Source organism: Zonotrichia leucophrys, chromosome 1A, assembly GCF_028769735.1.
Source record: "Zonotrichia leucophrys gambelii isolate GWCS_2022_RI chromosome 1A, RI_Zleu_2.0, whole genome shotgun sequence".
Classification (NCBI taxonomy): domain Eukaryota; kingdom Metazoa; phylum Chordata; class Aves; order Passeriformes; family Passerellidae; genus Zonotrichia; species Zonotrichia leucophrys.
The window spans coordinates 58,511,361-58,770,950 of record NC_088170.1 but is presented as its reverse complement, the minus strand read 5'-3'; the positions used below and the strand labels follow the sequence as shown (position 1 = coordinate 58,770,950).

Sequence of the window (259,590 nt, the reverse complement as noted above, 5' to 3'; positions counted from 1 at the left end):
AAATACCACAGCCATAGTCAATGGCCAAATGACAGCAATGTTCAAATGACACATAGTTGATGTCCTAGCACTGCCTTCCTCCTTGGCACTACAGCTGTCAGAAGAGCCATTATCTGCCCTGTCAATCACTAACCTCCATTGCTGCTTCCAGTCCACTGTTCACCTCTCCTCAGAAGTGCACTGAAGCCATTCCTGATATCCCTACTGGTATCTGGTAGGTTAATTAAGTTCAAAGTGTGAAGGCTGGACAGGGAGGGGGTAAACTAAAGCTCTGTAGAAAAGACAAAGATTTGATCCCCTAGGGTTTTATAAAATAAATAAATCTCCATAGATCCATCTCTGCTCAGACCTAAGGAGAGCTGCATCTTTGCTCCTTTCTTTTTTCCAATATGAGGTCTTTTATAAGCTAGTCATTGAGGAATTCATGCATACCTGGGATTTTTTAAATTCCGAGCAAAGTACTTCATTGTGTTACTTATTCTACTCCATGAGAGAAGGTAAGTACAAGAGATGAGAAAATAAGTTACCCATATACATATACCAGTTGTAAGTCTCATCACTAAGACTGTGAATACAACTAGAGAATAAGAAGTATGAGACGCTAAATTATTAATAGCCTGGCTCAGAGGAAGTCTGAGACAGGCTGGGATTGGGACATGACACACAGGGTCTTAAAAATAAGGACAAATCTACGTGTTGAAGTTAATGAAAATACTTTCCTTGCACCAGTGCTTAAAATAGAAAAGAGGGTAGAAGATGACATTCTGACTGCATCAGAAAAGACTGATAGCACAGATCTGGCCTGGTTTTCAAAGTGATTTGCATAGTTACAGTGTAGGTTTTCAATGGTACATTCCCCTGTCCTGGGACTAATGTTCAATTAGCGCCACGTGTTTCAGATACCAGGAGGCTCAGGAAGGCCTCATCTCGTGTTCACGATTCCCTGCTTTGGCTATAGCCGCCTTTCAGAAATTAAACTTTTGTTCTGCACAGTTGCAGTTTTTCCGCCTGCCTACCCCAGCCTCTTCCCAGGCATCCCGAGCGGGCGGGCGGTGTCGGAAGCGCGGGAAGCAGGAGCAGCCCCTGGCCCGGTCCCACCTCCCGGCCCGGCTCCGCTCCCCGCCCGGCGTCAGCGCGCCGGGGCCGGCCGGGGGCGGGCGCAGCCTGGGGCCGCCTCCGCCCGCGCGGGGCTGGGCCGGGCCCGTTCCGCGCCGCCTCCGCCGCCCGCCCCGCCGCGCTGACGCCCGGGCCGTCCTCCCGTGCCGCCGTGCGGGTAAGTGGCTCCCCCTCGGCGGCTCCTGCCCAGCGGCGGGCGGAGCTGCGCCCTCCCTGCCCCGGCAGCCGCGCGGAGCTCCGCGGTGGAGCCAGGGGGGCTCTGCCTCGGGGATCTTCGCCCCCGCCGGCGCCGGGCTATCCCTGCCGCTCCCGTGTTGCGCCGCGTGTTGCCGGGACCCCGCGGCAGAGCCCTTCCTGCTGCCGCCCCGCCTGCCCCAGCCCCAGCGCGTCCTCCCGCCCTGCCCCGGCAGCCTCGGCGCTCGCAGCGGCTCTTCCGGCGCTGTGGCGGCGGCTCGGCCCGGCCCGGCCCGGCCCGCGGGCTCCGAGCGCCGCTGCCCTCCCCGCTAGGCTTGGCCTTGGGGCGCTGCTGCGGCACCATCGCGCTCCTCTCGGTCGCCTTTTAATCGCACGTGCCTCGTCTCATGAGGAAGCGGCTTCGCACCTCGGCTCCTCAGCGCCCTGCAGCCCCCGCCGTGCCGCGCCAGCAGTAATCGCTCGGCGGTTCTTGTTGCGGAGAGTCAAGTGTTTTATTTGTAGTAGTACACTCAGTCTCTGTTTGAACATCGAAATTGCTGCGGAGTTGATGTTTATGCAGATTCTGGCTTTTATGGAAACACCTGTTAGGAAAAGGGCCGAGACAATTGAGCAGCTGTCAGAAAATAATAGGAGCCTCTCGCTGGCAGCCTGCGCAAGTGAGGCAGTGCGTGCCCGCTCGCTTCAGCGTGCTCCTTCAGGCAATTACCCTGCAGAATTTATCCCGGCGATGGCTGCCGTGGGGCACAGCATAGCACTCTGTAGTATGTGAGTCACTGTTCTGCTGTGAGAACAGTCTGTGTGTGACAGCTCCGGAGTGTTTGTGCCCAACATCAAATTCTCCTAACAGTCTGTATAAATCAATAACTAGGTATTACAGTTTTGTTTAAGAAGCACGAAATTTCTTTTCTTACTACCTTTGGCAGGTGTCTCAGAGGATTTCACTGTGCTGAATGCTGTTTTGTTCGCTGTGTGAAGATACAAGTCATCTAAAAGCCTTTTCCACTTCAGTGCTTTATAACCCAGCCTCTGTAAATTTTGGTACATGGCAAGAGAGTCTGGAAACAGTGGTGAATTGCTTCACTTGGCTATGGCTTTTATGTGTTGTTCCTCTTGAAAGAAGGATTTTATGAACTTTTATTTGAAGACAGACAAAATTGGTGCTTTCAGCTTGAAGGTACATTGTTTTGCTAATTGTTCTGCTTTCCTGCGTGTTTGTTTTACCACTCTTCATGCCATACATACACTTAATTTTCTAACTCTCTCCTTATTTCCCTTTTGTTCATTTATTTTTGTAGCACTCATTTTCAGTTCTTCACTTGAGCAAAACATTTCAGGCGTTTCTAAAACAGTTGTTCCTGCCTTTTTAGCCTAAGCTGGTGATCTCTTCGCTTAGGTGTCCAGGCCATGAAGTCAGCCCTGGCTAACAGCTAACTGGTAACAATTACTTACCAACCCAGCAAATGCTGATTGTCAAGTTAGTTGTGGGACTTCCTTTAACATGCCCTTTAAAATTGGATAGATTATGCTATTTAGTGGCTGGAGAAATAATACAAGATGATGTATGTAGTTCTAAAATACTGCTCCCTGCCTAGATTCATTTCTCAGTAACAGCTAAATCCTATTAATTTAGAAACTTGGTTGTTGTGGACAAAATTGACTTGACATGGGGAATTTAATATATTACTAGTTAACTTTTAATTACCAGTTGGCTGGTGATATATTATGAAGACCACTACCTAAACACAGACTTGGAGAAAACTCCTTTCTTCCCCTTTCCTCCATGGCCCTCAGGTCGTGCTCTGGCCCTTGGGGAAGGCAGTGGTAGTGCAGGAGGTTGGAGTTGGTATATGGAGATTTGTTTCTGCTGCTTGGTTCTTCTGCTCCCATGTGAGTGTTCTCCTTGGGCCCCTCTAGGGTGTCCCTGTCCCAGCGTGGGCACCTCCACAGGTCAGTCCCATCAGGAGTGTCCCTGCTCCAGTGAGGAGAGTTTCCTTCCAAGAGTGCATCTCCAGCTGTGTCCTCAGCAGTTGTCCCCTTCTCCATGCTTCCCTGTGCCTTTTTGAGCACTCTGTCACGTGTCCCCTCCTGTGCTTTCTTTTGCCTTTGCTGCCACTGGCAGCTTCTCCCTTTCTCAGATGAACTGGAGCAGGGGAGCCATGTGCTTGTTGCATGACTTGGAGGGTGGCAGGCAGTGGGTTTATGGAGCCAGCTGAACTGGCCATGGCCCACACAGGGCAGTTTATGGCCTCCTCTGCTACCAAAACCTGCACTTCATCCACAGTACACTCCTGTGCCAGTTGGGTGATGCTGGAAGAAAGGTCCTGTCCATGCCTAATTCTAGGAACCCTGGTTTGCTTTTATACACTTAGAAATAAAACCGAAGTTCTTCCCTGTAGCTTGCTAAATAGTAATAATATGTTGTGTCACTAGGATGGTTATACTTTGGCAGTTGTATTTATTAACATGTCTGTCTGAGTCCATATGTGATTGCATTCATATATGTTCCATAATATTTTTTCCATAAAACCTTCTCAAAAAGTTATTTTCCTCTTTTTTTCAGATCTGAAGGCAGTGGTTCTGCTGACACAAAGGCTGCAACTCTGAGCCCTATTCCACCAGCGTGAGTAGTCATGTTCTTCTCAGAGATTGTTTAATTTCCTTGTTGTTTTGTTTGTCTCACTGATTCAATGATTTTGGTATCTCATCCCTCTTATCTTTTGGGCTGAATTGATGCCACCTTGAATTCTGTGTAGCATTGTGTGTGTTGGAAGCACATAGAAAACAAAGACATGAGATTTCAGGTTTGTGGGATCTCAGCCGTTCTCTCTCAGTCTTTGCAAGATGGAATCTTGATAGAGAAGGGAATAATTGAGAGTAGTCATGTTAAAGAGAAGGCTTGGGAGCAAACAGTTTCTTAGGCACTAAACTGCTGCTGACAGCAGAGCCTGTGTGTGCACAGGCCTGCAGGCAGCCACGGTAAGGGTGTGCAAGAGTGGTCAGTGTGGTACTGAGTCCTGCTCTGCTGTAGTCCAGCATGCATGCTGCCCTCAATGACTTCCTTCTTCCTCCCCAAGTACGTATTGTTTCTAAGTGTTCAAAATGTTTACTTGATGTTTAACTTAAATGCAGAAAGTTTATGGTTTTCCTGAGAAGTTGAACAGGGCAGAGTCCTTGGAGTGAAGTGCCTATGTATTGATATTGCTCTTAGACAGAAAATAAACCTTTCTTCTTCTTTTCCAGGGCTTCCTATCCTACCCTGTGCCTTAAACATGGAAACTGTAGAAGTGAATAGTGTATCCTTGAAACGTCCTCGCTCTGAGGATGATGTGGCCAATGCAGATGAAATTAAAAGACAGAAGATCTTGGAGAAGTCCAAGGCAGAGAACGACTCTGGGCAGAGCATTGAGAATGTAACAGAACAACCCGAGGACACAAAAAGTGAAATAATCCCCACTGAGGAAAGTGAGGAGCAGGAAGAGGAGGAACTAGAGGATAGTGATGAAGATGGAGATCCAGAGAGCTTTGCAGAGATGATGAAGCATGGACTGACAGAAAGTGATGTTGGCATAACTAAATTTGTTAGCTCTCACAAAGGGTTTTCTGGAATCTTAAAAGAGAGGTAACTCTTTGTCCTCTTTCATATGTTAATTCCTTGTGTAGCACAGCTGTAGTTCTCCATTTTCCTTTTTGGACTCGCAGATTGCAGCTGGATTAAGTGGATTTCATTACTTTTTTATTGCTAAAGAATGGTTTCATTTAGGACTTTTCTAGATTGTGGGTTGGTGGGGTTTTTTTGTTTTGTTTGTTTGTTTAGGGTTTTAATTTATTTTCCTGTCAAATGGAGCTCTGAAGAAGGAAGCTCTATATGAGTAGAGATATATGATTACACTGACCTTTGCTGTTTCCTTTGCTCTCTGGCAGTAGCAGAAACATAAACCCTTATGCAGTACACCCACCTTTTGTACCTCTGCTCAGTGCTCATATGAGATGCACTGAAAAATGGCATCAAAGCCATCTTTCCTTGGTTCTTTGCATCTCTGACTCTTTTGTCCTAATGTCTGTAAACAAGGATAGTTAGGCTTTAAATTATTGTCTGCTCACTAATGTCATTTACATAGAAGGGAGTTTCAAAATTCAGGATGTGGAATTTATTATACATATACATTATATATTTATTAAGATGTTTGGTGCTTAGTAGCTTTTTAAAATGAAACTTCTAGATTTTTAAAATTAAAGAATAGCTTTGAATAAAACAGAATGCAAATACAAAAGGTCACTGAAATGAGAATCACTGTTTCTCTGACTTAGCAAAGCAGTTCAGGTTGTTTTGTTTACACACTGAAAAGTTCCTGTGTTTAAATACTGGCTTCATACATAGATAATTTTAAATAAAATGATATATACATATGGATGGATTTAATCTTTATGTGCAGCATTAAGCAGCTAGTGTAATCCTTCTCTGGAAAACATAGTCTGTGCTGAACCTTCTTCTGGGAAATCTGCCAATTTGGGTTGGCCAAAGGTAGCCATGTGGTAGAAAACGCGTGGGTTTGTGGGGTTTTTTTTGGGTTCTAGTTTTTAACACCTATTATTAATTCACTCTTGGCACTTTTATGGAGCCATCACTAGCATGTCTAGACAGCTGCAGATAATACAGGAGAGGACACTCCTCAGGAAAGAATTCTACCAGTATATTGTGTATCTGCACAGAGGGGCAAAAGATTTTTGCCTTTTTGCCATACCTTGGGTGAGGTACAGTAGAAAGCTTCCCATGGTGAAGTTTTATTAATCTTTCAACATTGATAGAATAAGAATTATTCTCTTTTTTTTTTCCCACTTTGCTAGCAAATGCTGCTTAAAATCATTTAGCAGTTGCAACACAAACCAACTGTGCTCTGTTATAGTTGGGCTGTTTTTATCATTAGACATGAGTGACTGAATCGAAAATGTCAAAGTAAAATTCTTTTTTACTGTCATAAAGTATGCAGAGTAACTTTATTTGAATGTTCTGTACAACTGAATATATAAGCAAGGCTGAATTTGTCCTGCCTTCTGTAGAGTGCCTAAAATGCACTTTATTTTGCAGGTGATTTCCAGTGTCAGAGATAATGCAGTAGTTAATGCATTGCACATTGTGGCAATGCAGTAGAGTCTTAATTGCCAGTAATGACTGGGATTGAGGATAAGCATTACTGATTTATTAAAACTGGTGAGAGAATGACTCAGGCTAACTATAGCAGGGTTTGGTGATCTGCTAAGAAGTCTGCTGCATCTGCCTGTGTGTTCCTGTGGTATCCTTCTGGGGGGTGGGAATAGGTACAGCCTTCTCATGGTTGTTAAGTTTGTTTTACATTAATTGATTTACACAGATTCAGAATTTTTCAGTGAATTCTGCAAACAGCTTTTTAGGAAAGGACTTTATGTGATGTGGGATTTTTATTACAAATGTAATGCATGTTTCTTTCTATCAGATACTCAGACTTTGTTGTCCATGAAATAGGCAAAGATGGACGTGTGAGCCATTTAGATGACTTTTCTGTTCCAGTGGATGATGAGGTAAATTCTGAGATAGATTTGGTAATAGCTATGCTTCCTAATGTTCCTTAAGCAAGAACATTGAAAAACTGGAAGTTACTCCATGAGGGTTATTGGATGTTTGTTTTTTCTTCCCAAATATGTATTAGGACCCATCAGAAGAAACATTTACAGTTTTGTCAGACGAAGACAAGCAGCGTTTAGAGGAGCTCCAGCTTTTTAAGAATAAGGAAACTAGTGTTGCCATAGAGGTAAAATTAATAAATGATATCAAGTTTGGGATGGGGCAGAGAGAGGCTGAGGGAGGGAGTAGAAGGTACATCCTTTCTAATGTGTGTAAGGTATAAGAGCAGTTTGAACATGATGTGACAGATAACCCTAAACTGGACACAGTTTGGTGTTTAATTATTTGAAGTCTTACAGATGTACTCAAATTCATGCATGTGTGAGTTGTTACTTTGATTTTGGTGAGACTGTACACAGGAACTTCAATATAGGTTTTAATTCCTGTGGTGTTAAGATTACCTTGCAGTATTTTGTTTTTCTTCTAGTATATTGTTTTTTGATATTTTTAAACATTCAAATATTCCATATATTGAAAGAATAACTATTGAGCTAAATTTGGGACATGGAGATGAGTAGGATTATACCTGGTAGTTTCAAAGAAGCATTCACACACTGAATAATCTTATCTAGCTATTTTTTTTTTCCTTTAAGGTATCCTCCCCTTTTGTATTAATTTATTTGGTTTCTGCATGTATGTGCATTAACACAGGTAATTGAGGACACCAAAGAAAAAAGAACCATCATCCATCAGGCTGTGAAGTCCTTGTTTCCAGGACTAGAGACTAAAACAGAAGATAGAGATGGAAAGAAATACATTATTGCTTATCATGCTGCTGGGAAAAAAGCATTGGCAAGTGAGTTTCAGTATCACAGCAGATGGGTAAAGTAAATGCTAAAATTATCCTCAAAGTAAGAATTGTTAGCAAGTACTTCAAGTGAGTGTGCTTCCTAATGTAGTCTTACTTCATTTTTCCTTCGTTTCAGCTGATGCTGTGTATCTAAAATGATTAGGACCACAAGAAATGCTTTAAATTTAAATTTCTACTTGTTTTTCTTTCCAAATAATTCATCCAATACGGCCATATTAGAAGACAGAATATTATCTTCTACTTCAGTGGGAATAGGCCAAACAGTGACTTTATTTTCAGTATTTTTTGAATTTAACTTTCATGATCTTAGCTGTGTGTGTAAGTGTGTGTTGTGGATGTAAGAGGTTGTAGTTGGAAAATGTGCATTAGATTGATAAATGGTGTAATCTTCACTGTCCTGAATACCAATGACAAAATTCTCAATGACTCGAATAGAGACAAGCATCTTTTTGTTTTCTCAGAGTTATAGTTTCATATAAACATAGCTTTCCATGATCATTACTTCTGCTTCCAAGGCTAATGATATTTGCGGAAAATGATCTTTATTCATTATAGATCACAGTTAATCTTTCGAAATAGTCAAAGTCATGAAGGATTTTCAAAATGAAATGTTATCCACTTTAATCTAGCAAAATAGTGTTTTGGATACTAGGAATAAATTAACATGTTTTACATCTTTTAATGTTATTAAAAATTTGTTGCTACTGTAAGTTTAGAGGATTATCTACCTGCAGAATGGTGCACATTTAACTAAAGATACTAAGGTTTGGTTTAAATTGGTTGTATTCCTCTGTCATTTCAACTTACTACAAATGATGGTATGCAAACCTAACCCTTTAATTTTAAAGACAAAGAAGATGGAAGAACAATAAAGAAATAGAGTAATTTAAAATGGGGAATAAAGTAATTTCCCCTATAATTTAGTTGTTTAAGGCTTGTTATAAGCAAATATGGGAACGTTGTATTTTTATTGGTCCAATTATAATGTGTTTATGTGTCTTATTTAGTCATGTTTAGAAAATGTGTATGTTTGCATGCTTTATGCATGGAGTATGTATACTTACCAGCACAGAATTCTCCTCAGCCAGTTTTGTTCTGCTCGTTTGTAATGGTTTTTCCTCCACCTTTTCCTTCTGCTGCTTCTATTCTTTAACCACTGTTACAGTCAAGTGGATGTTGTTGAGCTGATTTAAGGGATAATATATAAAAGAATTTAAGTATTTGAAACATGCTGAAAAGAATTTAGTGGTGTGTCTCTAGGATTAAAACATAATGTGGAGCACCATCTTGTGATGCAGAGGAGCATCATCTATTTAAATTTGGATTCCCAGCTGTGATGCTGCAGGCACCTGTGCATTTGTTGGTGGAGGTGTCAGTTTCTGTGAGTGTGTGCAAATGCTTATGGATGTAAGATTGAAGTTCTTTTTAGTCAGGATTATATATATCTTTCTTGTTTGTATAGGCACAGACATGTCTTAGTCATGAATGGACTCCCCAGGCAAGAAACATTTCAGAAGTGTAGAATATTGGATTATTAGCTGAGATGCCTGATTACGTTGTTGATAACATAAAACATTACCAAATGTGCTTCCTAAAATTTAAAATCAGATGCTGCTTTGTTTCTATAGTCAGTTTATCCTCCAAATACTTAAAATTACTAAATTGTCAGTAAACTGTTGTTCCATCATTGTCCACAAATTAAGTTTGTTGCATCTCCAATTGAAGCTTTCCATATGTTCACTGTTTGCCTCTGCACGATTCCATTCCATAATTGTCTAAATTGTCATCCACCGCCTAGCTGTTGGATGCTCCCTGAAGCATAAACAATCCCATAACCATAAACCTGCATGTTCACCTCTAAAAACCCTTTGACAGTCTAAAAATTAAATGCTACTCTTTTGTACTCTTTATGCTCTGCATTGGGACAGAGGTCAGAACTGCAACAGGTAAGAGACGTTGACATTTCATACTAACAAAAATGAAATGCCAACCATTGTGACCTCCTAAATAGCAACAGGACTGGCCAAACTTGTAACAATTTCTTAAAAATCCCTACACATAAGTATTACTTAAAATGCCCTGAAACAGCCAAGAATTATGCTTATTCTGCCTCTTTTTTGTAGTGCAGTATAGGCAGTATTCATTTGGTGCAGAGAAAGTCGGCTAGTAATAAGTGATATGAATTATCAATTTTTTCAGTGCATGTTGACAACTATAGTAAATTTCCCCATGGATTTCAGTTAGCCAAGCCTTTCCCCTTCAGCCCCTACTTCAGACACTACTATCTGTCTTTATACAACTTTAAAAACATTTATCACACACCCTGCTACTAAAAAAGAGCTTCCAAGCTTCGAGTTTCAGCAGAAAGTTTGGAAATACAATTTTATTGTCAGAAATGTAGCATGACTCTGAAACACAGCAATGAGGAGTGCAAACTGTCCCACTGCTCCACCTACCCAGTTGAATGCTTTGCAGTATTGGATGAGGAATGTTCGAGTATCAGGACTGTGGCTGCAGCTTCCTTTGGATAGGATCATGGCTGCGATGCCCAAAGCATGAGGAGCCCATTGGTCTGTGTGGTACCTACAGAATCCTTTTAGTGTAGAGCACATTAGGGCTCACTTCTTGACATGTGTTGAAATGACCATGTGCAAGATGTAATAGTTAAATATAAAGAATGGTTCCAGCTGGAGGGGGCTCTCCTTTGTGAATTGAGCTGTGCCTTACTCTCTTCTAATTGCTGAGATCTTAGTGGAGAACTTGGCTCTTCCAGCTGAGTGCACTGTTGCATTGACTGAGTTTGAGTAGTGCTGCCTCAGAAGGGGAGACCAGCAGGAGTATGAGGTCTCCAGTTCAGGTCCAATGAAACTCTGTGGGAGGGGGGCTGTCCTTAGAAACTGATGGTGCAAGGCAGGTGATGCAATAATTCTAGGTGACTAAAACCTGTGCATATGTATTTTTATACTGTAGCATCCAAAATTTTCTTTGCAGAAGTGTGTGCGTGAATGGCAGCTTCTCAAAAACAAGCAAGAATTAAACATACTTACTATCTGTGTGGGATATCTGGACTTTGTAAAACCAGTGTGAAAAAAAGAGCAGTATTTCCCAAGAACTTCCTTCCTGCATTGGTATTTGTATATTGAAATAAGGCTGGCTTTTTCAGTTAGCTTTTCCTGTTATGAAAGATGCTTAGGCCTTTTTTTTTACAAAACCAGGTATGTCTGCTTAGTGGCCAGCAAGAGATAAGGGACTTCTGTTTAAAACAAAACAAATTCTTAGTTTTGTTCTTAAATAACAAGGAATTGATAAACCTCAGAATTGAAGGAACCTCACAGTTGGTTGCTAAACCTCTGTAGAATCAGTCTCCCTTCCCATTAATGCCATTGACAGTGGATTATTGGAAACTGAAAGTTTTGTCTCTGGTGGTTTTTAATGTGCAAAAAAGAGCTTAACAAATCCTTGACAGTTTCCTTCCTTCTACAGAAAATGTCACATAGTAGCACAGAATTGTAAATCAGTTGTTAATCTGTGGGATCTGAAGTTATTTCAGCCTCTGGCCTTTTCTAAGCATGGCACCATACCTGCCATGGATTGTATGTTCATGTCTCTTTTGTACCAGATTTCTTGCTCCCATTGGATTTTAAAAAAGAACCATCTTAAAACAATTTTTTGAGCATGATTTCTTAGGGTTTTGTAGTGATATGATTCATTCTTTTGTATGACACACAGAAAAAATACTACAGAAATAAAGAATATGTCTGTACTATAAATAATAATGGTAGTCTTCCCACAAACAGGGATCCAGTGGTTCTCAACTATTAATTATAGAAGGAGCTAGAAGAAACGTGGTGTAGCTTCTATTGCTGAAAGTCAGTATAATGAGAATGTTTTTGAGACATTTAATCAGGTGATACAGCAATTAAATGACTAGGCTATATTTTCAGATAATTTCATGATAAAGGAACTGTCACTATTTCATTCAGGATTTTCTAGGTGACAGAACTGATTAAAGAGAAGTTTACAGTCCAGTGAAAGGGGAGGTCTTTTCAATGTGCTTTACAGCTTTTGCTGTCAGTAATTAACTCTTTCCTTTTTGTTTTTTTTAAAGCAGATGGAAATTAGCAGAAGTTGTATCTTGCATATTTAAAGTAAATGTGGTTGCAATTGCAAATATATTAATTTTTTTTAAAAGTGACACTTTAACCTTTTTGCTTTTAAAGATCCAAGAAAGCACTCTTGGCCAAAATCTAGGGGAAGCTACTGCCATTTTGTACTGTACAAGGAGAACAAGGACACTATGGATGCCATCAATGTCCTATCCAAATTTTTAAGGTAAGGCTGTTGTTTCTGCCATCCTGGCTGGCATGCAGCCCTCTCCCTCCATGTTTCTTGTTGCTGTAAACATTATGTTTCATAATTATGTAAGAGCAACACAAGTGATTGCTGTTCTCTAATTTGTAGACAGCTTAAAATGAAAAGTTACTTTAAAATATCAAATGTTAAATATCGAAGTTTTGTGAGGAGGTGAGAATGGAACAAAATGAGCCTAAGAAATTTTAAAGACTACTCTACTGCTTCAATGGAAAAAGTCCTCAATTTACATTGGCTGATCTGAGAAAGGCTTGGCAGCTGAAAGCCTCAATGTACGTAACGTGAATTAAAAGCCATTTTTTCCCCAGTGTGTGAATATATGCAAGTATGTTATGAACCTGTCAGATATTGTTGTGATAATATGCTGATCAGTTCCTAAGCAGTTACAGTTGATAAACTGTTGTTCCATGTATTAATTTCTCCATGGCAACACAGGCTTAGTTCCTTTCACCCCATCAAGTGCAGAAACAAAAAGATTTGCCAAAGCATGACATGAGCACAGTGAATTGCAGAGGAAGAACAGTTTTAAAACTGGGTCAGTTCAGTGATCTACTCATAAGGAAACTTCCCCACTTTTCCCTTTGCCCTTCTTGTCCAAAAAACAAATTTGTAATCTAGACCTTAACCAGTGAGCTACTTCATGTTGGTATTGAGAACAAAATGGCAAGGGCATAGTTGGGTGTAAGACTGCATGTAATGGCAATCCTGCTACCCCCTGGAGCCCTTAACTGGCATAACTGGAAATACTCCATCTAACACAGGCTGTAAAGTACAAAGTGAAAAGGAAAGGAAATTTTCCTCTCAGGGACAGGAGTGGGTCAAATTTTAAATTAACTTCTCATAGTCTCTCATACTGTGCAGGCATGGTATTCAAACAAACATGTTTGAAGTTAAGGAAGAAGTGGACACGATTTTTTTTTTTTTGAGTGAAGTTGGTGGTGACTGTTCATTTCTTTATCCAGTTAATGCATATAAGGAAGTACTTCAAAGTTCATGTTTTGCAACCACTGTTGTGTTAAACAGAAGTTTTCTTGTGTTTTATGTACTCATGGGTGAGATTAGAAAATGTCACACACATGTCAAATTGTAACCCAGTTCTGAGGAATGTAGGTATATTTTTCTCTTTTTAACTTATAAGATCAACAATTCTAGGCAATTATGCTTAAAATTATGTTTGATCTCTTGCTATTTTAATATACATAATATCTTTTACTGTTGCTTTTAAGAGTGAAGCCAAACATATTTTCCTACATGGGAACTAAAGATAAAAGGGCTATAACAGTTCAAGAGATCGCTGTTCTCAGGTGAGTAAAAGTACAGTCTGGAGGATTTGCACTTCTGCTGTGGTAGCGTGGATAAATACCTAAAAGACTCAGTGACACAAATGGCAGGTACAGGTCCTGACCTTGTAAAGCACAGGTGGAAGATGCCACAATCCTTTTGTATTCTGTGATTACTGGTGATATTTTCAGTCAGTGGTGCTCTGAGTCACGGGCTGGTTGCGTGTACTTGGCCGAGGCAGGGGGACAGATTGCCTGCCTGCTCTTAGGCTGCTTGGATCTCATGCAACAGCAGAAAAACAGAATGACATGGTGAAAATTATGTCCCACTTTCTTCCTGGCTTTTGTTTCCCCCTCTCTACAGCTAGAATCCTATTTTCTTTCCCACTGTACACTCTGAACAGTGCCAGAGAAGGCTGACACTGCCCTTGCTCATCTGTGAATAGCCAGAAGGGGCAAAAAAATGATGAGGAGTTTTTCCTGCCTTCACCTACTCCTTTAAGTCACCTTCTAAGAGAAAATAAAATTTACTTTGTCATATTCTAAGATAATTATATGGTTTCTGGGCACTTTAGGTTATTATAGATCCATAACTGGGAATGGCAGATGTCTCCCAGTCATGTATTGTAATATCATTTTAGCTGGCTGGAATATCCCACCTGCACTACTTTTTACAACTTTCTGAAAACCACATTCCTTGAGTGAGGAATTCACAGCTTGAAAGCCAGAGGTTTGATCAAATCCTTGTTAAAAGGAGAACTACTACTGAACTGCTCATATATTTTCTCCCAATGTTCTGTATGTGTGTGCATTAACATATATAAAAAGAAATTCTGATTTATCAATTGTGAGAAGCCCCAGATTCACGTTGATGCAAGGTAGCTTTGCAAATTGGTAACAGTTAACCAGATGTGTGGTGTAGCCATCTCAGGTGCTGTTCCATTTACTTTTTAACATTATCAGATTGTGTTGTGTCCAAGATCTCCAGAGTGCTGTAGGTGTTGTGTGGTGCCACAGCCCCTGGTTCTCCTGCACAGGGGAGAGGACACTGCCAGTTGCCAGCCTGCTCTAAGCTGAGTATGCTGGCCATGCTGCTTCATCAACTCCACTGTCCTGGTAAAAAATTAGCAGAAATGTCCAAGAGCAGCTTGGTGATGCAAAGAACAGGATATGCTTCCAAAAATAGCAGCAACAAAAATGGCAGATCAGTGACACGTTGGATTCCATGTTCCTTCATCTGCGCTAGGCATACACAGTAGCTAATTTTACTTAACTCTGTATTTATAGCTGTGCTGACTGGGGTGGAAGTATTCATGAAATAGTTACTCAAATTATGCAGAGTTCAGCTTGTGGGGTCCAGTATACATCAATACTGCAATATAGATGTGAAAAGACAGTGCTAACAGTCTGTCACAGTATACATTTTCTTTTGTATAAGTACCCTTAAGAATTATGTATTATCTTCCTTTAGCTCTTTCATTAAAGTATTTTGAAAAGGCAACAGTAGAAAATTGGGGAAACTGGACTCACTGTTTTTCATTTTGTAATGGCAGCTTTTCTGTATTTATCTGCTTTTCTAAGCATAGGTTGGTCACTGATGTCTGTTTCTTTTTAGAATCACTGCACAAAGACTTGCTCATTTGAATAAATGCTTGATGAACTTCAAATTAGGAAATTTCAGTTACAAGAACCATCCACTGAAACTGGGAGAATTGCAAGGAAACCATTTCACTGTTGTTCTCAGGTAGTGTGTTAGTGGGTATTTAGATGGTTCTGTTAAAAGGTTTTTTTTTCCTTTAAATAGATAAAGAAGTTTTTTTTAATTTAAATTAATGTTGAGCTTTAATATAATGGGCATCTCAAAATAGCATAAACCCTTAATCTGTCTATAACTTTTTTTTTTTTTTAATGCTAGAAACATAACAGGAACTGATGAGCAGATAGAGCAAGCAATGCATTCACTCAGGGAAATTGGATTTATTAATTACTATGGAATGCAAAGATTTGGAACCACAGCTGTTCCTACTTATCAAATTGGCAGGTATGTGTTGCTTTCATCCTCCTCCCCTTCGTTTTTTTTAAAATTTTACTCTTATCACCATGTAACTTAATGTATTTTTGGGAACATTTTTCTAACATATTGCCTGTACCAGTTTTAAATTTAGATTCAAGAAAGATCTTGTTTCTGAACTTGCTTCAGCAGTTATCTTGCATAATAGCACTACTTTTAATATTGCATAAGTCTAAACACTAATACATATTTTTTGGATCCATTGGCTAAATCCTTTTAAAATAGTTCTAGTCAATTCTTAATACACTTTCCTGTTTGAATCCTAGAGCTATTCTACAGAACAACTGGAATGAAGTAATGGATTTGATATTAAAGCCACGACCAGGAGGTGAGAACTGAAAAATGATACATGCTGTGTTTCTGCCTCTTCTCCAGTAAGCATATGTTTAGGAAAAGCTTGAGCCAGTTTAGCAATTGGAGAAGCAATCTTTAGACTCTCCCTTTTCTGCCTCACTTTCCTTGCTGTGCAGTTTCTTGCAGTAGGGCTAGAAAGGGACCTGAATACTCAGTGTTTGCTCTGTGTGACCTCAAGTCTTCTATGATTCTGTTCATCTCTAATTACCATGACTGAAACTTTATATTTTCAACTGTTTTAACAAAAGGTGAGATAGATGCTTTTTTTGGTGTATAGTTAAAATGTTTCTATTTTACATCCTTGTTCTAGCTGAAAAGGGATATTTAGTCAAATGCAGAGAAGAATGGGCAAAGACTAAAGATCCAGCAGCTGCCCTCAAGAAACTGCCTGTAAAAAGGTGCGTGGAAGGACAGCTTCTACGTGGACTCTTAAAGTATGGAATGAAGAACATAATCTCTGCATTTGGCATAGTGAGTGTAAAAGTTGGGTGGTATTTACTTGAATAAGCATTCTTTTGATGATATCAGGATGAATTTAAAATAGACTCATTGATGCTTGATGAGTTGAAAGTTAAGTTTAAAAATCTTTACATTTATCCTGCCTTTCTGCTGGAAGTACTGGTGTGTAGTAACTGATGACATCTCTAATTAATGTATGCATAATGAACTTTCCAATTTATACAACAGTTTCTCTGGTATGTGGGCAGCAATGCAGTTAAATTTAGTAGCTATGTATAATACAGATCTGAGAATTGTGCAAATGTTCAGTTTCAGTGTTTTCCTGTTGCTTTAAAAGTATAAATCAAACTGATGGTGGGTTAATGAATCAGTCTGATATGGAGGTGATGGATCCACTTGTCATTTTCAAGTGCTGTAATCAAGATCAAGTCTTTGGAGAAAATACCTCATCACTAGCAAACTGCTGGGCCCATTGTAAGATCTGGGGGATAATTTCTTGTTTATGAAGAAGATAATTAGAATAACACAGTGCTTTCACAGCTGCAGAATTTACTTAAGATTTCAGGAGCTTGAATATGAATTCAGTGTTTTATAATAGACCTGTATGTTTGACCTGTAGAGTTAAAAGTGTTGGGGTTTTTTTGTAAATTTAAGCACAATTCTTTTTTGTGCAGATTTCAAATGTGTAAAAGCACTATTTCTTCACATATCCTTTTCTCAAAAATATTAAAAAAAAAGAAATGTATATCAAGAAATTGTGCATGTCTTTTTGCTGGATAAGGCAACATTTCAAATATGCACCTTTTTGGTTATGATTGTCAGAAAAACAAAAAAATACCTCTGTCTAGTGTTTAATATATCTATCTAGTGTTTAATTTTTTTTCTTTACCTCTAGATACCAAGAAATAATCGTTTAATGTACATTCATAGCTACCAGAGTTATGTGTGGAATAATATGGTGAGCAAGAGAATAGAAGAATATGGGCTTAAAGCTGTACCAGGAGATCTCATACTTAAAGGAGGTAAAATCAGCCAAAGCCAGTGATGCTGTATAGTTCAGATTCCTAGGCAAACAAGGCACGTAGTTTGTGTTGTGTCAGTGTTTGTCTGATACTGCTTACATAGCTTCTTTTCTCTCACCAGTTTTGGCCCAGTGATAGCTGAATCCCTAGGCCTGTTTTAGACAAATTGTGCAAGGGATTGGAAGTTAGGTATTAGACTTCCATGAGCTTTTTGTTAGCTTGTTTTTTCTAATAACTGGATAGGGAAGAGAGACTATGGAGGACTGATTATTCTCAAAAATGACCTCAAACCTAGTTGAGCTGTGAAGGACTGTGGAAGGACATGATGAAATTTTTACTTCAAAAGTTTTTGATTGCTCCACTCATTTAAAACTTTCTTTGCTTGTATTTGCTCTGGCATTTCCTACATTCTCCTTTTTGTATGCCTGGTGCATGGAAGGGGCTGTTCCTTTAGCAGTCCTTCCTTCATGTAGCTTTAAGTCACTGGAAGCCAGGCTGTGATTCTGTCAGTAACTGTGACAGCCTTGGAGGCTGTTACTTCTTTTCTTAGAAATGTCTGTTAAGTGGAGATAAAACATGGTAGTTATCTTTCTCAGAGTAAGCTTATTTCAATCAAAGGCTTTATTTTAAATTTAACTGAAGTTCACTGTCACAGACATCCTCTATACTGGTAACTTCATTTTTCTGTCCTGACTTTAGCCACAGCTGTTCACATTGAAGAAGGAGATGTTGATAACTACACTATCCATGATGTAGTGATGCCATTGCCTGGATTTGATGTTATTTATCCAAAGCATAAAAGTAAGTCTTACTGTTAACTGAAGTACTTACTCTGAAAACATAAGTCTTCTTTGAGATTGTTCTTAAAAGGAAGATTGGATCTACTCAACCTTGGTGACTTTTAAAGCAATACTTCACTTCAGATCTCTAAAACATTAATGTCAGCCTTTTGTTGCTGCCAGGGTGCTCTGCTCAGTCTCCTTCCCACTGGGAATCCCAGATGACTGCAGAGCAGAGTTTCTCACTAACCTGTACCACTGCAAGGATTTAATCAGGTACAGGATTTTGTCCTTGATGAATTCCATGAGGTTCCTCTTGGCCCATTCCTGTTGTGCCTCAGTCCCTCTGAATGGCAGTCCTCTCCTTGCATGTACTGAATGCCACCCCAGCTTGGTTTAGCCTACAGATTGGTTGGGGTGAATCCCAGCTCTCCTCCACTATTTCACAGGACACACCTCAGATCCTTGAGGAGCTCTGCTTCTAGGTAGAGCTGCAGTAAGTAGTGACTGTGCTGTGAGATGCTGAGGCAGACAGCTGTTACCCACTTAGCAATGCACCCACTGTAATGCTCTAACCTGGGACACAGAGGTGCTGTGGGAATGCATTGACAGCCTTGCTGAAGGCAGGCAGCAGTCCCTGCTCTCCCCTCATCCACAGGTGTTATAATTTCATCATAGAAGACAGTAGTCTTGGTGGGTTTCTCCCCCTTTCTCCCTTTCTTTCTCCCTTCTTTCTCCCTTCTTTTCCCCCTTCTTTTTCCCCCTTTCTTTTCTCCCTTCTTTTCTCCCTTTCTTTTCTCCCCCTTTCTTTTCCCTTCTTTTCCCCCTTTCTTTTCTCCCCTTTTTTCTCCCCTTTTTTCTCCCTTTTTTCTCCCTTCTTTCTCCCCTTTCTTTTTCTCCCCCTTTCTTTTTCTCCCCCTTTCTTTTTCTCCCCCTTTCTTTTTCTTTCTTTTTCTCCCTTTTTCTTTTTCTCCCCCTTTTTTTTTCTCCACCCATTGTAGTGTTCTAACATGGTGCTGTGGGAATGCATTGGGAATGCATTGACATTCCCACAGCACCTCCCCTCATCCATAGGTGTTGTAATTTCATCATAGAAGACAGTAGTCTTGGTGGGTTTTTTACTTTTTCTTTTTCTCCCCCTTATTAAAACCACAGTCATTGTATTCCCAAAGAGTATTAATTCCCATTATTTTTCCCGGGGACCAGAGTGAGCCTGACTGGTCTGTAATTCTCTAATTATCATTCCTGCTCTTTCTGATGTTGGGTGCAAGCACTTGTTTTTCCACAGTTGTCTGGGACATCCCTAGATCTGCACAATCTCTGAGATGATAGAGAAAAACTTCACCATGACATGAGGCAGCTCTCTCAGCCACTCTAACCCTTCTCCCACTGCTGGTAGTCCCTCTTTCTTAACCTTGCCTCTAAGAAGAGAGGCCTGGGGCACTTTGCTGGTCAAGGCAGAGGCAAAAAGGCACTGAGACCATCAGCCTGATGTCTGTCACTAGACCAGCTGCCCTGTTTAGCACCAGGCCATTGCTTTCCCTGCAGTCTTTCAGTCCTTATGTTGCAGCTGAACTCCTCCTGGTCTTGATGTCATTTGCTGCTTTCAACTGTAGCTGAGCTCTGGCTTTCCTAACACCATTTCTGTGTGCCTGCACAATGCTGCTATAGTCCCTGTTTGTAGCTGGCCCCAGGTTTCACCTGTTCTGTGTTATAGATGAGGTCAGTCATGAATTCCCTGCACGTTTTCCTCAATATTGGATTGAACTGTTCTTGTACTGTCAATTTGTCAACTGATTTCTCTCTGCTGCTTTTTAATGAGAGAGTAATGGGTAGTCTGGCCCTTTTTTTCCCCATGTACCTGAGATTAGTCCTGTGAAGTCTAGAAAATTGGAAAGCATATATGAGTTAGCATTTAAATGTCAATAAAGTATTTTGTAAATTTTGTTTTCAGCTGAAATTTGATTTGATGCGTTGTTACTGCCTATACTAACCAGGGTGTAGAAGTAAACAGGTAATAAGATCTGCAGTAATTTTAAACTTCTGTGTAGCATTTATCCCATCTGTGCTGAAAACTCCTAGATGTAAGGGAAAGGAACAATCCATGAAAACAGTTTAAATTTGCCACACTACATTCTCTCCTATTAAATATTTTCCTCTCTTGCAGTTGGTGAGGCCTACAAGGAGATGCTGGTAGCTGACAACCTTGATATCAACAACATGAGGCATAAAATCAGAGATTACTCACTTTCTGGAGCATACAGAAAAATTATCATTCGGCCTCAGAATGTCAATTGGTGAGTGGGAGCATAAGGGAAATTACACTTGAGTTGACAGCACAGAGTTTATTTAAGTACAAAACAACATGAGACTGATCCATGGGACAAGCACAGAGGCTGAAACATAGCTAGAAAGGAATCTCTCTGCCCTTCTCTCATGTTTTTAATGCAGCTGAAGTGGAACTATACCCTTATTTCTTCCTTGGTTCTCTCATTCTGTGGTGGAGGAGTATCAAGACATCTTATCTAGTTGTTCACTCCTTCCAAGGGCTTGCCTGAACACTTCATAGGTAATTACTTATGTTGAGAAAATGGTAGAAAATACTCAAAACAGGATTTTTTTTGTAGTCTTGCTATGAGAAAGTTGGTCTCCAATTACCTGTCAGTCAGAAAAATTTGTATCCCTTAACCCTACTAAATCACTATTGTTGGAGATACAACCTAGTTTTCATATGGCAACCTTTTAAACAGGGAACTGTACAAATGTGCAGAAAGACATGATCACTGATGCACAGAATTAAATACAGAGGCTTTAGGAGAGAGCACAAAAATAGAAATACTTATATACTTGAAACATCAGCACTAATTAATATTAAGCTTGTCTACTTCCCAGTTAGTTTTTCAGCCTCATGGTTACATACAGGATTTCTGTTAAATGAATGGCAGAAACCATGGAATGTGTCCCTTTCAAAGTTTGGATGACTATTGAAAGGCTTCAGTCCTGCTAGGTACTCTTAGAGTTGACACCATTGTTCCCTTAATTTAATGAGCTATACTTCTTGTATAGCTGGAAATTCTGTCAGCACACAAGGGCAAACAGATGAGTTATGCAAAGAAACTTCTCACTAACTTAAAATGTTTTTTTAATCTTCATAAAGCCAGGGCAAGTCTTCTACATAAAGCTCTACCCATTATTTTGCCTAATTCAATTTCAGTTGTAAATGCCAAATTGCAATAATAATAACAACAACAAAATAGTGTTATAATAATACATATTTATATAAAATGTGTTAACCTAAATGGTTTAAAGTAATGATAAATTTTATGTATATTATAAAGGGAAGTTGTTGCATATGATGATCCTAAAATCCCATTATTTACTACGGATCTGGATAAACTGGAAGGAAAACCATTACCAGTTCTCCCTACAGGTAAGTTGACTTTTTGCTGGTTTGCAAATTGGAAGTTAGATCTGGCTGTTGCTTTCAACTGCTACATATTCAAAGCTCCTTTAAGGAAGAGCTTTCATTTAACTGTTGCTTGTTAAGCAGTGGTAACAATGACATCTAAGGCCAGGCATCTAAATAAGGACCCTGATTTCTCAAGGGTGCAAACCAGCTCTCCAGCATCTGTATTGACTGTTACATTTTCTTACAGGCATCTGTAAAATCAAGTAGATGCTTAACAGTAAGTGTCTGCTATTAACAAAGGTGGAATTAAGTCACAAATTGTCTGTATACTGAACTTGTATTATTGGTGCTGAGCACAGATGACTGAAATACTTAACTCTGGTCACAAGGTGTTTTAACACTGCTTTCCAGGCTAGGGATTAAGTCTGAAAGAATGAATGTGTGCTTTTAGAAGAAGAAAACTCTGAAACCACAACTTTGTCCTGAGAGAAAATGTTAAAAAATGGTTTCACGGAATTTTTCACTGTGGAGTATAAACAGGAGTGTGATGATGGTGGTTGTTTTGCTTTATGGGCAGGGGAAGTTGGTTGTGGAAGCTGTTAGTTCAGTTTAGATGGCATCTGGAATAAGCATTATATATGACCTTAACCACTTATTCTTGCTTTTTGTCTCTTGTACCTGCTAATAGATGGCAAATTCAGGGCACTAAAGATGGAGTTCTCCCTTCCCCCCTCCACTTATGCTACCATGGCGATTCGAGAAGTTTTGAAAATGGACACAAGCATAAAAAACCAGACACAACTGAATACTACCTGGCTGCGCTGAATGAACTGCAGGATGACTTAATTTTAACAAAGTGTTTTCTTATTTACACGTTCTGTACAAATCTTTAAAGAGTCACAGTAAGAGATTTGTATTTTTTTAAGTTTTTTAGTGCTAGCATTTAACTTCAGTAGTCCTTTGCAAGATGGTGACTGTAATATAATACAGATTTTAGTGACTGGTGCTTTTTACTGAATGAGTAAGTTACCTGAGCTGTAACATGGGCGCATCTTTAGAATTGTGCTTATAATGGCATTAGACTTGGAAGAATGTTTAGCTTGCTTTCTTTGGGCAAGCACTGAATGTTTTCATGAGGAAGACTTCAGCCACTCTTGAAGTCTTTTCAAATATAATGCATTACATGGGGAAAGAAGGATTACAACAAAATTAAGATACTGATGAACATATGTATTGCTGGAGTTTTGCTGGTAGCATTTGCACTGATGCGGTAGCAGATTCTGTTAGCAAGGCTTTTGTGTGCTGTAAAGCTGTACAGCTCTTTTAAATAGTTCCACTTTTCATTGAGAAAATACTTGTATTTTCCAGCTAATACCTGTACCAAAGAACAGGTACTAAAAATAAACTAACCTGAAACTCTGAGCAGTAAGTGCTTCCTTTGCGCCTGTCCCTTGCCCCTTGCTGGCGAGGAACGAGCCGGCCTTCGTCTTGGGGGGAAAAAAAACATTGTGCAGCTGTTCTAAAGAGCCCTGGCCTTTTCAGCCTAGTGCAAACCTGTGCTGCAGTCCCGTCGCCCGCCACAGCGGCTGCGTGCGGAGGGGTGGGGAGGCCGTGAGGTGCAAGACCGCGTCCCTGGGGCCGGGACAGCCCCCGAGCGGGCCGCGGCTCTGGCCGGGCCGTGTCCCTGTGAGCACGGGGAGGGGACAGTCCTGGAACCGGCTGGCCGCGGCTCTGGCCGGGCTGTGTCCCTGTGAGCACGGGGAGGGGACAGCCTGGAACCGGCTGGCCGCGGCTCTGGCCGGGCTGTGTCCCTTTCAGCACGAGCCGGGCCAGCCCCAGAGCCGGCGGACTGCAGCTCTCGCCGGGCCGTGTCCCTGTGAGCCCGGGCAGAGCCAGTCCCCGAGCCGTGGGCCGCGGCTCTGGCCAGGCCGTGTCCCTGTGAGCGCGGGCCGGGGCAGCCCCGAGCCGGCGGGCAGTGGCTCCGCCGGGCCGTGTCCCTGTGAGCGCGGGCCGGGGCAGCCCCGAGCCGGCGGGTGGGGAGCTGGGCCCCGGGAGCGGCGCCGCGCCTGCGCCCCGCGCTCCGTCACCCGCGGCGCTGCTGACGCGGCGGGGGCGGTGCCGCGGCCGCCGGGACCCGCGGGGAGCGCGCTGAGGGCTCCGGGCGGCGGCTCCCGCGCCCTCCCGTCCCCGCGGCGCCGTCCTGCGAGGGGAAGCGGCGGCTCGTCGGCCGTGGTGGGGAAGGAAGGGCTCGCCGAGCCGCCGCCCGGCTGAGGGGCTGCCCGGCCGCCCAGCCCGGGCCGCGGTCGGTGGCGCTCCGCTCGCAGCCTCCCGGAGCCCGCAGAGCCTCCAGCCGGCCCTCGGAAGGGCCCGGCCCTCTGGCCCAGGTGGGTGCTGAGCAGGCAGCTGGCGGGAGATTTGCGCCCACACACCTGTTCCTTTATCGTGTAACCCGGTCCTTTCCACTAAATATGCAAAGAGCACCGTTTGGTTAGTTTTTTTCCTGCTGCATGATGTTTACATTGCTGCAAACAGGAATTTTACTGCTCTGCTTTCTTTATTCGATTATTCCTCTGCAGCACCCTTGGTCACCCAGTTTGTTCTGCCTGGTTCTCTCTATTGCGTCTGCAACTCCGGCTCATTAGCGGCGCCACTTTCTCACTGCTGCTGTCAGTTTGATAGGGATTTAAACTTAATTAAAGGTAGTAGCAGGCAGAGTGCAAGCGTATCGGACTTTTTTTTTAAATACTGTTTTGAAAGTGACACGAAGAAGTTGAGGATTGAACTGCCAACTAGCCAAACAGTTGTCATTGTTGCCTTTTTTGTTTCACTGTGAACATCCTGTCAATGTCAGGTTTCTCTGGATGCTGCCAAATGTGTGGATCAGCAAGTGTCTTTTATGTTATACTGTGTGGAGTTTTTTTTTGGTCAATATTTGATTTAAATGTATTTGCTTTCCAAATTATTGTAAGGCCCACATGGATGCTTTGCTAGTAACACAATTGTTATGAGTTGGTAACTCTGAAATTTCCTAAACTTATGAAGAGGGAAAGTGGAGCATAATCTTCTTTTGCATTTTACAATTTTTTGTAGTTTTCATTACGTTTTCTATATTATTTATGTAGGAACTACGTATTTCTTGAACTATTTTTAATAAAATTCATGCTTTTGGGGAAGGAAGAAAGTAACAGGTGTGTTTCTCTTTGGTAGTTAATATCTATTAAATTACCAATTGGATATGTCAGCAAGGTTTTATCAGACCTGAATTAAGCCAGCAAATTGTCTTACTTAAGGCAGTATAATTCATGAATATGGTATTTCAGTCTCAGTTTAAATATAACTGCACAGCTTTTCATGGAGTTTTGTTCCTCAATAGATAATATTTGTGCTTAGTGTTGGCTAATTAGAAATTGTATACTCTGTATTGCAGAAAAAGAAACCATGGCAAGCATTGCTGTTGGAAAGAAAGAAGTCACTAGAGATCTAGACCACTGTGATATCCCATTCTATGTTTCTGAATTTGTGGAAAGAGAACTTGGAAATGACTATGATTCCCTGGGGAAGCTAGACAGCCTGATTGAAAAGCTATCTGAAAACAAAAAGCACTTAGAAGAACAGGTAAGCATCTTTCTGCTTCATTTTGTTTCTTCTGAACACGCTGTAGGACTGATTGAGACTCTGAAACGAAGTGAAATGTATCAGTGGGCCTGATACACAGTGGCACTGCTCTGCACAGTGCAGTGGTTTTGTGTCTGCCTTAACGCATCTCCGTCAATGCAGGTACTTACAGTTTCATCAGAAGTCCCTAAAAGAATTCAGAATGCCTTAAAGAATGCAGAAGATTCCAAAAAGTCTCTGAGTCAGCTTCTGGAGGAGGAGACTGCTCTGTCAGAGTCCATCAACAGGCACTTGCTGGAAGCTGAGCCATGGATGGAGGACCTGGATGTGCTGATAGGTCAGGTGGAGGAGATCGAGCGACACCTGGCCTACCTCCAGTGGATTTCTCGCATAGAAGAGCTCAGGTACTTCTGAGTGCTGTGTGTGTGTTCTGAGACTGGTGACCTGCTTTATCCCCTTATTAAAATATTTCAAATTCAAGAAGGTTTTGTCTTTACTTTTCAATATCCGAATGATTCTTTTCTGTTGTTGTTAATGAATATTTGGCCTTGTCTTTTTTGTGTTTTGTAGTGATAGCATTCAGCAATATCTGATGACCAACAATGTTCCAGAGGCAGCCAGTACTCTAGCATTCATGGCAGAGCTGGATATTAAACTTCAGGACTCATCTTGTTCTCATCTTCTTGCTTTTGTGAGATCCACTGTTAAATTCTGGCATAAAATCCTTAAGGACAAATTGACAAGGTAACAGAGATACTGTGACCCCCTCATCTTTACATTGTATTGTCAGTTGGTGTCCGAGTGTGTTTATATTTTGTGTTGCAGTGACTTTGAGGAGGTGCTGACCCAGCTCCGCTGGCCCTTTGTGGGGCCACCTCAGTCCCAGGCATTTGGCCTTGCTGCACCAGCCAACGCTCCTGAGGTGTACAGCAACCTGGAGATGCTGTTCTGTCAGCTTCTGAAACTGCAAACCTCGTATCCTTTTCAATTCTTGCAGTGTATTTTAGCAAGAATAAAAACTGTTAGAGATGCACATCCTCAAGTAGAATTATTTAAAATTTTATTCTCCCTAAAGACAGAAGATAATTTATGTTACTTTGTATTAACATTAGAATGTTGTGGGGATTTGGTTTTGTTTTGTTTTATTTGGGGTTTTTTTGGCATTTAGAAAATGTCAAGTGCCAAAGTTGTCCTTTTTGTCAGTAGAAACATTTTAACTCCAAGTCATCAGATCCAGTGCTCTCATGGTAGCTGACAGTGTAGGTTGCATGAGCATTTGGCCTGACACTGTTTGGAACCATTACCCATGCATGTTAATGAAAAAAAGGTGATGTGTGTTTTATTAGACACAGTTAATACTTTTCTTTTTATAGCCCTATGTGAAATAACCTTTAATCAATTTAATATGCCCTGCCCCAGAAGGAAAAAAAAGAGAAAACATACATGTCTTGGAAGAAGACTTTACGAAAAGGGGAGACTGCAGGAGGATTTCTGTTGTGCAGCAATCATAGTCTGCCTTTGAGGTTGCTCAGAGGGCACTGCTGCTCATTCTGTCCCTGATCTTTATGAATTAAATAATTCACAAAAGATCAGTTAAAACTAAAGCTCAACTAAGCCTTTGTGTGTATGTGTGACTGTGACTTGTGGCTGCTTTTTTTTTTTCTTTTTAATTGTGTAGTGGAAAGATGCAAGGCCATTGTGCACAATCCTGAGTTGGTAACAATTTTGGTTTGGCAGAGTGGCTCACTTAAATCCATTAGATGAAAATGGGAATTCATATGTTGCATTTATTAATCCCAGGAGTCTTTGTCCTCCTTTAACAAATATGAATAAGTGTGTCTCTTGGACAGCCACTGTGTTTGTTTCTGACAATGGTGGTTTGCTGGGTACTTACAAGTTTCCTAAATCAGACTTAAGGGACATGTATTGTCATTGAATAAATAAACCCTAAAGGCCTGAGTTATATTTAATACTACATAAAGTAGAATATTTTGAGTATCTTTTATAAGGAATTGTATTGTTTTCATAGTACTGCCTTCAGTCAATAGTGTAGAACTAAGCAGTGTTCATTTTTATAAACCTATCCTACTGAAATGATGATGCTGGGGTAACTCAACACTTACATCCATCCTTGACTGTCAATCTTAGAGATGAGCTGTTAACCAAACCCAAACAACTGCCAGAAAAGTACCCTTTACCCCCTTCACCACCAGTCATCCTTCCAATGCAGATCATGCTGAATCCTCTTCAGAAAAGATTCAAGTATCATTTCACTGGAAATAAACAAACCAATGTTCTTAACAAGGTATGGGAGAAAGTGGTTTGACATTTCGAAACTGCTTGGTAAGCAACCTCTAGATTGCTGTGTTTAAATTGTATAGATTTCACATTTTCCAAAATCAGGATTCTTCAAATCTGTGCAGCTCTTGTGCCTACCTAAGTGTGGACAGACATCAAGATAGCACTTGGAGACCTTTCAGAGACACAGGCATTTTCTCTGGGTGAGGCAGTATTTTTCCCTTGCCCAGACCCTTCATAAACCATCGTTACAATCTTAGACTGACTCCCATCTGTTCACAGGTTTTGATTAATTTCCTCTGTCTTGTTGCAAGTGGTTTTGCACTGTTCTGTATTTCTTGAGCTCAAAGGCTGTGACTTTGATTTTTGGCACTATGTTTTGCTCCCTTCATGTAACTGAAAATGTTGGATATGAAATGTGATTAGTCTAAAGGTATTGTTAAATAATTATTTTTTTATTGGGTTGAATTATTAAGTTGACATAAAAGAAGAGATGCTGAGTTTATCAGTTGGAAACTGACTCATTTTTTGTGTGAATTGCCTTCAAAGACTGAGGATTTTTATCTGAGAATTACCATTGGAATAGCTTTCATTGCATTTATGCCAGTGGAGCAGAGTTTAAGAGCTGTTTTGTAACAGTCCTGTTGCCCAGGTCTGCTTATGATCACCATCTTGTGTAAATGTAAATGCATTTGCAATCTTGACAGATGCTACTAAAATACTGTTGTCTATGTTAGTGGGAAAGAGGTGTTTTAGATATGAACAAAATTATTTTAAAGGCAAATGGAAAATCCATGTTCAAGACATTGAATTTGCAAACAATAGGTGAACAATTATTTTAAAAATAAGAACTTACTAAGAAAATGTTACAGGGAATCTATTGTCAGGTCAGAAAGATATTTCAACAGGGCATTGCTGAAATTTGGTTTAGGTTTTTTGTTTAGCAATTACTTGGATAATGCAATAAAGAAAATATCAATGTGAAATATTTAAAAGACAGCAACCTGGACAAGATTAACAGTATTTCAGAGGAGAGGCTCAGAGTTCACAGTGACCTTGCCCAGCTGGGGAAGGACTGTCAAAAAAACTCAACAATCCAAGCATGATAAAATTAATGAGACAAGTGAAAATGAATACAGAGGTGAGAAACAGACACACAGAATGTGAGTGCACCTCAGCAGAATGTTCTTTAGCTGTTGGGAGTGAGGAAACAGGAACTGCTTCCAGTTGCACTAACACTGAAAGAAGTGTTCATCAAAACCTGCAGCCCATACTTTAAAGTGTTGAAACTTGAAAAAACTTAAAGGCATTAAAATGTGAAATGGGAGGGTGATAGATTCCCTACTTCTAGGGAAAGGTGGGGCTGAGGTTAGGTACAATAACAATGAAAGCAGAGCTTTTCTCAGGAGCACATCCTTTTTGTTGTACCAAGAAATAAGGGCCACACAGGAGAACAGGAAGGAGTATATGAAGCAGAAACAAGGCTCTCATGAGTGAGAAAGCAGTAGAGAAAGGGGAAATAAAAATGCAACTTTTGCTTGAGAAACACAATATTTGGTACATTTAAGACAATGAAAATCCAGAAATATTTTTCTGATAATGCTTTTATATAAATGAAAGTTAAGTAAAACAGAGTAAAAAACTTGTGTGACCTGAGATCACGAGAAGGCAAGGAAAGAGAGTTGTATTTTTTAGAAATTTGTCCTAAAATACTAGTAGCACTTGAATAAATGTTTGGATGCATTTAATAATTTCTTTTCTTTTTTTAAATAAGCCTGAGTGGTATTTAACACAAGTACTTATGTGGATTGGAAATCATTCAAAGTTCCTTGATGACAAAATCCAGCCAATACTGGACAAGGCAGGATCTTCAGTGAATGCTGGGGTAAGTAATGAAATGGTTTGTAAATGTGAATATAAATATCTAAGTCAGCTTCTGATAGGTATTTGGCCCATTTCCACTGAAATGGGTACATGGTGAGACTTAGTCTAGTAGCAGTTTCTTGTGTACATGTTTGCACATGTCAGTACTTCCTGCCTCTGACATTCACTTCTTTCCTCCCAAAGCTTGAATTCTCTCGTGCTCTAGTGATGCTGATTTTGGAGAAGTTGGCTGCTGATATTCCCTGCCTGCTGTATGATGATACACTCTTCTGTCACCTCGTGGATGAGGTCCTTCTGTTTGAGAGAGAGTTATACAGCGTCCATGGTTATCTCAGCAGCCTTCCCAGCTGCATGCACATTCTGTCAGAAGAATCCTGCTTCCAGAGGTGGCTGACAGTGGAAAAAAAATGTAAGACTTCCAGTGCATTTTGTTGGCCTTTATATTGTACAGTCACAAAGTATCTGTCTACTTACACAGCTACTCTTCTTAAATAGGATAAGTCACTTGGGCAGGGCTACTGCCAAAAACATATGAATTTCTATGCTCTGTAATTATTCTGAATAAAAATTGATTAGGTTTCAACAGTGCCTCTGTATTTTGTGGGACTCTTGCCCCTAAGCTGTATGCAATCAAGTAGGCTTATTTTTGGACAAATGTTATGTGTGTGCAGACAGAGAGGGACTTTAAATTGAAATTAGGGCGAGGTATTAGTTTTTGAGAAATGAAGAAGAAATATATTGGAAAACAGTAAGCCAACTATTAAAAAACAAAACCAACCCCCCAATCAATTCTGGTATTTAACTGTTAACTATGTTGCAAATAGATACATTGAAGCTGGTTTTGTATGAAACGAGTTGTCAGGAATTTTTTATAACCTGAAAATGCAAAATTTAACTTACTAGAGATAAGGCTTTTATGTTAGTATACTTTAGAGGGGATTTGTTACATTTTTTTTTAATTAAAAACTTAACTTGCAAGTTTTTTGCATTTCAGTTGCTCTTCAGAAAATGGACTCTATGCTTTCATCAGAGGCTGCATGGGTGTCACAGTACAAAGATATCACTGATGTAGATGAAATGAAAGTTCCAGACTGTGCTGAAACTTTTATGACTCTCTTGTTAGTTATAACAGGTAATTATATCTATGGGCTTTGCTCTTGTTTGTAATGAACAGTAAAAAACCTTCAGCTAACAGAGAGTTTACTAAATATTCATTGTCAGCAGTAGTCACCAAATAAACTAGCAAAGCTGTGATATTTGCAGTTTAATAAAAACTTCCTCTTCGTTTTGTATTTTGGACTAACTCATGCATGAGTAATCTTGACCTAGTGACATGTTTGCAAAATAATAATTATAAATATATGTTTGATATTAACCATATTCTCTCATAGTTGGCAGAATAAAATTTGTTGCAATTCAGTAATAAATTCTAATAGTCCTTTTGAATCTGTATCAATTCAGAAGCTATTAAGTAACTTCTCTTTTTTTTGCAACAGTACATAAGAGCGAGTTTGTTTTCAGGAGACCATTGCATCTTCAATTTGTCTTTCTCTGTGTGAGGATGCTTTAGGGGCCACACTGGAGGTGTGGTATTATCACACATTGCCTCAAGTGTTAGAGTACAAACTGCTCCTGGAATCAGGAGGGGGAAGAAAGTCTGCATGTTTAGCTTTTGCATGGGCAGTTTCCCTGAAAACATTGAAATATTGGCTGGTTTAAATACTGACAGCTAAATACTGACTCTATGATGCTCTCATAGCCGTGAGGTGGTGCATGTATGTACCTGATGCCTGTAATGTTTCTTTTTGAAAACTTTTATTTAGTGTTGGAAAGCCTAAAACCATTTTATTCATGTCTTTCCAGACAGATATAAGAATCTTCCAACAGCTTCCAGAAAACTGCAGTTCCTGGGCCTACAGAAGGAGTTGGTTGATGATTTCAGGATACGATTAACTCAAGTGATGAAGGAAGAGACAAGAGCTTCCTTAGGATTCCGATACTGTGCAATCCTTAATGCTGTTAACTACATAGCAACAGTGCTGGCAGACTGGGCTGACAATGTAGTAAGTAAATACTCTTCTTTAGGAAAAAAATACTCTAAAATGGACTTGGGATGTTTGTTTTGTAACAAACATTTTATTTTCAGCACTTTTTAGGTGCATTCAGGAGAATTAATTACTGAAAAAGTAGAATGAGATATAAATTTGGATTTAGTAAAAGATGTATAAATAAGGACAGGTTACTGTTTGAAGCCTAAGCTGCCAATTATAAACTTTCTAGGGAAATGCAGAGAGAGTTTGAGAAATGGAATAATCTGAAGAGACCAAAAAACCTAGTCTTTTTAACATGCTTTTTATTGTAAAAAAAAAAGAATTGATTTTGAAGATCTCAGCACCAGAGCAGCAGCCTTTGCCTGGTGCTTGAACTCCTCCCATGGCAGGAGAGCTTAGACAGATCCGTGTGTGTGTCTGTGTTGCAGCACAGTTCAGGTGTGGCCCAGAAAGGCCATTCACTGATCACTGGGAATTAGTGACTGCTGTACAACAGCCTGGTGGCAGCACAGCCTGGTGAGGAATTGCAGCTTTGCTGCAGCTGTTGCTGAAGGTCAAAAATCCTTTTACACATGGAGTGTGCAGAATAAGGCATTGTGTGGGCTGTGGGCTGCCTCCAAACCCTTCCTGTCTTCACAGGAACCTGTGGCTCTAGCAGGGGATAATCTTGACTGGACAGGACAGCAGCCTTCATGCAGTTGTTTAACTGCATCTACTAGTGTCTTGATCTGCTAAAAAGCAAAACCAACAAGCTGTTGCCACAATGAACTCAATAAACTAAATTTGTTTTCTTGCTGTTGTCAGCACAGTAGATTTATGATTCAATGAATAATCACTGCTAAAAAAATTACAATTAAAGTTTACTTTGGCAAATCTTAAAGAGGCCAAGGTAGGGTATTTTAAAAGCATGCTGCTGTCAGTCTTAAAATATCTTTTCAATGTTTCTTTACATCTCTTCCCTTTACCTATCTGCTGTTGTATCTGAAACCAGTATCAGTTCCCATCACTAGGATTAAACCACCATGTTTTGTTTTTCACTAAATCAGGACCACAGGGAAAGATAAGAAAGTGTTTTTAAAATCTTAAATTTTTATCTTTTTATAAATGTGCCAGAGGAAAGTGCTTTCTACAACTGTCTAACAAAGTACCAATGAAAAGTTCAAGGAGTAAGATTACTTTCTGTGCTGTTCCTCTCTGGTTTTGTTTGCCTAGTTCTTCTTGCAGCTGCAGCAGGCCGAGCTAGAGGTCCGTGCAGAAAGTGACACCATGAGCCAGCTGCAGCTGGGCCAGCTGGCGTCCATGGAGAGCTCTGTCTTTGATGACATGATCAACCTCCTGGAGCGCCTCAAGCACGACATGCTGACACGACAAGTAGATCATGTCTTCAGAGAGGTCAAAGATGCTGCAAAGCTCTACAAAAAAGAGAGGTGATTCTGTTTATTTCATCTCTTTGCATATTACAGGATTATTTCTTGTTAAAAATATTGAGGTAAGTAAAGGCAAGAATAGATAATAGGCGGTATTTTTTTTTTCTGGAGTAGGAAAGCTGCAGGGTAATAAGTGTGTAAAATTCTCTTTATTCTTACCTGGGGACAATTGTCATGCTATGTTTTCTAAAGTAGTTCCACAATTACTGGATGTATTAGTTTAAATTCCTAGGAAAGATTCTAGATAGTTCTAGTTTACTATTTTGAGCAGGAATTATTTTCTTCATAGTAGTATTGTGGATTTTATGCAAAATGGCCTGTCATGACTGTTCTGTCTTCACAGACTCCTAGGGCTTCTTGAATATTTTCTTCTGAGTAGAATTTCTGAAGTATTTCATAAAAGGAATAGAACTCAAATGATTTTCAGATTAGATGGGGTTCCCTAGAATGACATGTTCAGAGATTTATAACTAAAGCATGAGTTTAATACTAAATGAAATTCAAACACAGCATTAGACTGATAACTTTTAGATTAGAAATGGGAAAGGATTGTCTCTGAAACATTGTAAATGGGTAAGATTTTTCTTTAAAGGGTAATTTGAACTTCAGTTGTTGTAACATGAATAATTTCACTCTAATGACTGCAGTGCAATGGTTTCTTTAGGTGGTTGTCCTTGCCCTCTCAAGCAGAGCAAGCAGTGATGTCCCTGTCGAGCACGGCGTGCCCGATGCTGCAGACGCTGCGAGACCGTTTGCTGCAGCTGGAGCAGCAGCTCTGCCACTCTCTGTTCAAAATCTTCTGGCAAATGCTTGCAGAGAAAGTGGATCTGCACATCTACCAGGAGGTGGGTATCAGAGTGACCTGTGCAGTGCCAGGCAGGTGTCAGTGCCTGGCTCAAACAGCAGATGCTCCTCTTTGTGTTTGCAGATCATTATGGCAAATCATTTCAATGAAGGAGGAGCAGCACAACTCCACTTCGACATGAGTCGGAATTTGTTCCCCCTGTTTTCACATTACTGCAAGAGGCCAGAAAACTACTTCAAGCAGTAAGTAGGCAAACTTCTGATCTACTGGTATTTCAGAAGTTGAGTGTCCAGAGAAATGAAAGTGTTCTACTTAAAACCAAGATTTTTTTCAGTGAGTTTTGATCCACACTTTAAAAGTGTGGATCATTTATGTGTGTGATGTTTTCAACTAGGAAAGTTGATTCTGCAGCATGTCCTCACACAGCAGCAGACTGTGGCATGTGTCTTGAAGTATTCTGTACAGTCAGGATGTCTAGATAAAATTATGGAAGGAATATTAAGTAGCACAAACCTCTGGTTCTGGGCCCAAAGAAACTAGTGAAAGATACAGTTACAACACAACAAACTTTATTGTTAGAAGGATCACTTTAAACTGTTTTCCTCAGGATTGCCTTGTGAGGCAGTCTAGTTGCTGTCAGGGATGAGAAGCTGCTACTTTATTTCTGGCTAGCCTATTTCACTAGCCCAGAGTGTCCTCAATAGACCAGCATCAAAATCCTCAGCTGACTGAGACTGAAATCTGAATATTTTTAAACCAACATGGAGCATGGAAGGGTTTTTTGTTACACTTAAATTTGTGCTGCTTACATTAATCCATGTAACTTTTCCTCTAGCATAAAAGAAGCCTGCATTATCCTGAACCTGAATATTGGCTCTGCCTTGCTTCTGAAGGATGTCCTGCAGTCAGCTTCAGAAAATGAACCATTAAAGCCCAGCCAGCCATCTGCAACAGCAGCACTAAATGAACTTGGAGTTTATAAACTGGCTCAAAGGGATGTTGAGATTCTTCTCAGTTTGAGAGCTAACTGGCCAAATACAGGAAAATAAAGACTTCAAAAATGGTTAATAACGTGGTCTAGATTACATATTCCAAGCAAAAATCTTGTAATATACTTATTTCTTTCATTTCTTATGCTGATTGTTTTAATTAAATCTTATGCCTTATTCTACGCAGTTCAAAGAAAAAATTCAAGATGCTACTGACTTGGTGTTGAATTGTGCAGATCTTATTTTCCACGGCCACCTTGCCATTGGAAGCTAAAACTGTTCATCTCTAATGAATAATCTGCCTTGTCTGCATCATTCTAAGGAACAGAGTATTTACAGTGTAAATGCAGTTTTGTACACGTGGGCTAATGTCCTCTGTGAACTGGTCAGTCTTGAGTTAAAGACAGATGTTTTAGATCTCCAAATTCCAGATAATGGATGTTCTGTATTAAAATGTAGATAATCAATGCAGAAGGAAGGAATATGTCACTGCTTTCTTCATAGAAATTAAGATAGTCTTTTACTGAAAAAACAATAGCCTAATTTCTTTTAAAAAGTTTCTTCTTATAAATTGAACATTGTGTGCTAAGTTTGAAAATACCACTTGGAAGTGCCACCTGCATTTACGTGTGGACATTTGTCATAACTTGTTGAAGTTGTTTTTTCCTTAAAAACACCCAAAAACCAAAATGTAGCACAAGCCCAAAAACCAACTTTTATTTTATTGAGTGCTAATGAGCCAACAGGTAACAATCCTTTACTGTAAACTATGACCTGAAGGAGGAAACTCCAAAATACTATTTCAGTTGCAAAAGAGATCTCTACTTTTTTTTTTTTTTAAACTATTTAATTATATTAAGAACAGCAATTCTTAACTATACTCCCTCCAGTGCCTGCTGGACATGCACATGTTCTTGTCACTTGTCCTCTTCAGCTGATTGCTCCACTGAAGGGCAGGGAAGATGAGAAAAAGAGAAAAGAGAATATTGCTTAAAATCAACTCTTCACAGCTGACAAACCAGAAGAAAAACTGGGGAAGATGCCTGTTTTTAATATATATAGCAGACCACTGCTGAAACTAATACACAGACCAGCTCTCCAGCATCTTTTTCTTCCTAAGACAGAAAAAGAAAATCTCTAGTTAGATAATGAGGATAATTAGTTCCTTACCTTTCAGCAATTGCAACAGTTACTAAGAAATTGCTCCTAGAACCATACCTTGACTGTGAGGAATTATTTGAACTCTGAACTTATTTCATCTCCAGCTATGCTACCACCCCTGACAAAAATGACAACAGGGTCTCACTGTTCCACATTTCTAGATCAATATTTTAACCCCTGGGCTGCCTGATGACTTCACTCTGACCTGAGAGGTGGGTACCGTGAGAGGATCCTGAAACTGAGGATGGAGGGCATGGAGTTTGGTTCACCTTACAGCAAGGCAAGAAGGTCAGGCACTAACTGACCTCTTTTTTAACCTTGCAATACAAAGTGACACAGTCGAGCTTGCTTAAACTAGCAATTTAACTATCTGTTAATTATGTAAGCTTTGTATATCAAAAATAAATCTCAGTAAAATATCTCCTATGCATATGTCCCCCCCCCAAAAAAAAACCCAAAAACCAACACCACTATTTCAATTAAGCTTACATTCCTTCCTTGAATTCATCCAGTGTGATCTCCACATCGTCTTCTAGCTCCAAATCCTCAGTGCTCAGTCCCAAAGTTTTAAGGGCTAAAGTTAACAAAAGAGAATTTCTTGTGCAAGTTTTTGGAAAGACAAATTTAAATTTAAAGGTGCCTAGATCTAACAGAAGGTAAATGTGTGTAACATAACAACATGTAACTTGAACGCAGGAAACTTAACCACATGTAACTTTTTTCAACCTTCCAAGTTCCAGATCGTGTGGGCAGCTGTGTGGATAATTTTGAAGTATACAGATGGGTAATTTTGTGGCTATTTTAACAGTTCTGCGCAAGGGAGCAGTTTGGTGAGGCCGGGAGCAGGCGGACGCACCTTCCCTGTACTGCGCGGGCCGGATGGAGCCCTGGCCCAGGACATCCAGCAGGCCGAACATGGCCTCCACGTTGGCCTCGTCCATGAGGAACGGGTACTCGCCCTCGGCTCGCCTGCCAGCCTTCACCCGCTCCAGCACCTGGATCAGGAACTCTCGTGGCCGCTCTGCAAGGAGGTCAGAGTGCCCGCGGGCACCGGGCCTCAGCCGGGGCGCGGAGGCCGCGCAGCCCCGCCGCCCCCGCTGCCCCCGCTGCCGGGCCTGCGCGCACCGGGCCGGTGGAAGAGCAGCAGCGCTCCGAGGCGGTGCAGCAGCTCGGGCAGCCGGTGCCGCCGCAGGTACTCGCGGCTCTCCTCCTCGCCCGCCGCCATCCCGCGCTGCCGGGGCGGCCTGAGGGGAGCAGCGGCGGGAGCCGGGCGGGCACGGGCAGGAGCAGGGCGAGCAGAGGAGCCCGAGGCGGCGGCTCCGACCGCGGGACGCTCCGCGGGGGCAGCGGGAAGGGAAGGGAAGGAAGAACTGACTGACTTTCCTGGAAGTCGTCACGGTAGCACCGGAACAGCCACGCCTCGCTCCCCGCTGGGTCCCGGCTCTGCCTTGGCTCGTGGGGAAAGCGAATCACCCGCGGTCGGTCCTTGGTAACGCCTGTGCGGGTGCTGAGGGCCTGTTAGTCCGGAGGAGACTCATGGTATCCCCCTCAATGCATGTAAATGTCTCAAAGGGCCGTGCCAAGAAGATGTGTCAGACTCTTTTCAGTGGTGCCAGCGAAAGGACGGGTAGCATTGGCCATAAATGAAACACAAGAAGTTCCACCTCGGCAGAGCACTGGAACAGGCTGCCCAGGGCGGTGGCGGAGTCTCCCTCTCCGGAGACATTCCGGACCCGCCGGGATGTGCTCCGGTGTCACCGGCGCAGTGACCGTGCCCTGGCAGCGGGGCTGGCCGGGTGACCTCCAGGGCTCCCTCCCAAGGGTTCTGTGATTCTGTGTTCTCACCTCCAGCCACGTCTCCTTCCACCCACCGGCGGTACCACCTTCCTCACCTCCCGCCGTTCCCAGGCACAGCCCCGGTTCATCCCGCCCTGGGAGGGGCTGCCAGGATGTTCCCGGAGTTCTACGAGGGGCAAAACCAGTGGCCAGCAACTGAGAGTAAGAGAGCTTACATTTTAAAACCATTATTAAGTCTTGCAACATAACCTGTGCAAAACTGAAGAGACATCAAAGAAGCTTTTGACTGTACTACCCACTGCTAATAGGACAACCATAATCAAGTAAACCATTCCACTAAAACAAACAAACAAACAAACAAAACTAAGGAAATCTACAACGATATAGCTATCGGCCATCAAATAAAATCAGACAATGATAAATGAGCATGTAGTAAAGCAGAGTAGTATTCCTGTGAAAAATCTAGTGCTAAATATAATTGACTATTTGCCAAAACTAAAATATCACAAGACATTAATAGAATTCACTTAATTTTTTCTTAGATAAAGTAGGAGAAAGGCAGCATCCAAAGCTGCAGAGATTGTACAGCCATGTGCTGTCTCTATTCTCTGTTATTTTAAACTGACTATGCTACCTGCTTTTAGTCTCAATTAGGGCTAGAGGAACTGTAGGTTTGTAGCAGTTGCCTCTTATGACAGTTGCCAGGCAGTGATGGAAACCTCCTTCTCCTGAGTAAAACATTACTCTGTCCATTCCTGCATTTGTCTTTCTATGCCTTTCTGCAGAGTTTGCAAAGCATTAGCAAAAATTTTTCCAAAAAAAGAGCCATAGGAGAAAGTGTAGATTGAAATGTGGAGAAGTACAAACAGGAGAAGAGCTGGAGCAGAGGAGAAATAAAGATGTGGAAAATACATTCTTGAAGATGAGAACCTAAGGATAGGAAGACTGACAGGAAAAGAAGGAGCAAGTGAAATACTGGTAGGTAGGTCAGTCAGTGTTTGGGTGAAGGAAACCCAGCATCTGGCAAAGGATGTTTCTCCTTTAGTAGTCAACAAAGATAAACAGTAGAAATACATGTTAAGGCTAAAATTTTAAGAATAAGCACAAGAATTATGGATTTAAGTTTGTATCCCTGAGGAATGGTTAAAAAAAATCTCTAAACAGAGCAATCACAGTTTGATTTACAACTAGAAATGTATTTTTAAAAATTCTATTTCACTATTAGGGAATTATAATTTATTTACTCAAAAATATTCTGATGAAGAATCATGTATTTATTATTTACATAAGAAATTATTATCCTCAGTTCATATAATGATAGTACCTGCTATATATATGGATCCTAAAGTATGATATTTCAGGATAATTTGCAAGGAGCTCCCATGGGCTATTGTAAGGTAAACTGAACTTCTGGTGGCTGAGAAAAACAGGATTTGACACACACCTGAAAGTATTCTGGGTCCATTATAGAGGTGCTGCTAAATAAGTTTTAATAAAGAACTAAAGGACCAAATTATTTTCATCTGTTTAAAGCACCCTGGTTATATAAATTAGATTTCTTTAAAAGGCTTAATACCTGTTGTGATAGAAGCTGAGCCTTCTACAGAATATCACTAGTAATTTAAGCCTTTTATCTAATTTAATAGGGCTAAATAGACTACAATGAGCCTTTAAGAGTTGTAATGAAGAGAAACAGGGCTGCAGGTCAGATATGCAGCTGGTTCCAGAACAACCATTTGTCTTGCAGGGTAAAACAGGCAGATGGATGTGTTCTTTCAAATGGGAGTGCCAGAAGATTGAAATCTTGGTCAGACAGGAAAAGACAGGAGCGACACAGGCTGGGAAGGATCCCTCGATGTGCCACAGGCTTCCTGTGCACAGCTGCTGAGAGCAGCTCCTTGAGGGCTTTGCTTCCCTCTGCTGCCCTGGCATTGGGAAGCACTCAGGGCTGGAGGGATTGGTGCTGCCATTGCTGAGGCTGCTCTGGCAGAGCCCCACTGCAGCTTCCCTCTGGGTGCCCCCAAGCACTTCCAAAATACAGGTGAGCTCCTCATCAGGGGAGTTTATATTGTACATTTACAGAGGAAAGTGCTCAGCTACAGAAATATTGAGCTTCTGAGTACTGATTATCCCAACAGCCAGAACTGCTTTTTTTTGTTGTTGTTTTTACTGTACAGAACAGCAGAATAATTAAGTTGAAATTTTCCTCTGGAGATCATGTGGTCAACTCCCTTTCCTCTTCAAACTGGGCTAATTTCAAAGACCAGCTCAGGTTGTTCACAGCCTTGTCAAGTTTTTACTGTCTCCAGAATGGAGACTCCCCAGCATCATTTGCTCTGTGTTCCAGTGCTCAGCTGCACAGGAATGGTACCAGCCTGTATCCTTGGCCCAAGCCCAGCTTTTCCCACAGAGAAGCAGGATAAGCAGTCCTTCACTCAGACATCCTGGGGATAGCACCTCACTGCCCAAACTGTGCCCAAAGCTCTGAGCACAGACCTGTCCAGTTAAAAACTGAAGCCAAGGTAGCAATGAGTGCACCTCTGTCACCTCCCTGTCCTCACATGTACTGGGGCCCACATTTTACTTACTTTTCCTTCCATGTTAATGTACTGGAAGTGTTCTTCACATCCCTCCCTAATTCCAACTCCAGTTGAGCTTTGGGTTTTCCTGTTTCTGTTTCAGCATGCCCGGGCAGTGTTTATTCCTCTAGGGTGCTTCCACAGTCTGTGTCCTTGCCTTTTGCCTCTGGCTTTGTCAGGAGCTCTCCATTCAGCCGTGCTGTCCTTCTCCTGTGTCTGCTCAGCTCCCTGCAGGTCAGGCTGGACTGTTCCTGTGCTGCAGCTAGCTCTCCTGGGCCCTTTAGGTCAGTCTCCTGCAGGATTCTGCCAACAGAATGTCTGCAGGAGACAAAGTCTGCTCTCCTGAATTCCAGGACTGCAGTTCAACTATTTATCTTCCTCACTTCCCTCAGAACTGTAAGCTTTGCTACACTGCAGTCGCTGCTGCCAAGGCTGCCAGCAGTGTCAGTGCTCCCAGCAGCCCTTCCCTATGTGTGAGCAGCATGTCTAGCAAAGCCCCACCCGCCTTGTTGAGCCCTTCTGTCAAAAAACTGTCCTTGATGTACTGCAGGAGTAGCTGGATCACCACTTGTGCCATCCCAGTCCTCTCCACAAGAACAAGAGCCCACAGTCATCAGTCTAAGCTGTGAATGTTGGCTTTTCTTTTCCTTTCTCCCAGTCAGCTGCAAAATAAAGGTGAAACCTGCCATCAGAAATGATGTACTGGGAAAAATAAATCAGAATTACAGAAATACTTCTTGTTTCTGAGTCAAGGAGAAGAATGTCACAACATGCCTAGATTGAGATCAGAAGACTTTACTGTAACAGAACTGTCCACTTCTCAGTGGGCTGAAAAGCCACAAAACTGATTTCCTGGAACTATGGTTGGATTCCTGCTGAAGGCAAAGGGGAAAAAAGAAGTTACTTGAGCAGGAGCCTGCTTTCTTTGAGATACACAGTGTATTTCCTGTGTAAGCATGGCTCTGAGCCCATGGCTCTTCAAAGCACAAAAACTTTTATTCCAGCAGTATCTGTAGAATGAGCTCACACTCCACAGGGTGGGAGAGATCAGAGGTCCATCTCCATTGCCTCAGTGTCTCTGACACCCCATAGTTCAAATAGAACCAAAAGGTGGGCATGCAGTTAGGAAGCAGAAGTATGGATTGTGCATCTCCAAAGGTTTGTGTTTCTGAAGAGTAACCCCTGACTTTTCCTGTACTTGATTGCAAATCCACACATCTGCTCTAACTGTAGTCACATCAGTCAGTACTTTGTAAAAGCAGAGTTACCAGGAAGAGCACTTGGTGTTACAAACACAAATCCTAAAGAAAAGTAATGTGGAAGGAGTAGCTCAAGGCAAGATTATAAAAACAACAAAAACCCCAAATGCCCAAGAAATCGCACCACAAAACTCCCCAACTGATTATGGATCAAAATAAGAGAAAACTAAAGAAAAAGGAAGGCAAATAATTGCAATTTAAGACTGGAGCTGACCAGAGGGGAAGGTTTCTTGTGTAGGCTGTTGAGAACACCTTAGAACTGAGGCAAGATATATATATATATATATATATATATATATTCTGCAGCTGTGGTGGAAAAGGCAAAGAGGTTGAGCCTGTGTAGTCATTTCCCAGTAGTGAGCTATCTCACTAACCTGTGCCATGGTGCTCCAAATCAGCACTGAGGTAATTTCCCACTGGGAAGGGATGATGGTTTCTGTTCTGCAGTGATGTCTCCTCCATCAGTTTCATCTGCTGCCTCAGTGGGGCCAGGCTGGAAACGAGCAGACACAGACAGGGGACTCCCAGGGCTGCACTCGTGTTCATCAGGCCATTCTTTGTACTTACACCAAAAGCCTTCACACCTGTGGGTTCTGTAAATGCACTTTGTCCACAATAAACAGCTTTTCTGAAAAACTACCCTGGTGATGTCACATCAACCAACTGCTCCAAGTTAGTCAAACCCAGACTGAATTTCAAAGTTCAATATGGCACATTTGGGAAATGGGCAGAGGACACAGCTGAAGGTACTGCCCCATCTCAAATCCCTACTGGTGTCCCTACCCTCAAATCTAATTCTCCTGGAACCTGATTATTATTGCTGGCAAACTTCTCCTAAAGCTTCTCTTCTCCTTTCTGTAGGGACAACAGATCACAGAGTAGACCTAAATATCTTTGGGTCAGCCATAAACAACAATACCCACACAGAAAAGAATCCAGTTTGTGTCATTTGTGGTGCCTTACAAAATGAGAACAAGAGCTCAGCACCGCCTGCCATGGATCCCTCAGGCAAGGGGCAGACTGGCACCTGCTGCTCAATGATCAGCTTTAGATTTCTTCTACTTAGAAAAGTGTCTTTTAAAAGAGATCTGCATTTGCTTTGAATAGTTGCTTTCAGGAAGTATTCAAGGAGCAAAACAGCATAGAAAGATTTGCATGAAATAAACATTCTTGTGTTCTGAAGTCTGAATGTGTTGTATGACTCTCCTCCAAATATTTCTGGAATCAGTATTTGGCATTTTTTCCAATTGTGAATCCTGACAGATTTGGAAGAATAAAACAGATCCTGGTTGCACACAGCAATGACTTCCTTCTAAAATAAATAGCTCCATGGTAAAAACAGAAGCATAAAAATGAGAGTGCAATGAATAAAGAAGTTACAGTGTGGTTTGCTTCTCTCTAAAATGGGTGATATTTAGAGCATGTTAGAGAATACAAGCAGGAGAGGAATGCTACAAGCAGAACACTTGTGCATAACCAGAAAAAGGAGGGGAAACCCAGCTCCAAATATGAGAACAGCTTACAGATAATTCCAACATACCAAAAAGAGCTAAAAAACTACTGATTCAGTTTTGGGAAGTCAGTGGTCTTCAACCTTTGCTGGCCATAGGCAGCGATGGCAAGCAGTTAAAATATCAGCCATATTCTGTTTTCTTGGCCGTAGTTTTAATTTCTAATGGCTGCTAGAAATAGCAAAGCATCTTATAAACACAGAGTTATCTTTAGCCATACATGGAGACCACTTTTATCAGATGAAACATCAGCATCTACTACTATTTAATGATATTATTTTTTTCTGTACTGAAAAAGATAAACTAAAGTTAAAAAAAAAAAAGCTTTCAAAATACAAGTATCTCAGTATCTCAGATCAAGGCATTAACTGGACACTAAAGAGGAAATTCAGGATTAGCTTTTGGGACAGGAATCAGAAAGTGCAAGACATTACACATAAAGCTGTTTACCTAGAAGGTAAAATTTCCCTCTTTCAATTCCCTTTTCCTGCAAGGCAGCCCAGCTTCCTATCTCCTCTGCCAGTTCCGAATGTGTGCACACAAAATGCAGTTTGCAATCCAAATTGCTTGCTTTTAAAAAAGGTACTGTAATTGTGAGCTTCTTCCCTACAGTATCTCCAAGACAGTTTCCAGCTGCTTCATAAAAGGAGCATGAAATGTCCATATTCCCCAGATTGCAGAAGAGGGTGGCTGCAAGAGAAAAAACTGCAATCCTCTCTGCAGAGCTGTCGAGCCAATGAACAATTTAAGTCTCATTTGATCTGTAATTGGAACAGGCTTTGCACAGAACAAGAATCTTAACGCCTAGATAAGAGCTGCGGGTTTAGTATTAATGATGATAAAAAGAGTGGTTATAAATTTGTCCTGCCCATTGAAGTGAGAATTCCTAAATCTAGCAGCTGTAACAAAGTTAATTCTTACACTGATAAGGAATGAGAAAATGCATTCAGCTAAGCAAAGGAATTTAAAAATGGTTTATCAGTGCAAAAAACCTCAGTAGCTGATCGCTGCACGCGTCTTGACATGTAAATACAGAAACATTTTAGACATGAATGCCAAAAATAATCCCAGGGCAATTCAGCCCTGTACAGAAAGCTGGGCAGATCTTTTGAACTACCGTGGAATTCTCAGTGCAGGGCATCTGCAAAGTGTATTTCAGCCTCTGGGAAAAGAAAGCGATGCACACCATTTTTGCTTTGCAAAAAGAAATAATGACAAACCCCATCTGTTTCTTACAAACATATAAATTATTTTATTTACAAAGCCATGTTACAAAAAAAAATAATAATAAAGCAAAAAACAAAAAATACAATCGCTCACTAGAGAATATCTCCAGGCCCGGTGTTGAACCATGGCAGTATCAATCAGATACATGTTTGTTCTGGTTTTCCTTTTTTAAACTGTAAGCCATAGAATTTACTATTTACACCTACTTTAGACATTTATTCTGCTTACAATTATCACAAGCATGGAATGAATTCTATTTGATACTGCTAATACATAAAGGTGCAGGACAAAGAATGAAAATACTTAGTGTTACAAAATATGGATTGTAGAAAAGAAATTGGCTGTACAAGTATGGCATTTTTTTTCTTAGAATGATTGGACATGCTTTCTTCAAAAGTCTTCTGGAAAAGGTTCTAAAATCTGTAGTAGGAAAGCACAATATAGCAGGTGCAAATTCATTTCTGTGCAACAACAGTTATTTAATATATCCCATGACTGACCAGCTATGCAAAACCCACAGAGTTTTGTTAAAGTGCCATGGGTCAACAGCATAACAAAATATAAGGTGTAAATAGAAAAATTTCTTTTTTTCTTCTTTTTTTTTAAAACAATAGTTCACTGAGAATCAGCAATAATAGAATATGCTGTATAAACTATTCTCTACAAAGGTCGATCAGCACTATTTACAATTGTTACATCGATACAAAAGAAGGCATACAAGTTATCCAAGTCGCTTTTTATGGCTGACGGGCCTATGCATTGCGTATGTGGAACAACCAAAGCTTCTGAGCCTCTATTGCTGGAAACAAATCACAAGGTTTTCAGGCAAATGGGGAAGAAAAAGAACTACAAGTGAATGCTACACTAAGAATGCATTATAGGCTGGTCCAGTTTGTATCCACTTTTTTCCCAAAGGTTTACTTCCATTTCATTTTGCAGGCTAAAATTTCCGATACATTTCATTAAATAATGATTCTTTGATGATGAAAGAACACCACGGGATTTTACTTCGTGCTTAACTTTCCTGAAATGCTGTCAGGTGTAAGCCAGTTGAAAATAAAATTTAAGCAGCATTCAAAGGACAGGCTCCATAATTCAGCTTTCCAATTAAAAGATGCATGGAAACAGCTAAAGCTTCCTAAAACTACAAAATTGCTCCTTCAGTCACTGATTAGCATTATTTCTCAGAAGCAACCACTGAATCTCACAACCACTGTTTTCCCTCAACAACTAGAAATAGCAGTTCATTGATTACAGAGGATGACTTTGTTACTGAGATTTTTAAAATCCTGCAGTTTTATAACTCAAAATAAATTAAAAAAAAATCAACATAGTACTGCTCCTAAAACTGAACAAGACAAAAATTGTGCAAAAATAACAAAGATATGTACACATTTTTCAGTCTGAAGAAATGTACAATAAAAACATAATTCAAAGAACATTTTAAAAATATAAACATTGCTTAAACTTTCCTAAGTTTCATACTGTTTCTGAAACTATACCGGTCAGTTAGCTCTGAAGTATAGCAAAACATAAATTATTACAAAATTAACACTATAAAAATTTATTTTAAGAATATTTCTAAACTTTTTTTCAAAGGGTCTAGCCTTGTTTATAATTGCTTAAACATTTTTAGTCTTAAAATTTGCCTTAACCCTTCTTTTTTTAAAAAAGAAAGTAGTAATAATCTCCCTATTTGCAGTCTCTCGCCTTTCCCCAAGATGTAAATAAACCAGCATATAAGTGCACTTTTAACACTGTAGAAATAAAAATTAACTCCTCTGTACTATTGTTCCAGTACCTAGTATTGGCTTCCTGATTATAAAATCTATATTTTATTAAAAAATTATTCAGTAATCCTATAAGAAACACTGTCAGTGCAATTCTATTAATGCAAGCCAATCTGCTCAACTCCTGTCCTCGCAAACCCAAACTGCTCACTGAAGTTATCAAGTGCTGTGTTCTTAAGGGTCTGGAAATCCCCCAAGATATGGGGATTTTGCACATTGGGCCCTGATAACAGTAATTACAGTTTGGTGCAAAATTCTGCTATGCATTGATTGAAGTATAGATTCCTTAAGAGCCTGATTCTGGAAGAGGCTGAACACTCAGAGTTCCCACTGAAATTATTAAATGCTGTAGGTACAGAGCACCAATCAGGATTAGTCCCTAAAGTTGCAGTGCCCCAGCTGTTTGCAAATTACTAAGAAATGCACTCAATTTTTATCCATAGGACAAGCTTAAATACAGAATTACTGTAATTTTTATTTAATGAAAAAATTTGGAGATCCTTTAAATAAATTCAAATCATGGTCTGGATTTTTGTTTTGTTTTGGAATGTCCATTGTGTTCTGGTTAGGAAACAAAGGGAGCATTGCAACGCTAACAGCTTTAAAAGGCATGAAACATAACCAAGCAGAACGCACAGATCAGTGGCAAATACAAGTGGAAAAACTAAACAAATCACTATTACAGTTTTCTGTAAATTTAATTCTCATTAAAACCACAAATTCATAAAAGATTAAATCCATCTGCAGGACATAGAAAAGAAAAACCCTGTGGAGTAGGGCTGCTGAGAGCTAGAGATTATAGGCTGGTTCCTTTTCCTTGTTATGGAAGAGTCCTTATTCTACCAGTCCGGTTTGATGTCTTCTAAAAGAGAAACCAGAGCCAGGTTCAAAATCACACAATGTCTTTTGGTATAAAACACTTCAATAATGTCTGTGGCTGACAGTACTCAAAGCAGGAATTTATTTCAAGTCCCTGAACTAAATTTCCTCCCTGTTTACTGATTACATTAGACCTTTAAGGAAAGGAACTGCTTTGAATAAATGGCATATTTCCTTTTGGGACGGTCTGATCTTAGTAAGCTTTGGTGAATTTCATGTTCATTAACTTGGTTATCATTACAAATAAAGAGCAGCAATTAGACGACAACTCTGAAGAATCTTTTCCTCTACACAGCATGTTTTCATGCACAAGGAATCCTCACACAGCACACACGTTGTCACCTTCCCTTAATAAACTGATCTAGTTATTCAGTATTTAAAAACCACCGCATACTGAGGTCTTGAAGTGTTAACACTTTCAGGCACCTAAAAGCACTATGAAGACAAAAAGACTTGATTAGTTAAAAACCTAGAACAAGAATAAAATCTGGAGAAAACAAACTTTTAATACATACAGGCACAAATAATTTGACTGTAAAACTATCATTCCATTAATTATTTTTAAAGATCAAGTAGTTTTTGTAGGGAAAAGTAGAATTTCTTTTACTAAAGCAACAATAATAGTTGGAAAAACAGGCATGCTTTTATGTATACAATCCCTAATTCAGGTCTCAAAGAGGGGCAGGAATATTCATATTAAACATTAATTGAGAAGAATCTGTTTGAGTTCAGCCTGATGGAGTTTAACACAATGGGATGGAACTGACAGGCCCACAACAATTCTCATCATCCACCAGTCCCACGGGAGAACCCGAGTGAACTTCAACACACGGAGCAAATGACCAAAAGCAGCTGCTCCTGTGACATCAGAACAAGTACAGGCCACCTTCAGCTCACAGCTCAGTAAGGAGAAACACTCAGCTATGGGGGGCAGGTGACTTTCACAGCACTGCCATGTGTCTCTCACTGTCACTGGCTGCTTTGGGAAGCCACAGGAAGCTCTCCCAGCCGGACTGTGCCCGGGCAGTCCCAGGCACAAATGAGACTGGGGTGTGGGCTGGGGTTACAGCCCAACACAATTTTCCAAAAGCCACATTCTCACCCAGCCACTCAGCCCTGTGGTGAGTTATGGACCCTCTCCCTTCTCCTGAGAACACCACTCCTGTCCCTTTGGCTCCCCCTCTGAGCCAGCAGACAGCTCCGCCAGGCTGCCTGGCCAGGGAACACAGCGGAGGCAGCCCAGAGGAACTGCTCCATATGCACACTGAGCTCAGCAGCTGCAACTCTGCCTCCAACTGCATTGTTATGAGTCTGATGTTGTGATGTATTCATGAAAACTTGCCAGATTTTTCCAACTATAAACCCTGGTGTATAGCAGAGATTGTCTCTGCCTACAGACCTTGCTTCACTTGGACTCCCTGATTCTCATGGTTATAGTTACACTAACATTCAAAACAGGAGAGCTCAGCTCGCACAGTAATACCTCTACCGACACAGCACATACTTGTAAGATCCACTTATTGTTACCTAACTATTAACACCTTTATAATGAAATATTACAGCATAGTTTAAGGCAGAAATTTTATGTAGGGACTATTCAATTGCTAGATTGGAGATAAGACCTGCCAACAAAGCAGCTCAGATTTGACAGTGACAAGCATTTATTAAATAGGGAATCATTATTCATGGTTCCAAATACTAAACACCTGTGTAAGTTTAAAAAAAAAAATAGAATCTAGTATCAACTTGATTTTTTTTTTGTATTTATACTTTGAGCCCCAAATTCAACTACCAAACTGACAAGCATTTTTAATAAGCAAGAATTTGTGGGGCTTAAAACAAGCAAACACTTCTATTTTTGATAAAGTTATGAAAACAGACAGCTGAAAAGCTCTGCAATAATCTCAGTTTACATAGAGCTGACACAAAATTAATGTTTTGTACTCTGAGGTTTTCCCCATGGGATCTAGGCAACAGATCCCAACAAGTTCTGCTCCTCGGGTAGCGTCTATGTTATACTAACACAGGAGCAAGATGTTAAAACAAAAACAGTTTTGCACTTCAGAACAGTTTGTCACTGGCAGTTGGATGACAGTGTCAGACAGGAAAATGCCACTCCTTAGAAGTATGAAGAAACTTTCCACTTTTTCCCTTCAGAGTAGCTCTTCCATATTTATTTGCATTCAGCAGTGAGAGAAAAAAAAAATACTGTTTGGCAGTTCATCTAAAGATATGAGAGATTCAAAGTATTTTGAATGGGCATAAAGTGTGAGTGTGGGTTATCATTATTATTCTTTTCCTGCGTCTACACAGCAGAAACTAACAGCACAGCCATTTGGAATAACTATTCATGCATAATTTAGCCAGAATACATAACAGAATTCTAAGACACTGGCTGTACAGAAAAACCCTCTGGATTACATGTGACTACACCTTGCTGAGGTGGGAAACCTTTTCACACTAAAGAACTTGATATTATATTCTTCATAAAGTACTCAGCTTGGGAGAGTCAAATAGTGGGGGCCATATCAAAATAAACCAGGGTATCAGTCCTCCAGACAGATGAGGGCCAGATCAAAAAAGCTGAGTTACAACATTTATTATCATTATCTAGCTCAGAGCCTGTTTAAGAAGAACTCACATTACACATGAGTTAGTTATGCTTTCACATTAGTTTCTCTGAATAGTCAATTGCCTCATCTTCTCTGTCCTGTTTCTGCTCTCCCTTTGCTGCTTCACTTCTGGCCTATTTTTAAATGCTGTCCCTCCTGTGCCAGTCTGGGGACTCTGCTGTGCCATCTTGCTCAGCAGGAGAAGTGGCACAGAAAAAACAACAGAGATCTGCTGCTGCTGCTGCTGAGCCTCTATCACCAAAGCAACAGCCAGTGAGCAGCACATGAGCCAACCTAAGCTATAATACAGGTGGTGAAAAACAACCAAAAATGTGTAATTCATAATTCTGGGAGGGGAAAATAGCTGGAAAAATTATATGAGAGGAGAAATCTATTATTAGCTCACCAAAAGGCAGCTTCTATAAATAACTGGATTCATAAAGGAATTTTGAAGGTTTTATAGCATAAAATGTTTCAAAACTGCTTACAGACTACTTAAGTACACTTTTTTAAAAGCAACTTACTTGTCTGTTGTGTACTGGGTTTGATGTACTCGAAGGACTGGATTGTGACAAAGCTACACTGCTATTTTTTCCAATCTGAAAAACATTAATTGAGCAGTATTGAGAGGCATATTTGTCAGTTGAATTCAGATGCTGGTGATGGCCTTCCCTTCCCTGTGTAACGTGGTACTAATCATGTTGCATTTGGAACACAGGTATTTTGCTATTGCAAAAGATACACTTCAGATAGAATCACCTTTATCTCTCAGAGCCTGTATAATTTAATAGTCTTAAAAGGCACATAAATACTGTTACAGGTCAGAAAATAACATACAAAACAGTAGCTGAAGGAATATAAAGTGTAACCCCCCACCTCTCTAGACTGAAATACTGGTTTCTCTAGTTACTGGAGTCACTTAGGGCAGCTGCTCCAAGTCATGGGATCCTCCCCAGGAGACCTTCCCCACTCCTGGGGAGCTCAAACCAAGTGGCCAAGCACCACAGCATGCCCTAAATTATTCCATTTTCCCCCCATATATCATTACTCAATAAGTAAATATTAATCAAAAGAATGAAACTCCAAAGGTTCAAATTTGCATTTGTATCCATTTACTGCATCAGAGAATTTCTTTGGGAATGAGTGTAAACTGCAGTACACATACATACATTTTAAAATGTATATTTTATAATACTTTGTTATAATGCTACAAATATTCCAACAGCTTGTTTCAATGTTTGTGAGTTCACAGCACTCTGCAAGAGCAGCCTGTCATAGGCTTTTCTACAATGGCCTGTAAACATGGTGTAGGTATTTCTGTTGTGATACAAGAAGGGCCACAGCTGCTGAGTCACAGCAGTAGTTCCTCAGAGGTTACAAGACTGATAAAACTGAACCATGGACACCTGTCTGTAAATGGCAGATGACTGCAGTGTGAATAGTTGTTTACAAAGTCACTGACTTCAAGTAACATCATTTTAATCCTTTGATGGAGAGGTAGCAAGGACCTGTCTCCTAAGCAGTGAGAAATGCAGCAGCCAGTTCTTACAGACTTGGGGCTGAGGCGTGGGCTGGCAGGGCCTGCACAAGAGCAGCTTTCTCCTTCCCTTCTGCAGCACTGTTGGTTATTCTGCCATTTCAGGTACAGACTGAAAGGTAGCTTCTCGCCTCCTCTCCAGACCTGCCCTTTCTCACAGAGAGACTGAAACAGTGTTCTCTGCTCACACTCTGTCTAGAATAAATGTTTGAAGTTTTTATTTACAGCTAGTTTTGAAGGTGCTCCCGTGGTGCACAAAGATTGAAAGGATGAGTCTTTGCCTGTCCTGCTCCCTTCAGCTTGTTTTGCCTGTTCTCTAGAGGATAACATTCCTCAGCTACAAATCTTCACTAAAGATAGACAACCTTTTATCTCTCCTGGTCATTCAGAACACTGGGACACATCTGCAAATCTTTCTTCTCTGCATGAGCCATTACAGCATTCATAAACCCCTTCATAATAAATACATGTCCTCCTTTTAAATGGAGAAATGGCCACACAGGCTGGACAGGTACAGCACTCTGAAAGGAAAGTTTCCCAGATGTCTTGGGTCTTTAATGATGGGAAACACCATTTCAAAAGGATAAGTGGGAGGCCAAAACTAATTTTTTTTTTTTTTTGCCAGTGTCCTTTAAAAATAAAGTGTACTTCAAAACCCAATGATTAACATTTCCAGTTACTATCTATCCAGTCTAGAGTTGAATTAAATAAGAAAACTCTACCTGAGCATATCACCTGTTGCTGTGTTCTTAATCTCTTCAATTTCCCCTATTACATCAAGGAACAGGAGTAAGATTTTAAGATTTTTTTGGGTGGGATTTTTAATGTAATTGTATTTCTAGAACACATCAAGTCAAACAGCACAGCTTAAAAGGGAATTCAGTGTATTGTATTCTCCAGAGCTTCAATATACACATGTAGAGTATGTAATATTTGACCCATATGCTTAAATGGGTTCAAATTCAATTTATTTTGTATTGCATAGAGTATCCTTGTCACAAAGACAATTAGCTGCAAGCTAGATTTCTGAAATACAATTAACTCCATTTTACCTCCTATTTTTGAGGAGGTAACATATTTTAATAGCTGTATCATATTTAATATAATGTTTTAACATGGTTAAATATCTGTATGTTCTAACACTCAGTACAAATATTTAACCTCTTACTTAAGAAAAAAATACTAGCCAGAATTACATTTTTACAAATATTCAGCAAAGACCTCTGATTGATTTCTTGTGGTTTATTTACTTCTATTGCTGTGCAACATGATGAAATACATCACAAACTGAAACAGGGATGACACACAGGAACAGATTTGACCCCAAGGGAGCTCAGGATTTGAACTCAGAATCTCTGTAAGATTTCCTCACACTGTGCTAGCTACAGACACGGTCTGTGTCCTGGGAAAAGATGATATAATTCATTTCCTATTACCCAAGTTTGCACCAAAGCACCAATTTGTACTTACTTTTTCTTTCCATTTGACACCTTAAACCTCAGGGCAATTTAATCTTTTTTGGGGACATGTGTTTCAAAATTCAGACTGAGTGACAGAAGGAAGAATTTACAGCAACCTCTGCTGACTTCAGTTACTTGAAGATCAGTTCAGATTGCAGGACACATTTAAGAGGCTTACAATAGAAAGACAATGCCACTTCCCATTTTAAAAAGCCAAACAAGTAATCTCTGTTGCACCTCTGCTGGGAGTAGGAAAGAGAAAATATACTTGCTAGGCCATTCTTTGAAACATTCATTCTGTCTCCTACAGCAGTTTTAGGATTCTTTTATTCCCTTTTTCCTCTCCCATTTCTGCCACATTACTTATGGATTGCTTTGCCCTTACTATCTTCTTTTCAAAATTCCACTTTTTTTTTAATGTGCAATATCCTAAGGAAATGAGAGTTTCAGAAACAAAAAAAAATCCAAACCAAACAAAGCCAAACTTTCCTAAGCTACCTTCTCTGGATTCTCTGAGGTATCCTATTTTCTATGGCTTTGTCTTCCAGATGCCAGGGCCAAGTGTTGTTTTGTGTGCACAGCACAGCACTGGACACAGTCGCAGAATGAAAGAGTAGATCATTATAAAGATCATATTTAGATAATTATAGAGATCATATTGGCAGCTTTCCCACCAGATCTTACTCCACATATACTTTTGTTCTTGTGTAGCACCACTGAAAGAGGAGCCAAAGCTCTTAATGAAGGAAGCGTGTGCAACCTTATCTGCAGCACTGACTTCAGTATTCTGTGAACACAGGAACACTGAAAAAGCAACCAAATATCCCCTGAAGGTCATCCAGTTAAGAACTTAATTTCTTGATTTTTCCACTTTCAAACAGGGAACACCTCAGAATCTCTCCAGGAGAAAGGTAGATGTGTTTTACATCTTTACATCAGAAGAGATATGAAGAGACTAGCATAGCATTAGGAAATTACCAGCAACAAGTTTGGGAAAAGAAATAAACAAAAATTCTGACTCTCATCTTCCTGTTTTCAATAACACAATTTATTTCAGAGAGATGAGAATTAAGAAAAATTTTTTTTTCTAAAAATTATTTATCCATTCTGGACATTCAATTTTACTTTCAGAGATACAAATAGGTACTTTAATAATTGAATAAAAAAATCTCATAAAAATATTTTGAGAAAGTATTTATATATATACATATATATGTATATATATACATACACATAGGTATGTATGTATATATAAAATTTTTTTAACTCTCAAAACATCTTTCTATGACTGGTACAAAGCAAATACAAATATGTCTCTGCATTTAACCTAGAAAGTAAGTTGTGTGATGAAAACCCATCTGAAGCAAATGTGGTATTTTCTTTTCAGAATGGATGAAATATTTCAAGGAAGTCAGACATGATCTGCAAAGAAATAACTGGAAGAGTCCCTTACCTGCCGAGAGATGGAGCTGCTTGTAGGATCTGGCACCGCAGAAATAAGGTTGGCAGTGCTCTTTCTATGAACACTATTCATACCAGGCATTTTAGTGATTTTACAGGCTTTGCTACTAGAACTAGAGTTTTTACGTTTTTTTCCTTCTGATTTGTCAAAAGAAAGGGGTAGAGAAGACACTGCATTGTGTGCTCCCAGGGAGTGGTCCCCTGAGTGGTGCACGAGAGAAGATACAGACAGATTAGAAGTGTCAATACTGCTCACTACCATGCTCATGTGTTTCACTGAGTCTGCTGAACTACTTGACAGTGAAGTCCGTCCTGAGGGCTCCGATTTGGCACTGAGTGGGCTTGTTCCATTATTGGTATTGTGCACAGACACACTGTTATAGGAGGATGCCGCCTGATAGGAGTTCAACGTTGAACTGGGGTTCAGGACACAGTTCTTTTTGTGGGACCCTGAAAATGAAGATGAGGAAGATGTCTGCAAAGATAATGAGGATGAGGACGAAGACGAAGACTGCGGCTTTTTCTTCTTGTTACTTGAAGACTCATCACTCCGAGATGACAGGTCTTTGACTTTTGAGGATTTGCTGGTTTTTGTTTTGGATGGCTTGTGGGATGGGGAAGGGATGACTGCTGGCACTGGTGACACAGCTGATGGCGCCTTAAAAGTTGAGTCCATGATACTTAGGCTTGCAGCCACGTGAGGGAAAGCTGTGGTGTGTGACATTATGGAATTCGTCTCTGCCGTTGTCACAAAGGCTGCATTTGATAACATGGCTGATGTCATTATGTAAGAAGAAGTGATCCTTGAACTGATAGGTGTTGAAGGAATATACACTGCACTGGGGTTGCTGAAGGGCTGTAAGACAGATGCTGGAAAAGGAGTGGAGACATGTGCTGCTGGAGAAGGCATGGGACTGTCTGCCGCAGGAGGGATTTTCCTAAACAGAAAAGAAAAAGAAAGGAAAAAAAAATGAGATACATAAAAAATTCCATGCAAAAAATGCAGACAAGAAATAATTTCCATTAACTTATTCAAAAAGGAAAACCTAGTTCATTGTAATTTTGATTCCTATTCTATTCTATAAATCACATACAGCAATTAAGTGCACAGTATTACAATTTAAACACAGTATTACAAATTTCATTTCCTTTTTCCTTCTCTTATTTTACCAAACAGTTAAAAAAAGCAAATAAAATCCCTGACAGTGGCACCTATACATATCCTAGTCACTATGTTTCATTAATTACATATATTTTGCTTCAAAGTTCAGATTGTGGAACAGTTTCAATATCAACCTAAACTCATAGGTTAGATTTCATTAAGGCAGTAAATGAGCCAGTCGGGGGGGTTGTGAAGCACTTAATCATTGAGCACAAAGAGGAAAGATCACCTCTTTCCAAATGCAGTGCTATTCCCAACAGCTCATTTGAGAGCTGGTTAGGTGGGATTAAACGGGCAAATTATTGATTAATTTTCACTAATAGTGAAACATTGACAAGATATTAAACAGAGCTTAATAATAAGCTTTATAAACAGCTGAATACTCTTTTGAGAAGAAAGTATAATAATATTACCTGTGAAATCAGTAGGATATATTCAAATTCCTTTCCATTCAGCCATCACCTATTATTTCATCTAATGTGGTGTTATTGAAGAACCAGACCTTCATAATGTCTCTTGGAAAACTATTATGTGATCTTTTCCCATTATTTAGCCTTATATTTAATTCACATTTTAATCCTATTTCTCTTTTCTAAGAAGCTGTACAGCCCCATAACTCTGCCCTTGTTATCCTCACTACTGACCCCTTTCCCATTTTTAAAGGCTTACTCTTGCCCTCACAGAAGTACGACAAAAGAGCAGCCCTGGGTGTGCTGTTTTATCATAAATCAAATCCTAATTACAAGTGTTCTCCCCAGGTATTCCTCCTATGGAGACTGTTGGACAGAACACAGTTTATGGCACAGTTACACAAGGGATTCCACACAGTCCAAGCTGTCAGAAGTGAGGAAGTCCTACTGCCTGCCACTTGCAATGCAAACACAGCTGCTTATCAGAGCTGTCCTTCAGGTTCCTTTTAAAGAATGGCCAACAATTCCTACCCACCTTTGCAAAGTACTTTGAGAGCTAGAGATAAAAGTACTTTGTTAATGTTAGTTCTGAGAACATGGCCCTGCATCCCTGCACCTCTGGCCACAGCTGCAGAGCTACAGAACAGCAGCCTCACACCCAGCTCTGCCTGGGGAGCACAGGGAAAGGTCAGCCCAGAGGAGGGCAGAGGAATAAAACAGGGGTTAGGCACTGTCAGCTTCCTGTGCTACACAGACAAGTGAGTATGGCTGGGGCTCATTAAAGTATTAGGGATTACATAAACAGCTAACATTTGGGAAAACTTTTAAAATCAGATTTAGTGGGAGCAGGATAAGGCTTGTTTAATTCTGGTTTCGAAGAACTACTACAGAGGTTTGGTTTTCTGTACTAGTTTGTACTAGTGGTGGTATATGTTTTTTCAGATGCCCAAGCATCTTTTCTCCTGACAAACAAAGCCAATAAGTAACAAATTTTAATATTCCTATATAAGGAAACTAAAATATTTTTATTTGTGGAAGGTGACAGACGCTAGTTTATGAATTTACAAAGCAGATTGAGCATGATCAAGTCTCTGAACAGACATGAAACTGACCCTTTTATGGCAGAACCAACCATTTCCAAACTCCTAGCACAATGGCACCGTTATCATTAAGTTACTAGGATAGTCAGACAAGCCAAGCTTTAGTGCTTAAAAATATATATTTAAATAAAAATCAAACCTTGTTTATCTAATGGCTGGCATCCAAAGAATATAACACAGTCCTGATAATAAACAGTGACATGAAACACTGCACTTTAGCATCATTACATTGAAGAAGAATGCATATTCTGTAGCAGAATACCCCCAAAAAATCAATCCTATCTGTCGATTCCATGAACTTTAAATTAATTTTTTTTTTTAAAGAACTAACATTTATTTTAGAAGTGCAGTCTATTTCAATGGCTCTGTGTAGTAAAAGCCTATAGTGCTTGGAACCTGCATATGTGATAGAGAGGTGCTTCAACAATGAGTAATAATCAGAATTTTAAGATCCCAAAGGCAGTAAGGGCACTATGGATTAAAAACCTATCATATTCCATCTTGCACACAGATGTGCACCAAGTTCCTTATCTTACAACTCCTGAGCCTTGCACAGCAAAGCCTGAATGGGTGATACAGGGGCATGATAAAGGCATGAAATTCTAAGCAAAAATCTTCATCCTTAGGGACTAAAAAGAGTCCTAAATCTGGTAGGAACTTACACTGGACTAGGAGATTATTCTGTTGGGCTATATATTCCTTAACAGAGAAGACAAGATTTGTACACAGGTTACTGCTATACCTTAATAGAGGTAATTAAGAGGTAATTAATTAAGAGGCAATTTTACAAATGCTGGCCATGGAGTGCTTAATTTAGAAGTTTTACAGAATGAAAAATGTAAATTACCCACCAAGCATAAAAATCCCACTTACTTCCACATCTGTGAGTTCAAGTGTTTTTCTACCATGGAGTTCAATGCGAATCGAAAGTGGTCCCATCTTCTGTCAAAGACATAGTACCCTCTGCCCATTAAGCGACTGCCATATGAACAGAACTGAAAGAAAAGGTTTCAATGTTGCTTATAAAAATGTATTTCTATATATTTATTGACTGATCAATAAATCAAATAAATAAAACGCTTTAATATGTATCATTCGTATAAAACTTCTTTTAAAACGTGGCTTTCATGATCTACAGCAGAGTTTTTTTAAGAATGATGAAATATGGGCATAGTATTTCAGCTTAGTGTACAGTATATTTTATAGTTCATTAATGAATGAGTGCCAGAAAAAGAATGTAACTGCTCAGGTACTTTTAGAGAAAAAATTCTTACTGCCTCAGAACGACAAGTTACACTGTTCTGGGTGTCTTAAATCTCATAATTGAAGCACAGCAATAAAAATATAACTGAAGAGGAAAATAAGTGCAATGGGAACATCTTTAGTATCTACTTAATAAACAAACCCCTGACATTTCAGTAAAAAAGTGAATTATCATCCATGGCATCTGTGATACAACAGAACATGGGATACACTGTTCACAGTGCATGAAAATCAACTGGAGGAGTAGTATTTTGAGAATTCTGAAGAGCTCAGGAGTACTTGCACCCCTTCCTCTGGAGAGCTTCCTGAAAAGTCCTACTACACTCAGATGTTACAATCAGGAATCTGCTCTTGTTTCAGCTCAGTCTTACTGATCTAAATGATGCAATGCCTGTTTGTAGGAGAGAAACCTGTTACAAACCATCCTCAAGAAACAAGACAGCTCTGCATCGTACAAGGGACCAGTCACAGCAATTCTGGCTGACAGCAGAAGCACTGATGTGGTAGAAGAGCATCAATTCAAAACACTTGTCAGCTAAATGGACAGCAAGTGGAGACTGCAACTGTTCATTTTAAGTCTGTTTCATGACAAGGCTAAACAGGTTAATTAAAACCATCTCCTAAGTTGACAAACTAGCCTCAGCTCCCAGTGAGCTACCACTAACATCAAGTACCACCAAGAGGCAATTTAAGTAGCTACTGACTTTCCCCCTGTTTAATTGTTACCACCTGGCCAGGAGAGGAACTTAGTGAGGAAAACAGTATTTTTTAATACAAAATTCAGCAATTTAGCATGATCTGGAGGTGATTTACATGATCTTTTCTGTCTTCACACTGACACAGACCAAGAACAGGTTTCACTACCAGTAACTGCTTCAGTTGAGAGATGCTAAGATCTCAGAGAACAGATGAGTCAGTGGGCTTGCCTAGAACTGGGATCCTAAACCAAAATGGCTATTGACAGCCACGCCTCACTGCTGAGGCATGCACAAGAACTGGCTGCACTTAGATTATTTTTTGAATTGTGTGGGCACCCATGCAGTGAAGCTTTAGTTTTTAATTCATAGAGAAGCAGCCAGGAATACCTAAGTAGCATACAATAGTAGCAAGGAAACAGGAGGTTTCTGCATATCACAGTATTATGTGGACTACAGTAATTCACATTTTCTCTGTAAGAACCAAATGCAGGATTTTGTCTGACAGTCATTTAATGTTTGGGTCATGGTGTCTGACAGTAACAAGGTCTCCTTTGCTCTAAGGAATACAAACAATGCTACCAGTTATCACAATGTTTGTTTTATTCTGCATATCATATGGAAAACACATAAATGTATTCCTTGGCTCAATTTTTATGAGAAACAGCTTCTAAGAATTTCAAGAGTTCTCCCACTGCTTCTTGGTTTGAACAGTATAAACAAATTCACACTGCAGAGATAATACCGCAAAGCAGCTTTTACTACTTACAATGAAATTTCTCACTAACACAGGAGAAAGACAAAACCAGCTGCTCAAACTCATACTTGAGCCACCACCAGAGCCTTTCCATTTTGAGATAAATGAAGCAATAGTTTCTAAATCCACATACACTCACATAAATGACATTTAATTACTGCTTTAAACCAGACTACAGAAATCAATGGAGCACTGTACTAGCCTTCTGTCACCAACTGCAAGGTACAGATTTGTAGGAGCTGCAACCAAGAGAATATCTGCTTACATCACATTTAAAGCAATGCAACTTTCCTCAGTTTAGCAGAACTACACCCAATTTGAGGTCTACCGAGAGGAAAATCTAAAAAGAGAGCTTCTGATTTTCTGCTGTCCATCCTGTGTATCATGTGTACTGACCAGTGGTCTCCTCCTACCTTATTCCATCCTTACCCTTTTCTGTTAAATGTATTTTTTCTCTTTAGAACAGTTTTCAGAATGTAAGGTTTTCATTCCTTACCTTCTTATTAAATTTCTTATTTGTTCTGCTCTCCCTAATTATGCAAGAACAATGGCAAGGCATGCCAGAGACTGACACATACCCCAAGAGGTCTGGGATGGTGTCCAGAAAAGTGACAGTCTAATTTCTCAGATTCTTCAGCTCCATCCGCTTCTCCTTCATCACTGGACAATCTGCTTGTGACGTCTCCTCCCATGGAAGGCAGTGGCAGCTCTGGTACGTACCCACTGTGGTTTGAAGAACTGGTGCTGTTTATGCTATTTGCAGATGAAGGTCTAGAAGGAGAATATATACATTTAAATCATCAGTGTTCAAAGGCTCTATAAACCTACCTGCTGGCATCAAGCATCAAAGTAAATGATGCCAGAAATGATCAATGTAAACAAGGGCAGTAAAAGACACTGAAGAGCTGGCATTTTATCTTGTCAGAAATGTACTGTGGGGTTGTGTCCTGGTTTGAGAAGGAAGTGAGGTTTTTGGGATGCGGTGGTCACACCAATAGGTGCTCAGATTTGAATATTGGCACCTGGTGTGGCCACTGAGGACATGGATACGCCTCTGAGAACACAGGGGGTTGAAAGCAGGGAACTCCCAGGGGGAAACACAGGAGATCTCAACTGTGTTTTCAGGGAAAGCCTATTGTACAAGAGGGACTCCTCTCCTCTTGATGAACTGGGAATTGATTATCTAGAGGGTGGGGATGGACTGAGAGTTGGTGATCTGAGGGGTGGTAAGTGAATTGAGAATCCAAGGTTTTGTACTACTGTGATGTACTGGAAATTTGGTGAGGGGGGGAGGAATGTTTTTGGAATGTTTTCATTCTGAGTTCTGTGTGTGTTTCTTTTTATATATAGTTGTAGGTTAATAAAGTTTTTCTTCTTTATTCCTAAGTTGGAGCATGCTTTGCTCTATTCCTGGTCACATCTCACAGCAGACACCAGAGAGAATACATTTTCCTGGGGGCACTGGCATTGTGCCAGCGTCAAACCGTGGCAGGTTGTCACCAAGTTCATATAAACAGAAGCATGCTTCTATTGCTTGAAATTTTAAATTTGTCATGAAGTTGGATTTCAGATCATGAGAGACAAAGTGTATTTAAAACACAAATAAAAATCAGGTATAAAAAATCTTGTTACACTGAACCATTACTCTGCTACTTGATTAATCCCAAGGGTCCAATTACAAAAATTCTACTAAAATCAATGTACTAAATATAAGAATGTTTAGCTGACCATCCTCTACAGGTAGATTACTGAGAGCAGTAACTGGGAGAGCTCCTCACAGCATGTAGGTTTTCTTTACCTTTGTCTAAAATGCAATGAAACAAAGAAGGAATATCTTTGCACCACAGGGTATGATGGTGCCTTGCCTTCAAAAGCGGTTTGAAAACAGATTAGATTAGAAGTGGGGGTGGAAAAGCTTCTCAATTACAGTCTGTACAACCACGTATGTATTGAGAGCTCTGAGGCTGAGAAGATGTCCACACTGGGCAAAATCTGTAGATGATCTTCTTCAGCCTCATGAGTTCCTGCTCTCAGGACAGAGCAGCCCCCAAGCAGCAGCAGCAGCAGCAGAGCCCCAGGCTCGCTGGCCAACACAGAGAGGCCACAAGGCTTCCGTGGCTGCTCTGAAACGGGCAGGACAGCCCAACACAGGCAGAAACAGAAATGCAGACTACACACACAGTGTCTGACTGCTAAAATCCTCCTCCTCCTCGAGTACTGCTACCTCTGCAGTTTCTGCAGCTGACTCTCATGGAATTGCACTACAGTTTTGCTACTTTGACTGTTACACCTACTGAACCCCATTTCTACCTGTCTGTCTGTGCTGCTCTCTGTGTAAGGTCGCTGCTTTTACAAGAATTAGGCAGAGAAGCACCAATTCATCTGTGGGTATTCTTTCACTGTCTTTTCACTCAAACCCTGCAAGGCCCATCTCTGCCACCGCAGGAATGAAACTGCATTCAGACTTGGTGGCCACAGAGAAAGCATTGGAAACATCTGTCTGACACAGCAAATATAAGAAGTATCTCTTTCATACTTCATAAGGACTATCATAGTAGGAAATAGGGACTATCGTAGTAGGACGGTCCCAAAATGAGCACCCAGTCTTCACCAAGGTTTTTGCAAAGAAATGAATGATAAAAAAATATGAAGATCAAAAAAGTCAACTAATTTAGCCCTATGCACTCCAGCCAAAATTAGTACCAAAAAAATCCCACAAATAAACAAAACATATGGGAAGTTTTCAGAGGATAATTAGAATTCAATAGATCAAATACCTCACACTGTTTTTTGCAAAAGGATGCCTTCAGAAGTTTTCATTGTCCTTCTGAAGAATGTTTTTGTCCTTTCTAAGAAAAATCTTCAAAACAAGGGAAGACATACTATGGATAGTTTCATATCAATAGCTTTAAATCAACACTAAATTACAGCATAATGGGAAAAGTATTTCTGGAGAAAAATTCTATATAAATGTACAGAATTTTACCACTAATACTTACACTGATTCATGTAAACAGATTTTTCTTCTCAGTTGTGACCAAATGACTTGAATATAATATTTCCTAATTATAACTACCATTGTAGTGAAAAAATGCAGCTAGTCTGAGATTCTGAGCCAAGGGTAGACACTATTCCTTTCCCCATTCCCAATTAGATCACAGGCTACCATGGACAGAGTTCAGCTAACATAAGCTAGCAGAAATTCTTATATTAGTATGTTTTATTGTGTAATAGCCTAAAGAAGTATTAAATACTTATAAAATGAGCTGTATGAATGTCTAAGAAATTTCTTACAGCACTTTCAGAATGCAACATTGCACACTGGAGAACTGCTTACCTTGGAAGTACAGAATTTGGTGGTCTAGATTTTGCAGGAGATGTTACTTTAGATTCTTGCCCAGAGTTCACTGAGGATCCTGACAGAGAGTCTTGTGCTGGTGTGGGCTGGCTCTGATAGCTTTCCCTTGCAGATGGTGGATGCTCTTTGTCTTTTGCAACTTCTTTTTCCCTGGATCGAGCTTTGTGTTCAGCTAGAAGGATGTCAAACTGTTTTTTACGGCCTGGAACTGCTCGTCGATGATTAAGTGAATGAGTCTAAAAATAGGGTGGTTAAAAAGCATTTGTGTGTGCATGACATTGTTTATGAGTCCTCTACACTTCTGATACAGCACTACTCTAAAAGATAAAATCTACTTCAAACAACTTTAGCCACAGTTATGGAAATAAAGCTGCTATTCCACATTATCTTTGATAACTTATAAAGTCATTCTTAAGAAATGCCAACATCAAGGCTAAAATTACTTTTTGCAACAATTTTTATATAATAGAGACTATTGACTTACCTTTTTCAAGATGGAAAATAGAATTGCAGTAATTTAAAGATATTAAGAAAATCATTGTAGCTTTTAACTTACAATGAAAAACTGATTTCATTGGATTGAAAAACATGAATAGATTTTAAAGCAAATTTAGCTGATGATCTCTACTGACAGGCAGCACATACACATACAAATGTTCATTAGAAATGTCTCACATTGCAGCTACTTTTTGATGCAGGAGTTATTACTATCACAAGGGCAGCCTCCAAGTAATTTATTATACAAAAATATGGTAATTTTTTTACTAAAAAGTGACTATACTTTAACATTGTTGCACACATGAACCAAAAAAGAAGCATTTAAAATAACACTTGGGCTTCTACATGAAACGTTAATGCTTTTTGCATAATAAAATGACATGAAAAAAATCTTTTTAGAAATATCAGTGGAATAATGCAGATGCTCTGATTCAAAGAAACAGAATTACACAAAAGAATTACCTGAAGACAGCGCCTGAATACCATACCCATTGTCTGTAAGACAGGAGCAGGTATGACCTCTCAAACTACTGTGGTAGGATTTAAACTATAACAAAGCATCTGATATTTTATCTTCTAAGAAAAATACCTTGCAGGTGAGTGATCTTGTGCAAGGTTTCTTTGTTTCAGGATCCAGTACTCCACAGTGCTTATTTGGGTCAAATTCTCTTTCTGTTTAGTGGGAGAATGGGAAATGAGAAAAAAAATAGATTATTATAGAAGTTTTAACCAGAGTAGCTTATAATTTTTGCCTGTTAGAATTTGGTTTAATCAGGCTCAACCTGAACCACTGATCCCAACCCCAGCATCCCATAACAGTGCTATGTGCATCACTCATAGAGTTGTGTATTTTTTTGCCCTTGCATGTTTAAAACCATTTAGAGCAGGATTTCAGCCAAAGACTTCATGGAAATTAGTCTGCTTACAGTGGAGTGGCCCAAACAAAGGACCAATCCAATTCCCTGTGACTTCAGTTCCCTCTCTGACTCTGCCTGCCTCTGAGGCTATAAAATACAGCATTTGCAGCTCTGGCTCCAGAGCTGGGCTAAGACACAAATGGCATCACAAGTGCTTTAAACAACATTTCTCTGACATACTTAGAAACTCTAGAAAACAACCCATAGTTGATTACTGGTGGCATTTTAAAAATAAAATTTATCTAAATCTGTCCCCTAAATCTTTATAAAAATCACATGTATGTTAGTTTTTACTTCCCCATGTGAAGGGAGAAATGGAATTTAAAGTTTGCAGAGATTATGAGAAAAGGCATTTACATGAGTTCTACTCATGATTAACATTAAAAGGGCATTAATATTTAATATGCCGTATCTGTAGATTTAATTTCATTAATAATTTACTATTTCTATACCACAGATAGCATCATTTCCCTTAGGTTATGTGAATATAATTTTAGGGTTTGCATTAAAAATTGTAACAAAACTATGGACACACACTTTTTAGTTTATGCCATCAAAATCCTTTACCATTACCTTCACAGACCTTGACAAATTACGGTGTAATTGGCAGATAGGTTTGCTTTTGTTTGGTAGGGGAATACAAACTATTTGCCAAATGCTGTTTTAATATACAGTGGTGTTACATTCAGATACAATAAACATCCTGTACTCAAATACAACATTTAATCAGAGGATTTAAAAATTCTTTTAAACAAACAAATGGGAGCCAAGAGGAAAACAGTGATTCACAGCTATGTTACAATGCTATGACAGCACTACAGCAAGGAGAACAGCTAGAATAAGAAAAGTAAGGAGAAGTAGCTTATGTTGGACACCAACTAGCTTCCAGATACCACAATTTCTAGCAGTTTTATGTATTCTGCTATCTAGACTTAAAAATGCTTATGCAAACATTCAATGGTTATATTATTAACCTATTAGCAGAACCATACAAAAAAGGGAGCTGGGAAAAGACAGCTGGCATAGTTTTTTATTTGTGAAATCTAGAAAGGAACTGAAATATGTTATAGGCAGTTGTAGTTCCTTTGGCATTTACAACACAACAGAAACACAAAAATAGCAGTGTGTGACTCAATATAATAACTAATTTTTTTTACTTAATAGAAGAAAACACATGTTCATGAACTAAAGGAGCTAGTTGCTCCTGGGGTTTGAGTGTAAGATGTTCCTATTACAGTTTCCTGAATGACCCACCTAAAACCTTCAATGCAAATTGAAAAACACAAACTAAGGAGACAAAAAGGACTAATAAATATGCCTTCAAATGAAAAGTCCTGAAGACAATTATAAGGCTATGGAATGTGTTCTGAAAGTTACCAAGCAAGGACTGTTTTGGACCAAGAGGGAAACACTTAAAAAATTAAAAGTGGTCCAGATTGGTACTTGTCAGTAAGTGGCCCAACTGACTAAGACTTGTAGGACTGATTACAGCAAAGTCAGTTATTAGGAAAACATATCCAGATAAAAATCAACATAAGGAGTTGTAAGAGGAAAGAGTGGAAGTCTCTGCCATTGACTGAACAACAAAATAATATTGTTTCCCTGAGAAACAGAAAATACTGAACAAACAGGAAACCACTTCTCCTGGCTGAAGCATTTATGGCTGCTCTGGAGAATCCATGAGCATCTAATTGCGAGCTACAGCCATGCCTGGTTTGGTCAGCACACTACATGAAACTTACCACCTTATCAGTAACAAAATGCAGCTTCTGCCCACTGTTAGGAAATGTGGAGTGTGGCAAGGCCCAGAGCCCTGTGCACAGGCACAGCTTGAGAAAGCTGCTTTTCTGGAATGGATTCCACTTCTTCACGTTCAGTGGACAAAGTGAAGAACATTTGTTATAACCTCACCAAGAGAAGAACGAGGGGCAAGACTGAACTGTCAGAAACTTCTGTTTGCAACAGAACAGTTTTTCTTGGCGTACACTGGGCATTTGCATTCTTTAACATCACCCCAAAGAGAACAAGAACTAAGGAAAATTTAGAAAAAAAAATTTTTTTTTTGCAGTTGCTACTAGGAAACACTGATCCACTTATGCTGGGCAGCTACAGACTGTCTTTTGTGGTTCCACAAGCCGTTTCCTCTCTCTCAACAAGGACAGTGCTCCTGAAAAGAGGGCAGGTTCATTCATCACACAAACAACCACCAGCTCTCAGCAAAGAAAAAAAAACAACTTCTATCACAGTCAGGGAAATGGTGTGAGAGACAGTAGAGGTTGCTAAAAAGGGAAGGAAACAGATGCAAACTGCCCAAACTTATTAAGGAGCTTCAAAAATTAACGTCTGTACAGCTCAAGGGTAGCAGATTGAGGGAAACCTAAATCCCTTGGCTGCAGTTTCATCCTTTTCATGTGAAATGAATGAAATTATGGGATAACTCAAATAATCATCTCATTGACCTTCCAAGATCTTTTTATCAGCCTTTGCACAGTCCTGTATAATAATGGAGAGAAATACATCATAGTGACACACAATCTACAGGCAATTCATCTCCAGGGCTCTCAGGACTTCTACGATTTGAATAATCCCTAAATTATTGCATTGCTGCATCAATACTCAAGGCAGTAGGAGTAAGACTGAACAGATCACAAATCTGATCATGACAGAGATGCTGTAAAAAAAAGTCTCAGTTCTGTGTATTTGTTAACCATACAGAAGTAAACACATGCCTATCCAGGTGCTCAATCAGTCCTGTGCAGAAATTTCCACCATGTTCCCTAGCCTAGAAGACACTGCAAGTCAGAGCTTAGAGAAAGAACAGTGCCAGAGCCACCTACACAGTAAAGCCAGCAAGCTGTAGGAAGGCCCTACAGAACTGATTCTTCTTTATGAACACATTTCTGCAAGCACTTGCACAAAAATGTACAAATATCACCCGCAGCCCTGCAGTGGTAAGTGGCGACATGAGGAAAACCACTAACAGTTTAAATTGCTCAAGAAGGAATTTTGAATTGATTAACTTAATTAGTTAAATTTAGCATCTAACCCATTATGAGAAATAATAGGTTAAAATGAATCAATATTCTAAATTAACTGTAAAATATATACAGTTTTTATTAGAATAATATATTGGATCTTAAAATGTGAAATGTAAGGGTTAGAGCCTAATCTTAAGCTACCCTCTTGTAACATTTTTTCATGTTGTGAAAAGCTATAAATGAACAATGATTGTGTTTTCTTATATGCCACCTTCAACTAGTTAAGAAAGCAATCAGTGTACTGCATCCTTTCAGGCAATGGCATTGTTCCATGCCCCACACAGCCCTAGCTAACACCTCACACTGGTCTGAAATCCAGCCAAGGTAGCAGCACCATAGGCTAACTGCCAAATCTGAGAAAATGAACAAAATAAACCTGATATTCAGGCAAAAAATAGGACACACTCATTAACTGGAAATGAAAGCATTTATCTTGTACAACTTATATGGGTTCATAACTAGAGCACATTTAGAAATCACGTGAACTAACTTGGTGCCAAAGTGACGATCTAATGCGGATCATGCTGCCATTAGCAGAATTAGCCTTTCAGTACACACAAGAAGTTCCTGCCCGAGTCACAAAGTACTGCCAGCTGATGAATAGACCCTGCACAGCTTCTTCAGCTGTAAATTTGAGTCAGTTACTTTTGCTTTAAAAAAACATTAAAATAAGAACCCTCAAAACACTTTGTTTCCCTTCATTCAGAGCAAAAATCTGTTTTCTGCATTCAGAGCAAAAATCTGTTTTCTGCTTTTCTCCTTGCTGCCCAGCAGCTGACATGGGTCACCTCTAGGGAACTCCACCGAAAATAATTCTTCCTCCCAGTGGACAACAACCTTTCTAACAGCCTCTGCCCTCCCACAGTGTGGTGTTCTGTGCTTTGGTGGCAGGTCTGAGCAGGGACCCACATCCTCAAAACTACCCTGCCTAAGGCCATCCAGGGCATTTCCCATTTAATGTCATTTTCTCAACTCCACTGTCCTGTCTTCCTGGGTAAGATAAAGATCCTCATGCTAGAAACATTGCCACTCATATGGGAATTGCAGAGGGAGGGGGCTGAAAGGAAATGATGGCTTTTAAAACTTCCCCAGCATTTCCCATATCTCCTTAAGAATTTCCTCATATCTAAAACTAAAAAAAAGAGTTTTTAAAAAAATAATGACTTGGAGGATAAACCAATGTCTTAAACCTGTTCAACTTGATCATGACTAAACTAAAGTCACCCAACCAAGGCACATTTCCCTTTGTTGTAAACAGACTCAAATCCCATAATGGCTTAAAGAAGTTTTCTGCCTTTCTGTTTTAATGAATTTACTTCCTTAAAAATTTATTTGGCCTGTTGACCAGTAATTTCAAGCTAAACAGAATGTGTACTTTAAAAATACTTTACACATGCTAAGAGTGTGAAAGCCTTCATTTTCATACATGCAACCCAGCATCTTAGAGCAAAAAAATCAAACCAAACCCTGCATTTTATTAGCTGCATTATGAGCTATAGAAGCATGAACAAAGAAAAACAGACTGCCACAAAAGGTGAATGACAACATCACGTACCTGAAAGTCTTTTGTAAGGCTTGTTACTGCTTTTAGTGCCATTTTGGTGTTTCTTGTCTATTGATGGAGCTACAATTCCTTTGCCGTTCAGAATCTTTTCTGGTGATGGTGGCACTGACTTGGATGTCAAACCAGATTTAACCAAAGTTGGAGCAGGTATGGTGGATGAAGAAGTTGAGGAGGAAGTGATGGTGGTAGTGGTTGCAGAATTCATTTTAACATTGGCACCATCTGCCTTCACTAGGTTAGGAATTTTCTCTAGACTGACTACTGGAACAGGAACACTGCAAGATCAAAGGAAAACATTCATGTGGTATTTTCTGCACCAAAGATTTACAGTTACTTAATCCCTTTCCACAGATACAAAAATTTCAATGCAAGTGACACAGCATCTTAAGACCAGACTAAAATGAAATACTTGGTACCAGTATTGACTATTTTTGTTCAATCAAGCATTTACAAAGCCAGGCATCTGTAAATCCCAGCAATGAAGAGAATTATGAAAATGAACCTCTGTATTTTTTTTAAGATCCAATCCTCTACTATTCACAAGCAAAATCAGTATTTGGTACCAAGCAAAACATACTCCTTACAAATACAATCTCATGCCTTTAACACAAGCACATACCAGATATGTGTATGCTGTACTAAACTCACCATGATAACGAAGCAGTTTGCTAATAATATTAATATTTTTAAACAAATACAAAAATAATTCATTTGCTCAGATGTGTCTAAATGACATACAAGTTCTGGAAACAAGGAGAAAAGAGATTTTAAGCATAGAAATATTAATAGCTGTCCCTTTAAAAGTATTAAAATCCTTGATGACTTGAGCAATACTACAATGTATTTTAATAAAATCTTAAGGACTTAAAAAATCTCAATATAGTTATTAACTTATTTGGCCCTCTTCAGAGTAAAGTTTGCAGTAACTAACTTACTCTAACTTAACTACCACCATTTCAGATTTGTGACACTAATAAATGCTACCTTCTCAATTTGGCAGCAAAACAGATTGAGACAAATTATTTTCAGCTGCAACAGTATTTTAACATTTCTATCTCCACGAGGAAATATCCAGTGATATTATCTACTCAACAACTTCAAAACTGGATATCTTGTGACCACGAGTTAATATATAAGTTATATACCCCTCCCTACTGAAACAAACCCAAATAAAAAATATAACATAACGCATATGTTATATTAGGAAATATAATATGTTATAACAATATAATAATATGCATATGTTATATTAGGGAAATCTCCCCATTCACAGCTCACACAATTTCAGTCTTTTGTGTCTGAAAAATGGCTGCACCTTTGCTGCACCTTTCTACAGAAGGAATGTTTACAGCTGTGCAGTTTTCACAATCAGAAAAAGATGACTTTGAGATGGCATTCTCCATGGGACACACTTTGGAAACACCAATGCAGGGTTGAAGATTACTAAACTCTTGACTTTCCTGGGCTCCTACAAACCTCTGTTTCTCGGTAGCTGCTGAAGACGATAAACCTTATTCTAAGAGTATTTTAACATAGGAAAATGTACCAGCATTGATATAAACAATAAGTACACACAACTGTGAGGAAGATTTAGACACCAAGACATCTTCTGGAGCTGAAATTAAATTATATAAAACTCTTGTGTCCTGTGGCATTATAAACATAGCAGTTAGTCAGAATACAGATGCAACTGCAGTAATGTGTAGAGCACTGGCCAGTAATTAAGCAAAAAATGTACTTTATTCACAAAATCAGAAATGAATGCAAACATGTAGCTATTGAAAGGGAGGGTTTGATTCTCTCCTTTTTTAAACTGCTCTGAATTTATTAAATGGCAGGCAAAAATTTTAACACCTCAGCAAAGGAATGATTTTGTTTTTGTCTTTAAACAGATGGCAATTACATTATCTGAAAATAGGAGAATTTTATATTAAGTAGTTTTACTATACATAAACTATATAAAAACACATGAGCAAATCTTCATGCCCAGTTTCTAAGAACTATCTTAATTCAAAATACTGATATTCAGGGGAAAAAAATCAAGTGTATGATGTGGTTTAGTGGTGAAATATTGTTAATAAAAATGGACAGAGTTTCTTTGTTTTGCAGTGTTCAGAATCTCAGATCCTAAGGCACATATGGCTGGATCACTGTGATAATGAAAAATGCCCAGGGGAGGGAATATTTTTGCTTCATTTTGTTACAGATCAACAAGTCAGCCTTCATTATGCATTTCATTGTAGTGTAGAAGAAAAAATAAAAATACTCCTGATGCCTTAGCTTTAGCTTTCATATTTTTTAGATTCTGTACTGCCTTAGTGTGTGACTCTGAACTTCATAATAAGCAATAGCAAGTTCTCTTCACAGTTCAATTAGACAAAACAATCCTTTTCTAGCCTGAGAACCAAGGACACCATTGCAGCTTCAGGCCCAAAAAGCACAAAAATCAGCAAATTGGGGAGAGAAATCTGGGAGGATGGGAGTGCATAACCTGAACCTGTAATTGGACAATTGAGCTCAATATGTAAATGGACCAAAACTTCTAGAAGTGTGAAAACTCATGACTGTTGCCCATTTTGGGTGTAGCCTTGGCTGGGCTTTTGTGCTGCCCAGGGTGTATCCTCTGAAGGCCTTTCAATAAATACCGACTTTATTCCTTTAACTCTGCCTAGCCTCTTTAGGCATCACTCCACTACCTGTGGGTACACACATTCTATAGGATTTCTGGCACTCTATAGTAAATTATTTATGATTTCAGAAGCTACAGATTATAATTTCTCTCTCTTTTACTGCATTGAACGGTGAGGACCTCTAGTTTAGACTTAGCATAACATACAAAGAGTAATTTATTACCAAATGGGAAAATGGAAGGTCCACAGGACCAGTGACTGGAGTAAACTATCATGGTCTCAAAAAGTAAATAAATCACAAATGTTCATATTTATATTTGGTAGTTAGAAATAATTATTTTCCCAAACAGAGTTTTTTGAGTAAAAAATTGAGGGTTTATTTCAAAGTTTTTTAGAAAAAGAAAAAACCCCAGGTTTTTAGTTTTATTTACTGTATTTTAAAAGCAGTTTTCTAACAATAAGATTGTTTCGATTTTTTAAAAGACAGCTGTTGAAGGGGACAATTAGAAAAGCAACATGCAACAAACATAAAAAATGAGGAAAAAAATTAATTCAGTAAAGACTTTTTTTGACAAAAGAAACTCTAATAAGAATAGCAGTATCTACCTATCTACCTAATAGGCAATAAAAGCTACTACCAAAGCAAACACATCAGAAACATTCATTATTTCTTCTGCACTAAGAAGGAAATAGGATAACTCTCTCCAGTCAGATAAAAATGCTTTTTGATTCCTTCAGTAAGTGCAAAGTGCCAGGTGAAAAATAATGATTGATTTTTTTCTTTTTACATAAGGGAATCTGCATAATGCGACAATGGGTTCCAAAAGAGTTTGAGCAATATTGGGTCTCAGCATATTAATTTTTAATTGAATCTTGGAATCTTAGAGAAGCTAGCTGAGTGCTGCTCTTTCATCCATGCTGAAAACTCAAACCAAAGTGTCTTGGAAGAAATATTAGAAAAGCTAATAAACTGATAAACAATAAGCTGACATGATTTTGCTGAGGATCAGATTCTGGCAAACAAATATGGTTTCAGTTTTTGATGAAGTTACCAGTTAAGCTGACAAAGATAACTATGAAAATGTTCCAGTTTTTGAAAGGCATTATAAAACACAAATAAGAATGACTTAAAAGCAAACGTTAAACAATATGAAATTCAAATCTAGTTTTTACAAGATTTATGATTCATTAGGGGTGTTTTGCTAGGGGCGTTTTTAGCCATCATTACCAAGTCTGACATGACCAAAAACTTCAATGGACTTGAGAAATAAAGATAAGATTGCTGGTGATAACATGTGCTGATGGAATCAGGATTGACAGGACCTGAATAATGAAGAGACAAATTTATAAAAAGTAGTATGGAGTGTCTGGTAAAGTTCATTAACTCAAAGACACATTTTAATACCAATGAATGTAAAGTTACATATGAAATAACAAGCTGCTCAGTCTGCAGTGAAATACAGGGAAATAACACAATGGAAAACAGTGACACAAATATTTAGTGGTCCCAATGAATAAGCGATATGAGGTTTAATTTTACTGTTGTGCTTATATCAACAATGGGATATGGCAAGTAAGAAATAGTTTTCACATGTCCCTGGTTATACTGATATTGGATTATGGCTTCCAGTGTTGCTGACCAGTGGGACAATACCAGACTTGATGAATTGGAAAGCAACAAGTAAAAGCTCAAAAATGAGGACTACAAAAATGCATGGTCATGACTGGCTTTAGAAGCTCATTCACTCTTCAAATAAGGTAACATTTCCTTCTGTTTTCTTGTGCTTTGTCGGGCAGTTGGACTAGATGAGCATTGTAGGTCCCTTCCAGCATGCAAGAAAAATAACTGTAGTATTTCACAATACTTTTCATACCTGTAGCTCCTCTTACTTCTGTTTTCCTTTCTCTTGGCTTTTAAAAATTATTTCTCCTTCCCATTATGTAATTTTGCTGGGTTTATGTTTTGGCCATTTGTAATTATATTAATTCTAAAAGCTCAGCCACTCATCAAACTCTTCAAATTAGTGAGAAAAGAAATTCACAAACGTTTAAAAACACAAAACATAGCTCTATTCTACATTACTGGAATTGCCTCTAAAATGTACAAGATGTTTGTGATTTAATGTTAGATTATATGGTCCAAGTTTAACCCTGCTGAGTTTTGCTTCCATGCTGCAATAGGAATACCCTTAAATCACAACTATCTTCACTTTCTCAGCCTCAGTATGAAAAATGATATCTCCTTATAGAACTAAAGGCCAAGAGATTAAAAAATACTTTGAAAAGTGACATTATAAATTTTAAAGGATTGCCCAGAGGTATACCTTTGAGATCCTTTTTCTGTTTACAGAAGGAGTCGGTTTTCTCTGTGTTGATGAAAATCACATCATTGCCATCTCATTTTTTTCATTCTCAGAACTTCTGGCAGGCTAAACTTTGTGGAGGGAGGTCAAGGAGATCTGCTTCAGCTGGTTTCTCAGCACTAGCTTACTTCAACAGTTTACCCCTATTTTATACTGCCTTGGGATCATGGATAGGTGGAAATGAACACCCTGTAGTATCACAACACCTAAATTCACCATGGCAGCACCCAGAAGCTGTGCTGGGGCACAGCAAGTGAAGGTCAGCAATGAGGAAGAGAGCTCCCCTCCTTTGGGCAGGTCAGCAATGAGGAAAAGAGCTCCCGACTGCAGGAATTCCTTTTATAACGGGTAAGCATCTGAGCTATGCTTACTAATTATGACCACTTGTTCATTACTATTGTTATTTCTACCAATTCTTTGCCCTTTTCTCCCCAATTTCTACCCTTCTGCTATACCTCTTACCACCTTGACTGCAAGCTGCAGAAAATGATGGCTTGCATTTATCTTGTGCACAGTGCAGTGGTGCTCCAGCTCTGCTCCATCTCTAAGCACTGCTGTATTAATAGCAACCATACAGAGAGATACAGGGGGAAAAAATCAGAACTGACAGATATTTCTGGATGATGTATTCACAATAATACTTTATATTCCAACTACAAGAAGGGAGGTAATAAAACAGCAGCTAAAAAATTAAACAGTTCCAGATCTCTTTTATCTGATCATTCCAATCATGATTTTTAAAGCGTTAGCCATGGAGCAATCAGAACCTCTGGAGCACATCTTAGAACAACACAGGACATGAACAAGAGAAAGAGCTACTTGGTCAATGGCTAAGATGATGCCTCAACCAAAACTACTACAAATATAACAACATTAGTTGGATCTACATGAAGGCAGGCACAGCAACAGATCTACTGGGCTATGCTGTTTCAGAGGTAAAACTCTAGCTGTAACAACTAAAATTTAAAGGAGATGCTGTACAAAACAATCTGGCACGCCCAACAAAGGTTGTTACAGGTCTGAAAAGCAATCACTAAAGTGACATAATTCCTGAAATAAGCTGATTTGACAACTGTCTGGAAGAACTTGGGTCAAATAAATGCTTGGTATGAGATTACAATGTAACAGGCAAAAGCATCGAAGACCTGGAAGCTTCTGAGGATGACAAACCACAACACACTTGGATGCACCATGAATCCTATTTGCATTTTTGAGACAAATGTTTCTGTGTCAATTGAGTATTTCTTTCTAAAAGCTAAGACAAGAAATTCTATGGCTTGTGCAGCAGCTGAATGGAAAACAGAATCTTAAAAAAGAATAAATTTTATTAATAATTTCACCTTAAATCAGATCTGCTGAATATTTTCTAGTATTCTAAATAAATATTATAATCCTCTAATGGAATAGGAACAAACACTTGTCAGCTCTCAGCTGTCAGCTCTCTATAACCTGTGATGATTAGCAGACAGATTTTATTCTTTAACAAGTCATGTAATCTAAGGCACTTAACACTATATTTTGCTAGAGAATTTTATTGATCTTCACTTCAGACTGTTTGTGATTTGCTATGTGGTAATTACAGTATCTTTAACTACTGTATGCTTCATTTTTCCCCAAAACAAAACAAAACTGCAGTATGATCTCCCAGCACGGCTGCAAGAATGATGTAATTCTTGGTACAACTACTGTCATATTCATTGCCAAACAATCAACAGAGCAGTACAACACTTCTGAATGGTTAAATCTACCTTGTCAATAATCATCAGTAAATATTTAGGAGGTTACCAAAAAAGGGAAAAGGGATTGGTGGAAATGCTCAGTTATTTTGCTCCCTTCCAGCTTTTACTGACTGCCAGAACGACATCTGTTGCCAGAACGGAAGATATTGTTTATAGATTCAGTGAGTCTGCTGAAATGTGAACATGTAAGTTGCTGTCTGTAACATGATGAAAAATAGGTTTACAGTCAATAGTGTCAATACTCTGAAATCCTTTCTGAATTTCCTTTATTTAGACTTATAAAAGAATCCCCCTCTTGTATAAAATTCCCCTCCAACATTCAGAAGAAAAAGTCACCATTCAGTCAATAATATTTGCTTTCAAGTAGTTAATGAGGTACTTACACACAACTGAGACAGGCTATTCTGCTAGTCTAGTTAATGTGTGAGTGTAAAGTCTAACAATCAGATTTCCTATTTTCAGAATTTCATACCATAATTTTTCACAATACTCATTATGCTTGAAAAGATAGTAGGTCCAGATATATAGAAAGAATAAATTTTTTCCAGGGCAAGGTAAATTCTACAGCTAGGCTGTCTTTGAAATCATGCCAGCTTGTGCATGTTTCAGGCAGAAACATGAGCTATGCCTTTAACATAATCTGAGCTTATTCTTTGTCTCATGAGTGAATGGCTTGCATTACATGATTTACTGTTTTAAGGAAGTTGTGTCCAGAAACCCTACCTAAAATCATGACCTTCTTATGCTAGGTAATACATATAAAAGGGAAGGATCTCTAAAGTAAGTAGATAAATCTTAAGAAAAAGGAAGTCTCACTATCTCAAATTTACAGACAGAGAACTGAAGCTGAAGAGACCAAGGCATAACAGAACCAGGAACTCAACCCAGATCTCAAGTCACCAACCTAATGGCCTAATCACAAAGCATCTTTCCAGCAGATAATGAAGACAAAACAGTTTCCTAAGGGATAAAATAGTGACCCAGTTCTGCTGTCATTTATATTTTTGCAACTCTGCTGCTATCGTCACAGTCACAGGAGGGTGGGCACAGCAGTCTCAAAGCCTGTATGTGTACATATATCACAGTACATGATGTAAGACACCCCCAAAATAGTGATTTTTGCAGCCAGAATCTTCTTGTCATCTTATAAGGCATCAAACATTATCAAAACACAGAATGAACTCCAAAAGCAGCTGCTATTGAAGATAATTGACTATAACCAGTAAGTTTTCATGAACATCAGTTAAGCCAATATTAAGAACTCTGCAAAAATTATCCTGTTCAACTGTTTAAAAGCATCAGTTCTAAGGGCTGATAGTGTAATGGAAGATGAACCTTATAGATAGCAAACTGGGTCAAAACCTCACTTGCTATATGCATCTTAGAAAAACACATCTGATGGAACAATGAAAAAGTAATTCAGGCCTTCTTGCACTTCCTATATTTTTTGAAAAAATAATTCAGTCCTTCCTGCACTTCCTATATATAATTTCTTTTTCTTCATTAAAAAATATCCCAGTTTCCTCCCTTAGAAATATAGAGGCTTAAACTGTAAACTTAGGTAAAATGAGAATTCGGATTTTTTTGTTTTTGATTGTGATACATATATAGAGAGAGATATTCTGAACACCAACATCCTTGGTAACTATTATTTTGGTACTTACCATGGTTTATCCCGTGACACTTTTGAAGGAAAGACTGTGTGCTGTTTGCTACTGGAGGTAAGTAGATTGTCTTTGGGCGTTTTGAATGGCTTTGAGTTGCTGCTGACAGGGTTATGGCCGCTGATACAGGATTTCGGTTTCATCTGTACTAGGGATGTCCTGGAATTACAGGCTGGAGAAGCTGGAGAAGGGGAAGGTTTACACATTGAACTGTGTCTTCGTTCTGTAACAGAAAAGGAATGAATTTTACAATATGTCATAGGCTAAAATTAAAAATACAAGTTGGGAAAGAGGAAATTGTTCTTTTCTATGCCAGGTACAATGATTTTCATCACTCCAAAGAACACCAGTTCATTACTGTCGTGAATGTAATCAAATCAAATGATAATTAGACAAAAGTCAGCTTCATAAAATGCTCTGAAAAAAAAAGTAAAAAATAGTAAAATAAATGGCAATAATCGATCAGAAAATTTGTATTTGGTGTCCCAAGTCTTTCATGCCAAGAAGAAAGGAGAGTATGTAACAGCTAACACAACTCAGGCTCTGTGACAGATATGTGATTGCTCCTAAAATGGTTTATGATGAATTCATCTGACCTGGTTATTGGGCAGTTTACTTTATGACTATCTTGTTTCAATTTTAATGAGAAATTGTAGGAAAACAACAGGAAGACTGGAACGTAGCTCCCAGCCCTATCAGAGAGGCAGGCTCTGCCTGGTTCACTTGGTTATCTCCAAGCACCATTCAGGGTAAAAGTTTGGGGCTTTTTCCCCATAGAGAAAATGGCATGTGCAAAAAACCCAGGAAATTTATGTCTCAGTAACAAATGTGGCATCTGGAGGTCAGCAATGCTCACGCTTACACCAGAGGCCTCTCAAGCACTGCATAAAAGCAAGGCCTGACTGATCCCACACAAGACAAACAGGCTCAGTGAAATTGTTTTGGTTGGGTCATTATTAGTATTTTTTAAAATATATATGTCCTATCCCTCCTATTGTTAAGTAAAAAGACTGTTTTGGCCATTCTTTACTAATTATATCTGTCTCCAGGGTAGAAGTGCCAGTGCTTTGCCAGCCGGCTGCACCAGTGTGCAGCAAACAACAGGCGTGTGCTGTGAACTCCAGCACAGCTACAAAATCCTACAAGAAACAGGAGCTGCAAGATTTTTGAGGGGTGCTGTAAACCTTGAACAGTGCTGTTGGCCCCATTTGTGAAGCACCCCTTCCCCAGCCCCAGTGCTCCCTAGCCAAAGGCAGCAGCAGGTGGCACCGAGGGGCTCGGGAAAGAGGAATTTTCCGGTCAGCAGGGCCTGGCTCCTTGGCACTGACTGTGGTGTGCTGGTCCCAAACACCAAGGGCCTGATCACAGCAGGGATCAGAAATCAGAAAGGCACCCCCAGAACCAACACAGTAAACAAATACAGCAAGCAGAATGGAAGCATAGGCTGAGTACTTCAGACAAGCTGGAGTTTCTCATTCAACATGTAGCAATTTTTCGTTATCTAAAGCCATCAGCACTTAACTTGAAGAATCCAAGTGGGTGCTGCTCTTTGAGTTGACCACCATCACACAGTCAACCAAGAGCAGGGTAAGCAAGCACCAGTGACCTGTACTACATGGGAAGGTTTTGTATTTACGTCATTAACCTTGCACTCGCTAGTTTGATATTTCAAGGACACCTAAGAAAAATTTTCCCACAGAGAATCAAAATATGACAATTTGTCTGGCATCCTCACAAGTAAAAACTTGCCAGTAGCAGAAGGATTCATCCATGATTAACTTGCAATACGCAAATACCTCAAGAACAAAGAGAAATGCTTAAAAAAATTCCAAAATGTTTCTATTAGATCTCAAATGACTGAATAAAGTAATTTTTTTATTTAAGATCAAGCATTTCCATATCTTCACATTCACAGCTTTAATTACCAATGCTGGAATTTCCTCCAGATTCTCCGGCAACTGAAGAGCAAAACAGTCTTACATTTTTTTCAAATACAAAAGAATCTATCCTTACTCCCAAAATGTCTCCTATCATTTGCCATTTCTCACCCTATCACACACTTCAGTGTGCAGCCTCTGCCTTTAAAACTCCTTTGCAGGATGCAGTGGATTTACATTCATTTCACCTCATATTTGTGGTAACACCTGTGTAAGCTACACATCTCATTCTGAAATGCATAGTTCCATTCACAAGCTATTTATTTTATTAAATAATAGTTATTGTTTCAAGATTTACCAATCTTCTCAGCACCTATTTAACCAATTTTAAGTAGGCTAATCAAAATTTGCAACTTTCCCATTAATTAAGGAGGACTGATGAAAAGGAAATGCTATGCTACCAACAAAATCAAGCTGTATATAAAGTAAAACATGAGACAAAACATGTTTTCCACACACATGCTATATAAACTTAGGATTAATTACTCCAATTTTCAACACAGCTACTGGTTTTCTTAAACCTGACTGCTTTCTAGTAAACTGTGTCTTCAATATGAGACCTATGGATATGTTTAGAAATTAAACATATGACTCTTATTAAAATTAATCTTCTGGAAAGATGAATGTTCAAGACACTGATTGGTGGTCATTCTTGTGATCAGAACTGACTGCTATAATTAGCATTTCCTTTTAATTTCTGAAACTCCTCTTTTCCCCCAAAACATGGTTACAGGAAGTCTTCTACCTTTTAGACAGACTCCAATACACATTTGAGACAGATTTTCTTCAAATTTCTTAGAATGGCAATGGAAACTGTGACCTCTGCAAAGTCCTACAGGAGAAAGAATGTAAACAGCCAGTGCCACACAACCAGAGGTGTTCTGAGACACTGCCTGGATGGGTAAAATCTGTGCATTTCCTCACAAAAGTTAATATCACTTCAATGTCAGCAGAAGAAGATGGCAGCAACACCATGCAAGTATGGCAGAGTGGAGAGCTGGAAGAGTAATTCCCTCCAAAGGGGCACAAACTCCTGAGCTGGGCAAGCATGCTTGCAAGAGGCTGTATTTGACAAAGGTGTGAATTCTCAGACAAATCTCAATGGTGAGCGCATAAATTGTAACTAAATATTGGTGTATATTCCTTCTCAAGAACTATCAAGTTGCCTCTTAATTCTTCATTCCTTACAATGTATATGGTAGTCAATCACCCTTAGATACTGGTAATATGTTTCAGAGAAATAATGGGAATATATGGCAAAAAAAGGGCTGTCAGCTGTCAAAATCAACTGCTTAAACCAGGGTGGTGGTGGCCTCCTCTGTCAAATTGACTTTTGCGGTCAATTCTGTTTTAAACATTTTTTACTAATTTGTCTGCTCCTATTTTACATATGTTAAAGGGATGACACACAATATCCAAATCTGTTATTATACTGCCTATGCAATAAATTAATGTGTGAATAAAAGACATTTGCACATCAAATAGTTGTGATAAAATTAAATATTCACATACTACCATATTCAGGAGACAATCAGCTATCTGTGTAACACTTTCTACGCTCATTTGCAGTTCATATGTAGACAGATTAGATCTAGTAAAGCAGGTGAACTTGTATTCACACAGCTGTGGACATGGCTGTCCCTATTCACATACACCAGTGATACAGCCAGTGGACATTGATAAAACTAAAGAAGAATGAAAGTTTGTGCCCCTAGAAATGATTAAATTCAGCAAGGCAACTAGAAAACCAGTTATCATCACTGGTAAGATACTAACCTAAATTCTGTACACATTTCAGCAATGCTATGAATACATGCTCCAGTTTAAAAGATAATTTTTCTGATTCATTTAAATACTTCCAAATGAATGCTTACGTTCCCCATAAATAACAACACATATTCTGTTTTGTTTCTAAATACCAGGTGCTGTCAAATCCAAGAGCACAGGAGCACAATCAAAGTTACAATCCTCTTTACCACATTAATCTTTCTGCAACCTCTCAGTTGTCTCAGCGCGGCCACTGCAAGCAAGTGACAAGCAACATGTGACTTCTGCTGTCAAACAGTTAAGGTATTAATGGCATTAATCTCAGAGGAAAGTTTAACACTCTCACTGAATTACCTCACTTTCTATAGAATCAATTTCAGATCAATATCTTTTTCTATTCAGTGGCAGGTATCCGAAAGCCTGGTGCTCCATATAGTTCTAAGGTGCATTGCAAACTCTGCATCAGTAGCATTGCAAATGATCTTAAACTATTCCAGGAGATTCTCCATGTCCTATGGAAACATGGATATAGTCCAACTTTCTCAGCCAAATCTGAATTGTTTGTAGATGTGAAGTCCTTATGTTGTTGGAGACCTAACAGTCCAGTCCCTGAATCTCCAGAGCTTCTCTCCTATGCCCTTATACTCCATTTTTAATCCTCCTTCCTGCCTCCAGCACAATGCAACGCCCTGCCTTTCCCCAGATCTCTGCTGCAGCTGCCAAAGTCCTCTAGGTCTGCCTTTAAATCTGTAATTCCACTGGATCCTCTCTGATGGGTCACCAGGGAATACTAGCAGCTGTTTTGCAGGAAACGCCACATCTTCTAATCATAAGCAAAAAAAGCAAAGCAATAGAGGGGCAACAAGCTCCAGAGCCACAAGCACAGCGTGTGGGAAAATGAGGCAAAACCACATTCTGAGTAGAAAGTCTCTTTTCCAATTTTTGCCTTGACTCTTATACACAACATCAAGCACTCAGCTCGCAGCAAACCTAACAATGACACTACAGCAAATATGACGCCCATAAAACATGCCAAACATTGCAGTTTCCTACCAAAAAAGATCTTTATGTGATCCTGAAACTGCAGATTATCTCTTATCTGGACTAGAAACAAAAACCCATTTCTTAGTATATCCCACCTGCATCCACATTCTCATCCAACATATGCTACTCAAAATTGACCAAATCAAGTGAAAAGTTTTTGCCCCAGTTAGTGCCTTCTCCATCAACATGACAGACAATCATGGAGGAAAAATGTAAGGATATAATTTGTGCATAGAGAAAGATATGTCTTTCATCTTTCAGTGCTTTTTTTTTCTTTTCAGATACTTTAAACAAAAAAGGAAAAAAAAGCCCTTCATGTTGTCAGAAGACAGACACTAAAACTTTGTCAGCACGAGTCATTTTGAAACACTACTCTTGTACAGCATGATTTGACTTCCTGTGTACAAGAGGCCCAAAGTAAAAATCAATTTTAGGTTGACCCATGAAAAACTCAAGAGACCCAGTGTTATAGATTATAGCTTGATATTACGATGGTAAAAACAAACAAAATTCACTTGCTAAAACTCTGATAGGTAAGAAAGTTATTTACTGCTAGTAAACATTTATGGAATAATAAAACTGCTTTTTAAGCTTGTATTCATCACAACACTTGAGTTCATGGTCCTTTTACTTGAAATGGCATAAAGTAACCGATCCAACTGCCCTTAAAACAATATGAATACTGTTACTCCCCATTTACAATATTTAAGCAGATGGTAATGAAATTTAGTATCTCATAGTCTTGTTGATGAAGATGTTACTCATGGTAACTCACACTGCCTTAGCACAAATTACAGTTTTTCTATTTACATTATATCCTGAGGTGCTTTGTTGCACAGCTTTTCACTGTGCAAAGTTGAGCAATGTATACTTACAATTTCAGTAAACGGTAAATGAAACCTACCACCTTGTACTGATCCCAGTTCAAAGTTTGCAAAAGTACTTGGCATTAATCCTAATAAAACCAAAACAGAAAAAAACCCACACATGCCCGAAAAGCAACAACCAGCAACCAGAAAATGAACAACCTAGACTCTTGCAGAAATGTGTCATCTTGCAGGAACTGGCAGCTGGTTCATAACAAGAATTCATAAACACCTTGTAAGCACTTTCATTTTGCAGCCACACTCTGAAAAAACACTAGCAAAACCCGGTACATGAGGTTAAACAAAACTAAAATTGTATTTGATGTTAGCAAACTACAGCATAATGTTGCAAGATTGAAGGATAACTTTACCAGCTTTTTTGACAAAACACTATTCCAAGTCCAGCTGAAAAAGTTTGGAAATAATATCCGCAAACCGTTCCACCCTTCTTGCACTGCGCACTGGAAAGGAAACAGCACAGTCGGTTTCATTTTGATACTTCTTGTAAACTGACAAAGGAAATAAACTGCCAGCTCCAACCCCCGGACTGATCTGCTGCACAAAACACTGCTCAACAATCACAAGCTTCATTCCAGGTCAAATGACATAATTGGGAAATTATCAAGTGCTAAAATAACCACCGTTCCGCTGGTGTTTATTTACAATAAACACAAGCTTCGCTTTCTGACAGAAACCCACTAAAACCATTCTCCATTTCACAAAGTCTACAAGTGAGTAGGATCAGCAAAATTATGCAAAACATCCTGCTAGAAGAAGAAATGTAAACTGAGCCACTTACAGAGAGGAGCAGGCTGCCAACTTAATCTGATTCTACGACGACTGTAAACATGTACTTTTGGAACGTGAAGCGATTCACATTGCCACAGATGCCGTCAGAGGAGCACGGCAGCGTGATTAGGTATTCTGCACACGGGGGGAACTCCGGCAGATGACCTGCCGCAGCAAGCACACATCTCTGCTCCCTCACACCAACTGTTTTGACTACAGGCACTTGTTAAGCACCAAGTTTCGGTCCTACCAGTTGGACACCAGAACTGAACCTGTGCCAAGAACAACACGAGCTGAAAACGGCTGCAGGGCTTTTTTTTTTTTTTTCTTTTTTTCTTTTTTTTTCTTTTTTTAATAATTGTTGATACAACTCAAGTAACTGCAGAAAGGAACCAAAGTGCAAAATTGAAAGCAGCAAAACCCACAAGTGTATATTTAGAAGAGGACACTGAATTTTTACTTCCTTGAGCCAGGAAAGAAAGAGAGTGTTTGTGTACAACACAGTAGGATGAACTTGATGTTTTCCTGAAAATTCTTTTATTTATGAAGTAACCTGGCATTTCTCAGGATAATTATAAAACACATGAGAAATAATCTCTAGACTATCACTACTTTACATTTATGTGGCCAAATATCTAAAAAATGGCAATATTTCCATAAAGAGCCATACACAGCACTTCCCAGAACACTATTATTCCTCATAAGTAAAAAGCATGAAAAGAAAGAAGGGTGAAATGGAACTCCAAAAAATGCTTCAAAGAGTGCAATTAATTATCCTAAACATAAACTGAAGCTTCTGGGTACTTGCCTACTTCTTTCATAAGGATTCTGAGGTAGAAATATGAAGCTCCAAGGTATCACTGAAGTATCAGACAGACAGGAAAACATCAGAAGTGTGAATACCCCTGCCCTGGTGACAATGTCAGTCTTCACATCATTGAGCAGAAGACCTAGATTTAACTGTAGTGCCAAGGTCTGTTTCTACAGCTATAAAAGGGGATATTAATGATTTAGAGTATTAACTTGATTAAAAAGGAATTGAAGACTTAAGTAGGAATTCATCATTCCTGTAATGACACAATTCTACACGTGTAACCAGCATTTGCCACCTGACACATTGCTACTGCAGAAAAAATGACAATTTTTATCTCTATATTTCTCAGCTCAGCAAGGCCAAAAATCCCCAGGCAAAAAAGAAGTATCAGAGCAAGTGAATCTTGGGTACACACTTTTGTGAGTGACAGCCTACCAAAGAAAAGCAAGGAAAGCTTATGCACAGAAATTTCACATTCTGCTGGCGGAGATGCACAGTTAAGTCCAACATGAAATGAGAGTTTGAGCTAAATACCACCTCAAACCTTGTGTCCAGCACCACAAGGACAGCCCTCACCAGCCTTTTGCACTGGTATCTTACTACCTGCTGACCCACATTCCCACTATTTTTGTACTCGGAGGATGGAAATGCATTGTCAGCCCTAAACTTAGAAGAGACGTATCAGGTGAAATGCTGAAATATTTCTAGCAATCAAGCCACAGTACTGTCAAAGGTAAATAGTGCCAACAAATCAGAATTTTGTGGGTGATTTTGTATGTGAAGAGAAATATTTTATTTGGCTAAATGTACAAATTTATAAACAAATCATCTATTCATTTATTCAAACACCCGGCTTAAATAATGAAACTCCAAATTGTTGCAAAATAGAGGAAAATTTAGTATTGTCATTTTCTCATTCTTTGTACCATGTAATAGACCTGTTCCCTCAGGCAGATCTTTCACATTCAAGGTCATCTAATGACACATATTTTTATTCATTTATACTTATGAGGTAAAATATTTCACTGTATCTCTATTCCCCTCTTTACTTATTTCCTTAACTATATTTACATAACAATAACAAAATAAAGTAATTTATGTACATAGTTGCTTTAAGAACCAATTAAATGTTTCCCCTCATCTATCATAAACCAGAAATGTTTAATGTTTCTTTAATGTTTTACTTAATCCAAAAATAAATAATGTCATTCCTTTTTACTGTTAAGAAAAGACAAGCCATCGCAGAGTGAGATGGGACTACTGAGGTGGCTTGGAAAAAAAACAATGCTCTATTATGATTCTGAGAAAAGAAGAGTATCATTTTTAGGTGACATACTCTTCACCTGGCTCTGTGAAAAACATGGTACCGGATTTTATTCAATATCAAGATCTCCTACTATTATCTCATTTTATCACTCCATACAAATAACTTCTAGAGAAATAGTAACTTCACTGAAATGTGCCCAAAATAACATCTTTGCAGGACTTGCATATAAGCTGCTGTTTAAACCTTCTGGCTTTTTCTGTTACTTGGGATCCAAACCCAGCACCTGGTGAATCAATGTGTTCCTTAACAAGTTGTTTTTTAAGCACAGAAAAAATGGAATTTTTATTTTCTATAAATTCACAGTAAATTTTTTCTATAAATTCATGGTAAATTGCTCCATCTCTGTTACCCTGAGCTTCTCTATCCCCCGGCAGCCTCATCATTTCATCCTGTACCCACAGCCTTTGTCCCTCTCCCCAAGGGATGAGCTCTGTTTGGTCTGCAGGTAGACATGTGCCAGCTGTCAGTACAAGCTGCAAATGTGCTGCTGCCACATGGAATATTGTTCTCCGGGCCACATTATTTAAGCTGTCTCCTTACACTTGCTGATTTTCAAAAGACTGATGAAACTTTGGATTTTTGAACCAAACCAGCAAAGAACTAAAAATTCTCGGACAAAACAGAAAATAGATACAATCACATAAGTCTTATTGCTATTATTTTTTTTACTAGTAGCATTATTGCAATAATTATAATATTATAGGAAATACAAGCTAAAATCTACATATGATTTGTTTTTACTTGGTTCTCCGTGGTTGCCACTCCTCATGGGTATTCCAAGGCATCAAATGAATTCCCTTGGAATATTCTGACATAATTTCAAAATCCAGGTAACCACACAGAGCTAGGGACACTTGTTTTGTTTTTAAAAATTGAATGAGCCTACATTTAAGTTTCAATTGGTTTTATCAAAACCTGCTACAAAAGCAGCACAACTGTCAGTTCAGAGTATTTCCTCATTCCAGACATTTTAGATAAATCAGTTCACTCATCTTTCAAGCACGTTATTTGCCAGAGGTAAGAAAATCTATTATTTAGAATGCTGCATGAATAACCACAAGTGATTACCCCTTAATACACAGCCTCCAAAATGAATGTGGAAAAACAATTCCTGAAGAGGTCACTTGTTCACGTTTCCCTCATTACATACAATGGCTTTTACAAACAAGAAACCAAACTCTTAACCTTCTACTGAAAAAAACTCAAGAGACAACATACCCAAATAAAAAAGTGGGTTTATAGGGCATTTTTATTCTGTTCCTCTCCCTTTAAAAAATTCTTTAGTTCTGTATTTACATACAGCTTCTTAATTCTGAAGTTGGTTTTCACTTTAACTTGCATCATTTATGACTTCTAACTGTGCAAACTAAAGAAACTCAGACTAACTGCACATGAATGAAATAAATGCAAATTAACCTCTGAGAGTCCAAGTGACAACTACTTCATGTTCTGTCTCTTCATGCACCCCTTGACCATTCATCACTGCAATGAACTTTTCATACTACAAATTACTTATTTTAGATAAACTATTTCTCCATTCATAATTTAATAAATTTCCCTTCATTGCTTATGATGAGAGTCTTTCATGTCTACAATATTAAATGTCTGCTATATCTATATATACATATAAATAAGATTTTTTTTCTCAGATAGGTATTTGCTCAGTTTTTTTCAAGTTAAGTTTTCCAAAGTTTGTTGAAGCATGGTCAGTGTTTCAGGTGCTGTGTGAAGAAAGGCATTTTCCAAGGCCAAACAGCTATTAGAGTGCAGATCTCAATTTAAAGCATTCCAAGTTTATTCACCCCCTGATGTTGCCTCTATTTTAGAACAATGTGGCAGGAATGACACAGGGAGAAGAGACAGGTGATTTCCAGTGCAACTATTTACCAAGGTGCATGAACTGCTGTGACAGCACAGTTGTGCAATTCTGTTTTCCCTTCTCCCACTTCCAATGCTCTGAATAAACTGTCACCCAGTGTGGATGGCTCTAACTTTCCATGGACCTGCTCAGAAGCACATATGTACCATATTTTAGAAAAACTTTTGGAAAAAAAATTGTAGGTGCTCACCAGCTGAAGACACAGGATATTTTTCCTATGATGCATTCTAATTACTTTCTATGAGCTAATAGAAAAACAATCTTATTAAAGCAAGGCATAACTCAGAAAATTCTTGTGAATTTTAACATGGACAGGAAGCAAACAAACAAAGATGATTTGAAGCAAGTCCATACAAATGAACCAGTTTTACCTGAAGACATTTAACTATTATATATGTAAAAGGATATCTCTGAGAAGAAGCATGCAATAAGTATCTTTCCAAGGTATCAAATGTTTCATGTGTGTCAGTCATTTTTGGTTTAAACCCCAAGAGTCAATTGGAGCATATGTAAAACATTAGGATGATTACTTCCTACTAGGACTTAGCTGGTTTTTTATAGTGTTAGAACCTGGTTTCACCATGCTTGGTGTAACATTTCACTTCAGGTGGGAAGATATGAATAGGACACGTTTGCCAAGACATGAGAGTAACCCTTGGTCAGCCAAGAAATGACTACAGAGAGTAAGCCTGGAAGCTAACAGGAAGAAGAGAAAACAATTTTAAGACAAGGATTTCAAAGTGGGTTATTTATAGAGTCAACACTCAATTATCCATGGTCAGATTATCTGTACCAGAGATGCAGAAACAAATCAGCTCCAGCTGGGCTCATTAGCAGAGGTGCAGCTCTGTGCAAATGTCCCTACACTTCTAGGGACACTGCGGGTTTAAAAATTACACAGCATCTTTTTTTCAGCATAACAGTGAAGTCCTTTTTTCAATCTAAAGTGAGTCACTTGGGTTGCTTCTGTCTAGCATTCCAAAGGCAAGAGCACTGGGGAAAATGGCAAAGACTTCAGACAAAGGCACTGCCTGGCAGTGTTACCCCCATGCTCTGGGTCCCAAGAAGCTTTGTGAACTCAGGCCCAGCGTCAGGCCCGAGCTGGCTGTGTGCATTCCTGCACTCTGTGTCAGGGCTGCGGCCTCCGGCAGGAGCTGGGTGCAGACAAGCACCAGAGACTGGCGACAAAGCAGGAGCCAGGCACCAGCCAGCATGGCAAACAGCAGGCACCTCAAACACAGCTGGGGTGGCCTCTGTGCAGAGGGACTGAGCTGTGACATCCCTTGAGATTACCATTTAAACTTAAGTAACTTAAACCAGATATTCTAAATGAGGGGAAAATTAAAACAAGTACTTTTCTAACTTCAAGAAAAACACAGCCATAGCAATATCAATCCAGCTTGAAGCTGTTTTCCTGGCCACAATGCCAAAAATGTAATTGACAGTGAAATACAAAGGTAGATTTAAAAAAGGGAAGGAAATGGAAAAAATCCAACATGACATTTCTTACCTACCAATTGCTTCCTCTGAATCAGACTATCTGTGTTCTTGCTCAAGGACTGAAACCTTTCTCCATCTGTCAGGAGACAGCAAACTCCAGAAGAGACTATGATCTTCTGGAAGTTGTCCCTTCTCATCAAATTCATGTTCTATAGTTGAAAGAAATCCTACTGTTTAGAGATAATAAAAGATACTTCTAAGTTGGAAGAATTTGAGATTCAATTTGTTTTTTTCCAGCCATGGGAGTCACTTCACCAAAGAGACAGGGAAAGGACAACAAGCAGGATACTGGCATGATAAATCTCAGCTATAATCAACTGACTCCAGCTTGATTACAGAGGAGGAACTAAACTCTGTATTTGGCAAATGGATCACAGAGCAAGTCTTTTCTAAAGCTTTTTGCTGAGTCTGACAATTGTTAGCTAGACAGTACAGCAGATTTAACCAGCAATGGCTAACAAGTGAAAAAACTAAAACTAACCATGCCTGAGCTATCATCCCTGGGATTTGCCTACTGTATCTAAGTACTGAGAGAAAAAGCTTTATTTACACTGAACTGCTCTCAAGTAGTTTCAAATAGCAAGAAACAGAGGTTCACTGAGTGCAGGATGAGATAGAAGAAGAGGGTTATCTATCCCATCAGAAGATCATTGTAACACTTGAGGAAATCTGCAGGTCCTAAATCTCCAATTTTATTATCCCCCTTCCTTTCCTCCTCCCTAGTCCCAATTCCTTGACTTTCTAAGTTGCTTAAGTTCTGAAAAAAAGTAATTCAAGAAAAAAAACAGTTCAAAAGCACATTCACTATGATAGATATTACTTATGAGAGAACTCTGGCAGTTTTATTTGTTCTTATTTCTCCTTACATTTCAGATCCCTAAATGCCTACTGCATAAAAAGTGATAGCAGTGGCAGTTACCAAAGGTCTGCTGTCTGTCTTTGCTGTTTTGCCTAAGGACATGAGGTCTATTCTCAGTATTAGGGACTAAAATATTTTGGAAGGTGTAACATTCAGCAAACAAAACCAGAGAACAGATCTGCAGCGCAGTATTTGCAAGTCTCGTGTATGGTATTTATCTTGGAATACACACTAATGAGGACAGCAGCACAAGCACTACAAGGGAAAAGACTCAATTACTGTAAACAACTGGGAACAAAAGACTGTTAAACATTCAACAATCACATCAAGAGAAAGTTTAGAAGTCTATACCTCTTGTTTAGGTACTGTAACAAGATTAGGTCAACACTTCCCTCTGCCTCTTAGCCTCATCAAACTAGGGAAGACCATAAAAACAAAACCACTGCACTAATTCACTCATTCACTGAAAAACCTCACTGCCCTGCTCAAAGTATGGAAAGATACCAAAGTATCTGGGGCCGCTGCCACAGTAAAAGTCAGCTTGTAACCTCCAGCTAATAGGCTGCATATCTGTCAAGCACATACATGTGAACCACACTTACATAAACTTTCTGCTCCCCTACTGCTCCTCCCACTCCAAGATATCAATTCTAGCCAAGAATTTGATTAGCAACAGACTATGAAACACTTTCAGAAAGAGAACATCAGAGGTGACACTTACAAAAGGACAGTGAACTTTTATGGCCAGAAGGCCCCAGAGCAAAGTGTGGCAGCTGTATCAGGCATTGTATGTTACAGCTGTGGTCGTACCATGCATCAAAAAGAGATGCAATTTCTTTTTCTGCTCCTCTTCCCTTTCAAAACATTCCTGGCACACCTCTGGCTTCAATCTGGTATTAATCCATGGTTGAATTACAGTGTATGGATGGATACCAGGCACATTGTATAACACAACCTTGAGTCTTTTAGCATTTGCTTCCTAGAATAGAGTGCTCTTGCCCTGCAAGTACAGTGTGTATTGTTGTCTCCAGATGTAGCCTCATAGAGTCAATATACTTGAAAAGGCCTGCTGAGCCCTCTTTCACAAGCAGTCTTGATTCATCCTTTGTCAGGGACCTCTCTCTTTATAGTAATTTCATGCCACTTTAGGAGTTGCAATTATTACTTACTCTCCCACCCCTTTCTGGCTAACTGTAAAATTATTCAACATCAGAGTTACATGGACTACTTTTGAAGGACTTCTGTCTTCCTCTTTAAAATCATCTGTCAAAATCTGGTACATAGTGAGTTTTAAACAAATCATTCTATGCTGGTTTTGTATTTTAATTAAATATAAAGCAACATTGGTTAGATACCTCGGGACATTTCTCACGTTACAGAAATCAGAGCTCATTTAACAGCCATAGTATTTTACAGACTTAGACAGACACCTCTATCAGGTAACACTGGTTTCAAGTAAACAAGTAGGTTTTGTTTTTTCCCTGAAAAGTCTAATGAAGTTTTCTAGTGTCACTTAGATTCATAACCATTTAGAAAAATGTAACAGAGATATAGAACTTTCTGTTTTTCTCCCTTTTCTCCTTTTAAGTTCATTAGAACAAATAGAGGGAGAAGGTAATCCATGCACACAGCAAGTAATCCAGCTGTAATTCATACCACAGCATAGCAGAGGTAAAGCGGTAACGCCAACATTAAACCTGATACTATTTAGCCCTTAAAGCTTGCAGATAATCCCTCTTTTTCCAAGAACTGCACACTGAGAGAAATCATATATATTTAAAGAAAATTTCAGTATCATGAAAGTTTTAAATAAAATTTAATTTAAATTGAGCTTAGACATCTAGAGCCATATTGAGGCTTCCAAAAGCAAACACTCAGCAACTGCCTTGTTCTTCATTTAAAAAGCTCTATAGAATACATATAAAGCATAGCATAAAAAAGTTGACAGCTGTCAATTCAAGAGTCAGCAGTTCCCCACTGGCATATTTTGTTTAAGCTACTTTGGTACCACTGTCATGTTATTAACCAAATTTAAAAAAACTTCTCCATATATTTATAATATACTACCATTACCACTGTAATCACACTTTGAATTATTTTTTAACCACATTGCCATATATAACCAAAAATGGCACAACAAAACACAGAACATACAAACACATATTTTAAGGGAAAAATCAAGGTGACTTCTTGAAAATATAGGTCTTGCTGAGTTTCTAGTTGCCTGCATTCATTTCTCTTTAATCTTTCTGAGGCTGCAGCAAAAAGAGCTTAGTGTCTGCTCTCAAGCTAAAAATCTTTGCAATAATTTGTGTAGATTTGTGCAGATAAAAATAAAAATCACAGACTGTATTAGATTCCAAGACTGTAAGCAACACGAGCTATCATATCTGCACAACAGCATGCTGATATAGTTGGGAAAAAAAGTAAAAATAATCACAGCACAGATAACCAAGGGTCAAAGTTCTGGTTATGCATGAAGTTTCAGTATTGGCACTTCCTGTTCTGAGTCTAAAATACTCATAATTAAATATATTTTATCCTTCTTTTGCTAAAGCAATGAATTGCTATTCTCTCCTCTCTTTCACATATATATATATATATATATATATATACTTGTTTTGCTCACTTACATTACTGTGAGCCATGAGGCCAGGTTTAGGAGCCCTGCGGTGCACCAGAAGCATTGGCAGCCTCAGTCCCGCAGGCCAGGGCTGCGCTCGGGCGGCTGCACCGGGCTCAGCGCGGAGCCGCTCCCGGCGCGGGGCGGGGGCTCGATGCCATCCCCGCACCCTGCACCGCCTCGGCTGCTCCGGACAGCGCAGGTGCTGAGGCAGCCCCGCCACACGGGTCACCTCCCTCCGCACCGCGCAGGGATGTAACGCCGTGCGTGTTTTTCTCCAGCAACAGCTGCGTCCTACAACCTCGTGCGGCTCCTGCACCGGCTTTCTCACGCCGCTCGAGCACAGCAGCGACAAAGCAAGGCAGCATCTGTAGCGACCCTCACTCACATTCAGCCCGCCGCTGCAAAACCCACCAGCGGCGCCTTCCCCTGGCGCGCTGACAGCTTCGCCTGCAGGGCTCCGGGCCGTCCTTCGGCGGGGCCGCCGGGCCGCAGGCGCCGTCAGCGGCCGGGAGGCTGCCGGGAGCGGAGGGCCGGGAGGAGGCGAGCAGCGAGCCGGGAGGGGGAGAGCGGCGGGCCCGGAGCTCCCCCTCCCGGAGCCGCCGCCGCTGCCGCCATCCGTCCTGCTCCGTACGGCCCTACTCACGCGACCAGCAGGGAAAGCCCCAACAGCGAAAGGTCAGGAGCAGCAGAGTTAAACGCAAAACTCGTTTCACACGATTTTGCTCCTGCAAACTCGTCAAACTTTTAATTTAGTTTTGGAAGGCTTAGGGAAAGGCAGTCCTTCGATCGACGGTGCCACAGCTTCAGTCATTGCTGGCAAGGATACACATACTGTCCACATTAACTCGAAATTCTGGTTCTGAACTCCACACAATAATGTATGGTAACTGGTAATAAAAAATTAAGCTTCTGAGGATCTGATTATCTTTGATTTTTACACATTGGAGTACAAGCGGACCAAGCAGATTAAGATCCTGTTATAGTCAGCTGCTGGATAAACACAAAGGTCTTTATCACCTATTTTTCTTCTTACAAGTACTCCATACTCGTAAGTATGCAGATATCAGAGCTATGGTGTCACCACCCAAAATAAAAAGTTCAGTCAACAAGCTGAGCTTTGCTGTGGCACAGCTCTGAGTGTTAAAGCATCCCTGTGCCAAACCCTCAGCCAGCTGACTGCTGCTAGAAATGGTGGGTTCCCCATTAACCAGAAATACTTCCTTCGGCATAACTCTCAAGATTTGGAATGGCAGTATGTTTAATGTTTAATGATACCATTACAAGTAATTTGTTTCAACTATATTTAAATGGGCAGCCATTCAGCTCTTCTCACATACATGCAACTTCTCTTGCAGCCAAGGAGCTGCTGGCTTGTCCACTAAACCCAGCCAAACCCACCAATTTGCAGCAGACCAGCATGAGACCGCAGTTTAAATGCAAATTTATTCTCACAGCTGTGTTCAACATGAAACATACCAACAAATGTTAGCTCACACTGCAAGGTATCTTACAATGTTTTAGGATTAAATTCCATATATTTGAGCACACACACTAAGTGGTGTTCCCCAGGAAGCTGAGCTAGAATTTGTTCTCTGGAGTGCTGCGTTCCCTGGCTGTGCACCCTCCTGACTATGCAGGGATCCCAGCAGAGCAGGAGCAGGAATGGCCCCAATTTATTCAGGTTTCTATCTTAATCACAGAATCTTCTGCCTGAGGCCTTGGAAAAAGATGGGGAGTGTGAAAACAGAACCAGAACTCTCAAAGATTATTTACAGTAAGTAAGCTCTTCAGAGGGCTGTGTGGGTCCTCCTGGCAGTGACTTCTACTGGACAGAAGAGAGAACTGGATTCAAAATATCCTGATCCACTGGACCCAAAGATGGAGCCCAGAAATTTAGTCAACAGATCTTTGAAAGTGCATAACCAGTTGTTTTGTGGCTTTGGTTGCTTTGTTTTATTTAATTTGAACATGAGACTTGTAGTAAAAATTAGGCCACTATATTTTTGAAGCATAAGCCTAGCTAAACAAAATAGCCCTGAATGCTTCTGGGATTCCTGTTTAGGAAATCATTCACTGCAGGTGTACATGCTTCACAGAAGAGGCAATCACTGAAGCCAAGGAATAATGAGACACAACAAAATATGGAAGTATAAATAAGCAGAAGAAACAATAACAGGTATAGAAATAATAGGCAAGTAATATCAACAGGCAAATAAATAAGACAAATAGGTACAATGCTTAAAACTGACTGGGAAAAAATGCCAGCAAAAATGTATGCTAGTAAAAAGTTCCAGCTAAGCTGAGAAATACAAGGTTGAAAGGAACTAGTGGTTGTGTGGTATACCTCCATCACTTTATGGTGAGGACATTACCCACTGTTAATACCTATTTGTATATCTCAGATTGATGCCTGTGGAGCAGCTGTCGAAGCATGTTGTAACACATAATCCTGGGGATCCACAGGGCTGCAAGGCTGCTATAAAGTGAATGGTGATTGCTGCCCCATGTCAGCTTGAGATAAAGGTCATATCAGAGGTCTTGAACAGCCAGTAAGGCTGATTGAGTGATCATGAAGATTTAGAATATAACACAGGATAGTGTTAAGGGAGAGCTAACTTCTATAAAGAAACTAAACAACACATCAGAATTTGGAGGCGGTGGATGGGGAATATGCATAGTAACCATGCAAACAATCAAGCAGAAGTAAATTTAAAGTAATGCTTTCACTATCTGAAAATAAAAATACATCTTCTGAAAACCAAGGCTGATGTTACCTTTTGTTTAAAATAAAATTAGGATCTTGACAGTTTTCTGTACCTTAATATTGGGCATCTCAAGTGATCCAGCAATAAATCACCTAAAGCAAATGTTTCAGGAAGTGATAATCAATGCTTTAGTTTTCAATCTAAAATAGGAAATCTTTAATGCTTAAATAGGAAAGGACTTCTAGAGTTGAGCTGAAGACCACTGGCATTCACCTAACAGATTAACTTCTGTAAATAATTATCTTTATACAATGTGATACTAACAGAGACAGTTTGTGCTAATTGTCAGACAAGTTCTACATTTAATCATATTGAGAAAATAGTGCACAGGAAATAATTATTTCCTAACTCTAGGATCTTAATACAGAAATTTCTGCACAGAACCCACGATCTGCAGAAAGGCTAAGAACAAACCTAATCAATAGTTAAAAGAACTATTCATTGTAGGTAATATGGGGAAAGGAATTTTTTTGGTGAGGGATCACTTTCTTTGCTCATCTTGCAAGCTTTAATTAAGTGGCAATGAAATAAGGAGTAGCTAAGAATGATTCTTTTGTAACTTGTTTTCAGGCTATAAATGTGTTTCTGGTTATAGTAATACTACATATAAAACCATTAATAAAACTGCCTACTTACCAAAGCCTAGATAGAGACATTAATTTGCCTGATGTGAACATGAAGTTAGGATATCAGAGTGCATTTACGCTTATCTTGAAAAGAAAACATCTGATCTTTGTAGTTAGATTTGTACTGATGAAATTGGGTTTGTGTCTGTTGAAGAAAAAAAGTGATATGCCAGTAGCACTTTATGGTGACTCTTTTATGCTGTGCATCAGAATACTCCCACAGAATTTTCAACATGAGGCCCAAAATTTAAATATTAAGTGCTTTCCTGATGGACACTGGCATTATCAGACAGCTTGCACATTTAAGCTACTTGAACCCAGGAATACTTCTTAGTACCCAGCACACAGAGACTGCCTAGTCTGGAATGTGTATTGGAACTAAAACTTTAAAATCCAGAAACTAGAGTCCAATCTGTTGGGAGTGCACGTTTCTTGCTAAAGCTGAGAGGGCCTAAAACAGTGCTAAAATTAATTTTGTTTCCTTGTACTGCTAGGTAGGTCATCATGCAGGATTTTTTCCCACCTAGAAACAAGGCTACATCTTTGGCAATTCAGCACCAGCAAAACCAGAAGAGACTTCAGGCAAAAAACTTTAACCCAGTAAAAGACCAGCATGTATATGTGAATAACAGCTGTAATAAGGGTTTTGGGTTTTTTCTGTATCTGTATGTTAATCTCACTCTGAACTCCAAATCAGTTTTCTTATGTTTCAGTACCATGGATATTTCGGCACCAAAGGACAGAAGAGGGGTGTTAGAGAAATGCAAGTGAGAGTGCTTGAGAAAGCCAAAATTGTACTGATTTTGCATGTGGAGATTATTTCAGATGAATCTCTGAACCTCTAGCTGATAATTTCTGCAGACATCTTATCTTAACCACATTTAGCAGAAAAGAAGGCAGAGGACCCAGATCTCTATGAATTCCAATTATCCTGACTCAACTCCTCCAACAAATCAAGCACCTGATCCATTTTCAGAACCATACTCTACAGAGCTGTGTTTGTGGCCTGTAAGACAATCCTTTGACTCTTAAAGCATTGCAGACCTTCATAAACAAATCAAACTGTTGTACTGAGGAAGAGTACAAAGCTCTGACTAACAAGAGGCACTTGACAGACATTCAGTTATGCTTACATTACCTTACAGATGAGACTATTGCCTCAGCAATCCCAACTTCTCACAGCAGCTCCTCCAGAAACCCCATAGGATTCTGGAGTCTTGTTTAATCTCTTGTTAAAATGAGGTACACTGGTTTACTTGAAGAGCACCTTAGTCCTGCACAATCCACTCCTAAATCTATAAATTAGACTGTTATTTTTGGGAAATCTTAGAAGGACTGACATATATCCATACTCTGAGATAGTGCCTTATTTTTTCTGCTTATCATCTCCCTGTATCAGAATTTGTCCATATTTGAGGCAGGGAACTCCATTCCCTTTCACTTTGATTTCAGTCAGACATGCATGAAATTTGCTCCATCCTACTCATACAAGAGATTAATGACAAACAGGGTTCTCTCCTTTTTCATGACCTATCCAGTCAAGAAGGTGTTGTCCATACAGGTGTCAAAGTCTACGCAAATCACATTTTAAAATCAGCTTCTAACAGTGTAATAAAGGACAACCTACCCTCTCCTTAGGAAAACACCATCTTTTCAGAAAGTGTTTATTTAATGTCTAGCCCAGGATTTCTTGTTTCTTGGTCAGAACCCCTAGGGGCTCCTAAAGACCAGTCTGTCTTATTAAAGATGAACTATCATAACAACAAAATTAAGAATAAGTTCTGTTTCCATTTTGAGCTGGACACAGCTTTCTTGCTGTAAACCTTCAAACCTAATCTAGACAAATTGAAGTACCAAGAAGCGATCCCACTGTCTTTCCAAAATAGCTAGAGTTAATATTGTGCAATCATGTTGTCATGGTTTGAGCCTGGCACAGAGCCAGTGCCCCCCATGAAAATGCCCTCACACCAGGTGTCTGCTGTGAGATGTGACCAGGAATAAGCAAAACAGGCTTTAGCTTAAACATAAAGAACACTTTATTACCTAAACTACAGGAAAATAGGGAAAAACTATAAGGAAAAAAAAAAAATTGAAGACCTTACAAAAAAAACCACTTTCCTCCTCCCCACTACCTGACTTTCTCAGTCCGATACATTCTCCCAAATCACCAACTGCCCAGCCTTGGCACCACACTTTAGTATACTCAAACTACAGTTCATGAAGAGGAAAGGAGTCCTTCTTGTTCCATAGGCTTCCCCTGGAAACACACTGAAACCTCGTGTGCTTCCCTGTCACTTCGGCACCGCCCGGAAAAAAAAGTCCTTTTGCCGCTTGTGACATCTTCCTTCCATGCCCAGTGCTCTCACCACCGCGCATGGATCAGAGCTGCTTTTAGGGTTGTCTTTCAAGGATGCCTTGTCTCACTCCAAAAAGGCACAGTCTCTGGTTTGGGACATCTGTCCCCCCCATATTTTTCCAACCCCCTGGGGCCGGGGGGTCCTCACGATGAACCCTCCTGGTTCTGAGCCACTGCTTCCCCCCTAAGTGCAGTCTCTGTGTCACAGGAACAACTGAGTCCATGGCCACAAGAAAAGTCCAGCCAAAAGGCCACTCCAAATCATCTCTCCCCATTCAATCATCTCCACGTTCTTCGGGCCAGGTCCTTGTCTCATCTCATCTCTTATCTCCCTTCTTATCCAGCTTCGAGGAGGATTAGCATTTTTGCAAGGCCCCAATCATGAAAGAAAGGGGTTAAAACTTTCAGTCTCTGTCCCGGAGCTGCGGCACTCCCACACACGCTGCCGCTCCAGCCGGGCACTCTTCCCCTCCCCTTCTCCTCCTGGGCCGGCTGCTATCACAGTCGGTGTCGCCGGCTCTCTCTCTCTCCCTCCGGGGGGGGGGGAATGGCTGCCCGAGGGCTGACTCCCTGGGGTCTTCCACCCTTCCATCCTCGAAGGCCTCCTCACCTCCCATCTCTGTCCAGGCCCAGGGCCTACCACGTGGCTGCCCCTCCCCCGCCCAGCAGCAGCGGCTGGACGGGGGGGGGAGATCTGACCTCTTCGCCGCGACGTCCCAAGAGAGACCTCCCAGGGCCAGAGCCCTGCTTTTAACCCCTGGTATTCTCGGGGGTGTGGTCCAAACCCCACTGGCTACACCAGGTGTCAGTATCAAACTCCAAACACCATTGGTTTGACCACAGCATCCCAGAATTCCCACTCCTTCCTGTCAAACCACACACATGTAAAGCCCAGTCTTTGTTCTCAGTTGCTTATAAATGACTTCAAAGCCTTGGGCACCTCAGCAGTGCCACTGCAGGTGGCTCAGGTACTTCACTTAGGTACACACCATGCTTAGGCATTTCTAGGGTAACCAGTGAAACTAACCAAGGGAACTTACATCCCTCCTCCTACACCTAAACCTGAATTCAGCAAGTGAGCTCATGGACACAACACATCTTCAGTACTTCTGTCATACAACTTTTGCCACTGCTCTATCTCTCTAAAAGTTTTTGAGTACTTAAAAATAATATTTACTAATTTAATAATGCTAAATAATACAGAAAGAATTAATGAATACACAAGTAAAATACACAAAAATAGTATATCTTAAAGGAGCAATGCTGCTGTACCTTGAAGTGGTTTCTGAAGTTTATTACTTTTGTCCTCATATACACACACTGCTTCCTTAAGGGGTTACAGGGTCTCAAATGTATCCTTTAACTTCCTATAGCAAACAAGAACACATCTGTCGCTTGATGTGTGCAATGCTGCTCAGGCCTTCATAACTACCTTAGCATTACATCTCTTAGCTGTGAAATTTCACAATCACAGGTACTAGCTGGTAGCTCTTACTGACTTAATTCAACTGATAATAAAGGGTTTATTTCAATTAGTCTCACATTAGAATCAGTGATTTAGATTTAAATTAAATTCACATAATTTTCACGTCCTGTGGGTATGCATGTTTTGACAGTACTGCAAAAACGTGCTGCAAGTTGCACAGAAGTTGATTGAAACCGTCAAACCAGTATTTAATTGCTTGCTGACATGTACCTCAAAAATAGTCCAGAGTGGATTTATCTGAACATACAAAAGCACATGCACAAAACACATTTTCATGACATCTCCATGCATCGAAGAAATACAGGTTTTACTGCTACATTTTTAACTCCTGAATCAAACACTAAAGCTTTTGCCTGTCATTTGCTGTATTACTACATGCATCACCTCAGCCTTCAAGAACTCTTTTTCCCATATAACGCATATTATAAAATAATACTTCCAAAATTAAACAAATATTAAAAAGAAGTTTTAAATATAAAAAATTCCTTGCTTTTGTTCTGATCCCCAGCCTCTGGAAATCTGTAACATCTGTGCAGTCTCATTAAATACATTTGCTCAGATCATGTACAAGGAAAGCACTTCATAAGCATTGTGTAAAGTTCACTAAGTTTTTGCAGAAACTTTATGCAATCTGTCATTTCTTCTCTCCTGAATTTGCTGCTGCAGAAAGCAATATTCTGGACATGTAGTCCAGCAGTCCTCACCACTTTTTCCCCACTTAAATCTCATTTTCTCTAATTTTACTTTAATCCTAATCAGTCAGTAAAGTTTTAGAGTTGTCTTCTAGACTTTCTATGTCTTTTAGTAATTTTAACAGGCTTACTTCACACATTAAAACCTACTCTTCACCACATCCCTCTTTAGGGCTGTGAATTCCTGCTAGAGAAGAAAAACAAAGGCATGTTGCCACCAATTCTTAGATCACAGAATCAGAGAATGATTTGGGTTGGAAGGACCTTAAAAGTCATCCAGTTCCAACTCACTTGCCATTGGCAGTGACACCTTCCACTAGACCGGATTGCTAAAAGCCCCACCCAACCTGACCTTCAGCGCCTCCAGGGATGGGGCAGCCACAGCTTCTCTGGACAACCTGTGCCAGTGTCTCACTGTATAGAATTTCTTCTAAAAGCTAATCTTAACCAGCCATCTTTCAATTTGAAGCCATTCTCCCCTGTTCTGTCACTACATGATCCTGTAAAAAGTCTCTCCAGTTTTCCTGTAGCCCCTCTTTGTACTAGAAGGTGCTCCAAGGTGTTGCCAGAATCTTCTATTCTCCAGGCTGAACAAGCCCAGCTTTCTCAGTCTGTCTACACAGCAGAGCTGCCTCAGCCTTCTGATCATTCTTTGTGGCCCTCCTCTGGATTTGTCCCAACAGGTCCATGTCTTTATGATATTGAGGGCCTCAGATCTGGATGCAGTACTCCAGGGGAGTCTCCTGAGAGCGGAGTAAAGGGGGAGAAGCACCTTCCTTAACCTGCTGCCCATGCTGCTTTGGATGCAGCCAAGGATATGGCTGGCAATATACCAATCTATCTTATGTCAACAGCCTGTAGGTACCAACTTAAAAAAAAACCAAAAAAACAAACCTCAGATCTGAACAGCCCAGAAAAAGACCACTTTAGGATAAATTCAAATGGTAAATCTTTCATCTTCAAGGTCAGGTGTCATTTTCAAAATATATGCTTTTAAGATAGTACTTTAAAGAAGACAGGCAGAGTTGAATGAATAATTAATTGTGGCTGCTGTTCCCTGTGCAAGTGCCACTCTGAATCATGCATTCTGAACCATGCTTTTGCCTTGCACCATCTCTGGCATTCACCGGCTGCCCTGATGGGTGAGCTTAGCTTGCTAAGCAGAAAACTAACCAAAGAAAGGGGGAAAAGTTGCTAAACCACAAATAACTGAATAGCTTCCTCCTATTATTCGATAATAAGTTGAACAGTGTCACTACAGGGTGAGAGGAGCAGCAGGGAAGGAAGAGGATCCCTGGGCTGGGTAGGAAGGGTGAGGTGTGAAGAACACACACTGCCCTCTGCAGCAGGGTGCCTTCAGATCCATTTGGGACACCCTGCCACAGTGACAGTTAACAGAGCTGCAGAAAGGGCACTGATGTCACCAACAGAGACAACATCCCAGAGAGATGATCATGTTTTAAAGCTACTAGAGGTTTTGCTGCTGTTGAAACAAGCTCTTGCTTATTTTAAAAAGACCATGGCTGCCACTTGTTTATCGTTCCTTGCTGGAAAAGAGCACTTGCTGCACCTTGTGACTTGTGGCTGCTCTCACAGCTGAGTTTCCAACCCATCTTCTCTTCCTCCAGTCTTTACCAATCGAGCCTTAAGAGCTTATTCTCACAAAACATCACTGACCACTGTCCTATTTCAAACAGTGTTATTCTGGGAAATAATAGCAAGTGTGGTAGTCTGGAATCAACCATGTGATACTTGTACCACACTGACTGGTCTTAGTGAACCTATCTGCGTTCAGTTATGGCAGCAGAGAGGACATGACAAATAAGTAAGAACAAGTAACTAATAATTTGAGAAATGTGATGAGGGTTCTGTAAAGAAATGGATAAAAAAATGAAACTTCACTCACTATCATTGTGTATTGTAAAGAAAAAACAAACCTTATTTTAAAGAACAAAATACTAGAAAAATTTACACCTGCTGAGCCTACTGGACACTGCAGACCTACTTCATTAGTGACTTCTGCAAATCTCAGAAACAATTATTAGAAAATTAATACAGAATATGATTAATTTGTCATAACAGTCCTTCATGACTTGAGACTCAACACTATTATAATATTAGTACCTTCCTTGAGAGACTAATACAGCTCATTAAAAAAACAATCGAATCCTGACAATGAAAATTCTCTATATTCTAAACTTTAAAATAAAAGCATTTTGCATATTTCATTTGCCCCAAAGTTTTCAAATAAAATATGAACTAGAAATACGACAGTTGTACTATTTATTTTCTCTCTTAGTTACTCAAACTACGTTTTTTAGTTAAAATAATTCTTAAAATAAAAGATTTAAGAAGAATAATCTCGCTACATTGAAATTAAGTTCTACATTTAAAAGAAGTTTCACTATACCAAAATTGACAACATGGAATAAATAAAACATAGGTTTCCCATCAAAAGAAAAAACAGTGTGCAAGATGGTGTAAAACTGTTAGTAATCTTCATATGCAGCACATTCAAAGTGATTATTGCATTTCTTACAACACTACATGAATATTTCACACATCAGGAAAAGAAAAACTACGAAAGCAAGAGACACAAGGAAGCCAATCGATGTAAGAACAAATGGATTACAATGTTAAAAAAACAAACTGCTACAAGATGAGACCTTTTCTGTAAGTGGCTAATCCACATTAATAAAACTACTACCAAACATCACTGCAGGTAACAATTCACTTTAGATTAATATCACAAAAGCCAAAACATATTTTAATGTAACAGCATGGGTTACATTTTAAAACAGTTTAGTCATTTTAGTCATCAGCACAATCCAATGCTTCTAGGAATGCAAGTAATTTTTATTAGGCAGCCAGCTGCAGACATTGCTGGAACTAAAGTTCCAGAAAAACTGGGAAAATTACCATTCATATGCTTTCAAAAGCTTCCCAAACACATGAATGGAAACTGTGTTTGAAAGGCAGAAGTCAAACAATTTGGAAACCAGATTAAAGGAAATAAGTAGTGATTTATTTGCAGTGTATCTTTCCATTCCACATAAAACCGCTTGTGCTTAGTGACCAAGATTTGCTCCATACTTACAAGAAGATACTACTGCAATGATGTATTATGAAATAATCTTTGAAAAAAAATGAACCAGGAGCAAGTGCTTTAAAGAATTACTTTCCTGCACACAGCATCAGGCAGTGATGACTAATGGGGAGAGGCGCTGCTGGGCCAGCTCAGTGTGGGGGAGGCACTGCATACCAGGGAACGCTTGCAGGGAATGTGAAGCAGAGACTCTTGCATTGCACGGAGATAAACGGGGCAGTAAGGCAAATAAGGCTGCTCAGCCTTTCCTCCTGTAGTATTTAAAAAATATAATTAAAATAAACTGCTAAATTTTAGTGTAATCTTAAGAAAATTCCTTTTATTTCCATATGTAAAGCTAATACTGAATGGGTTTCTTACACATAGATCTCTACACTGTATTCACCTGAAGAAAATTAAGTCCAGGTCTCCATGTCCATTACACATGATATAATGTGCAAAGCCCACATGATAAAATCTTGAATTTTGTAATAATATTGATTCTAAAACTTTAATCATTCTTTCTTTTTACATGAAAATCAAACATTTTAGGCCAAAGTACAGCTTCCTATACAATAGTTATCATAGCTGTCACTCTTCAATTCAAACAAGTTATTAATTATTAGAGCTCTACCCAGCAACACTTCTCAATAATATTTCTAGATGATGTAAAGAAACTTCTTGTTCTTAGTAAAAAAACCCCAGAATTTAAGTTCTTTTAAATAGGTATACTTTTTAAAAAATAACAGTAAATTAGACAATGTTTCAAAACTTCCAAAAATATCTTCAGGTGATCGGAATGAGACACTTAATACATCCCAGTGCTGTTTCTAATTGCATAAGAAGGAGAATTAGCTAATGTTATGTTGACCACACTTTATCCTCTCAAATATTAGAGAAGTTACATAGAGGTTCTTGGCAGAAACTTTGCAGACTTAGAATCCCCAAGTCATTTCTCCCATATAAGATCAGTACACATCCTGCTAAGCAAGGGGATCTTGAAGAACTCAGCTACACCTGCACATAACCTGTGCTATGACCATGGTTCTGCTTCCACTTGGATGGTTCAATTATTTAGGAATAAACTGACATTCTTAAAACTAACCATTAAATGGAATATTTTAAAACCCAAGTGGGACTATCTGTGTGGTTCAGCTGAAGCTGAGCTTTAAAACGAAACATATCAGAAAAATGGGAAAAGCAAAGCCTAACAAGTAAAACCAGCTTAGGTCAACAAGGATGCTGTTTCATCCAGTGTAAATGTCTTATGTGAATTGCACTAAAAAAAGAATCCTACTTGAAAGGGAAAGAAAGAAGAAAAAAAAAAAAAAAGAAGGGGCAGACAGGGTGAAATAGAACCTTTAAAAGCCTGGAACAATTTGCAACACAAATACTGAGAAGCAAGCAGCTTCCTCTTTGAATGAAGCAAGGGTTTGACCCCTTCCTGTGTCACAAGTCCCCACACTTATTATGCTTTCTACTGGCAGTAAAATAAACATCAATTCTATCAGCTTTACAGACATGTGTGCACCAAAAAAGACACCATATTGTATTCCATCCAGTTTTAGAAGAGATAGAGGATATATTTGAATGAGCATCTTCAGATCTTTGTTGCCTGAACTGCTCCATAACATTACTTGTGATGAAACAGCTCATAACTTAGACCTCATACATAAATATTAACTTCACTTTTTAAAGCAGATTTTGTAATAACCTAAGAACACAAAATGACTGCTACAAAATTTACAAGAAAAACACATGAAGATAATGGAGAAAATGGTATCTTGGCAACTCGTGCAACTCCATAGTGCACCTTATAATGCTGAGTTAAGCTACACTTTATGTATTAATTTCCTTCATAGACATAAAATGCCCAGGTTAGATCTGCAGCTAGCTGACTCTTACATAGAGACCCCCAAGTTTCAGGTAATTATGTTAATTGAAGCTGTGAAGTTTTTAATACTTTTTCAAAAAATGAAAGTAGCAGTGGACCCCTCAAAATCCTGTCTGGACAGATCTGAGTGAAGCAAAGTTTGCAATCTGCCACAGCTAAAGAAAAAAGGCTGCAAAGTGAAGGTATGATGTGCTGCTGCAGCAGAGGAGACAGGTGTGTTAGATCATACACACGTAAAAACACCACCTGTTTTACCTGTTCAACAGTTGATATTATGCAACTCTGACTGCAGAGAGTCAGCTGGCATTTGTATATTCTCTGCCCATTAGTCAGAGTTTTCCAACAGATAATTCTAAGTGTTAAAAAAAAATACACTGTATTTTCTTTTTTGTGTTATATGTATGTTTTAGGGAAGAATAAAAAGGTCAGTCTAACTCTAAATTAAACATTTAAGTCTAAAACAACAAAATCAAGACATTAGGCAATTCTAAAATGGCATTAAACTAAGTTTAAAAAATATTTCTGTTTTATAAAATGCAACTATGGAGCATTTATCAATGAAATGTAAATAGTTAAAACAGAATCTTGCATTAAATTGGCTGAATTTCAGTGTTCAGTGGAATGAATTTGTTTCTATGGCTTTCCTTTTTAAAGTGTGGTACTTGAAGCTCTATGTATCATTCATTTGAACTTTGTTTCACCTCAGCAATACCATCTTGCTGGAATTGTCACTTTCAAACCTAAGTTAAAATACAAAATTAAACACGAGTTATTTTCTTACTGAGTGCTTCTGGTACAAATGCTTGCAACAACTTTGTAATTCCTTCACATAACTGCATCACATGAGAAGCAACTGGAAATAAAACTGTCCTAAGGATACTGAGTACCTTGGATCCCTCTGTAGATGAAAGCAAAGCAGAGGCTGAAGTCAGCTTTGCCACATTTCAACTGACACAGATACGACCATGCAAAGAAGACAGACAATTTACTCCTTCCTGCCTGCATTTCCAAAATTTACCTTTGTACTTTGACTTTTCACCACACAGAGAACCAACAGGCCACACAAGTTCAAGATGACTGGACATGCTCAAATTAGGGCAGAAGCAAAAATTCAGCTTTGTTCCCTTATACCTCCCTCCAGCTATTCACTCTGAGTGCTAAGAGAATCACCATGAGAAGGCAGGAAAGCACATGGATAAACACTGGCATGAAGTGTTGAAGGAGAACAACCTCAGAGCATGCATAGGCAGGTATTTTCATTTGACCCATGCTAACCATAAGATAAAATCTTTTCAATTGTCTGTTTCTAAGAACTCCTGAATTGGAGGATGGCTGAATAAGTATCACAGTGATCTCAAAACTACTAATGTCCTGTGAGACATGGTCGTTCAGTCTATGTGGTTTTGTTTCTCTATTTTATGAAAATAAACTGGAGTGAAAGCAGTGAAGGTAACATGGACTGCATATGCAAATATTCTGACATGTCCCTCTTCCTAGTTACAACAAAACACCCCCAAAGGCTGCTAAGTGTGTTCCTTGCTGCAGGATTGCCATTGACCTTTCATTCTTGTCCCTTCTCAAATGCAGCCAGGCTAATTTTGAGTTACTTTATTTCCAGTCTGCCAGATAATGTTTATGGAGCAGTAGGGATCTGGGACATGGAAGAGAAGAATGGCCAAAATACTCCAGTTCTTCCCATGGCTGTCTAACAAACATTGGTTGAAGTTTTCATGACTCCCAGGATTCCAAGCTAGAACATGTGAACTCTGATACTGGGATTGTGTGTAACAACCTCAGGCACCTCATCCTTCTGCTTTTGGGAGACAATATAAAGAGGTTTTAGTTTTTTGTTGTGGTTTGTTTTTTACCCACCTCCCTGCCCCTTCCACCTCTGCAAGAAAAAGACTCTGACCTCAACATGGCAAGAGTTAAAGGGCACCTGTAGTATTATCAAGCCATATGTTAGGGAATACTGAACTCAGTGTTTGTATAGCCCATAGCTCTCTACTGGACCAACTGGACATGAATGATGCCATGGAACTGTAAGGGAACCCTCAGGTTTTGTCAACCAACTCACTGCTGGTAACTGCTGCCTGAGCCTTCAGCCTGTCCCCAAAATTATTTTATAGTCACAACTCATCAGTAGTTATCACTAGACGAGTAAACACAGCAGCTGATATAATATGGCTTTTCCCCCTCAAATATCAATATACAATCCTCTGACTATTTTGTAACTGCCTTTGTTTTTACTTTACAGTCAGCTACTTTGGCTTGGTTCAGAGAGTGGATTAATATCTAAAATTCTGACAGAATAATAAGTATTTCTAAATATATTTTCTTATTAGAAAGCCATTTAGTGCTAGGTCTTTAAACAAGACAAAGTTGGTGAAAGGGAGATGACTACTTCCCTGATTAAAGCACTCACCTTCTTGTCATCTGTCTGAACTTGAACCCAAATCTTCCCCTCTTCATAAAAGATCTCTGACAAGGATAAAGCCTTGTGAAGGGTGTTAAGGAGTTGTTCTCTCTCCATGCTGCTGAAATTATTTCAGCCTTTCATAAACACATTTCCTGAACCACAGACTGGATGCCAAGTATCTTACTTGTCAAAGTTAGGGATGAATTCCCCCTCTTACTCTGTTCAACTGCTGTTATCTTACGCAAAATAAAAACACCAAGAGGAAAGAAGAAATCAGTGTGGACTGGAGCTTGTGTTTTCCAATAGCAGAAGTCCCCAGTCTGCAGGTAATTCTGTTCCTCTCAATCATTTGCATTCCTTTTCCATACAAAACATGCAACAGGAGAAGCAGGCAAAGCCTCACAGGCAGAATTGTTCCACCACACCCTGGCAGATGAGATACCCCAATTGTCATTACCATTTCCTTATGGAAAGGAGAAAAAACACCTATCAACACCAGGCAGCCTGCTTAAGGCTTGATTCAACTCCCCTCAGATTTGGGAAGAAAAGTGTAAAGAGAGCATCCCACATTGCACATTAACTGTTCTAGTCACCACACTAGTGGCTAAAGGAACAGAAATAATTTTGCAGACTTAGAATTTAATTTCCTCTGGACTTTTTTTTCCACAGTGTCTTAAAAGAGATTTTACCTCAGGCCAAATGCAACACTTCACCTCATAGCCATGGAAATTATTTTGGTAAGAAATTGAGAGAAAGATTTGTTACACTCAAGCCATTTTTTAATGTGAAAAATGGCCTCTGTGTTTTATTCTTCAGCATGCTATAGGAAAAATATCCTATTCTTTTACCAATTGTATCTACTCAGGAAGTGGCAATAAGCCACTCCCTAGCAGGTATTACAGAATTAAGGCTACAACTGCATTTGGGGTGCAATGGACAGGTCAGGCAATGTATGTGAATACATAGAGCAATGCATACACATAGACACTTATGCACAAATAAAACTTTGCTTTGCTTATAGTCATGACAGAAATTATCTTCATGGTCCAGATGCCCCAAAGGATTTAGAAAACCCATCTTCAACTGAACTAGTGACTTGACACAAGAGAAACTCAACTGACAGTCTACTCAAACATGTAAGTGAAACGAGACCATTTCTTAAAGTAAAGATACACATTTCTTAAAGTAAAGATACACATTTCTTAAAGTAAAGATACCAGCTGTTGAGGCAGAATGTTGCTGCAACCCTCACCCAAAGGCTACAGAACTACTGACAGGGCAAGGAAAAGAAGGTAAAAACAATCCTCAAAGAAAGCATTTAGCAATGGCATGCAGTAAGAGCCTGTATTAGTGCTTGAACTACTCAGCATATCCAGAAATGACTGAAAAAATGTGGTGGTTAGTGAGAGAACAAGATCTCTGGTATATAATTATTTAGAGTACTAAAGATGCAAATCAACAGATTGCAGAAAGACTTAATACTGACCAGTGTAATAAAATAGGAAATGAAATTCAATGTAGAGAAATGTAAAGTGACAGACATGGAAGAAGAAAAATATGTTCACTTTATATATGAAATGATGGTCTTTCAATTATAATTACACAATAATGAAACACTGGTCTTGTAACAGTTCTATGAAATTATCATCTCAATGATTTGTAGTGGTCACAAAAGCAAAACAAATGTTAGGCAAGGAATACAGCACATCACACCACTGCTTCCATCCCTTCAAAATTGTCTAGAAGAGTTAGGCAAGATACAAAAACACATAGGAAAGAGACAGGGAGTTTCCACAAGTGACAATTAGACCAATTTGGACTTGTCAAACTGGATGAGTGATGACAGAGGAGGGTTATGGTGTACATTTATTATGGACAGGAAATGATAATTTGTTGCTGGTACAAAAGCAAACCAAAAAGTGAGGTATTTCTCCACACAGCGTACAGCTAAGTTTTAAGAATCCTTTCCAAGGGACCACATAGCTCTTAAGTTTCTATTAACTTCAAAAAACCCACTGTGTCAACAGAGTTGTTTAGCAGCACAGTGACAAATACCAGATTTTTCTTTTCAAGGTTTCCTTTTTTGCTGCACCATTTCTATACTCATTTAACTAAACATGCAGTTCTGCACTGCGCCCTTCCTCACAGACTTATCTGTCTGGTCTTGACTATGCCCTTCCTGCCCATGCAAAAATGCTGAAACTTTTACTGCCCGTTTCAGCATTCCTGCTACATACATCTGGTATTAGACAGTGATATAAAGATTTATTTAAACTGCAAACAAATCCTTTGTTGTCCCAGTCAGATTCAAAAGCATTACTTGCACTCACATTTTACACTCTTCATCTATCTAGAATCACAGAATGAGAAACACTTGTTTTCAGACTCGTTAGGACAAGCACAGTACTTCCACAAGACACTTCCACAGAGAAAGCCTAAAGAACACACAAGGATGCACTGGTCTCCCCAGTTCCTGCAGTCCTGTCTCCATCACATACAATCTATCTGAAATATCTATAATCAATGTAGACTTTTACAGTCTTGTTGGCCAATTACTGGACCAAGTGTCAGCTTGTACAGATGTATTCCTGCTTCAGTATTTTTGGGTAGAAGTGGCTCTGAAAACAGTCTCCTCCCTGTCAATCCTAACCAACTGAATTAAAAAGTGAAATTACCAATCTCAAATCCAAAACACGAAACTACACTTAATTTAAAAAAAAATATAAAAAGTCAAACTTATCTCGTTACCTAATTAGTAAAGCACAACATTGATGACATACTCATGAAAAGAATACCTTATAAAACAGAGGGAACAAACTGAAAGGATGTGTATCAAGTAATGACACATTAATGCTTGCCTTAAATACATTTCTCACATGCAATGCTTGCTATTTTATATAAATATGCTATTAGTTATACTTCACTAGTTGTAGAGCAGATGCTAGGCACGATTTCACAGAAACAAGAAGTCTGCCCAAAAAAGCGACTGGAAAAAGATGTTATTTCCCAGAGCACTAGTCAAAGAAAATGTTCCTAGTTAACAGCATCACTAATCTCACAAACATAAATAGTTAATGAGGCAAGTTTTCTAAATTTTATTTAGGCATCTTAACAATAGGTAGGTTTCAGTGCAGAAAGCTAAATCAAGTATTTGAAAATTGATCATAATGAAAATATGCACACATTAAAGTGAACCAATAGTCCATCATCATTTGTGTAACATTTTAAACATTTCTTTCTTACTGCATCATGAGTAATATAGTTTTTTAATCTTGCTAAATGACTACAAAAAATGTATTATGAAAACAGAAGCCTACAGCGTGTCTAACCTACCTGCAGTAATAGAGCAAGGTCTAATTCAATATTTTACATTTTAATGTGACAATTATTACATTAATATCACCAGTTAAAGATAATAGTAACAAGCCATTAAGATAATTATATGAATCACTAAAGGGGTATGAAATGGGAAACACAAGGAGCTTCAGATATATTTGAAATTATGAGAACTTTAACTACAGTATTGTATGCCCACAAATAAAATGTTTTGAATAGATTTGACACTAGTCAGGTACCAAGAGGTTGTGTACTATTATTACAATGAAATAAACAGAACTCAATAGTTTCAAACATGGGGATGTGACAAACATGTCTGCATACTAGATGAAAAAATAATATTAAAATAAGAAGAAATATTTTTAAAAAATAACAGGTATACAAAACCTAGGATAAATGTTACTACTGAAAACTGTGGGAAAAGTAATTTGCAAGCCTTGTACTAGTGAGTTTATTACAGCTGAGATCTCTCTCTAACAAAAATAGAAGTTTTTTTAAAACACTGAATAAAAAAATATTTCTTCATGAAAAGGCATTTAATGTAACTACTTCCAGCTTGACAAAAAAATCAAGCTCTTGAAATACAGCCCAATATTTAATTTAATTGCTCTCCATTGCACACCTATGAACAAGACATAAGACAACCCTGTCATCTGCCTGCATGCCAATGGGATTTTTGTATTCCTCACTACACCCCAAATGGCCTGTAGATGTTAGAAAGGCAACACAAACATTGATGGAAAGAAGCACTTCAGTCTCTTAGGAGCAGCACTTCCAAACCCTAATAAAGTGCCATTCCAGTTTTCTGTCCACTCACCAGTGTCCATAAGAAGGCAGCTGTGGGGGCACAGCTGTATTTTGTATTCTGGGGCCATCCAGCTCCTCCCAGGCCTCCCCAGCTCTGAAGGAAACCCTTGAACACCCAAGCCAAGCTGCAACTCCAGCCCCACCTGCCACCTCACTTGCAGGCTCAGCAACCACAACTCATGGCACAGGAGATGTTCAGCTGCCAGAGAAGACACTACCCCAAAAAAGTGCTACTGCTTATGCAAGGAAAAGCCCAATGATTAATAGACATAAATCAAATTTATGAGCCAGCTTACAGAAAAAGTTAATACCAAGACAGTAAGAAATTAATAGACTTTTCTTTTTTTGCAAGAAAATGCTAAATGATAACACAGTAGAAATTACTACACTCAGAAAATTAAGTAAACCCAAAATATTCAGAAAACTATTAAAAGTCATGGTCCATGGGGAGGGCTATATGCAGACATGACTTCTACAGACTTGAAATGGAACTTACAATATTTACTAGTAGCTAATTAAAATGTTAATTATCCTCTGTAAAGTAAACACTATTGTGTACGTAAAGTGAAACACTATTACCAAAAAATCCTACACCCCACATTAAAAAAATCCACCATATAGACTTCTTTGTCTAATCACAAGCAGGAAATACAAAGAGATAACAGAGAGACAAGACTTGCTCTTAACACTTCTATACTTTTGAATGCAGTGAAGAAGCAATGACTTCTTATTTGGGTATTTGGCAAATTCATGTTCCACTTCAAATATTCTCTTTTTAGACTACCACAATTTGATATAAGAATGAATGTGATCTTGCTTATCTTCTACTCACCAAAACAGTGACTTAAAAAAACTCTTAATTCTATTCTGGGCTTTGTCTAGGAATAGGACCATAAATTCTTTATAAAATTATTTTTAAAAAGCATTCCTTCTCTAAGATGGAAAGCATCCACCTTACTCAGTAAGACATGCTATGGAAGACTTCAAGCCAAATACTCCAAATTTTAATTTTGTCAGGTTTTTACAGATTATGACAGAAAATTTTCACTAATTTCTCTCCTCTCTCCCACTATCACAACCCCCATTCCTCCACCAATGAGGCAGCCAAAAGACTGATGCACTAAACACAGCTCTGTAAATAATAGTATGTAGGAGATTAAACTTAAGCCTAATGCTACAGTCAACCTTCAACAGCTGAGTTCTATTAATGGACACTCCTTAAATGAAATCCTTATTGGTTACTATTTAAAGCTACAACTCTATTAAAATCTTGACTGAAAGAAATTACATGTGATACATATTGCCCATCACTGCCATGACAACACCACCCAGTTCAACTATGCATGCATCATTTACCACAATTTATCCAAAGCAAAAAACACAAAAGGGTTCACTAATCAAATACTATCAATGACTACACAATGTGGAAGAGATGAGTTAATATATAATGGTAGGGATTATGTGTAAACTAGGCTAGTAAGACTTCCAGTGCACTGAAAAGCCCAGTGCCATTATTATTCTTTCCATCTCCTTCCTATGTGGATTTAAGATCAGCATTGTAAAATTACAGCACAGTCAAGGCACTGTAAAGAATTTAATAGAAAACATCAAGGGAAAAGACAATTAACTGCTGTTTCACTTCAAGGCTTCAATTTCATGCACAGAAATATGGGGAGGGTGTGTAGGTTAGTATGCTGAATAGCAACTGCATACATGTGTGGCATTCTGTTCACTGCTGAATGTTTTCTCCTGTTGAATACTACTGCTCTCTAATGCACAGTCCTTTGAGATTCAACACTCCAAAGTGTTTCTGCTTTCTCATTCAAAGAATCTTTTGAATGAAGAAATTTTTAATTATTGACACATCCACCTAAGGCCAAATTATCTGTGGGAAGTTGTCAGCTTCCTACTTAAACTACTCATTGACCTTCTAACTCTTCATGTATCATATCTATTGCTATACCTGAACTTCCCTGTTTTAGGCTCCGTCACTGATGATGAATTAGTAACAAGAAAGAAAACAATTTGAGCAAAAGATGATAGCAGAAAATACAAAAAAAGCCAACCCTATCCAATATTATGCTACTTGCTTCTAAGGAAACAGGTTGGCAGGTCTGAACACAGCTCCACTTTTAATCCACATGCTAGACTAAGCAAGGAAAGCACAACAAACTCCTCCAAGCCTTGAGCAGGTCTCAGCACCCCGCCAGGTGAAGACACATTATGTTGCTGTTGTTCTGAACATCAGATGCACATTTTTCAGTCCCATCACAGTCCTTCCCTTTGATCTGGGTGTTACTTTCTACATTCAGGTTCACTTTGTATGATACATCTCTGCAGCAAAAAGCATGTGTTGTCTTGCTTTAGCCTGGGTTATCCTGGGTGTGTTTTCCTCTCTCAGGAGGTGGAAGGTGAGAGAATAGCTCCCAGGTGGTAAGGTTACTAAAGCCAAATCTCTTGCTTCCTGGACAAGTAAATACAGGGTAGAAAGGATTTTGTTGTCATTTTTCTCGAATGACATGGTCTTGTCAATATATCTTTCAGTGAAATGATAAAAAAAGCCCAGGACTGTTTGGCAATCTTAAATGAGCACACTAGCCAATATAGAAGTGACCAACACTCTCACACATGCCAGCAGCTGTGAGGGATTTTTCTTCATTTTATCATTTAAACCAAGTATTGATTGCCTTTTATGCAGCTAAGTGCTTTTCTGGCCAGACTCTTATCAGCAGTTAGAATATAAACAAAGTAAGATTTGGTAACAGAATAAACAAAGCCAGAAATTTGCATTTTTGTACCTGTTCAGAGCCTCAAGAACTGCTGACAGTCTAGAATATGTCACTCTAAGAATATATACAGAAAAAATGGATTCAAAGAAGTGCTGTCTTAGTTTTGTCTCTTCAAGGGTAATACATGCTTGACCTGGATATGTGTGTATTTAACTACTCCAGGAATGGTGCAGAAAATGGCTGGTGACCCCAGTTTCAGTGTCTGCTATTATGCTGGGCTTGGAAATCTTACAAGGACACGGACATGACAGACCCACACGTATCATAGCAGAAACTACAGCAGAGATTTTCATCACTGACAGAAGAGAGAAGTTTATGCTACTGGCTGTACTTTTGTCTTGAGAACAAGATTTCTGATAGAAGGACTGTAAAGCTACCAAAACTTTTTTTGGAAACAAGGGGTTTCCAATTTAGAGCAATGGAAATTAGAGTGTCAGACAAAATCAGTGTATCCTAGGCAGCCACATAAATAAAAATATACATACAAGGTACATAAAACATTCAAGTCCATATTCCTTCTGTTCCGACCCCTACCAAAGGAAAAAATTGAATCCTGTCACTCTAGCTGCTACTGTTTCCAGTTTTAAAAAGAAGCCATAGGGATGAGACCAATTTTTATTATTTTAATTCTTTTATGTAGTGAAACCTAAACATGTGACAAGTAGAAAGTTATTTAATCAATAATAATATCATAGAACAAGTTTTGACAAGGCTATGAATAAAGAAAAATCACAGTAACAGGAAAATAACTCAAAATGTCATTGCCCTTTAAGGGCACAAAAGTGTCTCTGATAAAAGGCCAAATGCAGGGGATAAAGTATTAACAATTACAAATCTCCAAACAGTTGTATTTAATAAAAAACAATGTACTGAATAATTGAAAATATACAAACAGAATAATCTGTCAAATGTGACACTCACACCTGGATCAAAATCCCTATGCAAGAAAGGTGCCAACTAGTAATGCTCAAGCTAGTGTTAAAAAAGCCAATCATTCTTATTAATACTTCAAGTTCAGCCTTCTAGTCTTTAATCACAGTTTGTTAAATTGTAGTGCACTACAGGCACAATGTAAAATAGCTACTCTGAGTAATTCAAAATACATAACCTCTCTCGGGAAAATAATTATGATATGGAAGGCAAAATAATTTATTTATATTCTTCAGTGCTCCATTACTTTTTAGTTTGCTTTTCTTTTAAATGGCACTTACACAGCCAAATAGAAGGATAAGAAGGAAATATCCCTTTGCAAGTTTCATGAGGACATGAAGATACCAACCCAAGGATGAAGCAAAATTGGTTTTCTCTGTATGCTACAACTTCATCAAATGGGGATCTTAACTATTCAATTCATTAAGAGACCATCCACAGCTTTGGAAACTGTTCCAGAGCACGTGTGGAAGTTCTCTTTGATGGTTATACTGCTGCTGTAGTTTAACCAAACTGCATTTTTAGCTTGGCTAATTCACCTCCTCCCCCATCTCATCCCCCCAACTTTTTATTCTTTTTTTAACAATTTCCCATCATTAATTAGTTTCCTCACAGTAAAAGTCAAGATGTCTTGACAAGCTCTCTCAAAGTACACTGCTTGATCCTCACTGTGCCAGAGCTACATTTTATGAGAGGTTTTCCTTTTAACTGGGAAAGACCAAAGTTAACGAGACTACTAATGTACAAAACATAAAAATAACAACCAGAACTGTATCTGATGCTCTTAAGTCTAGCAACGGACAATGCAATATAAGAACATGAAGTTTTAATCTTTCTGTTGCCAAAGAAAAATGGAAATGTCTCCTGGGAAATGCTACAGGGTGCCATCTTCACCAGCATTTAACAATGACACAGAACTGGAGTTAACAGAAGTCAAAGGGACAGAGTTAAGCATACATTGCCAGCTTAAAAGTCTCCTAGAAAACAGATGGACAAAAAACCCTAAACAAACAGCAAGAACATTATCATACTTCAGGATTGTACTATGGCACAATATTTTGATATACCAAGAAGTGATCTTCATTGAAGCTGGCATTTGAGAACAAATTAAAATTTTCTGAAAATCAAAATTACAATTCCTTACATGCCAAGTACACTTAGGAATGCTACAAGCTGCATATCCATACTGACTTTTTATTTCAAACTACTTTGTGGAAGAGTAAATACATGTTCATACATTAAAAATAAAAGTAAATCCAAGATACTGTAAATCCAAATACTGTGCCACTACAAGAAGTTACTTAAAAGAAATAGCTTCCGAAGCAAACACCCCAATTTCTACTCTGTTGTTGATGACATTATGATATACTATTTTATAAGTGCACAGTAACACCAAACAACCTCAAGAACTTATTTGACTTACATGGTTTATCCAGCAGCCTATAACAGCAAGTCTCTTCCAGGTAGGCTTACATCATAGATAAATGAACGGTTTAATACTTACAAATGGAAATGGTTATCCTGCAGATGCAAGGATGTGAAACTACTCTTATAAACAGCTCAGTATTTCTCTGACTTATGGGCTGGAACAGATCTGTTACTTTGCAACACCAAGCTCTATGTTGTGTTCACTACATACACTCTCAAGCCCAGCAAGTCAGTCCTCTCATTAGCCAGATCTCTTCTCTTACCTTCCTGATTTCTACTGCCTAAGGTTCTATGATGCACTGCCTGCCATTAAAGTAGCTTGAACCACAACCAGATTTTTCTTTTTCTCTGCTTGATATTCCAGGAATCAAGCCCTTAAAACAACATCTGCCTCTATAATATTCACAACCTCACAAAGCCATCGACAAGGATGGCTGCCACATGTCTGGAATCAGAAGCAAATGAAACAGTGGGTCCTCTTACACTCTGGAGAAAGGCAGATGCCAGCAAGGGCTCAAGAGAAGTGTTACAAAAACCTCTGCTAAACTAAAGCATTCCAGTGCTGCTCTGAAGCCAAGACCTTCAAGTTACAATGCAGGGAACCTGGAAACATAAAGCATGTGCCTGGCATGGACCTCGTTTCTTACTGAGAGGATATGGATTGGATCTTACCAGGGATATTAGCAACAAACCACACTTTGTGGGAGATTCTGGGATAGATCTCTACAAGCCCTTGTCAACAGCAATAAAGACTCCCCATGACACAACCTCCAAGAGCCAAAAAACCAGTAGTGGCTTTTAATGCTTTCTCCTTCCATTGTCTGTATTACAGCTTTGAAGCAGCAATTCAATACCTGTGGAATAATGCATTTTGTGGTAAATATGATAGTCTAAAACACCTCAAAATCTACTGACAGACATGCCTGGCATCACTGAATTTAAAAGCATTCTGCTGCATCTTCTAATTAAAGAAATTCTGATCCACAAAAATGAATGTGTCTGAAGGTGATAAAACTTGAAATAGAACAGAAAATTAAATATTCCTGCTTCACAGAAGAGCTCTGTGCAGCCAGAATCAATGTCTCAAATGAGACCTTGTCCAGGCCTTTCTCAATGGACTACTGGAACCATAACACATCCACCAAAAAATTATCCAGCCACAAGCAGTTAATGGTTAATGTGTTTTCTATCAGGAGCTTTCTATAATTTCCTGACCAGACAATGCAACTACAGATCAATTAATAATATCTCTGTGTAGGCCTTCTTTAAATCTTACTCATTTCTAATGAAAATGATAAATTAGTAGATGCATTTCACATATATAATATGGAGTATTTTTAACAGAATAATTTTTTAAAAATAAATTATTAGGTATTTTACAAAAATTCACGAGACTTTGAAGAGACCTATCTTCTAAAACTTCTTTTATATTTTAGTACATTGCCTTTACTGTTTCTTCTTTAAAAAAAAAAAAAATTATCTATTTAAAGCCTTTTCACAGGCCTTAAAGTAATATTCCAGTATACCTTTCCTGAAACAAGTCTGACTAGATTAAATACAATCTTCCAGACCTGTGGTCAATTATTTTCAGTATTCTCCGGGGGTTTGTTAACAGTTTTTTTTCCAAGTCTTTATTGACCTTAGGCTCTTAAATCAAGCAATTCATAACTTAACATTCAATCACCCAGTGTAAAAGAATTGCTAGAATGAAGATGAAGGGAATAGTAAACAAATTGGAATAATGGAGAAAAGCAGACAGTAACTCATGGGATCTTTGTAGTTTACATTACTCTAACACTGATGGCAATCCATTACTTACAAAGAGCTCAAAAATCCCTTCTAACACAGAGGAGTTTACTCCCATCGAGCAGGAACATTATTCTATGTGCCTACTGCTTGAACACAGGACCAGCTCCCGCACTGCTCACCAAACCAGGTTAACGCCCAGGAAAGAGCTCAGCTCTGGAAGGACACAGCAAGGCCTCCCACAGCTCCTTCAGTCCTGAAGCACATTCTATCCATGCACAAGTTCCATGTTTATGTGCCCACTGTACCTACAGCCACATGCAGAGAAGCTTTTCTGTTACTGAAACAATCACAAGAAACCTGAAGCTGGGCAGAAAGGAACAATACAAGACTGAGGGCAAGAAACACATTGTGAAAAAAAATAGAATGACGGCTTGTTAATACACTAAAATCAACATCTGCCCCCACCACTAAATTAATAAGCTTTTTTCACCCTAGAAAATACTTCTAGCCCTTTTCTCATTCACTGGATAGAAAGCTGTATTTCACTATAACCATTTTTTCACTGTTATTTCAATCTAGGTCAAAGCTGGTGCCAAGTCTTAGAACTGCCTCCCAAGGTGAAAGCAGTTACTCCTGCCTTGTTGTTAGCAGTCTATCTATACAAACACAACCCAGTATTTAGGTAATAGTCTTTAAAAGTAAATAAACTGTTTTCTGTCCATCCCACTTACTTTTTTCCATTACTGAGTTGCTTTGTTGACAAAAAGACTAAAAGAGGTACAGGATTTGTGAAGCTTACTTGTATTTAGACAAGTAAAATCCAGCTGGGCTATTCTTTTCCTTAATGTATTAAATTGATTCCATCCTCAGTAGTAGCTGCCTTTCATTATTATGCAACCACCTTCAAATTATTTTGATTAAACTAAATTTTATTAAACCTTATACAAAGCTAGTCCAGTCACCCTTTGCACACCTTAAAAAAATAAAACAACAAAAAAATCACCACAGAAAGAAATTACTGGACAAATAACAAATAAACCACTAGATAAGTAATAAATAAACCAGACCATGGGATCAAGTTTTTCAGAAATAATTGAAAGTAGTTTGTTAATCAATACCAAAATATTCTAACTGAAGTAATTCTGCTTTCAAATAGTCAACATAAAAATCATCACCTTGTTGTCATACTAACTGAGAAATTAATATATGCATGTGCTTCTCAAGACTCTAGAAAAATGTTTATTTAAGAAATGTGCTTCAAAATGCAAATTCTGTACAAAATTTAAACTTTAGGATAAATATAAAAATATACCCTATATATAGATGCACATTAATCCCATCAGAAAACAATCCATAACATCCAACTTCTAATTGATGTAGATCAGTATCATAGATCTCAATCTGCAGCTTTGATAAAAGACAATCCAATGTTAGGTCATAATAGTTTTGGCCTAGCTAGTCTCTAGCTAACAGGATTTATTTGTTGTAACACATTAATTTAGTGTAACAAGTTCAATGTGAAAAGCTCAGCTTCCAGAACAACTAATTCAACTTCCTCTACAGGAAATATGCTTATTTGAAGGCATTGCTGGTATTTTCTGTGGAAAGAACACAAGATAACCACAAAAGTCCATCTGCAATGCCTCTGTTATGATTGTTGCAATGATTCTTACGAGAGCCATACGCCAGTTTGGCACTGTAATTCAGGAAAGAAAACATTCACTTACCGCAGTGTGACTGGAAAACCTGTGGCTTGACTACCTGATTGCAGATATTGCACACTACAAGATAGAAATCATCATGAGCTGGATAATGGCCAAATAAGTGCATATCTGTGGGAAAGTTAAAAATATATACAAGAATTAGAAGTTATGCTTTAAATATCTATTAAGAAAAAAAAAGTTGAAAATACTGTAGGGCCATTATTGTTATATTAATTTACACAAAGCAAATGTATACATTGCTCCATAAGAGCTTCTTACTATGTTAAAGAGATTTTTTCCCTCTTTTGGGTTTCAAGGTCCTGTACTAATGCTGCAGTCTCATCCCTCAGTCTGAGTCAAAACACAGACTGCAACACCTTTTCTTAAAACTTACTGCCAAGAAGTGGAATAAGCATTTCTGAACTGGTCAAATGTTAAAACAATAAAGGAATAAATTTTTAAAAATCTCTGCCTAAAGATCCTTACAGAAAACATGTTTCATAGGTTACATTCTATGTTACAATATTCTAAGCTTGACTATAACTTGCTTGAGAAAAGCTCCTGCTTAAAAGCTAGTTATAGTAACCAAGGTCAAGGATCCTACAGCTTCAAATACAGTCAGGAATGCCATGCCATATGAAATTTCTGGTTCTGTGCAAATCCCCTTCCCTAGTTCTGAGACCCTGCTGTTTGCCCCCAACAAATACTGTGGGAAGAGACAAAGTTGGTTAATAAGGTATTTCTTGGTGATGGTATGAGGAATTTAATGAAATCCAGACAGGTACAGTCAGATGATGTCAGGCACTTGTCCCTCTCAGATGAAACACATAATGCAATACATGCATTCTTAAGCCATTACAAACAGAGTAAAATGGGCTTAAATTACTAACTGAAGTCCTCAGAACTCTAACATTACAAGTGAGGTAACCTGTTCTACTCTTCATTGGTATACCTTAAGAACAAGCACACACACTCATCCACCACAGCTTGGAGGACAGAAACTCCAGGCACTTTTATGCATTTCAGTGGGATCATGTCACCATACCCAGTGTTGCTAATGAATGTGCTGCTGCACTGGTAACCCCATGCCAAGCAGTTGCCCCACAGATCACACTACCTCTCACATTATAAAAATAAAAATGCTGTAAATTTCAGTGTTACTCAGAAGCATCTGAAATCTGTTACAGAACTTACAAATGTAGACTGAAATATTCATCTGGTGGTTTTTAAACAGGAGGAAAATCAAGAGAACAAACATGTAAAACAGCAGCTGTGATTGATAAACATCAACAACTAAATTCTACTTCTCCAATAAGTCACGTACTTCTAAAAAATAGTGATTTATTTCAAAAACTGACTCAAGCAAGTACCTTAGTTCACTAGTTCTTTACTAAAGCAATTATTTTGGCCCTAGAACTACTTTCATAAATAATTTTGCCCTGGCCTCTGGCATTGTAAGTAACATCACTGTTTATGATAGCAGTGCTTGGCATGATGAAGTGCAAAATGTCTTCAGCTCCCAAAAAGCCCAGAGGAAGGGGGCATAACTCTCATGGTAATACAGGCAGTACCACAGGCAGATCCAAAGAAGCTCATTCAAGAATTCTTGGGCACAAACCAGCCCCAACCTACAGGTATTTCATAGGATGGTATGATGTGCATTGCTCCTTTATCCACTGAAAACCAAAACCCTTTCTTTCTCTGCTTGTGCCAGGCTATGAAATCCAGTTGAAAGGTTAACCAGACATGACACCTTTTCAGCCTAAATTTAAAAGAATGCTGGTGGTGAGGTATTGTGGTGCTTCTGGTGAAGCCAAAGTTAGGTTCAATCAAATCTTCCTTACTGGTAAAACAGATAAAGAAACCCCTAAGCAGGCACTAAAACAGGCCTATTAATTCTATTTATTGTTTTAATATGATAATTCAGTGACCATAAAAATTATTTCAAAATGGCAGTCCTTAGCTGGATAGTTTTGACCACAACTTACAGATTTCCAATAACAGCACTGTGAATTCCACAGAAAGGAGTATTTCTTCTGGATATGATTTGACACAAAGTCTCAGCTCAAAAACATATATTAATTACAGTTATGAACTATTTTTAAAATTGTTAAAACATTTCAAAATTATTTTTCTGTTGTTTGAAAGGTACAGTGACAATCTTCTAACAAAAACATAGAGACTTTGCCCTCCACAAACAGAAAAGTTACAACTGTTTTCCAGTTTAAATTCTTTAAGTTCATTTAACCTTCACATGTGTGTATCCTAGCCTTTAAAACATGTCCAGCTTAGAGGTGCCTAAAGCTTGGCTGGATCTGAGTCTGAGTTTTTATGATTTCTGGCTGCAGGGAGTAACTTATAAAAACCATAAGTTATTAATACTGGCAAAAACCATTCAAGGACATAGGTGGGAAAAGGAAGCAGGTTAGTTCACAGGATCACAAAACCATCTATCTTTTCATCAGGCACTGCCAAGGAGCCAGAGCAATGAAGGAAAGAAAAGGCCTGTGAGCCTGCTCCACTACCCTGGCAAACACCACTGCACCTAACAGGTGAATTGCACCATTCCAGGTTTTGGATTTTTTCATACTCCATATGGGTTGATATACCAAGAAACTGCACAGACATGTAGGAAAACAAACCAAAATGCTGCTGTGAGATACATAGCATCAAAAGGATGCACAGAAGCAGAGTAAGTCACATCCTGAAGCAGCATTTTGGAAGTTTTTTCATTTTGCAGGTGCCTAGAAGTAGTCCATTGCAAATTTGAGTCTTTTGTACGAAGTTATCAGCTCCCTCTCAAAAGTCCACTTAAAATAATTCAAGAATCTTGAGGACACAAGACTGCAGGTTGAAAATAAGAATCACAGCATACAAATATACTGTTATTATTGAATCACAATAGATAAAGAAACTTAAATTAAACACCTTCCTTCAGGCTTTTAAGATTCCTTAAAACTCTTACTATGCAGGAGTTTTTAAGAAAAGAAAATTCTTTAAGTTAAAGCACTACCTCTCTTAGTTTATTCATGTTACCAGATTGGCACAAATCTGTTTTCATGATTAAATTCATGATTTGTAATGATATAAATTACTTTCCAATTGAAATTGCACAACATATTAATATTGTCTCACTACAAAGTCCAACTGGGGATACACTTTATTAGATGCAATAATACTACAAATACAATTCAGGTCAGAGAATAAAGCAAGAAACATTTGAAATTTAAAATAAAGCAGAAAAGATTAACAGCTACATATCTTTTCATACAAGTTTTTCTATTTTTAATAAGAACAGTTCAATGCTACCATGTCCTACTCAAAATAACCAAGACTGAAAGATTATTTTAGACACTAGTATCTTTCTTAGATCAGACTGCAGTCATTTGACAATTTAGACCTTCTGTGTGCAACAAAAAAAGACAATGGCCTCTCCAAACAAAAAACTGCCATCTAAAGGCAATAATCACATCTCCCTGCCTGCTTAGTCAGAAAAAAATCGTGATAAGCTTTTCAGAAAAGATTACTTTTGGGGAAGAAAACATGTCTCTAAAGTCAGCTCAGGAAAGACTTTTTCATGGGAAGAGGCAAGACCACTAAAAAGATAATTATTGAATAAGGTGAGAGACTATCAAATGCTACTGAAATAATTATCAGGGTACAAAAAGAATAAGGAAGGACAGAAAAGCAAATATGAACAGTATTTATTTTCTACCAAAAACTGCCTTCCCTCTAAAAGTGAAAAAAGTGACCGCAGCGTGCATGACCCACCACACACTGGCCCAGCCCTCCCACAAGGCAAAAGCACTCCCTAGCCCCCATCACAGTCACCTCATTTTACTGGAAGACACTTCCAGCAGGTTCAAAGTAGACTCTTGATGGCAAAAAGAAGTGATAGCTTATTTTTCAGTAAGGGCCATCCACACATACCTCACTCCTTGCAGTGCTGAATTGTCATCCCCTCAAAATGAACCACAACTGTCACAGCCGTGCCCCTTGATACTACAGTGACAAAAGCCTGCTTGAAAATGAGCTACTGAGCTAACAGCATGCAAAAAGGCCCATATCATGGGAAAGATATTCTACATAGGTGGAAATCTGAGACAGTGAATGCTGCCTGTTCAAAATTACTTTCATAGATTAAAATGTTAAATTATTACTTTGTGTATACTTTGCTATAGCACTTGAAAAATGAATACAACTATTGCCTGTAGGTGTTATATTACTAACATTTGCAAATAAAAAAGAGAGCTGTAGCCATATGACATAGTTTTGTAAGACATCAATTTGGTGAAATGTGCATTAAGAACACAAATATCATAGAAAAACCAGAAAATGTTGCTTCTGCAAATTGTGGCACAAACACAAAAATGCAGGTGTCAGATACGACTTTTTATCTTCTCCAATAACACACAGAAAGGAATTATTTTTAGTAACAATCCAAGGCAGATGACTTACATGAAGTTCCTTCTCTATTATTATATAATTCATAATCATTTACATCCCACTGTATAATAAAACACAAGCTAGAAATAATCTAAAACATTCTTCCACTGCAGAATTAAGGTTGTCAAACAGTAAGACCTCACAGTATTGCGTGGGAAATCAAATTTTAATGATGATCTTTTGCTATAAATTATACACACTTTAAACGTTCACTTATATATCTGTTGCTCCACTAAATATACCCACAAAGCCTGCTTTGAAAAATATTAGTGATGTTTATGTGCCAAGAGAGAAAAGGGGAGTGAGGAGGGGAAGAGAAAGATTATTCACTGCACACTGGCTTAAAATTAAAGAGAACAGCTAAAAAAAATAGCAATGGCAAAAATGGCAATGGACAAAACCAAATATATGTGATTCTTCCAGCTCCTGGAGCTACACATTTTTAAACTCTATGTTTAGAATTGTGCCCAGTATTTCCGTCTTGTTCACAGAGGCAACAAATCTGTACATCATTCAAGAACTGGAGTAAAGTACAAAATCTTTCAGTGCAGTAGATTACTTCTACATTTGAGATTACTTAAAAAACTAAGTAATTTGAATGGTGAATTGAAACTTGAAACTGCAACAATAAAAAGACAATCTTCAGGGCATTATTCAGACAGCAGTTAAACACACTTGCATAGACAGGTTGGTCTTATCATAGAAATAAATGTCACACTCTTTCCATTTAACATGAGCTTATTCTCCCCCGAGTGCAGTTTTCCTTTCTTACACGAAAACCAGTAAGTCACTTCAGTAATTAGTTCGCCAGAATAAATTGCATTTTACCCCTGAAAATGTCAGTCACAGTTGCAAATTAATCACAGAATGATTTAAACTGAAAGAGATCGCTGGATGTCATTTACTCCAAAATCCTGCTGAAATTGTGGCTAACTTCAGGGTCAGAACCACAAAGTAATGCTCAAGATCATTTTCTAATGGAAAAATGCAGGTCATGCAAGTAATCATGAAGCTGAGGACAAAATAAAATTAAAATATACATAACAGAATTAACACAGGACCAAACACAACTGTCAGAAGTCCTGACTGATGCCCTTCAGGTGCTAATACAAGGACCTTAAGTTTCTGCATGCTAAAAAGTCAAGTGAGAAAGAAAATCAATGACAAAGAAAACAGAAATACTGGCCTTCTCAAGAGCAGCAATAATAAATGAAACATGATCATCATAAAGGAAAAAAAAAGTAGGTAAAAAGCAGCAAATAGACTTAGGTGTCAGTGTGGTGTAGAGTCAAGGTCATGACACCTTTAAAGCAGCCCAGTATGGCTGAATGGCATGCTGCCTCCCAGCTTAGAGCAATCATGAGGACAGTGGCAGTCCTAAAGAATGCTGGGAATAGTTCATTAATTATAGGGTAAACAACAAATACCAGCCCCAGTGATGCAGAAAGACTTTGTACTCCATGGCCTTATCGAGGCGTTATGAAATGGCACCCAAGATGGAAATGTGCCTTCTATTCCCAAAGAGCCGTAATAAAAGAAAAAAACAAAAGTTCATAATTGGGAACCAGTGATCTAAACAAATACTGTGGATTAACCATATCTGCATATCTTTTGTAACAATCTTGTTTGGAAGGGATTATAAAGTACACTATGCAACACTGACATTACTGTTTTGCATAAGACACTACATACCAATAAAGAGAAGAATGAAATAAGCACGGGAAAATGTGACAATTTTGTTCTTCCATAATTCTGAAGGCTTTTTTGTCATTTATGTAGGTTATTTGCCATCCCAGTCTATGGTAATTTAGCAATAGAGGACCAGAATTGCCTGGGCTACCAGATTAACATTTCACAAGAATACTGGAAAACACAAAACACACACATCCAAAAGTATGCTGCATACCTGTGACACCAAAAAATCTCAGTTTTTCATGTCAGTTTAGCAGAGTGAGGACAATAAAACCTATGTTTGTAATTGAAATGGACATCACTCAATTACAAAGTATCTAGTTTTCAGTAAGGTAAATGTAATTGCATAAGAACACGAGGCAACTGTAACAACTCCAGTAACAGCTACAAAATCATTAATTGTTCTTACATTTTTCCTTAATTATTAGATTGTACTTAAGGGAAATTATCTAAAGGAGTTTCTTCCTCAGGAACCTGAATTTTGAACTGGCTTCTATTTTACATATAACATATTTCAGAAATTATAGCAACTACTTATGTAGTTTGTATTATAAAACTGTACAGTCAATACCCAGAAAAAAATCCTGCTACATTGTAAAACAGGATACCAGTTAAACACCTTAACATCCAAAGACATAAACAAATGAAAAAAAAAAAACCAAAGAAAAATCCAAAAACAAAATCAAATTTTCCACAAATCAGTTACCAAATATCCCTCAAAAATCTAGGTGAGCAAAACACAAGGAAGAAAAGGCTTTTAATGTGTTCAAAAGCAAGCTAGAAGAGTAATGTAAATGTAAACAGTATTTTCAAACAACAGGTTTACATTTAGGTCTGGCTTTTGGGATTTAAGGAGATGTGTGCCACCAAGTATCTCTATTTTCCCAACCAGATACATTTAGTCTAATTAAAGATATCACCTCCAGCTACAAATATCATCTTGCTTATGTCTGGAAATCTTCAGGACAGCAATAGTATTATCAAATGACAGCAAAAATTAAATTACTGGCAGCAAGGAAAAAAAGACACATTATTTATAAGGATCCAGACCACGCACTCCATATCCAGAAGAAGAAGTGACATTCCATCTATGTAACATACAGCATAACTGTCCCCAGACTCCTGAGTATGGAAAGCAGGGCGAAGAACTGATTAGAGATTTGTAACCCTGCAGGTTTCTCTTAGATCTCACATATATCACTATCAAAAACCTCTGAGTGAGCATGGCTGCACACAGGTGTGCATACAAGGGATAGGGAATGTGCAGGAAAAGCATCAATCTCTACTTTAGAATTCTGATTTCTTAACATCCCACGGGCAGACATAAGGGAGGAAAGGCTGGAAATAATCTTCATTTCTCTCATAATTCAAAATGAACCTCATGCACCCTGACTAGGCAGTCTCCACAAACCACCACAGAGCAACAGAACAATTCTTTCCTTCTCAAATATGTATCAAGAGAAGTCTCACTGCAAATGAGACTTGTCATCACAAGCAGTACCCTTCATGGATGATGGCACTAAATTTTAGCTCAGATTGATGGATAACTCTCTGGAATCAGACATTTGACCTTCAGCAACAGTTAGAGGGTTGCACCACATCCATACTTTCTGCAGCAGGTGGACTCTGACAACTTCTATGCTGGGAAAACACACCTTGACACAGGAAGAGATGTCATCTGCAAATTAACTACAATAACTCACAGAAATACACAGTGTTTCAGCTTCTGATTTTTCTGCATGAAGATGATTAAGCTTTCTGATACATAGCCAAAGAAACTAAACAGGTTTGGAAACACCATGAACATACTGGTCCTGCAGAAGCAGTAAGATGAAGCTCTGGAGATACCAAATGCTGCTTGACAAAGAATCAAAGTAATTTAACAACCCATCTGTAAACTTCACAACAGTACCTTTGTTCTTTAGAGTGAGTCAGAGTGAAAAAAAAAAAGTGGTTTTTCCTTATTTTCCCGCATTTTTCTCATACTGTTAATGATCTTATGTTAAGTGAACAAATATTAGTGAACTAAAAATATATTTGAAAGAAAAATAACTTCTTTGACATTTACTGACATTTTCTTTTTTTTTTTTTTTAAGGAAATATTTAATATATCATATTAGGGACTTCTAATAGTCATATTAGGGATTACTGAATTTGGAGCAAAAAGAAATGCTTTAAATCCAATTAGTTTGCAATACTTTTACTAATTCCAACATTTGGAGTGCTAGTAATGAAATACTACAAGGACAGCAGGTTTTATTCTTTCATTTTCTTCAACACAAACTAAGAAAAAGTTATCTTTGCAGTAAAACAGTCCTAAGAAGAAAAATCCCATGGCCACAAAAACCTTCATTCCTATTTCTTCTGTGCAGACTTTAATCCTCCAACTGGTGTTTCCTTCATAAACACTCAGCAAGACACAACTGGCACTCACACCCTCGCCTGCAAAGCTGTATTATCTTCTGCACAAGAGTGACTCTGGTTTAAGGCAGTATAACTGGACTGAAGGAGAGAGCTGGCTTAATTCCTGGCTCCCAAACAACATTCTTGCATGACCCTGATTAGATTTTTCTGTGCCTCAGTATCCCATCTCTAAAATCAGGATAATATGCTCTTTGTCTGCCCTGCCTGTTTAGATTGCAGCCTTTCAGTATTCTCTTACTATTTGTCCATACACTGGGACCACAATGGGGCCCTTCATTTTGGCAGGGACCTCACTATGACAATAGAACAAGCAACTAATAAGATAACTTGCAGTGTGTGTTACAAGCACTGTGTGACAATCTTGACAGAAATTCTGGTTTTTTTTGATTAAGGATATAAGTTACTAAAGATTAAAGAAAGCCTTATAAAAATGAATTTTTCACACCCTTCTAGGCCAGCTCTTTAGTAACATTATTATTATTCTTGAAAATAAAATAGCATTTTCAGAAAAATATCTGTCAGAAAATGACCAATTTTTATAGTAGGGAAGACAATGAGTAAATTAGCAAATAAATATTGAGAAAAATGGAATATTTAATTGCACCTATGTAATTTTACAAAATGTCAAGTATTTAATTGATCTTCACTTCTCCCTCCACAAGAGCTGAGGACAAGAACATCTTTTAATTTAACTCTCTTCTCACCCAAGATAGAATGTGTCTGCTCATTCTTAATCAACAGTTGGATTTTAAATGGAAATTTATTGTCTAAACATACTGTCTAAAAGGACACAAATAATTCTTATGCCAACTCTCTGAGCTTTTTCTGTATTGCCTTGCACAACTGCTACAGCACCTCTTTTCAGGAATATTGCCTTTCATGTAACTCAACTCTCTGAAGAAATTTACTTTCAGATAGACTTTCAATAACATCATCTTTTGCCTTCACACAGATTCCAATGAAACAGATCTAGTTCTCTTCCTTGCGGGCATACAGATCAAGCTACTGCTTAAAGTGTTCAGCTGTGGGGTTTTCTCAGTTAGAGGACTTTATGCCAAGGAAAGATACATGAGAAAAAATATTAATGAATAACAGGAGGTGGAAAGATGAATGAGAAACTTCCTAACCAAAATTTAAACATACAAAATATCTACCCCAAGGCCACTTAGATAAAACTGCAAAAAAATTCCTACAAATTGAAGAGCAGCCTATAGTTCCACTATCACACAACTCCAGACAACAGCTCTCATTCTAAGAATTCTGGTCTCAAGGGAATAATTATCTCTGCAAGTGCAATCACTCAAATCAGACTTGCACTCTCTGAAAAAGCATATACACATCAGCTCTTACACTGAGATTTATACAGTACACTTTCATGCACACCACAAACATCTTCCAGGATAGGAATATGCTCCTGCTGGTTCCACATGTTGCCTACAGACAAACAAGGCAGGCAGTGCAGCACTCTGTGCTGGCACAGCAGTCCCATCCTTACTGCAGGAGGTAAAAGCTTTGCTGGACTAACAGAGTCCACAACGAGAGCCTGCTGGACACCTCAGGGAGTGTTCTTACCTCTGAACATGGTCATGAAGGGCTCAGGTCAACACAAGTCTGTATGCCACTAAAGTGTCCATCAAATCTTCAGTATGAACATATTAAAGTATATATATATATATACACACACTGTATTCAGAGGTATTCTGTTTCCTCCGCCTCCTTCCTTCCTCCAGGAGGGCTACACCTTCTCAAAGGTACAGGATCAACCACAATTTAAAGCCACAAAAAATAAAGCTTTGCCGTTAAAGTGACTACTCTATAAAGGAGCAAACTCTACTAGCAAGACAAGCTCATGAAATTTGCTGCCATTAAATGAGAGTAAAAACAAGTTTTTTGTTCTTACATCAAGCAAAAAAAAAGGCCTTAACAAACTTGTATCAACTAAAGAATGAGCAGAAGAAACTCCACGTGTTTTCCTCTGAAATATCAAGATATTTCAGTTCTGAAGACCTTAGAAAAGTTTACAGGGCAAGTCTAAAATAACCTGCCCATCTAGTAGTACTGAAGAAGCAAAAGAAAGAAATGAAAAGCAATGGAAGACACACTTACTACTTGTATCTGTCATCAACTTGTTATGTTGCACAGTACCTACTCCTGAGACAAATCATTGGTTTAATATTGTCACTCAAAGGCATACATGCTAATATAATAGAAGCTATTAGTGGGGGCTCTTTCCTTTTAATGAAAGAAAGAAGCAGTTTATTAGCTCAATCACATTACTGTTGTGTTTCAATTTCTGCTACAATGAATACTGCACAAGTCATATTCTCATCTGCACATATGTAATACCCACTATCTAACAAAAAAAAAAAACAAAACAGAATTTTGTTTTTGTGCTCTCAAAAGCTTCTCAAAAGTTTTGGGAAAGCTTCAGATGTCTCTGGAGCCGTTTTGTTTGTTTCCTGGACAGGAGAAAATGGGTGGCTTTTGTGAAATAAACTACTCAAAATACGGAAAGATAACAGATTTCCCTAATTTTAATCTTAAACACACGACTATTACAAGGATCTTTCCAGCTCACTGCTCTTCACAACAGTAGATCACCTTCCACTATATGGCAGCATCAATGACTTACTAGTCTGTACTTGATTGATACTTCAAGGGGAAAAGTACCACTAAGTAGCATTTCTTCTTCAAATACCACAAAGTAGCATTTCTAAGACTCCAGAAGCCTTTCTCTTTAAAGGAAGATCACTGATGATCAAGGATCAGCAGGCTGAGTTGAGATGTGCTACACTGAGGTACAAATAAAAACATTTCAGATCCATTTGACCAGGAAGGCAGCGAGACTCCTTCTCAGAGCAGTCCCCAGGCTGCCACTCCTTGCAGCAGGTACACTGCAGCTTCACTGCTGTTGACACCTGACTGAAATTAGGATATGAAAGGCATTTTTACTGGGCTGCTAAGAACATCCTAAAACACACACAAAGAAAACCTGACCAAGATTCAAGCAAGCTGCTGAAAATGACTCTGGCTCAGCGACTGTCTCAGGTTCGTGGCACAAACGTGTGAGAGGTCGGCAACAACCTCTGCTGACAGGGCCTGGTCCCAGAGCGATGCTTTCACCTCCACCCAGCTTCGGCATCAATCTCACCCACCTAACAGCTCACTGACATCAGCAGACCACTTAACACTTCTTATGCTGCAGTCTGATGCCTGTCAACTTTGCTTAGGAGCAATCTCCCTTCCAGCATTATCCTTTTCTGAGGATTTGGGTGTAGAAAAGCAATTGTTCATTTATTTTTGAGGACTGGGGTGCATGGAAGCAGTTGCTAATTTATTTCATCCAGTATTAAGAGTGTTGTACTAGCTCTTCAACAACTAAAAAAATATCAACCAATCACTTCTGTTTAAAGACTGATTCTTCATGTGTTTAGAATTCACGTTTTCTCCTCAAGTCTGCTGTGCCCCCTAGCACTCCATGATTTATCTAATTGTAGGGTCACTGGAACAAGAGGTTTCCCAGATAAACTTCAAGACACAGCTTTTCAGAGACACTCCGTTCTCTGGCACATATCTGGCTTCAAGAGTGCCTTGAACTGACAGAAAAAAAGGAGACAGAGGAGCAAAAATACACTGCCTTGTCTCATGGAATTCAAGTACACTCCAGCATCATAAAGCAATAAAAATTCATCAAGATGTATGGACAGAGAACACTTCTGACACCTTTTCACCAATCCCATTTAACAAAAATATCTTCCACATTATCACAAGGAACAAGCCTAACCCCCATTTACTTTAACAGTAAAGGTCCTTGGCGGGCTGTTACTAATTACTGCATAATCCAACAGACAGGACAGTGGACAAAGAAGGAGTCAAACCCTGCACTCCTCCATCCTCTATGGGGAAAGTTTTTAGAAAAATTCTTCAATTCTTAATGTCTTTCCCTTTAGATCAAGAGGAATTATGTACATTTGTAACTTATAATTAAGCACTTCCAAATTTACGAACGAAAAGCATCACACAAGAAAAGAAGTATATCCATTATTATGCACATTTGAATAAATGCTAACAACTCATCTGCAACTTCATGTGATAATTACAATGGCACAAGTGACAGCTAATTCCTATCACAGCATTTCATCTGGAAAAACACCACTGGTATTACTACTTTTCCAAAAGACTGAATTCAACAAACTCCAGCTTCTGAAACAAAAAGAACCTCAACAGAAATTTGCCTAAATACGGCACAGCAGCCATGTGAGTTGACATCTGTCCACTAAAAATTATTTGCGTGTTCTCCAAGTTGCAGACCAGAAGCAAACTCTGGAGCTGCTTGCATGAGCTGAAAGAGGTACATACACATTTTGAGGGGTGCAACAAATCCCAGCACAGGACTGCACTGTGTGTGCTCCTGCAGCACCAGAGCTGTAGAAGGTACCAGCCTCAGGAATCTTGCCAGCAGATTGGTGAGAGATTAATGTGGTGCATGGACTTAATGAAAGGTAATGAGGGGTAATACAACACCAGACAGAATCATTACTCTAATCAAAAGAGTCTCTAAAATTCTTCATTAAGGAGTCTAAATACTTGAGTATAGAAAAAACTAACACTAACACCAACTAGCACTAACACTCCACCCAGAACAGCACAGAGAATGACCATAAACATCTGTAAAATGCATTTCTGGAGTATCATTCACAAAACCTCCATGTTAGTGATGTGCACTTCAACAATCTTGTCTTGCATAGACATATGAGCTTTGTTGAACTGTGTATTTGAGTGGCAGACACAACTTGTTAATGTAAACTCCCTGTTAATGAAGCTTCTGTGAATGATCTATCCAACTACTCTGCAATTAAATACCATCCAGGATGATCATAAATATCTTTTCATCATAGAAAGCCTATGCCTAAGGAGAACTTTTAAGTACCAAATACACTTTCTTCCAGAATGTTAAAATACAAAGCACCTTCAAAGCTTCTTAAATTAGCTTCATATCACATTTTGTTATTTTAAGTCTCCATGTTCAAGTGCAGTACATTATTTGATATCTAAAATGTGGTCATTTGACTCTGTTTAAAACTTGTCTCTCAATTGCAAGCATTAAAGAGTAAAGAGTCCTTGTCGTTTATAAAACTGGACTCTCTTTGTTGTGATTGTAACATGTTTCTGCAATGCAAAAAGCCTGCAAGAACAGTGAGAAAGGAGAAGCACATCCTCTGAGTAAGTTACTAGGATAGATAGTTACTGCATAATTACATGATGATACAATAGTTACATGATGATGCAATAGAATTAAGGCAGTTTGGACACCTTACCTATACATTTCTTTACTGATTTAGTATCTGAAAAATTATTTTATAGCTTTATTATCCTACCTATATTTGCAATACTTGAAGGATACTTGCAACAGCATTTTACAAACTGCTAAAAATCTTATAATATTACATTTTTTCAACATGGTTTCATGCTAGTGAAAAAGAGTGTTATTTTTTCCTTCCTGATTGTATCATCCTAAGCTCTTCATAAACACAAATTAAAACTTGCTAATTTCTACTTTGTTATTCTTTCACCATTTAAGTGAAAGCAGTTTCTTTTTCATGCACCAGCTGAATTTTACAGCTAACACTAGCAAAGTCATTGCCTATTAAATCCAAGAGCAATACACAAATGGTTTTAGTAGAAAACACAGGCATAACTAAGATTTAACCCTGGATTCAAACTTTTTTGCCTATATCTCCACAGACTTAAAGTGGGAATATTGAGTTTCATCTCAGAATTCTACTTTACAGCAAGGAGAATATTGCAACTATTTACCACTTACAGTTTAGATGCTGACCAATTGGCCATTCACAATTAACTTATTTTGATTTAGTATCACCAGGGTAGCTACCAGAAATTAACAGATGACTCCCCTTGTCAAAGAAGGGAGGAAAAACAAAAAAGAGAGAGAGAGGGAGCAATCATGAAAAAGAAATTGTAATACCATAAAAATCACTAGTAATCATTCATGCACAGTTAATTATCAAAACATGTCCCAATTCTTATTAAAATAACATACTGACAGCTAGCTCACAATCACTGTTTACATTCCAAGTGCTTTACAACTGCATGTTTCAATAATCTTACAAGGACTTCTTCCTCTGTGCAAACAGAGCATTACAAAATATCAAACTTGTTGCAAAACTGTTGATGAAACTGTGAATAAAATCACCTCTACTAAAATTTCACCAAAATTATATGCTATACAGAAAAAAAAAAAATTCAAATAATACAGCACTATTTTTTCCAGTTCTACTGTCAGTTGTTATTTCACACACTTGAATTGCATTTCACTTTATTAAAAGTTACAGAACAAAGTACATTTCAATGACTGGATTACTGTGTTATCACCATGACATCTGCATACAAGAATACAAAGATCTCCTCAGGTCACATGCAAGGATTTGACTGCATGGCTCTCAGTTACATTCAGAAGACTTCAAGATTTTACAAACTACAAACTCACACAAAAAAGGAATCTTCACATTTTCAAAACAGTCCATATCCTGAAATTTTAAGAAAAATTTGGGACGTGTAAGGTGAGCGATATCATTCATGATGGGAGCTATGCTGCTGTTAATGAAAACTTTGCCCTTTATCTGCCTGTGCAGAGTGCTGAACACACATACCAAAGGAACTGTAAGCAGTCAGTAGCCCAGACACACCAAAACTCAGGACACTTTAAGCAAACAAAACCTTAATCATTTACCACACTTCTTGACTCCTTCAAACAGATTCTGACGATTTGCAAGCTCCCATCGTTTTCCCATTAGGCATATCTGAAGCACTTACACAAAGCAAATTAGGCAAGAGGTCACAGCACTAGGCAGGACACATCCCCTGAAACTTCAGATGATACATTCCCACACTCTGCCTCCGTACCAACCCCCCTGGCTCCTCCTGCCCATCCTACTCCATGGTAATTTCCACTCACCCCTAGCCCCCTCCAACCTTTCACTTGCTCAAACCCCTCTAATTAAAACAAAGCTATGACCACAAAAAAAAAAAAAAAAAAAAAAAAAAAAAGCCAGGAGCAACTCAAAACTGTGTAAAAGAAGATATTACACACCAGACCACAAGCAAGCTCCTTGCTGCAACATGTCTCTCTGAATGAACTAACTCCATAGGAGCACTCTGAGTCAATTTGCTTTCTTAAAAAGAAAATAATTAACTGATACCTGTTAAAGAGAAGGAAAGCCTCCTTCAAGCTATGGAACACACAGGAGCATCAAATTGTTACTCTGCCAACTCCTTTGATCTAAACACAAATTCTGAAGAAAAAGAACCCCCCATTTCCAAGTTATTAGAGGTTTCACTACACAGGTTACTGGAGTGCAGTACACAGATATTCCTGTATACATTGTATACTCCAAGGCAAGCTTTGCCAGTGCTGTCTGACATGAGACCTGGATTTTGCTAAGTACCTACATTTGGCTGACTGCAAGAACAGCAAATTTTAAAAACAATTAAACAAAAAAAGAACAATAAGAAATAAAGTACACCTATTCCAATGACAAAATCTCTTCTGTAAGACAGTCCTTAAGACAGGCACTTGCTGGAGAGACCAAAAAGCAGTTTTCTCTCCTCAGACAAAGGAAAATTAAAACTTAACTTGACAGCACCAATGTAAAGCAGTGGCTGGTCAATCCCCAACTTCCCACATACATATCTGGTCCTCCATCACCTTTCATAAAAATATCAGTGGTAAGAAGGATGTGGCTCCCATGCAGATACAGCTAGCTGTGTTGTGTAAATTCAAGATCTATGTCTAAGGTGAATATTGTTGAAAACATAATGTGTTGCAATTATATGCAGCAATTTGTTTATTTTTATTCACCTCACCTTCACACAATTTCCATATGCAGGTGCATTTAACCATAGCATTCCAGCAATACAACTAGAGATTTATTTTACATGTCTGGAGCTAGTCACTTGGCCTCTCCATGTTCCTCTGTTTCTCCATCTGTGATGCTTCACAGAAAGCTTGAGAGGCTTAATTTATTATGCAGCCTGCCAAGTGCTTTAGAGGAGTATGTTACTAAAGCATTAAAACTGTTTGTTGGTTCTGAAAGAGTAAATTGTTAACCAAACTGAAATGTAACCAACAATATCCCTAAAACGTGGCTGCACTTTCAAAATGCAGAAGTATCTTATTTACCTTTATAGAACAAAAGGCTCCATACTTAAGGTATTTTATTACATTAGAGAGATCTGGTTTTCTTCTGAAGCCCCTTTCCATCCATTTACTGTTACACTCCCAGAGGAGGTGATAAGCACAGAGAAGCAAAGCAGTAATGCCAAACCAAAGTGACACGTGCCCAGCCAGACTCACTGTCCAGAGGCCACAGGGAAAGATCTCCACTAAGGAATCAACAATGTTTAACTGGCAGCAGATGCCAACTACAGGTTGTCTGCTCAGGGCAGGAAACAGTTCAGATGCTAATAAAGACAAGGGCCAACTGTTCCCAACCAACACCTGCAAGACAATACACTAAATACTGACAGTAAACATATTTAAGCCCTAGACATCTCTCAAACCAGTATATCATGTGAAAGTTTTTTACCTATACCCCAGGTATAGGCTTCTGCTCTTTTTCAATTGTTGTTTTTACTGCAATATCACTGAAAGAATTCTCAGGAAGCCATTTCTGACAAGCAAAACAGTTCTCCTAAAATATTGACAATGGACAAAAATTGTCTTAAAATACCAGCTATATAAAATACAGATATATATCTACCAACTCCCAAACACCAGTTCCACTTATATACTTTTATAGCTTAAACCAGTTAAAGAGACAGCTGGAACAAAATAAGAAACTCAAAAGAGAAATAAATAAATAACAGTATGATTTCTTGTAATTTTAAAAAAATCATTAAAATATGACTAGTGAAACAAGACAAACAATCTTAAATGTATCACAGATTAAAACCAGTTTTCAATTAGGTAAAAGAGCCCCAGCACACTGTAAAACAGTTGTAATATTAGATCAAGGAACGTTAAGTGATACCTTGAAAGAAGGTAATTTTGAATCACCAGATATTCAACAAAAATCTTGAAACCCAAGACCAATGATGATTCCAGACAATTTTCTAGATATACGAATGTATGTGTACACACGTGCATATATTTTTAGGAAATTTGCCTGCAGATTTTCAGCATATAGCAACACCCAGAGCCATCCCTCACCTTAATTCAGCTAACTTTGTTGTGTGCTTTGTCTTTTCCAGACTGCAAATATATGTACTGCATTTTGCTGCTAGTGTATCCAGCGCACAATTTAAAAGATGGCCTGATGCAGCTGTCAGGATTCTGCACCAGCTCTCTGCATCCTTAAGCTCCCACATCAGCTCAAAGTATTTAAATAACACACTTCCACATCCACATTGCAGAACCTATCCTGTCTGTAGCATCCTGAGGAGTCACTACAGTGAAAATAACATTTTTCTCTCCTGACAGGTCAGCGTGGCTCTCTCTTAGCAGGTGACTGGCAGTAAGAAAGCAGAGTTTCAGTTCCATCAGATGCACAGAGATGGGCATACTCCCCTTCTGGAGCCAGCACTTGACCTATGTGCCATATCAAGAATATAGTGTTTTAATGAGTTAGCAGGCTTCTGCACATTTCAGGACAGGAACTCTTCTGGTATGACTGCTGCCATTTGTCTCTTGCAGAAGCAAGCAGTGACATTTTGGCAAGGGGAGTGGAGAAGAGAGGATGGGCTTTTTTGTAATCAATAGACATCAGATGGAAACACATGGCTCAAGGTGCCTTGCCTTTTTGTAGGTAGGACACTGATAAAAAAAGGCAAGAAAATGCCCCGAATAGTTTGGTGCTGTCACGTGCTATGTGAGGTTCTAAAGCTCTGCATCTTACTTCTTCTGAAGCAGGCACAACTTCAGTAAGATGACAGTCCTAATCCATTTAAACTTTGAGACTGTGGCATGACACTGTAGAGCATGATTCTGTTCAACAAGTACTTTGTTCCTGTAGAAAGCAAATGAGAAGTAAGAACTTTGGTGCTCTTAACTTCCAGCTTGAGTAACAGCCATAAAAGTACCTCACAGGAAGGTGAAGCCTTGAGCTTTCTACAGTACCACTGAGGTTCCATACATTTTAAAGATCCCTATCCAACAGCAACAGTGACACAGATCTGCCTAATACACAACCCAACAAACCTTTGCCTTGGATGGACACACCCTGCCAGCAGAGTAACTGTATCTGACTATTTCCTCCAATTTCTAAGGAATCTCTCCCTCCTGCAGGGTTTCAAGTCTCCTTCTTGAATTCTTGCTTTCATATTAGAAATTACTCTTTTTAGTGCCTTATGTCAAAGCAAATATCATCTTTTGTTGTCATATTTGCCACAATCTCAAATACAATTTACCTGAATGCAGGCATGGATTAAATGATGCTGGGAAGGTTAAGCAGACCAATCATGTGATTCATCTTAGCATGGTTGCTAATATTCCACAGCCTTGCAGCAGATCCTTACCTAATCCAATATTTGCAGGATAACAGGATACACCTATTGAGGAGACCATGCCAAGGTCCAAACATTCAGTCCAGCTCACTATACAAGAAACATTAAAGGTGACTCCAAATATAAACTTCTAAACATTTTGTAACTACTCAGCCAAAAACTGATGGATCAGATACCCACCAAGCTGTGCAACATTGTCACAGGCAACAACAAGGAACTGAGGAAGACCAAATTTCCTGAACCTTTAGAATCTCCTCATGCTATCACTACAAGGTATCACAGGATATGTGTGACCCTGTACACTCCCAACCAGAAAAATCTCACATGAACTTCAAAGTTCACATGGTTCTACAATAGAACACACACCAACATGTACTTGGAGCAAACTTCATTGTCCAATTCACAGTTTGTTTTACCCCTTCCAACTAATTATTATTCCACAGTACTGAAATTCTTTAGTTTTTGTTGGGTGTGTATGCCCCAAATCCTGATAAAATTTAATATTGCCTGTTTTCTTGTTTAGAACACCAATTCACGCTTTTCTTTTTTACAGTTTTTGGAGGCAGCAATACTGGTAAGGGGATGAGGGTGAAAAATTTATAAACTTAAGACGCAGCACACTTGCTCTTCACTTATTTTGTATATAGTGTTCACAAGAGTTATAGAACTACTGATGTTGGGAAAACCTCTAAAAGCAGGTTAGGTGCTTCCTTTAACCCCACAGACATTTCCCATCTAAGTACAATCTACCTTATATCAGCACTGATTTGCCTTGCTGTCAGCATAACCAAGAAAAACCATGACACTTTCTCTCATACTGCTGATGATTTCACAAAAAAGAGGCAAACTAAATGATACAAGTACCAATATCCTTCAAACAACTCCTACTGACTCTTGTGCAAAACTAGGATAAAATGAGTTCTGATACAATTCATTAGAAATAACAGAACCTTTTACTCTACCACAAAGATTGACCTGCTATATTCTCATAAATCCATGGCCAAGAAGGCAGCACCAGGGAAAACCTGCTGACAAAGATTGTTTTGCTTTGCAAACAAGGTTGAAGAAGGCATTTGGGTCCAGCTGTCAATTACCTGACCTTACAATGAGAAGGCAAAAACTACCTGTAACACTTCTGAAAAGGCCAACAATTACATTGGTAAATGATTAAGTTATGCTTAGAATTAATGACTGGAGGGATATCAGTGGTTTTGATTACCAGAAAAACACAAAGCGAGATTGGAAAGTGTTATTTCCTCTTTTACCTGCTGTTAGAGGACAGTCCCTTCTCACTCACCACATTAGAAAGCTTTTTCTTTTTCACAGGAACTTCTTTTGTTAACAAAAGCAGCAGTAACAACATATGAAATTTTAGGGAGCTAGAACAAAAATCTTCCTTATGGTCTGTACCGACACTCTATGTTAAAACAGGCCACAGAATTTACCCATACTATTTTAGCCTCAAACCCAAGCCTTCTGCATGGCTAAAGCCCTCTGTGCTTCCAGGGAAAGGATCAGGACCTTTTGCAGGTATTTTGTGCAACAGAGTCTACTACAGCCCTTGATAAGCTGTTCCTATTTAATTGTATCATTAGAAAACTGCATCTTATTTCTAGTCTGAACTGATCTAGTTTCAGCTTTCAGCCACAAGAATCCCCTTAATCTACCTGACAAAGAACCATCTAACTGTCAGATACCTTTGCCCTGACTAAGTACTTATAGACTTATCAGGTAGCCTCTACTGTCTGTTGATAAACTAAATAGATTGAGCTTCTTAAATCTTCCATTCTAAAGCTGATTATCCAGGCCTTAAATTAATGTATCTTTTTTCTGAACTCCTTCCAGTTTTTCCAACACCAGATGTGGACGTGAGAAATGGGATACAACACTTCAGTAAAGCAGTACAAAATGTAGCAGTATTCACCTCCCCCTACTCTCCCAGTCATGCTTTTCAGCCTCCTTCAAGACCCCTTTGCAAAAGGAGTAACACTGCAATTAATCAACCCTCAAAAGCAATTCTTCCGTCTCTGCTTACATTCTATCTAGTTCTTCCAAATACAAAAAATTCAGAATGGACCATGACCAAGTTCACATGTTTATTGTAAAGAAAAAAATATGTATTTTTAACCCAAATTGCCAAAGCTGCAAGAGTGATGAAACGTATAAATTCAGTGCCTGTATTTTACAAGAGAAAAACTGCAGAGAGAAAGATTACACTGCAATCATGTAATAGTTACCCAATTTAAAGCTCTCTCTTTAAACCACTATTTAATTCAATAAACTGAACATTTCCAGCCTATTTTGCACTATGGCATTCTGATGCTCACTTATATATTCACCTCTTGAGGTGCTGGGTGGTCACAGCAGGTTTTATTCTCAGCAAAATCTGGTGGGCACAACGAAAAATTGCTTCAGGCTAAAGCCAGTGTTCTTCCAGACAAAAGGCAGAGCTGCAGGCTAGTCATGGAGGATTTGCTAATGTTATAAATCTATCCATGTAGTGAAAATTACTTGCCAGTTATAATCTTTAATTATTACTGTATCACCAGCTAGTTCCCCTTTCTATCCTGGACTAAAAAGAAACCCGAGTAAAATCACAAAGTATCTAGGATGACCATTTTCACAACACAACAAAAAGAAAAATGCCCCAAAAAATCCAATTAGAGACTATAAGATGATATCCTCACATATCTGGTAAAGTCCATGATCCTTACTGGTAGAGTGGATGGGTGCAGAAAAGGTGATGGTAATGTTTGCACAGCAAAGGATCAAGCAATCTAGCTTTTGGAGTAGCAACATCAAATTCTGCCTTTAAGTAATTTAAAAATTATTGAAAGGCACTATACTAGAATATGTGGTGATTTGCTAAAATATGGTGAATTACTGTGGGTTTTTGCTGTAACCAGAGCTGACCTATTCCTCTAAGTGTGGCTTGGGTAACTGTTCTTTGAGAGAAAGATAACCCCCAGCAATGTATTTTGAAGTATGTCAGTCCTTACTTTAATGTAAGTAAATGTAATGTAAGTAAAATTTGGTGTAATGTAAATAAAGTAATGTAAGCAAAATTTGGTGGCAATGGCAGCCACTGACCTTTGAGAAACAATAAACAGAGTGCTAGTCAATAAAGCCTGCCACAATCCGTATAGGGAAAAGTAACATGCTCTGGTATTTTGCTTTTTCTTCCCCCCCCATAAATAAATACATTCTATGTGCCTGTATTCTCTTTGTGATCTAGAAATAAAGCATTTTCCCTTTCCTTTTGAAATTGTTACGCAATAACATTCTTCAGTGGGGACTGGACTGCACCCTATCAGTACAGAGCAGGCTTCCAGTGTTCTTTCAGTTAATTCCAGTGCAGGTATAATTAGTCTTTCAGCAGCAGCAGCCATGCTTGCCCATCCTCTTTCAGTGACAAAACATTTCTACACATAGGTGGTAGGACACCATGGGCCTCTTTACAAAGAGAGGTGATCTATAAACATCAGTAATCAACTTGTTTCTTCTTGTGATTCTTCCCATCCACTCACTCCCTCTGCCATTCCTCACATTGACCTGGATCCTATTTCATACCCTTCCTCTGGATATATACACATTGGCCTGATTAGTACTCAAAGCATCTTCCATATAATAATTCTGAACACAGGGAAAGTCTCTCTCATAACCTCACAGTACTAAAATGAGCAAGCTCTTAAAAGCACTTGTTCTGTGTATTGTTTTCATAGCACACCATGCTAGCAAATGGTAAGTCAGAAATCTGCCATGGAAAGGTCACATTCAAAGGGGTTCTCATAAAAAAAAAATCTAAACTTCAGAGAAATTTGGACACAACAGGCTCATTCTAAGGTTGATAGTTGAGAACAAGAGTCAAAACTGTTTAGAATTTTGCATGCCACTTACCCTCCAAGCCTGTAATATACAAACAAACAGGCAGAAAAGAACTAATACAGAAGAAAGAGTGTAAAAGAATGACAAATGTTGTTGCATACACAATGTGTTAGTCTCTCTTCACTTTTTGCCTAGTAGCAAAACTAGGGCTCTATTCAAGAGAACAGATGAGGCTGAAGCCTAATAATAAAGGCAATGTTTAAGTATTTGGAGAATAGAGGTCATGTTTAGGGAACAGAGTTAAGAAAGATTAAGATTTATCTTTCAATATTTATGTTATTTTTGCAGTCTGGCAATTACAATCAGTTTTGCTTTCCAGCTCCGAGACAGTAAGACAATATTAGTAAAACAGGGAGAGTTTATTTTTACAAATGAGCTGCTTTCACTAGAAATCTGTTCTGTATGCTACTTTCCTGTGTGCTATACTATCAGCTTTAATGCCTCCTTCCTCCACATCAACTAATTATTCTCTACCTCCTTCAAATTCCTCCTTAAAATAGCTTACTGCATGAAATTTTTCAGCATTCATAGACTGATTTTTGTCTTCACAACATACACTACTTATGGCTTTGTCTGAAATGTATTGGAAGCTCTCAGAAATACAGACCATATCTTCCTGTTTCAAAGCTAACACTTTATATATATTACATCATTTGACCACATATATCACATATCTCTTTAGGACTTCTCCAAATACATGCTTAATTACAAGGAATTTAAAAAAACTTAAATGAAAATCCTACAAGAACTCCCATAGAGGATACCCTCTTACCTTCCAGGAAAGTGATAAAAGTTTACAATACCTTTGATTTCCCAAGAAGCTTGGAAAACAAACAGTCAGAATAGTGACAGGTATCTTGAAAAGCTGGAAAGAATAATAAATGCCACAAAATAAAATTCGTAGCATTCCCTCCTTGAGCAATGCAGTCAAGAATAATTTTTCTTGATGAGCAAGAAACTCAAAAATATGTAAAGCTGCATTACCTCTTTCAAAATTTAAATACCTAAAAGGCTTGTTAATGTTCACACCCAGTGTGTTGTGAGTTATGAGAGAAGCTGAAGAAAACTTACACCAAGCACAGAATGTTCGAAGACTCTATTAAAAGCACTATACACACAGCTCACCATAATTTCAAGAGCTGAAACATTTTTTCTCCCATTTCTCCTCATGTTTTTCCATTGCCATACATCCAGTTTCTTAACATATTTGCCCAAGGTTCTCCAAGATTTCTAAAAAGCCAAAAATATAGCAAAAGCATGAATACAATCAGAACCACAAAACTTCATATAGAGCACAAAAAAACCAACCACCTGAGACACCCTGAAGAGAAAATCTGAAGATTTTTTTTCTTTTCCTGTTTTCTCAGCACCTCTGCATGGTGACGTGTACAAGCTGCTGGGATGACTGAACATTGATAACATACAGGGACATGCAGAAAGTTGCTTGGGAAAGGCAGGCAAGGTAATGAATAAAGCCTTCCAAGTCAAGGAATCAGCTCAATGCTCTGCGTGTGAAGGAACTAATCTCTCCCACAGCATCTTCCTCTTCTTTAAACAGCTGTTTAGATCTACTAAAGAGATGTGAAAACCTGAGATTAACTTCTTAGACACTGAATGACATGAATGACAGCCATTCCATCTAACCCCTCTAAAATGACTCTCCTGCTTTCTCAGAGAAAAAAAACAAAAAGTGCTGTATCATAAGGCATGCCTGCCTGTAGCATGTAGACAGGAACAAGCTGCTTTGCCCTGCGAGACAAGCACAAGCCATACACCCATGGTTACTGCAGCACCGTGCCCAAGCTCTCACCCTGATACACCCTGAGCAGTACCACATTACCCGGGGCCCAGTCCACGATAATGCAATCCCATGGCCTTGGCTCAGCTCTGGAAGCAGGAAGCACAAGTCAGTTTCAGTATGTGACAGATCATGTAGACATACGAGTACTTATGATGCACTGCAGGAAGGAACAGAACTACTACTTTCACGTCCATCATGCTATGTGATAGATATGACCACACACTCTTCTCTCTCCTTGAAGAGCTTTTTTCTTTTTCTGTGATGATTTTTGCTCTGCTTGCTAATACTAGGTCCAACTCCACCAATCCTGAACTCACTCTTATCTTAAACATCCATTTTCTTTGCTATATTCTCGCCTGTCCTAGAATTTGCAGTGGAAAAGAGAACCAGTCTGAAAATGAGGTTATCGCACATTTTCTCTCTCTCTCTCCTGCTGCTTACTAATCTGTGCCATTCCTCCAGTTGAGCTGAACCCACACCTGCAATTTCAGCCTTTTTTCTTCCTACTTTTGACTCACTCCTCAAACCTTTTCTTTTGTATCTATTTCTTTCTCAGCAATAGAATGCAAATATTTATTCCAAGAGAAAGCGAGAAAACATAATAACCATTTCACATTCTCCCTTCCCACTCTCTTTCTCTCCCTTATAGCTCTCCCTTCTTCCTTGTACAATAGATGTAAAACACATCTGTTCCACTCTCTCCTTGGCTCACTCTCATCAGCCCATACCTCACATCTCCTTCCTCCTCCTGCTCTGACAGAACAGCAGAACAGTCAATCAGTCTTTCCTGTGTTTGGAAATCTGCTTCTAACTCCTTGATTCTCTAACCACATTACTCTTCCTGCCCTTTTTCCACATCTAAGCTTATTATGCTCTGTTTGATAACAAATTACACTTTTGTCTCTAACTTCAGTGTGAGTTTCCTTCATGTGACCCTTGCAATACAGTGAAACTATACTCACTAAAATGTCTAAAAATCTTTTACTATTGCAACATCACAACTTCATCATTTCCACCCCCCTACTCTTTTGTGTTCTTCATAAAAATTAGATGCTTTTCTCCTTTTGAAGCTCTGTTTCTGACTTCCATTACTCTCCCCTCTCCTACTGCCCATCCTTCCTGTACCAATCCCTACACAGAGTACTGGCAGACTTCCTTTGTCTTCTAGCAGGCCTCCACTGAGATGTATCTTTTGCTGCTACTCTCATGTCAGAGAATTTTACATTCAGTTCCTGAGAACAGTCTCAAATACAGTAGATTTACACCTAAACAAAAAATCTCATTCTATCTGACACCTCTTGCCACTGAGTAGCTGTTAGCTTCAGCTCGATACAGCCAGAGCAGAATTTAGATCCCACCACTCCTATCCTCTTTTCTGCACCTCCTCTCTTGATCACCCTGGACAGAATAATCAACTTGTCCATCATTCAGATATAAAATACTATGATAAAGTACTATGTCATCTTTGCAGGAGCTTCTCTCTTAAACTGTTCATTCAGGTTACATCCACATCTGAATGATTCTTCCTGGGTATCCCTAGGACAAAGTCTGCTATAAACACCTTCAGAACTAAAGGTTTGTCTGAGGCTTCACCTCACATTAGCTATATTTTCTATTTTCCATGTTGACAAACATTATCCTGCTTGTTCACACTGTTTCTAAAGTTTCTTCTATATTGTCATACTGTTTTACTCTCTGCATCCTTCTATGCACAATCCTCCATTCCAAATTTGAATTTTGGGAACAACTCATCTTTGCTTTCCAGGCTCCTCTGTCTCATGTACACTAAACTGTCCACATCCTACTTGCTGTCACACCATTTGCTCACATTTCTAGTTGGTTCACATTGTCAGTATCCATTTACAAAGCTTTCAACAACCAGCCTGTGTTTTCATTCAGACCAATTTCCACACCTGAGCAAGGATACCTCCTAAGCTCTTGCAAAATTATTTCACTGCCACCCAAATATCACCTTAAAGCTTTCCTTGCTATGGTTCTAAGAAAGTCACTTTAGTCTAGGCTAAAGTCAACCATCAAGCACATTGAGCAACTAAGTGCTTTTGTTTGTCAATATTAGAACTCCTGCTTTGTCACACATTCAAAAATTAGTTCTCTGCTGCACAATTGCACAACACAAGCACACACCCTTCCTCCCTTTGCTGGTACCCTGCAGAGTAGCATCTAGTGCCTTATGGGGCTGCTAGGCATCAGGATCATTCAAATAACAATACTGCCTCCCTAGTCAATGCAGTAACAGATCAATTACTTATATTCCTCCAGATCATTGTCCACTGACTACCTCCATTATCAGAGCCAAACAAATAAGGGTTTGGCTCTGTCAGTGTTTGCTCTGATGGCATGGGTCCAACAAACTTTCAGATGTAAATCATCATATCATCCTGTCTCAGTAAGATATAACTAAGAGTAGCTTAAAAAAAAACCTGAATATGCTATCACTGGATAATCTACCTAATCTGCACAATCACAAGTGGCCAGCCTGAAAGCCACCTCAGGACAGGATACTTATCAGAGATTAAAAAGTGAACACACTTAATGATTTACATTTCTTTATATCTCTGCTTCCATTCTGACCATTTCAGCTCAAAACGATGACAAGCTCAAGTCACCTTATTCTGTTACTGGAGATGTCCAGTCCCATCCTTGTCTTGCTAGAGAAGAGAATTTTGATCCAGCAAACTTCTCAAAAACTACTGATATGACATTAGCAGTGTTCAATCCAAATATAACTGCAAATTCCCAGACTGTGCCTGCCCCCTATGTCTAGTCCCCTGCAGTAGGAAAAGGAAGAGAAAAAATGACTGGACAGAAAACATAAAACACTGTATAACAGAAATCAATATAAACAAAATAAAGAACATACAGAAGATCACCTAATCAAACCCCAGGAACTCTTGCCCTTTGCCAGTCATTCTTATGTCTTGATACTACTTCATCAGTCACTTTTCTGTCTCTTCTGCTGAACACCTGCTCCCAGGGAGCGGAAAGGGAAGCCAGCCTGACCCCTGTGTACCATGCACAGCTCTGTCACAATACAACTGCTTCCGTTTCACAGATGATTCAGGAGGGGCCTGTGGACTAAGTGAAACTGCACTAGACAGATACTGGAACCAGCAGTTCTGCAGAACCTGGAACTTCTGTCAGCAAGCTTTTTGCTACTTCTGGCTGATGCTCTTTCTGATCTGGGAAAATTCCCCTTCTTTTTTTGCCAAACAGCACACACTTTGTAAATACACAAAGAAAGAAATCCAGCAGCTGGAAGACCAAATAATTGTAAATTCTAATTACTGTCAAGAAAACAGAGACAGGGATAGTGCTAGGCTTCAGCACTGTATTATTAATACAACTCAGTAAAATATGAAATGAAATTACTGAATAATAAGCAAAACATTTCAGAAATAGGGAAGACATTTTTATAAGTACAAGACCAAGAGCAATCAGAAAGCTCACTTCCCCAGCAACATCAGTGGCTTTCAGGCACAACTCCTAATAAGCCATACAAAAAGTTATGACAAAATCGGTCCCTTAAAATCAACCATAGAATGGGACACAGAAGAGAAGAAGAGAAAAATTATTCATGCCATAGTTGCTTTTCCTCTGTTCCATATCAGTTTCAAGTAGCTGTGCTGGATTCTTGGTTCAATTTGAGTCAGCTTAGTCAGCTGCATAGCACTGTGATAAAAAACTGGGCCATTTTTACTCTCATGGCTTCTACCCTTCTCATCCAGCAAAAGAACCATCAGATTTCTTGCTATAGACTTGCTAATAGACCTCTGTCAAACACCCTTACTATGTCACGACAGCATTTGCCAAGGGTTTTTTTTTGCATGTTAATTACTTCAAGACACTAGCTTCACCTGGCATCCTGCACCATTAACTCCTCAAACAGCTTTTGCAAACACAAGCTAAACTTCTGCACCAAGCTGAACTTGGAAGACAGAAAGATCCAGTAATTTAATCCATGCCCATACAAACCAGTTGCTAGTTATTCCAAAATCACTCTGAATAATGAATAGTCATGGCATTCAGATAAACTTATATTGGAGTTAACTCTTCAAGAAACACTCATAGCAACAATACTATTTTTACTGAAGGTGATCTTTCTTAGTAATGCATGCAGTGACTACCTTTCACTTTGACTATCAGAAACCTATGCTTTCTGCCTACAGGACTCCTGTGATTCACAACTTCAAATGTAATTTGAAATGTTTTCCATAGGATTTTCCACTGCTTTCATCTCATTCATACACCTCAGCCTTGGTTAAATGGCTAGTATTTTTTTTTGCCCAAAGGTAAAACAGAACCTGATAATGTCCCTATTTTTAATTAACTAGAAAAAAGGCCTATTTCAAAGAAATTACTCCCTTTCACAGTGGAAATGGTTCAGCTCTTGTGTAGTCTCTTTTTAACACACAGAAATCTATATTTCATCTATTACAAACTATTAACTACACACAGAAGCAGATCAACAAGAAGACACACACGTGTTTTTACATCTAAATCAAAATTAGATACATAAAGTCATTTACTTTCTGTAGTGACAGCAGGGCTTGGGGTACCCTCTAGTAAACACATAAATTTCCCTCTTTCTCAAGTCTGGTTATAAATTACAACTAGTAGAAGAGATGTCAGAGACAGATCCTTAGTGACAGTGCTGTCAGTTGACAGGGAATCACACATGGTTTCCCCACACATAATCAAAAAAAGGTACCTTAAACAACAGGAGATCTAACCTCTTCAGAACAACTGTTGCACAAATAATGAATTTTATCAAGATATGTGCAACTAGCAAAATCAGATTTTTTAATGAAGTAATTTACAGTACGACAGTTATAGATACATATCCAAAACCATCAAAATCTTGACTCAAAACACAGAATGTCTGATCAGAGAGCTTTACCATTACTCCACTCCTTTTATCCAGTGTGTGGGTTGAAGAACTAAAGGACAGGTTTCAGAAAATAACTATGTAACTATGAAGATAAACTACAATTCTGACTAAATTTTCTGGGCACTATCATACATAATGTTTCATTCTTCCTCTGTCATCATTCCTTGAAACACATTAAATGAGGTGACAGCCATAACCAGGAGACATGCCACCCCCTTGCAGAAGCTGTCCATATAAGAAAAAATAAAAATATCAGAGCCAGATATCATATATAGAACTGATCAGTCACTTATACATCAGAATGCACACCAGAATTCAATTCCACTGTCATTTCTCACCCTAAACAAAGACCACATGGGGATCTCTGCTTACTGTTCTTATTCCCAGTATAAAGAATGGTAAGAAAAAGTTTCTTACCATTGGCAGGCCACAGTTTTGTGCCCTGCCAATTCTCAGTTCTTTCATTCATCAAGCACCACAGAATATTACATTTGTTTAAGAATCAGCATCTCTGGAAGAGTATTTTAGCTTACAGAGAAGAGAAAGAAAATTATACAACATTCAATCCTCCCCTTTCCCACTGCAAAACCAAAACCAAACTCCAAATCACCAACTATGATGGTCTAAATTCAAGAACTTCACTTCTTTCTTTGGGAGTATGTGTTTACAACCTTGTTGTAATTTTCTTTCCCTCTCAGCCTTTTCTAACTTTCCCTACCACCACAAAAAGGTGGAAGATGAAGGCAGTAAGTAAAATGAGAATGTTTTTATTCTCTTTTGTTTAGTATTTTTATAAACGAGACAAATAGCAGCACAGGCAAACCACTAATAAACAAAAAATAAATAATAATTAAATAAATAAATAAAATAAATAATTAAATAAAATTTAAGTCCAATCTCTATGCTTACATTAACCAGCTGGTTTTGTCTTCTCTTCTTTCACAATCTCCCCATAATAATTTTTAGCTCTCTTCCTCTTGCTTTTCATAAAGTAGAATATTGTATGTCACATCCTTTTTCCCCCTATAGAAGTGTTCCTTACCACCACCTAACCTCCTTAACTTCTTATTTTTCCAAGAAGAACAATAAGATCATCACAATGTTTTTCTGAAAAATTAAAAAGATACTGAAAGCAAGACTAATTAGTATCCCTTTAATTTTGTTCTTATGATTTATCAAAAAACTTTGCCATATATTTGTGGGGGGAAGTCAAAATAGGAAAAAAATATACTGTAAACAATTATCCAATAGATTTAAAATTCCAGTTTCCATGTGCAATCATAAAGTAAAATGGTCAAGTTTGAGGTGGAACAATAAAAATCGTGTAACATAAAATCAGAAAGACAATTAGAATTTTTTTACATAACATTCTTAATGCCAAACAATAATGAATCACTATGATTTGTGAAAAGATTATCCAAGACAAAACACACACATCATCAGATTGAAACTTCAATAATACAAACCCACTGAACTGGGAAAGTGAACTTGACTATGACACCAAGTACCCAGACACAGACCTAAATGCCACAGGTCATACTTAACTCTGCTGTAATTCACAAAGATTCAAAGGATATCTTTTGCTCCTTTACAGCCTGTGTTTATCTACAAACAGTTATAGCAATCAATGCCTGCACATTACTAAACCAATTATTAATACAAGTCCTGTACATGAAACAAAAAAAATCCCATTCTTCTATTATTTTTCAGATATTGTATAAAGTAAAACACAAGCCTCCAAAATTAATCTCTAATCATCTACAGGTTATGGCTCATAATAACAGAACACTGTACCTGCCTCAGGCACACAGTAACTGTGATGTTTTACAGAACACAAACTCTCAAATACTTCTTTTACTATGCCTGCTATCTGCAAGAAAATCTTCAATTCTTCAAATATGCCATTCAACCTTTTAAAATTCAACATAAATTCCAAATGCTGCTCTAATTCTGATAACCCCTCTTTTAGCTAAGCTGGTTGCTTGGTAGTGATTTGTCAGATAAGTTACACAATACTGTTTCTGTTTCCTGATTAGATTAGCAGATAAGTTTTGGGGTTTCTTTTCTGGCACAAACATTTATATTAAAAACTTCTCATTTTCTGTGAACACTTGGAACTTTGTAATCCCCTCTCTACAAATCCACATGCCAGTAAAAGTCAACCATGGACAGAATGCATTTGCTATAGGAAAACTCAGAGTAAGTGTTAGCATGCAAAAAGCAATTCTGTCTAGAAAACTGAACAAACGTTCAGGAAATTTCTCTCCCTCTGTGCTGCCTACATCTACACTGCAGAATAAAGGAAAGCAGTGGGCAATACTCCTGTGTCTGTACTTTCACCCCCAAGATGGGGCACAGGGGGCACACAGCCCCAGTGCATCCCTTGCATTACAGAAGTGAACAGCACAGTCAGACTGTGAGCTCTCTGCCCAGGGATGCAAGCAGCAACCCCTTGGGCAGGCAGACACCTGGCAGTGCTCCTACCCCTACCTCCAGGAAATGCTGCCTCCCACATCCCCTCCTGGGCCAGGGCAAGGAAGAAGAGCAGCCCACCACCCTAAACACACACGGGACACAACCAGAAAGGAGGCAGCAAAGCGGGGATCAAGCTAAGTGGAAGCACTTTTCACCACCTAACACCATTGTTTTTCTACAAAACCAAAGTGAAACACCTTGTTGTGGTCTGAAAACCAACATATTCCCACTCTTTAGCTCCCACCATGCTCTGCACACAGTCTCACTCATCTGAAAAGCCTTCCTGCTAAACTGCTTACAAAGGGATGGCTGCATAAACCTAGTCACATCAACTAAAGATGAGGAAGTGCAGACAAATAATAAGTAAGTGCAGAGAGATCAGGTTTTACACTATCTTTATCAAACAGAACAGTAATTTTTGATACTTAAAATCCTGTCCATCTGTTGCCCCTGGTTACTTGATACAAGTAGGTTACAAGTAACATTTGATTTTCTAAGACACCACTTACAATCTCCTGGCACCACAGATGCCATTAAAAAGGTCTACTCAAGTTGATAGGACTGTAAAAAAAGGAGTTGGGTTTTGTTTTCAGAACTATCATAACCACAACCCTCATCTATGAACGAAGCAGGCAAAAAAATTCAACATGTCACACAACACACGAGCAAGGTCAGAGTAAAAGCACAAGCACATTTCTGCAAATACATGAGAAATGTTTCTTGCAGACCAATCTAACTCTTAAAATCTTCCCCCACCTTTACCAATAAGGACTGTGGGACCCAAGGAAGATTTACAGTGGGTGTTCAGACACACAGATGGGTGTGGTGAAGACACCTGTATTAACAGACTGCCTAAGTCAATACAGTAGAAATATTTCAATACATACTCATTTATTCAAACTTCATGAAGTTCTTTCTATGTGATCTAACACAAGTTACTACTTGAAAGCAATAACACCCCTAAGGCTTTTTATTTTCTAAATATAACAGTCAATTTTGGTTTTTTTACACGGTATTATGACATAAGTACTATAAAAGCCAGTAAGTGCTTCACACCTGTCATGATCATAATGTCAGCAATGACATTACGCTTTGTTTGGAAGTAATTTTTCTGGTTAGTGAGTTTAAATAGAATTCCTTTGATGGAGTCTCTGACCCCCCAAAAACCAAACAAGACTAGAACTGATAATTTACACTGAATCTTTCTAGGAAACAATTTGCATATTATGTGTAACTAAGGAGCAGAGATGCTTCAATCTTTATGTCCCCTGCTTCTAACAGGAATTTGTGTTCAAGGACTTCTGTGCACAAAACATTTTATCTCAACAAATTAAGCTCCTTATGAAGGCACAGCTGAAGTAGCAAAATTTTTGTTCAATTATTTTTGAATCAACATTACTGATATATGTACAGAGCCTTGAACCTTTTACCTATAAATAACTTCATGAAAATCTCTGTTCTGCTGCTAACTTATCTTTGGGCTGACAAAATAGAGAGGTTCAGGCACGTAAGAATCAAGACAGGAACACAATCAAACTTGGCATCTCTGTAAAGGTCTTTTAAAAAGGAAGTTTTATGGTATTTTAAACAACTTTAATGCATACTCTGTGCAATTTTATAGTTTATTACACAAATCTACATTACTCATTAATTCATTCTTTTTTCAAGAGCTTGTTTAGAAAACATAAGATTCCTTTGAGCTGCCAAGATGCTCAAAATCGAATGCACGTGGAATGACAACTGTAATGTAATGAGAAACTTCACATCATTTCAGAATATATTTTATGACATTACAGGTAATAGTGGGATTTCTCTCAGCATGGGTAAGTCACACCAAAGTTTCACTATGATGGGATTGTTCATTATGGACTGACTTCCCAAGAAGTATTTCCCAAGACAGAGAGGTTGTGTACGCAAAGCACTTTCTTAATGAAACAGAAACAAAAACAAAGCCACTTGAAAAAGCATCCTGAACTATTTCACTGCTTCCATTAGGTGTTACCTCAACATGATGTTTATGACACACATCACAAACAAAATGTTTCTCCTCTCGCAGCAGACAGAGCTGTGACAGGCCTGGCATACTGGCAAATAGCATTAACCTGGAGTTTGCCTGTTCACACTGACGGCACCAGAAGAAGTTATGGCCCAAATGACTAATTTTATTTGGTTTTGCATATATACATGCGTTAGTGTAACCTGATATAATATTTGATGCTGGCTGCTCAGTTGACTGTAGGTCACACTCAGCAGTGCAAATGAAGAACAAAATGTGATTTGAGCTAAAGTGAAAGAACTCAAAGATGGTAACAAACCCTTTCTCACTGCATGGGAAAACATCTCCACTAAGTTGCTAACAATAATAATAATATCATGTTTAAAGTTTATATGCTTATCTTCACATGAGCAACTGGAATGTTGCACCAAGGGACAGGGTCCACAAAAAAATCCAATATGGCCACTGATGTGTAGCTGTCTTTTGCCTCAAAATTGTCTCATCTTTTACCACATCTGTCAGTTGCGTGTATACACCTGTTATACCCTTACTTTAAAAGAAGTTGACACAGTGGCAGTCATCTGCCTGTATCCAACCCTGAAACGTTCTTCACGGCAGAGAAATCCATATGCTATCAGACCACCCTGTCAAGGCCAAACCACAGTCATTCACAAGCACCAAGAGACAGACAGGTAGAGAGGTGTGCCAGCACTATCCACTTACCTTCTTTATTAAGCCTCATAACCTCCCTGCTTTTTCCACCCTCCTTTCCAGTCTCTTCCAGATCTACACCTGCAGAAGAGAAGCAGAGTCAGGAAGCGCCGAGGGCCCTGAGGTGTGCATTTATTGTTTGGCGAGGGGAGGAGGAGAGGTGAGGAGGTGAGCAGTGTTTCTATTTGCAACAGCAAAAGCACAATGGTCGGAGCATCTGCCAGGGAGCGGAACCGCCGGGCCCCCCGCGGCAGCACCCTGGGCCCCCCCTCCCCGCCCGCGGCATCCTCCGGCCCCTCCGCGCATCCTCCCCCTCGCCCCCTTCCCCCACCGCGGCGCCGGCCCAGCGCCGCGGGGCAGCGGCACGGCAGGCGCGGCGCGGCGTGCGCCTCCCGCACACATGGCACGGGGGCTCGGCCGAGCGTCAGCTGAGCGCCCGGGGGGGCGGCACCTCCCGGCCCCGGCGGGAGGAGGGAGGGAGGGGAGCGGAGGGGGGGCGGCCCGGCCGGACCCCGGCCCCGCTCCGGGGGGAGCGGCGTGCGGAGCCGGACCGCGGCCGGTCCCTGCCCTTACTGTGCGGGGGGGCGGCGCCGTGCGCGTGCGGGGGGGCGGCCTCCCGCACCCAGGCGGCCCAGGGCTGGCCCAGGAACGCCTCGGGACTGGGCACGGGCCGCTCCAGGGCCGCCATGGCGCCGCGCCTGCTCCTGCCTCCTTGTTGCTTTTCCCGTTTCCTTCGGCGGCGGCGGCGGCGAGCGAGCGAGCGAGACACGGGATTCGAGAACGCCGCACGTCATCCTCGGGACGTTCCGCCGCCCACACGGGGGTAGTGTCAGCCCCTGCTCCCTATCAGATCGGGCTCCCCGCCGCACAGCGCGCATGCCCGCGTCCCCCGCGCCTGCGCCCCGCGCCGCCGGCACCGGGCCCGCGCCCGCCCCGAGGGGCGCCGGACCCGCGCAGCCCCCGCGCTGCCCCTCCGGCACGGCTCGGCTCGGCTCGGCACGGCCCGGCGGAGCGGAGCGGGAGCGGCGGCACTGGAGCCCCGCCGGGAGGGCGCAGCCGCCGGCCGTGTGCGCCTCGGGGCTGCGCGCCCCGCGTCTCGCCGCTCCCGCAGTAAGTGCCTGGGACGGGCTCTCGGTAGCTGCGGCACGGCCCCTCCGCGCTCCAGCGCGGCCGCGGACCGGACCCGGAGTGCGGGGCTGGGGCTCCCCCGCTCCCCTGCTTCCAGCTGCGCTCCTGTGGATCACCTATAGCCACAGCCATTTTGTTATCCAAATACTGCCGGGTCTGTAGTAGGCTCCGTCTGTTTGCAAATGGGATTTTTCTCGTCTTGGTGTTCTAGGCTACGCTACAGCAGCTCTGAACTCGCAGGTCCGGCTTCTCTCAAACAATACCGAGGTTTTCATCTCGCTCTACATAACCTATGGGACGTAAATGCTTTTAATTTAGGATAGTGTCATTTTTGCTTATTTCACCATTGAGGTAAGAATAGAAAATAACCGTGAACATTTTTATACTCAGTATACCTGCTCTGGATTAGGAGTTTCAGCATAAGCCTGTTGCTTCAGCTCATATCTCTTAAGCCAAATATATAGGCTCCCAATGAAGGACTTGGTTTTATTTAAGCAGCCTCACATATCCCTCACGTAGTGGTTTCATGCAGCTCTCCAGCCCCGTTAGGGGTGATATGACTGAAGTCAATGGTCCAACAGACGCCTCTCTCAGTGGTGATGTGAGCTTTGTGTGATCCCATCCTTGTCCTGCATCTTTTCCCAGACACTCGTTCACTTTTTTCTGGTTCAAACCATTGTGAGGCAATACTGAGGCAGAACATGGAATCAATGTGGACTCAAAAAAAAAAAACAAACCAAGAAACAAACAAACCACAAAAAAACCAAAACAAAACCAAACAAACAAAACCCACCAAAACATTTCAGGCTGCTCAAAAGCTGGAGTGGTGGAGGGGCAGGATAGGAGTTGCTGAAGTTATATGGTGCTGCAGTCTAGAATGGATTTAAATAAATTTCCCACAACTTCATTAGGACTAAGCTCTTTATGGTGCTAAAATGGATAAACATTTGGGGCACAGGACAGACACTCTTTGCCTTATGTACGCTGTCAACACACTCTACCTCTTCCAAAAAGCAGCTGGAATATACAAGTCCTGTCCCTAATGCCCAGAAGTGAGCCTAAAACCTTTCATTCTCTATGGCCTAGCCAGGGTGCCTCCAGTCAAGTAAACATTAGCTACAAGAAACTTCAGTAACACTATCAAAGAAGCAGAAAGCTCACCAAAATACCCTTCAAATAAAACCAGGCTTGTTAGCAGCCGTCATGAAGCAGACAGAGGATGCGTGATCTTTCATTAACTACATGGGGAATTTCCAGAAGCAGGAAGGGTAGTTGTGATGTAATACAAAGCCCTGGCAAGCTATATTTAGGAATAATATGTGCAGTTCTATTCCACCAATTTAAATTTATCTTTCTACCAAAAAAAAAGTGTGGACATGGTTATGAGAAGGATCAGAAGACTTAAGATTCTATCATTTGAGGAGAGTTTTACTTAGTGTAACAAAATTCAGCTGGTAGTGAATAAGTTTGATGTTTTTAATTATAAGGACACATAATTCCTTCCACATCAATGAGGAAGAAAAAAATAATAGACATAAATTGGTATATAGTATAGTATAGTACTGGTATATACTATAGAATAGTATAAATTGGTTATACTGAGATTGAAAACTCTGCCCACTATACTGAAAACCACTTCGGTCAGGAAGAGCAAGATGGAATTCCTTAGAAGGAATGATAAATGACATGAACTTAATAGTCAAAAATGTTTGACGCTTGTGTTCAAATTCACTGCAAGATAATTGAACAAATGTCTTGACAGTGGCCAAATAGTCTCATAATTAGAGAAGTTAAACTGCACAGCTTTTACCATAACAGTGGTGTGATTACCCTAGAAGTGGATCTGGAGAGAAGATGCAAAAGAAAGGCGTGTGAGTGCCCAGGAAATCCCTATCGATGAAAACCGACCTTAGATTTCAGGGCCAAGTGTCCGACTAATATTAAATACTACTACAGGATGCACAAGTAGTAGAGCAGCTCCTAATCATACAACTGAGAAACAAGGGGGAGGGTAAAGTATTTAATACAAGCTGCTTCAAACCAAGAAAGAAAAAGAAGAAACTTTCCAGCTTTAACACATGGTACTGATCTACATGCTGCTTACCATGACACACTACAGACAGTCTAGGTTCTTAACAGAAACAGACCATATGAAGGAAAATTAGCATAAAATCAAAGATTCAAGATGTACCAATTCCTTCCTAAAAAGAAACAATCCAGTGACTTACAGTTTAAGAGAAAGGTTTCCAAAGCTCTCCCCAAGGAATTTCTCCTTCCTCCTATATTCAAGTCCCACATTATCATTAAACAAATGGTTCCACAATCAGAATCATAGGATCATTTATGTTGGAAAAGACCTTTAGGATTGAGTCCTACCATTAACCCTAATTCCATCACTGAAACATGTCCCTAAATGACACAACTACACATATGCCCAGCTTTCCTGTGATCAGCATCTTTTGTTTAAAGAGTGTGAGTTCTGTTTTGATTACATCTATGCTGCCTCTATGATCTGCACCGAGAAATAACACCATCCCTGAGCGAGCCAGCCTTCAGTTTGTCTCCTTTGTCTTGTAGGGTGCAAATCCTGAAGCTGCAGAAAAGCATCCTCACTTCTGCACCAGGACTTCTCCCCAAGAACGCCTCCTGTTTTACTCCACATTGGTGTCAAATAAACCAGTGTATGTTGCATGGACAGCTGTGATTGTGCTTCAGAGCCTTATAGCAAACTAGGAAGAGAGTAGATCACACAGGATTACCTGTGAGTTTTCCCATTCTTAGGGAATATATGTGGTGCTGTCTTGTGAATGCGAGCTCGAGCTGCAGCTTTACTGTAGACAGACCATGCAGATGGTTTCTTCTCCCCTTCTCCTGGCATCTGCTTCCACAAAATTCATAGAAAGACAAACATATTTAAGACTTTCATTCCTCTTTCAGATTTGTTTTTATTAATCAGTTGGGCCAGAGCTTATGGATGGAGAGGGAAAGAAGTGAGGGAAAGTCACTAACATGGTCACAGAAGACTTTGTTCCTTAGGAAATTAGTAAAAAAACCTGCACATGAAAGTGCAGATTAAACAGCCTCTGTTGGTTTTTTTTTTCCACCTGCTCACCAATACAGAAATTTAATTCTTCTATGACCTTAAACAAGTCATTCTGCCACAGAAAAATAATTAAGTCAGTCAGGAAAGGTCCTTCTTTCCCTCCCTGGTCCCTGAGGATTCTTTAATTTCAATTGCCAAGAAGAAGCTTCTTTTTTCTATGTGATTTTTCAGAATCCAAGGTAATACAGCCTTGATTTTGTTTGCAGCTTCTAAATACTAGAGTGATCCAATCATAACATGGTATTAAAAACTAGCAAATTATGGCCTTTAACTAATAAATGGCAAAATACAGATCAAACCTCAACTCTAATCTTTTTAATCCGTATATCATTGGTCTTTTAATAAGATGATCTCCAAATGCAAGCTTTTTGTCTAGTAACCAAAAGATAAAAATTATATGATATCTGTATCATGTCTGTGATATCTATACCTTCTTACTCTAATTATGTTTAAAGACTTGGGCTTTATAAAAGCACAGTAAAAATTATGACATTAGAAGACATCCAAAGCTGCATATCAATATTTGGCTTATTTGGAGACCAATCCGACATTTTTATATAATTTTCAGGATCTGAATTTGAAGACATGACAAACTGAAACAGCAATTCTTACTTGTGGCTCTCAGGAACATCATAAGTAGTCACCAAGTACAAATAAACAATGACACAATTTAACTTCAATTGTACTGTCACACACTGAGAAAATACCATGAGGGTGCTGAGGGTGCGTGTGTAGTCACAACAACAACAACAACAACAACAACAAAATCATGTATACCTGGCAATACCTGCACCAGATGGCTTTAAACTGACTACAAAAGTATTGTAAAAAGCCAGCTGTATAAGGCCTCAATATCATAACAAGATTATAAACACCTGATGCTTGTAACAAAGTCATGATTTAAGCAGTTTGGCAGGAGATTCATAAATACTTCCCAGGATCCTGTTGTGCAATGGATTTACCACAATGGTGGTTTTGTCTTATATTGCAGAAATCTTTACATAGCAGACAGTTTTATGAACCCAGGTATCTACTTTGGTAGAAATGGAGCAGTAAATGAATCACAAGATTTTCTTACAGATAGTCAGTAATGGAGTTTGCATAAGAAAAGCACCAGCAAAGCTGCTGGCTGTCAGTCACAGGGGTGCAGAAATTTTAATCCTTCAGCATTTTGAGAAGTGCAAAACTAGCTTGTATGTTGACTTGTGTGCAAGCTATTTCTATGGTGGACTTTTACACTCATGCTAATTTTAAACCTTTAGATTATATATTTGCAGTCATCTGTTTGCCATCTCTCTTTCCACAGTGGATAAATGAAGTTTCTCTTTAATGCTACAGCAACACCTCAGGTTAGCAGAGAAGTTTGTGTTGACAAGGTATACAAAATCCACCAAATGGGTAGTCCTGAATTTTTCCATTTAAACTGATTCTGAAACTTTTTTTTTAATACAATGTAACATTCTAGTATGCTGTGTGATAGAGTAGTTGAATTCATTAAATAAATTGGATACTTTTAAAAAAGTCCTATATCTAGGTTTCTGCAAAAAGATGTGTACAGGATGCCCATTAAAACAACTCAGGAGTTAGCAAGCCAAGTGTAGAAGCCACTATGAGCCAGTCTCCCTAGAGCCACTCTGGCCAAAAATGTGGTCCCTGTACTATTTCTGATCTCTTTGTAATTTCAGAAGGTGTCTCAAACACTATGTGAGTACCATCATAGCAGACTTCAGCTGGAAAACGGTATTAAATAGACATTTATAGCAGAAAAATCTATTTTTAATGTCCTCTGAAATAACACAAGAAAAAAAGCCTGAATTATGCTTTTGGTTCCATATCAGCCAAAGAAACTAGCACTTAAAAAAGAAACAGAAAAAATGGAGAACTGAAAAAGAAATTCAAAGTGAGATACTCTTGTATCCCAACAAAAACATGTTTCTCAAAAAAGGGTTGCAAATTGCTTCACATAAAACAAAGCAATGCTTGAAACACTGCAGCAGCTCTAATCAGATGAAATGGGAAATCTAAAGAGAGGTGAACCACACAGGTTTATGAGCAGACAATGCACAATTAGGTAACTTTCTACATTGAACTCTAGAAAGTTTAAAAAGAAATTATACCAAAAATAAGGCTATGAACTAGCAATGGAAATCAACAGTTACTGCACATTTCAAACACAAGAGTTATGCAAGTACTGTGAAAAAAATTGCTCTTCCTTTTGCTCCAGTGACTAAACAATTTTTTCTCATGTGTTGGTTGTCACCTAAATGGCATTAACCTACTACTGTAGTGTCTTTTTCCAGAGGATAAGTTTTCTTTACTTTATTACTGTTGCTGGAGTGTTTCTGATACCAAAGCTGGCCATGGTACCCTTTGTGCAGTGCAGGCATGTATCCTCACTGAACAGGAGGATTTACCAATTGCTTCAGAGAAGCAAAACAATTTCTTTTTTTTTTCTGCAACTGTTTCAGGTTTCAGCCAGGAGTCTCTGAGAATTCCATTTCTGACCCATGTCAGTTGCCAGGATTTTCTCTCTCTCGAAAATACTCCCAGTGTCCTGACTTCCACCAAACACCTGACCATCCTCTCTCAGTGCTATAGCATAACCTATATGAAACATGGGTCTCAAACTCCCTTCTTAAAACACACTACCCAGAGTCCCTGGTCTAACACTTCATCAGCTGCTCTTGTGGCAAGAAACAGGGTTGGACGAGGTCAAAGGAGTGCATTCACTGAAGGAGAGTGAGGACTAATGCAAATGTTTTGGAAATTGAAAGACATGAATGACAGGTCAAAGAGTACTTGGCAGGCTAAAATTCAGTTTGCTTGTATTGACAGGCACTCAGGAAAGATCACAGACAAATTGTTTTAAAACATCGTCACTGCATGTCTCTGTACTGCTTCTTAAAATTACTAAACATATCTAGCACTGGTGCAGCAAATCCCTTTTATTATACTTACTAAATATTCATCAGTTTTGTTTGTCATTTGTTTTTTTTTATTTGAAAGAGATTTTTTGGTAAATAAAAGTAACAATAATATTCTCAAAGGCCATATCCAGATTTTAGAGGAAGGCTCTTAACTAACCATTTGGGACAGAAAGGAAGAAATTTGTAGGAATTCCCTGCATTTTTGAAAGACAGAGCAAAGTTCTTTAGATTTTGAGATATAAAACCTCTTGGGAGTGGAGAAAGTTTCCTTCCCTCAGTATGAAGTCTCCTTTCAAATAGCGTGCTGCTTTCCTGTGCTTTGCTCTCCCACAATGCCTGTGTGAATAACCAAGACCACAAAACATGAGTCCCCAAAGATCTTCACACATTTCTCGTGAGGTAGGCATAGAAATATTCTTTCATTAAAAATTAAGTTTGCCCTGATGAATAATGTATATTATAACTTTCCATTCACCAGCCACGTTTGCGTGTGTTGGCAGCACACAACAGCAGCTTCCTGCCTTTCCCTCATTGCATTGGAGCCAATTTTCTCTTGTTCCTTCTCAACAGAGATGCCATATTTGTCCTGTTTGTGTCCGTCCTTCTCCCAAATGCTTCCCTTTTCTGAGTTTTGTTCCCACTTTTCTGTCACTTTACCCTACCCCTGCATGGTGTGTTTTCATCTCCTGCACCGAAACCCCAGTTTGGGGCCTGTTTTTCACTCTCAGCTCATCTCTCACCACCCTCCCACTTGGGCCCAGCTGCCTCACCAGAGGCAACCATGTCTTTTAATATACAGTACCTTGATTTTATCCCCTACTTTGCAGTTAGGAGACTTTCCTCTCCTTTCTCATGTCTCCCTCAGTGGAGGACACGTCTCTCCCAGTCCTGAATCACCTCTCCCCCTCCCACCAGTGAGCTGCCCCTTCCATCACAGAGCTGTTTGGAGCTGCCCTCTTTTCCTCTCTAAACAATTCCTCCTGTCTTGGGGCATGTCCCCTCTCCTTCTCCCCTCTCCTCTGCCTCTCCCTGGAAGGCCAGCAGTCCTTCCCAGCCTAACCCTGGCCCTGGCTGGAGCTCCTTGGCCTCAGTGATCTGGCTCCCATCCCACCATTTTCCACAAGTGCTGGAGCCCTGTCTGTGCCCCTCTCCCAGCAGCTCACTGATCCCCACTGTAAAAGGGACTCAGCTCTGGCAGGGCCAGGCACCATGGTGTGTGGGCTGAGGGCAGGCACCCACAGGCTGCCAGAAGATTTCAGCCGGGAAGGGATGATGGCCCTCAGTGTCTGGGAGTCTCTCGAGTGTCCTTCAGCCTGGCTGTGAACGTTTTGGGCCAGCCAGAAAAGAGATTTGAGTGAGAGTCACACTGCTACACCTTTGGTAAGGTCACATTTGGTCCTTGGATCAGTGGAGAGCAGAGGGCCCAGCCCACTCACATGGCTCCCCAAGTCCTCTCTGCTTCTAGAGGCTGGCTCCAATCACACCTTGCTCGAGGTTCTGAAATGTTTTGACAGTTGTTATGGTATGTCCTACTTCCAGCTCCTACAGGAAGCAGACGTGTTGAAATCACAGAAGAAAGCAAGCCTGTTCATCTTGTATTTCTGGCTGAGGCTGGAAGTGGAGTGCCAGAAATCAATTGTGTCTCATCTATTATAGAGGGAATTCTCTTGTAGCTCTGTGCATTGTTGTGCTAATTTTGCAAGGAGATTTGTCCTAATAAGATTCCCATTACAACCAGGAAGAGTCAAATGTAGTATTTCTGATAAGCACTGCAAGTTCTGTGCTCAGTCAAAATGCATCTCAAAGGCCTTAGCAGGATTGGAGTGTAGTTAGTGATGTGTTTGACACCAAAATGCACCCAAAGTAAAAATTATGTGGGATGTTTAAGCACTGACTTACATGTGTAAACCTCCCATGGCCACCCTGAACTTCTGTCATCAGACCTCACCTGACCTTTTACAAAGGCAATGTGGTTGCAGAGACCTGATGTGGATGGATCTCAGTTACAGTCTCACAGATCAAGTGAATTTTTAAATTAAATCCTCCTCTTGATAAAAATATATTGTCCTTTGCTAATTTTTGGAAACCTGTGGTTTGATAAGTGTTCCTGAGGCACTGTTTCCTTTAAGGAATCCAAGTATAAGCATACTACTAATAATACTTGGGTTTAAATGGAAACCATAGCTGGTAAAGACAAAAGTTCAGACATTATTAAAAATACCCCATGTTACTTATGAAGGGTGCATAGTTCTGAAATGCCTATGAGCTAAGACTGCAACTTTGCAGGCTCAGATTAAAAGAATCTTTGTACATCTATGGGCATCAAACATGTTAACAGGCTAATAACATCCAGTGGTACAGATCTGTTCATTTAATCAAATCTTGTTTTATAGACACTCAGCATGTGACATCAGGTATATGCAAAAGTTACCAAGACTGGTGAAAAGTGAACAATAGTGGTTTAGGGAAAAAATTACCTGAAAATCATTACAAAACTAGCATTTGAGAATCTTGTAATTCAACTTCAGATGCCTATTTGATCCAAGATTAGCAGAACTGTCTGTTGTTTCCCAAATCTTTTAATTGACAGATAAAAAAGTGCTTTTTCTTTAGGATACAGCAGGCATCTGTGGATTCCCTGTCTGTGTTTAATTCTGCCAAATCATATTTAGCAATAATAATAGATTATTTGAAAATACCCAAATCCAAACCATTAAGCATGAACTCCTCTTCCTCCCTCTATGGAATTGGAATATTTTTCTGTATACTAAATCTGAGCCCTTAAAAACTTGCATTCATATTGACATTCAAGTATTCTGTAGTAATCTGATAATACAATGCCTGGTTTTCCTTCTGCACTAAGAAGAGTATTGGCACTGCAGCTGCTGGTGACTTCAAAATGTTACAGTTGTGGTCTGTGGTACAGGAAAGCTGGCAAAATGAGAATGCTTTATGTATAGTGGGCTGAAAAATTTTGCAGTAGATTATTTGTCTAAGCATATATTCACTGTCAGTTCTGTATAAAAAGAGGTGTCTACTCTTCTGTTTACAGGGGAAGTAGAGCCCTTTTTCTGTGCCCTCACACATCATCATAATTAGCACAATTAATACAACTCACTGAAATCTATTAGTAGCATAAGCAGTGGCATTTTATTGAATTATGTGTTCATGTCACAGTAGAGTTGGGCACGCCTGAATATTTCTAAAGTTGTTTGTAAGCAATGGAGCAAAACTTATGCCATGCTCTTATAAAAAAATACAGTGCTAGAGACTGTATGGAAACAGAGTGAGTTTCAATGGCGACAAGACCTAAGAATTTGAGTGCCTTGATAAACACAATATACAATAGCAGTACAGTAGGAATTGAAATTGAGAGATAAGTCTGCATTGGAGGGGTTAGAATTGGTCTTCTATGGAGAACTTACAGGTGCATAGAGCCATGAACCTGTGTCTTCTGGATTTGCAGAGAGACAACTTGAAGGACATCTCTGGGTTCTGAAAGTGCTCATATGTGGATGAATTCCTCCATTTATTCAGGGCTTTATGATTTTGCCTATGGAAATTTTTATATCAGCTGACAAAACCCCCTCAGTCTGTCTTTGTCAATCTGAATCTTAATGTAGCCAACTGTTCTGTTCTGATCTCACACTACATTTGTGGTGTAAGAGTCTAAGAGCATGCTGTGTCAGCTATGGGATTATTGGTCCTAGATTTTGCAAAATTTCCCATACACATTTTTGAAACAACAGCAGATAATTATGAGAATTGGCAGATGCCACAGACATAATTGTTTTCAGCAGCTACAATAGATGTTTTAAAAACATTTCCATATTCAAACCTTTAGTTGGTTCAGGGCTAGTGAAATACAGTTCTTCCTATTGTCTCCTGCCCTCAGGACATCCTCTAGGGACAGCAACCAGCAGGACCTCTGGTCCCTCTTTCCAGCTGCTTTTCACCTGCCTGGCTCACCCTTTAGGTCACTGCTCCAGGTAATTTGCTGGGCTGCCTCTCTCATCTGCTTGTTCTACAGCTGTCTGGATTTTGCAAAGGCTTCAGAAAAATCATGCCTCAAAAGAAGTATTCCATCAAAATGAAATCATGTCTGGAAAGAGAGTTGAACTCATCAGCATTTTATTTCAGAAAGTTCTATCAATAAAAAGTTCCATTGGCACCAAAACATTATATGTTAATATTTAAGGCATGATAATGATGTAACTGTCGCTTTCCTTTTCTCCTGTCCTTCTTTCAAACTTAACCTGACCTGACCTGGGATTAAACAATCAGAAGTGTTGTCACCATAACATGTTTGTCTTGCTCAAAGATCACAAGTAGGCTGACCTCAGCACAGAGCAGAAATGGATGGAGTGGCAGAAGGTGAGTGATGGTACACACGTGATCTTGACCTATGCATTTATACCCATGCCCTGCCTGCAGCACATGTGGTCACACATTAGTGAGATGACAAAGTTTTCCTTTTTCCTGTATTCTTTCCCTTCCCTACTCTGTTTACCTAAGCAGCAGGAGTCATCCTAACAGTTGTTAGTGGGAAAAGATACAGAATGTAATATATCTTCTTGTCCCTAAGGAAAGACATTTGGTAAATTTGGAATGAGCATCTAATTCTCTCCAGGATGCTCTGAATGTAAATTTGGAAAGAGGAATTTCTCCAAATAATTATAGTTTAAATGCCGAATTCCAAATATATTTATTTTCTTTGCTTTTATGTTGGCGCGTGTTGCACACATGCTGGAAGAGATTTCTTTTTTGTGGTTGCTATGGTAAAAAGCAGTCCCCAGTCCTTTTACTTAAAACCCATGAACTGCAATTAACTGTTTAATGTTGTAACAGACAACAGCTCTAGTAACACCTTAACAGCTTTGAGCATGATACTCCCATCATCTCAGCAGATGGTGATTTTTGGCATTCTGTGTTTTCAGTTTATTCTTCTCCTTTATAGTCCTTGCCATTATATCTTCTAACAAATGCTTCTGGACTAACTTAATTGCAATTTGATTATACTGAGACAGCCCTCAGATCTCAGATATTTCTGGATTTCTGTTAAAGGTGACCAGTATATGAAAAAGAATTTATGTGTGTATCCCCGTCATCAATTATAACACCACATTTTAAAGTAAGAATCTGTTTCTTCTGATCTGTAACCATAAAAATACAGTCTTGAAACATGCTTAGTCTGCATGGGAACCCTACATCTGAACAGAAAAGGAGAAATAAATTATTCTTTTGTGAAGGAGTAACTCTGAATGTTTGTCAAGAGTCTGAATTAAATAAGAATGACCACTTTCAACTAGTTTTACTACAGGGTGTTGCCCTTCATTATTATTTCTATAGAGATGGAGACTGAATTCCTCATGAATTTTTCTCATTGTTTTAAAGATATATGACTAATATAAATGTTTTCAAATAGGGACCTTCAATTAAATTTAGAAAAAAATTCAACTTTGCCAAGACATTACCAAAAGCAATATTGCCTTGTGAAACTGTCTTTCAGCTACTCTTCCTTTTTCTCCCATATAATCACTGTTGTATTCTAGTTTGTAGTTGCAGTTGTATTCCATCTCTAATTTTGTTTTTCACTTGGAAATAAATTCTTTGGAATTAAAATCAGCACTGTTCTCAATGTTGCTCGTTATGTATTTATCAGGCAGAACACTTTAGATGTTTTATTCTGTAATACAGGGCCAAATAAAGTTTTTTTAGTACCTTTACCAGCAGTATTAGCATTTCTTCTTTTTTAGGGAAAAAAACCCAAACCAAAAAACAAGAGGGGAAAAGGAAAAGAATCATTTTCCCAGAGTCATAACAAGATAATATTGCAGCTTCAGGTTTTAAAATATGAATGTCTCAGTCACAGCTATTTCCTGGCTGACTCCAGGTTTCTATGATTATTATTTATTCAGGGCTGATAGTGTGCTTGACATTGTGCAAATATAGAAAGAGATATTCATGTGGACTATCTGCCAGGATTTCCTAGTTGTTAGTGGCAGTGTTAGCCTCTTTAAGCACGAGCTTGAGGCTGTCTCTAAAGCAGAGATGCTTATCCCTCCTGCCAACAGGCAGCTTCCTACATATGACCGTGGGAAACACTGCTCAAATGCACGAGGCTCTGGAAGGATGGACCCAGTGGAGTTTAATTCAATTAGTACAGCAGCAGTGTGTGGTAGCTCTAACTAATCAAACCTTTAAGACCAGGCATGGTAATTTTAAAAGCAGGAAATCTTGGGGAGAAGTAACTGGGAAGAATCAATCCTTCTGATTTGATACCTAAAGAGTCACAGAAAGACTGTTTGCCTGAATACTGCATGGTGTAATGTCATGGTTTGAGCCAATCCTGTGTCTTCTGTGAAATCCATGAACTGTTTTGTAATTTATTTGTAGGACTTACTGATGGCCTGTGTACTTAATTAACCTGGATAGTGCTGGTGTCCCTCGAGTTGTTGCTGCCTTTGCAGACTCTCCTTTGCCAGGCTGACATCTGCCCCTGGCTTTGTCAGAAACAATATATTCCAAATTGTAGCACTGAAGGCTTTTGTCCAGGACTAATTTCTTAGGTTAGGGACATTAGGGCCAGGGGAAAAAACAAAAAGTGAAAAATCTAAGTCTAAATGGGAGGAATGTTTGTCTTTTGCTCAAAATCTATCTTTGGATTTCCTTTCCAAAGGAGTCACTGAAAAATCATTCTAAGGATCTTTAGCAACACTTCTTGACTTTATCCATGAAAGAGTAGAAGTGCTGTCTGGTGTTTCACAGATGAAGAATATTTTTGTTATAATCACTTATAAAAGCTGTAAAACACCCAAAATCCCACCAGTAAAACCAGCTTGCAGTGAATGAAAAGGTGGAATGCAAACACTTGTCCTTGTTTTCTTCCTGGATATGCATTTCATGATCTGATTCTTTCTCTCACCCTAGCAGAATGAATGGATGATGACAATAAGCTTATCTCTTTGTCTGAGGTGGTGATACCACCCAAGCTAACACTGAAAGGCCTTCTTAGAGCCACACAAATCATATATAAGAGCCAGTATCTAAAGCTCCACATCCAGAAATGAGCACTTCTGCCACGTCTCATTCAGAGGCAGACAAACCAAAAGGATTTGTAGAAAAATAAACAAATCTCTGAGGAGCTTGAAAGCTGAAGTGAAATGTCTTGAGGTCAATTCAGAACTGCAAAGAAAGTTAAAAATGGATATATCAAATCTGATATATAAATTACAATTCCTGTATTAGTCATATTTGTTATATCCCACATTTTGTTTGTAAAAGAGAAGACAGTGCTCAAATTTCTTTGCCTCTCCACCCACCTCCTTCAAAGTCTTCCCTTTAGCTTTCAAGCAATTTATTTACACTGAGCAAAATGTCTGGTTTGCACTCACAGGAAAAGTTTTAATTAATTCTCATTTTACAAATCCTCCACAATATTTATTCAAAAGATTGGCAAATGCCAGGAAGTTCACCCATCCCTGAAAAAATAAGTTTTGTAAACAAATCTGGCAACAAATTAATTTTAACAGCAGCAATCCTGTTAATCTGTCAAGATGTAGCTTATTTCTGACACTTGATTAAATTCTTTTTCCTTAAGAATAGAAAATAATTTGCTACAAACAAACCATTTAGCTGGGACATGGTGACTGTCCCTCTGCTATTTCACAGAAAATTTAATTGAACAGAAAAAAGCTAGCAGTATAATGTTTAGCACCTTTTTTTAAACAGAAACAAGGCTAAATTTCTGTAGTCACAACAACAACATTAGGGGCTTCAGGGCCCTTAAAACACATCCTTGGTGTATCCCACAAACTGCACCAGCATTACTGCATTACTGCACCCCTTAAACAAAGGGTGTGTTTCAGGCCGCATTCCACAGGAATTTTTTTGCCCAGACCCCTATTTCCTGGCCATTTTTTCCTGTCCATATCCTCCACTTGCTCAGTTCTCATCCAGCCTCAATTCATGGATCCAGTTCCCTGTGCATCAACACCAGCACTTGTGCAGGTGCATTGGCCTGAGACAGCCCAGGCTGATGTGACACAACTGAGTGGACAGTGCAGCTTGGTCTGGCTTCATCAAGAAAAATGTCCATGCCCAGAAAAATGTTTTGTGCAAGGAAACAGTCTCAGATGTTGGCAAATATCAGCAAAGCAAAATAGGCAAGCCCAGCCACTTGCCATTAATGTTGATGGAAACAAAAGATCCATTGGTGCTGATGTTCAACTTAAGTGGACATCACCCTACTCTGTGTTGACTTCATCCAACTAGACTGCTGGGTGAGTGGACATTTTGGGGTGTTCACCTCTTGGTTCATGAAGAGATTTGGCATGTCATCCCACTGCTGCTCCTTAGCACAGGAAAACAATTTGTGACTCCATTTGAAAACAATTTGTGACTCTATTTTACGTGACAGCTTCGTAACGCTGCATGTCCTGGTGTAAAGGCTCAGCTGGTGCAAATGTCAGTATAGTCCTGGCAGTTTGTACCAGCAGGTAAAATCTGCCATCCATCTTTCCTGACACTTCCCCAGCTCCTTCAGACTTTAAAAGACTGATCCAGATCCCAGTGAAGTCACTGACAGCTTTGTGCTGGATCCAGCAGTATGCAGCCTCTTAAATACAGCAATTAGGATATAGCTAATGTTAGTAATCCTTCCCTGCCTGCCTGGAACATCCAAACTGTCTGAGTCAGGCAAAAGCCTGAGGAAATCAGCTGGATTTGGGCTGCATCTGAAAGGTCAGTCTGTGTCCCCACGGACTGAGAGGTATGGGGGAGTTCCAGAATTTGCTGCCAGTTTGTTGCTATTTATTTCTGGAAGCTCTTAGCTTAGATTTTTTTAGCTAAACTTACTTATGGGGAACTGAGAGGATAAGAGTAAGGGCTTTGGAAAGTCACATTCCTAGATGCTTTAACATGTGTTTGTAAATCTACAACCCCTGCTTTTCAGGTTCCTTTTTAGATGGAATTTTAATTCACATTATGGACACTCAGGAGAGCACACATATTCTATTTCTTTTCAAATACCATATTTAAGGACTTTGCCAAATCACCAAACGCAAAGAAAATAACCCTAAATATCCTGGCAGAGTCTGACATCAGTAACTTTATACAGTACTATTATTGGGAGACAATTTATTATCTAAACAAGTCCTCATTTGGAGGAACTTCAGATACACATTTTTTGCAGTGTATTTAAAATCAGTGTAGAAAAGGAAAGAATTTATAGTTGATGTAGGGATTTATATCTGATGATGTGAAATAATGGATTTTTAAAATATAAGCACATATACTTATATATATATAAAATTAACTTAGCAGCAGCCTCTTGCTTAATTGGCACTCATGTTAAATAAAAGTAGTGGGTGTCTAAAACATTCTCAGGTTGAAAAACAATATTCTTTTACGTTATTGACTCTGATTCTCTTTGTGATTTAATCCTTTCCTTTACATGGCTAGAGGGCAGAAATAGTGGGAAAGTCACAGTCACAAGCAATAACATGGCAATTAACTCAGAGGTACTGGTGGGACATTTAAGTAATTTTAAGTCAACATTTATAAACATGATGCTGCTGGCTTGAAAATCTGGACATTATTTGCAGCTTTGGAAGATTTGATTACTTAACTGATTTTGATTTTCAAATTGCTTTTGAAATCAACCACTGGTTTGAATCTGCTCCAGATGGGCAATGACTGAAAATTGTTATAATCTGGCATGTATTTGGTGGCGTAGATAAGCGAGTTGATGGCCTCGTTAAAAGTATCTCAAGCATATGTGCTGATTAAAAAACGCCTCATCTCAGGCCCAGCAGGGTTTTGGCTGAAGGGAACTGAGCTGCTCTGTCACCCCTTTCTGGCATGACAACAGGAGGAACTTCCTAAAGCTGCTGCACACAGAGGAGAATGGGAAATGTGTCCCAGTGCGCCTGCCCAGCAGCGAGTGCACCCTGGCACAGGCCAGCAGGAGCTCCTCAAGTGTCCTCACCACCTGAATGAGCATCACACAGCTGAGAGTGTGGGCTTTGGAAGGCTAAAAGTGGTATTTATTTTTCCATCAACAGGTCCTCAAAATCATTGCCTATCTGGTTAAAAAATGGTCCAGAGAAACAAGCACTGAAGGTTCAAAGGCTCTGAACATCAGAACCAGACATCCCAAACCCCCCTTGTTGTCTCTGCAGAGAAACAGATGTTTCAAAAGTACATCACTTCCCATCCTAAATGCAACTGCTAAAATTGGTCACATTAGTTGTGCCCTAGCAGTGCCTCTTTGTTTCCAAAAGAGTTTTTCTAAGTTGACCATAGAACAATAACATATACAGGTCTGTGTTTTAGGCAGACAAGAAAAATCCCATTCTCATCAGCATCTCATAATTCTGGCAGCTACTTGCTAAACTGCTATGAGAATATTTTGCACTTTTTTCACAACCTCAGAACAACTGAATAAGGTCCTTCCCCCAAAGTGTTATGACTCAGCTCCAACAACACAGTATGTTTTTTAAAGGAGAAAATGTACCATTTCTAATAACAAGCCTGGCAAAGACACTGACCAAAATGGTGTCCTGGGTACATATATCCCATAATATCCTTTTAGGATGCTTTGTAACTATTGCCTGCATGAATTAAATGGCTCTTTTCTGTTTAGACAGCTGGATTTCTGTGTGGCACTAGATGGCAATATTCCCTCAGCTCCTGCAATGGTCAGGGAAGCCACACACAGCAAAGGACACATCCTGACCTTGTTTCCTTGTTGTCACCCATGCAGCTCATATTGTAACAGCCAGGTTTTATGTGATTAAACTCAATATGGGCTGCAGGCTTTTTAAAATCTCTGTGCATTCATCCACCTACCTTTACAGCTTCATAGCTCTCTGTCAAAACATTTATTGGACACTAGGTTTACTGTGTGGGATCTTCTGTTTCATTAAGAAAGCTCTTATGGTCTCAGGCTGTTTTATGATGTCGATGCTAAAATCCACAGGCAAGAAATATATACATCTGGAATATTGCACTGGTTTCCTGCTGCCTTTTGTGTATTAATGTGGTGTCAGATCCAGTCAAGTCATTACTCAGATATAATGTTGCCTCATGTCAATTGTAAGTGGATTATTTTTTTCCATTCATATTTGTTCTCATATAAAATCAGCATAATCTAAACTCAGCAACTGTAAAAAAAGTAATTCTGTGTCTGTACCCAGATGAATTTAACCCTATCTCTGTGTGATATTTCTAAAGGTTTTCTCTAGTCAGCAGAGAACAACAAGGAAAAGGGCCAGCAATGAATAATTCTATCTCCTTTGGGTGATGAAGATTTTTTTTTGCCTTTGTACCACTTTATCAAGGTCCAGGTCTACTGAAATTGCTCCTTTCAAAACCAGGCTTGTCGTTGATTTTTGTGAGACCACGATCTAATGATTTTCCAATGATTAAGTTCTCTGAAACAAAAGTGGAGAGTGAAACTTCCCTCCTTACATACCATGTCCCTCTTCTGGTCCCATGCAGAGCCACAGAGCCCAGCTGAAGATCTCAAAGCTCTTGAAACCATAAACAAACAAAATTTCACACTGTTAGGGAGTAGTGAATTATTCTCAATCCTCTTGTTCAAAGGATGGAGGAACTTACGTGTAAAAAATCCATCTATCTCCATGTGAAACTCTCCCACCTGAGCCCTCACCCTGTGCCCTTTTCTGTTAGTTGCACACTTTTCTGTGGGTTGTTTTTTCAAAGTCAATAGAAAATATTTTATGTGTGCTAAAATGCAAAGTTGCTTTTGCAAAAATAATCAAATGCCTTTTGCTGATAAAACAGGGAAGATTTTTCATGTTTCATAATGCAAAGGTTTTTCATGTTTCATGGTGTTTAAGTAATTCTTGATGATATAATAAAATACTTGACTAAATGAAGTGCATCACACTGTGTACATAGAAACCTTAGAGTCTGTGTACGCATATTTTCCCAGATCATTCTTTCTTGTTGCACTTGCATCTTTTGCTATTCACAGCCTGGTTTATATATTTACCAAACAGCTCAGGTGGCCAAGCAATTACAATAACAAATGTGTAATAGGGAGTAAATGCTGTGTCATCAGGTACAAAGTATTGCTGCAGGGGTTCAGGCCCTCATCCAATAACCAGTAAATGCAAAAAGAAGACTTCATTGGCAGCAACATTTTTCACTGTATCTTTAATGGCACTAGAACTTAGTTTGGAAGATATTATTAAAATTCAAGGGTTAAACGTATTTGGTATGGACAAGTGACACAATTTTTTGTAGACACCAAATGTTCTATTACACATTATTCATCTCAAATCACAAAACACAGAATACTTGCTGGTAACCTCTACCTTTGCTTGGGTGAATGAATATTAAAACTTGTTATCACTGATTTCCATGTTTTGTTAAGGCAGAAGAAAATGTAGTATTTTTAAGCAGCACAAGAACTTCTTAAAGGGAAAAATATTTAGCAGCAATGTGGTTTTTGCAGTCATGGTGTCTCACAGTTGTCATGATTGAGCTTGGGAGTTGGACTAGGACCTCTGTCTTTTCTGGAGTTTCTGTGTGGCTTTGCTGTTGTCACTCGATCTTTACATTGCAGCATTCAAGTACTTCTGGAGCTTTCTTTAATTCGTGTCCTGGTAATCATCTGTCTGCCTCAGACCACACTTTCTAGATGAAGCAGAGGGAATGGGAAGGATCAGAAAAATCTCTGCTACCTTAATGCCTTCCATGTTCCCAGTGGTCCTAAAATAAGTGCTCAAATTCTTGGTTGCAAAAGGCAGACTCTCAGGATTCCTTCTTCTCTGGCAAATGCTTTCATCTCTTGAGTGTATAACTGGTGGAGCAATGGGAGGACTCGTTTTCATCACAGACCAGTGCATTCTATCATACTCCCATCTGTTGATCTTTTCCTTGGAACCAGGATTCTTTAATCTCTTGAAAGATGTTGCATCTTCCTCATATTCTCCACTTTACCTGATTGTCCAGAAGACTTTTTTTCAGAAGTGATTTTATTTTACTCCAAAGCACCCAAATAAAGTTGCAAATCATCTTGAAGACCAGAGAATTACAAAACCTTTTTCTTTTGTCCTCTTCATTTGCTCCAAAATTAATCTTCTCTCTATTTTGCCTGAAAACTCCCTAGTTGTATTCTTCCTTGTGTTGCTTTGACATCTCTTCATCTAGTTGCTTTATATTCCCAGGAAGCTCATTCCTGATCTCCTTAGAGGGTAAATGCTGCTGTTTCTAGACTTGCCAGTGAATTTCTGCCTTGCTCACCTTTTCCTAATTCACCTGTTCCTAACCAGCTCACATGCTTTTCTCTACTTGATTTTCAACCTCTTCTAGGCTCTCTTTTAATTCTGGCTGCCCTTTCACTTCATGTCTCACAGCCTGGCTGGTGGAATCTGAGAACCACAGAAATCCACTTGGAGGAATATAAGAACTGAGGGATCTGAGGGAAGTAATGGGACACACTGGAAGTGACTCAAGGAAGAAGAAGGAGCCAGAGCCCTTTCTGCTCTCCTTTACTCCACCCACATGAGCTGCTCTCCACACTGCCCCTCCTGCAGGCTTGCTTGGCTCTCCCCTCATCTCCATGGTCACCTTTAGTCTCCTCACAACAGGCTTGAACCAGGAGGCTTAACAGGAACTACCTGAAAGCCCTGGAGACATATTTAGAGGGAAAGCAGAAATTAACTGCTCTATGGGTATTTACTTGGTACCTGAAACAATTACCCATTGCATTTCCAGGTGAAGTTGGGGACAGGATAGCATTGCAAGCACATGTGCATTCCTGATGCCTTTCCCATACATGTCTCCTGTAGCTCTCTATAGTGTTTATATCATAAATAATGTCTGGTTTATGTTTATGGACTTTGAATCCTTGCTGAAATTAGATCTGTGTACATTGTCAGAAAGAGGATCAAAACAAAGAAGCTGAGAAATATATTTATAAATAAAAATACATAAAGATATATATATAACACATATATTTAAAATATATTTATATTTATTTAGGAACAAAAAAAGCCACACCAAAACCAAATTCCCCCTTCTCCCCACCAAAACCCAGCCTAAGAAGAAAAGAAAGAAAATAAAGGATGAAATTGTGACCTATGAGTTCTGGAGAAGTCTTGTCTATCCAGAGCATAGGATGGAATCAGTCCTATCCCTCAAAGCAGATCCTAAACAAATTTAGAAATCCTGAAATACTTTGAAACTTATCCCAGATGTTTCTGTAGTTTTTTCAAGACCAGAAAAAACTACAGAAACAGGCTTATAATGGGATAGGTTACACGTTACAACTAAAAGGAGGAAATAAAGCTAGCAGCAGTTTAACAGTGTTCTGGTAATTAGTAGAAGATCACTGTACAAGACATTACATTGTACAAGCCTGATTCATGCCTGTGCACACAGACCTCATCTTTGTGAGGCATCCTGTCACATCAAAAGCTTCATTGTGAACTCAGGAAATGCATTTGAAGGGATGGGCAAAGACCTGGTAGGTAAAGGGACATGTTAGAATTTTTTGACACTATAAATATATTTACATTTTATTAGCATAACTCGGTCATTTGAGAGTGAGATTTTCCATACGCTTTCTTTACTAATGTGAAGTCTAGACACACATTTCCTGGGACGAAGGAAGATCAGCTTCCTTGGTACTACAGGCTGTGCTCCAAAATGATATTGTGTGGCCACATCCACTTTAAACCATTACAAGGTCCTAGAAGCACTTTAAAATAGATGCAGATTAGCCATAAAATGGGTACTTCTCATGATTCCTCATGAGAATCTGTAAACTAAGAAATCAGTATATGATACGTAGGTATGGTTCAGTTCCAATCAGCAGGCTTTATTGATGCAGCTTTTCCAGGTCATGGTGTCAGCAGAATTCTCCAGGATACGCAGGTACCATAGCCTGAGGTGTGAGTGCAACAGGCACTGGCAGTGCCTGCCCTGGTGTTAAACTGGCTGCTCATGCTCAGCATGTTCAATTAACAGGCTCATGCTACACAAGACACAGAAGCAAGGGACAGAACTTTCTGAGCTACTGTCAGCCTTCAGTGGGACAGCCACAGAGGGTCGTGCAGAAACATGCAGAGGTGCCAGCTGAGATCACAATTCAGTCAGGTTTCTCCACAGCTGTGTTAAATCTGAATCTCAAAATTCTGCCTCTTAGCAGAGCTGCTAAGTTTGTGTGGAGGTGTTGAGAATCAACTTGATGAATCCCTGAGCAACCTGATTCAATTAAGCCTGCTTTGAGCAGGATATTTGACTAGGTGACGTCCAGAGGTGCCTTCCAGGCTAAATTATTCTATGAGTGAATTCTAATGCACCTAGTTCCACTGGACTCAGTTCCAGTGTTAGCGTCACTTCTCTCCTATGCTCCATGAAATAGCACTGGGACTGTCCCTAGTTAAAAAGAAAAAAAAAAAAAAAGTTGGCTGTATTGTGAGCTAGCAAGTTAAATGCCTAATCTAAGGGAACCAGTGCACTTCTGTGGGGATCCACGGTGTTCCTGAGACAGCTACAGCAAAGCTGCATCATGTACAAACTTCATCATGTACTCATGCCTCACCTCCAAGAATGTAGTATGTGTGTTCTGAGAAATTCTCTGGTACTCTTCAAAACTTCAGGTTCCTGGTTTGGGTAAAAACCATGTGTATTTGATTCTGGTGAATGAAGAGAGCACCTCATTGCTGGAGTGGTGAAAGCAACATGGTATTTCCAGATTTAAAACATACTAGAGTCTCTGCATAATGCTTCATTGAATAAGATGATTATAGTGGAAGGACAATTAATGACTGTTTTCCCAAGAGCAGACCAGGGCTGTGAATGAAGTGTCAGCAAGGAGCAGCTCCCTGACGAGCAAACAAGCTGATGGTGTTTGGAAACTCCCTTGGAGACACAGGTCCTTTGTTTCATTTCTCACTGCACAACATGAAAAAGAGGAAGAATTTAGATGGAGCTGATGTAAACTGGGGAAAACATACTGTGATCTTCCTTCAGTTTGCATGCTGGGAACATGAAGGACAGGGTCATAAAGACAATGAAGAGCATGCTCCTTTTCCTAATTTTGCTGGGAGTAGTATCTGGTAAGAACATGATTTCATTATGCTGCTAAAATTAGAACACTGTTGGCTGTTATACTTTCTCTAGGGAACTTTATAATACATATTTAGGGATCAGACACAGATGGGAGAAATCAAGCAACAATTATTTTCTGACTGAAATAGACTGGGCTCTGTGGTTACAGCAGAATAATGAAGAGAATATGACTCTTTGCTAAAACTTTTTTTTGGATGAGGCACTTCATTTCTAATAGCCACTGCCCAGTGGGTCAGCACTGGAGTGGGAAAGGAGGTCAGCTCTCCAAGAAACAATAACTAGTAGTTACACTCCAGTATCCTCCTTTCAGATATTGATAGCATTTCTCTTTGATAAAGTAAAACAAGCAATCTAACAGGGCCAAACAGAGAGAAAGTTGTGGACAATATTCATAGTATAACATGACTAACTTTGATCAGTGTAAATACATGGGAGATTTGCCAATACGAGTATTTGCACATTAGCAACTTAGTAGATCTTAAAACTGTCTGAAATCTGCATGGCACATGAAGAACTGGTGTTGCTGTAGGCACCTGCTCAGGTAGGGTCATTTTGCTCTCAAGGAGCTGTAAAAGCTCTGCCATCCCTCAGGAGCCTCTCAGCATTCAGTGGTTTTCCTGACGTTCCCAAAACTGTGATTAGGACCCTGCCTGCCACTTTCAGCTTTCTTTGAAAAATAGCATTTTTCTAACCTGCGTGGTTGTGGATAGAGAAAATCTTGAGGGTGTTACTCAAGCACACTCTAAAGACTGGAACATCACAGATAAATAAGTCTTAAATATACATAAACTTCTCCAAAACAATCTCATTATTGCTTTGTCTTGGACTCATAATTTGTCAATTATTGTCATTGATAATTCTGATAAATAATGTGTTAAATTGCTACAGAAATATTTTGGTGTGCAAAGTAAAGAGGTAAGCAAAGATTTGTGAATATGGAAGGAGAAGTTTTGTAAAATTTGTTGGAAAAGGAAGAAGCCATTCAGATGCAGCTCCTAAAATTTCAGTTAAAATGAAGAGCAAGAAGTTAGAACTTTTGATTTAGAAAGACAAATTCTGAATAAACAGCCAATGCAATCTTTGGACATAACACAAAAATAGCAACTCCTTTCTACATTTCTAAATACTGTAAATTATTTCATTGCTTGTATAAATGGTTTCCATTAATGAACTGTGGCTTGATAAGTGAACTGAATTCATCAAGTACTGTCCACAGGAGATTACATTTGAAGTTCAGCTCCACTTATGGAAATGTATCTCCAGAAGCCCCTCTCAGCCCAGCCTCATTTGCATGGGTGATTTTTGTTGATGATGTTTTCCAGAATTTGTAATAACAGTAATAAAAACTTAGTCCTTCACTGTATCATGCTCCTGCTGACATAAATCAGTAACAGCTCAGCTGAACTCAGTCCTACCAGGGTGTCAGACTGACCTGTTTCAGTCAGGTCAGAGATTAAGTCTTTCAGGCAGTTCCCACCTCACAGTGTCCCACATCCCACCCTGTACCTGTGGAGTATCTCCAGTGTAATTTTTTCCATAAATGCCCAAGTAATCCCAGCTGGATCAGTGACCCAGGAACCTGCTGTATCTGCGGTGTGGGAGCATGAGAATCTCCATGCAGCTCTAGTGGTCTCAGATTCTGTAGCAGCTTTTCACCTTGCAACTCTGCAGCAAAAAAAAAAAGACTTCATGAAGCTTTTGCCACAGTAATTGCTGGTATATGAAGAGCCTGTCCAGACCCTTGAGTGGGCACTATCTGTCTCCCTCTTGGCACAGAGTGTGCAGGAAGTTTGGCTGATCACAGTGGGCAGTATCTGTCTCCCTATTGGCACAATGTGTAGAAATTTGGCTGAACACAGCCAGCTTTCTTGGAGAGTGTTTTGGATGAGCCAGTGAAGCATCCATCCCCAAGCAAGAGTCGCCCCTGCCATAGTCTCGTGTTGAGGTACATTGCTGGTTCAGGGATATGAAATTACTGAAGTGTTGTTTCAGGGCATCAAAAGCAGCCCTGATTTAAGTTGTCTAGACACCTTTCATAAGATGAAGCACAACAGGCCTTTGTCAAAAATACCAAAAACTAGAAACTAAATGACAGAGAAAGCAAAAGGTTTGGTTTGGGGAATCCAGAGGTCTGGACGAATGAGGAGCTTGTGCAAATCTGTGGATGCCTCACCAGCATGTGCAGCTCCCGTGCAGTTTTGAACCATAGGGTGCTTTTGTGGGCCTGCATCTTCTCCAAACACTCCAGGTTGCTCTTCCTCACTCAAAGCAGGAGACATGACAGTACACCCCTGAAATTGTTATGAAATCACACTACTCAAGAGCCAGGCTTGCACACAGCTGCTGTAGAAAGAATTAGAAGAGGGAAAATGGAGGAAATAGGTGCTGCAGATAGCATAGTCCACAAAAAAACATTGCTTCTTTAGTGTCTGGGTCTGTGTGATCCAAGGTACTTCATGTAACAGTGAGCAGAGGCAAGAATTAGTACAAGGAGCAAAATGAAAAATTGAAGCGTTTTGGGCTTCTTTGCTTCTGTACAAAGACATATATGAAGGCAAATGATGCAGCAAAATAATACTTTGACAATGACCACTCTAGATGACAATACTATAGGACTGAATTACAGAAAAGATGGATTCTTTTGCCATTAATTCTGGATTTACTACCACATGTGCCCATTCATAGGTAAAAAGAGAGTCAAGGCTTTTTGTGTTCCTTAATGGCAGCTCTTGACAAAAGCTGTGTATTTGTTAGCTCATGTAATTTTGCATTCATTTTCCTCTGCAGGAAGAAGATCCCAGTTGCTTCAGGGCTTACCTGCAACAAGCACTGTTGAAGAAAACTCTGCAGCTGGTATTGCAGTCTATGACTTTAATGTGACTCTTTCTCCATTGGCTTCTGAAGGTGTTGCAATTCGTCCTACCATAGTAAATTCAAATCCACTCACAGAAGCTTTTGACATTGTACCAAAAGGAGGTCTTGAATTCAGGGTGAGTTTTCAGTTTAACTTGAGTAATTTTCAGTTGTAGGCTGATGTTTCCTGGATTACTGAGCACTGACAGTGCACAATGTCTCATCCTTTAATCAGAAAAGAATTTTAAATGCAGACTGTGGTGGTATTCAAAAATGCTGCAATAGATATGACAGATGAATAGCAATAGTAATTATGATTTTTAATTGCATCTAGGAAAAATCACTCATCACAATAATTCCATTAGTTCTGTGACAGAAAAAATATGATTTTTAGAAAATAAGAGGTGAAGAAGAATGAGGAGGATCTGCTTCTGTTTTGAGATTTTATCCAAAGTTTTTCAGCTTAATATGTATGAAGTCACTGTGAAATGAAAGCGCCTTAGTTAAACCACATTCAGCTTCTGTTTGGCCACTCTCACCAAGAATGAAAATTAATTTGTTTTACTCCCAAAATAAATGAAACTGAATTAGATCAAAGTAATTTTTAATTCTGAACAAAGGCTGTGACATATGAGGAAGTTATCTTGACGTAGGAGCTATCACCCTTCCACACATCTGTGACCTGTCTCTATCCATTCCATGCTCTTGTCCTGTGGCAAATGCAGAGTAATCTCCATTACTTCAGGCTGATTTTCATTGTTGAATAAATCAGCAAATATTAGCTCACATTTGTCACAGGCAATGAGTGTTCAGATGCATGATAACTTGTCATCCCACTGCAACTTGCTTGTGTGTCTGAGCCTGAACAGTGACACTGAAGGGTGGCTTTAATAGATACAGATGGAAATGGTGCAGAGTCTTAAAAAGGTGGTTTGAATATCCTTTTCTGGGTGTTTCCAAGGAAATTCAGGTTTTCACAGAACTGATACAACAGCTTTTTTTCTAGTTCTCTTTGCTGGTGTTTCTGGGAGAAAATTTGGAAAAAGTAAGGCTATGATATTGGCTCATGGATTTGATGAGCCTGCAGGGAGCTGCTGTGTCTCCCATGCTCCAGCCTCCCAGCAGAGCACAAAGATCACCTGTGCCGGCTCTGATGGCTCTTTACTGCTCCCCAGCCAGGTCAGTGAACCGGTTAAAAAACCTCTCACAAAAGCCATCTTTACCTGTGAAGCACAGGGTGGGACTGTACAAAAACCTGGACTGGGTCAGCTGAAGGGACCATATAATCATAGCATTATAGAATATAATGTTGGGAGGGTTCCTTCAGGATTATGAAATCCAGCTCCTGGATCACCCCAAGAATCACTCCATGTGCCTGAGAGCATTGTCCAATTGCTTCTTTAACTCTGCCAGGCTTGGTGCTGGGACCACTGCCCTGGGGAGCTGTTCCAGTGTCCAGCCACTTTCTGGGTGGAAAACCTTTGCCTGATGTGTAACCTAAACCTCCCCGAGCTCTGCTTCATGCTCTTCCCTCAACTCTTGTGTAACAATCAGAAGGAAAAGGATACCTCCCTTAAACTGGCTGTGCTGACAGATATTCCATAATGTAGGACTCCCTTCCTAAGCTTTATTTTGGCACTTTGAATTAAAGTGATCCCTTCTGCTGCAAAAAAAAACCTTAGTCCTTTTATATACCTGCTTGGTCCCATCCCACATCATCTTTATGTTGTGACACACAAGAATTTATATTGCTGCATGTTGAGTGGGACTGAGAAGTTAATATGGAGGAAAAATAACAGAAAAAAAGTCCCTCTTGGATTTTTTCATGGCAAGGATGATGGAGAAATTATTGTTCTAGAACAGCGGAGGGTGACACAAGGATGAAAATGAAGGCCAAAAAAGCTGGAAACTGGAGACAGCTTCTTCCAAAGTGCCAGTTTGTATCCATTTCATATCACAGCCACATTAACAGAATGGCCTGTGAGCCTGTTTGTGTTCTGCTTGAGCTGTTGCTTTTTTAAACATTCCCTAAGTCACTTGGAGGACTAGAACAAAGAGTTTGAGCCAGTGAATACCAGCCATGAAAAAATCATAAAGCAATCTACATCCAAATTCTGCAAATTAGCAGAGGAGTGCTAATTACAACTTATAAAGCAAGGATAAATACATGGGTGGTTTTAGTTAATTTATTTGATGAGGGTTGCTACTTTTAATTACTTATGCCATGTTGTAGCAGATCTGAACAATATTTCACAAAAAGTGATGTGTTCCAAAACCAGATACCTCAGCTCTACCTGTTGCCATGAAATCTTTGTTAAGATATAGAAGAAGGCAGTATTTCATGAATGAATTATGAGATTACTAAGTACCTGCTAGAATAGGCTCTTCAGTATTTATGAAACACATTTAGTCCTGTTGCAGCAGCAGAAAGCAATATCAAGTTTCTTGATACATTTTGAGACTTCTGAACAAGTAACAATTTCTGAGATCTCAGTTCTGTCCCTTACTCCTCACCTTACTCCTGTTTGAAGGTTCTCAGGAGCAGAAGATGTGTGGAATGCATAAAAACCGCCTGGGTGCTCTTAGTGGTGCTCTCTGACTATATCGAATATATCAGTGGTGGAGCAGTGAGCAGTGAAATTCTCATGTGGAATGAGTGACAGACATTAGATAGTTTAGGGGTGACTCTAGATCCCCCTTCATGAAGCCTGCAGCTGCTACAAGTGTGTGCAGTCCTGCCTTTATCGGTAAGGTTTGCTCCTACCCGAAGGAAAGGTGAATTCTGGCTCACAGCCTACACCAGTGGCATGCTGTTCCCAAAAAGGTTCAAAGCAACCTAGAAAGAGGCAATTTAGATTCACATCTTCATTTCCAAGGCCTTTATAAAGAAGGGTGGAAGATGTGTATTTAGACACATTTAGTCTGGCTGTAGTTACATCACCAATGAAAATATTTGGCTGTGAATTGGAGGGATAATCTGCAGAACACATAACTTCTGATTAGAACCGGACACTTTAAAATGTTGAATTCATTGTATGTGTTTATGGTATTTAGATCTCCATCAAACATTCATTTTGAACATCAAGCTTTCCACTGTTGTGACAAGCTTTTTAGAATGTTTCTTCTGTGTTAGCCTCACTTTTATGGGAAACTTGTATCTGTACAGTAGGAGGAGAGGAGACCATCCAGGACACAGTTATTTTCTCCTGCAGTATTTTAACAAAAAAGATCCATGAGGTTCCAGACAGAAGCTGTTTTATGTACCAGAAGGCACAAAACATTTGTGCTTCTCTTCACTCCCCTCAGATTCTTTGTTATTTGTCTCTATTTTGACTTCTGTCTTCTAACTGTGCTGGCATCACTTTTGTGTTTGTCCTCTGGCCCACAGCATTTCATCTAAACCCAAGGATTTCTTTCATTGCTTTCTTTCTGGAAGCTCTTCAGCCTCCTTTATTCTGCAGTATTGTAAATACACTGACATGCTACTTGTCACATACACTCATGAGCCCCATCAGTTTTCCTTTCTCCAGTTTCACAGCACCCTGCTACTGTGTTCAAGTTTCACAGTTTGTTAGCCACACTAAAAACTGAACTGTCACCTTTTCCTTTCTTGTCCAAGAAAGGGAAAATCTATTGGTTTCAGCAGTGAAGATTGAGGCATACAACTTTAAGCATCCTGCTGTTCCTCTGGACTCATCCTAAATCCAGAATGATTGCACTTTACTTCTTTTCATAGAGTCAGTCTTGTGCTAGTACATATTCTTTGTTAAAAGGCAATATGCAGAGCTGGAAGCCTTTGAAATAAAATCCCCAAAACAAAATAATTTTGCCTTATCAATCTTGCAAAACTCAAGGTTATTTTTTCAATTAGTTCATCATTTTCCCCAAACAATTCTGGTGCCTCTCTCCGACTATGTACCCATGAAGTTTCCTTCTTCTGTGATTTTCCTGCAAGTCTTCTCCCAGATACAGGTTACACAAGGAAGGTTCTGGTAGCTTTTAGACTACATGGTCTCCTGCCTCCACACTCATTATTTCAAGTAAAAGTTCTTCCTCCTTATGCTCCTAATACATAGAAACAGTGAAGCTGACCTTGTGTCTTGCAAGGCTTCCTCTGAATTCTCAGTCTCATCACACATTGAACACTCCTGGAGCTTGATGTGGAAAGGAAAACACTTGAAACAGACACGTACCTGCAAGATACAGTCCTGAACTTGAAGACAAAGCTGTGAGGCAGGGCAGCTTCTTCTGGACTACCTCCTCCTCAAACTGCTCCTAACACAAAAAACCTTTGAGTTACTCCATGAAGCCACACAACATTTTGGTCTCTTTATTCTGTTTCTGTCTCATTTTTGCCACTGTTGAGAAATGTGCCAACAAGTACAAGATTATCTTAAACACTCACTCTTTACTGATTAAAATGTTCCTTTATTTGTATTCTCTCATTTGGACTAAAAGTTTCATCTCTTACATCATATGCTAATAATAATCTCTTATTTTCAGGTTATTACCTCTGGAAAGCCCATCCTAGATTATGAAACTATGCCAAAGAGCTTTGATTTGCAGATTTTTGTGGATGATACAACTGGAAGAACTGACCTTAACATATTGACTATTCATGTAACAGATAAAAATGAACATCCTGTATTTCGAGGAAATATGGCAATTCAAAGTAAGATGATGATAGAATTTGAAAAGAACAATACTTGAAAAGATGACATAAGCTTAAAAAAATTGATCTCATACAGTGCCTGTAGGTATGGTAGTCTAGGCATTTTCCTTTAGGAAAACAAGGGAGGAACAGAGCCTTGTTTTACACAAAGTGTTGGTATGCTTTATCTTTGGAAATGCCCTTTTATTTTTTCTTGAAGTTTAAAAAAAAAAAATTTAACCATTTTGAGGCAGCTGAAGAATTAAAAGAAAAAATTATACCAATAAATGCATATTTTTTTAAATTAGAAATGTGGAGTTTTCTGGGATTATGACCATTGAGTATGTAGTTTGTTGGAAACTGGACAAGCAAGATATTTTTAACAAGTGCATATTGGATGTGCAAGAATTTCTGTGAGAAAACATAAAAACCTTCCTTTGCAGATTTTTTATATCAGCATATTGCATTTACACCTTCACATGAGAAATTAAGCTGGAAATCAGTCTTAAGAGTGAGACCTCAGAGCCTGTGATCTATGGTGGCACAAATGGAGTGAGGCAGAGAGTTCTGTCTCCTACATGGGGCAGTTGATGTTAACCAAGTTTACTTTTAGACCAGGGGCAAAGATGCCAGAGGAGGAATGTGCAGCAGCCTTGGGAATGGGGCTGGAGAGCCTGGGCTGCAGCTGTGGCCAGGGCAGGCTTTGCAAGTCGTGCTGGACCTGGTGTGAGTGACACTGCCATTGATAGAAAGGGCGGGGAATAACTCTCTTACTCTCTGAGATCTTACCTTGCTTATTTACTAATGCAGAAGACCTGCAAAAATTGTACCAGATGCATCAGAATACAATAATTTATTATGTGTTCATGTGCAGACAGAAAAGTTCAGTTCACTACATAAAATACTGAGAGCCTGTTTGAACACTTTTGCTGTTCTAACAGCACTGTATGGCCAAGCATACTTCATATATTCAGTTTAAAAAAAATCTGAAAATGCTAAACTATGATCCCTTTGTGGCAGGTACTCAGAGTTGGCTGCTGACCCCTCAGGTCTGCACTGTCCAAGCTGGTTGCACTTTTGCCTGTTGCTCAGGGATGTGTTCAGAGCAGCCTGCTCACTTTCAGCTCTCCTCACTGGTGCCTCCTGAGCACAGTGACATCCCTGATTCCATACAATACTTAGTTTGTAAAGCAAATTAGCTTCCCCCAGGGAAGAGGCTGTGTCATCTTCTCGGTATAGCTGATGTCTTGCATATCATGGGTGCCACTGGAATCTAATAATAATTAAATCTGACACTTGGAGGGATCGACACAGCATGAAACACACTACGTGGGAGCTTGTTACAAATAAAGGCATCAGCTTAACTCTCAGCTAGAGCTGCCATAAATTGGTGAGCACAGATGTCTGATCTGTCTGACTGTGTGGCTTTAGTTAACAGTACCAGCCACAATTAGACACTAATTGCACATTTGCTGTTTATGAAAAAGCATCTCCCTCTCATTAAACTTTGTATTCATGTTGTTGTCCTCTGGGAACAGCTCATTACGCTGCTCTGGGATTCCCACTGCTCTGATGAGGAGCAGCAGTCAGTAGGGGTCACAGTGGAAATTAATAGTCCAGAAAGAGCAGATCCAGCAGACACAAAAGGGCATAAAGCAAATTATGTGATCTGAAGATCTGTTGTCCTGTTAATTGCTCTGCCCAAGGAGAGATGAGCCTGTTGCCAGTGGTCCAGTGTGGGATAGCCCAGCTGTGAGAATCCCTGGCATGGAAAGGAATGTACCTTGCACTGAATTATCAGCCTTAGCAAAGCAAGCATTTAAGTCAGTGCAGACCATTTGCTAATTATCTGCCTCACAGGTGTAAGGGAAAAGCAGAAATGAAGAGGAAAGGCTCTGAGCTCTCCTGGCAGGGCACTGGGTGTGGACAGGAAGGGGATGATGGTGAGGACCTAGCACAGAGCTGTATTCTTCCCATCTGCATGGTAAAAACCCCCACAGATGTAGCCCAAATGCACAATTTACTCCATGACCTGTGAACAACTCAAGATAGGCCATCAGGGAAGATCAGTTTTTGCCTTGGAGGGACGATTCATATTGCAGTGGTGGTTGCCTGTTTGCAGATATGTAATTGGTTTCTTTTTATCCTTTGAGTATCTGTGATCTTTGTGATGATTTTGGAATTACACTTGTGAAGAGAGAAGATGCAGCAGGCAGTAATACATCCTGACAGTGCATCAGTGTCTTTGCTGCTGTGCCCTTTGCTTTATTCAGATAACACTTTGTCTTACATCCGTGCAGCTGTGATGATCTATGTGCTGGAAGGGACACCTCCAGAACGCATTTACCGAGTTGATGCAGCTGATCCTGAAAATGCAAAACTCCAAGTAAGTTGTATTAAACAAAAAACTCCAGAGACTGTATAATCTGCTGCGTCTGAAATGTGAATTACCATCATCTTTCAACAACTTCCTTCCTTATCAGAAACACAGAAAAAGTTTTAATCTGGAAAAAAAGAAGCATTCTCAGTACTAAACTAAGAAAAAGTAGCCTTAATGCTTGGACATAAACTGTGTTTTAAATTCTCAGCCTTCCAAAATTAAGGGATATTGAAGGCAGAATTTGATATAGTTAATCAGAGACACAGTAAAAACTGTGAATTTAAAATTTACAAAAGGCTTACAAAATGTTTCTTGTAGATAAGAGTGACTAAAAGTAAGTAAAAATTTTAACCTTCTGTATCACAATTTAAATTCTCTTAAATGAGACAGTAGGGAAATCACAAGGCAAATGAATATCAGCTTTTAGACAATCCCAGGACAAACTGTCACCTACCTTATGAATATATGTTGGCTGATCTGAAAATACTCTTGGTATTCAGAAAAACTTGTGGGGAAAGATACATTGGTAGCTGGGGAAAGTAACTGCATTTAGCTAAGAATTATGTTGCATCTTTGCTTTATTTATTTAGGCTTTATAAAATACAGTACATTCAAGAACTGAACCTGAAGATGCTGCTTCAATGTTTAGTGCTATTCATTAAAGCAATTAGCTTGAAGCCTGTGCTCAGCTTTTGCCCAGGGAAGCTGAGCTGGTGAGGAGGGAGGCAGAGCTGTGGGGGTTTAGCTCTGCTTTGTGTGTGAAAGCAATGGCAGTGAGTTCCATGTGCCCTCTAACCCCTGACACATCTGAGGCATAGGAAGCTGCAAATAAACAAATGTTGTTACACCCTTGGGCAGATCTGCTCAGAGGCTTTTGCAGGTTATTTTTCTGGTGTGCGACCCTCCATAACTTTCCCTGTTCTACAATGCAAGGAATGAATGGAGAGATGTTTAAAGGTAAAAAGACTAATTTCTTGTTCTCTCCATTTCAGTATTCACTGCTCCCTGCAACAGCACCATTCTCAATCAGTGAAAGTGGAGCCATTTTTTCCACAAAAGAATTTGATTATGAGAAAGATCCACATAGGTGAGAATGTATTTTATTCCCACTGCCTATTAACTTATAGTATCCAGAGAAATGTTTTCTGACATACACAGAATGATTCTTGTTCTGTTTTTCTTGTTTAACAGTTACTTCTTAAATATAACAGTGACAGATCCAGATGGACTCAACTCAACTAGAACAGTGAATATAAATATAATTAACATCAATGATGAAAGGCCTTACTTTACCACGTGAGTAAAAATTTTCCCTTGCTCTCAAAATGTAGGGGTTTTCTCAGGTTTACTGCTTTGGCACCAGTGGGAGGGTTTAACATATGACAACAAAATATGACTGAAAAAAGTATTTTAGTTTTGCTATAATTCCTATTCTTATACTGGAAAGCTTTGTCCTGATGTCACTCATTTATTCTTATTTGTATTCTTAATAGTTGAAAGTTTTCCAGGCTCTGTCTTTACACTAAGAACAGCCAAACAAGCTTGTTTTACTTGTTAGCATTTACAGAGGTTAAAGCTATACAAAGATTCATGGACAAGTTCAGACGAGGAGGTTGATTTCACCCGGTGTGAATACAATCATATAGGGTTCTCTCCTTATGCAGGTGTGCATTTCACCATAATTGTGTTATTCATGCAGAAATGTCTAGACATAAAAAGGTCTCCCTTTTGATCAGTCTTCTCTTCCCAGACACACTTGTAAACAATCCTGGTGATCTTTGAAACGTTGTTGTCTCTTACTGTGTCATAAGCAGGAAATTGTGTCATAACACACAAGTCAGAAATAGCTTTTGAAGGCTAATGGAGTCAGGATAAATTAAGAATTTAGAAAAATGGGAACAAATATGCATGTGCTACAAGCAGGCTGTTTTGCTCTGGAAAGCACAATGGATGGTTGTTCCTGAAGCAGGAGCTTGACAATTACTACAGTTGATCTGACTAACAGTTGTTGATTTATCTATGTCACTGATGAGACACTGATGGGATTTAAGGCACTGTCGTTGTGTCTCCTGATTGTGAGATTCCACAAAGTCCCTGGTGAGAATATTTATGATGGCTCTTCTCCTGCCATCTCTGCAAAAGTGGAGACAGGATAGCACCTGGGGCCATCATGCCAGGAGGTTCCACCACTTGTTTGGAACAATCTTCTGGGTGTTGTCTCGACTCAGAGCAATGCATGGTTCCTGGGCTGAGACCAATGATCTGGACCTTGGTGGATAAAGGGGTGAAGAATCTGAAGAAACAAAAGAATTAAATGTTAGAAATAGGCATGAAGTGTTGTTGCTGTTGATGTAGATTTTTTTTTTTGCTACCTACTTAATACTTGAATCTCATGTCTGCAATAAACAAGAACATGAATAACTCATTCCATGTTACTGTACTTCTGCAAGCAGGAGTGATGCCTTGGGAGGCTGCCTAGAACAGAGACTAGGCCAAGTTAAAGGAATAAAGTGGGTATTCATTAAAAAGCCTTCAGAGGATACACCTTGGGCAGTACAAGAGCTCAGCCAAGGCTACACCCAAGATGGACAACCAGTCATGACTTTTCACACTTTTAGAGGTTTCATTCCATTTACATATTGGGGTTCATTGTCCAATTACACCTTCAGGTTATGAAGTCCCATCCTCCCAGATTGCTTTCCCCAGTTCCCTGTTTTTTATCCTTTTGGGGCATGAAGCTGCAATGGTGTCCTTAGTTCTCAAGCTGAAGAAGGATTGTTTTGTCTAATTGAACTGTAAAGAGAACTTGCTAACACTTTATATGAAGTTCAGAGTTATATACTAATGCAGTATCTGGAAAATATGAAAGCTGAAACTTAAGGCATCATAAAGAATCTTCTTCCCAGTGCCCATGTCTGCACATTGTGTTCTAGACTGATTATTCCCTCCTAATGTTGCCATTTTTGTGTATTTATCCTTGTGTCTGGAATGCTAAAAGAGCTCTTTTAAATATTTTTCTACTTGCTTGAATTAGCGAAAACTGCAGTGACTTGAGAATCTGTAACACCTAAGACTCATGTAGCACAAAAAGAGTCTGGTATTGGTTTAAATCTTCTCCCTTCTATATTGGCACTACAGATCAAAAAGAGCAGCTCAGTTTGTAAAGAACTTTAGATTAAATTGCACTTGATGATCTGTCCTTATTATGCACATGTATGGCCTGTCCCCTGCTACAATGAGAGCTGCATGCTGGGGCTGAGTACTGCCTGACATTGTAATAATCAGTGCTGGGTAAGAGCTGGGGAAACTCGAGGAGTTAGCAAACCTTCTTTATTTTACCCCAATTGTAGCTGTCAATAACAGAGTTTCAAAGAGTCTTTTTAATTGTTCCCATAGTATTTGCACGCACATCTGGTTTTGGTGTTCACAAGACTACATTGGCATTCATCCTTTTGAAATTGTTGCTGTTAAAATCAGTGGAAAACTTGTGGAGTCAGGAAAACAAAGGAGAAGACAAGAAAACAAGCATATGCTTCCTTTGCAATTACATGGCAGTGACTAAAAGGTCTGCTAGAGCCATCCTGTACAAAGTCACTGGCAGGTGGCAGACAGATGGACAGCAGGACACATCCCAGACACAGCTGTGTAGGAAGTGGCCCCAGCTCCTCCCCAGCTGTACTGGTGCTTTGTGCTATGGGGGTGTGCCCAATAATGCCCCATTTCTTCCCAAAATATCTAGTGGGGATGGGATAACAACCAGGGTGCAGAAGGGTTGGTAGGGCTGCGAGGGTGGAGCTGGGGTGAGTTTGCTGTTCACAGAGAGGTTGGAGTTGGGATCCCAGGGGGCCTGGGGAGTTTCCTACCTTGGGCCAAAACCACTTAGAGCTGTGGGAGTGAGTGGGATCTGTTTCCTTCTGCGTGACTCTGGAAGCAGCAGGACAATAAGGAAGGAAGGGACTCAATGCCAAGACTAGAAACTTCATGAATAACTGACACAGCAGGCTTCATAACCTCCTTGTTTTCTTCTGGCTTCTGGTAAGTTAGGTGTTTTTACTGGGAAAATCCTCTGTGATTTCTCTCCTGTATGCTTGTCTCTTTTCATATGAACTGACAGAACAGTTGAAGACAGTGTGTCTCCATAACCATTTTTAAAATTGCAAGTGGAGATCTTGAGACAGGGGATCTTCTGTTCTGTCTCTGCAATTCTCTGCTCCAATTGCTGCGTGCTCCATGATGTGTGTCTTCAGAGAACAGCAAAGGACTCGTGTCTTCCTTTTCTGGGAACTACAGAGCAGGCAATTACCTAAGTGGTAGCATAGCATGTTTTAAAAGTGAAAAAAGTATTTAGTCTTGAAACACACTTCTAATGTTTTTTTTTGAACTCTTGAGGACCTTCAGCTCCCTTTGAGTTCTAGAATTAGGAGATGCGTGTGAGTTCGTGTGTGTTTCAGTAATATCAATCAGTCTTCTGAAATTCCTTGCACCATTTTTGTCCTGGCCCATGCCTATTTTCACATGTGGTACAAGTACTGAAATTGTCCACCTGAGTACCTGTGTGAACATCAAACTGCAACCACTGTAAGCAATCCTGCACAATTGCCTGCCAGGCCATATTTGACCAATAAAACTCAATTCATGGGAAATTTAGGAGCACTGGCATACCAACCAGCACCAGTAGAGAACCATTTTCCCAATGCAACATGCATCAAATGGACAGATGCTGCTGGGCATGTGTGAGGCATGTTCATCTGTTAGGCACCCAGAAGAGTGCTCCTTCCTGCCTTGGCCTACTGCAGCAACAATTCAGTTTTTCTGTAATACTGTTGCCCTCCAGAAGGCTCCAGCACTCATTCCAAAAGATGATTAACTACACAACTTATTGTAATTTTTGCTTTTCTCTTGCAAAATGAGGGAATTAAAGGAAATGGCTCTATGAGCTGGTGGCTCTTTAGGGAGATGGATGACATGACTTAATGGCCTCCTACCTGTGCAGCTTCCATCATCCTGTGAAAGTCAAATTGCTTTTACTGTGGAAAAGTTGCAGAGGAAGAATAATTACTTGTGTGGCTGTGCTATGACCACATGCCAATTCAGCTACTGCTGCATGTCCATCTGGCAGAACCCATGGATGGGATATTTATCCAGACATGCAAATAGCCATCTCTGAGCCCAGCAGCCCAGCCATGGCTCTGCTGCTGCAGTTGGCTTCTCAGCTAAGTCTGTAATCAGCTGCCCTTACAAACAAGATGCATTCTTTGCTGAATTTTATCTTGTAGAAAACAAAGAATATACTGGATTCCAGAGGAGCAAAGCCCAGGCACCAGTGTTGCCAATATAACAGCTAGAGATCCTGATGATGGAGATTCTCCCAGCAGACTTTTCTACAGCATCCAGTCATCTGACAGACGTTTTTCCATAAATCCAGGTCAGACAAACAAAAATGTGACTTCTGACATCTGAAAAATAAAATAAAAAAAGACTGTCTATCAGAGAAATTATCTTTACCTTAGTTTTAAATAGACTTATTTTATTTAGTGGCTCCCTATAGCAATAAGGAATGCTCAGTCCCTTATAAGAAAGTGCAATTCTTTGGTCAGCTGGCCAAGACTTGATAATCTATCTTGAAGAAAGTAGACCAAAGGTGACTTCTTGACAAATACTGACTTGTGGCTGGAGGATGATGGTTCCTTGAGCGGAAGTAAGATTGCTGACTTATTTTTAATCTGAGGGCTGCAGTGACCCTTCTGGGGCTCCTGAAATGTCTGCAGGTAGTTAGACGGTGATGCCCTCCCTCCTGTCTGAAATCCTCTCTAGCACTGAGGCGCACAGCAAATCTACACCTCAAGTTCATTGTTCCATTCATGAGCCTCCTCAAAGGAGTCTCTTTCTCATGGTGATTCCATCTTCTTCATGCTCTCTGGGGTCTGTACATCCATTCCCCAGGGGTTTTTCCTCCAGGGCTGGCATTCAGTGACAGCTTTGCTCCTTGTCTGCTATTGCTTTGGATCTGTTTATCACAGTTGTAAGAAGTGCCACACAACACAGTGCTGTGGGGGATCAGGATGATCCATAAATGCTTTGGATTCCCTATGCCCTTTGGCCTTGTGTTGCCACCTTCCTCCTCATTACACTCCAAAATGCAGAGGATGTGTGCACTGTTTTTTAACTCCTTTGTACTCTGGGAATAGTACTGTACCATAAAAATCTCCTATTTCTGACAGAGGCTAACAGAAGTGAAAAAAAGTATTAAGTGAGTGGCTGACCAGGGCACTTGCACAGTCTGTCACAGCTCTGTTGGTCTGTGAGTAGATTTGGACGTGCTGACAGATGCTTGAATGATACCAGTGGAAAGAGAAGCTGTTTCACTAGCTAGGGAGCCAGGACAGCACAGGCATCAGCAGCTTGTTGTCCTTGATACTCTGTGAATGCACCCCACTCTGGCTTGCACTAGAAGCTTGAGAGCAAGGGAGACCTAAATGCTTTACAAACCCTCTGTTGAGGCCCCCTAGGTGTATTTTTCAGCAATGGTATCTAGCCATTAATCTTACCCAGAATGTTCAGAACCATTTTGCATCACTTAAAAAAGTAACTAAACCCGCCAGGATTTGCACAGAACAGAAGGCTTGTTTTCATTCTGCTACCTTTCTGTTGATCTGTCCTGCTCTCCTGCACATACACCATGACTGTTTGTTGCTTCCCCCCATGGTGAATGTCTGACTCCTGGCTGCTCTGGCAGTGACTGGAGAGCTGCAGGTGGCCGGGAGGATCGACCGGGATGCGCTTCCGCTGCGGCTCCATCCCAACATCTCGCTGGTGGTGCGGGCGGAGGACAGCCCCAGCAGCGGCCATGCCAGAGAGACGGAGATCACCATTGTTATTGAGGATGTCAATGACAACCCCCCAGAATGCAATCCTTCTGCCTTCAGGTATGGAGTCTGTTCCTTGCCTTGGTGCTGCCTTGCTGCCCCAGGCCTGTGTGCAGACGAGGGCACAGCCCCAGACCTACTGGAGGCTCCAGTGGACATTTGTCACCAGCCTGCCCATCCTACAGGGCTGCTGTCCGTCACAATGTATGGGTCACTGTCTGGGCTGCTTCCTCCATGGTTGCATATTTAGATCTAGGATTCAATTTAAAAAGTAAATCAATGTTTTGGCCTGTGATATATGAAGAGTTCAAAAGCAGAAACATGAGTTGCTTTGACGGGAAATGTGTTTGTTTTAAACAGGAAAGAAGTAAATGAAAATACCGCTCCTGGGACATTTCATGTTGATCTTAGAAATTACTGTAAAGATATTGATGCTGATCCATCAAACAACCAATTTATTTTCACTGGATTATCTGGTTTTGGAAGCAATAACTTTACTCTGGATTCCACTGGAAGACTTGTGGTCAGTCATTTGTGTCTTTATGTTAGATTACCCCATTAGAGAAGTCAACTTATGAAATATTAAAAGGGACTTTTTAAATTTATTGTACAAGAAAAAAAAATTACTGTAATCCATTTCACAGTAGGTGTGATGTGGAGAATGACTGTTTTGACTGGTTGTGAACTATATACCCATAGATAGGATGCTTTCTAAGGATTCTACAGAATTTAGTGAACAGAGTGTTTTCTTCAGTTTTAAATAAATGTGCTAGATATGATTAAAAAAAATTCTTTTTTAAGGAGTGTGAAGCACCAACTTTGATATGGATAAACAGAGAAATTTGATGCCATTTCATACCCATTAACTCATGACAGACTGTGGAAGATCCTTGCTATTCAGCATGAAGAATTTAAATACTTGAGAAATCTCACACTCAGTAACTGGTCAGAATTGTAAAATCACTTTGAGTGGCAAATTTTCACAAAAGTGTGGTGGGATTTGCACTTCTATGATTTTGCATGTCAAAATATGGATTCCTTATGCTGATAGCTGCTGGCAAACTGGCATTGGCCAGAACCCCACCAGTTCCTGGACATGTGCAATGGTGGTTGTTTTTTTGCTTTAAAAAACCCCCGCGGGCAATGCAGAATAAAGGAAACAACAGAAAATAGGCATTCTGTCTAAAAGTCAAGAGTGCTACAGGAGCAGTAAAGTGATTTTGTATGGTTTACTTTAATTTTAGAACTGAGGTTTCCTTGTCAATAAGAACGCTCTTAGCTGCTTCATCTGCCAACATAAAAAGCATTTTCCTTCCTGCACAGGATAAGATTGTTGTCAAGCCTTTGATCCCTGTGTATGTGCAATGTAACAGACTACACCAAGCAACCTGTTCCTCCAGGAACCTCCCTGAAGAGACAGCCAGCAGGGGATGCCTCTGTGCTAGACCCACTGCCCCAAAGTTCTTCCACAGCAAGACAGAGAGCTCAGAAGATTAGGATTTAAATCTCTGTGAGCCACCATTTAATAACAACTTGGTTCCTGAGAAAACACTCGTGGCTGGACCTGATACCTTTTTTTAGTGTCTGCAGGCATGAGCTCAGGTGATAGCTCAAGCTATCACTGTTAGCAGTTGCAGATCCTTGTTGAGCCAAGGAAGGGCAGCACAAACAGCCAGCTCATTACACAAGCTTTGCATTGACTAGGTAAAAGGCCAAGACCTTATCATCCAAATGATTAAACTTCCTGCTCTAAAGGGGAAGAAAATTTGTGGGCAGAAGTGTAAGCATGTAGAAAAAGCCTGGAATTCCATCCTGGAATTGACTATTAGTCTTTGTTATTCCTATAGAAGAGTTCTATATACCTAAGGGGCAAACCATACTTACAGAATGTTGAAAAGATTAATTGTCATCATGTGTACTGTGATTTAATGTATGGAGGTACAAATATGATTATGTTCCTTTCTATTTAGATGACTGGAACTATTGATCTAGACAACCCAGCTAATCCAGGAGTTGAAGTTTATACTTTGACTGTCAGGGTGCAAGATATTGCCCACCCTAACTACTCAAGCAAGTATCCCTTTTACATTTCTTTTGATAGTTTTCTATGCTGTAACATCATGGAGAGAGGAATACCATATGTATTTTGAATATATGCATGAGAAAATTTCACAGCCATACTTAAATATGATTTAATCTTATGATTTAATCTTCTCTTATATTTCCAGATATCATCTACATTTACATCAGGATAAAGCCAGTGAATGAATTTTTTCCAGAGTTCCGTAATCTATCTTATGTATTTAGTGTTTCAGAAATTACTAAAGGTACAGTAAGTAGCACCTAAATGATAGAAACAATGTTTCCATGTTGTTAAATGCTTTTTTGCTCCAAATGAATTTTCATATATGTAGATGAGGCAAATGGCTCAAAGTTCCAGTTCAAATAGGGTCTCCACCATGCAACCACCTACTACCCTTAAATAGACTAAACTGGCAAAAACTCCAATTGTACAGATGGGAGCTGAGACAGAGACAAATTCAGCAATTTCACAAGAAATCTGTGGCAGTGCCAGGAACTGAACTCGGATGTCTTGTTTTAGACTGTCTTTCTGCTCGTGCTAAATTAGCCTTTTGGAGGGACTGTGGTGGTGCACAGAAACCTTTACAGACTGACACAGATGAGTGAGGACTCCCTTGGCCCAGCCATGGAGCACTTCTGCTGAGGCCCTATACATTCCTGTGTTTTGGCATTTGTTGTTAGCAGCCTGTGTACAGGGCAGCCATATCACACCAAGGGAAATAGTGCTTATCATACCATTGCTTTATTTTTCTTGGGCGAAAAACTCTAACCAAATCTTTAGTTCAGGTTCATCTGTGCCTTGTATTACTTTAAATGTTAATGAAATATGGATTTTTTGTCTCTAAGTTGGATCCAGCATTGGAAGAGTGCATGCCACAGATGAGGACTGGCCACCCAGTGTCATCACTTACTCCATTGTAGCTGGAGCTGGCACCAGGGATTACACAAATATCTTCTGGATCAGCCCAATGAAAGGAGATGTGAGGATTTTAGCTAGGTTAGACTATGAAACAACTCAGAAACATATTTTCACAGTACAGGCCTCAGACCAACAGAAGTCTACAACAGCATCAGTGAGTAAATCCACTCTACTACTTCACCTTTACCTACATCTTTCTCTCTTCTTCCTAGCAAGAACAGTAAGACACTGGGCAAAGCACTTTCTGTAAAAGCCAAGTGTAATCCTGCCCAATTATATATTACTCAGATGAAAGAGGTGTTGTTTACTCAGTCTTGGTTTATTTCTCACAAAAAGGATAAAATAATATTTCAATATTTTTGACTCTGTTGTTCACTTCTCAGACTTTTTTTTCTTATTTTACCTGGACAGTGAAGTTGTTTTCTGTGCCCTAGACAATTTAAGTTATTCTTTATGGCTACAGAGGTACTAGAAAATAGAAAAAGGACAGGGTCTTGAGGCCAGGTAGCACAATTTAATTGTAGCCATGCTTAGTAGTAAACTCTTTTTGGAGTCTCTGTAGTGTCCCTTGGCCCTCAAACATACTTCTGATTTTGTTTGTCATTTTTTTCCTTGCAAAGTGTCCAAAGTAACGTGAGAATTGTGTTGCAGAGCTGTGTTTTTATGGAGTGGTACAGAGAGGATGTGGCTTTAATAGCAGGGTTGCACTTAGGTTTTCTGCCCAGACCTATTTTATTCATAAGAAAAAGCACAGATGCTATATCCACAAAAGTATTTTATCGTAACTTTTTTCAAGGAATCCCAGTGTCCCTCACAGACAGGCTCCTTTTGACTTCTTTTCACAGTTTCTCCCTCATGACTGCTTTACATTTGATTTTTACACATCTCTTGGGGGTGACACAGGTAGTAGGCTTGCTCTTCATTCCAGCCAAGCACCACCCATAGAGTTGCTATCGAGGAGGTATTTAATCTCTTTGTCATCTATAATGTTGTAAGGTGACAATTAATGAAAACAGCCTCAGAAACTTTTGCCAATGTCAAGCTTATCTGTTGCCTGACAAACAGACATTACAAGAAAGAACTTTGGTAAGGGTAACCTTTTTCTTTTAGCTAACTAATCCCAGGTGACATCAAACACACCTGGTTCTACTCAGGGTGCTCCTACCCATGAAGGAGGCCATTACCAGCATTTCTCTCTCACTGGGAACAGTCTATAAACACTTTTCCTTCCATGGATCATACTCTAAATGGTTATTAAATATGCTAAGAAGCATAACTAATGATTGTGAGGTAAACTGAGAGTTTTGGAAGGGAGTTTAATGATTCTGTGGTACTATTATTATTTCTCATTTTCACTATAACACAATTCAGATTGCTCAAAGAGACATATCAGCTTGAAAAGCCTTCACTTTTGGAAGATGGCTCAGGTTACAGAACTTGTTCCAGAAGAAATGCTGATCACAAGAAGAATTGAAGGACAAATGATCACAGACATTTTCTGGCAGGAGCTAGGCTGGAAGGGGACTTCAGTGCTTTTCAACTGTTGTTGATCAAAAGAACAAAATGGGCAAAAGCAAATAGTTTCTGAAATTAGCAAAATTCTGTCCTGGCACACTGAAGCAGCTTCAGCTTGCTATTGCTCTTTTCTTCCAGGTAACTGTGAATGTCTTGGAAGTAAATGATGAAGAACCAGTTTGTTCACCCAATTTCTTCTCACTTCAAATCCCAGTCGATTTAGCTGTTGGGACCAATATTAATGGCTTCAGGATTGAATGTCAAGATCGTGATTCTGATCCCAGGTCTTTCCGTTACTTCGTTAATGAAGGTACTGTGTCACAGTGGGCGAGCTGGGAACACTGGGAAAAAATACCAAATGCTGACAGCTCACTTGTATTTATAAACAAATACCTAATATAGTTTGTGTGCTAATTTCATGGTGAACTAGCTATGATCTGCACATCATTACACTGGCACTACAGGTGCTAGCAGCTAGAACCACTCCCTTGCAAGGCTGGATTGCCTGCCATATTAATTAATAGGCTATTAATTATAGTTGACAAGAACTTCAGAAGGATGAACTGGAATGGTGTGCAGTGTCAAATTTCCCTTCCAATTACAGCTGAGTAAATATTGAGAAACAATGGAAAGTTCTGTATTTCTGCATATCTCACCATCACATAGATGCTGGTGCACTGTTCAAAACAACTGCTCCAACCTGCATGTCATAGGTCCCTGCTGTATGCAATAAATTATTCTTTTAAAAATCCTTCTTTGAACCTCATGATCAGCTGCATCCACTTGGAGAACTGCAGTGGTGTGGGATGACACTCAGCTTCACAAAAATGGAAACACTCTCTTGCGGCAATTCCTTCTTTTGTGTCTGAGGTGACTGCTGTGAGTGAGGCAGCAGATTGTCCAGGGGCCAGTAAAAAAGCTGTGAACATCAAAAGAGGGAATCTCTGCCTTACTGCAGTCCCTTGATGCCAAGGAGGGGCTCTACAGACGTGGTATTGACACACAATTCCATACAACTGGCATGGCTGTGTTAATAAATCAGTGTCTGACCATGGGCCCAGTCCTGGTGGTACAGACCTGAGCTGTGTCATGCATTGGCCTCTGAGTCACAGAGCAGCTCATGGCACTTTTTGTGCTATAAAACAGGCATGGCCTTCAAGGACATGTCAACTCTTCTTCTCTGTGGGGCCACAAGAGCAAAACCAAAGCACATTAGGTGCCTTTTCAAGGCTCTGATTTCCTGTATATGTGGCCTGTCCATATCTCACCAGCTGGAGCTGCTCTGCCTGCAGCCTGGGCCATGAGCAGCTCTCCAGCTACAATGGACAGAAAACAAGGGGTAGAGAGCCAGCATTTCTGAACTCTCCTCCCTGCCCCACAGTGCTGACAAAGCTCTGCAGGGAATTAGTGTCACTGAGCCATTAACTCTCTTCAAAGGCCACTGCCTCTGGGCAGAGGGAGAATCCTTGCAGAGGGGCTGGAGCAGCACTCCAGGGGCACCCAGTATTGGAATGAGACCTGCCACAGGGCAGGGTCCTTACCCCAGCTGGATGTTGTTGGGTGCTCCCATGGTTGTAGGTTCAGGTCATTCAGGTGACCTCTTGTGTGCCCTGTGGCTCTGAAGTGTTTCCACAGCCTCCTCTCTGCTATGTCCCCATAGAAGGTCTTATTCTAAATTGTAATGCTTTTGTGACTGTGGTGGTTTAAATTATTTTATGTGGTACAAGGAAGATCAAGGAGCCCTTCCTTGTCATTGACATTTCACCACACTTCACCACTTGTTACACACATTTGCTTTAATGTGGGGTTAAAGTGATTTTTTTTTTGCATTTTGGTGTTACCTTTTTGCAGGCAATGAGAACAGTCATTTTACCTTTTCACCAAGTGCTGGGTCCAACACATCTCGTCTGATTCTTGCATCAAGGTTTGACTATGAGAGTGGACTTGATACAAAATGGATTTACAGTCTGCGTATCCACATAACAGATGACAATTTAGTATCTGCCAGGGACAAAACTACACAGTTAACTAAAACTGGAACAGTGACCTTAAGCATTAGAGTTATCCCAAACCCAACTACTGCCACAACCACTACGGTAAGTTCACTAAAGCTTCTGTCCAGTTCTGCATTTCTTTTAGGGTGTAATCTCCACAGGAGTAAGGAGAAGAGGGTAGATGTATGAAAAAGGAAAGCAAAACCCTAGAGTACATCTAGTCCTGGGAGGTTCTAAGCCTTTTGCTCTTATGATGCAGCCAGAGGTGGTTCATGTGCTTAGTGTCATGAAGGATTAGTCCCAGGTACGGAGTCATAACATGTGTTTTGTATTTCAGTTTCTAAAACAAAAAGGGCAGGAAGCCAAAGGACCGGGCATGCTGCCATTACCATACAACTTGAAAGTTAAAGATTTTGGCAGCTTTATTAATAAGAAAAGAGCAGGGATTAACCTTTGCCTGGAACCTTAAAATTACCTCATGTATTTTGCACTACCTCTTTTTTTATTCATAACTTCACTCCCCCATGTGCCTTGAGTTTTGTATGCTTTTTTATCATTGGAGCACATTAATCTGTGCCTATCAGAGTTGAAACAGACAACAACAACAACAACAACAAATCCTCATAATTTAAAAGCATGCCTTTTCCAGACCTGAGATCACTGTCGTGTAAAACTTGGAGCAGCATGTCAGGAAATGAAGCAGTTTTGCACAGCTCAGTGTGTTGCTGCAGTTTCAGCAGATTTCAGACAGCAAATCCAGAGGGGTGGATTTGACCTATTCACCCTGTGATGGGTCTTTCCTGAACTCCATGCCCATGTGATGGTCTATGGCTGAGCTGAGTAAGCCTGCACAGCTTTTGGCAGCCCGGGTGGGATCTAACCTTGCACATCCTGTGGAGATGTGGGCCTGTGTCCCAGCAATCCTGTTCACCCCTCTGCACAGCCATCCCAGCTGAGCTCTGTCTTACCAGTTCAATTTTTGATTTCCACCAGGCTGGTGCAGGATGTGCAGAGAGCTTGCTCTTGTCTTGCCTGTAGATGTGACACAGGCTGTGGGTACAGACCACCCTGTCTCTATCCTTGTACCAGTCATGTCTTGCTGCACCACCCTCCATCATCCACAGTCCATCCATTCCCTGTCTGCCTGCAGATGGCATTGTCCTTTTCTCTCTTGCATGCAGGAATGAAAATATGAGTATCCAAGTGAAGTGGTAAAAGAGGGCTTTACTGTAAAATGGTCTAGATCTTCTAGAATCTTCTAGTAATTGAGCCAGAACCAAAGGGTCCTGCTAACAGCAGGATCATACCACACAGATCAGACCATACAAATCTGGTTGCTTTGCTCTGAACATGCTTAGCTCCAAATTTTCAGACTGATTAATAACCCTGTTCTTATCTAATGATCTTTTGGGAAGGAATAAATGATTTTTTCACTGCCTTCTACTCCCCCAACTTGATGTGGAAATGAAAAGTTAAGCTGAAAAAACTTATTCTGTATTTCTTTCCCATGCTTCACCACAACTACAAACAGCCTCAACCACATACCACAGCATTAAATCTGTCTCCCCAGAGATATCGGCCTTCCACTTGCAGGCTATTTTCCAGAAAAGCACTTCCAATACAGCAAATTCTCCCATCACTACTCTTTACATGTGTTCAGTGCAGCAGCTCAATGAGTCAGAAACTGGAAAGCTGCTTAGGTAGTGTAGAAAAGAAGCCCCATTACAAAATGTCACTTGTGACTTCAGTCCAGGTGAGGAGAAAGTGGTGGTGGTGATATTGAGATTATTTGAGCATTTCTCTAAGGATTGGATGTATCTTTTTTTGACAAGACTAAATAGATTATTTTAAAATTATCCTTAAACTGGAAAGAAATAGATACCCTGCTCAATTTCATACTCAGCGTGATTACAAATGTCTTGCAGAAAATTAAATAAAAACTTCAGTAGGTGATCAAAACTAATAGTACCACACTAGGTAATGAACTAGGTAGAGTGAATGAGTAATTTTTGAAATGTGTGAGAATAGTTTCATGATGGGACCTTAATGAATGAGCTGTTAACACCAAGTGATGTGCCAGCTCCTAGATGTGTCTCCTGACACGCAGGAAGATGTGGGAGATTGCAACTGCTCAGGAAGTGTGGTTTTTCCTTCTGGAACGAGTCACTGGGTAAAAAAGAAGGAGTTCCATTTCTTTTTATACAATAACCCAGTTTCTTAGGGTTCAACTCCTCTTACAAAGCAGTCTGAATGATTACTGCAGTGAAGATGACCTACTTCCAGTTTTGCCTTAGGTAAAAAGAAAACAGTATCTCAGTAATGGCAGTATTCCCTGAACTTGCCCACCCTCCACCAGTGTGCTTACAGCCTCTCAGGCAACCTGAGACTCTTAAACCTCACCACTCTCAGAATCTCTGCTGGTCAGAGTGACCCCGAGATACATTAGAAAGTCTCTTTTCCCAGCCCAGCACTTGGAGAAGGAGTCAGAGCTCTTCAGTTCTTGGTCCTAAGGCTGTTTATTGTATCTTAGCTATAAAATTCTTTCTCCTGTCCAGCTGAGGGCTGCTCAGCAAGACAGTCAGAGGCACTCTGCCCGCCTCCCGGGCAGTGTTATCTTTATATAATAAAAACTACAGGTACAATATTTACAATTCCTTACCAATACCTATCACCTATGTTAGACAGTGAGCTTCTACTCTAAACCAATCTAAAAGTGCCAACATCACAGCAGAAGATGGAGGCGAAGAAGAAGAAGGAGAAAGGCTGGACATGCCCAGATTCCTCCATCTTGCCCCCTGTACCCCCATTCTAAAAACCTCAAAAAGCCTCTTCACCCTGTGATAAATTCACTGTCATTCTACTTAAACTTTTGTGGCTTGTAATTCTTCATATAAAGGTTGGTAATTGTTTTTTCCAAGGGCTAAATCAAAGGCACAGGGGTCTTGGGCTCTGTGCCAAGGTCTCTGACCCCCGCAGACAGGGGTTCAAGGAGCTGCCAGGCCAGTCAGCAGGCAGGAGCATGGCACGAGTCCCTGTCTCCCTTCACCTCCCCGTGCCCATCACCTGCTGAGCCCTGGGCCAAGCTGGGCTGCCTCAGCCAGATAAAAGGTGATCTGGTGTCAGCATGCAGCCCTGAGGAACTCTTCTGTCTTGTTTTAAAAGCCTGGCGTCACTGTTGTGACCAGAAGAGAGAACATCTACTCTCCATCGGCGTGGTACGTGCCATTCGTGGTCACCCTCGGCGCGCTGCTGCTCCTGGGGCTGCTGGGCCACCTGGGGCTCCTGCTGCTGACACGGCTCCGTAGCTGCTGCCCCCCGGCAGGGAAAGCACACAGCACCTCTCTGTGAGTCCCCACATGGCACTCTGGGCAAGCCCCAGCACCCCCTGGCAGTGACAGAGAGGGCTCAAGCCTTTCTGCCATGATGGTATCACTGCTTTGAATCTTCTCTAGCAGTATGGCCTGTACCTGGAGCTCCTGCTGCTGACATGGTTCTGCTGCTCCCTGGCAGGGAAGGCACACAGCAACTCGCTGTGAGTCCCCAAAGGGCACTCTGGGCAAGCCCCAGCACTCCCTGGCAGTGACAGAGGTAGCCTTTCTGCCATGATAATGTTGCTGCTTTGAATCTTTTCTAGCAGCATGGCTGCACTGCAGTAAATGCTAACACAGCGATATTAATGGGTGGTAATGATATGAACTCAAGGAAATGTGTCCCTGGCATCTTTTTTCATTAGTTTAGTAACATTAACATTAGGAAAGGGAAGGAGTGGAATTAGCAATTGTAACCTCTAAAGGCAGCTATGCTCATGAGGCTCAGTTGGAGCCTGTGCCAGACTGTGCTGACCACAAATATTCTGGTTTGCATTTGACCCCCTCTCCGAGGGAGCTCCCATCAAGGTAGTTACGGGATGCATTTTCCTCTCTCTTAGCTACAGATCCCAGTGTCCTTTGCAAATATTGGTGTTCATGCCAAATTCATTGTTCTGGCAAAACTTCTGCAGATTTCCTGGAGTTTTACCAAGCCAGTTACAAGGCTCTGGCCCATAAAGCTTACCTCTAAGTGTTCATGCTTGGCAAAAGGCATGGAAGCACCTGGGAGCAGCTCTGAGTCACTGTGGGAAGTGGAGAGTTCCCTGCTGGCTCCTTTCTCAGTGGGCTGGAGCCAGACTGCCTCTAAATTGACTTTGTACTTCACAAAACAAAGATAAGCAGTCCTTTAAGTGGCTGGGATTTAAAAAAAAAAGGATTTCTACAAGTATTCTCAGGATTTGGACATCAATTTGGAAGTTACATTAAATGTAAAGAGCTACTAAATGACTGTGACTATATGCTCAGATCATGTGTGCAAAGCATTAAATGGTTGTGATAAAAATGACAAATGAATCTAAGATACTGCTATTATTTATTAATTGGGCAAATGATTTATTGGGGACTGGGGTCTCAGATCAAAAAGTAATTTCTATATTTTCAAAAACATTTATAACCTTTCAAATATTTCAAAAGGCATTCTCTGAGCACATCAGACCCAAAAAATTGACCTTCCTCCCAGGATGGAACAAAATGGCAATATCTGAAAAGATATTTTTCCAGATTATATAAATCCATTATGCTATCATCAACAAAACTTTATTATTTTAAGAGAATTCCTTCTTAAAGAGGTGTTAGAGCAATGCTCAGGACTGTTTTCCTGTTTGAGAGCAGCATTAAATGATGCAGGCTTTCTGTGAAAGCAAAATCAGAAACCAAATAAACCAAGCCAATCTCAGAACTCAAGGAAACACATCCTTCTTGCCAAGTGAAAGGGAATAATTTTTTTTTTTTTTGGTAGAGAAAACCATGACACTTGTTAACTACATTCTTAATCTTCTTTTCATTACAGGATAAATGCTCCAGGTGTGTACCTCTTTTCTATATCTTAATGTTTAAAAATAAGACCTTGTTTATGATTCTGTGTAAAATCTGTAAATTAATTTCTAGATAGAAATTTGACACAGTAGAAAGTTACTGAGATTAGATAATCCTGGCCAATTATGGGAGGCCCGATTTCATGGCCTTTTTAATCTTCAAATTAACTATTAGGCAAAACCCAAATTCAGAGTAGTCTGATACTCTGTCATAGATGCTAAAGAATGAGTGTATTTTTCACACACAATTTATATGCTATCTGTTAAAAAATAATCCCAGCCATCTATAGCGCCTTCAAGAGTCCTCTCCACTCTAATTCCCCGTTCTCTGATCATTTGCTCCCTTGGCACAATTACTTCACTTATATAAAGATTGTTTTGAAGTATTGGTGCTTTCTAAAATGTTTGCATAACCTAGCAGGGAGATAAATCACACATGGAAAAGCATGGTTTTTTAAGCAGTCTTGTTCTTTTTAGTCCCATTGCATTTCTGCTAGAAAACACTGCCCATATGGGCTGAGTAGGACTTTGCTTTTGTAATTCCCCTTTCCTCAGTCAGTATCTCCCAACTGGAAAAAACGCAGGACTAACAAACCCCACAAAATTAGCTGTTCTCTTGGTTGCCCAATTTGAGACATTTCAGTGTTGGCTGATTTCCAAAAAGTGAGCGCTTTTTGCTTTCTGAAAAACTGGTTCCCAAATGCTGGGCAGAAAGGGCCAGACAGAACAGGTTTCCCATCAGCGCTCAGGCTGAGATCCACCTGCAGCACTTCAGAGTTTTGCACACCTGGCTGGGAAGCACATTTGTGGCCAGGCACAGCTCTCCACTGAAAGGCCATTAAACAAATTGGCAAGGAATGAGTGAGAAGAAATCATAGCAACTGGTTGGGTGTCATCCACAAAATCCGTGCTGCTGAGATGCCCATGGCACTGCTGCTGTATTTGTTTGCATGTGGGATGAGCTAATAGTGTGGTGAATTCACACACAACCAAACTGTTCTTCAATCTGAATTTTACTTGACTGAAAATGCAGCTCTTCCATGTTTTGTCTCCAAACCAATATTTGACACAAGCTTTGCAACCACAAACATTTGTGTAAAACAATAATCTGCATTTCTAGTTCAGATATTCCCAAAGGTGAATTTCTGTATTCGTTCATATTATTTAGAAAGGGAAATTTGTTTAATAAAATTACTATTAATTCATTACTGACTTTTCAAGGCTAGTCTTTTGATTAGTCACTGGCAACTGTGGATTCTCACTCAGCATTTGAAAGTAAATAAGATTCATTTAAGATGTCTCAGCATTTGAGTAGAAAGAATGTCTATTTCTTTGAGGAAATCTTGACTTTAGTGTCTAGAGTCACCATCAGAAAATTCTGATTATTAACAATGTGCATTTTCCTTTCTGTAGCAAAGAAGAAGCCTAAGAAAGAAGTAACTGTGGTGAGTACTGCTGGCCTCAAAGGAAGCCCCAGTTTTGCCAGCTCCATCATGCAATATGACCATAGGACCCTTTCTATGAATGGTGTCTGTTTTCCAAAGAGAGCATAAAAATGATAGGCAAGGAAATAATTGCTCTCAAGTGCAAACACTTCATTGTCCCAGCTGGCCTCTGTGTTTGGAAGCAACAAGGGTGTGAGGGATGTTCACCTGCGCTGGGGCTCCTTTGCTGCCCAAATGCTGTACGTGGGAAGTCAGACAGGCTGTGCCCACAACAATGACAGGGACACTCACTGCAGAGGTGGGACAAGTGCCCCAGCTTCACTGATGGCAGCAGTGCCCTGCTGAGACTCCACTGACCTGTGGAGCCAACTCTGATCCACCTGAGTGCAACCATCAAGGTGTGCCAGCACACCCAAGCTGTGAAGAGTTTGGCTTTGATAAGCTGTTTGCAGCAAAATGTCATGAATGTTTCCACTGCTGGAGATGTTTCTTTGCTCCTGGGTCTCAGGGCTCCTTCCTTTTCACAGACATAATTGCATAAAGGCTGCAAAACTGCATAAATAGACAGAATGCTCTCAGGCACATGGTGTGGCTCCTGGAGTGATCCTTTGCAGGTCCAGGAGCTGGACTGGGTCCTTGTGGGTCCCTTCTAACTCAGGATATTCTGTGAATCCGTGCAAGGCACTTTGATTAGTGAACTCCCTCTCCCCACATTTTTCAGAGGGGATTCCCAAGCCTACTCTGGGTGGAGGGGATCGTCTTGTGGTAACACACATGGAGGCATTTAGCATGTCAGAACTTATTAATTCTCCTTTAAATATCTAGTGAGGAAGCCCTACACCACAAATGGCTCTTGTTGCCATTGGACTATGGTCCAATGTATTGCCATTGGACTGGTTTAAAAAAAAACAGCCTAAAGGAATGCAATATACAAGCCACATAGATCCACCTCCATCCATGTAAATCACAATTTTCAAGTTACTGCTCCTCTTTCTGATTTAATTCACAGTTTTCATTTTTCATTTTGTGTTTCTTCACAGACAATGACAAAGCTAAACACTATCTTTGATGGAGAAGCCAGGGACCCAGGTAATAAAAAGCAATTAACAGAGGATATGAATATTAGGCTGGAAACAAACTGGATTAGTTGATTTAAATATGGCTTGACATTGGTTTTTCATATTTTTAGAATATACTCATAGCCCTTGAAAGCACACATCTGAGGGTCAGACTGTTCACAATTCCTCTCCTAAACTGGAAATGTATGGATGTGGTATAGGAAGGTGGGAGAGGAGAAGGAATATGTTGCAAGTCTCCTGCTCTGGTGCTGTCATAGCTACATGGTCTCACCCACCTTGTGTCTGGAGAATGGCCAGGAGGTAAATGTCACTGCAGAAGTGTTGCCTTCACCTCCTGAACTTCTCCCTGGAGAAGTAGGTGGGTGAGTTATTGGCTCCTGCACAAACCTCCTCCCTTACAGGAACAGTGTGCTGCTGCTGTTTATCCAAGGCTCAGGCATTGCTTGTTGGGGAGAAAAGGGAAGGCCATCAGCTGGCAACAGCTCCTGTGTCACCAGGCTCCTGGTGACATTACGTTAATTATGTGAACTCTGGGCATATCTGATTAACCAGCTGGGAAAAGCAAAAATAAGGTGAAAGCTACAAACCTCAGGATGAGCTTCTGGGGAGCTCATCCAGCTCCCCGAGTGACAGCCACTGCTCTGCAGCAGGGCTCATTCCAGGAAAAATATTTTTGCTTTACTGAGGATTGATCTGGCTTACCTCATTCCCCTGAAACACAGCCCCTGCCTGAGCCCCTTACTTTGATTCTTGGCCTGGAATTAGGGTGCCCAGCCCTGTGCCTAATGGCTAGGAGCCCCAGCGTGTAGATGAGGGGCTGGTAAAACATGACAATCAGACAAAATAAGTTTTTATAAAATAGATCTGAAAATAAGCCTGAAACAATAGGTCTAGAAATCATCCAGAAGAAGGCAGGCTTGTTTCAAGGCTTGGATTCATCTGGCCAATTTCCACCAAAGTGCCTGTAACTTGTGTTTCTTATTAGCTGGCTCAGAGCTGTTGGATGTGTTGAGCTAATGGGAAACACCAGGCATGGAGACTTCAGTACAATTTGGGCAAACAAGTGGGACCCTACTGTGCAATTAAGTCCATCCACAAGGCTGCTCAAGGCTGGTTTGATCCAGGTCCAAGCTCACCTGCTATTTATAAAGAGATCTGGAGGAATGGGCTCCGAAATCCCTGGTTTTCCCCTGTGTAACTGCATTTGTAATATATTAAACATGGGTAGTCTCTAGGCTGCTGCAAGAGCTGCTTTCTGGTCTTCTTGCAGGACAGCTGGGGCTCCCTTTCTCAACAAACCTGACCATACTGGACTCCAGGATATCTGAGCCCATCCAAACATTCATCCAGAGCCACAGCATTTGTGTCATGCCTGACACAAACATTAAACTCTAACACAGCTCTGTGGTGACAACAGGGAAACGTGTGCCCCCCACTCCTCCCCTCTCTTCTCCACAACTCATTGCAAACCCTAAAGGATCAAGGGCTGCTGCTTTGGAAATGAGATTTAATAATCCCCAGGACATCATCTGTTGAATATGATTAAGAGGGATGTTCAGAAGCTGTTCCCTGATCTAGGCTGCTTTAGCATGTCTGACTTGTAAGCAGACAGAAAAAATAACATATAAAGAGGTCCAGTTTCATCTTGAGTTGCTCAAATTGTGTTAATGTGTCACAAACCATTAATTCTGATACAAACTGCAACATTTAGAAACACGTAACCACTGTTTCTTTCCAAGCCTTAATGGTCTTTTGTTTGTCTTGTATTGTTTAATTACAGAAAGTGCCATTATAGCTTCTGATTCTCTTTGTAGCAAGATACAGTGAGTTAGACTGTGAGGGGGTCACACTGGACACACAGCAATTTTTTCACTTATCTCTAGGTAGCAATGAACTGAAGGAGAAAATATTTTGCTTTTAATGTTCAAGTAGAAATTACCCATAAAACCGAATAGAGACAGAAGTCTTTCTGACAATGAGAGATAGCCATGCGTGCTAAACAACACAAATTTAACCATATTTTATCTATATGAGAAAATCATGAAACACACAGTACTTTCACTCTACTAATGGCAAAATGGACAGCAAGCCTGGAAGAAAGCATTTTGTGTAAATGGAGAAGGAATGTGTGCAGCCAAGACTCTCTGGATCTCCAAATCCTGGGTCAGTACAGATGAGCTGACATGGTCTGGAAGATGTATGTGGCATGCTGTGTTCCTAAGCAGGGTTTGCTACCTCTGGTAGGCAACTCTACATGACAAAATAGGCACAGACATATACAATGGTCTTGCTCAGTATGGCTGAAGATAGAAGTTTTGTCCTTACAGATATGGATGTGTTTGTTACACTGGCCATGTTAACCCCTGGTATCTGGAACTTGGATAAATTTGTAGGGTGATAAGAAATTGATTTCTTTTGGAGTAGGAATATTTAAATATCCCTGCTCTCCCTGGCAGCACAGCCAGCATCTCCTCTGAGCAGCCACTCTGATGCCCAGCTCCCCACAGAAAGGAGGATTTCCCTCTCAGGGCTGCCTCCCCAGCTCAGCTGAATTCCAAGGGCTTCACGTTTCCCATTTCAGTTCCATGCTGAGAACTGTCATGTCTTAATCTGATAAGGCAAACATTATTTTAATCTTTTGTCTTTTTGTTCTTTCAAGTTACTGGCAGAGTGTATGAGTTCAATACACGGTCGGGGGCCCGGAGGTGGAAGAAGAGCAATGAGCCCCTTCAGCCAGTGCTGGCTATGCAGGAAATGTCCAGTGCCACAGAAAACAGTGGCCAAGGGGTGGATGGAGCAGAGGCACCAAGCAAAAAAGAGCCTTCAGAGAAGAGGAAAGAGCTGACTGCAGCAACAAAACCAGCTGCCAAGCCCTCAGCAGGGCAATGAGAAACACCAGGCCAAGCTGGGCTGAGATTGCAGAAGAAAGAGGAGTCTGAGGATGGGGGCTTATCCTCACCAGCCCCTTAAGGCAGGAACTGACCTCCTCTCCCAAAATGAACTCTCCTTTTCTATTAGGCCAGAGTGCATGAGGCTCCAAGGCACCTCCCCACTGACACCTGATCTGAACAGCCAAAGAATCAGATGTGACTTTTCTCTCTCTCTCAGCTCTAAAACAAAAGGTGGCCATAAGGTCTGTAAACCAGACCCAAAGGCAGGATGAATCTGGATGCACCTTTGGCAGGTGCATGTAAAGCAGAGCCATGGACAGAAGCATTCAGTGCCCACTGCCTCCTACAAACACTGGTAGCTTCCCCCTAGAAAAGTCTGCACCTCTGGCAGGCATGGCCCCATCCTCTGCCTGCCTTTGGGAATGGCGGCACACACAGATGGGAATGGGGTCTCCTGTCCCTGCTGAGCAACCAGGTGAGTGAAAAGCACACCAGGGTAGAAATGTTTGCTGGTAGAAGATAAAAATATTTTCTCTTCATTCAGTATTTTATTTCAGCCCTTCCTTGCCCTCCCATCTTGCAGTAGAAAAGTCCTTGGCTTGAAAGCAGTTCTGGAGTAGAGAAAACTCAAAGCTTCTTCTGGCATCTCAGGCTGTCAACACTTTCAGCTTATTTATCTTTTGTAACACTAAGAGCATTCAATATCTTCACCTTTGGTATTTCCTCTGGCACATTTAATATTTTACAGGATCAAGTGGAATATACTCAAAAGAATAATGACAGTAAACACATGGGGTGAAATAATCTTTTCTGAGTGTGAGCATGTATAATGTAAGTGCTGTCTGAAAACCTGATATAAAACAAACAAACCTGACAAGATTTTACAAAATTATTTTAATCTGAAGAAAAGTAATTATAAATGATGAGTTAATACTCCATGGCTTGTCTTGGCTTGTTTTCTTTACTGATTGCAAAAAGGTTTTTTGACAGCAAGGGACTGATATCAGGTGGTAAAAGAAAATTTTGGTTTAAGTTGAGCAGTGGCAGTCAATGAAGATTACATTCAGTCTCTCACATACATTGTTTTTGTCATGCAATGAAGGACCTGGATGGAGAAATCCACAGTGAAATCACTCCTACACTTCACAAAATCACCTGTCATGGTGCTGTAACTCTTTGCTGTGCTCCAAAGGAGTGGCTTGGCTCAGGAACAACTTCCCTAACAAACACAAATCATCTTCAGTCAAATGTTGTTGCATTTCACAATCAGAAACCCAGTGTGTAATGAACACCACAATGATACAGATAGGAAAGACTGATTTATACTCCCTGAGCACATTATCACTTCACTGTGTCCATGGCAGTTGTCATAACATTGTTTGACCCTACAGCACCAACAAGGGCAGCCACACATTCAGGGCTCCAACCCATTATTATTTGCATTTTTTAGCTGGAAATGCAGCACATTCAGTTTCTATTCAGGTGGTTTTCCAGTGACATAAACTGCAGCAACTGGTAGTGCTGCTGTAACTCTGATCTTCCTAGCACTCTGACACCAACCTATCCATATGCACACCTGGCACCTCCAGACATTAGATTTTATTACCTGAAGAAGTTAACTGCATTATTTCCATGATAGGAAGACACACGGGGTTTTGTATTTACTTTCCCGAACATTTCTCTAGGGCAACTGCTTTTCTTCCTTGATTATTCTAGCTCTACTTCAGTGATTAAGAGATAAATACCTTTTTTTAAGGTGAGGGAGAGACAGGCTGTAGTTTCAGCCAGGAAACTGGCAAAGAGGCAGATGAATACTCATCTTTCTTTACTACTGCTCCTGCTGCTGAACTGCACAAACTTATTTCCTTTCTTCTTAGGGAAAAACCCCAACAGCAGCATAACCTGGCATCACAGCAGGCTCTGACTCCATGTATGCAAACACAATGTCATGGCCAACACTGCTGGTGCCATGGTCTCCCACAGCTGGGAAACAGCTGGGTGAAAAGCAACAGCTCTTGGAGTGGTGCTCTCATCTCTGGTCTCAGAACAGCTGACAGCTGAACTAAGAGCAGCCATGGATAGAAGAGATGTCAGATCCAAGCACTAACACTGCCCAGAATGCCTGCACCCAGTTGAGGTGGGTTTAGCTGGTGTGCTCAGCATTGCAGGGGCAGGGTTAAGCAAGGTAAAGCATCCTGTGAGTCCCATGCTGCTCCTGCAGGAGGAAACAAGAGTGCCGACCACAAAGCACAGCTTCACCCTTCCTGGTGGGAAATGCTGATCTCCAGCTCCAAATCATTCTTCATCTTGGTCTTTCCTATAAAACCTTATTTTGGACATGCATAGGACTACTTCCCTTGCTTAGGATCTACAAACAAGATTTTACATGAGCAGTAGCTTAATGCTAAAGCAGCTGCCCCTACTACTGTAAGTGCTCCTTCCTGTGAAGGAATCAAGAATGAATTCCTGGTCTCACCAAGCCAAAGCACATCCATTCATGTCTCTGGCTTGTCTTTGGTAGGACAAAGCAGAGAAGGTAGAACTGGCTGACCGAGGTGTATGCTTGTTACTTATTGTATCAAACAATATGTGATAAGATACTTTGAATATAAAAGAAACATATATTTTTTTATAAAATAGAGATTGTGATACACTGTGCAGTACAGCTTTAAATGTTAGAAACCTCTTCTAATTGTCAGAGGAGCTTTTGTAGGTTTTTTTTATTCAGAAGTCTTTTGAGAACACAGAGTCAGTGTCTAGAGCTGCCACTAGATGGACTGAGAGCAAAGATTAAGTGCAGCTCTACACAATAAAAGCATTTGATTATTGGAACAATTAGCCAAGACCATGGGCCCTTTCCATCATTTGAAGCCTTCAGAGGTCAAGAACAGCTGCGGTGTGCTGTGGAGGGTCAGACTAGATGATGAGAACAGCCTCTCTAGTCTTCAACAGCTCTGTTAGTCCCTGTGAACACAAAGTGTGAACTTTAGTGTCATTTATTTTAGAGTGATGACATTGATAAGCTGAGACTAGAAGAGGAGGAAAGGCACCTGGTGGTTCAGGCAGACTGGCTGGGGGCAACAGTTCCTGACCTACAGCTGCCTATTACATGTTATGCAATAATTTTATCTGAAGTCTACAAAAATCAGTGTGAGTTCTGGCACAGCTTTTAATTGCTATGTCCCCACCTATGACACATCTCTGAAGTGCTTCCAGATCTGTGGATTGACATTGCTCTGAAAGTTTCAAGAGTGATTAGGAAAGAGCACAGGTCACTTTTCCTGGTGGGGTCTAATTCCCCCAGGCAGTTTATGTGTGATCATATTACTGGGGTTTTTGTGCTTTTCTCCAAAGGCTCTGCTTTCATGCTGATGTTATAAATACCACTTGTAACAAACATCAGAAGTCTCAGCTTCTGGCACTGTAACTTCATTTATATCAAGGAACATAAAAATGCTGATACTATATTTCTTCATGATCTGGAAGAGACCTACCACATGAGGACTACTTCAGCTGCAGAGACGGAGAAGTCTGCCCAGGAGGCTGCCACTTTGTGACAGCTCATAGGAGCAGGAGAGGGTGTTTGGATCCCCTCAGAGACAGGGGGTCAGACAAGGGAAGCAATCCTTCTCCTCCTGAGCAAAGAATCTGGCTGCTAGCTTATGTTATGAGAGCCAGATTGCAACACCATCATGTAACTAACATTTTTACAGCAAGCAGCCACAACTGCACACTGCACATGCCAGCTGGTTGGGTGTCTGACACCCCCAGCCACAGCAGGAACTTTGCAAAGCTCCAGCTGAAAGGCTGAGCACAGGCTGGGCCCCACTGGGCTCCATCTGCACAGGCCTTGTCTGAACTAGTCCCTGCCAGCTCCCTGTGTTGTCACAGAGGGGAAAGAGACTCTGGGGGTGACTTATTAAAAAGCAGACATCTAGAATAGATCAGATGAGCTGTGCCCTGAAAGCAGCTCTTTCTGCATGCCTAGATCAGATATCAATGCCTACAGAGTGCACACAGAGGTAAATCAGCTGAGTCTCAGCCCAGGCTGTTCAGGTGAGGGCAGGTCTGTGCCACTGCACCAGTGCCTGAGGAGGCTGAAAGCGAGGGAAAAACTGAGCAGGGAGGTCAGCCAGGCTCTGCTGCTGCCTGCTCAGGTCCCAGGGGGAGATAGGGCACCAGCCACGCTTTGTCAGTGCTCCAAGGTCTGCTTTCAGGGACCTGTCTTGGGGCAATTCTGCATCTGGAAGCAGATGACATGAGATGTGCATCACAGCAGCCCAGAAGAGAAGCATGGGCCTGGCCAGGAGATAAAAGAAGTCAAATACAAGCTTCAGTAAGTTTCTGCAGCAGGCTCTTTATTGAGTGAGAGACACATTTGCAAACAAAACAGATGAATGCCTCTGACCCTGAATTGTATTCAAGAACTGCAATTCTTTGGTACCAAACTGTGGGTCAATAGATGCCTGGGATTTCAGCATGTGAATTACATGGGCAAGGCACAGCTTGGTCTGGCCATGCAGTTGTGCTTCATTTTTGATTCCTGCTTGTGTGCACCAGCTGGGGCCATGCAGACTGGAGCAGCAGCTCTGTGTTTGCACAGGACTGGCCCCTCTGTGCCACCACTGCCTGCTGGGCAGCTGTGATAGCTTCCAGAGGGGCTGTGTGTATCCCATGCACATGAACCTCACTCAGGGAGGGTTTGCAGCCTGGTCCTGTGGGCAGCAGGGCTGGTGGACCCACAAGCTGGTGTGTCTGCACAGTCAGCACAGCTCTGGGCACAGCCCCCTGAGAGGGGGCAGGGTGGAAGGACAAAGAGCTGCTGGAGAGAGTGCAGCAAAGATCAAAGACAGTGAGGGGTCTGGAGCATCTCTCTTATGAGAAGAGACGGCAGGCACTGGGCCTGCTTAACCTAGAGAAGACTGAGAGGGGATGTCAACATAAGCATCTCAATGATGCCAAGAGGCTGTGCCAGACACTTTTCAGTGGTGCCAGTGACAGGATGAGGAGCAATGGCCATAAAAGTGAAACACAAGAAGAACCACAAGGAAGAACTTTATTATGTTGGGGGTGGGAACACTGGAACAGCTGCCCAGGGCTGTCATGGAGTCTCCCTCTCCAGAGATATTCAAGACCCACCTGGACATGTTCCTGTGTAACCTGATTTTGGTGATCCTGCCTTGGCAAGGGGGTTGGACTAGATGTTCTCCAACAGTCCCTTCCAACGCTATTTTTGCTGTAAAAACAGGAGCATCCCGGCCCTATCAGCCCCAGACAGAGGAGAATCCCCAGCACCCCCTTCTCTGGCCTGGTCCCAGCTCCCTCCAGCCACTTCTTTCCTGCAGGTACGGAAAGCGATGCAGAGAAAGGCTCTGTGCCAGCCGGTCAGCGGCTGCTCAGCTCAAACTCTCTTCAGGCGCTGCTGGCAGAGAGGGAGGCAGGGCATGGGCCGGCTTGAGGCGGGGAAGCGGGGGCGCGGCCTTGCCCCGGGGCAGCCCGGCTGTGCGGAGCCCGCAGCCCCGCTTCTGCTGCCTGGGTTCCCCTCTCCTGCTGCCTGGGCTCCCTCACCCTCCCCGGACTCCCTCAGCCCCTCCAGGCCCGGACTCCCCCTGACGGGAGCAGCCCCAGCGCTGCCCGGCCCCGCGGTGGCACCGCGCGCAGCGCCCGGCCGGGAGCGGCGGCACAGACCCCCGGCTCCTTCGGGCTCTGCCCGCACTCCCCCAGCTCCGCACGGGGCCCGAGCCCCGCAGGGTCGGCGGCTCAGAGGGTCAAGCAGAAAGAAAAGTGAATTGGAGAAAAACGAGCCCGACCGCCAGGCACCATAGCGATGCAGGCGTATCCGGAAAGAGATGATCCCCTTACAGGATTTATCCGCTGCAGAGGCTCTGGGTGACTCCAGGAACGATCAAATGACCTATTTTCTGTTTGCTTTCAGCTCTTCCCTTTGCCACACTGAACTGAGCCCGTTCCTCGCTGTTTTAGCTGAGACAGGATGGGTACTCCTGTACTTCACCACCTACTCTTTTGGAGGCAGGGAAGGATGCTCCGGCAGTTCTCTGCACAGCCATGGGCTCCAAAGCAAGGAGGAACCATATTCAATCCATTTTCACACTGAATTTCTAAATGCTCCTCCCTGCAACATCCAGCCTGATCACATCATCCCACTTCATGCAAGCAGTATAACCACACTGACACCTAGAGAGGAGGCTGAGGTTTCTCTGTTAACTACCAGCACCAGGGCTAGCTGTCTAATATGCTTTGAAATGCCCTTAGAGATGTGAAAGCTTGCAGCCTGTGGCAGAAACATCTATGAGATCAGACACCCCCAACATTTCAGGGGAAAAAAAAAAAAAGCAGTTTAGAAATGGGACAGCATTCAAAAACTTCAAAATGGACACTAATTTCTGCCCGTGACTTTCTGCCGAAGGGTATTTCCGAGTCACTATAGCAAAACACAACAGTATTTGCTTGTTATGAAGTATTAAAAAGCAAGGACTAAAATCCATAAATGAAATCTCACCTATTCAGATGCTATCCAGCTATGAAAGTGGCCTTGTTCTGCCAATCACTACCCCAAAAGCCTCCCCAGATATGTGAGCACCCCACTTCAGCCTGACCAGGGAGATCTGAGTCCCACCAATGTCTAACAGCAGCAAATCCAGCTCAGTGATACATAAACCTCAGTGAAGAATTTCCCAAACTACTTTGCCTGATGCCAGGATGTGTTTTGGCACCCCCCCAACCCCACTGGTGCTGGAGGGGATGAGAGAGAAGGGGGAAGTGGGGAGAGCATTGGTGTCTGTCTGCACAGGGAGGGTGGTGTCCCTGGGACAGCTCACCGACTGCAGGGCACCCTCCAGGACCAGCACAGCTGCAGCTTACCTCACACCCTTTTGTCCCCTCCCCACCCTGGTGCAGTGTGGGAGCCAGCTTGGATGATCAACAAAGAACTAGAATAATAAACATTTCAGGACAGCATTTTAGTGTAGCTCTGTAAGTCAGGACAGGGATTTCCTCATGCACAGCCAGTGCTGAATCACTACCATGCTCTTACATGCTCCTGAGGAGATCCTGCCCCATCACTGAACCAGAAGCTTTTTCCACAGAGTTAAAAGGGCATGAACTTACCCTCTTAACACAATAAAGCAGCAGCCAGCCCCAGGGTGCCTCCAGCCAGAACTTGGCTGCAATCACTCTGCTGGCTCTCCTTGCATGAAAGAATCACTGTCCTTTCAGCTCTGTTAGCTGTAGGTCACGACAGGTGGTGGCAACTGAGTGGTAGCTCAAGAGATTAATCCAGAAGGGACTGATCCTTTCTGCCCATTTTGGGGCACCAGCACATATGCATGGCCAGTAAAACTCCTTCTCTCCAGCCTGGAGGCTTATTGCACTTGCTGTAAATCCATACAAGTAACTGCCCAGCTCAGGGAAAAATAAGTTCATGGTCTCTTGAAGAAGAAAACAGAGATCTTCCAAGTTTGCAGCAGTCCTGCTCTACTTCCAGCAAGGAAATGTTGAAAGCTCTGAAGGGCCCACATTTGCCGCGTAATAAACCAGACAGTCAGTAAAGTTCAAAATTAAATTACTTCCTTAATTAAGAGCTTTCAGGGCATCAGGACAAAAAGGAAATACAGGCCCTTTGGCTTTTCATTTTAGCAAAGCATTTCTCAAATTCATTTCTTGGTCTGTCTTCATTCTCGAGATGCTCTTCAAGGAGCTGAATGCAAAAGCCTCCTGTGCCTGCCAGTCCTTTCTCATTACTTTTGATGCACAGTCTCTGTGGAAACTAAAGCTAAAAATAATCATCCTTGTCTCCTCTTCTAACACATACTATTTTATTCTCTAACCATGACTGCTTGATCTACCTGCATTCATGATCTGCTAGGAAGAGACCTTCCCAGTACCATGCCAATTTCTGTATGAGCCCTCTCCAGGGGTACTCCTGCTGTTGTGCCTGGGATCATTGCCTGCACACTGTCATAAAGATGCCTTGCATGCACAGTCACTACTGGGAACCTCTGAAAACCCCAAATTCAGCTCTGGGCTGCTGCAGCTTCAAGGACTCTATCCCCATTTTTCTCCTTTCCACTCATTATGAGAATATTGTGTCCTCTCTTCTTCTGCTGCTGACCAGGGATCTTTGCTGGTCAGCTCACAGTGAAACGTCCAGTTGAATTTCAGGCTGTTTCTGTGGTGTAAACAGGACCTGTTCTGGGGCAGTAGAAGCACATCATGTCAGTAAAGGGCCCAGAGCCAACAGTGGCCCTTCTGAAGAGAGGGAAAACTCTCAGTGCAAAACTCCTTGTGTAAGAGTAGGTCAAATTCAGTCTCAAGGCATCATAACTTCCTTTTGCTGCGTTGCAGACTAGGCTGTTGCATGGTACCAGAAAAAGATTTATTAGATAGCCAACATCTGTCCTTTATGGTTTGCCCAGTCTTTCTTTGCTGGACAGCAATCTTTATGCCACTGCAGGCAGAGACCTCAAGAAGCCACTAAAGCCACCCAAATGCCAACTGAAAATCTGAGCAATATAAGAGAATCTACAGAAAAACCACCCCTGAGATCTTCCATGCTGCAGCCACCTCTCTGTGGAAGAAGAGATGTGCCATTCCAGTTCATAGATCAGGCACAATATAGAAATAAGTGTTCTCTAGCCATTTTAGAGTGATTATGAAATGAAACCTGAGAATACAATTCCTGTATTAATGTGGCTGTTGGGGGAGCAGCTAAAACATTTTGTTCCACTAGAGCCAGTGTAAAAGCAGAAAATAATTTCTCTGATCTGAAAGCTGTTTAAAAAGAAAATACTACAAAGCTTGAAAAGGAGTAGAGTCTAGTGGCTCATAAAGGTAATAGTGAAATATAGCATTTTCAATTCAGAAAAAGGCAAAGAAAAGCCACAGAAGCATAAAGCAGGAGAATCCAGCAGAAGGATTAGCATGCACAGTGCAGCCATTCACCCCAGAGCAAAGGAGACCTCCAAGGGAACCTGATCATATTAAATGTGAAGCCAAAATTAGATGCTTGCAAAAGCAGATTGGGATGCAAAAATTAAAAATAGCTGCTGTATCTGCAGAAAGTAGTGGAGAATTGGATTTGAAGTCACCAGAGGAAGATGATTTAGGGGATGTCAAATATAAATGAGAAAATAAAAAGGAGCTAGGAAGATCAACATGTATAACAACAGACAGAATACCATCCCAAGGCAGGGCAGGTGCAGCATGTGAAATGACGGCTGCTTTACATGACAAGAAATAACCCAGGGGATTCAGCTACTGATCTTAGGCCACAGAAAGCAACAACTTTGGCTCTGAGTGCAGGCTACTTCAAACTTCAAGTTAAATGGAAACCAAACAGGTGAATTGATTAAAGCTCATGCTAATACCAGTTTTTGCTCAGATTGTGAGTTAAATATCAGCATAGAGCCTCCTCCATGACTGCATTAAGTCAAAAGGCTGCACAGACAATTAAGGAAGAAACACAGCTGGCAGCAGTAACATGAAGTCAACAAGCCAAGAAAAGACAGAGCAAGATTTATGAATTAATGAGGAGTTGCTCAATTGCTGACAGGATGTAATGGCAAGCACAAACCACTTTGCTGATAGGGCACAGGTACCTGCAAGCAGCAGGCACAATCTCCTGGCAGCAGCAGCAATCAATCAGATTCCATGGGCCTGATGGATTATGAGAGCCAGCTGTCCAAATACACCCCCACTGTTTGCAACAATCACTGATGTAGCAGAATGAGAGGGAACCTACTCAGAGAGCTAGATAGAAGAACACTCTTATAGAAGAATAAGAAGGATATTCTACTGAGTATTATGGGTTTTGTCCAGGAGGTAAGGGAAAAAAAAAAAAGCCTGAGGAAGCATTCCTGTATCAGCCAAGCAGAACCCACAGTGAAACATTAACTGAAAACACGGATAACTGAGAATAAGATTTCCTCAAAGAAAGACTGAAAGAAAAACACAGTCAGGGTTGGTGCATATTTCCCTAGCCCCTAGGGTGCTTCTCCTGAAAAAACGAGCAAACCTCTGACTGTATCCATGTGGCCACAAATTTTAAGGATGGCACAACACAGCTTTATCTTGCTGCCTTCCCCTAACTCAGAATGAAAGATCCAGGCAGGAAGAGTGTTTTTGTGCAGGCAAAATTTTGGAGGTTAAAAATAAAAATTTGTAAAAACACAAGGCTAAAATTTTAATTTCTTCTTCCTGCTCTAAATAGTGTCTGTAGCAAAGAAGTGTTTAGAAGGGTACACCTGGATTCACTTGACATGACAGAAAGGAATTGCACATTTGAATCAGTCTCTAAAATGCAACTAATATACAGAGACTAGATCTTAAACTTGAAGAGAATGCCCTCATTCCCTAATATTTAATGGATGGGGATGCACTCCAATCCTGTACCCCTCTTTTAACTAATTATTCAGCTTATTATTTCAAGGTGATTAAGCAGCAAATTCTTCCTTCTGACTCTGGTCTCTGTGACAACAGTTTTGCTTTAGGCAATACAGCAAATCTGTTAGGAATGAACACACACTGAGTCCTCCCACAAGAATAGATGATCCATGATGATCCAGAATATTTGATGTGCTGTCATGACTTGCTCAGGAGTGGGGCCTTTTTGGAAGCACGAGGGACTGTCTTCAGGCAGTTTCCAGGAGTGAGGTTCCCTACAGCTCCCAAGGAGTTTGCAGTAGGGCAGGCAGCCAAATCAGCACAGCATGGCCCCAGCTTTGTGTGCTGCTCAGTTCTGGGCAATGGGGAAAATAAACAGGCTGCAGGTGCCCTATGTCTGTGAGGAGGTGATGAACCCACAGTCTCACAGCCCTTCACATCAAGGTGGCATCTGTCTCCTTTCTCACCTTCAGTGGCAGCTCCACACCCATGCCTTCCACTGCCAGCCAAGTGTGCAGCAGAGCCAGAGCCTTGAGGAATTCACCACCCATTCACTGTTTGGCTCCAGTGCAATCCATTCTAGCAGTAGTGCTGGCCTGTCAGCCTGTGTTCCAGTGTCCCAGCCCTGTGCTGCAGATGGGTTTGCTGCTGAGGTGACAGGGCCAAAGTGGTACAGACCCCAGAGTGACTCCATTCTGCACTATTGGCACTGGCTCTTGGGGATTTAGCATTGCCAGGCCTCTCTTGGATTTAGTTTCCTACTGCTTCTCCTGCAGGCTGGTGGCAAAGCTCTCAGCCAGCACTGTCACCATGCCAGCTCCCACAGCAGGGATGCTCCCAGGAGTCAGTACATGCAGAATATACACAATATACAGCATTGGCACAGAGGCCTAAGCCCCAGATCGCTGGTCACAGCAGCCTAAATCAATGTATTTGCTTCCTTAAACACCTCCTAATGCTAATGGATTCTATTCTTCACTAAGGAGTTCTCTGTTGTTACCCCATGCTGACCCCTCAGCTTTATTTCCCTCCACCATCACCTTACAGCCTTCCTCCCCACTGTGGGTTTCTGATCAAAATCCCCTCTCCAGCATCACACCAGGGCTCATACAGCACTTGATTTGCTAGGGCTGCTACCAGGATAATTCCTGCAGTATGAGAGGATTTTTATGAGCTTGCTCCACTGATGGCTGCAAGTAAAATTGCTGCCAGCTGAGGATTACAAACCTGTGGAGAGCTGGCAGAGATCCAGGCCCTTTGTTGCCTCAGTACAGAGGGATCAAGCACACTGCATCCCCTGATAGCAATGGTGACTCTTGTGCACTCAAGATAAAGCTGGGAAATCAGACAGCCATCCCCTCCCCCGCCATGAGTAAATAAGACACTGAGTGCTTTGGGGCTGCCAGCACAAATATGATGTTAATTCAAAGGCAGGGACTGCTCAGCCCTTTGTGGGGGTCCAGGACAAATGAGAGCAGCTGCTTTCCCCTGCTGCAGGATGCTTCCCATGCCATCCCAGCTGCAGGGCCAAGCAGCCATCAAAGCCTGCAGGATTCTGTCAGTCCCTCCCCTCGCAGAGGGGAGCCAGCTTTATCCTAACAAGCCAGAACTGCACATGGGGTTACCTTTCCTTTCTTAAAATCTTGCTTACTGTGGACTACCTATCACACTTACCTTGGCCTGTTAACAGCAGCCTGGCTCTGCATTTAGCTCTGTGGAACAGACACACATGCAGCCTGAATTTGTACAAAACACAACCTCTTATTTGTGAATCGCTATTTTACCACCTATAGCCCTGCCTCTTCCATCACCTCATTTTTTGAAGGACAGCACTCTGGGGATGGGACACACTTGTTTCTTCTACAAAAAGTCTAAGGGTAAATTTTCAGCCTTAAGGAAACAAAGGATGTCTTTTTGAGTATGAAATTTATTTTTTGAAAAAATCAGTGTGCTAAGCTTTCCAGCTCTGTTTCACTTGTTGACTAGAACTCAGCCATCAATAAGGTATATACCGATCTAATCCATTACAGCTCTGATGTGTGCAAAAATACTCACTGTTATCATTTTACAGGTAGGCCACACCATTAACTAACAGTCTATGTGTGACAAAATAGATAAGCATGTAAGAAATAGACAGTAACATAGTTCTGTTGAAAATATTAAAGGTAATAAAGTTAAAATTTTTAGCCCTATTATCTATAAGTCCCAAAGATTGAAAAGTTTAATGTATAATTACCATCTTTTTTCTTAGACAACATGAAAACAAGAGTTTCAGATTTTAGGATGAAATATGTATTTTTAAATAAATAAACCTGCACAGTGATGCCAACAAGTGAAAATTGCCTGTATTACCTCTTCCAAAGGGCAATTCAAATGAAAATCTGGATAACTATAAGTTACAAAAGTCTCTGTTCTGAACAGACAGAAAGAAGTGCTGAGCAGCAGAAGCCTGCAGGAGTGATACATAACCCTCTTTACCAAAAAGCCCACAGGGCCCCAGTGTAAGAGCCCCTCCTGCGGCACAGGTAACTCCTCCAGCCACAGCTAAAGCCCTGCCTCAGAGGCTGCAAAGCCAGGGAATGCATCTGCATGCACTGCTGCAGCAGCAAGGATTTCTCAAGGCACATTCCTTCAGCAGTACTCACAGTGACTTTATTGGACTCTTTGCCAGTACAGTTTACTATCAGAAGGTCAATAGCTCTGGCACACCAAACAATTCCAATTTGCATTATATACACACTACTATGTCTATGTTCATCACAAACAGTTTAAGCAAACCAAAAAGAACTGAACAGCCTTCGTATTAAGTTTGTTGAAGCATTCTCTCTGGGCAATTCACAGAGAGTCAGACACCTTAACAAAGAAGTCCACATGAGAAGACCCAAATACCATTCCCAATGAATGAGCTGAACATCAATGAAGAATTTGTTTTATTCAGACATCTCCCCTTCCATCCTTTCACGTACAAACTCTGTTCATACATCTCAAAAGTAAAAAAAGCCTAAGCAGTAGGAGACTATATCAACTTTGATTTGTACAGTATTTGTGAGTGTTTTGGGCCATAGTTTATTTTTCCTCCCACCCCCACCTCCATCATCTATTGCTTCCATATACAAACTCTCATATTAGTGAGACTAGAAGCTATGAACTCATTCAACAAATTGCCTTGTTCAGAGATTGTCCCCAAGCCATTAAACAGTAACAGCATATTAAACATAGGAGTAATGTCCTTCCTGACAGGCTCAGCAGCAGATCTGATACAATGATCTGAAAGGACTGTCTGGGAACCTACACATCTTGGCTGCAACTTTGACAGAGCTATGAATTCTACTCAGGTGACTTTTGCTAGTTATCAGTGGCCAGAAGAAACTAAACTGCATTTTCACCTGCCCTGGATGAATTTATTTTCCATTTTTCAGAGGAAAACATGGTGCAGTAATAACCCAGATAGAGTTGCTTCTCAGCCATGCCTCCTATAAGGCTAATTTAAGAACCAGAAAGGGCCAGCATCCAGATAACCTCTTCATTTTGCTCTTCAAAAACTGCAATACAATGCTGCACAGCCTTGAAAGACACAATGTATTTCATGATAATTAAACACTTCAGTTGGAGTACCCAAGACCTTCCATCAAACCATAGTACAAAATAGAAGTTTGTATGAATTATCAGTCATTGCTGAAATGAATCCTAATGGCTCATATCACACTACCAAGAGCATGGAAAGTGGAAGCACTTGAAAATATCAACTTGTTTTTATACCCTTTCAGTTGGACTTTCAGAAATTCTGTTCCATTGGCTGTGCAAGTTGGTGTCCTTGTATATAAGCCAAATATTTCCTGCCCATAAAATCATATTAAGCAAGCCAAATACCTGTAGAGAAAGAAAAAGGGGGGAAATATAATATTAAGTTTGTTGTGTTTGATTGGGTTTTGTTTTCCTTTTTTTAAAACAAGCCAGAAAGTCTCTTCAAGACAAACCAGTAACAAGCACTATTTTTAGCACCCCTTCCATTTGAACAAGACATTTCCAAACTCCTCAGAGAAATATAAGCTATTTTAGCTATTTAACAGAGCTCTTGGTAGACCAGATAGTCAAACTTACTCCATACTTTGCACAGAATTAGACAAATTCTTTTCACTAAGCACCCCCACACATGCACTCTCATACCAAATGACTGATTATTAGGCCAATGAATAACAGCCTGAGTTTTGAAAGGTAGGATTCACTAGGAAGATCACACAATAAGCCAAATTTGCTCTAATATGAAGTGTTCTTTGTACGAACATGAGCTTCATACCATTATGTTTCAAGGAACCTCAATTTGATGTGTAAAAATCCTCACAGTTGAGTAAGAAGTTAGGTTCAGCATCAGCACAGCATTTCCTCTTTACTTATATCAGTCATCAAACCACTTGGGTGGCTCAGTAAGATATTTTAAGTTGCTCTTGGCTAAAAGCATAAATAGACACTCAAATGTGTCTAGAAATGCTGCATGTAACAGCTCTAGAGGCAGATCCTGCAAGATGTTTCTCTTAATTTCCTTCTGAAAAAAACTTGTTTCTTCCAAGAAAATATTAGCTCAGAGTTTTATCACAGAAATCATAGACTTGAATGACAAATAACCCATAAAGAAATCTTAACACAGAGCAACACATGCAGTCAGTAGAACAGGGCTCTCAGGTGCCATTTGTTGTTTCCCAGCACATTTATTGTACTCATATGGTGGAAGGCATACATACCACTGACACATTCAGGATTCCCATGCGGGTCACAGAAAGAAAATGGCAAGTTGTTCCTGGTGCTTTGCAAGACTCAATTCCCGGAACAATGCTGGCTCCTGTGGACACCTTGATGTCAGCAAGGGCATTTGCCCAAACAAAAGTACTGACCAGCCACAGAAAGGCTATCAAGACACTGATTGCCAAGTCCTACACAAGAGAAATACTCATTAATAGGTTAAAAAAAATTTCAGGAATAAGGAATACACATGAGAGCAAGGCAGGGACAGAATCAGTTATATCACCAAGATAACTGCATCAGTGATAACAGTCACAAGAAAATTTAGTCATTAACAATGTTATAGTTACAACTCAGTGTTGATAATCTGCTACAAAACAATGTGTTTGTGCATGATAGATGCAAAAGACAATCTTAACCTAAGAAATCTGTTTCTAAAATCAGATGCCTAGCACCTATTTTATGAGAATTTAAACCAAAGTTAAGTAAAGTGAGGGTGATGGGATAGAGGCAGAGGATTTAAATCTGGGTGGCTGATAGGCTAAAATTTGGTTTGAAAAGTCATTAAGTCAATTTTCAAGCACGTTATGAAATTTCTTATTCAGAGTTTCAATACTGAAGGTGACTGAAATTCACAATGTAACTATTTTCCTCTGCCAATTGCAGCAGGTGCTCTGTACAGAGAAAAATGTCAGAATAACAGAGGAGATTCCACTTATGGAACAATTATATACTCAATTGCATGATACAAAAGAAAAGTTGTGGTGAAGATACTGTTCACCTGGAAAAGTGAAAGTTCATTCCACTGCTTCAATAACTGCATAAGGTGTGATGCCATGGATGGCCAAGGGCTTTGGGCCCCTTTTCTGCTAAAGTGCTGTAGGGACCACTCTGAGAAACTTGTGTTCACACTGCATTTAACTTTTGTAACTACTGGATATTCACCAATTATTCTCGCATTAGCAATATTTCTCATCCCTTTGCAGCTTCAAAGCCAAGCCATTAAAACACCTCAGTATTACTTACAGTTAGTGGGAATTTGTTATTGTGCTGATACACATGGTTATATCCAATATATACCACAAGGGCAGTAACACAGTAGACAAACACCAATGCTGCCAGTGCAACAAAGAACTGTGCAGAAGAGGAGAAGTCACCCGCGAGGCAGACATCAGTCCAGGTGCCACCACAGCCTTTTGGGTCTGGTGCACTAAATACAGCAGTATTCAACCTGTGAAGATTATATCCATGTAGTCAGGGTTTGCTACACAGTGGGAGCTTCATTTGCTTCATTGTTTATACTTCATTATTATTGTACTTCATTAATTACACTCCATGCTTCAGCATTCTGATTGTATAAGTTTACTCCGAAAGATACACTACAGATATGTAAATAATCAGTTATGAAACACAAAGATTTGTCAAGCTCTCTAAAGATCGTATCTAGTCCTGCACTAAGATATACAACAGTACCTTCAGGAGAAGACCCTTAATTGCATTTTTAGAGCAGTTGAACAAATTTTCCTGATTTGGAAGCAGACTCAGCAACATTACTTGGCAGTTAGCTACAAAACCCACAAGCACTGAAGCTGAATAAAAAAAGCTGTGTGACTACCATTGATCACCATGTGACCAGCACAGAATTATTTCAGATCCTCTCTCCCCTCCAAATGCTGGGTTACAATGCTGGGTTTTGTGACCAAATTCTGTACTGTTACTGGCTGTCCATTGAATCAATTTCCATATTTATTTATGTTATTACATTTATTGAACACATATGGAACATCAACCCTGCACTCCCTGTAGTTGTGCAGCTGCAAGAACTGAGAGGAATCCTCCTTCCTCCTGCTCCAGGAAAGGAGCTTGTCTCTACAAGAGCACCACAATGACACTGAAGTATTTAGGTTTTTTGTGCCCAACAGCCTCACCAAGATAATGCTGGAATAAACTGAAAAGAGTTTTCCATGCAGCCTCTGAACAAAAATAGGATAATGGCACATTCAAAATAATCTTATCTGGACCTCCAAAGCAGCTACAAATTGATGAAGAATTAGGCTGTTAAAATGGATTGTGGTTTTTGTCTTTCTAATTACTTTCTGTAGGATTCATGCACTGCTAGACTGGAGCTTAAGATAGAATAATACAGAGCATAACAGCCTACTGCCATTTCTAACTACTTCTTTCTATAAGGCACTAACAAATACAGTGCTTTGAATGACTTCAACTAAATATTTTATTGCTGCTACAGAGCAAGCCAGAAGTTTCACATCTTCACTTTACAGTAAGAACACGTTCATAAGGAGGCAGATAGGGAAAAGGGGAATAAAAAGCAATTATCAAGTAATAACTGAAGAGCTAATGCTCACCTGAATGGATAAGAAAAAGCAGCTGTAACTGTTTTGTTTACCACACCCTCACAGGAAACTAGAAGAGCAGTTTCACCTCGAAAGCCTCCACATGTGGCAAAAACAAAGATGGCAAAAACCTGTAGGAATTGATACATAGACACATTAGTGCACACCACTAGAGCTCAAAGGAAGCAAACTCAACATTTAGCTGAAATAGCTAGAGACAAGAAATAGCAACAAAGTTAGCAAAGCTGAAGTATGAAGTGATGTCAGGAAGAAAATGTCAAGTTTCTAAAATCCAAAAGCATAAGCAACACTGCTAACCAAAGCCCATTTAAAAGTGCCTTCTGAATAATTTATTTTCAGTTGCACAGAACATTTTTTGGGGGTTGTATTTGGTTGGGGTTTTTCTGTATGCTAACAGCCAGCATAGTATTTCTTGCAGGTGATACAGAAAACATTTTTACAAGTCTTGCATATCCACAACTATGAATTCAAACAGAAAGTACATGCTCAGAGTATCACATATTAACTTAACTCTCTGAATAGCTTTTGTCACTTTTTACCACACTCTTTTCTCACAATCCAGACCTTAAATCAACAATCATGTAATTACCACACCAATTTTATGTATCTGCAGTCCAAGGGCACGGCTGAGGAGCAGCCCAGTGCCGGACACCCAGCAGCAGCAACCTGGGGCAGGGTCTGTCAGGCCAGGGGCTCACACCCGCCCAGGGGTACCCACACCAGGGACAGCAGAGGAAACAGCCCCCCAAGCTCTACTCACCCATTCAAGGACCTTAACAAAGCCCAGAGGCTCCAGGAGCATGGTGATGTCTATCCTCAAACCCACCATCCTGGGAGAGACCAAGGCAGCCAGCAGGAACCAACACCAGCCAACTGCTGCAGTATCCCTGGCACGTCCCTATAAGGGCAGCTCTTGCCACACCCCTCACCTGGAGGTGGGCATGGACCCACCCCCAGGTACCCAGCTGGGGCTCTTCAGCCCCATGGACCCACCCCCAGGTACCCAGCTGGGGCTCTTCAGCTTGGGGAGATGGTGCAGGGGCTGTCACCAGGGGGAACAGCACTGCCCATTTTGTGCAATGAGGCAACAGTTCCTCAGCTCCTACCTCTTCCTCTCTCCCACCCAGCACGCTTTGGACAGTTACATGTGCTGTACCTTGAGCTTGATGGTTTGATGGCAAACGAGGCTCAGGCACCTGACAGTCTATGTGCTTGCCAAAATCTCATTGACTGCCTTTGGCTATTTAAGCTTTAATTGTCCATGTGCTTGCCAGAATCTAATTTACTGTCTTTCACTATTTAAGCTTTAGTTCTGTTTGTTTTCTGTGACTGCACTTTGTTGCTGATATGTTAACCATCAGTAAAAGTGAAGAGCTAAAGCTCCTGGTGAAGAAGGTTTGAGGACTCTCAGAGGGGCTGCCCCCTTCCCTGTTCCCTGGCCAGAGACCATGGATAGCCAAGGTGGCCATGGGCACAGCACTCACTGCCAGTTTCCTGGCTCTGACTCAAGATCCTGTAGGAATTTCTTCTGAGATTGCTGGGGGCCTTTGAGGAGCCCAGAATGTCAGGTGCTGCTCTTGGGAAGGGGTGACTACAGGAGGCTGAGGCTGCTTCTAGCAGGATCCAGCTGATCTGGCAGTTTATAGCAAGATCTGCAAGCAGATCCTGGCCAAAGGCCCTGGCTCCCAGCTGAGTGCCATTATTGCTGCCAGGCAGCCTTGAGGAAGGGGCTGAGGAGATGCCAAGGGAAGAGATGGCTTTGGGTCCAGCTCCTGGCTGTAGTTAGAGGCTGCAGCAGCTTGTGCCAAAGGGGGCCTGCAGCCTCCACAGGGCAGCAGAGGCGTGCTCAGCTGTGGGGCTGGTGGAGGTGGTGGAGGTGTGCTGAGGGTCTCAGTCCCAGCACTGCCAGGATCAGCTCTCCTTTGGCTCAGATGGAGCTGCTGAGGGGTTGCAACTCTCCAGTCCTGGGGCTGACAAGCTGAGGTGCTGCCACAGACATGCTTTATGAAAAATCCTTTTCTTAGGATTTTTTTTCTCCTGAGAAGCTGAAAGGCCTCAGGAACAAAATGTAAACAATGATTATCTGCTGCTGTGGAATGCAACAGGTGCATCTGTGATTGGTCTCATGTTGTTTCTAATTAATGGCCAATCACAGTCCAGCTGTCTCAGACTGTCTGTCAGTCGCTGGATTTTGTTATCATTCCATTCTTCTTTTTCTTGCTTGCTAGCCTTCTGATGAAATACTTTATTCTACTTTTTTAATATAGTTTTAATATAATATATATAATAAAATAATAAATCAAGCCTTCTGAAACATGGAGTCAAGATTCTCATCTTGGGACCCCTGTGAGCACCAGCACAAGGTGCTCTGTGGGGCTGCAACCAGCAGGTGAGGAAGGACTGCTCAGGTTGGGGAGTCTGGGGGCTTGGCTGAGTTTTGCTGTGTAACACATGCTCCTGCTGTGGATAAGCCATGGGAGGCCAGCCAAGGGTGGGAATACAGGAGAAGTTTCCAGGCTGGGAACTACCTGTGGGAATGGAAACAAAGGCAGTGCTCAGCTGGCCTGGGGCTGCACTGCTGCACTGCCTGAGTGGCTGCAGGCTCTGCCATGCTCACTCAATTCAAGGAGATTTTTTTTGTGCAATGACCAGAGAGGTGCTGACATCTGCCTGCTGCTGCAAATCCTGAGGCAGTACAAGCTAAAGCTGTGGAAAGGATGGCTCTTTCATTTCTTTAGCTGCTTTGGTAAATAGCACGTGAATCTCCCAGAAAACCCAGACCAGCAGTGCTGAGAGTTCAAGCCACCTTGGTTAGCTTCTCTGCCTGCACAGCCAGTGCCTTTAAGGAGTAAAACAGGACTATAAAACTAGGGATAAACCAAGGTGAAATGTCTATTTGTTCATCTTCTTGGCATCCTCCATGCCAATAAAATCTGTTCCATAAAGAAGTGGCATATACAGTCTTAGTTCAGCCTAAATGAACCAAGTAACTCTGTCCTCTCATACAATGTGCCTCTGTAATTTTTTGTCTTCCTTCTTCTGCATTAAGCAATGTATCTTCCTAAAATTTTTATAGATATTGGTTTGATTACTCTGCTTTTCCACTTGTCAGTTAATTAAAACTATTTCATTATTTAAAACATTTTCCAAAAAGGCTCTCAGTCCTGATTTCTATGCTTTTTTTTTATCCTCAAGCCTTCTCAGATGTCAGATGTCCAGTATGGATGTACTCTGAACTACATACAGTGTTCTAACTGTGGGCTCGCTAATTCAAAATTGGAAAGGCTCTTAATTTTTCACTCCATATAACTTATCCTTCCCCTGAGTTTAAAAGTATTTTGGAACATTTCTGCTTGTGGATTTTATTACAAAGTGACACCAAACATTTTAAATGCAGGTGGTCCTTCCAAATGGCTAATTTCATAACCTGAAAGCAACTCTGGATCAAGTCTCTGCAGGGAAAGGTTTAGCCAAAAAGACTCTGTATTTGCAAGGAGCACTAAAAAAGGTCACTATAAAAAAAAAAAAAAAAAGAAAAGAAAAAAAAGTTATTTTGATTGCAAAATCAGCTTGACTTAGAGAAAAAGTGACCAAAATATAAAAAAAAAAGAGAGGGGAAAAAAAGGATTGAGCAGCAACAGCCAGTATTGCATTCTGTATTTGGGAAAAAGCAGGACAGTATTAATATGCTAATCATGTAATAAATCCTTTCCACTCCAGCAGGGCTCAGGGGAGTGCTGAGTAACATCTGCTAAAGCTTCTATATCAGTTGTCAATACCCAGCACCCCCAGTTTGGCCAGGGCTGATAAAGGAGTTCAGTTAATATGGACAATGATTGAGGGTCATCTCTGAAACCTTGGGATCCACATGTCTGACTGCTATGGCAGCACAGGCCCATCCATTTATCTCTGTTCCTAGGAAAAAAGGTAGGGGGACTGGTGCAGAGCCCTCTTGACAGAGAATTAAATCAGAACAATGCAGTTAATGTCAAGCTGCATGGTCATTTGGGAGTCAGGTTTTGCTGATTAGCCAATGCTTAAGCTGATCAAAAGACTGGGCTGATTGATAATATTTGACTCTGTAATGTAGTTTCAGGTTCTATGGGGTATTTGGCCTGTTATTTGATGACTCTAGAAGGATATAAAACTCATGTAATCACTGATTTAATTAGAAAACAGGTATCTAAATTAGCTTTAACTGAAAATCAATATTATTAGTGAAAAAAAATTTGTTTCTCAGAATACTGAGTCCCATCCCTTGGGGGTTAAAAAAAGGACAAAACCTGTGGCATCTATATGTCTGTTCTCATGGTGTCTGACAAAGCTGTGGGAGAAGCCAGTGGGATTCCTGGATTCCTGGCTGTCCCAGATGTGTGTGCAACAGAGGCAGCAAAGTGAGGAGAGAGGGGCTTCCCCTGAAGTATTGTGCAACTCTCGTTTAATAATGCCATGGAAGATAATTTCAAACTACCTGGATGATTAGGAGTCACAGAGAGCTCATTTTCTAAGACTGAAAGAACTTGAGTGGCTTAGCAAAATGAAGATAACTAACAGGTATTACTCCTGGCCTTCAAGGGAGTACACACAGGGAAGGCAGAGATTTATACAGAGACAGGTTTATCAAAAGGATCCTGCATGTAATCAAAGAATATAATTTATATTGAACATAAAGTGTGAGATTCTGACAAGATCTTCCAACAGAAGACAAACACTGAAAGTTGTTTTATAGGAAATTCAGAATATTTGCAATATTGTTGTTTGTGATAGCAGTGTTAAAAACCCATCAAGTGGAACTTGATGGCTCATTGTGTTCTTTGCCCATCCAATCCCCTACACACTCCAAACAAGGATTAATTCAGGGAAGTCCTGAGCTCTGTGTTTGCAGATAAAGCAAAGTGGGTGATTAAATTAATACTTATCTGTCAGGGGAGGAACCATTGCCCAGGACTGCTCTGTCCCCAGCACTGTCTATTCAGCAGGGCTGGAAACACCAGGTGAAGAAAGGGCTTTTCTTTCTCCCATAGTAAATAAAACTTGCCACGTAACTGTCTGCAGATAGTTCCTTGTCATGTAATAATCTGCATTTTGTTAGTTATCTGTATGTTTTCAAGTACCTGCATGATTCTATTTGCTTATACACTCTGATTCTTTAAATCTTTCCTCTTTAGACCTGTAAATATATTTATTATTCAGTTTATTTCTCATTGGCTCTCTAACAACAACATTAAGTTAGATTGTTCCTTTTCCCTGACTTCTGTAGCACAGCTCTGTCTTTACTCCAAAACTTTGGAAATCACTGTTTAATGTGTGTAATCTTTGCTGAAAGTCCTGGAGACATATTTCACCCCATGTGCCAGTCATCTTTCACATCCAAGCAGGTTTTAAGTTCTGTGGCTAATACAAGTTGGATTTCACAAGATATTGTACCATTAAAAAAAAATCTAGTAATTTTACACTGTCTCTTTTTCATTTACTCATATCAGCTTAGTTATTTCTGAACTATTATTGGTATCCTTATTGCCTTGAATTTAAATTTTCTACTACTGGAAAAATTCTTGTTATTCTCCTGGATACCTGTAGAAGAGCAAGTGGTTGTGTCCCCTACTCCCCACATTTCTGTGCCCATTTCCAAAGGGCAGGAGGGCACACAGTCCTGCCCAGAGAGGCAGTGGCTCCTCTGGAAGGTGATTCTGAGCAGAAGTTTCTTACGGCTGCCCTTGCCTCCCAGGCAGTGTGATTTACACTGGGGATCACAATTTACAATCCTGTGGTATAATTTCCATAGTTTATCACTCCATAGGTGTTGGTTGGGTGCCATGCGACTCCCCTGGGCAGTGTGCTGGGGTGTGCCTTGCTCTCCAAGCACTCCTCAGAAAACTGTCACTGAAGAGAAACATAAATTAGCTACAAAGGACAAAGAATATGATGTAGGCAGCTGGAATATCAATTCTAAGCTGTACTGTGGAGCTGTGAATCTTCAGGCAGGATTGATACGGCTGCTTTTTGGAAGGGTTTGTCTGGGAATTTGGAAGGGTTTCTGTGGTTTGTAAGGGTTTGTCGGGGCGGCTGCGGGGCCGTGCAGAGTCCTGTTCTACCATCTAGTGGCGCCTTGAGACAGTGCACACGGTGGAAATGGCTCATTTTCAGGATAAATCTTGATTAATTTAATAAATTATTACCAATTTATGTTTGTCATCTCTGAAAGACAACAGCATTTCCTGGATGAAGGCAAGCCATTAAGAATGCCAGGGATGCTGATTCCCACACGGTGGAAAGGGGGTAGAAAACATTCTCTGCTGCAGCCAGACCTCTTAAATTCAGTGTGGTTCACCAGCAACATCTCTGAATATACACTGGTCTCACTGTGTTTAGTACTGCTCGTGATCTGTACCTCACAGCAAAGCACAACTCTGTATGCCACTATTAATATACTTTTTGATCAATCTAGAAATCTTCATTTCCTTCTTTTCCTTCTCTTCATTTCTTGACAGTAATCTCTGAGAACTAATCTAGTAAATTAAGTTTTGACCATATCATGCCACTTTAGGCAATATCTGCCTCTAATGCTTCAGCCAGCCTCTGGGTTTTGTGGTGTTTTATGTTTTACTTGGTTGGCACTGACAGCTAAATAAACATGCTCCACCCATGGCTGCACTCTTTTCTGCACAAGGTTATACTGTCATGCATTTGAACTGCTCAGGACAAAAAATAAACCCATAAATAGTATTTTTTTGTACTAAATGGGTGTAAAAAGCTTGTGAATGCACAAAGCAGAAGGTGCTTTGAGGGAACGTCCCAGGAACATCTGAACACAAAGAGTAGAATTCTGCTCCCAGCAGAAAACCCAGGGCAGGACCAAATGCCTTTGGAGCTCCCAAAGTATCAAACTGGGCTCCTGAACTGCACTCAGGATCAGCTCAGGGCCTGCTGCAGCACACTGACCCTCAGCACTACAGAAACTTTAAAATGTGCCCACTTATTTGATGGATGGGTAAAGCACAGCATCCACTCCGATTGCTGACCTAATGCTGCCATGCTGCTGTGAAGCAAATGCTGCTAGAAAATTGTTTGCATTTTTAACCAAACCTCATTAAAACTTTATGTATAATTAATTATACAGCTGAGCTGAATGCATTACTTTTTTTTCCTTCTTTATTTTCCTTGAAGTTTCCAGATTTTCCAAGTGTTGACAAAGTATGTGCTAATGACATCATTATGAAGTTCTGTTGTTTACTGTTTTCTTCAACAAGTAGTAATTTTATTGACTTTGGCAGAGAGAGTGGTGTTTTGCATGATTTCAATAGATTTTGTTACACAGAGGCATAATATAAACCAAGATGTTCCAGAATAAACAAGACTATTACTACCAGATGGAAATAGTTGTGAAGCATTATTGGACTTGAAAAAACAAAAACATTTTAGGAAAAACATTCTAGGAGTCAGCTTAATCATTTTGAAAACAATATCTAAGTCTAAAGTGCTGTTTTTGGAGGAAACAACGGAAGGATATAAATAGTAATTATTTCAGATCTTGCTACTTTATCATCTATGCACATATTTAGAATATGAGAGTCTTTAAAAGACTTGCCAACACACTTGAGCTAATGTTGTAATTTGAATCTGAAATGAGATTTTTCTCATTATAACACAAATCAAGGCAGCTAAAACTCAAAAGTCAGTCTGGCAGCAAACTTACTGAACTTAGGGACAGGAGATGTTGGCTGACCTTATTTGTAGAGCTGGTCAATTGGTTAATTGTGATTTTCAGATGAATTTGAAATTTATCCTGGTAACAACAGCTTATGCAATCAGGGGGTAATGACCCCTGGCAAATGACAGGTTTATAACTCAAATCCAGGTCATGGACATCAGGCCACAATATAAAAATTAATCTGTTTAACAGTACAAGTACTTCTTATTCTAAATGATGAGAAAGGAAGTCTGTGGAGTTGGGTGGAATAACTATACAGGAATGCAGATGGTCAAACAGGTAATATTTGTCTGCCAAATGAGACACAATAGATATTGTTACAGAGTCTGTTTGGAAATTGAAAGCAATGAAATGAAATTGAAAGCAATGAAATCAGTACTCCAGCACTGAGTAGATAATATATTTTAGATCATAAATTGCAAAAATACATAAAGGTTAAATAAAATGCAAACAGCTATGAGAAGTAAAGTGAAAACTGAAACAGAGGATGCAAGAAAACTAAAATGTCACTTTGTAGTTAATTCAGTTATTATCTGACTGGACTAAATTCTCTATAAAATCAAACACAAACTAAATAAGTCTCAAGCAGCCCATGTAAATGAAAAAGCCTTTCTTAATGTCATTAAATGCAAATGCTACTCAGTTCATAAATCCTTATTCTAAAAGTTCATGGTCCTTCAAATGCAAGGGTGAGCTGTCTTTTGGTGCAAGCCAAGAATTTGGCCAAGATCATGCTCAGGTAGAAAAAGCAAACTGCACTTTTGGCAATGCAATTTGGCAGCTGCATGTTTATCATCTTTTTTTCTAAAGACTGCTTCAGCACCCGACATTTAGCAGAAACAAATCAAGCAGGCACACAGTGATCCCGGCCTTTTCTTGCTGCTCTGAGTCAGGGAATAAATTGGGCCACTACTGGTACCTGCCTGTCACACTGCAGGGTTCAATAGGAGCATGACCTCTGGCAGGAAAACTGAGCAAAGGGATATTGCAATGTTGGCAAATTATCCTAGGAAAGCAATATCACAGGGAAAACAAAAGGAAAAAGAATCTCCTTTATGTGACCTGACAAGTCCAGATTTTCAAGTACGTGGGCTGTAAAAAGTTGAGCCTTATAGAAAGAATTTAAAAGTCATGTATAAGAGTTGCTTTAAGACTTTTCAATTTTCAAAAAAGTTTTCTTAACTTTCTAGACCTTATTAATGCTGCATGTACCAGTATGAATGCAGAGTAAAATGTAACAGAAAACACAGCAGAAAACCTTCATTTCCTAAGATGTTTCAGCTGCAGCAACTGAAATGTGGCCAGGGGCCTTCCTGAGCTCTGGGCCAGCTGCCATGGTGTTCTGTGACTTTCTGCTCATAAAGCCCCAGCCTCCAAACCATGATGGCTCTGTGTGCTGGTTGTAACCATCCCTGGACCACTGTCACTCCTGAAATGTGCCTGGGAATTATTTGGCAGCATGTCTGCATGGCCAGTTCCTGCCCTGGAGTCCCTCACCAGTTTGCTGACTGACAGCAGCCGAGGGCAGGTGCTCCCCTTGCCACTCTTGAATTTTCCTCATACCAAAGCAGCATTTTTGTGGGAGGGCTGGAGAACCCATAGAGGAAGGAGTTGCCTGGGATTTTCTTCTCATTCCCTCTTGCAGACTCTCATTGCTCTCCCACCTCTCCAGGCACTTGAGTGCTTGTGTCAGTGCTTGCAAGCCTGGTTTCTCCCTCCAGCCCTCACCTCCCTCCTTCACACCGCCTCCGTTTCTCACAGGGCTCTCTCGTGCTAATCAGTTCTGGCGGATCCTCCCGGGATGGGAGATGGAAGGCAGCAGGAGGCTGGCAAGAAGCCAGCCAGGCAGAGGAATTATAATAACACTGCCTTTTATGCTCCAAATCCATTTTATTGTAAGCATCCTGCTGTAGAAGAGATTCACGAGCCATTCATCATGCTCATCAACGAGCCCTTTGCTCAGAGAAAATCTTGAAGAACAGAAAGCTGAGCAGGAAGATCTGTGTTTCTCAATTATGTGGTTACTCTGGGGTCATACATACCTGCTGGTGCCACTGCAATGTGTCTTTAGGCCTGTCAGCAGTGCCCGGCTGTGCTGGGGGAGGCACCTGAGCGCTGCCGCCTCCCTGAGTGACCGGGAAACTCAAACAGGAACCCAGGAGGGGGTTCCAGGCTCTACCACAGCTCGTGTTTCAGTGTGGAGACGCTGTGTTTTGACAAGCTTCCCAGGGGTTTTCCAGGAGCTGGTTTCATCGGTCCTGTGGTAGTCTGTCACCCCAGGCAGCGTTTGGGAACATGAAGGTGCAACAACCTCTGAGGGGCAGGGGCAGCAAACTGAGAGGCTGTCCCAGCTGGGCTGGCTCTGCAAAGCCATAAATCCACTTGTATTTCCTCTCTTCATCCCTTCTGCTCTGAGCATGCACCAAATTCTTGGCTGTTCATAGTGCTTAAAACTTCTACCTTCTCCATGCTCTGCTGTTAACATCCAAAACAGACAGTGTGGGTTTTTTAGGATCTTCCTCAAACAGGTATATATATATGTATATGCTTTGCATGAAATGTATGTGCACATAATCTACATTAAGATATGAACTTCAAGCACCTGTTTAAAATGAATATTGTTCATAGAAGGCAGAATTTAGGCCCTAAAAGTTTTGACAAAACCTTCTATAAGATAGATTTGATTTTTTTTTCATTAAGTTGCTACAAATTCATTAAGTTGCTATAAAAATAAAAAATGGAATAGCAAATGGACTGCCTCACCAAATCATGTGTGTCACATCTCATTTAAGGCTGGGACAAAAACTTCCATACTTTTAGATACCTTTCCCCCAGTTTTGAGCACTGCCAGATGGTGTGGGCATACACAGGCAATATAAATTTTAAATTTCCCATACCACACTTCTTCTTGCACTCATGGTACATAACTGACGAGGTGTTGAGATGACCCCGAGGTGTTAGAAAGTCTCTTTTTCCCAGCCCTGAGACCAAAGAAGAAGACAGGATTCTTTGGCTCTGGTTCTCAAGGTTGTTTATTTGCTCTTATCTAATACATTGTCTTTCTGACCCACTGAGGTCTGTCTGGCAAGTTGGTTTGTGGCACACTGACCCCCCCTCAGGGTGGTGTTATCTTTTTATACTAAAAACTATGTGTACATTATTTACTATTACTTTCCAATACCTATCCCCTATGTTAGACAGTCTGTCTCTACTCCAAACCAATCCATAAGTGCCACCATCACAGCAGAAGATGGAGGACAAGAAGAAGCAGGAGGAAGGACAGGAAATGCCCAAATTCCTCCTCTTGGACCCCCATTCTAAAACCCCAAAATTCTACATTTTCACCCAGTGATAAATTCACTATTATTCAATTCAAACTCTTGTGGCTTGTAACTCTTCACACAAAGTTGGTAATTGTTTCCATGGGTTAAAATCCAAGACACAGGTGTTTTTGACTCCGTGCCAAGGTGTCTGAGCCCCTTGCCAGGGTCTCAAGTCCTCCAGGGCAGCCAGAGGAATTTCCTGGGTTCTGACACACAATTACTCTGTAACCTCCTTTTTAGCCTCCTTTTGCAAACGCCCATTGCCACATGAGAGGGTTGAATGGCTTGGCACAAGATTCAAGGGGTGCTGGGAATGTCCATGCTGAACTGTGATTGAATGTCAGCAAGCTGTGGGAACCCAGGAATTCCTCTGGCTGCCCTGGAAGACGCGAGCCCCTGCCCAGGGGGCTCAGAAACCTTGGCACAGAGCCCCAAGACCCCTGTGCCTTTGATTTAGCCCTTGGAAAAAACAATTACCAACCTTTATATGAAGGATTACAAACCACAAAAGTTTAAGTAGAATGATAGTGAATTTATCACAGGGCGAAAAATAGACTTTTGGGGTTTTTAGAATGGGGCTTCAGGGGGCAAGATGGAGCAATTGGGGTGTGTCCAGCCCTTCTCCTTCTTCTTCTTGGCCTCCATCTTCTGCTGTGATGGTGGCACTTTCAGATTGGTTTAGAGTAGAAGCTCACTGTCTAACATAGGTGATAGGTGTTGGAAAGTCACTGTAAATGTTGTACAGATAGTTTTTAGTATAGAAAGATAACACTGCCCCGGGGGCAGGCAGAGTGCCTTGGACTGTCTTGCTGAGCGGACCTCAGCAGGACAGGAGAAAGAATTTTATAGGTAAGATACAATAAACAAACTTGAGACTGAGAAATGAAGAGCTCTGACTCCTTCTTTTAGCACCGGGCTGGAAAAAGAGACTTTCTAATGTATCTTGGGGTCACTCTGACCAGTAGGTTGGTTCATGGCACCCTGACTGCCTTCAGGGTAGTGTTATCTTTTTATACTAAAAACTACGTGCACATTATTTACAATAATTTTCCAATACCTATCCCCTATGTTAGACAGTCTGTCTCTACTCTAAACCAATCCATAAGTGCCACCATCACAGCAGAAGATGGAGGACAAGAAGAAGCAGGAGGAAGGACAGGACACACCCAAATCCCTCCATCTCGCCTCTTGAACCACTATTCTAAAACCCCAAAATTCTACATTTTCACCCGGTGATGAATTCACCGAGTGCAAGCCATTTGCTGAGGCTGTTTATTCCCTGCGGAGCGCTTTAATTGCAGTTAAGCTGTTTGAATACAGGCGCAGGCTCCCTCCCGAGGGCAGGCCGCGCTCCCGCAGCCGCGCCCGGGCCCTCAGCGCCGCTCGGTCCCTGCCCCGCGTCCCCCTCACCCACAGCACCCGGGTGCCCCGCTCCGAAGAGCCCGGCACCCCTGGCAGCCAGCCCGCCTGTGATTTTCCAGCCGCACGTGTTCAGCGACGGCCGCCGTCGGCTTTGGCAGATGCAAGCAAAACATTTTGTAAACCTGGAAAATTCCCAGTGCTCACACTCTGTCTGACTGGTATCCACCGGCAGCTCCAGGCTGAGCAGCCAAGGAGCATAAGCCACAGGATGGAGCCCTAGAAAGGAAGGAAGAAGTGCAAGGAGGGAAGAATAAAAAAAACAAGAAGAAATTTTTCCCTTCTTCACAAAACTATTCAAGATTTAACAGTACTCTTCAAAATGATGGTGTTTTTAAGCTATGCATTTAAAATTCAGGCGCTTAATATAGCTGAGATCCCTTTGATTTGTTTTTTGATCCATGACCTTTTGGAGGTCACATTTGCCAGCTTTTCTCCACAGTCTCAATGACTAAACCCCTGCTTTTCATTGTTGTGAAAGCTGAGATCCTCACATAATCATATGACTCCTGAAGCTGGAGATAGCAGTACACCGAGTTCCAGGGGACCAGCCATCAGAATGCTGGCAACGCTGCAAAATTTCCCTGGAGGACTCATCCTGCTGTGCTTAATGTCCCAAAAATAATGTACAAAGTCTCAGATGAGATGAAGGAGCAATCTAAAGGGCACATTCAGCCCTTTGCTATTAACCAGCAAAGTCCATAGATCATGCTTCTCTCAAGCAGGACCTGTCCATCTAGGTAATGCTGACATTCATGTTGACCTCAGGGCTGGATTGAATTTCCCTCAAGGTGCACTCAGAAGAGCCAACAGCTCTCTTGGGGACTGCAGAAGTGAATGGAAACAAAATCTCAGATCTAGAAAAGGTTTTGGGGTTTGTGTTTTCCTTTTATCTCTTTTTTTCCCCCTTTTCTTTCTTACAGATCACTTACTCACCCAAGACCTCTCAGGTGTTGACCAAAACCTATATCTAATTTAGGAAGCATCTTTTGGATTAAGGAAATGGTATGATATATACAGAGAATAAAAAGGTATGAAATATTTTTATTTAGAGACAAGACTCCACTTTTACATGTTTTCTGTTCAAATGCTCTAGTTTTTCCACTGTGGAAGCACGTTTTATTCTGAAATGTTCCTTATTTAATATGGAGAATAAATTCTTACCTGATCAGACACAAAACATATCATTTTGGATCTGACAGAACCTTTCAGCTGTGTGTGATAAAAATGAGGTTTATTTCAACTGCCATATTAAGAAAATCAATCCTTGGCACATGTCTCAAACACTCTGACAACGCTAAAAATTGCCCAGAAGCCTGTGGGGAGCCAGGGTGGGAGCAGAACCCCCGGACACATGGAGCCATTAAATGGATTTGCTTTGGGCAGAGGAGGTGACAGTGAACCCAGCTCTGCCTCCTGCCCCAGGGACACCTCGCTGAGAGCTGGGATTGTGCAAGAGCTTGGGGGGAGCAGGGGCTGCCCATGGATTGTGCAAGCAGCTGGCAGAGCGTTTTTCTGTATTTCTGTATTTTTCTGTATTTTTCTGTATTTTTCTGTATTTTTCTGTATTTTTCTGTATTTTTCTGTATTTTTCTGTGTTAGTGTGAAACACCCAAATGCACTTGCCCATAGCCCTCTCACGGACATCAGAGGCACTGCACCCAAGAGGGATGATTTTAGGATGCTGGTTAACCCTTTTGTCTTATTATAAGAATTATTACTGCTGAAAGAAAAACAAAAAAATAAGAGCAGACAATATCTGGGTTTTTTTCCTCCGTTATTTGCACAGCCAGACAGAAGGTTTCATTCTCTCCTGGGTTCTGGAGCAAGTTTGGGCTGGAAGATGTGCCAAGGTGTCATGGTTTAACCTCTGGCAGCAATTCAGCCCCACGTGGCCATTTGCTCACCTCCCACTCTTTCATTAGGATGAAGAAGAGAATCTGAAAAAAAGTAGAGCCTGTGAGTTAAAAACACTTTAATAATTGAAATAAAGTAAATTATAATAAATATATTAGCAGAACCAAATGTAGCAGAAAAGAGAGATAGAGGGAAAGGAATAAAATCCAAGGGAAAATCCATGTGATGCCCAGTGCAATTCTCACCTCCTGCTGACCAATGTCTCTCCCATCCCTGAGCAGTGATTGGCTCCTCCCAGCCAAGTCCCCCCGTTTATAGACTGCCCATGGCATCCCATGGCATGGAATATCCCTGTGTCATTTGGGTCAGCTGTCCTGGCCATGCTCCTCCTGGTTTCTGGTGCACCTGCTCATGGCACAGCACGAGACACTGAGAGTCCTTGAGTTAGGGGTCAGCACTACTGAGCAACAACTGAAAAATCAGTGTGATACCAACATTATTCCCAGACTAAATCCCAAACACAGCACTGTACCAGCTACTAAGTAAAAAAATGAACTCTATCCTAGCCAAAAGCAGGACCAGGTTGACAGCTCTGGGAGAAGGGGGTATATGCTGGGAGAATAGTCTTTGGCTATTCCAAAAGTAAAAAAAAAAAAAAAAACTCTGTCTTGGCTACACACTTGTGGAGAAGGCTTTGGCACAGGTACTGAGGGAGCTCCTTGTGCCAGGCTTTACCCCTGTGATGTTTTCCCAGTGCCTTTCCAGTGGCAGGGGATGGGGAAGAGTCCCAGCTCAGGGTGGGGTGACATGCCTGGCTTTGGTTCAGCACAAAAATAAAATGCTGAGTGATGGAACACGCTCAGACAGGAAATCACTTATTTCCCTGTGCAACTGCTATGGCAGCAATGTTGATATTGGATATTCCCTAGCAGAAAGAAAAAATAGGGCCTGATTTCAGTACAGATGAGTCAATGCCTCACTCTGCCAGTTGGTTTTCTACAGCCCCTGTGCACAGAGTATCAACCACACAAGCTGCCAGAGGTGGATGGTTGTACATTTATCTTCCTTTATCTACAAGATGCATAGCCCTGAGTAAGGAAAAAAACAGACATTTAATTTTGTTTGGTTGTACCCAGTAAGAAACAATGAAAGATTTTCCAATTGCACTTGAGGTACTTTCATTTCTATTGCCCTTGAGACAAAGATTTATATCCTGTCACTTGAGAAAATCTGCTTGCACTTTTAAATCCTGTGATGTCTTTGGGGAAGAGGCTAATAGTCTTTAGTGACAAAAAATCTCCTTTGGTCATTTCATGTGGGAAAGCTTTGAATTTCCTGACACCTGTGTTGTAATTTTCACTGCAGTCATGATTCCTCTGAAGAAGATGCTATGAGCTCTGCTCAGCCCACTGGCCAAAAGAGCAAATCTTATCTTGGCAGATATGGATTTGTTTCTTTTTTTTCCCCCTCACAATTTTCTCTTCCTGTGTTGCCAAGAACAGAAAAGACAGAAAGAGCAATTGTTTCATCTATCTTTTCCCCAGTGCTGCAGGTGGTTCTCAGCTTTGGAACAAAGTGGGAACATGGAGTATTTGAGAAGTCATGTGGCAGCAATTGACTGTAGGGCAAAATCAGTGCTCCCCATCAAACCAGCTCAGCCTCATGTGCATACCCAGATGTTCTGTTTCCAAATGTTACATTTTGCTCTAGCTCCATTTATAGCTGTCAGTGTCAACCTGAGCTCTGTGTTCTACCAGCAAATATTTCAACTTGATTTACACATTAACAGGCTTGGGTTAATTAACTTCCTTTAAAATGTGTGGAAAAGGAGACTTGCACCGAGAAGTTAGGGAATCCCTGTGAAATGGCATATGAGAGTCTGAGAATGAGGTACAGATGGCACTAATGTCACTCTGTGTCTGATTTGTAGTGATTTATATGAGAGCAGCGTCAGGGACAGCCACCCTATGGGTTCTCAGTCCCAGGAGAACAAAGCCTGGGGGCTGAGTTGGTGCCAGCCGTGGTTGCCACGTGCCTTGGACTCACTCCCTGGGTTTGTTTGGCAGCTGCTTTCCAGATCCCTGCCTTGCTCACAGAAGCAAAGGATGGCAGAGCTGCAGCACCCCAGCTCCTCCAGGGTTTCTTATTTTTGTTTTAAAGAAAAAAATTTCATATTTGTTCCTCTTTGTCTACATGGTATCTCCTTCTTTTCTTGAACCCCTCCCAGCCATACCTGCACGCACACATTAAGCCCATACATGCCACAGTGGCCTCACCAGGCTGATGGTCAGTGGCCAAGCTGTGCTGGCTTGTTTTCCAGGGGTTCTTGTCCTGGTAGCTCCCTGCCAGCACTGGGAGCCTCATGGAATCCCTCCCTAGGACTGTGCCCAACACAGGTGTGCATCCCACCACTAAGGCAAGCCATGGAAAAATTGTTTGTGTGATGCTGTTCGCAGGGGTCTTAGGATGAGGGAAGAGATGAGGATCTGACTCCAGGTTTCAGAAGGCTTGATTTATTATTTTATGACATAGATTATATTAAAACTATACTAAAAGAATAGAAGAAAGGATTTCATCAGAAGGCTAGCTAAGAATAGAAAAAGAATGAATGAATAACAAAGGCTTGTGTCTTGGACAGAGGGTCCGAGCCAGCTGACTGTGATTGGCCATTAATTAGAAACAACCACATGAGACCAATCACAGATGCACCTGTTGCATTCCACAGCAGCAGATAATCAATGTTTACATTTTGTTCCAGAGGCCTCTCAGCTTCTCAGGAGAAAAAAATCCTAAGGAAAGGATTTTTCAGAAAATATCATGGCTACAGTTGGTATCCCCATAGAGCTGGGGAGGTCACAGCAGCCAGGGGCTGCCTGGGTTGCAGGATGGGTGTCTCCTGGAGCAGAGGCACAGCCACACATTCCTCACCCACCACCAGCTCATTCTTCTTAGCCTGAGCACACAAAGTTCCTCAGCAAGACTGAACCATGCATCGACCTTCCCCTGCCTGAAATCACTCCTTTGCAGGTTTAAAGTCATCTGCTCTCATTAAAAAGAGTTACAATCAGTGAGAGATCAGCAGTCACTCTGCAGCAGGGTGACAAGTGACATGGTGTGTGACGTGTGTGACGCACGGACTGTCCCGTGCACTGTGCAGTCCCTGGTGCTGCCACATTCCCTTCAGGGAGCCCCATGGTGAGGATGAGGGGGGCAGTGTCCCTGCCAGCTGGGGGGCAGCTGCTCAGCGTGGGAGCACAGAGGGAGACAGACATTATCCCCAACCCTCCCAACAAGTGCCCCAGCACAGCAGTGAGGAGGCAGCTAAGAAATTTCCTTGGACCATAGTGGGATGTGGGGAAAGTGCTCACAGAATCAGATGGCTCTTCCTAACAGAGGCTGGTGCTGAAGATGCTGAGATAGATTGATACTGGCTTCTCCCAAAGCTCACAATCCCATCACACAGTGGCAAGCTTGACCAGCAGCCTTGCTCCAACACACTGCTGTGAAGGCATTCTGGTGTCACCCTTAAGTCAAAACACACAAATGTGCTCTTGTGCCCATGGGATTGCTCCAGCAGGTCCCAGCCTCCCAGAAACAGCACCAGCCTGAGAGTGAACCCACCACTGGGCATGAAGGCTTTGCACCTTTGAAGAGGTGCAGGATGGATATACCTGTCCATCTGTTCACAGGGGTGGGGACATACTCCTATTTTCTTGTCCTTTGTGGAGGGCAAATGCAATCTTTCACTCCAGGAGATGCCAGCTCTGTCTTTTGGCAAAATGCAGTTCTAGATCCTAACTAGAGTGTTCCTATGTGGGTTTCTACCTAATTTCTTTTATGATAGTAGAGGTTATGAATAATTTCCCTGTACAAGACCTTGTAGTCCTGTTGAGAGAAAAGAGGCAAGGGGCGAAGCTGGGTGTGATACATCCTGCCACTGAGCACCCTCAGCAAGCCCAGCACTGGTTTCTTCTGTCTGAAATCTAAAGCAGCTCAGCCCAAAGCTGTTACCCCGGGGCTGGATTAAAATCAGCATTTTTAATGCTAGTTAGATTGTCAAAATAAATCTACTAAATAAATGGTTAAAGTAAAAATGGTCCTTGAAAGAAACCTGTTCCTTCTAACAACAGAGGAGTTCAGAAATATAGACAGGAATAGGAGGAGGACACTGGGCTGTGGTGTGAGATCAGTGCACAGATAAAATAATTAACAGGTAAAATGTCTGCTAGAAGGGAACTAGGAGTTGCATGATCCAATGATTGATTACTTAAATATCTATTAAAGGCATCCCTGACTGATGATCTTTGAGCTTGTACTTGATTTACTCCAAAAGCTCCAGGCACTTTTATTTTTTATGGCAATGAATGTTTTATGACGCTTGAATCACCTGTTTCATTGAGCAAGGTTCCAGTTTTCCCTAGAGAACAGGCATGAAACTTCAACCACAGCCTGGTCTACACCTGCCTGAAGCTTTCCAGGGCAGCTTTACCTGGGGGGGAGTGAACTTTCCACTCCCCAGAAAGGCACAACTCAAAGCTGTTGTGATGATCACAATGTGTTTTGGAATAGGTAAATTTAAACATTTTGGATTTAAATAATGCAAAAATATTTAAATTTAAATTGTATTTATTTTTTTCTACTTTTTAAGTTCTACTTTTTAAAATTCTACCTGTAGATTAATTTCATATTTGAAGAATTATGCTGACAAATTCAGCCTTTGAGCAGTTCAAAAATTTTGAAGTAGCAATCAAACAGGCAGATTCACTTAAACCAAGCCTTTCTGCAGTTCTGGTTTAGCAAACTGGCATTTTTTAAGGAAAAATATGTTTCACAGAAGAAATTCCAGTCCTCTTCAGCCAAATTCTTGTATAAAGGCTTTTATAACACTCAAAGGTCAGTTTGTTTTCTTGGAGGAAGCAAGTTCATATTTTCTTTCACTCTCCTCTTCTAACACAAAAGGAAACAAAAATAGATAAACAGCCTCCTTTTGGTACTGAAAGTGCCAATTTGTACTCTTATAATCTCTATAAAAATGTAGTAAAGGAGCTTAAAACTCCTGTGGCTGAGCTGGTGACCGTGGAGCTGTGGAAACACCAAACTGCCAAGGCTGAGCTGTTTCTCACTGAAAGCCAGAGGTGGCCGTGAGGCTGCTTGGGAGCTCCTCCCCTGCCCTGTGGCTCCATGTGGGGGTTTTGGGTCATTGTTCAGACATCACTCATGGAAGTCCTGCCAAAGGTCTCAACATGCAAAAATGAGCTGGAACTTGAGGGTGTGCTGAAATGAAATTCAGCTTTTGTGGCCCCAGGTTTGCCCTTGGGTTTCCAGAGCCAGAGTTTCATGCTGGCTGGAAACCCTGCTGCTCTGCCAAGGTCTGAAGGTCATCAGGAGTGGGGTGTGAGCCAAGTCCACATGTTCTGCTGTGGGGCAGTCCCTGTGAGGACAGACAGACACTGTGAGTGAGTGTCCCCACACTGGGCAGAGGGGATGGTGGTGCTGGTGGTGCTGCTGCAGGGACTGGTGGAGGGTGGCTGATGTGGTTCATGTTTGCTGGGGAAGGAGAACAAGCTGCTTTTTATAAGGCTTGTTGCAGTGGGAGATTATTTATGCCATGAGAGAGGTGGGTGATGTCCATACCTTGCCCATGGGGGAGAAAAGGGAGAACTCAGGCTGCTACCAGGAAATCACATCTACAATGAGAAACAATTGCTGGGTGGAGCAAGGGGCTAAGGCTGAGAGCAAGGTGCCAGGAGGAGGGCCTGGAGCTGTGGCTGGCAGCCCCTCATTCCAACCCCTGCCCTGCCAGGGCTGTGCCATGTGCAGGCAGCCCCAGTACATCACCTCCTCTGAGCCTGGCTCTGGGGCAAAAGGATGACTCTGTTTAATACATGTTAAAATTCTGCCATCAGTGCAGAAATCAACAGTTTTAGCACAGTGTGGGTGGTGTTGAGGGAATCCTGCAGGCTTGATGTACAATTAAATCTCTGGTTTATCTCTCAGTCAATTAATTATTGCATCCTTACTCAATGAATGAACAGCAGCACTCAGGGTCACAGCCTGTGCTCTGAGATAAGAGATGCAGTAAAGGCTCACTGCAGAGCCCCAGGGCAGCAGGAGATGCTCAAGCTGCCCCTTTGGAGCCCAGGCTGCTCATGGTGCCCAGCTGGCAGACACATGTGCCTGTAGCCAGCGCTGTGTGGACACTGGGAATGGTGCAGGACCTGCAGGACATGGAAATGTGCTGTGAGACCCCTTGCGCTGAATCCACTGAGTCACCAAAGGGCACATGCAGGAGTTGTATTTGTGCCTTTAAGCAAGAGGCTGTTTGCTTGTGAATGGGGCTGGGAGAGCCCAGCCAGGCCCACAGGCAGACTGCCTGCTTCCATGGAAGCTATTGGAGACTGTCTGGACTTTTCCTGGCTGTGTGCTCATTCTCCTGCATCCTGGTAGAACACTAGAGGGCATTTCTCAGACTGCAGCAGATGCCCTGCACTGATGATGTTCCAGGAGGTAAGCTGTTCAGAAAATGAGTATTAATTACTGGGTACACAGGGTCTGCTCAGGCCCTCACTGGAAGCTGAGGGTATGTGCTCCTCCCACTCACTCTGTTCCTAGCAGAAAAATCCCAAGTCACAAACAACTGAAAATAGCAAAATGATCTCATAGATCAGTTGCTAAAAATACAGAGAGTCTACTTACAAACACTGTGGCTGTGTGGTGTTTTATTCATGCAGCAGAGAAAGACATCAGGGAATCCCGGATTCTTCCACGTTTGAAATTATTTTTCCTTCCGGGTGTTGCTGCTGCCCATTTCTGACCAGCACCAAGCTGACACTGAGAGGATCCTATCTGGAAGGAAGTGCCAATGAATGAGGCAGGAGTACAGAGTGCCTTCCATGGGCCATGGGCTGTGCCACACCTGCCCATCAGCCAGGGCTGTGCTCTCCTTTTGGAGCCTGAGCCAACCTTTGGATTGTGCTGATCTGGGAGTGGAGTCACCCCAGGGGCTGCTGGGACAGAGGCCCCTCCTGAGAGCAGCATCTGGGTGGCAGCTGCTGATGGAAAGGATGTGCTGCAGCTTCCTTCCCTTCCCTTCCCTTCCCTTCCCTTCCCTTCCCTTCCCTTCCCTTCCCTTCCCTTCCCTTCCCTTCCCTTCCCTTCCCTTCCCTTCCCTTCCCTTCCCTTCCCTTCCCTTCCCTTCCCTTCCCTTCCCTTCCCTTCCCTTCCCTTCCTTCCTTCCCTTCCCTTCCCTTCCCTTCCCTTCCCTTCCCTTCCCTTCCCTTCCCTTCCCTTCCCTTCCCTTCCCTTCCCTTCCCTCCCTCCTTCCCTCCCTTCAACAGGTGTGATAGTAAAGGCAAAGTATTTCAGTAACTTATAGCCAAGACTTTAGGAGCTGATAGGTCACCAGTGAAAGCTATGCAGGAAAGCTGAACAGGGTACACAAAGCTGTGCTCATGCCTCTCTGGCTTTTCTTATTGCAGACAGAAGGATCTGGCATTCCCAGAGCTGGCTCCCTGGGAATGCCTAGACTCCTTTGCTCTGCACAACCTTGCTTTGCTTTGTGTCTGTCCTGCACAGGTGGACACCATCCCAGACAGAGCTCTCTGTTACCCCATGGATCCCATAGGCCCCAGGAGGCTGCTCATGGAGGCTGCAGTGGGTATCTGGGTATTTCTGCAGAAAATGAACACTCCTGACTCTGAGCAAGCAAGCAGGGCTGGAGGAACCAGGCAGACACCCAGGGCAGGCCCTGGGAGGTGTATTGTGGTGCATTGCTCTCATGCACTGCAGGCAATCCCTAAACTCAGCACACACTTGCGCTTGAGCTGCTCTAAAGCTGCACAGGCTCCTCTCCCAGAGAGGTTTGTTGAGCCACCATGGGCTGTCAGGTCCTGCCTGGAGCAGCTCAGTGTCCTGGGATGGCTGACAAAACAGGCCTGGAGCTGGTCACCCTGCTCCTCCTGTGGCTTTACCCAGCTAATGCACAGATCCCACTTCTCTGGGGCTGTGTTTTCTGCAGCCAAATATTGCCAACACATTCTCTACCTAATGACATTACTTTTTATCATTAGGTATTGCAGTAGAAACTAGGATTTGGCCAGCAGCAGATCCTGTTTAAAGCTAAAAGGAGGAGATCCCAAGTGGAGAAAGAAGATTATAACATTGCAATTCAGAGCATTTTGCTAGCTGGTAGTAAAAAGGGAATGAAATTGGACTGGTGTTTTTTCTTTTGTTATTTTATTTTTCCAGGTCTGTTGAATAAAGAAAACCGTCATAATGCAATGTTAATTCCTCCAGGGCATTAGTACAACACTGCATTTGGTTTTGAAAACTCAAATAATATGTAACTACCAGGTAATTAACTATGTGGATTAAAAACTGGTTCTTTCATTGATCTCAAAATATTGATCATTGCAGGTCACCAATGAGCAAGACCACATGTAGCAGTGATGCCACAGGACTGGGATCTCTTTGCCACAATTCTTTTGCTCAGTGGTGACCTAGACAATGACATAAACCTTCCATTGATAAAGTCAGGGCTAATAAAGAGGGGCAAAGACAGGTTATTGTTATGCAAACCTGACTTGCCTGATCACAGTCCCATGAGATCCACTGGCAGGTAGCCAAATACCAACTTACACAACTCCAGAGACAGACATGCAGTGTCTTGGCAAGGAGCAATTCAGAGCCAGGGTTGGGAGTAACCACAGATTACAATTTCAGCTTAAGCTGCCAGTCAGCTGGTGGCTGAAAAGGCTGCTTACACAACCCTTTGATGTATGAAATGAAGTTATCAGAAAGAAGCAGAGCAAGCATGATCCAGGTACACAGTGTTTATGAAAGATCATAGTCCATGAACAACCACTAACAGAATGTCCTTAGTATTTATGGGTGTTTCCTTCTATAGTTAGAATATATACACACCTGTAAACATCTGTCTATTCATATATAGCTAGATTTGCACCCTAGTGTGTAGAAACTGTACATATGTGTATGTGATCCCTATACAATGAGTATCATATAAAATATCAACTGCCAGGGCTCACTTGATGCTCAACAAACAGGACAGAGGCACCCACATTGGAACTACTGCTTCCAATAAATCCTTGTTTCAAGTATAGAGGTGACCAGGTTTATACATCTATCTTTTTGGGACATGAAGATGATGCCTGTGGTTTTCAAACAAATGGCTCTTCACTCAAAAATGTTCTGGAATCTGGTTTAATCCTGAGTCCCTTGCTGAACAGAATTCTTTTTAGAGTCCAAGGATGAGCACTGTGCAAACTAGGCTATCTCTGCCTCTAGCCCACAGTGCTTGGAGGGGCTGTCTCTGTTTTTATGTCCAGCTTTCCTGCTCATGCAAGTCCCTGAGAGGCCTCATCAGGTGAAGCCTCCCATAAGTTGGTCTGTCCCTTGATAATTGTCCCTTTTTTAATTCAAACCTGAAGAACAGATTTGTCCCAATGGCTGAGTGCTTTTCTTATCCCAAGGTCCCCCACTGCAGAATCCTGTGCCATTCACCATCAAGCACTGCACTGCAAAAGGACAAAGACAGCATGAGAACAAGAATCCATTTCACAAAATTCCCTGAGCTGCCTGGAGTTGGATTTTCCAATTTTTCAAAAGACTTTTGATCTTGTGGACAAAGGCACAGTAAGACTAAGGAGAAATTACAGTAGAAAGAATGAATTTAAGCTCCTGGGGGAGATTCTGATTGATAAATGCAAGAGAAAGTTACCTTCTTTGAAGTCCTTTGAAGGAGTCAATAGGTGTGTGGATATAACCTTCTTTAATTTAAAAAAGGCATCCAACAAGATTTATTATAAAGTTTTCAAGGAAGCTAAGAAGTTTTGAGACACGAGGAGAGGTCCTTACATGTTCACAACATTGATCAAAGAAAATAATAGGAAGTTACTCAGCTTTCTCAGAGAGTGAAGCTCCACTTGGTGATCTGTGCTGGAGCTCCTGCTGCTTCTCATGTTAAACAATGTAGAGAAGGGTGGGTAAGGAGGTGACAGCTTGCTGGAGGTGCTGAGTCATGCACAGCAATAAAGGTGGGAGCTGATTGAGAAGAATTGCAAAAGGACTTTATGAAACACTGTGAATGCAAATTATAATAGGACATGAAGTTTGGCATAAACCAATGTGCACAGGAGAAAATAATCCTAACCTTGCAAAAAGTGACATGCTATGATTCATCTACTACCTCTTAAATAGAAAGTCCTGGTGTTATAAAAATAGCTTAATAAAAATGTCAGTACAGAGTGCAGAAGCACTAATACCAAAGCAAACCAAACCAAACCCTGGCAAGTCAAATGCCAGGCAAGAAAACAGTGTGACACAGAGATTTATGCCATTGCAGGAAAATTACACATGGATGATTGATGCTAGTGGTACTTCCCAAATTCCATGTGTGTTAAGAGAGTAGTGGATAGAGAAAGCCTTTGAGAAAGAACCAGAGGTGTTAGCTGACTTGCCTCAATAGCCTTGTCTCAGCTGTGATTTTATGACAACAATCCCAGTGACAGCACTTGTGTCTAATCAATTGATTTGGGTAGGAATTATTATTTACAATCATACCACAAGCCCCAAAGTCACTCCCTCCTCTTGTGCTGGGTTATTTACAGCACACCACATATTCAATAACCATATGGGTTCTTGTCTCAAAATGCCTTTGGGCAGGACTCTGTCGTAACAGAGAAGAAACGACTGAAACTCTTCCCAGGCCTTGCCTAATCCACAATGGGCTGTGAAAGACAGACCAGGAATTAACCATGTGTGCTCTCTCCAAAGATAAGAGCCATGGGAAGTCTGCACAGCTACAACCAGAGCTGGAGCTGAATTAGGCTCAGCAAACCCACCTTTGGTGGTCGGTATGGCAGTGGGACAGGTTATTTCATGTAGTGTTGGACTTTCCCAGCAGACACAAGACCCAGGATTGTGGTCTCCATGAACTCAAGAACTTTATCTTGCTACTCCATGTGCCAGTGCAGCCCCTGTCTGATGGGATAAGCTGTGGGTAACCCACATGGGACATGGGTGAGACTGGACTGTCAAGAAGCAGCTGCAGAAACCAAGCTAATGTGCTTGAGTATCCAGCAGTGATTCATTAATGACTATAAAAGTTCTAAATATATGTTTTCATGTAAAAGTATAGGGCTTTTACATGGAAACCAATTTTCAGGAGAACATATCCTTATTTTTGCCGGATTCATGTCTGTTAACATTTCATGATCACAACTTGGACGCAAAAGGTAACAAAGGGTCACCTCTCCCTGATCTTAATGCATGAATCTACTTGCTTTTATTTGAAGATGTAATGATTGCAAAACCTTGTACAGAGGTGAAATAATTCTTGTTATCTTCTGGAGATTTACAGTAGCAATAAAAACAAATAATGGTCTTCAAGCAGCAGTGCTGGAGGTGAGGCTGCAAAACCCTCAGCGTGGGGGAGGAACAGGAGCTTTGTGAAGTTTGTCACTGGCATTTGGTCCAAGAAGTAGATGCAAGATACAAGGCTTGAAAAATGGATTAAGGTTAGACTGGGGCACATGAACAGACCACTGCTTTGTAATCACAGGGGCCTGGCAACACTTTGTTTTGGTTGAACAGACTCAATGTTTTCACAGCAGATTACAGGACAGACTTGAACCTGCTCAGCTGAGGCAGAAAGGGCAGGGAGGCTCCCCCAACAGAGGGAGATTTGTTGTCATGCTCTGAGTGACCTTTCTGTGACTTACAGACATACCTCTCCCCAAAGCCATCTCACACACATTATCCTCTTAAATTGCTGGGCTATGTCATCCTTCGGACACATCCAACAACGAGCTGCAATTCCTCATGCTTCAAATAGGGTGGCATCTTTTGGAATGGGGAAAACTTCCTTGAAAGGGAAGAGCACACCAGCCTTGTTCTTTACCAGGAAGCTGAGGAAAGCATGTCCCAAAGGCTGAAGAACAGCTCATCTCTTCTCCTGTTTGCAAGAAAGGGAATTAAGCTTGAGGCTGAAGTTCTCCCCTTTACCTTACAAGAGATGAGATTCAGAGTCCATGAAGTTTGTTTGACATGTGTACTACTTATAGAAATATTTTGATGATGAGTACTCAGGCATTATAAAACAAGTTTCCTAGCAGAGATGATGTGGAAGCTTTAAATAGCTACATTAATAACCAAAATTAATGACAAAGAAGTAAAAATGTCTGGCCCTCAGAACCTTCCCTGCATCCATTATCTACCCACTTGAATTTCTTAAGCACTGTAATTATATGAAGATGCTGAAGCCATTTTCAGCAATTTATAATTACCTGGCTCTATGCAGTATGATTACTTGACATGAGCATTGGATCAACTACCAAGAATCAGATCCTCAGATCTAACAAGTTATCAATGAAGCATAAATACATACACTAAAAATTAGAGTATGCTCATGTAAATTTATCTAGTGATGCTGTGAAATATCTTGGATTGATTTCTATACAAACTGAACTGTTGGGAAAAAAAGGAATTATACAACCCAAATTTACTGATTTTTTTTTTTTCTCAGTGGTAAACAAACAATAAATCTGCCCTTGAACTGAGAAGAGTTGTGTAAGAGGGAAGTAAAAACCTTGCTAGGGGCACAGTGGCTCCTTATCTGTCCTTAAAAGACCTCTGCTCCAGCCAGAAGCAGAAAACTGCCATTCTGATGCCAGGAAACCTCACCATAACTTGAAAATTCTAGAAGTTCTGTTCAAAAAGCAATTAGGAGTACTCATGCACAGATTAGCAAGGAAATATGGAACAAAATATATTACTTGAGAAGAATCCTGCTGACTTCACTCCTGTATCTTCTGGACTGCTCTGGATTGTATTACACCAAACATCAGAGTATCTTTCAACAAAATATGGTGCCACAGTAAAATGCTTTTTGGAAATACTCTATTGCTAAGTGCTTCTCAGACCTTTGGATTAATTAAAACCAACTGTCTTTCTGTGAAGGGGGTTTTAAAATCATTCCCAAGATCAGCTGTGCTGCTAGTAAAACAGGAAACCCCCCAAGAACATAACATCCATGGTTAGCAACTGGGATTTAGTAGGCATGACTTTACAAAGCATCTCTAATCTCATTATTTCCTTATCACCTGGTAATTTAGAAGGCATGTGGTTCTCCACATAAGGCCACATTCATCAGGTTTAAGAGGATGATCTCTCACTCAGGTGTTTACAAATCTGATGGAGATGTGCACCTACAGGAGCCTGATGGGACCCTCATGCAGAGATGCAATTACCATCACACCAGCGCAGCCTCACAGCCCCTGCCTCAAGCAGCTCAGCTCAGTTATCATTTTAATTGTTATAGTAGGATTATATATAGGAGGACATAAATAATGCAGCTCTTCCTGTGAATCCCTTGCCTTCTGCACAGGCCAAGGCCTGGAATTTCCCTGCAGCTGACCTGGGAGCCACCACCACCCGCTCAGGGCTGACTTGCACAGAGGCTGACAGGAGTGAGGAACTGGCAGTGCTGGAGCTCCTGGGTTTTAACTCCATGCAAAGGAGGCAGAGGAGCCCTGGCACTTGGGCTGTGTGTGCTCTCTGTAAATCATGGAACAGAACCTTTAAATTCAAGCATTATTGTGGGCTGTAAGAGCCCCTTTCTGCAGCACAGCAAGAGCTGCAGGGAGCAGCAACAAATGGTGATGGCATCACAGGAGGTGCCTTATCTGCCCTTACTGACACATCCCTGCTGGCACCTTACCTGCTGCAACCTGAAGTCATGCAGGAGTTAAAGTGTAACTTCTAGTTACAGAAATCCCATCCAAAGGACTCTCACTGCTACAGAGCTGAGGTTATTTTTGACAGTACTGCAGCAAACTGAAGGATGCAACACTGATGGTTAATTTGCCTTTAGACAAGCATTCTAGTGATTTTAAAGTTGAAATAATGAAACTTTATTTGAGAAAGGATTATGTCAAATATAGAGGATTATCTCTTATATCAAATTCAAAGCCAAGTGCTTCACTTTTCAACACAGACAAAATGAAGCATGGATGTACTTACACACACACCAAAAAAAAAAAAAAAGGAAGGGAAAAAACCCAGAAACCAAATCCCCAAAACCACACACACACATACCCACACCCCAAACAAGAAAAAAAGAGCTCAGTGAGGAGCTGAGCATCTCTCCTTAAAGGAATGCAGCGCTGCACAGCCCTGCTCTGGCCTGGCTTTGGCAGCAAAGAGCACAGGATGACAGCTCTGGTGCCCAACATCAGTTAACTTTAAGACACAGTCAGATGGCTCTGATTTTCACTGCCAGAACTAAACTTTATTTCCATGTGTATTACATACTGGTATTTGATGCCAAGTACATTAAAATTACTTTAACAGAGGATTTAAGTGAGGAATACTTATTCTTCACTAAACAAGAAGGAATGTAAAAACCTATAAGAAAAGAACTGTTTAAGCTTTGTTTTGATTTTGGCAAACCAAACAGTTTAAGTACTTTTCTGTTCTCTCCTCAGATCTTTCAAAGTACCAAAAAAGTATCTTTTTTTTTATAATCATGCAGCTGAAGAAAAAAAATAGTTTTACAAAATCCATTTCTTACGCTAAATATGGTTACAAATCAGAGTATTAAACACAAAATTCCCAATTCCTATTTTTAAATACAAATACTGTATTATATTATGAAATGGGGATAATTAAAATATATCAATGACTACAAATCTAGTAATTTAAAGCAAACAAACATGCTGTTTGCTTTCATGTGGAAGAATTAGGATATTGTATGGTTCAAGCACTGCAGTAATTTCTGTCAACTCCTTGATGCCCAGAATGTCAAACTGCCAAACACAAAGAGACAAGTGTTCAGGTCTGAATAGCACCAGGTGTTTTTCTTCCCCCCCCCCCTTTTAAAGTTATTAACATTTAATAAAATGAGTGACATTACAACTTTCTGAAAGTGACATGCACAACTAGAGAATTTGCTTTGAGTTTCCAACTAATAAGCTGAAAAGTTTTAGACAATACTGAACAATTATAATGTATTTCATGGAACACATGAAGACAGTGCTTCCACAGTATATCCTCAGTTCTCAAGTACAAAAATATCAGTTATGGGTAGTCAATAGTTATCAAAATTTTTATTGGTACAGAATGAAAGCAGCATTTACTTTATTGTTTTTTAAACCATACATCATAAAGTTCCCTAGTACACATGTGGAGGAGTGAAATAGGCTCTGTACTATTTACCTGCTACTGATCCTAAGGCCAGATTCAAAATCTTTCTGGGCCAAAACCAAACAATATAATTAATAGCTAAGGGAAGGCAGTTCCTCAGTGTGAAAGGTCAGCATTTAGAGTTTTACTAAAACACTATTCTTGAAACAATACATCACTTAAATGTATAATTACATACACTACAAGTGAAAAACAGGTTTTTATTAACAAGAACTATTGAGACTGGGCATAAACATCTTAACCACAAACCCTGGAAATATTATGGATGCCTTGATGTGGCCCTTTTTGGTGAGAGAGTAAGAACAATGAAGTATGGCTTTTCAATCTTCCTTTAAAAGCATGT

The 259,590-nt window shown here is 40.3% G+C and overlaps 6 protein-coding genes and 2 long non-coding RNA genes across 13 annotated transcripts; 4 read left to right on the top strand and 4 right to left on the bottom strand.

The window, feature by feature from the left end:
- The first annotated feature begins 1,196 nt into the window (after nt 1-1,196).
- PUS7 (pseudouridine synthase 7) lies at nt 1,197-22,948 on the top strand. Of its 3 annotated transcripts, none has more exons than XM_064702866.1 (19): nt 1,197-1,273; nt 2,235-2,485; nt 3,872-3,931; nt 4,552-4,930; nt 6,783-6,867; nt 6,996-7,097; nt 7,622-7,766; nt 9,710-9,727; nt 12,002-12,113; nt 13,379-13,456; nt 15,048-15,176; nt 15,348-15,473; nt 15,770-15,831; nt 16,168-16,328; nt 17,212-17,338; nt 18,038-18,139; nt 20,285-20,414; nt 21,456-21,547; nt 22,215-22,948. In XM_064702866.1, the coding sequence occupies exons 4-19, from the start codon at nt 4,581-4,583 to the stop codon at nt 22,349-22,351; spliced, it is 1,956 nt and encodes a 651-aa protein (XP_064558936.1). In that variant the 5' UTR covers nt 1,197-1,273; nt 2,235-2,485; nt 3,872-3,931; nt 4,552-4,580; the 3' UTR covers nt 22,352-22,948. The 3 variants fall into 3 exon arrangements, with proteins under 3 accessions (XP_064558936.1, XP_064558939.1, XP_064558937.1); XM_064702867.1 differs by lacking the exon at nt 1,197-1,273 and adding an exon at nt 1,330-2,076; XM_064702869.1 differs by lacking the exon at nt 9,710-9,727.
- Nucleotides 22,949-23,680: 732 nt separating this feature from the next.
- On the top strand, nt 23,681-35,217 carry RINT1 (RAD50 interactor 1). Its single transcript, XM_064702864.1, has 14 exons — nt 23,681-23,910; nt 24,954-25,141; nt 25,304-25,545; nt 25,712-25,885; nt 25,967-26,116; nt 27,290-27,446; nt 29,214-29,324; nt 29,507-29,732; nt 30,318-30,455; nt 31,187-31,386; nt 32,587-32,801; nt 33,466-33,646; nt 33,730-33,848; nt 34,442-35,217. Exons 2-14 carry the CDS (start codon nt 24,965-24,967, stop codon nt 34,653-34,655), a joined length of 2,304 nt encoding a protein of 767 aa, XP_064558934.1. The 5' UTR covers nt 23,681-23,910; nt 24,954-24,964; the 3' UTR covers nt 34,656-35,217.
- Nucleotides 35,218-35,287: 70 nt separating this feature from the next.
- Nucleotides 35,288-37,135, bottom strand: EFCAB10 (EF-hand calcium binding domain 10). The gene is made up of 4 exons (XM_064702865.1): nt 36,882-37,135; nt 36,613-36,777; nt 36,246-36,330; nt 35,288-35,710 (listed from the first exon to the last, which is right to left on the bottom strand). The coding sequence occupies exons 1-4, from the start codon at nt 36,979-36,981 to the stop codon at nt 35,674-35,676; spliced, it is 387 nt and encodes a 128-aa protein (XP_064558935.1). The 5' UTR covers nt 36,982-37,135; the 3' UTR covers nt 35,288-35,673.
- A 6,995-nt stretch (nt 37,136-44,130) lies between these two features.
- Nucleotides 44,131-159,308, bottom strand: ATXN7L1 (ataxin 7 like 1). Of its 4 annotated transcripts, none has more exons than XM_064702862.1 (12): nt 159,247-159,308; nt 155,372-155,440; nt 120,524-120,628; nt 77,027-77,249; nt 68,622-68,905; nt 63,701-63,783; nt 62,593-62,849; nt 59,834-60,026; nt 57,414-57,535; nt 53,861-54,806; nt 49,935-50,009; nt 44,131-46,781 (listed from the first exon to the last, which is right to left on the bottom strand). In XM_064702862.1, the coding sequence occupies exons 1-12, from the start codon at nt 159,260-159,262 to the stop codon at nt 46,740-46,742; spliced, it is 2,415 nt and encodes an 804-aa protein (XP_064558932.1). In that variant the 5' UTR covers nt 159,263-159,308; the 3' UTR covers nt 44,131-46,739. The 4 variants fall into 4 exon arrangements, with proteins under 4 accessions (XP_064558932.1, XP_064558931.1, XP_064558930.1 ...); XM_064702861.1 differs by lacking the exon at nt 159,247-159,308 and adding an exon at nt 155,933-156,188 and having other exon boundaries at nt 44,131-47,233; XM_064702860.1 differs by lacking the exon at nt 159,247-159,308 and adding an exon at nt 155,933-156,188.
- LOC135442729 (uncharacterized) lies at nt 156,308-159,559 on the top strand. The gene is made up of 3 exons (XR_010438711.1): nt 156,308-156,469; nt 156,699-156,838; nt 159,065-159,559. It is a non-coding gene; the product is annotated as an uncharacterized LOC135442729 (long non-coding RNA).
- Nucleotides 159,560-178,478: 18,919 nt separating this feature from the next.
- CDHR3 (cadherin related family member 3) lies at nt 178,479-212,790 on the top strand. The gene is given in 19 exon segments (XM_064732931.1): nt 178,479-178,614; nt 181,415-181,617; nt 185,984-186,152; nt 188,432-188,517; nt 189,504-189,598; nt 189,703-189,807; nt 193,788-193,936; nt 195,248-195,437; nt 195,738-195,900; nt 197,348-197,447; nt 197,606-197,704; nt 198,306-198,532; nt 200,032-200,203; nt 201,745-201,989; nt 205,050-205,231; nt 206,766-206,779; nt 208,204-208,235; nt 209,276-209,324; nt 211,974-212,790. Coding segments are annotated over 19 exon segments (2,661 nt in total). The 5' UTR covers nt 178,479-178,544; the 3' UTR covers nt 212,285-212,790.
- A 12,729-nt stretch (nt 212,791-225,519) lies between these two features.
- Nucleotides 225,520-230,616, bottom strand: SYPL1 (synaptophysin like 1). Its single transcript, XM_064732918.1, has 5 exons — nt 230,479-230,616; nt 229,710-229,828; nt 228,370-228,574; nt 227,346-227,534; nt 225,520-226,476 (listed from the first exon to the last, which is right to left on the bottom strand). The coding sequence occupies exons 1-5, from the start codon at nt 230,545-230,547 to the stop codon at nt 226,360-226,362; spliced, it is 699 nt and encodes a 232-aa protein (XP_064588988.1). The 5' UTR covers nt 230,548-230,616; the 3' UTR covers nt 225,520-226,359.
- Nucleotides 230,617-243,971: 13,355 nt separating this feature from the next.
- Nucleotides 243,972-253,537, bottom strand: LOC135458374 (uncharacterized). The gene is made up of 3 exons (XR_010442893.1): nt 253,469-253,537; nt 250,725-250,874; nt 243,972-244,111 (listed from the first exon to the last, which is right to left on the bottom strand). It is a non-coding gene; the product is annotated as an uncharacterized LOC135458374 (long non-coding RNA).
- Nucleotides 253,538-259,590: the final 6,053 nt, after the last annotated feature.

Coding starts and splice junctions, on each gene's coding strand:
- PUS7 (XM_064702866.1), top strand. CDS start 4,581: ATGGAAACTGTAGAAGTGAATAGTGTATCCTTGAAACGTCCTCGCTCT. Junction 7,098..7,621: donor AAACTAGTGTTGCCATAGAG/GTAAAATTAATA, acceptor GCATTAACACAG/GTAATTGAGGACACCAAAGA. Junction 21,548..22,214: donor ATTACCAGTTCTCCCTACAG/GTAAGTTGACTT, acceptor ACCTGCTAATAG/ATGGCAAATTCAGGGCACTA.
- EFCAB10 (XM_064702865.1), bottom strand. CDS start 36,981: ATGGCGGCGGGCGAGGAGGAGAGCCGCGAGTACCTGCGGCGGCACCGG. Junction 36,331..36,612: donor GCCCGCGCAGTACAGGGAAG/GTGCGTCCGCCT, acceptor TGTTAACTTTAG/CCCTTAAAACTTTGGGACTG. Junction 35,711..36,245: donor GATGAATTCAAGGAAGGAAT/GTAAGCTTAATT, acceptor TTTCTGTCTTAG/GAAGAAAAAGATGCTGGAGA.
- SYPL1 (XM_064732918.1), bottom strand. CDS start 230,547: ATGGTGGGTTTGAGGATAGACATCACCATGCTCCTGGAGCCTCTGGGC. Junction 229,829..230,478: donor TTGTTAAGGTCCTTGAATGG/GTGAGTAGAGCT, acceptor CAATTCCTACAG/GTTTTTGCCATCTTTGTTTT. Junction 227,535..228,369: donor ATAACAAATTCCCACTAACT/GTAAGTAATACT, acceptor TCTCTTGTGTAG/GACTTGGCAATCAGTGTCTT.
- ATXN7L1 (XM_064702860.1), bottom strand. CDS start 156,047: ATGGCGGCCCTGGAGCGGCCCGTGCCCAGTCCCGAGGCGTTCCTGGGC. Junction 54,807..57,413: donor TTGAACTCACAGATGTGGAA/GTAAGTGGGATT, acceptor TTTTCTGTTTAG/GAAAATCCCTCCTGCGGCAG. Junction 46,782..49,934: donor ACCCAGTACACAACAGACAA/GTAAGTTGCTTT, acceptor TTTCTCTTTTAG/AAGACATCAAACCGGACTGG.
- RINT1 (XM_064702864.1), top strand. CDS start 24,965: ATGGCAAGCATTGCTGTTGGAAAGAAAGAAGTCACTAGAGATCTAGAC. Junction 25,546..25,711: donor TCTCGCATAGAAGAGCTCAG/GTACTTCTGAGT, acceptor TGTGTTTTGTAG/TGATAGCATTCAGCAATATC. Junction 25,886..25,966: donor CTTAAGGACAAATTGACAAG/GTAACAGAGATA, acceptor TTTGTGTTGCAG/TGACTTTGAGGAGGTGCTGA.